The 288,358-nt window shown below is 38.0% G+C and overlaps 1 protein-coding gene and 1 non-coding gene across 51 annotated transcripts; both read right to left on the reverse strand.

Annotated features, from left to right (window-relative positions):
* Nucleotides 1-9,865: 9,865 nt before the first annotated feature.
* On the reverse strand, nucleotides 9,866-191,556 carry CLASP2 (cytoplasmic linker associated protein 2). 50 transcript variants are annotated; one of them, XM_047741617.1, is made up of 43 exons: nucleotides 191,156-191,556; nucleotides 176,200-176,278; nucleotides 168,885-168,988; nucleotides 166,756-166,847; nucleotides 165,530-165,605; nucleotides 163,902-163,999; nucleotides 157,933-158,003; nucleotides 135,886-136,032; nucleotides 119,338-119,417; nucleotides 117,063-117,155; nucleotides 113,772-113,917; nucleotides 110,709-110,844; nucleotides 103,901-103,971; nucleotides 100,229-100,288; nucleotides 98,762-98,839; nucleotides 97,028-97,195; nucleotides 94,336-94,391; nucleotides 93,324-93,497; nucleotides 85,886-85,909; nucleotides 84,106-84,123; nucleotides 81,910-82,011; nucleotides 81,731-81,757; nucleotides 76,024-76,194; nucleotides 75,279-75,386; nucleotides 71,220-71,282; nucleotides 70,112-70,218; nucleotides 68,307-68,330; nucleotides 66,702-66,946; nucleotides 64,978-65,041; nucleotides 58,579-58,581; nucleotides 54,445-54,608; nucleotides 53,202-53,280; nucleotides 53,020-53,070; nucleotides 48,958-49,101; nucleotides 36,480-36,623; nucleotides 35,159-35,265; nucleotides 33,619-33,772; nucleotides 30,315-30,543; nucleotides 21,837-22,030; nucleotides 21,200-21,328; nucleotides 16,235-16,441; nucleotides 14,632-14,748; nucleotides 9,866-11,597 (listed from the first exon to the last, which is right to left on the reverse strand). In XM_047741617.1, exons 1-43 carry the CDS (start codon nucleotides 191,348-191,350, stop codon nucleotides 11,511-11,513), a joined length of 4,686 nt encoding a protein of 1,561 aa, XP_047597573.1. In that variant the 5' UTR covers nucleotides 191,351-191,556; the 3' UTR covers nucleotides 9,866-11,510. The 50 variants fall into 50 exon arrangements, with proteins under 50 accessions (XP_047597573.1, XP_047597562.1, XP_047597616.1 ...); XM_047741606.1 differs by having other exon boundaries at nucleotides 119,338-119,420; XM_047741660.1 differs by lacking the exon at nucleotides 81,731-81,757.
* Nucleotides 19,459-19,531, reverse strand: TRNAN-AUU (transfer RNA asparagine (anticodon AUU)). The gene has a single exon. It is a non-coding gene; the product is annotated as a tRNA-Asn (tRNA).
* Nucleotides 191,557-288,358: the final 96,802 nt, after the last annotated feature.

Raw genomic sequence — 288,358 nt, forward strand, 5'->3', positions numbered from 1 at the left:
GACTAGAGTACAATAGGCCATCACTTGTGGAGCGTACTGTTCTGTAGAGGAGGAATTGAAGCTTTGAGAGATTAAGTAACTCACCCAAGTGGTGGAAATAGTGACTTGTATGTGAATGGTTCATGGCATAACCCCTTCTTTTAACCAGTTGGCTGCTATACCTCTTTTGGGAAGGTGGGAAATCTGTGAGCCAGGTGCTAATAGTTGGTGCAACAGCGGAGGCAAGGGTGACAAGAGGTGGAGGGTGGTAGGTCTGCCTATTGTGTAAACCCGAAAGAAGGTCTGATTCTAGGTGCTCCATCTAGAAACACGGAGCGAGACGAGCAGCAAGTCAGCATCAGGGAAACTGAGATCAGGGACAAATGAGCAGGCAGTGTACAAGAGAGGAAGCAAAGATGGAAATGTCACAATTCTATGGGTAAGCACTATCAACACATCTCTCAACACATCTGTTTTTTTTTTTTTAAAGGTGCTTCAATTTGCCTGCTCTGTTCTTATACATGTTCTGTTTGTATATGGATGGGTATAGATAGCATTCTATAGGTTATCTACCTGATCATCTTCACATGTAGCCATTCACAGCAACCAGGTGGTGAGCAAAGTTCTTGAATCACTTTTATATGGTGACCTAATTTTAATGATCATTGTTATTTTCTATTATTTCTAATTGTGGTAAAACACCCAACATCGTATTTACCATCTTAGTCATTTTAAAATGTGTAGGTGAGTGGTTAAGTACATTCACACTCTTGTGTAGACATCACCACCGTTCACTTCTTTTCATCATCCAGACAGTGACCGTCCCCACTAGATGGTCACGTCCTGTTCCCCCTCCCTTCAGCCTCTGGCACCCACCATCCCATTTTCTGTCTCTATGAATCTGACTCCTCTAGGTACCTCCTAGGTGGAATCATGCCATATTTGGTAAGTTGATAACAATCGACTTTTCATCACTGGCTCACCAACCCCAAGGCCATTCTCCTGGGTCTCTTCGGTCAATTGCACTGACGCTGGCCTGCAGTGAACCTCGCTGTATGGAAATTCTCTGCCCTCAGGAGCTAGATAATCAGCTCCTTGAAATAAAAATCACCGTTTCTTTGATGAGAGCAAAATTGGAGGGACTAATTTTGCATTAGACTGAGAGTTCAGAATGGAGTAAGTTTCAGAAGATGAGTCAGGATAGTTTGGATTATGTTGGGGGTCGATGATTATGTTGAGTGGTTGGCATGTGAGCCCGTATGTATAAAAATGGGAAAACTGACCCTCAAATTAGTCATCTAGAAGTGAGTTCTGGATTGTTCACCTTTCTGTTCAACCTTAGTGTGAAAAACCTGACTCAGCGTTTTTTTTTGTTTGTTTGTTTTTGTTCATGTTTTTTTTTTTTCCTGACCCAGGGCAGGTGTCCATAGCAACCCCCTTGCTTTGATGCAAGGTTTCCCGGTTTGGACATTACAGACATTATTGGGCATTGTTATCTGGGGCTGGATACCTGTTTGTTGTGGGGGGCAATCCTGTGTATTGTAGGATGTCTGGCAGCAAGCATCATTGGCCTGTACCCACTAGATGTCAGTGGCCCTCCCTGCCAAGTTATGACAACCAAAAATGTCTCCAAATATCGTCAAATGTCCTCCAGTGGGCAAAATCACCAAGTTGAGAACCACTGCTTTATGAGGATGGAGAAGAGAAAGCCCGTTTCTTGCTTTGTCAAAATGATCTGAGTCTAAGTCTCTACTCTGATAAACTTTGATAAAAATATACATTTGGCTGTAGACATAAAACCTGAAAACTGGTTATTAAGCAATCTTTTTGTACTCACTTCCAACAAAGTCACCGATTTATACTTTCTTAAGGGGAAAAATACTGTCTTAGGAGTCTGACACCACCAAGAGTGGAAGGAAGTGGGAGACTAGGGCTGCACACAGCACATGCCCTTCGGAATGGTGGGTTTGCTGGGAGCACCACTGGGCACTTTTCTGCACTGCACTGAGTCATTGGGCCAGAGCTTCCTGTATCAGTCCCTCTAAAAGCACATTAATGCTGTCCTCTCATTATCAGATCTACAACTATGTATTTACAGCAGGCAGATTGAAGGGGTATCAGATGCACAGCAGGTGCTAAAATATTTAATAAGTAAATAAAGGTAATCAGAACCAGATTCACAGAGCTCCATCTGTAAAACATCGTAGCCTAAAAACACATCACTTCTGAAGTTTTCAGGGGATGTACAATTGCAGTGTTTGTAAAGCTGATTCTAATCACATTATTGTTTTGCATAAGTTTCTGGTGAATTCTTTAGTTCAATTAGATTTTATTTTAGAATGCATACCTAAGATGTCTGACACTGCATCTGGGGTCCTTCCTCCACTGGTATCCCTCCGTCCTGCTGAACTAAACTAAGTTGTGGAACAGTGGCCAATTGGGGGAAAAGTGACTTGCTCAGTTTGGAGAGCAAACTCAATATTATAACTTCATAAGAAAGAAGAAAATTGTGAAATAAAACTTCTGGAAGAAAAGCTACACCCAATTTTCTTGATTTGTTTAAAGTAAGCTTTTTTGGGGCCACCTGGTTGGCTCAGTTGGTAAAACATGTGACTCTTAATCTCATAGTTGTGAGTTCAAGTCACATGTTGGTGTGGAGATTACTTAAAAAATAGAATCTTAAGGGGGCGCCTGGGTGGCTCAGTGGGTTAAGCCTCTGCCTTCAGCTCAGGTCATGGTCTCAGGGTCCTGGGATCGAGCCCCGCATCGGGCTCTCTAGCTCGGCAGAGAGCCTGCTTCCCCCTCTCTCTCTGCCTGCCTCTCTGCCTACTTGTGATCTCTGTCAAATAAATAAATAAAATCTTAAAAAAAAAATAGAATCTTAAAAACATAACAAGGCTCTTTTTTTAAAAAAGATTTTTTGGGGCGCCTGGGTGGCTCAGTTGGTTGGACGACTGCCTTTGGCTCAGGTCATGATCCTAGAGTCCCGGGATCAAGTCCCACATCGGGCTCCCAGCTCCACGGGGAGTCTGCTTCTCTCTCTGACCTTCTCCTCGCTCATGCTCTCTCTCACTGTCTCTCTCTCAAATAAATAAATAAAATCTTAAAAAAAAAAGATTTTTTAAGTTTATTTAAGCAATCTCTGTGCTTACAATAAAGAAAACTTTTTATTTTTATTTTTATTGAAATTCCAGTTAACATACAGGGTTATGTTTGTTTCAGGTGTACAATATAGTGATTCAACACTTCCATACATCACCTGGTGCTCATCACATATGCCCTCCTTAATCCCCATCAACTATTTCACCCATCCCCTCACCCACCTCTCTTTGGTAACCATCAAGTTTGTTTTCTTTTTTTTTTTTTTAAGATTTTATTTATTTATTTGACAGAGATCACAAGTAGGCAGAGAGCCAGCCAGAGAGACAGAGGGGAGGCAGGCTCCCTGCAGAGCAGAGAGCCCAATGCGGGGCTGGATCCCAGGACCTGAGACCATAACCTGAGCCAAAGGCACAGGCTTTAACCCATTGAGCCACACAGGTGCCCCAAGTTTGTTTTCTATAATTAGATTTGTCTCCTCTCATTTTTCCCCCTTTGCTAGTTTGTTTCTTCAGTTCCACATATAAGTGAAATCATATGGTATTTCTTCCTCTGACTTATTTCACTTAGCTTTATACTGTCTAGCTCCACCCATGTGGTCACAAATAGCAAGATTTCATTCTTTTTTAATGACTGAATAATATTCCATTGCATATGTATGCCACCTTTTCTTTATTCATCAGTTGATGGACACTTGGGCTGCTTCCATAATTTGGCTATTGTAAATAATGCTGCTATAAACATAGGGGTGCATAAATCCCTTGGAATTAGTGTTTTTGTATTCTTTGGGTAAATACCCAGAAGTGCAATTGCTGGATCATAAAGTAGTTCCATTTTTAACTTTTTGAGGAGACTCCATACTGTTTTCTGAGTGGCTGTACCAGTTTGCATTCCCACCAACCCTAAGAGGGTTCCATTTTCTGCACATTCTCTCCAGCACCTGTTGATTTTAGAAGTTCTTTAGAAGTTTAGTTTTAGAAGTTCTTTATATACTTTGGATACTAAACCTTTACTGCACGTATCATTTGCAAACATCTTCTTTCATTCTGTATGCTGTCTTTTAGTTTTGCTGATTATTTCCTTCGTTATGTAAAAGATTTTTATTCTGGGGCACCTGAGTGGCTCAGTGGGTTAAGCCTCTGACTTCAGCTCAGGTCATGATTTCAGGGTCCTGGGATCAAGTCCCGAATTGGGCTCTCTGCTCAGAACAAAGCCTGCTTCCTCCTCTCTCTCTGCCGGCCTCTCTGCCTACTTGTGATCTCTCTGTCAAATTAAAAAAAAAATCTTAAAAAAAAAAAAGATATTTATTCTGATGTTGTCCCAATAGTTTATTCTTGTTTTTGTTTCCATTGCCTCAGGAGGCAGATCTAAAAAGATGTTGCTACAGTCAATGTCAAAGAACTTATGGCCTGTGTTCTTTTCTAGGACTTTTAGGGTTTCAGGGTCTCACATTTATGTCTTTAATCCATTTTGAGTTTTTTTGTGTGTGTGTATGGTATAAGAAAGTAATGCAGTTTCATTCTTCTGCATGTTCTTGTCCAGTTTTCCTCACACCATTTGTTGAAGAGACTTTTTCCTATTGGGTATTCTTTCCTGCTTTGTTGAATGTTAATTGACCATGTAACTGTGGTTTTATTTCTGGCTTTTCTATTCTTCCATTGATCTACTTGCCTATTTTTGTACCAATACCATACTGTTTTGATCACTACAGCTTTGTAATATTACTTGAAGTCTGGAATAGTGATATCTCCAGCTTTTTTTTTTTTTTTTTCCTCTTTTCAAGACTACTTTGTCTATTTGGGGGCATAAAGGTAGGGATCCAGGGGTACCTGGGTGGCTCAGTGGGTTAAGCCTCTGCCTTCGGCTCAGGTCATGATCCCAGGGTCCTTGGATCGAGCCCCACATCGGGCTCTCTGCTCATCAAGGAGCCTGCTTCTCCCCCTCTCTCTGCCTGCCTCTTGCCTAGTTGTGATCTCTGTCAAATAAATAAAATTTTAAAAAAAAGGTAAGGTTCCATATACATTTAGGATTGTTTCTTCTAGTTCTGAGAAATGCAATTGGTATTTTGATATTGCATTAAATGTGTAGACTGCTTTGGGTAAGTAACATTTTAACAATATTCTTCCAATTCCAATTCCAATCTTTCTTTGTGCCATCTTTAATTTCTTTCATTAAGTGTTCTATAGTTTTCAGAGTATAGATCTTTTACCTATTTGGTTAGGTTTATTTCTAGGTATTTTATCATTTTTGGCACAATTGTAAATGGGATTGTTTTCTTAATTTCTCTATCTGCTGCTTCATTATTGGTAGATAGAAATGCAACAGATTTCTGTACATTGATTGTAGCAGTTTTGGGGTGGAGTCTCTTGGGTTCTTTATATGTAGCATCATGTCATCTGCAAATAGTGGAAATTTTACTTCTTCCTTACTGGTTTGTATTTTTTATTTCTTTTTGTTGTCTGAGTGCTGTGGCTAGGACTTCTAGTACTATGTTGAATAAAAGTGGTGAGAGAGAATATCCTTGTCTTGTTCCTGACCTTTAGGGAAAAAGAATTTTTCCCCAAAGGATGATGTTAGCTGTGGGTTTTTCACAGATGGACTTATTATTATTTTTTTAAAGATTTATTTATTTGACAGAAATCACAAGTAGTCAGAGAGGCAGGCAGAAAGAGAGGAAGGGAAGCAGGCTCCCTGCTGAGCAGAGAGCCTGATGCGGGGCTCGATCCCAGGATTCTGGAATCATGACCTGAGCTGAATGCAGAGGCTTAACCCACTGAGCCACCCAGGCACCCAGATGGACTTATTATTATGCCGAGGTATGTTCCCCCAAACCTACTTTGTTGAGTTTTTATTATAAATGTACTTTGTCAAATGCTTTTTCTGCATCTATTGAAATGATCTATGGTTCTTACCTTTCTTAAAGATGTATCATGTTGATTGATTTGTGAATATTCGACCATGCTTGCAAACCAGGAATAAATACCGCTTGATCATGGTGAATGAGTCTTATTTTTAAAGTAGGCTCCCATGCCCAACATCGGGCTTAAACTCACAGCCCTGAGATTAATAGTTGCATGCTCTGCTGAGCCAGCCAGGCACCCCATGTGGTAAAGGATTTTTTTTTTTAATGTATTGCTGAACTCAGTTTGCTCGCATTTTGTTGAGAATTTTTGCATCTATGTTCATATTGGCCTGTGATTCTTTTTCATGGCATATTTATCTGGTTTTGGTATCAGGGTAATGCTGGCCCCATAGAATAAATTTGGAAGTTTTACTTCCTTTTCTGTTTTTTAGAATAGTTTGAGAATAGGTATTAACTCTTCTTTAAATGTTTGGTAGAATTTGCCTGTGAAGGGGCACCTAAGAGGCTCAGTGGGTTAAAGCCTCTGCCTTCGGCTCAGGTCATGATCCCAGGGTCTTGGGATCGAGCCCCACATCGGGCTCTCTGCTACGCGGGGACCCTGCTTCCTCCTCTCTCTCTGCCTGCCTCTCTGCCTACTTGTGATCTCTGTCAAATAATACATAAAATCTTAAAAAAAAAAATTTGCCTGCGAAGCCATCTAGTCCTGGACTTTTTTTGGGGGGGGGTTTGATTCAATTTCTTTGTTGGTTATCAATCTGTTCAAATTTTCTATTTCTTCCTGCTTCAATTTTGTTAGGTTTTGTTTCCAGGAATTTGTCCAATTCTTATAGGCTGTCCAGTTTGTTGGTATATATAGTTTTTCATAATATTCTTTCATGATTGCATTTCTGTGGGATTGGTTATTTTTCCTCTCTCATTTGTGATACTATTGAGTCCTTTATTTTTCTTGGTAAGTCTGGCTAGAAGTTTATCAATGTTATAATTTTTTCAAAAAACCAGCTCCTGGTTTCATTGATCTGTTCTATTGTTTTTCTAGTTTCTATATAATTTATTTCTGCTCTGTAGAGATAACTTTTGGGGTGCCTGGCTGGCTTAGTCAGTGGAGCATGCAACTCTTGATCTTGGGGTTGTGAGTTTGAGCCCCACACTGGGTATAGAGATTACTTAAAAATTTTTTAAAAATGGAGATGGATAGCTTTTTTAAGCTTAATTCTTTCTTTTGCATAGCTGTAAAAATGTATGTGATTAATTGCAATGAAATAAACCTAAACAACACAGAAAGAAAGGTGTGAAAGATTAAGCTTAAAAAAAAACCCTTTATGGGGGCGCCTGGGTAGCTCAGTGGGTTAAGCCTCTGCCTTCGGCTTGGGTTATGATCTCAGGGTCGTGGGATGGAGCCCCACAACCGGCTCTCTGCTCGGTGGGGAGCCTGCTTCCCCCCCTCTCTCTGCCTGCCTCTCTGCCTACTTGTGATCTCTCCCTGTCAAATAAATAATTAAAAAAAACAAAAAACAAAAAACAAAAACCCTTTATGTATTATGGAGTAAGGTACAAATCCTCATTTCTATTTCCTGCAAATGGTATTCTAAATTAATAAGATACACTTGAATTTACAAACAGTTCTGGTTTGATAAGATTCCAATCTTTTATTGGAGATATATTTGGTGAAAAGTCAATTTGACTCAAAGTTTATTAAGATAGAATATGAAGGAATACAGTAAATATACTCCAAATTTGAAACCTCAGGTTCAAACCACATCCTACTTGAAAATGGCAGAAGCCTATTATAGCTTTTGAAAACCTCCAAGAAACAAACATGGTTTATAATGAGGAATTATGTGCTTTTAATTAGTTCTGAGCAGTGCAGGAAATGAATGATACTGATAATGTTTAGGGAGAAAGGTGGAAAGAAAAAATTTAACCAGGAGCTTATTATCAGTTTTTAATAGCTGACACCTAAATATATTTCTGGATGAACAAATTTGGATAGTCAATAATAATTTCCTTAAATCCTCATTAAGTGAAATTATAGTTTTAATTTTTAATATTTATATATATTTTTACTTTTGTTATTTATTTATTTTTTAAAGATTTTATTTATTTATTTGACAGAGAGAAATCACAAGTAGGCAGAGAGGCAGGCAGAGAGAGAGGAGGTAGCAGGCTCCCTGCTGAGCAGAAAGCCCGATGTGGGGCTTGAACCCAGGACGTGGGATCATGACCTGAGCTGAAGGCAGAGGCTTAACCCACTGAGCCACCCAGGCGCCCCTGTTATTTATTTTTTAAAGTAATCTCTATGCCCAACATGGGGGTCAAAATCATGACCCTGAGATTGAGTCACATGCTCTACCAACTGAGCCAGCAAGGTGCCCCTAAAATTATAGAATTTTAAATATATATATATATTTTTTAAAGATTTTATTTATTTATTTGACAGACAGAGATCACAAGCAGGCAGAGAGGCAGGCAGAGAGAGGGGGAAGCAGGCTCCCCGCTGAGCAGAGAGCCCGATGTGGGGCTCCATCCCAGGACCCTGAGATCATGACCCAAGCCAAAGGCAGAGGCTTAACCCACTGAGCCACCCAGGTGCCCCTTGAATTTTAAATATTTTTTCATGTTTTTATATATTAGCTTTCACCTACACACATTAAACCATACTTTTACTACTCAGTTCATTCATTCAAATGCCTGCCTTTAGATGCCAGGTGCTTGATCCAGGTGTTCAAGTGGAGCTATTACTCAGCTTACATCATACTACTCAGTTGTCAACAGTAGTTAAAGCAGGATCTTGAAGCAGAGGTAAAAATTAATATTTAGATTAAAAATGATTATAAAACACAGAAAAGATCATGGAACATAAAATATACCAAAGAAACTAAGAAAAATCCAATGTTTAAAATGCCTTTTCTTGGGGCCCTTGGATTGAGTCCTGCATCAGGCTCCCTGCTCAGTGGGGAGTCTGCTTTTCCTCTCCCGCTCTCTCTGCTACTACCCCTGCCTGCCTGTGCTCTCTCTCTCTGTGTGTGCCAAATAAATAAATCTTTATTTTTTAAAATTAATTTTATTAAAGATTTTATTTGAGAGACAGTGAGAGTGAGCATATAGAAGGAGAATGGGAGGGAGGGAGACACAGACTCCCTGCTATGCAGAGAGCCCTATGCAGGGCTTGGTCCTGGGACTCAGAGATCTCAACCTGAGCAGAAGGCAGATGCTTAACCAAATGAGCCATCTAGGTCTCCCAATAAATAAAATCTTAAAAAAAATATGCATTTTCTTATTAAAGATAAGCTGTCAGAGGCTCTTGGGTGGCTCAGTTGGTTGGCTTTCTGCCTTCAGCTCAGGTCATGATCCCAGGGTCCTGGGACTGAGTCCCACGTTGGGCTCTCTGCCCAGAGGGGAGCCTGCTTCTCCTCTCCTTCTGCTTTCAGCTCTGCCTGCTTGTGCTCTATCAAACAAATAAATAAAAATCTTAAGAAAAAAAAGATAAGCTGTCATACACATGCATATGCAGCCATCTAATTTTTTTGTTTTTGAAGAAATGGCCTCATGAGTTTCATTTTTTTTTTTTTAAAGATTTTATTTATTTATTTGACAGAGATCACAAGCAGGCAGAGAGGCAGGCAGAGAGAGGGGGAAGCAGGCTCCCTGCTGAGCAGAGAGCCCGATGTGGGGCTCGATCCCAGGACCCTGAGATCATGACCAGAGCCAAAGGCAGAGGCTTAACCCACTGAGCCACCCAGGCACCCCTACAGCCATCTAATTTGACTGTGGAGGCTACTCCCGATAAATCTGTTTTTCTCAGATGCACTTACAAAATTCATGTGAAGAGCACTAATATATGACCTCTGAAATAGCTTAAAAAATGTAGTTAGGAGCTACATGACTTTTCACACAGTGAGACAGAAAAACAACGGATATACATTGTTAATTTTTTCAAGTAATGTTATGTACAGTTTTATTGCCAGTATATGCACAACAGTAAGCATAGAACTATAAATACACAATGTAATTAACAGTAGAAAACAAAACTGTTACAGGTAAAGGGGAGGGGATATAGAGAAACTATTTTCCTGCTGCTAGAACAGAAACGAAGGGAAAAGCCTATGACAAATCATCCATCCAGTACTCTTGTCTTAAATTCTTTACATACATTTCTACATTTTTTTTCAATTAAACAAATAAAGTACAGATAACTCTGTAACAATAGCAAATTGCTTCCCTAATAGCTATTTGCCTTTCCAGTCAAATTCACTTCATGTTAGGATCTTTAAAAAAGTCAAGATGAGAAATCATTAGTATCCTGGTTCCCAATGATTTAATTTGCCTTTCACCAAACTGGTAATTTTTGAAAGTTGGCTGCACATGAAAAGAATAGGTGTAGCAAAAGGTGATTAAAAAAATTTGTTAAAATGTAACAGAAAATCACCCTTGAAGTAGTTTTCCAAAGGACACTACAGACAGCAGCTCAGTTATAAGGATTAGCCCTGAAGAGGTAGAGAATTTGAGTCCATTACACAAAGATAATAGCCTTGCACCATCTTCTCTCTCATCAGGATCAATATTTTCAAGTAAGACAATTTCAAGGTAAAAGGAAACCAGGTTCCACCATTTAAAGAAAAGGTGCTGGTTGACTTCCATGTCTCAATAATAAGTTTGTTTATTAAATGAGAAACAGAAGACGGTCAAGGACACACATGCACTTGATTTACTTTTTGTCTTTTTTCCATTATCAAGTTTGTTCATAAGTGAATTTGAGATTAATAAATATGAAAAAAGCATCATTCACAACAAAGATAAACCAAAAACCCTGCAATAAAACCTTCTATTTTAATAAGTATCAAGAAAACAACAGGCAGATGATTTGGTGCAGCTTTCTTAAGGGATCTTAGAGGGGACATGGTTTTAAATAAAGATGGCAAGATCAACAACCAACAAGCAGTATCAGTGTTACAGAACTGGCTGATTCTGTAGCACTTTCTCTGAGGTCTTAGTTTTAAACTACAGATAACCCCAAAGAAATTGCAACTAATGACGTGTATCACCATCACACCAACAGAGTCCAGCTGTAGTTCAAATTAGTCCTGCTTTGTTTCACATCATTTCAGTATTTCTAGCATAGGACATGATACGGAACAAAACTCCAAGTAGCAATAAAAATATTATTCTGCATCTGAATAGAGGCAAAAAAAATGTTTTAGACTGTTAAACTTTTAAAGCTTTAAGCATTCTCTTTAACCAGCATTTAAAAAAATTTATACAATCATAACACTGGCAAAGGTTAATGGGAAGACAAAGAAGTACAAACATGTGAAATGATGAATTTGATTAAAAATTACTTGGTACTGATCAACTGATGTTAATACTGCTTCTTCTTGAATTTGGAATAACTATCATAAAGGTTACATGCAGACTGAGGATAGCCCTCTGTTACAGAAAATACAAAACAAAACAAAAAACTAAAACTGGGAAAGATGGTAAGTTCCAAAAGATGTGTTTGAAAATTTCCTTTCATTGATGAGGGGTGGTCTGTCCTTTCTTTGAGAGGCCTGGTTCACTTTAATCAGCTTCACTAACTTTGTCCAGAAACATCAGTAGTGGGATCAGCTCCTCCAGAACCTGTCTGTGCACGTTTGATGTAAAGATTCAGTAGCTTCATCTGCAGATTCAAGCCGAACATATGTCACTGAGCAAATTATAAGTTATAGTAAGATGCTTATTAAAAAATTATATACATATATGAATTTATTTTATTTATTTATTTATTTATTTTTTTGATTTTATTTATTTATTTCACAGAGAGAGATCACAAGTAGGCAGAGAGGCAGGCAGAGAGAGAGATAGAGGAGGAAGCAGGTTCTCTGCTGAGCAGAGAGCCCGATGCGGGACTCAATCCCAGGATCCTGGGATCATGACCTGAGCCGAAGGCAGAGGCTTAACCCACTGAGCCACCCAGGTGCCCTACATATATGAATTTAAAAGAGAGATTTTAGACTAAGTTATACCCAAGTTATTGTTGTTAATTAAGAATTACAAAAAAAAAAAAAATTAAGTCTCAGTCTGTTCACAACTGAGTATTCTATTTACTCATTTATTTACGTAATCTCTGCACCCAACATGGGGCTTCAACTCATGACCCTGAGATCAAGAGTTGCATGGTCTACCAGGATGAGCCAGTCAGGCACCCCTGATAACTGAGTATTCTAATATGCCTTTTTGAAAAATGTTGTACTGATAGCATGTAAAACTTAAACTTAGGAAAAAAAAGTCACCATTAAGACAATAAGGACAAACATCTGAGCACCATGTGCTATATAATAAGCTAACTACCTTACACTATCTTTTTATCTCAATAATAATTTACAGATGAGGAAATCAAGATATAGGATGTGTAAGTCATTACCCCAAAGTCACAAGGGTAGGTAAGAAGTGGGCCTGGATAGGAAATTAGGCACCTGGGTTCCAGGACCCAAGATCTTAAACAACAACTGTAACATTGCCCTCCAAGAATGTTCTTGATTTCTCTGTGTCACTCTGTAGTCTTTGCTAGATGAGATCATATTTTTATAAAGTTTTTATCAGTGCATATACAATTTTATGCTTTACTTTTGTCATCTAATGTCATTTCCAAATATTTTCTCAACCTAGCTACGATCTCATATGCAACTGGCTGCCTAGCATTCTGACAAAGTACTTAATTTAAAAATTTTTTTACTTAGATTCAATTTAATTAACATATATTATTAGTTTCAGGGGTAGAATTTAGTAATTCATTAGTTGCATACAACTCCCAGCGCTCATTACTTCAAATGCCTATCAGTCAATTACCCCATCCCCCCACCAATCTTGGCTCCAGCAACCCTCAGTTTGTTTCCTGGAGTTAAGAGTCTTGACAAAGTACTCAAATTTAATTCTTCTACAGACATCTTTGAATTATCACGACACAACTTGAGCTTATCACAAAAGCTTTTTTTCTTTGAAAACCACTGTGTTGGGCGCCTTGCTGGCTCAGTCGGTAGAGCCTACGGGGCTCTTGAGTTCAAGCTCAGTGTAGAGTTTACTTTAGGGAAAAAAAAAAAAAAAAAAAAAAAAAAAGAGGGGCTCCTGGATGGCTCAGCCAGTTAAGTGTCTGCTTTCAGCTCAGTCATGATCCCATGCTCCTGGGATCAAGTTCTACATCAGGCGCCCTATTTAGTGGGGACCCTGCTTCTTCTCCCTTTGCCTGCCACTTGCCCTACTTGTGCTCTTTCTGTCTCTGTCAAATAAATAAATAAATAAAATCTTAAAACAACAACAACAATACAACCAAAAAACCCCAAAAGAAGACTTTTTTTTTTTTTTTGAAGACTGTGTTGTTGAAAGTTTGCTTTTTTAACATTAACTCATTGATTCAAGGGTTTTTAACCTGGTGTCCATGGGATTCAGGGACTCAGTGAATCCTCTGAAACTATGTGTAAAATTTTCTGTATTTATTTATTTTTCTAGGGATGAGATACAACCCATATCTCAAAGTGGTCTGTAACTCAGGGTTAGAATCACTGCTTTAATCTACCTATAACTTACATAAGTATTTAATGTTAGGTATATACTTAAACTTTATAGGTATTTTCTCCACCTCTTTGTACTTTTTTTGATTTTTTTTTTGTTTGTTTGGTTTTTTTTTTTGGACAGACAGAGATCACAAGTAGGCGGGGGAGGGGGGGAAGCAGGCTTCCTGCTGAGCAGAGAGCCAGATGCAGGGCTCCATCCCAGGACCCTGGGACCATGACCTGAGCTGAAGGCAGAGGCTTTAACCCACTGAGTTACCCAGGAACCCCTCCTTTTTGCAATTTTAAAAATAAATTTGATCATAGTAATGACAATAGCTAGGGTGTGGGAAACTGTTTAAATGAGGAAGAGTGTTTCCTGCTAACTGGTTCATAAGCAAAAATTCAACAATCATAGTTTATCCTCACGTCGTAGAATAAATTTCAATGTTTGATAGTGTCAAAGAAATGAGGAAAGACTCTTTTTAAAAAAAAATTTTTAAAGCTTATTTAGTTAAGTAATCTTATTACTTAATGTGGGGCTTGAACTCATGACCCCAAAATCAAGAGCTGCATGCCCTTCTGACTGAGTCAGCTAGGTACCCCTACCTTTTTTTTTTTTAAAGTCTTAAGGAAAGGAAATATTTGATTATCATAGTTCATAGGGGGAAATTAAAGAAATGCCCAAGGGTTCCACATTTTGGGAGATATAAAGTAATCCATGAATATATAAAACCACTATTTTTTTTTTAAAGAGTATTTATTTATGTACTTATGTGTTTAAATAATCTCTATACCCACTGTGGGGCTCAAACTCACAACAACCGAGATGAAGCGTCACACACTCCACCAACTGAGCCAGCCAGGCGCCCCAACCACTATTTATTCTTAAATAGTCCTTGGGGGCAAGGATTTGGGTGTGGGAGTGTGCAAGGAATGTGCAGGCTGTAGGCATTTCTTTCATAGCACCCTACCCTACCTGACTTCATGTGAGTGACCAACGTGAAAGTAGGAACAGTTAAAATTCAAACGGTAGGAGGAATGAGTTGGATGCTCAAGGCCGACATGTTCAAACTGAATAACAAATTTACCCTTTAACACAACAAAGAACTAAATCTGAAAAATGTACCAATGCCACCATCTTTAGGACAAAGCATCATTACTTACTTTACTGCCAGTGAGCTGACTGAGATGTGGTTTTAGCTCATCACCAATTACCGCATGAACAGCCACCAGGCAGAAGACACAAGCTTTCCGAACACTGCTCTCTGAATTATCATAACCCTAGGGAGAAAAGTCCTTGTTAGCACTCTTGGGGGATCTGAGAAGGTACTATTCCAATTCCAACATGGACAGAAGATGTGGCTCAAAAATGAGATTATAGGCATACCAAGGGAGAGGAAGCTTTAGTGACTGAAGTTAACCCTCCTGCCTTTCCCAGCAGAAATGTGCCCTTCTCTCCTTCCACACCTCCACTCCGCTATCAGCTAGCTTTCCTTATTGGGTTCTACCTTTATTTAGCCTGGAAAGCTGCCACTTCACCAACCTGCTCTGTAAAGTCTCCAGATGAACCCTATTCAGCTGTAGGGAACCCAAGAGCACTTCACTATTGAATAAAATCTAAACAGAGTAAAACTGGGGTTGGCAGTCAAGGCACTCCTGTAATTCAGGCTGAATTAAGCTCAACATCTGTCCCATCCCTACCATTACCCTAAGTTATACACCTGGCAAAAATTTATTCAGTACCCACTATACGTATGACATAAACATACTGTGTACATGCTTTTCTTAGGACCAAAGGACCCCACAATATTATGACTAATATTAGGCTTAGAACAGAGTCAAAGATAATACTAAAGATGCACAAAGAAATTAATGATTAATTCTTTTCAGGAGTGGTTTTATTATACACACTATATAATATTAGTCATTAAGTTACATTATAGAATATAATCTATTGGATGGAAAAAGTTAACAATTTATGATTAAGCAAAGCATGTTATAAAATGTGATCCCACTATTAAAATGTTTATGTGGATGGGTTTGTGTGCATAGAGTAAAACACATTACATCTATGACTGCAAATCAGTATAACCACTTTGGAGAGAAATGTGGCAATACCTAGGAATTCTACTTCTAAATATATACATATAAGAAGGTAAAAGGAAGTTCACTGCAATATTTATGTTATTAAAAAAAGGGAAACAACCCAGATATTCATCAAAAGATGAATGGCTCAACAAATTGTGGTAGTCACATTAATGGAAATTACTCAGCCATAAAAAATGAATTAAATTCTAATACATGCTATAACATGGATGAATTCTAAAAACATAACGCTAAATGAAGTAAGCCAGCCACAACAGAAGAAATACTGTGTGATTCCATTTACATGAGGAACCTATAAAGCAGAAGAGAGAGAAGAGAAAAAGTAGAAGTTACCAGGGACAATGGGGAGAAGGAACAGGGAATTATTAATGGGTACAGAGTTCCTGTTTGGGATGATAAAATATATTCTGGAGCTGGATAGTTGTAATGGTTGTACATCATAAATGAATTTAATGCCACTGAATTGCACACTTAAAAATGACTAAATGGTTTACACACACACACACACACACACACACACAGCTACTTATGGAAAGTCTTTGCTCTGAATATCCAAGACAGCAGGAAGGCTTGGTTATGCCACTAGTGTTGCCTAGGAAGTGCCTAAAATAACTGAATCCCAAATGTATCATAATTTATTCCTCTAAATTTTGTTTCTCACCTGTATTAGGCCTGGCATAATCTCTGGCAAAAGCAAGTTAAGGGTTTCCTTGGATACTCTCTCTATCACTTTTGTTTGCATTTTGATTGCAGCCAGATTAATGGGGTAATCTGCAGTTTGGATGATAGGACAAAGCACTTTGATGCACTGCTCTGGACTGATTGAAGTGGCTAGCACTGATGCAGCTTCCTCAGCAGATCTTACCACCTAAAACAAAGAGGAAATGTTTAAATTGGAGTAAAATTTTAAAATGCTATACTGTGTCCTGGAAGTAAAACTTCATGAAATATGCAATACAACAAGGTATCTATAACTTGCTTTGAAACTACTACAGTAAACAAATGCACACAAAAAGTGAGGGTGCAGTTAACACAGGGTTGGCAAACTGTCAGTAACTTTTGAAACCAGAATAGATTTATGGGGAGAAATAATTTTTCCTGATATTCTTTCTTTCTTTCTTTCATGTTCTCTTAATGTTGGCTAATTCAAGTTTGTTTTGTTTTGTTTTTTGGGGGGTGGGTGGAGGGAAAGGGCAGAGAGAGGGAGAGAGAGAATCCTAAGCAGGCTCTACACTCAGTATGGAGCCCGACATGGGGCTAGATCTCATGACCCTGAGATCATGACCTGAAGTCAAGAGTTGGATACTTAACTGACTGAGCATTCTGGGTGCCTCAGGCTAATGCAATTTTTAAATCATACTGTGGTCTAGCTGTAATGGGTGGTGGAGGCTCCATTTATCTCTAAGGTGAACAGAATCCTCTAGAATAGCCATACTGAAACCCTGCTCACTATCAGCACCCTCAGCTCCAGGAGTATTCATGCCCTTTTCATTATATTTCATTATATTATTACATTATATTATTATTATAATAAAATATAAATAATCCTGGGGCACCTGAATGCTCAGTTGGTAGAACATACAACTCTTGATCTTGGGGTTGTGAGTTCAAGCTCCAAGTGAGGTGAAAATGTTACTTAAAAATAAAATCTTGGGACACCTGGGTGGCTCAGTTGGTTAAGCAGCTGCCTTCGGCTCAGGTCATGATCCCAGCGTCCTGGGATCGAGTCCCACATCGGGCTCCTTGCTCATCAGGGAGCCTGCTTCTCCCTCTGCCTCTGCCTGCCATTCTGTCTGCCTGTGCTCGCTCTCTCTCCCTCTCTCTCTCTGCCAAATAAATAAATAAAATCTTTAAAAAAAATCTTAAAAAAGTCTCATTAATGGGTTATCAACTTAACATGCTATTCCTTCATCTGTTTATAATGATTTTCTTTCCTTCTGTATTGGGCCAGTGGAGGGCTGACACTAATTTTATAATGAAGAGAAGAAATGGCTGTCTTTCTATTTTAGTAGAATCTGTAATCTCTAGAGATAGTCTTGAGACCATGTAAAAATTACTGCTTTTGATTCTAATTTAGTAGTTTCTCACTTTGGATCTCAATCTATGAGAGCTACTAAGAAAGGTACAGTGGCAAATACACTGGAGGTCAGAAGACCCAGGGCTAATTTTAGATGTAAAAAGAATGTCAATTTTACCTTTTGTAAAAATAGAGATGCCAGGCCTTATTTGGGTCAGAAGGTGGATAACTACAAATACTAGTTTTTTAAACCTTCGGCAAAATACTACAGATGTTCTACTACTAAACATTAGCTGAATAAAAAAAGAAATCTAAGTAAGCATGCATATAGATTTAGAAGTTATGACTCACTCTCCTATAAGACTTCTAGTCATTATCTTCTGAAAATTTAGAGGGTTTCAATTTCTTCAAATCCTCACAACACTACTTTCTTTTCTTTTTCATTTTTTAAAAAAGAATTATTTATTTAAGTAATCTCTATGTCAACGTGGGCGTTAAACTCAAGATCCCAACATGGAGAGCCATATGTTCTTTCAATTGAGCAAATCAGGTACCCCCGAATCCTCACCAACACTTATTGTTTTTCTTCCTCATGTATGTGAAGTGGTAGCTCACTGTGGGTTTAGTGTATTTTCCTAATGAGTACTGATATTGATTTTTTCATGTGCATGTCTTCTTTGGATAACAGTCTATTTAGGTCCTTAGTTCATTTTAAAAAAATAATTCATTTATTTATTTTAGAGAGAGAGAGAGCAAGCATGAGCAGGGGTGAGGGGCATGGGGGAGAGGTAGGAGGGGGTGGAGAGAGAGAGAGAAGCAGACTCCCCACTGAGCACGTAGCTGGACATGGTGCTCGATCCCATGTCCTGAAATCAAGTCAGACGCTCAACCGACTGAGCCACCCAGGCACCCCATTCTTTGTTCATTTTTTTTTTTTAAGATTTTATTTATTTATTTGACAGAGAGAGAGATCACAAGTAGGCAGAGAGGCAGGCAGAGAGAGAGGGAGAAGCAGACTCCGCTGAGCAGAGAGCCTGATGCAGGGCTCGATCCCAGGACCCTGAGATCATGACCTGAGCCGAAGGCAGAGGCTTAACCCACTGAGCCACCCAGGCGCCCTTCTTTGTTCATTTTTAAACTGGGTTATTTCTCTTTTTGTTGTCGAGTTGCAAGAGTTTTTTTATTTATTACCTTATTAGACATATGACTCGCAAAAATTTTCTTCTTTCCACTTTCTTTAGAGTGCCCTTTGAAGCACAGTTTTCTTTTTTTAAACATTATTTAAATTTGTGACACTGATTTTTAAATTTTATTTATTTTTGAGTAAATTCTATGCCCAACAAGGGGTTGAACTCATAACCCCAAGATCAAGAGTTTCATGATTTACTGAATGACCCAGCCAGATGCCACTGAAGCATGAAAGTTTTTATTTATTATTATTATTAAAAAAAAGATTTTCTTTCTTTATTTGACAGAGAGAGACACAGCAAGAGAGGGAACACAAGCAGTAGAGGTGGGAGAGGGAGAAGCAGGTTTCCTGCTGAGCAGGGAGCCTTGGGATCATGACCTGAACTGAAGACAGATGCTTAACTGACTGAGCCACCCAGATACCATTTTCTATTATTTAAAAAAATACTTTATTATACATTTTTAAAAGATTATTTGAGAGAGAGTGAGAGTGAGCATGAGCAGGAGAGGCAGAGGGAGAGGGTGAGGGAGAGAGAATCTCAAACCAACTCCCAGCTGAGTGCAGAGCCCAAAGGCTCAAGCTCAGGACTCCGAGATCATGACTGGAGCCAAAACCAAGAATGGGATACTTAACTGACTGAGACACCCAGGTGCCCTCAAAAGATTTTAAATAATCTCTATACCCAACGTGAGGATTGAACTTACAACCTTGAGATCAATAGTCACATGCTCTACCAACTGAGCCACCTGGGCATCTTGAAGCACCAAAGTTTTAAATTTTGATTAAGTCCAATTTATGTTTTTGTTGTGGTTGTTGGCTACTTGTGCTTTTAGTGTTGTATCTAAGAAACTACTGCTTAATCCAAGATGGCAAAGATTTACATCCATGCTTTCTTCTGAAAGTTGTAGTTTCAGCTCTTACATTTAGTTTTGATCTATTTTGTCTTACTGCTATTTTTTAACTTTCCTTGTTTGACTTCTTTCGCTTATGTCTTGGTTCTACCAGAGGCACCTCATTTTACTGCCCTGTGCTTTCTTTACACATGAAACTAATCTAACACTGTATGTTAACTAATTGGTATTTAAGTAAAAGTTTAAAAAGGCTAATTTTTTTTACACAACTATAAATAAAAAGAGAGATAGATAGATGGATAGATGAGAAAGATTTACGGGACTCTTTCAGAAAAGCGGTCCTCATTATTTTATTGAATAAACTTTGAACAGACATCTAGTTCCTACAGGCACTTTACCATTTTAATAATGATTCTTCTTAAGTTACTTCAAAAAAACAAATTGTTTTTTTTTTTAAAAGATTTTATTTGTTTATTTGCCAGAGAGAGAGATCACAAGTAGGTGTAGAGGCAGGCAGAGAGAGAGGGGGAAGCAGGCTCCCTGCTGAGCAGAGAGCCCGATGTGGGACTCAATCCCAGGACCATGAGATCATGACCTGAGCCAAAGGCAGAGGTTTAACCCACTGAGTCACCCAGGCGTCCCTCAAAAAAACCAATTCTTACTGATAAGTGGACAGTAATGGCTGGTGATTTCTAAATTAGAAAACTACAAGTCAAATTAAGAAGGAAAAAATGAAATCAAGATTATATCCTAGAGCTGGCTTATTTTAGGTGAAAGACCATGATATCACCATAGCTCATTTAATAGAAAAAATATGACTGCGTCTTTGTCAGATATACTACCTGGAACATCAAAGTTAAGTGTTCATTTGATTGAAATGACTGACACTCTTCAAGGGTATACTTCAAGCAGTGTTTATACATTTCATGTGATAATATAAGAAGTACTGAGAATAGGGTATTTAGCCTAAAGATACAAATATAGTGATCCGAAGGGGCAGTGCACCCAAATGTTTATAGCAGCAATGTCCACAATAGCCAAACTATGGAAAAAACCTAGATGTCCATCAACAGATAAATGGACAAAGAAGAGGTGGTATATATCTACAATGGAATACTATGCAGCCATCAAAAGAAACAAAATCTTGCCATTTGCAATGACGTGGATGGAACTAGAGTGTATTATGCTGAGCAAAGTAAGTCAATCAGAGAAAGACAATTACCATATGATCTCCCTGATAGGAGGAATTTGAGAGGCAGAGTAGGGGGCTATGGGGGATAGGGAAGGAAAAAATCAGACGAGATGAGATCGGGAGGGAGAGAAACCATAAGAGACTCTTAATCTCAAAAAACAAACTGAGGGTTGCCGGGGTGAAGGAGGATATGGAGAGGGTGGTTGGGTTATGGACATTGGGATGGTATGTGCTATGGTGAGTGCTGTGAAGTGTGTAAGCCTGACGATTCACAGATCTGTACCCGTGGGGCAAATATTACATTTATGTTAATAAAAATAATAATAAAAAAAGAAGTACTGAGAATAAAATAATAATTTAATAGTCACGTAACTTACCTCCTTATGAGGATCTTTATGTGCTTCCAATGTTTTCATGACAGTCAGTTCTGCATAGTTTTTAAATCTGGCTGGTTGATGCCTTAGGATTTCTCTTAAAACCTTTAATGCCAAAGCCCTGATTGTAGGCTAAGAAGAAATATTTTAATGTTTTTAATATTTTGGGTTGTAGACAATCTTCCATATTTTCCATTTCTGTAACTTAAGGGTCTTAACATCAGGGCAGGGATAAGTTGTAGACAACTGCACAAAGTATACGGTATATTACATAATTAAGTTTTCACATCTATAGTTGAAAACTTAAATCACACTTTTTATACTTGTAGGAGATCAAGAACCAATAACATTCTACGAAACAGGAAATTACACTTTTGAACAAGTAGTTTAAATATGCAAAACAAGCAACTTGTACACTCCTATAAAAATAACATCAGCAACCTTTAATTTTTCCCATTGTCAATTGTTCAAAATCATTGAACTATTGGTTTAGAAGAAAAAGTACTCATTATGAAAATTTCACACAGGAAGAAGCAGTAAGAGAGACTCATTTTCCCAATTTCCAAATCTGTGTAGTTCTTGATTAACCAGCAATCAAAGACAGGAAAACAGGCTATTATTTACACATCCTGCCATTTACCTCTTTATCCCCAAGGGTTTCAAGCAATAGAAGTAATATTGTTTTGAAATGTTCATCCCAAACACTGAAAGATTCTTCCTGTGTCAGTTTCATGAGTTCATAGAGGGCGATTTTTCTTTCTTCTACACGTTCATTGTGGTTAGACAGCTCCTTCAATAGCTCTGCAACCAGGTCAGAGTGGTCGAGGGAAAGATCTGGCAAGAGGACATAATGTTAATTCTGCAACTTTATAGGTCAGCTCTCATAAGTCTGGGGATGATGACTTTAAAACATTATGAAGCAGACAATGTTAGTTTTAAGAAAAGAAAAAGACTAATTTTCTTTTCCATTTTTTCATCTTGAAAACACCAATTCTAGTTTAAAACTTTTTGTAATGAAAATTCACATAAAGAAAAATATGATGGACCCTTACACACCCCTCACCCAGATTTAACAAGATTTTATCATTCTTGCTTCATCTTCATCCCTTCCCCATTTTTTCCCTGAAATATTTCTAGTAAATGGCAAATAAATCATTTAATCCTTATATCAGTATGCATTTCTATGGTGCCATGCCAGGAGGCTCACAATGTTTGGGTACTCCATTTTTAGTGATATTAATAACAACCACTGGATTTAAGTGGTGACAACTTGATCCCATCACTGTAAAGTTCCCTATCAATTAAAAAAAAATTTTTTTTTTTTAAGAGAGAGAGGGAAAGTTTCCTCGCCTGGGGGGAGGGAAAGAATCCTAAGCAGGCTCCATGCCCAGCACAGAGCCTGATTCGGGGCTCGATCCACAACTCTGATCATGACCTAAGCCAGAATTAAGAGTTGGACATCCAATGGACTAAGCCACTCAGGTACCACCCCCCATTTTTTTTTTTTTAAGATTTATTTGAGAGAGTGAGAGTGAGCACATGCACATGAGTGGGGGAAAGGGCACAGGGAGAGGGAGAGAGAATCAGGCAGACTCCAGCTGAGCCCAGTGCAGGGCTGGATCATAGGACTCTGAGATCACAACCTGAGCAGAAACCAAGAGTTGGACACTTAACCACTGGTGCCACCCAGGCACCCCAATCAATCTTTTAGTAATGGTTCCATCCACTGATTACTCTTGAATTATTTTATTAGAAATTAAAAATGGGCTGGAATCTTTCTGTAGAGAGTAACTTTATCAACTAGAGCTATTCTGATTATCCTGAAATATAGTTTGATAGAAGAGGCAGAATACTTAATATTGTCCCTTAAATTTCAGAGTCAAGAGTTGGGCGTAAAAATTATCATAGAGTTTCGTTTTTGCTTTCTTTTTTGAAGTATAATCGTGAACTCATGAATTTTATGAATGTTAAAGGACACTTAAAGTGCTTGAATAATTTCTGTAGGAAAGATAGTTATGTCCCAAAATTCATATTAAAACATTATAAAATACCAGAATTCTTCCTAAATTCTTTTGTTGATAAATGATAAGTTCAGCCTTTCCAGAACTTGGGCACACAGTGGTCTGAGCTTGTGCTGTAGACTCTTCCTTATCCGCTGGAACAAAATAACCACAGAATATGGTGCCTGAGCTTGGAAGATACACCTGGGGTCACTCCCTCCCCCAAATCTCCAGGGAGACAGATGACCTCATGGAGCTATACTGTCTGTAGGTCCACTTGGCCTACATGCTGCTCTTTCATAGGATGGGCTGCCACTTACACTGATCCTAACAGGCCAGAGAAGGCTTGTGGATCTGGGATCTCGGAGATGGCTGTTGCCTATAAAAGCAAAGGCTCAAGAGGAAAGAACCAGCTTCCCAAAAATGAACCTTGAGGTTGCTAGATGGTCACTATTGGTCCATAAAAACAGAAGCTACTGTGCCTCATCCTGCCAGCTGGTTAGCCATTGACCTAGAGATACCAATGGCCTGACATTTTAGGTTGTGGGGAACCTACACCTACAAGTAGGGGAAAGAAAAATTATATTTTACTTAAGGTGATTTGGAAACCTAAGGAAAGGAAATTAAGCTGAACCATTAGAATAGATGGCTTCAGGGCGCCTGGGTGGCTCAGTCAGTTAAGCGTCTGACTCTTGATTTCAGCCCAGGTCATTATAGCAGGGTCATGGGACTGAGCCCTATGCTGGGCTCTGCACTGGGCACAGAGCCTGCTTAAGATTATCTCTCTCTCTGCCTTTGCCCCTTCCCTATCCCCTCTCTTAAAAAAGAAAAGAAAAGAAAAGAAAAGAATAGATGAATCCAACTAGAGTAAAACTAACAGAAACAGGGAAGGAAAATTGAACCAAAATGTAGTGACAACAATCATTAACTATTAAAAAAGAAGTTTATTATGACAACTTTCATGGAACTACAATTAGACCACTAACAACCTCATACACAGAGCATAAAATGTGATTGCTGAACTTAAAAATGAGAGATAGTCTGGAAAGAATGACCACCAGGTGAACCAAATTAGGGTTTTTGAAGAATCTCTGTAAAATGCAGAGCAAAATCATAAAAAAGAAGAAATTTGCATTCAAAGATGGTATCTTACTTGGAGGATAAAAACGGTCTTACAATAATTTCAGTATATAGACCAACACTGGAACAGTACTGCTGCTGTAACAGCTGCTATTGTGGCAGAATAAATGCATCTCTATATATCTCACAAAAGTCACTCCTGCAGTCATGTTATCAGACTTTCACAGATGTCAGAGGATCGATCATTCTATTTATTTATTTATTTAAAAAAAAAGATTTTATTTATTTGACAGACAGAGATCACAAGTAGGCAGAGAGGCAGGAAGAGAGAGAGAGAGGAGAAAGCAGGCTCCCTGCTGAGCAGAAAGCCCGACGTGGGGCTCGATCCCAGGACCCTGGGATCATGACCAGAGCCGAAGGCAGAGGCTTTAACCCACTGAGCCACCCAGGCGCCCAATCATTCTATTTAGAGTTTTATTTTATTTCAGCTCAATAAAGTAAATTCACACACAAAAAAATGCTTTCGAAGGAATGCAACTCTTTCCTCTATTAATATAGGCTTTGTAATTACTCTAGGAGATAATTAGAAATGACTTGACATAAAGTGGTCTGAACAGATGACTAACAGAAAAATAATTTCTGCCAAAGAAACCACATATTTTTTTTCCAAAACTGATTTATAGAATACAAATGAGAAAACCTAAAGTACTCCATTAAGATAAAGTGTAACCAACTGTATTTCCTCACGAGAGGCATCATGGTCATGGGAAAAGGCAGGCTCTGGAGTCCTACTAAACCTATGCTTCTTATTTTATCCAACAGGCACATGTTCTTAATTAGTGCTGAGGCTCAATTTTCTTATGAGTAAAATGGGAAGAGGGTACTGACTTCCTATGGTCATAGTGAAGACCTGGGCTCAGAATACAGTAAACTCACTAATAACAATTTTCTTTGTTCTTATGACAAATATTGGCACTATTAGAATTAAGATATTTCTGTTGCAGTGCTGAAAAAATATGGGATACTCTTTTCACTGGCTAACTTTAATATGAGTCTCTCTTGCATAACAGAACCATCCTCATTAGCAGTAGTATTCTGGAATATTATAGTCCCCGGTAAACTTTACAAAGATCATAATTACATGTGGACATTAGTGGAATTTTATTTTTACTTGCTGATTTTGAAAAATTTATCACTTATGTATGTATGTCTATAGTGTGTATAGAAACATCTGAGTAACAGACATACTAAATAAGTCTCAGAATTTCAAAACAATTTCTTTTTATAGAAATTCTGACTTGAACAAAATTATTATCTTCTGCCAAAACTTATGGACTTTAAAAACAAAAAAAGGAAAAATTTTGCATTGAGGTAGACATGGAAGGAAAATCAAAAGAGCAATGGAGGCAAATAAAATTAAAAAGAATGGGGGCGCCTGGGTGGCTCAGTGGGTTAAGCCGCTGCCTTCGGCTCAGGTCATGATCTCAGGGTCCCTGGGATCGAGTCCTGCATCGGGCTCTCTGCTCAGCAGGGAGCCTGCTTCTCTCCCTCTCTCTCTGCCTGCCTGTCTACTTGTGATCTCTCTCTGTCAAATAAATAAAATCTTTAAAAAAAAATTAAAAAGAATGGGTGACATTAGCAATGTTCGCAATAAAATAATGTCAAACAAGATCTTCCCTATCTCAACTTTAAAAATGAAAATAAACAATAAGTGATTAATTGCTATATGAAGCTTAGAGCAACTATTTTGCTTAACTAATGGTTTATCCATTTTCTTTTTTTTTTTTTAAAGATTTTATTTATTTATTAGACAGAGATCACAAGTAGGCAGAGAGGCAGGCAGAGAGAGAGAGGAAGGGAAGCAGGCTCCCCACTGAGCAGAGAGCCTGGTGCCGGGCTTGATCTCAGGACCCTGAGATCATGACCTGAGCAGAAGGCAGAGGCTTAACCCACTGAGCCACCCAGGTGCCCCAGTTTATCCATTTTCAAAGACTGTTCAGCATAAAATGACTGTCTTATGTTTTAGAAATCAATAAAGTATTATACTGTGAAGAAACAATTTTCTCGTTCAAAAGTATTCTATCCAGTTTAGACTTCAGTTATATAATTTCCAACGATGTCCTCCTTTAACAAATGGAAAATATAAGACCTTAAGTAAAGGAAAAGAGAATCAGTCAGTTACTAAGTAGGTAATTTTTATTTCTTTTCAAAAGATTTTATTTATTTGACAGAGAGAGAGAGAGAAAGAGAGAACCCACAGCAGGGGGAGCAGCAGGCAGAGGGAGAAGCAGGTTCCCTGATGAGCAAGGAGCCCGATGTGGGACTTGATCCCAGGACACCAGGATCATGACCTAAGCCGAAGGCCAATGCTTAACCGAAGGAGCCACCCAGGCATCCCCCGAAGTGGGTAATCTTCCTAAGCTGTCACAGTTTTGGCTTTGTGATATATTAATTCTCTTAACATAAGCAGTTGCTAAAAACATGATTCCTCAGCCTCATAAAGAGATTTTTCCATTCATCAAAAATACAAATGACCAGGCCTGGGAACACAAATTCCTGAGCACAGTAAGCAGGGTTTTTTCCCACATGGGAGAGTGGCAAAGTATGGAATTTTAGAGCTCAACCAGGGCAAGAAGGGTGTCCACAGGGAGTGGTGACCAGGTGTGTCAGAGCCCAAGCACATTGAAGGTGTCCACGTGGAGTGGCAGAGCCCAGCAAGGTGAAGAGGTAGTGGCAGAGATGGAAAACTGGTGGCATACAGGAAGATTGATGAAATAAGTAAATATATTAAAGATAATGAAAGCCAGGTTTCTCAGTGTCAGAAAATATATGGAAAAGGAGGAAATTAAAATTAATCTCATGGTGCTAAATTGGGATTGGAATAAACACACAGCTTTTGATATGGAAATAAACAAATGTAAATCAGTGTGTGTACACAGATACAGATACACACACACACACACCACACATTCCTTAAACTCTGGCCACTGAAAGGTCTTGGAAATAGTGATATCCCACTAGTAGTGAGTATACTTTGTGCCCAGACTCTAGCCTTTAAAGACCATTTAAAGACCAGAAATGATTGATTCCAGGACTCAAGAAGGGACAGTCCAACATTCTGTTATGCCAGCATGCAAGGATGGGGACGTGTTAAAAGAACAGGTCAAATCAAAGACAATCTGAGCATCAAAATAAATGATAGTTACAAATTATAACCCACTGAGTACAATGCAAACCATGAGTTCACAGTTAGAAATATGTAAATGAAACTTTTTAAATGAATAAATTTTAATATAGTTTTAAAGTACTTCCCCACAAGACACTTACTAATTATAGAATGAGTAATTTCACAGTGGAGAAGCCTGGTAAGCACCACCATAATCAAGTGACTAAAGTTTGTATCACCAGTCAAAGAGCAAAGTGAAATCATGTATTACCTGAAGAATGCACTATCACTTCTGGGACCCTGATGCCAAGAGCACATGACCTGAATCCAATCATGAGAAAACATCAGACAAACCTAAATTGAGGGAAATGCTACAAAATAACAGGCCTCTGACCTTCAAAAGTGCCACAGTCATGAGAACAAAGGAAAGACTGAACACTGAAGAAGACAAAGGACACAGATGACTCAATGAAATGTGAGATTCTGAAGTGGATCCTCTGGCTTGAAGGTTTTTTTTTTTTAATTCAATAAAACATTTACTGGACACATAGTATATATAAATCACCCTGTTGGAAATTGTAAGAAACCTAGCAATGATTAAGATATGGTTTCTCTTCTCAAGGAATTTATAATTTGATAACTTAGTATAACACCTTGAAAGATTAAATAAGGACTACAACACTGTAAATAAAGTATTAGGGGACACAGAAAAGAAAGTAACAGTCAAAATAGCCACTTTTTTGTTTAAAATATTGCAGTTGAGTTTGGCAATGAGCACTAGGTGTTGTATGGAAGTGCTGAATCACTAAATTGCACACCTGAAACTAATATTATTATACTGTATTAACTAACTGGAATTTAAATAAAAACTTCAAAAAAATACTGCAGTTGATTTTGGGAATTTGATTATAAATCCTGTTTTACTCATTTTTATTTGTTCTTAATGGATGGATAATGTGACAAAAATGTGACAAGAACATCCCATTACAAATCAGCACCTAATCGGGTTTAAGGGTAGGTGTTTATTATTGTACTGATGATAATTACCTGATTTGGATGAGTAGATTGTGGTTACATGGGAGAATGTCTTTAGGGAAAGTACATTCTAAAGTATTTGGGGTGATCGAGCATCATTTTGGCAGCTTACTCTCAAATGGTTCAAGGAAAAGTTCTTTGTGCTATACACCCATCTTTTAAGCTTTTGATTGTTTAAAAAAAATATATATATATATTGCTTTTGATTGTTAAAAAAATATATATACATATATATATTTTGTAGCCAAGGCAAGCAATGTCAGTGGAACCAATTTGGTTTGCCAGCGTGTGACCTCTGTACATAAATAATTTAAGAATAACTAAAGCTGCTAAAACTAGGTCTCAGCTTACCATGCTGCTGCAACAAGGGAGGGTTTAAAGGACACGCTCATGCTAGGTCCAATTTATTCCCTCCTGTTTTGCTGCTACTGTGACTAAACCTCAGTAACAGAGTAACTAGTTGTGACAGATCAAAACACACTGCAGTGAATCATTTTGGCAATTTTATACATTCTTATGTAATTTAGACTTAGTATGGCAAGTTGTCATAATTTTGCCTTTAAGGTAATTATGATATATTAAGACTCTTAACATGACATATTGGTAAAAACAGGATTTGTCAACCTTATTGGTAATCAAAGAAATAAAAATGAAGAGATTTTCCCACTTACCAAATTACAAAAATTATAAAATATTTCTGATATCTAACTTCTCAGTCTTCCTAATCATTAGGGAAATGCTCATTAGGATGGCTTATTTTATATTCATCATGGTGATGGATTTCAAAATTTTAAAAAGTTTGAACATTCTGTGCTGGTGAGGAAATCAGCACTACCTAAACTAGCCAAGTGTTTTGAGTTGGTAATTGGGTAGTAACTCTCAAAATTTCAACTTATGTATCCCTTTATCAAGCAATTCATCTCTAGGACTCTCAGAGTAAATTATTATGTATGTTCATAAATGTTTATGCAATAATATGTTCACTGACAGCAATACTGGGGGAACAAAGGAAAACCAGAAACTACCTAAGTATAATATCATGAGTAAGGGGATACTTTCAAATTTACCCACATAGTTATCTATTACTTTATATTACTTGAGTTTTCAATTAAAAAAATTAATAAATTACGTAATTTGTAGAGAAAAAAATGTAATTCCCTCTTATTAAAAATACCTAAACCATTTGCAGTATTTTGTATTTTATATCAGTTTTTATACATTTTATATGTAAACCTAACTGCATACTGTAATTGGAAGGGCTGGTAGGTAGGACATTTCTACCCTCTTTCAGATGTGACACTCTGGACAGTCAACCAAATATCAGGTTGGACAACTTAGTGTTAGAGCTAGTCCCACACCCTTGGTACAAGCCACTGAAAGTGCAGAGCTAGTCCTAAGCTGGCTCCAAATTCTAATGGTAGCTTCCCTCACATTGGTCTTGCATCTTACTAGAGTTTATGATTTTACACTTTATTAAAGGGATACTATTAAGAATGGGTAGTTCTTCAAAGGTTTTTGTCATGCTGGTATAAAAATTAATGACTGAATTATGTCTAGAAATAAACTAAATTTATGAGCTACAACTGATTTCAGTTGTTTCTGGGCAGTAAGGATTTCCTGATGTTTGAGGATGATCTCAGGATTACCCTGTTTCTCATTCTGGGGTAGAAAACTACCAAACCACTAGAAATGAGCTCCTAAAAGATGGGAGAAACGTTTTCATCCCAAAGCTCCTTACTTCTTCAGGAGTTATAATAAAAGAGCACATGTATTTCTTTTGTTTCATTGACTACCAATCCTCTAAAATACAGGTGACAAAATATGATCCAGAACCTACCATCAGGAAACTGGTCGGCATCATCATCAAACATGGCTTCCTTGAGGGCAGACTTATTGAAGGGACTGATGCTATCTGAATAGTTATATGGATTATAGTCTCGAGCACGAGGAGAGGAGTGAGCAGGCATTGAATGGAGCAACGAAGCTTTATTATCAATGGCTGTCTGGCTTGAGTCAGTAGCATCACCTCCTGCTCTTGGGTCAGGCATCCCAGGACCACCACACATCTATTAATGGGGAGAAGGCACAGCAAATTAATTCATTTTCTAAAAAATATTTTACTTATTTATTTATTTGAGAGAAAGGGGGAGTAGGGACTGAGGGAGTGCAAGAGAAGGGGTTCAACTTCATGACCTGACCCTGAGAGATCATGACTTGAGCCAAAATCAAGAGTTAGACACTTAATTGACTGAGGCACCCAGGTGCCTTACAAATAATTTATTTTTAAGTATCTCCGAAATTCTAGAAAGATTCTTCTTTACTGCTTCAAAGTCGATTTAAAAAAGGTAACAATTAACAGCTGAAAAAAAGTAATGGGAATCAACACAATAAGTTAAAACTTATTTAAAATGTCAAAATTTAAAGTAAAGGTGTAAAAAAAAACCAAACCCACAGCTGTGAGGGCAAATAAGAATCATAAAAGAATGCTGTTGCTAATTCCTATAGTTCCCTTGCTAATGGCTTGACCAAAGGATATATAGTGGGATTACCAAAAGCTTCTCTATGCCACTTAAAGATGTAAAAGGATTTTCACTGGCAACATAGAACTAAAAGCTGGCAGGTTCCATTATTAAGGCAGTAAATTACACAATGACAAAGTACAAGAGGATCAATTTTTTTTTTAAAGGCCTCCTATTAAAAAAAAAAGGCCTCAAGGACTATACCCTTTGAATAGATGTCTGCTGAAGTTTGATCACATTAACATATTTATCAAAACATCAATACTAACACTGATACTAATATTAGTATGAAAATCATTACAACCATCAATATCACCATTGTCACTATCTACTCACAGCAACTACATGCTAAGCCATTACTCAGGTGCTTTACAAATATTCTTCACGTATTTACTGTGCTCCTACTGCGTGCCAGGCATTGTTCTTGGCAGTGGGGATATACTGGTGAACAAAAGGGAGAACAAGGTCCACTTTCATGGAGTTTACACTCTAGTGGGGGTGCAGACATTTCTAACCATAACAAATGAGTAAAGTATCCAGTATGGTAGAAGGTGACTAGTGTATGGGAGGCAGTGCAGGATTAAAGGGACCATGAGCACTGTGGTGGGAGGAAGGAGGGTGCAGATTCGACAGGGTCAGAGTAAGCCCTCTGAACAAAGACTTGAAGGAAGCGAGGAAATCAGCCATGGAGCTACCTGGAAGAAGGATGTCTTAAGACAGAGGGAAGAGGCAAGACAAAGGCCCTGAGGCAAGAGCATGCCCAGGAAGTTCAAGGAATAGCAAGAAGGCCAGTGTGGCTGGAGCAGAGGAAAGTAGTAGATGAGGTCAGAGGAGTAAAAGGGGAAAAAGCCTATTGTGTGGACTTTGGATTTTACTCTGGGACCTCCTATGGAGTTATATAAATCGAGGAGTGAGAATGGATGACAGGAAGCCAATGGGCAGAGTCAAGAAGGCCAGTTAAGTGCCTATTTTAATAACCCAGGTGAGAGAATTGATGATGATCATGTTTCAAGCCAGAATGGCAGTGATGGGAAGTGGATGGATTTTGGAAATATTCTGAAAACCAAAGTGACAGATTTTTGACAGACAGAGCATGGAGGATGACAGAAAGAGAGGAGACAAGGACAACTCCTTGGTCCAAGGTTTTTGGCTGAGCAACTAGTGCTGCTGTCAACTGAAACAGAAAAGAGGAGCTCTAGGGGAAAAGACAGGAACTTAAAACAAGGAGCTGGATGTAACAAATTAGTTATATAATTTACTATACTTATAGTAACTTTTAAGGTAGGCAGTAATAATCCTTATTTTCCTAATGAAGGCACTGAGGCTTAGAAGAGTCATGTATGATTAGTTAATAACTGCCAGGAACTGGAATTTAAACTCATTCTGCCAGATGCCATTGCTCGAGCTCCCCACATTGTATCCTGCTATCTCTGAGGTAAAAAAGTCTCAAGCAGTGATTTTTATTACTAAACTGTTATTGCTACTTCATATAGCTTTTGGGGTGGGGAACCTCAAATCTGAGTGGTAAGCTGGCTTTTGGCATCCAGTTTGGTAGGGCCATCTGCCAGACAGGCATGGGGAGAAAAACAACAGCAGGAGAGCAGTTAGGAGGGCAGAGGAGGGAGCCCTTTAGGGACATGCTGAAGCACCGCAATGTTCTACAATTCTGTAAACACTGAGGAACCAGATTCCATAGGAAATGGTGGGATGGCTTGTTTTGAGAAAAGTATTCGGCAGCAGTGTAAAAAACAGCTACTCTTTTTTTCCCTCCCCCATGCAAAACAACTACTCTTTGTATGATGGCAGAAGCAACAAACTAAACAATATTTACCAATGTCAGAAAAATGGGTCGTAACATTCTCTCTCAACTGGAGCTCTACAAATTGATGATGCAAATCTCTATCACTACACTTAGTGGAAAATAAAATCCTAAATGCATTTACTCTTATAAGACTAATGTGATCTGCCCCATGTTCCATCCCCCAACTCTTTCACAACAATCCAACAACACCCCCTTTCGTCCCAGTTCCCAACTATGCAAAATTTGTTCCCATCTAAATGTCTTTGCACTTGCCACTTCTTTTATGGAATTCTTCTCTCCTAGATCTTGTATGGCTTTGTTTATTCTCAATGCAAATGCCACTGACTGAGAGAGGCCTTCCCCGACCAATGAATCTAAAATAGATTCACTTTGTGTTCTAACACTCAATAGTACTCATCTCTCTCTGAAAATTTATAAGGAACTTGAGGGCAGCAACTTTGCCTTGTAAAATCCAAGACCTAGAACAGTGCCTGGCATGTGTAGATACTCAGTGAACACTTGGAGAGTGACTGATCCCTTAAAAAATTACATCTGAAAAATGACAGAAAGCAAAGTTAAAAAAAAAAAATTCAACAAAAATCTCTTAATGAGGGGCACCTGGGTGGCTCAGTCAGTTGAGTGTCCGATTCTTGATTTCAGCTCGGGTCATGATCTCAGGGTCATGGGACTGAGCCCCGAGTCAGTCTCCTCTCTCTCTCTCTCTCTCTTTAAAATAAATAAATAAATAAATAAATAAATAGATAGATAGTTAAAAAATCTCTTAATGGAAAGGTCTGCAATGTAAGAATATTCATACTCACGGAATCACTATCATCTTTTTTAGACTCCCTTTTCAATGGCTCATTCATATCTTCTTGACTACGGAAGCTGAAATTCTGAATTGCTTCAGTGACACCTCTAAGAGAGCTATAAATATCTTCAGAGTTCATATTTTCTGTGTCATAATCAAATGCACTATGAAAAAGACAACTAATTATTTTTGTGTAGTTTTAAAACATAAACACATTTGCGATTATGTAGGATCCCCAAAGCATAATCAGCAAAACAAAACAAAACTTGACAACTGTAAATGGTTAAGGTATATGTCCCCTTGTCCACCCACCAAGGGTAGCTTACAATGATTCTAAATGCATAGAACCTTACTTAACATCTCATTTATCTGTTACCTTCAAAAATGTTCTGATTAACTAGGGCCAGCAAATTATGACCCCGGAAATCTAAAAATGTTTATTTTTTTAAATAGTTGAGGGAAAAGTCAAAATAACATTTCCTAACACCTTTCCAATGAAAATCATATAAATTCTTACTTCAGTGTCCATAAATAAAATGGTATTAGGACCAGCAGCACTTATCTATTCAGGTACCCGCTACAGCTATTTTCACACTGTAACCACAGAACTGAATAGAGGTAACAAATACAGTGTGGCCCGCAAGGCTGGAAATATTTACCATATGGCCCTTTACAGAAAGTGTGCTAACTCCTGTGATTAACTTACAATTAGGGAACAGCTAAAAGAGAAGATAAATGTATTTCACACAAACTTATAGGAAGGCAGAGAAGTTTTAACACCAAACATACATGTTACTGACATTACTTCTATAATCAAATTCTAAAACTCAACTGAATCTGGAATTTAGCCATCAAATTGTCATATGTGTGTCACAAGGAATAAACAAGGCAGGTTAAGTATGCAATGTATTCTTCTTCCTCAGATGTTGATGAAGTATCCTATAACTATAATAAATATGATGAAGCATGCTATGACATATGGCTAATAAAATCATGTTAATAACTATGTAAGTAAATATGGAATAGAATGCAAATGATTTTTTAAAAGTCCAGGAAAATACCAGTTTATTAATGAGTCAAGAACTTCATGTGAAATACAGCCAATGCTTGAACTGCATTAAGTGTGTGAAAATTTTATATCGCTTTTATTTTATATTAAGGACAAATCTCACAGTCACATTCTTTCCTGAAGACACAGACATAATGCCATTTTATATTTAGCCTTTCCTTATTTTTTCTTCTTTATTTTTATGTTTTTGTCTGTAAGTATATCTCAGAAACATAACTACTCCATTTAACGCTTCAAGCACTAATTTACAAAAGCTGTTTAAGTTTTCTTCTCACTTACAGAAAAATTAGTTATCCGATGCATTATTTTCATTTAAAGGGTTAGTTTTGGAATAAACTTAAAATTTTTTGAATCTGCTAATTTTCTGTATGTCAAAACCTTTCAAGTCGAGTGGAAATCAAGTGGAATTACATTATTGTCTGTTGTCTAAGAATGGGAATCAGCAAACACAAGCCATGATGGAAAATAACCCTTTTATTACCTTGGAGATAAAGTATTCTGTGATGTATTGGTAGGAGAAGTAAGAGGACTGGACCAATTGGCTGGTGAACGTGGTGTTGGTCTTGTCAAAGGACTCCCCATGGAACCCTGATTAGGGGAGTCAAATAAATATTAACATATGACAGTTAAGTTCAACTAAAAGGCTCTTAGGGAAGTCATGCAATCAAGAAGATGAACAATGAGCGAGACATATTTGTAGGTGAGTATTCTAAATATTCATGTATTTATCTCTGCTTTCTGTAGGAAAATACATTTTCCCCATTCAGAAACCTACCTCTAGTCTTTTTTTTTCTTCACCGGCTTCCTGCTCTCAAATATTATCAACATTTTCCTTCTCATAGATTCAACAGGACCCCAAACTATTTTATTTTAATTAATTTTTAAATTAAAAAAAAGCTTTTTTAAAGTAGGCTTCCTGCCCTATGTGGGGCTTGAACTCATGATCCTGAGATTGAGAGTCGCATGGTCTACAGACTGAGCCAGCCAGGTACTCCCCGCAAACTGATCATTTTAAATTAGCTTCCCATTGTAAGCCAATATCCTTCCTTCAACCATTATCAATATTCAAATTTTATTCCTCCTTGAGTATGCTTTATAAATGATTTTCTCAAGCATACCAAAGTAAAGTTCATTATTATTATTTTGCCTACCTTTTAAGATATAACTAAACAATCCCTCTCCTTTTAAAAGATAACCAAATTTAGTCCCAAGAAATTGTTCTCAGATTGTTTTCAACCCTCAGACTTTACCTGAAGCCCGCCATAAGTGCATCTAATTTTTCCTTTACCCATGATCAAATACCTGTTTTTTAATACTTACATTTAATTTTTTAGGCATATTATGTAAATGATTCTTGCCATACAGGTACATATAACACTGTAATGTTTCATTTATCCAGACCTTACCTCTCCAAAACAAAATTCTGTATTCAAGCAACTAGGGACCCATAAACCTGTGAACAGGTTTGTGAACACAACTTTTAAAGCCCTACCTTCTTCAGATCTTATTTGTTAACCAAGTCATCCCTTCTAGTCCTCAAATAAGGACTGGTTCGCTTTCCCTATTCATACCCTGGCCACCATTCACCACCAACCTAATGTATATCAAATTATAACATACATATGACAAGCCCAAGGACTATATTCTTTCCAGAACAGTATTTAATACTGCATAGGAGATGTTGCCTAATACAGATGCAAAAATTATATACTAGGATCAGAAGTTTACTTCACGTAAAAAAGGAAGCAATTGCTATGAAACCATCACACCACGTAATAGTCAAGAAAATAAATGAAAGATACCTGGGTTCCATTGCCAGTGTTTCGTAGGTGATTATGAAGAAGCTTTGTAGCACCATCCTGAAAAGTTTTTGGTAAAGCTCCTAATAACATTGTAAACTCTGGGGTATTGAGTTCAAATAAAGAAATCAGCACTGACTGTGCTGCCTAGAAAACAAAGACATAAAACAAGTAAAGAAGTATATTTTGGTTACTCAAAGGAGACAATTTTCTTCACTCAACATTTCTGTTCAATAGCACAAGGCCATCTTTTCCACAGGAAAAAGAGGTTCTTACACATTTTCAAAATTCTTTGTTGGGAGAGTAAGAAAATAATTGGCCAAGGGAATATTAAAAATGTTACAAATACAATTTAGCACTCAATGGCAAATGTTAAACAGTTTCTGGGAGTTATTCTACCAATATATACTACTTCTTCATTTTTCCTCATAAGTGATTACAAGAAGAAAAATGGACGGAAATACACCAATACAGGTGTCCTACACTTTTCCAAAAGTTCACATTATACCACTTTGCTTTTATGAAAGACCTACAACAGTACCTGCCTTCCCTAACCAAAAGAAAAACAAAAGATCTTCACCTTTACATTAAGGCAAAAAGCAAAAATAGTATTCAGCATTTGTTTTGCAGTGAACCGTTATAAAGGCAGCACACACTCTGAATAGTGAGAATGGTACCACCAAGCTCCTTCCCCAGGAACTAAACTCAACATCAAGTCACCATAGCACATAGCATTGCTGAACTGTGCATGTAAGCATCTGTGCTTTAATTTATTTTGTGGGTCTGTTAGCAAGATGTATCCTAAAGTATCAGAAAGGCAAAAAAAGATGCTATTTTTGGGTCTGGGAAGACTTACAAGTTTTTCCATATAAATTAATGGAATTGTTTCCTTGCTTTATACCATTCTGGCATATGAAAGGTTTCACAGGAACATTCTATTTTCAGATAGTGGGGAAAACCTATATATTCCCCTAAGCTATAAAAAGTCCACTCAGAGCAACTTAATGCTTTATTATTCATTTTTACATAAATGGAAAATAATGTTTTGGTGGAAATGTGAACAAAACAATGAAGTCAGTCCTCTCAAACCCTGCAGCTCCTTTACAGACAAAAACATTGTGATTTGGGCGCCTGGGTGGCTCAGTGGGTTAAGCCGCTGCCTTCGGCTCAGGTCATGATCTCAGGGTCCTGGGATCGAGTCCCACATCGGGCTCTCTGCTCAGCGGGAAGCCTGCTTCCCTCTCTCTCTCTCTCTCTGCCTGCCTCTCCGTCTACTTGTGATCTCTCTCTGTCAAATAAATAAATAAAATCTTTAAAAAAAAAATTGTGATTTGCTTCCTCAGATCAGTTATGAAAACTGAGAAATTTACTTCCTCCTTTTAATGTAATCAACAGAGCTACTGAAAGCCAAACTTTGAAATTCAGATTACCATAGAAACTTCACTGAGAAGAGGAAAAAACCCAAATAGTTCACAATCATGACTCAGATGAAAATACGTCCATCTTGTCCGGGACCTTTTCAGACCCCATTCTATGAAAACCTAAATGTTCTATGTTTATGATATCTGAATATAAAACACGAGGGGAATGGTTAAATTATGTTACATTGGAACAATGGCACACTATACAACACGGCCTTGAATGATAGAACTCTATACATGAAGAAATCGGGAGAGGGTTATCATATATTGCTGAAGGAAAAATATAATAAACAATAAAAAATAATAAAAATATAACAAAACAACAGCTATAATATAAGCCCAATATACATTGTGTGCGTATGTCCTCGAACACGTTAATTGTACTTAAATAAAACTATTTCTATTTTAGGGGTGCCTGGGTGGCTCAGTCAGTTGTGTCTCACTTGTGGTTTGGGTCCAGGTCATGACCTCAGTATTATGAGACAGAGCCCTTTGTCAGGCTTCACACTCAATGGGGAGTTTGCCTGAAATTCTCTGCCCCTCTCTCTCTCTGTTTCTCCCTCTGCCCCAACTCCCCCTTGCACACGTATCCTCTCTCTGAAATAAAATCTTAAAAAAAACAAAACCTACTCGTATTTTGAAACAACTTTATTGATCTTTTTTGGAACACTGAAACTACCTCAAGTTACTCTGAGCAAAGGAATTAATGATTGTTAAGGTACACTTTATTCCATCTAGGCTTTATTTTTGTATGGAGACTCAGTTTTCTTTCCCTCCCGAGGTAGAGAGCCTAACTGTTCCAAAACCATTTATGAGTATATTCCAAAACCAAGAATGAGTATATTCTTTCCTCATGAGGTGACACCCTTCTCATGAATTAACTTCCCATATAAACCAAACTGTTTCTGATCCTCTGACCCTCCTATGTGTTCTACTGATTTGTCTATTTCTGCATTAAATAATATGGGTTTAAGCTGTATGATTTAAAATGCAGTATTTTTAGTATATTTTGATAAAGTCCTTCATTTTTGTTATGCTTTACTGTCACATTTGCTTTACTACATCCATTTTTACTTATTCATTTATTTACTTATTTCACAACATAAATCAGCTCTTCATTAGAATACTGTATTCCATTTCGTTTTTCTTAAGTTTTTAATTCCAGTTAAGATACAGTGTCAGTGTTATTAGTTTCAGGTATATAATACAGTAATTCGACAATTCCATATATCACCTGGTGTTCATCAAAAGTGCACCTTAATCCCCATCAACTATTTAACCCATCCCCCCACCCATCTCCCTTCTGATAACCTTCAATTTATTTTTTCTCTTTTAAAGGTTTTATTTATTTAATTTTTTAAAAAAAGATTTTATTTATTTATTTGACAGAGAGAAATCACAAGTAAGCAGAGAGGCAGGCAGAGAGAGAGGAGGAAGCAGGCTCCCCGCTGAGCAGAAAGCCTGATGTGGGGCTCGAACCCAGGACCTGGGATCATGACCTGAGCCGAAGGCAGCGGCTTAACCCACTGAGCCACCCAAGGCGCCCTTATTTTTTAAAAAAGATTTAATTATTTGTCAGAGAGAGAAAGAGAAAGAGAGTGAGCGCACAAGTAGGCAGAGTGGCAGGCAGAGGCAGAGAGAGAAGCAGGCTCCCTGACGAGCAAGGAGCCTGATGCAGGACTCGATGCTAGGACTCTGGGTTCATGACCTGAGCCGAAGGCAGCAGGTTAACTGACTGACCTGTGACTGAGCCACACAGGTGTCCCTAAAGGTTTTATTTTTTTAAGTAATCTCTACACTCAATGTGGGGCTTGAATTTACAATCCCAAGATCAAGAGTTACATGCTCTAATGACTGAACCAGCCAGATGCCCCTCTTTTCTCTCGTTTTTCCCCCTTTGTTTTGTTCCTTAAATCCCACATATGAGTGAAATCACACAGTATTTCTTTCTCTGACTTATTTTGCTTAGCATTATACTCTCTAGCTCCATCCATGTTGTTGTAAATGGCAAGATTCCATTCTTTTTTTTTATGGCTGGATAATATTCCTTATATATACAAACATCTTTATCCATTCATCAACTGATGGACACTTGGGCGGCTTCCATAATTTGGCTATTGTAAATAATGCTGCTATAAACATAGGGGTGCATGTATCCTTCTGAATTAGTGTTCTTGTGTTTTTTGGATATATATCCAATATTCCAATTCCTGGATCACAAGGTAGTACTGCTTTTAATTTTTTGAGGAACTTCCATACAGTGGCCGCACCAATTTACATTCCCACCAACAGGGCAAGAGGGTTCCTTTTTCTCCACAGCCCCATCAATACTTGCTTCCTGTTTTGTTGATTTTAGCCACTTTGACAAGTTGAGGTGATATTTCGTAGTTCTGATTTGCATTTTCCTGATGATGAGTGAAGCTGAGCATTTTTCATGTGTCTGTTGGCCATGTGTATGTCTTCTTTGGAGAAATGTCTGTTCATGCCTCTTGCCCATTTTTAAACTGGACTGTTTTTTTGGGTACTGAGTTGTATAAGTTCCTTATATTTTTTGGAAGTTTGTAGCAACTCTGTTGAGCAAGAACAGCATTTACCCACTTCATGTCTCTGTGTCATATTTCAAAGTTTTTCATCATTATATTTGTATGGTGATCTGTGATCAATGATCTCTGATGTTACTATTGTAATTGTTTTGGGGTACCACGAATCATGTTCATATGAGATGGCAAACATAATCATTAAATGTTGTTTGTGTTCTGACTGTCCCATTGACCAGCCATTCCCATCTCTTTCCCTTTCCTTGGGACTCCCTGTTCCCTAAGACACAACCATATTGATTGAAATGAGGCCAATTAATGGTTCTACAATGGTCTTTAAGTGTTCAAGTGAGAGAAAGAGCTGTGTGTCTCTCACATTAAATCAAAAGCTAGAAATAATTAAGCTTAATGAGGAAGGCAAGTCAAAAGCTGAAACAGGCCAAAAGCTAGGCCTTTTGTGACAAACAGCCAACTTGTGACTGCGAAGGAAAGGATCTTGAAGGAAATTAAAAGTGCTATTCCAGTGAACACAGAGATGACAAGAAAACAACGCAGCTTTATTGATGATATAGAGACAGAGTTTTAGTGGTCTGGATAAAAGATCACAGTGGCTACAACACTCCCCGAAGCTAGAGCATTGTCCAGAGCAAGGCCCTAACTCTCCTGAGTTCTGTGAAGGCTGAGATTGGTGAGGAAGCTGTGAATGTTTGAAACCAGAAGTTGGTTCATGAGGTTTAAGGAAAGAAGCTCCCTCCATAACATAAAAGTGCACGGTGGAACAGCAAAGTGCTGATACAGAAGTTCCAATAAATCATTCAGAAGATCTAGCTAGGATGATGTATGAAGGTAACTACACTAAACAAGATTTTCAATGCAGACGGAACAACTCTGTATCAGGAATAAGATGCCATCTAGGACTTTGACAGCTAGAGAGGAGAGGTCAATGCCTGGCTTCAAATGACAAGGTGACTCTCTTGTTATGGGATAATGAAGCCTGTTGACTTCAAAGTGAAGCCACTGTTTCACTTACCATTGTGAAAATCCTAAGGCCCTTCAGAATTATGCTAAATCTACTCTCCTGTTGCTCCATAAATGGAACAACAAAGCCTGGGGGAGAGCACATGTATTTTCAACATGGTTTCCTGAATACTTTAAACCACTGCTGAAACCTACTGCTAAGGAAAAAAAAGATTCCTTTCAAAATACTACTGTTCATTGACAATGTGCCTGGTCACCCAAGAGCTGCAATGGAGATGTACAATGAGAGTTACTGTTGTCTTCACCCCTAACACAGTATCCATTTTGCAGCCCATGAATCATGGAGTAATTTTGACTTTGAAGACTTACAACTTAAATACATTTCGTAAGGCTATAGCTGCCATAGATAGTAATTCCTGTGATGGATCTGGGCAAAGTAAATTGAAGATCTTCTGAAAAATGATTTGCCATTCTAGATGTCATTAACAACATTTGTGATTCCTGGGAAGAGATCAAAGTATCAACATTAACAGGAATTTGGAAAAAGCTGATTCCAACCTTCATGGATGACTTTGAAGGGTTCAAGACTTCAGTGGAGGGCATAACTGCAGATATGGTAGAATTAGCAAGAGAACTAGAAGTGAAGCCTAAAGATGTGACTGAACTGCTGCTATTTCATGACAAAACTGGAAGAGGTAAGAAGTTGCTTCTTACGGAAGAACAAAACAAGTGTTATTTGAGATGGAATCTATTCCTGATGAATGAGTTGTTGAAATAACAAAGAATTTAGAATATTACATAGGTTAGTTGGTAAAGCAGCTGCAGGTCTGAGAGGACTGACTCTAATTTTGAAAGAAATTCTGTGGGTAAAATGCTATTAAACAGCATTTCATACTACAGAGAAACCGTAGAAGAGTTGATAGATGCAGAAAACTTCATTTTTCCCTTATTTTTTAAAAAATGAATTCTGAATGACTTTTATTTTGATTTGGAATTAGTTATTTAAAAACAATTTTAGGGGCACCTAGGCAGCTCAGTGGGTTAAAGCCTCTGCCTTCAGCTCAGGTCATGATCCCAGGATCCTGGGATCGAGCCCCGTGTTGGGCTCTCTGCTTAGCAGGGCGCCTGCTTCCTCCTCTCTCTCTCTGTCTGCCTCTCTGCCTATTCATGATCTCTGTCAAATAAATAATAAACAAAATCTTAAAAAAAGTTTTTAAAAACTTGAGTACAGTTGACACACAATGTCCCATAGGGTTCAAGTGTACATGATGATTTAACCTCTATGTTAGGCTATGCCTACCATGAGTGTAACTACAACGTGTCACCATACATCATTACAATATCACTGATTATATTTCCTATACTGTGCTTCTTATAACCATGACTTATTCATTCCATAACTGAAAGCCTATATTTTCCATTCCCTTTTATCCATTTTCCCCATCCCCCACCCTGTTCCCTCTGGCAATCATCAGTTTGTTTTCCATATTTATAGTCTGATCTCGCTTTTTATTTTTTTATTTTTTTGGTTTCCACTTAAGTGAAATCACATGGTATTTGTCTTTTTCAATCTGACTTATCTCACTTAGCATAATATCCTTCAAGCCCACCCATGCTGTTGCAAACGACAGATCTCATCCTTTTTTATGGCTGCTAAGAGTCCACTGTATATGAATACCTAATCTTCTTTATCCATTCATCTATCAATGGACAGTTGAATTGCTTCCACATCTTGGCTACTGTGAATAATGCTGCAAATAATGCTACAATAAACATAGGGGTGCAAATTATCTTTTCAAATTAGTGTTTTCATCTTCTTTGGGTAATACCTAGTACTGTCTATGGTATTTCTATTTCTGTTTGAGAAAGCTCCATACTGTTTTCCACCACTGCTGCCTTCTTTCAAATAACTGCCACAGCCACCCCAACATTTGGCAACCACCACCCTGATTAGTAAACATTGAGACAAGACCCCCTACCTGCCAAAAGATTAGGACTCTGAATTCTTAGATGATGGTTAGCATTTTTTGGCAGTGTTTTTAAATTAAGGTATGTACATCTTTTTGGATAATTGCACACTTAACAGACCACAGCATAGTGCAAAGGTAACTTTTATATACACTGGGAAATAAAATATTCATATCACTTGGCTTTACTGCTGTGGTATGGAACACAATCTGCAATACTTCTGAGGTATGCCCATACTAGGTTTTGAAATCAGGAAGTGTGAAGTCCTCCTACTTTGTACTTTTTCAAGATTGCTTTGGCTATAATGGAACCCTTGCAATTCCATAGAATTTTGGAATCAGCTTGTAAGTTTCAACAAATTTCTTGTAAGTTTCTACAAATTTCTGGGATTTCACAAATTTCTACAAATTTCACCTGTGGATCACTTTGGGCAGTATTGCCATCTTATTAAGCCTTCCCATCCATGAACATGGAATGTTTTTCAGTTTATTTAAATCATTAATTTCTTTCAAAACTATTTGGTAGTGTCTATATAAATTTTGCATTTCTTTTGTCAAGTATATTCTTATGGATTTCAATCTTTTTGATGCTATTATAAATGTAAATGAAATTCTTTCCCTAATTTCATTTTCGGATTGCTCACTGAAAAGTTTTAAAAATATAACTGATTTCTGCATACTGTTTTATATCCTGCAAACTTGATGAACTTACTAGTTCTAATAGTTTTTTAGTGATTCCTTAGCATTTTCTCTATACAAGATCGTATCATTTGCAAATGGAAATAGTTTTATTACTAACTTTACAATCTAGATGCGTTTTCTTTCTTATTTTTCCCTAACTGTCCTGGCTAGAATCCCCAGTTGAATAGATATAGAAATTGTTGACGTGTACATTTTTAGCCATACCAGTACAGAACACTTAGACCAGAGTACAGTGTAATGCAGAGTATATACTGAATTACATAGTGTATGCTGAACAGAAATAGTGAAAGCAGACATAGTTGTCTTGCTAATTTTGAGGAAGCATCCAGTCTTTCACCATTAAGTATGAGTTTAACTGTGGATATCTACAGATGTCTAGATATCTACTGGCCTGAGAAAGTTCCTTCCATTGTTAGTTTTCATGTATTTATTTTTTGTTAAATCACAAAAGGATGTTATGATTTTGCCAGATGCCTTTTAAGATTTTATCTTTAAGTAATCTCCACACCCAATATGGGGCTCGAACTTACAATCCTGAGATGGAGAGTCCTATGCTCCACTGACTGAGCCAGGTAGGAGCACCATTAGGTGCCTTTTCTATTGATACAATCATGTGTTTGTCTTTTGGTTGATAATGCTGTATTACTTTAATAGACTTTCAGATGTTAATTTAACCCTGCCTTCCTGGGATAAATCTCATTTACTTGGTCATGGTGTATAATTCTCTTTTTATGCTGATTTAGTTTGCTAATATTTTGTCGAGAATTAAATTGCATCCATATTCGTGAGAGATACCACTCTGTAGTTTGTGTGTGTGTGTGAGCGCGTGTGGTGTCTTTACCTGGTTTTGGAATCAAGGTACTACTGCCCTCACACAATGAGTTAGAAAGTGTTCCTTCTGTTTTTTTGGAAGAGTTTCTAAAGAACTGGTAGTAATTTGTTTGGTGGAATTTGCCATGGAAGCCATCTGAGCCTGGCTTCTCTTCATGGGTACTTTTTTGATTACTAAGTGAATCTCTTTACTTGTTCTCCTAAAATGTCTATTTCTTTCTGAGTCAGTTTCGGTAGTCTACATCTTTCTAGGGATTTGTTCATTTCATCTAAACCACTGACATATAAGTATTCATAGTATTCCTTTAGAGTTCTTTTGATTTCTGTAAGGTTGGTCATATTCCTTCTTTCATTTCTAATTCTGGTAATTTTAGTCTCTTTTCTTCTTGGTCAATCTAATTAAAAGTTTGCCAGTTTTGTTGATCTTTCAAAAAACCAGCTTTCAGTTTCACTGATTGTTTTTGTTTTATTGATTTGTGCTTTAATCTTTTTTTTCTAAGTAGGCTCCTAAGATCATGAGTCTCATGCTCTACCAACTGAGCCAGGCACCCCAATTTGTGCTTCAGTCTTGTCTTTCTGTTTACTTTAGGGTTAGTTTGATCTTCTTTTTCCAGTGTCATAAGATAGTGGTTAAGGTTACGAATTTGAGATCTTTCTCCTTTATTATTATAGCATCAACTCTTATAAATTTCACTCTAAGCACTGCTTTAGCTGCATCCTATAAATTCTGGTATGTCATGTCTTCATTTTCATTCACCTCATTGTATTCTCTAATTTCCCTTTTGATTTCTTCTTCAATCCACTGGCGATTTAGGAATAAGTTGTTTAGTTTCCATGTATTTGTAAGCCTCCCACCCCCCACAAATTTCCCTGTTATTAACTTCTAATTTCATTCCATTTTGGGCAGAGAACATACTTTGTATTATTTTTATTCTTTTAAGAAAATAACTATTGAGGTTTATTTCATCGCCTAGGTTTATTTCATCACCTAGCATATGGTCTTATCCTGGAGACTGTTCCATATACACTTGAGAAGAATATATATATTCTGCTTCTGTTGGGTAAAGTGTTCACCATTAGAAATAAAGGTCACAAAATATATATTCTGTGTCTTCTTTACAGCATATATCAAAGAAAATGATTCACAAAGGAAGAGAGTAAACAGAGCTACATATAGGGTGAAAGTAAAGGGTGAAGAGAAGTCTTAGGAAGACGACGAAGAGAACAGAAGGTCTAGAAAGGAGCTCCCCATGAAATAAATAAGTAACAGGTTTTTGAGCACAAGGAAAATGTTACCCATAAGCATGTTACAGAGATATTGAAAATATGAACTGTTAAACAACATTAAAAAAAAAACAGGGAAATGGAAAACAAGGTAAATTATTTTCACCATGACAAAGCTTAAGAAAGGAGAAACCATTTGTTGTAGGAGTGAACACTTCCACGGTCAAAAGGTAAATCTTTTGTATTGATTAACAATGGTTGATTCCTAAGTATTCTGAAGATAATGGGGAAAGATTTAGGAAAGGATGTGGGAATGGTATGGGTAAAGCTAACTTTTTTTGTTGTTGTTAAAGATTTTATTTATTTGTCAGAGAGAGAGAGAGAGAGAGAGAGAAAGAGAGAGAACGAGCGCACAAGCAGGGGGGGTGGCAGGCAGAGGGAGAAGCAGGCTCCCCACTGACTAAGGAGCCCCACATGGGACTCGATCCCAGGGTCCTGGGAGGCAGATGATCAACCATCTCAGCCACCCAGGTGTCCCCAAAGCTAAGTTCGTATGTACAAAGATAGATAGAAAGCTACATAATGGCTAAATTTATCAATAGATCAACAGATAATACCTAAAATGAGATCAGGTAATATTGTAAACTCTTATTTGAAATACAATGGACCTACAAGGGGAAAGATTTGGACTATAGTTGACCCTTGAACAAGCACCAACCTCCCGCACAGTCGAATCTCTGCATTTTGTTTTTATAATTTGACTCCCCCGAAACTGAATTACTAATAGTCTACTGTTGACAGAAGCCTTAGTGGTAATATAGACAGCAGATCAACATATCTTTTGTGTGCTCTATGTATTATATATTGTATTCTTACAATAAACTAAAGATGCTATTAAGAAAATCCTAAGGTGGGGCGCCTGGGTGGCTCAGTGGGTTAAAGCCTCTGCCTTCAGCTCAGGTCATGATCCCGGAGTCCTGGGATCGAGCCCCACATCGAGCTATCTGCTCAGCAGGGAGCCTGCTTCCCTTCCTCTCTCTCTGCCTGCCTCTCTGCCTACTTGTGATCTCTCTCTCTGTCAAATAAATAAATAAATAAATAAATCTTAAAAAAAAAAAGAAAAAAAGAAAATCCTAAGGAAAATATATTTATAGTATACTATAAAAAATATCTGCATGTAAGTAGACCACTACAGTTTAAATCTGTGTTGTTCAATGGTCAACGTATTTTTTTATTTCATTTTTTTTGTTGATTATGTTCAGTATACTCTTTAATCATCTTCCCTTTTCCCCCCATCCCCTCATCCACTTCTGGTAACCTCTGGTAACCACCTCTGGTAACCTCTGGTTACCACCAGTTTGTTTTCTATAATTAAAAGTCTGTTTCTTGGTTTGTCTCTTTTTTCTCCTTTGTTTCTTAAATTCCACATGAGTGAGATCATATAGCATTTGTCTTTTCCTGACTATTGTGCTTAGTATTATACTGTCTAGCTCTATCCATGTTGTTCATATGGCAAGACTTCATTCTTATTTATGGCTGAATAACATTCCATTATATATTTATATATATGTGTATATATGTGTGTGTGTATATAGCACCTCTTTTTTATCCATTCCTCTATCAGTGGACACTTGGTCTGCTTCCATAGTCTGACTATTGTAAATAATGCTGCTATAAACATAGGGGTGCATGTATCCTTTTGAGTTAGTGTTTTTGTATTTTTTGGGTACATACCCAAGACTGCAATTCCTGGATCATAGGGTACTTCTATTTTTAAATTTTTGAGAAATCTCCATACTGTTTTTCACAGTGGCTGCACCAATTTGGATTCCCACCAACTATGCAAGAGAGTTCCCTTTTCTCCACATCCATCCCAACACTTGTGATCTGTGTTTTTGACTTTAGACGTTCTGATAGCTGTGAGGTGATAACTCATTGTGGTTTTAATTTGCATTTCCCTGATGATGAGTGATGTGAAGCATCTTTTCATATGTCTGTTGGCCATCTGTATATCTTCTTTGGAGAAAGAAGATGTCTTCTGCCCATTTTAGTTGGATTATTTGTTTTTTTTGGATGTTGAGACATATAAATTCTCTAAATATTTTGGTTACTAACAAGGGTTGACTATATTTTGAATGGTTACAAGATTAGAGCTTGGGAGGATTGTGGCAAGGACAGTTAATATTTATTTATTTATTTATTTTTGGTGGGGGGGGGAGGAAAGGAGAGGGAGAGAGAGAGAGAGAATCTTAAGCAGGCTCCACACCCAGCACAGAGCCCAAAGCAGGGCTCAATCTCACAATCCTAAAATCATGACCTGAGCTGAAATCAAGAGTTGGATGCTTAACCAACTGAGCCACCCAGGCACCCCGGGACAGTTATTTTTAGGTTTATTTAAAAAAAAAGGAAGAAAGAAAAGAAAAAGAGGTATTTATTTTAGAGATAGAGGGAGAAAGCACGCATGCGAGTGGAAAGGAGCGGCAGAGGGACAGAATCTTCAAGCAGACTCCCTGCTGAGCAGGGAGCTGACTCAGGGCTTGATCTCATGACCGATGATATCACAACAAACACTGAAACCAAGAGTCAGATGCTTAACCATACAGGTACCCCAAGACAGTCTTTTTTATATTATACTCATATTAATTGGATAAAATTTAAAATAATTTAAAAGAGAACATTAAAAAGAAAAGTCTTCACGTCACCAAGAAAATAACTTAATACTAACTGGTAATGTCCTAAAATATTAATTTCCTTCATTGGCAATCCAAAACAACTGACTTGCTTTTCTAATTTACCTTCTAAACCTTAAATTAAAACATACCTTCCGAACATCAGAACTTTTGGGTTCTGTTGTCCAAGTGATAACCCGAGATACTGCGAGGCGAGTTTCACTGGAATTTATAAAATCTCCTGGATCCATTTGTTTGGCCAGAGTTTCTATGTATTTAAGGATAGCAACCTTCACCTACAGAGGTAAGCAAAATGAGAGGTCAGATGATCACTGAGGGATACAGATAATACTTCAGCAACAATTAGGTGATTATTTTTTTGACCAATACTTGAAACACCATCAACAACAAAAAAGAAATTATATAACCACTTACGTATCTGAGATACAAATACATGGTAATGTGGATTTTTGTTTTCACAGATAGCAGAACTTTTAAGTCCCAGGTGTTTCATTCCTTGTGTCTGAACAACGGCTGAAGACTCTTCTTGATAAAATTAGACCCTCTTCCTTGAGCCTGCCTTCAGAGCTTATAGCTAACTCTTGTCTAGATTTTCCTGGGAGTCAGCCTTTATAAATTAAGTATAATTTGGCTTTTGGGGAAATGAACCAAAAGTATACTGGAAATAAGGTATCATAAACCAAGTAAGTAATTGAGGTGGGCAAGACAGGTTTCCCCCCAAACATAACAGTAACATTCACCGAATATCATGTACCTTAATAGGTCCATCAACTGCCATTATTACTACCTTTCAAAAGAAGTGTCACAAAAAAGTTTTACAGAAGTACCACTGGAGAAAATACAACACTTATTTGTAATTCCTGATGCTTGGGTACATGGTAGATAGATGTGTGGTCAAATGCAGGCTTCAAAATCAGCAGGAGGTGGGGCAAACACACATGCTTCTTCCTTATGGTCAGACTTTGTTATCCTTAGGGTAAGCACTGTTAAATTATCACCTTTCTCTCAGGTATGTGGGAGCAGAAAAACAGGGTGAGAACAACTGTCACATCTTCTAACATTCTAGGATTTGTAAATAATGGTTCTAAAGGACTTTGCTAGTGCAGTCTGGAAATGTCACCTGGCATAGTGTACAGTCCTTGGATACAGCAGATGCTGAACATGTATTAAATACAGATTTGCTGACTTGGAAGGTTTATGTGTATGATTAAAACAGCAACTTTGAAAAAACATTGCCAAAGATTAAGGTAACAATGATCCTTCTTCTCTTGTTATTGATCTTAAGATGCCACTTGTCTCACTCAACCCAAATAAAGTCCTTGAGAAGTACTGCGCTAAATCAATATATAGGAAGTGAAGTGTTAAAATAAGGTTCTGACTCTTGTACATTTCCCCACTTCTGACTCCTGTTTATAAAAGAAAAAGGGGGTGCCTGGGCCTGGGTTCCTCAGTCGGGTAAGTGTCCGACTCTTGGTTTTGGCTTAGGTTGTGGTCTTGGGACAGTGCGATTGAGCTCTGTGCTCAGCAGGGAGTCTGCTTCTGTCCTCTCTCTTTCCCTCTCCCCCCTCTCTTGGGCATGCTCTTTCTCTCTAAAAGAAATAAATCTTTAAAAACTTTTTTTAAAAGAAAAAAGTGATCAGATTACATTCATTTCAAAATGAATAAATTTTAAGAACTATAAGAGATGTATTGGGAAAAAAACTGAGAGTTAACCTATCAGCCATCTTAGGTACCTAAGGGAAAGAGACTTAGGGTTAATTCTGCAGTAGCAGGCCTAATATATTATGGCAGCACCTAACATTCTGGATTCTTAAAGTCATGTCACCTTCTATCAGTGTGAATAACTGAAAGGTGGCAATAGTAAATTAAAGAATGAACATCAGTGTAGTTTGTTTTCAATTTGCCACCATCTATAGTTGAATATAGTTACTTGTGCTATGTGAGATTTAACTAGTGCAGTGTCCTGGCAATTTACAGAGGCACATAAAGTTTTATTTATTTATTTTTAAATTCTAAAAAAAATTTTTTTAAAGATTTTATTTATTTACCTGACAGAGAGAGAGAGATCACAAGTAGGCAGAGAGGCGGGCAGAGAGAGATAGGGAAGCAGGCTTCCCACTGAGCAGAGAGCCTGATGCAGGGCTCGATCCCAGGACCCTGAGACCATGACCCAAGCCAAGGGCAGAGGCTCAACCCACCGAGCCACCCAGGGTGCCCTACACACATGAAGTTTTAAAAGGGTTTCATAGAGTAGGTGTGTTTACTATACCACTAGGCAAAATAATCATAATACATATATAACAATCATTTGAAAGTTTAGATTTAAGTAGGATATTTCATAAGTTTATATATATAATCTGTAATTTTAATAACACAAACGTTCATTCTTCTTCAGAGAAGTAAAAATTACCTTGCTGCTCAAGTGTGCATAACTTTACAACATATCTGTGAAACCCAGAAAAAGAAGTCACCAAAATTATTTTTTAAAATATTACTTACTCAAAATCACTCTGTATTGCCATTTCCCCCATTCTATTGCTTCTTTTCTGATATTTAACCACATGACTGTGGGAGATAAAATTTTGTATAAAATTTTCTTTTATCTGCAAGATCCATCATTTTTTCAATAAAGAACTTTATAGATCTCACACTCAAGCTGTTCGTGTTTTTCTATAACCTGTTCAGAACAGATTTTTAATCTTAATCTGTAACCGATCTGAAAGTTATTTATTTTGGCATAGATATGGCTTCAATTTAACTTTTCCTTGTTATTCTAAAATATTAACTTAAGAGTTGACGAGTGATTTTCCCCTATAGCTTTGCTTTGTGTGTATGCTAATATAAAATGTAATGCATATATATATAAAAGCCATATAAATATACGGCTCTTATAAATATATGGCTTTCAGAGAAATAGTCTGTAATTCCAGTCTCCATTTTCCAACAGGAAAACTAATTTTAATTTGTCTGTTTCCCACTATCTTTTTCTTTAGGCATTTGACAACATTATTCTCTCCCTGAACCCATCATCTTTATTTCTTAAGTGAATGGTTTGGACCTCCCTTTCCACTAGCCCATGAAATAGCTCTATGCACATTTTCAATAGCACTTGAAACCTACCTACCCCTGGTACCTAAATCGTAGCCCTTATTATAGTTTATTGTGCATTATAATAAAAAAATATAAATTTTATATTCCTAGGATTGCCTTGCACAATGGGTAGGACAAAGTACGAGTTCAAAACATTTATCAGTAAAATCAAGTAAATGATTCTCCTTCTGTAGGTCACATTTTAAAATCAAAATAAATGAAATCCCTTTCACAAAGCGGCTCTAAGAAATTAACGTTATGTTGAGTAACTCAACCCTGTAAGAAATTGTGATTTTAAAGGCAAAATCATATTCAGAAACTTAAAGGAAAATCAATCATGGGCAACAATGCTTGTAGAAATAGATTTCGTGCAGAAGAGAGCAGAAAAATGTAAGGCTTGTAAATGCACATATGCTTGTTATTTCCCTGACTTTAATCTCACTTAATAAAACTCATGGAGAAAACATCTTTAGTAAAGAATTCACGGGCTTTTATGTATAATTTTTTTCTTCTATGTCAAATGTAGTAATTATTTTAAGTCACAAATTGGAATCCATCTCATTTTCATATAAATTAATTTTAAAAAGTATGCTAATAATAATTGAGAAAGTTAATCCTGATTCTAAATTTTATGCACACACTAGAAATATCACATTGTAAAAAGAAAAGTTACTATTTCAGTTAAGGAGAACTGGAAAATAGCAGGGAGATTAAATTAAAAATTTTTGTTTACTAAAATAAACACATAGGCAAAACTGACATTTTGCCCAAAATACCTATTCAAACTTCTAAACTTAAAAAAAAAAAGTATTGGGAAATCACAAACATAAAATTAGGTAAGACTTTATAGAGCAAGTCTGCATTACCAGCTTAGAGTTAGACGGCCATACTTGCACTGCTTTCTAAATGGAAATCCCCAGTAAGCTTCTCCAGAGAGTCTGGCAATTGAGTAACATTTGAAATAAAATCTGTGCATGCTTAAAGGGCTTACAGAGGTTAGTAGTTGAAACCAGATGCATACAAACATTCTCTGAAACACGGCAGAGTTTTTACAGAGAGTTAAGAAAAGAAATAATGAAGATTAAAACAAAAACAAAAAAAACCTTGGAGCTCCAAAAAGAGTGAAGCTGGTCCCGAAGTGCTGGCTTGACTGTCTGAAAGTTTATAAAAACAAAATCCACTGATGGAACAGCTTTTCATTGGACAGAAATACAAATATCACATAACTTTATTAATAAAATACTTCAATTCCTTACAGTGTCTTCAAAAGACTTCAATTTTTTACCTTCAAGCTTGGTGTTTGGGTCTGATCAACAGTGAATCTCATTAGAATATTAAATTGAAGATCATTTGGAAAAGATTCTCTGAAAGAAGAATAAAGCAAAACAAAAATTAATCAAGTAAACATTTAGCAAAGTAAACAGAAGATTATGCTTAATACCAAAACATAATATGCCATTCAAAGAGCATGCATGTAGTATCTGTAAGTGGTATAGTTATACCACTTACAGCACCTAAGTTATTCCCTGAACAATGTGAACATTTCACTCTATATCCTAGGGGGGTTAAAAAGCAACACTATAGTAAATAATGGTCTATTTTGACTCAGGTATGGATTTAACCAGAAAAAAAAAAATTGTGGGTGCCTGGGTGCCTCAGTTGGTTAATAGTCCAACTCTCTCTCTCTCTTTTTTTTTTTTAAAGAGCCCAATGTGGGGCTCGATCCCAGGACCCTGGAATCATGACCTGAGCTGAAGGCAGAGGCTTTAACCCACTGAGCCACCTAGGCGCCCCAATAGTCCAACTCTTGATTTCAGCTTAGGTCATGATCAGGTTATAAGACCGAGGCCCACATGGGGCTCCATGCTCAGCAGGGAGTCTGCTTGAAATTCTCTCTCTCCCTCTTCCTCTACCCTTCCCCACTTGCATGCTCTCTAAAATAAATGAATAAAAATATTCAAATAAAATCCCTTAAATAAATGAATAAAAAATCTTTAAAATAAAAAAGTAAGAGAAAAAATTAAGTTGAACATTATCGGAGTTATTTCCCCAGACCTAATATCTGAATTCTAGACTCACCTCAACCTAGTAAGTGGGTATTTGAAATAAGTCACTTCAACAATCTACACAAGAAAGAAATGTATCATTGGTTCAAAATCTTCTGAAAAAAGATTCTGAATATTTAAGTGTTATAATAAAACATTCTTTTTAAATTTAGGAACTATTTTTTATGTTTACATTAGACTGAATAAGATCTTCAACTCTTCTTTCAATATCCTAATTAAGATAAAATACCACCTTTGAATTACTCAACCAATGTTCATGACAGTTTTAGAAAAGAAAGGCAGTGTTCGATTTAAGGACCAATGCTGTATTAGATGTATCGATGTGAAATGGGCATCATTAACAATTTTCTCAGGAAGCCCATGCAGCCTAAATGAATCAGAAGGGCTCAGAAATCTAAACACAGAAACTAAACATTTCTGATTACTACTGGGTAAACTTGTAGTATCTAAAGAAAACATTACCTGGTAACATCAAGGGCTTTCTGAACTTTTGCCTGAACAGACCCAAGCAAATCAGCACCCATTTTTTTTAATAGTTGCGTCAGCAGTACAAACAACCAGTCTTGAAGGTCATCTTTGTGCACTTGTATGAAATCCACTAGAGTCTCCAAAAACATGCTGAATACCTACAGTGGATAAATGGGGAAAGGAAGAGAAAAAGGAGGAAATATTGACCTCTATGATCAATTCAAAACCAAAATAGAAAGGGAATACAGGAATCAGAGGCACAGCGATTGGCAGCCAAGCGGAAAAACAATCTCTCTTGCTTTTCACTGGACTCTGTGATACAAGAGTATGTTTGAACTGTTATCCAACTTCTGCGCAGAAGTTCAACAATTAGCTATTCCATGCAGCATCACTTGGTAAAGAAACTTTGGCCATAATGGCTGGCACACCTAATGTTGTCAATGATTCAGTTAAACTGAAATCCATTTTATCAAATTTAGGGCAAGCAATTACCTACTGATAGCCTCACCACCTCTCAGCTCTTTGGAAGAATGGCACTGAGTTAATCAGAAGATGACTTTGCTGACAGCTACGTTAAAATATAAGAACATTCTGACATATTGGGCTAATTAGAGACTCCTGGATTTCTCAATATGTCAGTGGTCACAAATCCTTTTGGTATGAGATACAGTATTTATTAAAACTGCCCCAAATGTAATTGTAAGTGATGTGGGTAACTGTAACTATACAAATCTACACCTTAATTTTAGTGATTTTAAAAAAATCATTGAAGGCTATTAGTCTCCATTTCTTTCAATGGGCTTTATACTTGGTTCCAATATTAATCTACTAGTTTAAAAAATTTTATAAGATAAAAAATTTTAAGGAAAGCTAGTGTTCTTAAGTAATGCATCTCATTAAAATCTGTCCAGTGGTGTGTTGACTCAGTTAGTACTTGACTAGAAAGCTGACTGTTAAATATTCAGGAATTTCGTCAGGTAGTTAATAGCCTGAAATTAGCCATGGTCAGGTATTTACACCTCAGGAATTACAGCAAACAGGACACATCAGGGCTTTCTGCCCATCCCCCAAACCTAGTTTTTGCCAGGCACAACACTCTAATTCTTTGATTTACTTTTAACCTTGTTTCAACTCTTGCCTCTCTTCCTGAAGATTCTTACTTTAAGCTTTCACTATAGTAAAATCAACATTAGAATCCCAAAGTCGACTCTCCCATTTTATCTGGTTCTCAAAAACTGAGAACCAGAAAATTATGCGACTTGTCCAAGGTTTCCATAGTCAATGGTTGGGTCACGACTTAAAACCAAGTTAGTTGGCTTTCAGCTATGTCCCACCCACTCCATTACAAGATAACTTAGCTCATGCACTTGACTGTCATTCAACATAAACTCTCCACTGACTTTTTCCCTCACTTTGATTTCCTCTATAACCATCCTTCTAATAATTGTTTCTATAGGGGAGAGACAATTTTATTCCTCTTTAAGATTAATCTTTCTATTCTGGATTCTTGCTTTCTATAGTATGGTCTCCTCTACTATCTTTTTTTTTTTTTTAAGATTTTATTTATTTATTTGACGTACAGAGATCACAAGTAGGCAGAGAGATAGGCAGAGAGAGAGGAGGAAGCAGGCTCCCTGCTGAGCAGAGAGCCCGATGCGGGCTCAATCCCAAGACCCTGAGATCATGACCTGAGCAGAGGCTCAGGTTAAGCAGAGGCTTAACCCTCTGAGCCACCCAGGCGCCCCTCCTCTACTATCTTTACACTCAATCTAAATCCTTTGCTTACAGCTACAGAAGACAACCTCTCAAGAATTTCTCCTTCAGTTTCCTTCCCACCAACTATCTCCTGATCATGAGAAGAAGCAGGAGCTTTTTCATTAGCTTAGTATGCTTGGCCCTTCTGTAGCTTGCCACTGCTTTCCTCCTGTTATTTTCCTTCTTTTATTTCTGTTGCCAGGCATTTTCCTTCTGCATTCTAAATGTGCAGTGATTAAGAGCCAGACTTCAGGGGCACCTGGATGGCTCAGTCAGTTAAGCGGCTGCCTTCGGCTCAGGTCATGATCCCAGGGTCCTGGGATCAAGCGCCATATCAGGCTCCCTGCTCCGTGGGGAGCTTGCTTCTCCCTCCCCTTCTGCCTGCTTGTATTCTCTCTCTGTGTGTGTCAAACAAATAAAAATCTTAAAAAAAAGCCAGACTTCATCTTGATTTGCTTTTCATCAAAAGTGTGACTTTAATAGGCCTGCTCTGCTCTTTAACAGGCCCACTTTGCTCTAGCCTACCTAGAAGGCCCCAGGACCTCTGAAATAGCTTTCTTTTGGCCCTTCCCAAATCTATCCATTCTACTATCACTGTAGGCACCAGGTCTTTCTGACTTCAAGTCTGATTTCTGGAAGAGGCCAGGTAAGTACATATAGCTTTGCAGGCCATAAGTGTCTATCACCACAACAACTCTGCCACAGTAGCACAGCAATAGACAGGATGCAAACAAGTGAATACAGCAGTGATCCAGTATAATTTTATTTACAGAACAGGCAGCAGGCCAACTCATGCTTCTTTCTCACCATCAGACTGTGATATCATTCTTCTGAGAGAAATAAAATCCTCCACTGCCTATAGTCTACAAAATAATGTCTCAAATGCTTAGACAATAGTCTAACTCTCCAAACTGATCTTGGACTATCTGGCAACATAAAGTCTTTGTCTCTGAGCACTTCTTACCACACTCCTGATTTCCTACCCTGCTCCCTCTGTTTACACACAGCCTGTGACTTGCTACAAAGTTTACTGCTCAAATCCCAGCCAAAAAGCTTCTTAGACCATGTCAGAATATAGCCACTTGGAACCTTTGTGGGATGAGCTTTATGGTGCTATTTAACTTCTTCTGTATGTATATCATCTTACCATTTGGAACATGTAACATTTGAGAATAAAGCCTCTATTTTTATATAGTCTTGCATTATCCATTAGAATCAAGCTCAAAGTTTATCAGAGGCTGAAGACTGAACAAAAAGCTATTCAATTAATGTGTGGAAAAAGTTCCTTAAAGAGTAAGGATTTTCTCTTATGTGGAAACTTACACTATAATTGATAGCCAGCACTTTTTTCTCAATGGCAAGGAAAGATGTATAAGATCCTCCCTTCATCCCAACCAAGATTAACTTCTTCTTTCTCTCTCCTATAAACTTTCTGACATCTCCCATTTCTTTAGACTCATGCCAGTCATCGGAGGCCCTTTCTTCTCAGGCTGACATATCCAAAGTTTACGTTCCTGCCAAGATCTGAACTGCTATTTTCTCCTAAGTGGAAATTTCTTTTGGTTATATACCATGAAAGCACAGAGAACAAAATGTAGACGTGTTATTTACTCCACATATAGAATTCTACTATTATTTTTCAAAATACTTAAATTCTATCAATAGTACTTACTAAGTGATAAGATACATGACTATATATATCTATTCAAAACACATATTGGGAATTTCCATATAAAATTTCTTACTTGACTGCCCTATCACAGAGTTCACTGTTAGATGTTGATATCCTTCTTTTTCTTTATCTAAAATTAATGAAGAAAGTGGAAAGTAGATACATTTATATTAGTGCTAAAAATTTAGATTTCAGAAAAAAAAATCTGAAAAATTGCTCTATAAACTGTTCTGTTTGCTTTCATGGAATGATGATTATAGAATATTAGAAAAAGTACTTATGTTGAGGTTGGGACTTAAGACTTTTTAATTATTGTGAAACTTGGGAATTATTTTTAATAATTCAATGGAACCACCCTTCAATGGAATCAGTTTATAACTCCACATATCTCACAAGTGTACTTTAATGGAAAATGTAACCTTTGGGCTATTACGGTTGAGGCAGTCTTTTCTCAATCTCACATTTTAGGTGTGCCAGTCATCAAATATAGAACAGAAGAACATAATCAAATTAGATTAATTAGTAGATTAAAAAGCACATCTCCAAACAGAATGACAGTTTGCATAACTGCAAATAGCATTTCGTAGATTGCAAAGGGTCCAACACTGCATGAACTCTTCGGGAGAGAAAATAGAGAAAAAGGGTTAATTTCACAGTCATGCAGTAAAGTTAGGTTTCCAACAAATATTGAACCAACTTACTCTCTATTGAGAGTTCCAACACAGGGGACAGCATGCAAAAAGAAAAAAAAAAAAAAAAAGAAAAACACACAAATTAGTCGCCATCAATGCAAAGTTCCTATATGGAAGAAAAACACTTAGAAAATAAAAGTGACAAATGTTTTTCAAAGTTTTATGATAAACTCAAAATAGTTTTTAAAACAAGAGTTAAATGAACAGTTAAGAGAGAAGAACATGTGCTTTTTCTGTGTTTCTCCCTCACCTCCTGGCCAAAGAAATGTAAAAACAAAACCCAGAAAACCAACTTCTTTTCCAGACTCTAATATCCTTGAGGATCAACTTCTATAAAGAATCTAAGACTAAGATACCTGCCCCCATTTCTGAACAGTGCCAACATTTAGTTCCAAAGTATAATATTTACTTTTTTTTTCCTCTTCAGAAGCAGTACATTTACAACTTAAATGGTATCTCCGAAGGTTTAGAACAACTACAGTTGTTTGGAAATTAAAAGTAACTGTTTATACCATAACTTCAAGTTTTGCCCCAGTAAGATGTGCATTATGGTTTCCTGATCCTAGGACTGTAAACAGCTCTGCTGTCTAGAACACTTATTTAGGAGACCAGAAGTGACCTGGGCACCCAACTGTGTCCCATTTGAGTAGCCACAGATTAAATTCCTACCCTAGTTGTTTAAGACTCAATGGTATGACTTCAAGAGGTAGGACTATATAGATCATAAAATGCCAATTCAAAGATGCATGCATCTCAGTGAAGGTAGCTCCTTTCAAACAGTTCCTTCAGAGGCAAATGTGAGAACACATAAAATAACTTTTGGCATCTGACCCTTCTTATATTTTGAAGGAAAAAAACGATTCTAGAGTGGTCAAAATAAAAATCTTCCCTGAACTACTTCATTCTTTAAGCTTAGTTTTTTTTTTTTTTTTTAAAGATTTATTTATTTATTTATTTGACAGACAGATATCACAAGCAGGCAGAGAGGCAGGCAGAGAGAGAGGAAGGGAAGCAGGTTCCCTGCTGAGCAGAGAGCCCAATGCGGGACTCGATCCCAGGACCCTGAGATCATGACCTGAGCCGAAGGCAGTGGCTTAACCCACTGAGCCACCCAGGCGCCCCAAGCTTACTTAGTTTTTAAAAAACTTCCACAGTGTTTGGTGTGTACTTAGGGCTTTACATATAATAACTCATTTAATCATCCTCACAATATTATGAGGTAGGTATTACTATTAACTGTTTTACAGATAAGGAAACTAAGGCACACACTGCTAATCAGTGTTGGAGGTAGAATTCGAACACAAGTAATCTAGCTCTACTATCCATACTTGATATCACCATGTTGTACGGTCTCTCTGGAAAAATATTAACAGGCTTTAAGTCAAACATTTGCAGCTTATGTTCTAAATTACTGTCATACATACATCATCATCCATCACCACTTATTTGCATATGGTTATTTGAGGTGAAAAAAAGTTTATCAAGTTACAGGTATCAAATAATTTCAGCCTGCAAACTATATTTGCTAATCTTATACCAGGAAAAAAAATCCAGCATATATTTCAATGGTATTCAGAAAAAGCTCTCTCCTGGCCCTTCCTTTCTGGGGTGTCTGCATTGCATACTAGAGCTTTCTTGACATTCTAAAATATGTAAGAGGGAAACATTCTGGGGGTTGGAGAAGGAGATCTATATCAAAGTAGATGGCAGAAAAGTAGATGGGGCTATCCACAACCTGTTTCTCCAAGTATCTTGTTTCTGCTGAGGACAGTAGTCTCAAATGTGTTGGGCATGAGTGAGAACAACTTTCAGTTACCATGAGGTAGGCTATTATCCAGAAGGTGTTAACATCGAGACTGAAATGTTGATTTTAACCTAAAAAGACATGGGAAAATCCACCTAACTAAGCTAGTGGTATGAGATGTCTCCTCCTAAACACTATGGCCCATTCTGGGGCAAGGCTTCGACAGTTTTTGCCCTGTGAGGTTTCAGGACAGTTGAGGTCACTAATTAAGTGACTAAGATTCACTAGTAGTAGAGAGCTAGTCCAGGCTTGAGGAAGACAAAGAAATGTCCCTGACAACATTTTTCAAGGCTATGAGAAAAAAGTACATTGCTCCTTTGGGGACATGGACGTAGTCTAGGGCTGGGGGGAGAGTGAGGAAGGAATGACAAGCAAAATGATAGGCTTTCTTTTGCCGTCTTCTTGAGGACAATGAGTAGTCACTACAGGGTTTTTAAGCTGGTAGAGAAAGTTTATCTTTTACAGAACGGTTCCTGAAGGATGCAGTGTGGAGGAGGTGCAACAGGAAAAAGACCGCTGTGCCCTGAACTGGCGGTGCTGTGCCCTGAACTGGCAGCGAGAACGGACAGATATTCAGAAGGCTGGATCAATCAGGATTAAGTGAGTTTCCAGAATGACGGCCAAAATGTTCACTTAGGCAATGAGCGAATAGAGATTTCATCTAACGAGACAAACCATCCAATGAGATAAAGCAGTTGTGAGGTTGAAGATGACTAATAAGACATGTGACTAAGTAAGCACAAGAGAAAAATATGGGCTGAAAGTACACTTTTGGGAGTCATTAGGTTACAGCAAGCAGTAACTGAAGCTTTAGATAAGGCACTGAATGAAAGAAGAGAGCCCAGGACAAGAATCTACACAGAACCAACACTTAGTAAAACAGGCAAGAGAGATAGGGGTTGCATGACAAAAGGTATGAGGGAGACTGGATGAGACACAACAGGCACTTCAACAACAGACACATCACATTCCTTAAGGAGACAGAAAAGATAAATCAAAAAACCAATAATAAAGTTGTAAACAAAAAGAAATGTCAACCAGCAAAATGGAATTTATGAGCAATTCACGGAAGCCAAGCAGATGAGACCATATTAGCAAAAAATTAGGCCCAACAGAGTATTGTGGCTAACAATAGCTTCAAGGTGAGACCTCCCTCCATTTCAATAGGAGGGAAGATAGAAAGAATGGGTTTCTGTGTAGATACAGTGGCTGGTTTGGAGGCAGGAAATGGAGAGTTTCTGCTTGATGGCTTCCAATTTCCAGGTAAGCTAAGAAGCCAAGAAATATGCTTGGGGCATTACACAAGTTGGGAGGTGAATGGACTGCAGTTTTGAGGAGAGAAACTGTTTGACATGGTCTCCTTGGAGAAGAGAAGAGAAAGATGAGAGGAGAAGCATTACAAGGCAGCACTGTGCATTTAAACAAAAATCACAGATCAGTAATGGAGAATGGCAGAGAAATACCAGAATACACTGGATGATTTCACCTAGGGGCCTATACATTGTTTCCCTTCAAGAAACCCAACCTTTGGAGTGCCTAGGTGGCTCAGTCAGTTAAGCATCTGTCTTCAGCTCACGTAATGATCCCAGGGTTCTGGAATCAAACCCCACAGAGGGCTTCCTGCTCATCGGGGAGCCTGCTTCTTCCTCTCCCTCTGCTACTTGCCCTGCTTGTGCTCTTCCACTCTTGCTCTCTCAAACAAAATCTTAAAAAAAAAAAAAAAAAAATCCTAACCTTCAACTGGTGGCATGAGCTCTGTGAGCAGAGGCTCTTGGACATATGTTTCTACTATAGTGTCAATAACTCAGAACTGAGCATAGAAAATAGGGATCAGCAAACTACAGTCTGAAAGTTAAGAATGATTTTAAAAAGTATTTTTTTAAAATGGGCAATTTACATGAAAATTAAAATTTCAATGTTCATAAATAAAGTTTTGTTGTAACCCTGCCATAATCATTTGTTTACATATTGTGTATAGATGTCTTTGTGCAACAATGGCAGAATTGAGTAGTGGTGACAGAGATCCTTATGGCACACAAAGCTGCAAATATTTACTATATGGCCCTTTACAGAACAAAAAAATGGCCTACTTCCGATAACAAAACTGTATCTGGAAAGAAAATAAAGTATTAAAATATTTGATCCTGAAGATGGAGCTCCTGGTACTTTACATCAAGATATATTTTAAAAATGGGGAAGAGAGAGATCTGCTATTTTAATAATATCAGGATATAATGCAAAAGCTCAAATCAAACCCTGATATTTTATTTTTTTATTTGAGAGAGAGACAGAAAGAGCATGAGCGGGGGAAGGGGCAGAGGGAGGAGGACACGTAGACTTCACTGAGCTTGAAGCGAGACGTAGGGCTCAATCCCAGGACCCTGAGACCATTCCTTGAGCCAAAGGCAGATGGTTAACCAACTGAGCCACCCAGGCATCCCAAACCCTGACATTTTAAACTCAGCACAGAATGGTGACATATCCAGTTTATTCTTAATGAATTACATTATTGGCAGAGCCTCTGATGGACAACCACCAAACAGAAGTCAAGCAGAAACAAATTAACAAAAATCTTCCCATTACACTTGGGTCTTCATTGAACTAAACTGCCAAAAACATAATCAAACGAACAAAACCAGATGGGTTGGTAAGAACTGTATATTGTTATAAAACCTGATGAAGAAAAACCAAAAAGTCATGTTCATGGCAATTCTAAGGAGGACCGTAGCTGGTTCTCTATGTCTATTAAGGGAAGCCAAGCATATGTGCTCAGTTTAGTTCCTTTCTCAACATCAAACTCAGCTTTCCTATTTCATCTCCAAGAGACTCTTTAAAAAGTCTTTCTTTTTTATTAATGTACAAATTCTAGCATCCAACTAAATTGTATTATTGTCCTAGCAAAAAATAAACTGAGGCTTCAAGAAATAATCCAGCCTTGGTCTTATACCTTTCAGCAGGGAAGAATTATATCACTTAGTGAAGATATTTTATAATTTTGTTTTTTAGGGACGCCTGGGTGGCTCAGTTGGTTAAGTGTCTGCCTTCAGCTCAGGTCATGATCCCAGAGTCCTAGGGCTGAGTACCACATTGAGCTCCTTGCTCAGTGGAGAGGCTGCTTCTCCTTCTGCCTGCCACTCCCCCTCCTTGAGCTCTTTTTCTGGCCAATAAACAAAGAAAATCTTAAAAAAAAAATTCTATTTTTTAAAGTTGCATAGATAATTACTAAAATATTGTTTGTAAAAGAGGTCCATCCAGATAACAATTGTTTTGTCCTTTGGTTTCTATTGCCAAGAAAATAGACCAACAATTAATTTGTTCAAGATTGATAGATTTTTTGCATTAAAACAAGTCCTATAGCTATAACTAGTGGTAACAATGTAAGTGTAAAATCATACAGTTATCTACACGTTCAGTTTGAAAGTTATAAACTTCATTTATTTATTTATTTTTAGGTAACCTCTAGGCCCAATGCGGGGCTTGAATTCATGATCCTGAGATCAAGAGTTGCAAGCTCTGCTAACTGAGCCAGCCAGGCACCCCTGAAAGTTATAAATTTTAAACAAACTGCTTGTCAAGTGTTTTTTAATCTTTGTCTATAATGGAAACTTGCGTTCTTGGATAAAATAAGTACACCTTCTGATAGAGGGTAATCTTTGAAAACGGTTGTAAAGTAGAAGCAATTTATAATCTTTAGCTAGATTTTAGTTTATATATGAAGTGGGATTTTATTATCTTTAAAGTAGTGTTGCAAGTAATGAAAATATCAAAAATAGAAAAAAATGAGAATGATATGTGCAACAACAAAGTGAAGACAAAAAAAATAAGGTGAAATTAAAAAATTTTTTTTTAAATAATTTCCCTTCCACATCTCCCTCTCACTTAAGTTAGAAATTCTCATGCAGACAACTGGTAACCTAAAAAAAGACAATAAAGTTTCACCATTGTCAGACACATTATTGAAAACAGAGTAACCAAATACATTTTTTAACAGTAACTATCCTGCAAGGTGAACCAAAATTTCCCAGTATACATGCAGATTACGCCTAAGTGCTTAAAACGAAGTATGTTTTAATCAACATTAAAAATTAAACAGTGCTCTGAAAATTTTTATGGACTACATCAACAGATGAAATGCTTTTTTCTTAATGTTACTACCAAACTGTGGCCGACAGATATTTTGTGCTTTTGTGTTATTTAATGGCAATTCTTTTCTATACAATTGTTCTTTTAAGAATATATTTACATTAACACAGCAAAAGAAGAAAACAATTAAAAGTTCTCAAGAAGACCTTTTTTCAACTTACCTCAATTTTCTCTCTTTACAAACAGTAAAAAGTTTCTAGTGATACAAACACATTCAGTTTGACTAATTCTATGCATCATGCTTGTTACTATATCCCTCAGCTTACAGTCTTAAAACAATCTCTCTGGAGAAGTTTAAATGGTTACTGGAGAGCAATTTCTAAATTATGTATGATATCAAACACTTTCAGTTATGTTTGAAAAGAAATGGCTTACAGTGTTTTGCTATTATTTTATGCTTTTTTTGGCAATCCACAAATGACATCCCATAGAAGTAAATAATCTTAAATACTAAAACATACCTTGCCATGAGGATCAGCAAACATTCTTGTGAAAATTTCACACAATCTTTTCAGTTCAACTCGACTGTCAAAATAATAAGCAGCTTATTAATATCTTTTTTTAAAAAAGATTTATTTGAGAGACAGAGAGAGCACAAGCAGGCAGAGGGACAGAGGAAGAGGGAGAGGGGGTCAAGCAAAGGCCCTCTGTTTTCCCTAAGCAGGAAGCCTGAAGCAGGGTGGGGTACAGGGACAGGGCTTGATCCCACAACCCTGAGATCATGACCTGAGCTGAGGTAAAACACTTAACCAACTAAGCTACCCAGGTGCCCCCAAAGTAGCTTATTAATACCTTGCTATAGGAAGAATTCATTTAAAATAACTTTAGCTGTAATTAGGCTTCTTATAGAAAAATAAAATAGTCCTCCAAATCAAAAAATGTGTGGGACTTACTAATCAAGGATAAATACAAATTTTTCAAATACAACAATAATTCTGCTGCAACCCACATTATATTAAAAATTAAAAGTTTCATGAAAAGAACTATAATTGTATTTCATTAATGTAGCACAACAGGGGAAACTGTACAAATGACATTCCTAGCACATGAATCTTATCCTTTAAGTGCTAAGATGTTTTCTTAAATTTGGCCACCTGAGGGCTAAAATCTTTCTACACTCTGCCTACCCTCTTGCCACTGACAATGATATACTGAACCTAATACTAACCTAATCTTGACAGGGTTAGGAACAATATTATGATTTACTGCAATGATTCATGAAGTGTGATATACAAACATTAAAATATATTAGACAGTATATAGATGAACATCTATTTTAAATTAAATAGTTTTAATACTTTCTTTTTTAAAGATTTTATTTATTTATTTGATAGAGATCACAAGTAGGCATAGAGGCAGGCAGAGAGAGAGGGGGAAGCAGGCTCCCTGCTGAGCAGAGAGCCCAATGCAGGGCTTGATCCCAGGACCCTGGAATCATGACCTGAGCTGAAGGCAGAGGCTTTAACCCACTGAGCCACCCAGGCGCCCCAGTTTTAATACTTTCTAAGTAAGTACAGCTAGCAACTCTAACCCTGATTTCAGGTATCAAGTCAGGAAGTATTCCTCTAATTTTCCACTACACTCAAACTTAAAATTATCTAAATCTAGGTTCTTAAATGGGTTGACTAAAGAAGTTTAAAACATTATACAGATAAAGACAATAAAGAATTTAGAAGGAAAAAGCAAGTAAAAGCCAGTAGGAAAGGAAACCAAATGAAATCAAACCAAATCAAACAAACAAAAAACCAATATAAAGTTAAGAGAAATTCACTCCAATTCCATTTTGTATTACACTAAGACTCACAAATTACATGAACACTGAGAATACACCTTCATGTTCAAGTGACGCATAAACATTCTTTCCTCTTACTGAAAACTTTATCAGGAATGAATTTTAATAAACTGGCTAGCTTTAATCTTATGTACACTTTATTATTTTTTTAATTTTAAAAATTAATATCTTTTTCATGAATTTCTATTTGTGAATTAGAAGTTTCCTTTTAAATAAAAATTTCTAGTATATATAGTATAGACAGTCTTGAAGCCTGGGAAAATATTTTGATGCCATCTTCTGAATTTCAAACAAGTCTGTTCCCATACTAATATCTCTAAGGTGTTATGCAGACAAAGTCAAGTTGAAAGTGCTAACCTGACAGGATTATTATTTTAAGACAACACAACTCACCTTAGTGTTCTCTGATTTTTTAATAAGTTCTGCAGACCCAGGAGGCCTTCTTTCCTTTCTGACCAATTGGAACTAGCACATCTATTGAGGACTTCTGCCACATCTTCCGTCTGCCTCATGTATGTGGGAATACTACCATTTCGAGAACTATAGGAGCGTTCTGAACAAGCACTAGATGCATCGCTGTTGGCGTCATCATCTGAATGCATTCCATATGATTCATATCTTCTTCGAGCGGGTTTTTTCTGTTACACATAAAGGGTCTCATTAGCAGTAGCCAAAAGAATATACTGTTATTTTACAATTTTTATTGACCACAAAGACTGGTTTTGTTTTACTATCAGTACCAAGCATGCGGCTAATCACTGTAATAATAAAATTATCAATGTTATATCAATGAATTGATAACTGATTTTATTATCAATGTTTAGTTTTGCTTCAGAAAACATGTTTTAGAAGTTAGTAGAAGATGAAATATTTTTAAACTTTATGGGATATAGCAGAAACAGAAGAAGACTATAAGAAAGTTTGGATATTAAAGTGGGAAGTGCTCAAATTGTGGCTTTTTCCCTCTTCCTTTTCCTTTTCATGGAAACCAAGAACTACTAGAGTATAAATGAACAGAAACTACTTGAAATTTGAGTTGGTTAAGAAGAGAACACCACTTTTTAAAGGATGAGAATAGACCAGGAAAACACATTTTCCTGTATGACTTCTATTTTTTCTTGTCTGCCTTCTCTTTTCTTTAGTTCCCCTTTTATATCTGCTACCACTTCTCTTGCCACACTTTCTTCCTCATATCTCCTAGGAAGTGAAATACAGACAAAAAATAATGAGAACCTACTTTGCTTGCTACTATTTTTAGGAGGCAAGCCCCCTGAGGGTCCTCCATGTTTTTCCTAATGTCTGTACCATCTATTTCATAAATGCAAGAAAGCTTATTTAGATTCCTTTGATTTCTTTACATCTGAAGCTTATTATTTAATAAATGTAACTGCTAATAATAACTTACATAATAACAATGAAATGAGAGAGAGTAAATAGCTTATTTGAGATTTCCCTGGAAGGACTGGAAATATATCTTTATAAAATCCGATATTTGAATTTAGGCTGATGAGCATGAAGACATTTCTATGAAACAGGTTAATAAGCACAATAATTTAAAACAGTTCCAGTCACTACAAATTCTCCCAAGTCTAAAATCTAAAAACAAAAAGTAACTTGACTTTAATTCAAAATAGCTTTATAAAGACAGTTTCATCACTAAATGCCTCTTACTGATTTAGAGACATCAACTTAATTTAGAAAGTGCTAACATGGCACTTCCTGTGTTGGGCTCTAGAATCAGTTTTGTTATAGACATCATTGTGAATGATAACATCTGTATGGAGTAGTCAAGCTGGAAGAACAAGAACCCCCACAGGACATTCTGTTCAAGCAGCATCTCCCTATTGATAATCACATATACAGAAAAATGGATGTATTAAAGGATCTTATTACTTCCACTTGAGGATTTTCTAGAAGACTACTGTCTGTGTTAATCTGATGAAGCAAAAGAAAAAAATTATGGTATCATAAGATGTCAGAAAACAGCAATGTCTATACCTTAGTCCGTATGTCTCCTAAGAGCTGAGAGCAGTAAATTTTTAAAGAGAAAAATTGAAAATAATGAAGAACATTTTGCTAAACAGCACAATGAAGTAGGCATAAACAATGCCCATAATCAGAAACATTAAATTTTTTAATATATAGGTACATGAGAACTGCTTATTAGCAGACTGTATCTTCCAATCTTGACGAAATCCTTTACTCCTACGCTACAAAAATACTCCCGTAACCAGTTTTCCTAATGAAACTCAAATTTTCTTTCTTTCTTTTTTTTTTTTTTAAGTTGGCTCCATGTGCCCAGTGTGGATTCCAGCATGGGGCTGGAACTCATGTTTTTAAGATGAAGACCTGAGCTGAGATCAAGAGTTACACGCTTAACCAACTAAGCTACCCAGGTGCCCCTCAAATTTTCTGTTTGAATCCTCTGTCATTTCCAAAGTTAACTTTGTTTCTGTGATTTTCCCAAGGTACAAATTAGGCTTATTAGTTGGAAAGATTTTTTTCTAGAAATTAATAGTTATAATTGGAGTAACTATGCTATGCAAATAATGGAAGTAGGCAGAATCAAATTATTGGAATTCAGCTTTTGGGCCTGGTAGTTAAATATTCTTTATATATTTCAAACACATCTTAGTATTATAAGTAATAGTTCAAGAATAACCCATTCAATTCATAAAATGTGAGCATAATTTAACTAGTAAATCTCCTATTTAAAAAGAAACTAGAAAATATGATTTAAGAAATACATGATGAAAAACAGTAAATTTAAAGCATCTGACTGACTTAAGATCATCAGAACAAGATGTGATCAATATATTCCATGCCTAAGAGAACAAAGTTCCTACTTAGTTGTATTATTTCTAGAAAATTAATCAAATGGGTGAGATAAAGGGAAAAATTCAGCACACGTAGACTGTTAGAGCAGAACTACGTATGTGATTACATTTATTGTATTACAGCTGTGACCACTGAATACTTTTCAAAACTTGTTTCTCAAATATGTGGGCTAAAATGCGTCATATCAACACTGGTTAAAATGTGATTATATAGTCTTAAAAGTCACGATGTATTTTTTATTTCAAAACAAATATGAGGCCTTTTATAAATTCTGTGTAAGAAATTGAGTAAATGCTTCTCAAACATTGGATTAATTTGAAAGAGAAAGTGTCATACTGAACTGACCTGGGAAATTGGCAAAAGCCAATTATACTCATTGTTCAAATGACACGTCTTTCATAATTTTAAGTGAGAAAAACAACAGTGAAATATGTACAGCACACTTCTGACGAACTATCATGGATCTGTACATGATGTTTTTAAATCTCACTGTTTAATGTGTCAGGCATAAAGAGCCAGGAGGATATCCTAATTAACATTTGTCTTGAAATTCTACTTTCTCTCAGCTCAGAAAATCCTACCCCAAACTAACACAATCCCTAAATACTCAAAGTTAAGCAAGCTTTGAATATATGCTTGTAGTGTATTTATTTATGTACTAACCTAATCTACTCTTACTCTTAGTGTACTACAGTGCATAAAACACGTCACCATATTAATGACATCAATATTTATATACCTAACATGCCATCAATTACTTTTACCCTTGGCTAAAAATTCTGGCCAAGAATAAAGATCAAGAATTGATTATACTGTTCTGCTTTTTACATTGTCCACATTTGATCTTCCTAGATTTAATCCATAAGCATTTTCCCATGTCCTTTTCTGCACTGGTAGACTGCCTTACCCATACATTAGTTTCATAATGGGAAGATCTGTAATGATAAGGAAATGGAGAAGAGTACCAAGGCATCTGCTACCGCCTCCTCCACATCAGAACCTGTGTTCAGGACTCGCATGGCACTGACAGAAGATGATAGTCGGCTTGACTGGCTGATCCCATACCCCGGACCTGATTCGTCAGAAGGAGGAAAACAGCTTTGAGAGAGTCATAAATGTAACAGTGTCACATTGGAAACTTTAAGATCCTTAAGGGGAGGGGAAAAAAAAAAAACACCAATGGGGCAAAGCATTTTAAAAGCAATTCTGTATTTTCTGGGTACATTTGGGTTTTGGTCAAATAAAATGGTAAAGGCAATTAAAATTACTGACAGTGTGTGGAAAACAAATTTAAAAAAGAGTAGCTATGATACATTTATGACCAGAAGATAGAAGAAAGAATGGGTGGCTAAGGGCTTGCAAATCTGTAGCCCTTGCAATTACCTAGCTCTATCACAGTCAGGCAAATCTCATCTATTCAGGTGAGCTACGGAGCAGTCCAGAACAAAGATTCAAACTTCAAACCAATAATGACCAGGGAGCTCAAAAAAGCCACACCAATTTACAAGGGAAAAAACCCTCCAACAATTATTATTTATTCTCCTTCAAGATAACTAATTTCAATTAATTAGTTAATTGATTTCAATTAATAACTAAGACATGTCAATTAATATTTATTAAGCACCTACTGTGTGCCCAACATTCTGAGGTATGTAAAGACAAACTAGAGATGGATTCTCCCCCTTAACTACTTTCTACACCATCATTTACAATTAAAACACTTCATCCACCATTTTGGTTTTTTTTTTTTTTCCCAAAACATGTACAAAGATGAAGTACATAATTGAGAACATAAAACAATTCCATATTTAAACATGACATAACTTCGGTTATACACACACACAAAAATGTCACCTGCCAGTGAGAAAAATGCCCAAATAAGGTTGTGGAAAGGGAAAAAGTTACTTGGGGAAAAATTAAAAAAAAATCACAAATGACTTGTTACCCGACAAATTAAATTTAAATAAAAACAAACTGATTTAAAAACATAAATATACAATTCAATGGAAACTGAAAAGGACAAAAATCTGAGATGAATGCATAGATGATAGTGAAAATGTACTCATCCTTCACCTGAGGCCCCATATACATCGGGGGCGTAGAGGGCACCAGTAGATCTGGAATGGTGTCTGGAGGCTGGAATAACAGGACCATACAAACCTCATCTATTACCACAGAAACAAGGAATAATGGCAGCACTATAGTCAGGCAAGGAGAGTTAGTCAACACTGGTATTACTAGTACTAGTTAAGGATCAGAATACTGCCAAGTATTGAACATTAGCACTGTAATATCACCCTTGACACACAAAAGATCTTACACCTAGGGGGACAGACATAAGCCCACAGGAGACAAAAAAAAGCAAGTATTCAAATGGAAGGAAATGTCAAAAGTACAAGCATGAAACAAAAAAATGAACACTGTAGTTAAAAAAAAAAAAAACCACTATGGTAACTAAGTAACCAATAATAATCCTCTCTCCTTTAATCTTTAACCCATTGAGGCAGGTATTACTATTCCATTTTATAGATAGGTAAATTCAAGCATAGAGAGAAGTTAATTAATGTAATCAAAGCCACACTACTAGTAAGTGAAACACCTCAGTATCTGTCTTCTTTCAAAGCCTTTGCTCTTAAACAGAACATACACCATCTTCAATTGTTCAAAAGATAACATACCTCATTTACATTCACCTAAACATTTTCCGTGTTTCACAGAAAGTAACTTCTGCATTCAGTAAAAGATTATTTAAATATCAAAGCACATCTGAACATAAAAAAGGGAGTATTACTAATCTAATCAAAAGACCTAGAAATGTGACATGTCTCTCTGAATCTAATTTTAGCACATTTTAAATTTCATATCTTAAAATCCTGATTTTCCTAATACCATAAAGTCATTCTTCTTACATAAACAAATAACCCAGGAAAGACTCATTTTAGTATTTAATGAAATAGATTACTCTTATTGGAATACATTAATTAGAGCAGTTAAAATACTTTTATTTCACAAATCACTCTTTTCTTTGCCATAGGACCTTAATGAACAAAAAAAAAGATCAAAAAGATTGAAAGGATTAAACAGAAAGAATGCCACACAAAAGGTTTAATCAGACCCTGAAAAGTGACTGGTATTGTTACTAGAACATACTAATACATAGTTTTAATTTTACCTGACAGAAATAGTTTTTAAAATGGTGAGAGTTATCAATATAGAAATGCCTAATGGATGAAAATTTCTGAAAAATTTTCTGGAATCAATGGTTATCTGTGGCTGCAGGTAAGAGGTAAGAGGCACCACTCACATGCTTATAATAACATAAGCCTTCTTTTTGAAACTTGGCTCCAGAAATAAACATAATCTAGGGTACAAGTTCCAGAGAAGTTTGACTTTGCTCTTCTATTTTTAAAGATTTTTTCTTTATTTGAGAGACAGAGAGTGAGCGAGAAAGAGAGCACAAGCTGGATGAGGGCACAGGAAGGGAAAAGCAGGCTTCCTGATCAGCAGAGAGCCCGATGTGGGGCTCCACTCCAGGACTGAGCTGAAGGCAGTGGCTTAATGGGCTGAACCACCAAGGCACCCTTAGCTCTGATTTATTTCTGGGGCTTTAGGACCTTCACACAGGCCTTATGCTACAACTGAATGCATGGCAAACTTTGGGGTTCATCTGCTGAATGGTGACATTCAAGTCAGAGGTGAAAAAAAGGATCCACCAAATAAACACAGTAAGGACAGCAGAATGCAGGCAAACACAGCAAACAATGGGAGTGCGAAGGATAACCTGATGTTCCAGAATGCTACTCCTCATCCCTGTGCAATAAATGGGGCTAATCTGCTACCTTCACTAAGCAGTATCCATATGTAAATAAAAGGGCTATAAAAATCAATTTTTCTAAAACTATATGATTAAAAGATATATCTTCTTTAATCCAAATATAATGTTTCACTAGAATCAGGAAAGCAGCTTCCTTTAATAATAAAAACTTAAGTGATTTAAATTGTTAAATGGAGGCTTTGAGATAAATCTAGAAAATAAATGGCTAGCCACCATTTCTCTTTATTTTTTTTTTAAATTTTTTTTTAAGATTTTATTTATTTATTTGACAGAGAGAGATCACAAGTAGACGGAGAGGCAGGCAGAGAGAGAGAGAGAGAGAGAGGGAATCAGGCTCCCTGATGAGCAGAGAGCCCGATGCGGGACTCGATCCCAGGACCTTGAGATCATGACCTGAGCTGAAGGCAGCGGCTTAACCCACTGAGCCACCCAGGCGCCCCCCATTTCTCTTTAAAAAGAGCATATTTACAATGTTTATTTATAAGTGATTAAAAACTGATTTTAAATTTTCTCTAATCTCTGACTTAAGGTTTAAAAGGTACATTTTGGTTTCTTGATATCTCATGTTCTCTGTTCTTTTCCTTTTTTTTTTTTAAGATTTTATTTATTTATTTGTTAGACAGAGAGAGATCACAAGTAGGTGATATCTCATGTTTTCTAATAATACCACCGCATTAGCATTATGGATGCAGGTGTTAAGGACATTAAAAATACCTAAGATCCTTGTTACTAAGTACAAGGAAACTACTTCTAGGCAAACAATTAGGGCTTTTTAGAGGAAAGGTGGCGGAGCAATAGTGGAGGCAGTGGCGATGATGATGATAACCAAGCGTTCACTGTGTGCCAAGCACACTCCTCTGGGGGATCTGTTTTACGTATTTGCTCATTTACAGCTTCTTCAAAACAATCCTAACAAGTACATATTATTATTATCCTACTTTACAGACTGGGAAACTCAGGTACAGAAGTTACAGAACCCAGGCCTTGTGACCTAGAACATATACTCTTAAACTACTACACCCACACTACTTCCTTCAACCCTTCAAGATGGCACGGTTAGTTTATACAAATGTAGGATTTATTTCATTTTTAAAACATATATACATGAAGATGTACCACAAATATCTACATGTATATGTGTGCATATACACAGTCTATATGTATATAAACTAAAAATACTGTGTATGACTACTTTATATGAACTAAAAATAGCTCTGGCAAAGTACTGAAAGGAACTCTGGCACCTGGGACTGGAACAGAAACAACAAAGGCTGATGATATCCCTGTCTGTGTTCCTAGCTCAATGGGGGTTTTCTAAGTCAGTACAGGACAGTCTAGTGATTTAGTTGAACCAAATGGCCCAGAGAACAGAAATTAATCTCTAGATATCCTACACTAATATGCCTATTGAATGAAATAGTAATTCCAATAGGCAACGAAGAGAACTATGTTCTACTTAAATGTCACTAAGTCTGAGGAGAAATTCTTTAAGTATTACAGCAACCTACATTTTATGTAATTAAAATAAAAAACCTGAAATGGCATTATAAACAAAGTACTAGTTAAAAAGCTGAAGGACCATGCAGAAATTCTAAAAATTTTCAATGTAAAAAATTCTGCCTCTCCGATTATTCTCAAATACTAAAAGTTTTAAAAAAGTCATTTAAGATTTTTATAATTGAGGTAACTATACTATTAGAGTCAAGGTTATAATATAATCTATATAACCAGGAACAGAGAGGTTTTAGAGCAGTGACAGGACACAAACTAATATATAGGAAATGACTATTAAAACTATAAAACACTTAAAAAATGTTAATCTCTCCCATTTTAGTTAGTAGTTCATATGGTATCTTGCAGCACTCTAATAACCTAAGTTAAATATCTGAGTTGAAATGTTAATACTTCTGCTATAAAAACCAACAGCATTTATTTTATCAAACAAAATGGTTCATACTTCACTTGAGATTAAATATTTAAATACTACCTTTAAACTATATAGGTATATTTCTTAAGATAAATCTTGAACGCAATATTCAGTAGTTAAATCTGTATGATATTTACTTGATTTTGGAGGCAATTTGTTTATACAAGGTCTAAGTTGCTCATTTAAAACAAGTAAATGTCAAAGGAATTTCCCAAACATGTAATTTCCTTCTGACTCTTTCCTCTATCAGGATAGAAAGAAAGGCAAAGACGTAGTCCATGAAGAAAGCTAAACCCCAAGTATGCTGAGGTAATCAAATGGTGATAACAAAGGGGAAAAAAACATAATCAACACCTGCCCAAGTACTTACCGAGGGGCTGAAAAGAGCGAACAGGACTTGTATCCCTGCTGCTCTCCCGACTGGCTTCCCGGCTGCATCCTTGACTCACACTTGGTCGAGGAATACGACTACTTCGGGCTGGTAGAAACCAACAGCAGCACAGAAAGGGAGGAAACAAAAGACAGAATTTGCATTTTTTTTTTTTTTTTTAAGATTTTATTTATTTGACAGAGAGACACAGCGAGAGAGGGAACACAAGCAGGGGGAGTGGGAGAGGAAGAAGCAGGCTTCCTGCTGAGCAGAGAGCCTGATGTGGGGCTTGATCCCAGGACCCTGGGATCATGACCTGAGCTGAAGGAAGACACTTAACGAATGAGCCACTCAGGCGCCCCTAGAATTTGCATTTTTGATATGTTAGCTTTATTTTTGTTTCTTAAAAACTGATCAATCTGAGGTTGAGAACAAATTACTCTTGATAAAGCATTATCAGGAATACAGTTAAATTTGAATACAGTCCTCTAGTCTGTATAAGCTTACAAGGGTAAAATCGTGTTCTACAAATGTAAGGCTACAAATAAAAGGATTAAAATATAAATGAATTATACATTTCAGGTAAGATACCTAATTCAATTTATAACCTATATATCAATTTTCTTTGAATTCTGAGTTGTTTTCTTCTAGCTTCTAAGGGCCCAACTCTTGTCTGCCATGCTATCCAATATTCAAACCTGAAATACAAAAAAAAGGTCCCAAATCTCATAGAAAAAAACCTTACCCACGGACAGCCTAGAGGGACTAGCCTCTCTGCTACAGCCCTGGCTCCGCGGTATCTTGCTTCTCTTCGGCGCTGAGGCTGAATTGACCAAGACTCTTTGAACACCAGAGCTCACAGTGGAGAGCGCTGTTGTGGTCAGAACTCTTCCTGGAGACCCCGACCGGCTGCCAGCTGAACACCAAACATACATAACGAATGTTAAGATGTGAACTCTAAGAAAACTTGTTGAAAGGATAAAAATTCAAGAAATACATCTGAGAAAACTGGGATAGTATGGCAAGTTCTAAGTTCAAAGGAAATGGATTGAGGATGGTCATAACCTGGAAAAAAAAGAGTATGCTATATATCCTAGGACTGAACAGTAAAAATCATGTAAAATCTATTTTCAGTTTTGAGGGGTATAGGACAACACTAAAGTATGTTTCAGAACACAAACAGCATAAGAGATTTCCAAAAAAGTAACTTATCTGACAATACATTCTTTCAAATGGTTACAGGTATATATTAGAATGCTATGTATCTGCAAGGAACAGAATCAGTCATTCCATTACTGCTATTATTTTGCTAAGAATATAATAAAAATCTTCTTCATGTTAAAACAATTTGCCTTCTGAGATGCTTCTGTAGTAGCAAATTATCTTGCTACTATATAATAGTAATTTTAAAAAAATTTTACAAAATTAAATTTTAAATGTTTATATAAAATTGGGCCAGCTGAAAAAAGAAACTTGCTTCTTGCTATTTTCCAACAGCAAAGAGCTCTTGGGTGGCCATGCCTAGGATGTAGATGTAGGGGTACTGGGAGTAGAAAAGAACTTTGAGCAAATGTCAGAGAAGTCAGACCCTTTCTAAACTAGCAATTCTCAGTCTTGGAAGGCAGAGGATATGTGGTCAGGGGAAAAGAGAGAGGGAGCTGCACAAAATCTCACAGACTGGGGCAAGGGCTAAAAAAAAAGTTAAGAAACACGGTTTTAAATTAGAATTGCATGGGTTAACTTTTAAGGAAATGAGATCCTTGTCAAACAAAATATTTCACGTCTTCACTGAATGGGAAAACAAACTAGATAACTCAAAGATAAAATTTAACTCTACATTCTGAACGGCAGCACTACAGAAAAGTTAAACTTACACTTAGACAAATGAAAGCAACTCTTTATGAAAGCTACTTTTCCCCTTTGTTGGGCATCACTTGTCTTAACCAACAGGGCAGTCACTGCTCACCTTGTATAATCTTACCCAATCATGCTTCATTTTCACAGAGCAAAACCTAAAGACTCAAATGCCAATGTGGTCAAACAGAAGATGTTAATGAGGGAGGAGCACTGAGTGTAAGGGGGGGGTGACTTCACAGTTAAAAAACCCTAAAACCAGCCAGGTTTTAGGGTTTTTTAAGAAAATGAAACCTTTGAAATTTTCTCACTTTTATCATGTTGTGTAGACCAAACAATACATGAATAGAGGTAGGTTGGATGTGGTCCATGGGCTGCTGATTGTGACCCTCACCATAGTTTTCTTGGCATGGTCTTACTAAATACAATTTAAATTCATGCTTAATTCCTAAACTCTACCAGCACACAAAATGAAAATTATCTTCCACTGGTTATAGCAATACTGTTTAAAACAAAGTAGTACTTCCAATGAAATTAACAATTAACTTGAGTAGAAGGAATTCTAAATTATTACAGGGAAATTATTCAGTTTTACTTTAAAACAATGCCTCATTTGAATTGTTTCTTGGTGTTTCAGGTGAAAAATCTTCAAGTCAGATTTTTTTCAGTTATAACCTTAAGGATACCCACAAGGCACCTATTTTCTCCATGCAGTATCTAAACTAAACATACACACCGAAACATCCAAACACCCAACATGCCACAAACTCACAATGCAAGATAAGCCAATGGAATATTTTATGGGAACACTTGCAACAATATTAAAGTACAAATAATGAACTGAATGAACACGTACAATATGGTATTCTGTTAAAACTAATATAAATTCAAGGGATAGAGGTGTTGGTAGGAGACTAAGAACTCCTTGAAAAGTAGGTCTATTCAGCAGAGCGGAAACATGCAGTACAGAGGCAGAGTAATCACTTCACCTATTTGTAGGTTAACTGTGTTTATCAAAATTTTGCAAGCGCACTCTTTCTGTATTTAAATTCATTCATACCCTCTCCTAGAAAAGAAAATTGGCAGTGCTCATTTCATTTTCACTATTACCCTCTCTTCTCCACTGACTCCAATCCCCTACTAACAGTGTGATACTTCCAATCCCTGTGACTCATTTTGTAATTATTCGTACTTAGAGAAAATATCAAGGCTTTTTCCCCACCCAAGGACTACCTAGGCTAAATACTAATAAGAAAACCAAAGAGTTGAAGAAAAGGGGCATGCTAGAAAAGAAAAGAGAATAGCATGCTACTGGAAAATAATTGTAAAACTTGAAATGGGATACCTAATTTCTCTTGTGCTACCTAAAGTTTTCAAACTAACATTTTATACTTTTTACGAGGTATTTTCAAGGCATTACTAAAGCTCCTTTGCTTTTGAATATCTAAACCTGTGGGATCGACTTGGATAATTTCAACAATTGAAGGTTTTGGTAATAAAATAAAGACAGGCCAAAGATAATTGGCAATTTTTGCTCCAATATGGCTACACAATGATGGAATTTTATGTTGAGAATTTCTGCTGAATAGAACCCATTCTCAATAATGAAAATATGATCAAACAATAGATGCACACATAAAGTCTATAGATTCTTACCACCAATGGTATTAGCAGATTGTGATCCTGAACAAGTGTAAAGGCAGAATTAGGGTAAGGGTTATAATCCACGAAGAGGGAAGGAGCAGATTTAAAATGAATGGCAGATGGAAATAAGAAAGCTTTAGTCAGTTCTTAGAAAATAAAAAACCCTAAAGCAAAAAAAAGCAAACCTTAAAAGAAAAATCCCTAAGCCATAGACGTCTGTAACAAAAGCAGTACATTTAAGTAGCTTTTACAGCTGAAATCAGAGACTCATGTACAAAGCAGATGAAATGAAGTTGCAAAAGTAAATGTAAATTCTTCAGCTTTTCTTTTACTAATAGCCTATAATCTAAATAATTAAATGTTTAACTTTTAAGCATTTAAACATTTAATTTAAAAGTACAGGTAAAGAAGAACTATAGTATCTTATAGCTGAAGAAAGCTTACATGAAAAAGCTACAAATTTTTTTTTAAGATGCACAGGAAAACAAAACAAAAAAAAAACGGCAGGGGTTGGGGTGAAGAGACCAAGTTTCTGACAGGCTGTACAGTCATTTGTACAAAACCAGTCACTACCAACAATAACAAAAGACACCATCCTTATGTAAATATAAATCCGGAAGTCTCTCCATTGGGTCTGCTTTTATTTATTTTGGTTAGTCATCAGAATACACCTGCTTTGACCCAAGAGATTTTCTTTTCCCCCTAAATGGTAACATAAAAATTTGAAAAGATCATGCAAACCCTAATGAATTACTTCCCAACAAAGTGAATACGGAGGTCACAGCAATATTTCTGTGCAAATATGTTGTAAAGAAACTTGCATCAAATCATATAGGGCCACAATTTCTGTTTTCGAAAGAATCTGGAATGGAATATACAGTCATTCAAATAAATAAGCAAGCAAGCAAACAAAAACCTCTCCAATATGATTTAAAACCCAAGTGATTTCATAGTGAGGGTCTTCTGATCTTAAAATCCTACCAGGTCTAAAAAGCCTATCATTATGTTCTCATACGTCAGGAGAGGATTTGAAGTATTGTAGACTGGGTTTCAAAGTGAAAAACCAAATGTAAAAAAGTTATTCCAAATCTTACTGAAGTGATCAGTAATTACAATATACCTAAAAGGGAGGTCCTTAGGTAATATATTAGAAAACCATACGCAAAGCACTTTAAATCTCTGTCACAAGTTGTTTTCGTATTACTTTAGAAAAGAACTAAATAAAATAGCTCACATCAAATTAAATTTTATCCTTAAGATACTGGATACAGACAGTTTTGGGTTGCTATCTTTATTCTTCTTTATGCTTTAAGTTTCCTAACATTATCATTTTTTATTTGTTTCCCAAAGGCCATACATAAACAACGTACAAAAGTACACAACAAGAGTTTAAAATTCAGTTGACGTTAGGTTAATAATAACAGGGAGGACAATTTATCAGCTGAAATACAGAGTGCTTATTCTGGGCCCAGATACCATCTTAAAGTACATTAAATGCACTGTAATGTTTAATCCTCACTACAATCTCGGAGGATCTCCTCCTCTGAGATTATTCTCCTCATTTTATAGATAAATATACAGAAATACAGCAACGTTACGTAGACTGGAAGAGCTATGATTCATATGTGGGTAATATGGCTCCAGAGTGCATGATCTAAATCAGATACTTCTGAGACTTTATTATACACAAATCACTTGGTGGTCTTGTTAAAAAGACTGAATCCAGGACATTGTGGTGGCACTGTGCATTTCTAACTAGCTCCCAGGTGATGCTGATGCTACATTTGGAGTAGCATGGCTAACCAACTATGCTATAACTGCTAAAGACTGAACTACTTAAGAAAATTATTCTAAAAATACAGAAAAAGAAATTAAAAATCAGGGGAGAATGTGATATGATCTATTCCTAATGTGGAATTTGGAAGAGCCCTTACCCAGAGGGCATTTTCCATTTTTCTTACTTATAAATAATCATCAATTTGCAAACCAATTTTACCAAGCATTTCCTTATTTTGGGGGCTCTTATTAATATTCCCATCATTTCTCTGTCTGGATTTTTTGACTTTGGAAAGAGAAGAAAAGGAAAAACTGCTGGTAGGACTTGTGTAATCACCACCTGGCCCCCTCCAAGCCTAGCTGTTTTCCCTAATTCCAAGATTTGGGAATCAAACTAAAAACAGACAAATGGGACATCTATATCTTGATAAATCACCTACACCACCATGGAAGACAGTTATATATACTTCTTTTCAAAATAGCCAAGTATGCAGAATAACCCCCAGTTGCTTCCTTAGAAAAAAAAATCCTGTTTTTAGAGCTAAGTGCTAATGAAAATCTCTTGATAAAGAAAGAATAGGAACAAACTCTTAAATTAATAATGCCATAAATGTATGGGTTATTATTCTGGAACATGTAGAAATGAATCATTCATTTTACCTAGACCTCAAAATTGTGCTTTTTAATAATTGTGCTTATGAGGAACTCAGCTCCCAATGAAACAGTAAAAATATAAATCTTAAATTTAATAAGAAATATAACAGAACTGGTCATCTTATGTTTCCTCACTATGAATCAGTATATACCTGCCAAAAATGCTAACCATATTCTAATAGATTTTGGGGAGAGTACGAAGACACACATATCTGTCCTTGAATAGGATTAGCTAGGTGCAACCAGATTAGATGCTAACATATGGCAATTATTTTGCTCCTAAAAAGCACAATTTTCTACATTTGCAAGTTTCTGCATAGTCTTTGAAAACCTTAATGCTAAGAGATTTGTGCTACTTAGAATATCTCCATGCAAAACTTTGTACAGCAGATGAAGTTTTTTCTTTCTAAGGGGTGGATATCAATGATGCAGCCCTAGTAACACACCAAAGACAAGACAACACCCACTCAAAAAAATTCCAAAACATGCACAACAACTGATCCAAAACATTGAAAAAAAAATACCTTCATTTTTGTCAGGTGATGATGAACCTAAAGTACAGAACAAGAACTCAGTATGTGGCTTGTCTTTTTTGAAGTTAGCTTTGTCTTTATCCACTGGTCAATCTCCTAATACAATCATATACAAGCAACACACTTATCCTAGTGTATTATAAATCCAGGAAAACTCAGGCAATACGTACGCTGTGACTGAGACACCATTTTTGTTCGACTTCTTCCTCGAGAATCTGTCTTGGCATTTCCCATGCCAGCAAGTGGTGCTGAAAGCTTTGCTCTTACCCGGCCTAAGGAATAAAATTATTTATGTAATTAAAGACATTTTTCTATAATGATATTTAGTAATGAGGAAAAAAAAAATCTCACTATAATTTTCTAATTGGGTGTGCTTTTCAAGTATTGTTAAGTTTTGTTAACAACATAACCATCACTGACAGGTGATACTTCTCTTAAAATTTTTAAAATACGTACTGCCTTTTATGTGTTGCACCATAAGCTAACTTTCCTTCAAGGGTAAAAGTAAAGTCAAACTAGAAGATTTCCATTCTTAGTTTGAGATTAGTTCAGTAGAGTCATAATTGAGATAATTACCACAGGCATGTTACTTGTTTCTTAATTGGCAGTTCCAATTCTAAGATTTCAGTTTCCATGAAATTTAGTTTATTCTCAAATACAGCTTATGGTTTTATAAATATCAGTCTAATCTTATTAGAAACAACTATCCAAACAATTCTTTTGACTGAAAACATACTTCTAAAAGGGATTTGCAAGAAGAGGTAATATTAGGTAAAATATTTAATATTTTTATCCTGTGCTAAACATCAGATTACTACAGACAAATATGGACACATTTATGATTCTTTTCCCCCAATCAATTTCATTTATAAAATGATTTGAGGAAATACCTATCACATAAGTGTTGGCACTTTTCTCAGCATAACTCCCTTCTCCTCTACCAATGTCTCATCCCCCTCCACAAAATCAAGCCACAAACATCTATTTCTAGAGCTTCTAAGCAAAGGAGATAATGTTGATCAAAGTACCTAAGTAAAGTGTCATTAGCAAAAACAAAAGTATATTACTAGTAGGTACTATGGTATTCTCAAGCAGTCTCAACCATCTCAAATCAGAACCAATACTAAACACAATCATAAAGAAGGGCTCAGAATCCTGCTCAGTTAAAAGAAACAATTTGTAGGGCAATCATTATACTGGATAGCCTGATATGGCTATATTAACTAGGAAAAAATAATGAAGAGTAAGGAGAAACTATAAAATTAAGAAATGAGTGATGGAAGATAAGAGTGATTAAAAACCAGGAATACAACAGAAGCAAAACCAGAACTCTAGGTGGTGAGTTTAGCATTCTCAATTCTTCAAGGCCCTGAATAAGCCCATAGTTCAGGCCTTTCACCCTTTTACAGAGTCTGTTTAGAGGTAGGATACAATGTTCTCCCGACTAAGAAGTAAAACAGAAAGACAAAATTATTATTTTTGAAATGGAAAATTTATCCAATATAACAAAGAAATCAGGACAGGTATTTTTGATACTGTTGTTCTAAATTACAATGTCACAGTGCCAGAAACCATTTTTATAGAGTACTCCAACTGATATGAAAAATAAGAAATATTTCAAATATATCAGAGTAGGTAGGAGATTAAAATTGTTAAATATACTTGGTTTTATATCACAAGAAAAGGTCATCCATGTAAAACTTAGGAGAAAAAGAAGTGTGTTTCAAAATCAGAGGTTTAACAAGACAGCCTTCAGGCAATATAAATTAAAAAACTGAATTTTTTTCTTTCTACAAATTCAAAAACAATAAATATTTTCTTAAAGTAAACTGGCTCAATAAAATAGAGTAGTGTATCTAGCAAGTTTTTTGTCATCTCAAATTCAAATCATATATGCAATTCTCCACTGATTCTAAATCAAAGACACACTTAAAAGCAGACTAAATAAATGCATTTAAACTCCCATGATACAGCAATGGAGCATGCTCCCCCAAAGTATAAATGAATTAGCATAAATTAAAAAGCAAAACATAAAAATAAGGAAAAGCACTAATGACGCTACAGGAAAAAAAATTGTTTACTAACTTTATACTAGAAATTATTAAACATGTTAAGAAATTATGTTTTCCAGCATGAGATGATCCAAGATACAAAGCAAAACTCCAAATGAAGAACTAAAGGAAAAAAATTCACAAGTGTAACTAACACAACCAAACATAAAATGTAGATGCTACCACAGCTGGCAAATTATATAGTTTTGCAAAAAAAAAAAAAAAAGCCCATGTTAGTTTTTAATATTTAATTCCTACTAATGAAAATGTTAATGTAGAGGTATTTGTGTTACTAACAAAATGTATAATTCTTACCATCTTCGGATGTTGCTCCTAAATAAGAGAAATAAAACAATAACATTTCAACAAATTCTGCCGATGCTGATGCTAAGACCTACTTGCACCTCCCACCCAAGACTAAAATGAAAGAGTGAAAAAAATATCTCTTAGTCTTATAGCCTTACCCAAAATTTGAGGCCATCTAATGATCCACAGCACAAGAAAAGGTTAAAACTAGACAAATGAAAATGGCGAAATTTCACAGCACTTTTATCTGCTCCATTTCATACTCAAAATGTGAAATGGTGAAGAAAATTATGGAAGGTAATCCCTCAAGAAAGACATAACCCTGTCATTACTTTCTGAAATGAAGGTTTTTACAAAATAAGAATATTTTTTGTGCATTTTCAAAAAGTTGTCCATAAAAGAACTAGAAGAGCTAACTGACAAACATAGAAGTCAAATCCATGATGTAGACCTCATTAATGCAGTATCTTCATTAAAGCATTACAAAGACCTATCAATCCATCAGCTATTTACTCAACATTTATATATGTGCTCTCTAAGATGTCAATGAAAAGTAGCAGAAATGAACAAGTGAAAATGTCACAACTCTATACTAACACATAATGTATTATTAGCCCCAGGTAAAAATGTCACAACTCTGTGCAATAATAGATGTATCTCTGTATGTGTATAGACAGATTTCTTTTTTAAACACAGGACTGAACATCAGGTGAGAGTAACACATCACATGACACAGATGATTCTTCAAATAGGTTGATGTTTCTGAGCCAAACAAAAAAAGATCTTAATCTGGAAAGTGAGAATAGTTTAAGGACACAGAATTCCAGTGTGAGAAATGATACCATAAAGTGTTTAAAATACAGAAACTATCTTGTGGTGGGTTTTCATTTCATTCAATAATTTTTTTAACTTATGAGAGACATTAAACATCCAGAGGAACATAGAGACAATATAAGTAACAGTCATGTACCAACCCAAGATGAAATAAATCTCCCATTTCATCAGAATGGAAGATGTATCTATTTAAGAGCTTATATAATAATTGACAGAAAAACATACAATTTCCCACCTTTCCTAGATCTCCTACTAAGACTTACAGATTCAGTATCTTCTTACAAGTTCTTAAAAAAAGCTCAAGTTCCTAGACAACAGTATGGTATCTGATGAAGTGAAGGGAAAATGTAGATAATATGCCATGTAGTATCTGACAAATACCATAAAGATAAAAATACCACACTGAACCAAGCAAGTATAAACTATAATCACTTAATACTGAGATTAAAAAGGCAAAACTTTTCAAACAAAAAAAAGTTCAGTCCTGATTAAATGTTAGTTTTAAATTTGTTCTTAAAAAGACAGCATTGTAACTTGCATTTTGTTTTCACAAATAACCACATGAATCTGTAAAATATCTGATTTGTCTCTCTCCGTATCACAGTTAGTAAACTAAAGAGTTCAATCAAATGACTTATGAGATTTCTTTCCATTCTTATGATTCTGATTCTATTTCAGAGAGAGACTTGAGAAATCAAGAGTATTTCTATGAGCTAAGGTAAAAAATTTTAAGATAACTGATTTAACTTAAAAGAAACAGTATCCTAGTATTTGAATAGAATGGGAAACCCAAAAATGAATATGCTTAACCCAAAATTTTAGAGAATTAGGTAGCCACTTTTACATTAAGATTGCTAGAAAATAAGCAGTATATTTTTGAAAAGAGAATGAAGATATTATACAGAATCCAAGAGCCATAAAAATCTTTAGTAGAATTAGAAAAGTAAGTTCTTACCATCCATCTTGTCAGAAGTATCCTCTTTGATGAAAGAGCAAGCAAAGAACAGAGGAAAACTCAGTATGTTAGAAAAATATGATTTTAAAATCCCTAGGACATTATTTTTAAGAAGACAGAATTCATAGTACAGACACGTATATGAAACTTGTACTCAATTAAAACATACTAGGAGATTTAAACAAGATGAGGTTCCTTTGTGAGAAAAAGATACAAAAACAAAGATAATGAGTTTGATTTTCACTTGCCTAGAGTGAGAAGTTAGTGAAGCCCATATCCCAGCTTGGTACCCTTGCCACCATCAGGCAGACCTCTTGCTTTGGTCTTCTGAGTTTCCTGACATCAAACACTCATCGTATTCCCATTCCCCATTCTCCCCATTCCCAAAGAAACTGGGAGAAGAAAACCTAGTAGCAACTGCTTTAAGTAATGAACTAAGTTTAAACACTGCAAGATTATAGTAAGAAAAGTCTCTAATGACTTCCAAATCCAATCTCACAAGCACACATCTTTCTCCCGAGTTCCATTACCATACCATCTTGATGCCACTGTACCTCTCTTTCTCATTATACTACAACTCCTTAACACCTCCAGTCTGATGTCTCACTGGGACTTCAAATTCTAAATGCATAAAATGCAACAAGATTTTCAGCTGCTCATCCTTTAGCAATATACCACTAGACTGAGAGACTCCTGAGTACAAAAGCATCTATTTCTGGATCTCCATGACCTAATGGGGTGCCTGGCAAAAACAGAAGTGCTCATTAAGTGTTTGCTGAAAAACAATGGAACACTCCCTCTGATCAATAAATGTTCAGCCATGACAAGCAAGGCTCAAAGCAGAAGAAAACAGAATACATCAGTCTCATGTGTATAAGAAAGCTGATGGAGGGAGAGGCGGGTAGTGGGGAAAGGGAGGCAGAGAAGAGAAGGAGAGAAGCAGAAGAGGGGGGAGGGAGGAGAATAGGGGAGAGGGAGAGAGACAAAAAAAGGAAGGAAGAAATAGAGAAACAGAAAAAGAATGAGAAAATCCATTATCCAGGCCCTGGAAAGAGCCAAAGGCAAGGAGTTCATTGCCTCTGAGTGTAAACATGGGCCAGAAAAAGAGGATAGAGGGACATCTTTCCCTTCTGTAATGAAGTAAATGTGCAATTCAAACCTTAAAAAACTAAAAGAAACTAATTAAGTCAATCTCACAGCACGTTCTTATGAAAAAAAAAAGTTGTTACAAATTGCCTTCCTAGTTCACACCGAAACATTTCAAATATTGTATTTTTCTGGTAATAAAATAATAGATGCTAAATACCACATTTTTAAGACTCCAGATAAATACATTTTATGTTTTCCAGTTTCTTCCCTACTAAAAAAAAGCTGTAATTTATGTATCATAAAATTAACCTTTTATGCTATACAATTCAATATCTTTAGTGTATTAATAGGTTGAACAACTCTTATTCACTAATTCTAAAAAGTTTTTATCACCCCCAAAAGAAATCCTGTTAGGAGTCATTCTCTATTCCCCTCTTTGCCCTTGGCAACTAATTTACTTTCTTTTTCTGTGGATCTATCTACTCTAGACATTGCATGTAAGTGGAACCAAACAACAAATGTCCACCCATCCTGAAGCATGCTTTAGTACTTTTATGTAACATATTCCTTTTTATGGCTGAATAATATTCCACTCTATTTAACAATATCTATTTAACCATTCATCAGCTGATGGACATTTGGGTTGTTTCCATGGCTATTATGAATACTGTTGCTATGAAGATTCATGTACACATTTTCATAACATATTCTTCATATTATTTTGGAACATACTAGCTAGGAATGGAACTGCTGGTCAGCTGATAACTCTGTTTCACTTTTGAGAAACCCCCAAGCTGTTGCCATAGCAATTCCACTATTCTACATTCTTAACATCACTGCATGAGGGTTCTAATTTCTCCATATCCTCACAAGCATTTGTTATTGTCCATCTCTTTGATAACAGCCCTCTTCATGAATAAAGTGGTATCTTATTATGCTTTTTTTTTTAAAGATTTTTATTTATTTGAGAGAGAATGAGTGAGAAAGAGCATGAGAGAGGAGAAGGTCAGAGTGAGAAGCAGACTCCCCAAAGAGCTGGGAGCCCGAAGCGGAACTCGATCCTGGAAGTCCGGGATCATGACCTGAGCCGAAGGCAGTCGTCCAACCAACTGAGCCACCCAGGTGCCCTCTTATTATGCTTTTGATTTGCACTTTCCTAATGACTAATAATGTTAGGCATCTTTTCATGCACTTACTGGCAATCTGTATGTTGTCTTTAGAGAAATGTCTATTCAAATCTTTTGCACACTTTTAAATTGAATTGTCTTTGTTACTGAGTTATAAGAGTTCTTCATGTAATTGGAATAGAAGTCCCTAATATCAGTTATGTGATTTGAAACGTTTTCTCTCCTCCTCTATGCTGTCCTTTCACTTTCTTGATGGTGCCTTTGGAAGCACTAAAGTTTTAAATTTTGATGAAGCCCAGTTTATCTATCCTTTCCTATGTTGTCTGTGTGTGTGGTGTAGTATCTAAGAAAACATCACTTAAAAAATTTACACCTATGTTTTCTTCCAAGTGTTTTACAGTTTTAGCTCTTACATTTGGGTCTTTGATCCATTTTGAGTTAACTTTCTGGATATGGTGTGAGGTAGGGATCCAAATGCATTCCTTGGCAAGTAGCTATCTAGTTGCTTCAGCACCATTTGTTGAAATGAATTCTTTCCCCAGTGAACGGTCTTGGCACCCTTGTGAAAAAAATCAACTGATCATAAATATACAGGTTTATTTCTGCTCCTCAACTCCACTTCATTGGACTATATATCTATCCTTAAGCCCATACTACAGAGGCTTGATTACTGTAGCTCTGAATAAGTTTTTAGAGTGGAAAGTGTGAATCCAACCAACTTTTTCAAGATTGTTCTTTCTCAAAATCGTTTCATCTATTTTGGATTCCCTGCATTTTCACATGGATTTTAGGATGTGTGTGTCAATGTCCATAACAAGGCATCTGGACTTTTGACAGGGATTGCATTAAATCTATAGGTCAATTTGTGATCTTAACAATGCCAAGTCTTTAATTTTTTAAGGATTTGAGAAAGAGAGAGCATGAGCAAGTGCAGTGGGGGAGAAGGAGAGAATTTCCAGCAGACTCCCTGCTAAGCACAGAGCCCAAGGTGGGACTAGATCTCATGACCCATGAGAACATGACCTGAGCTGAAACGAAGAGTTGGATGCTCAATCGACTAAGCCACCCAGGCACCCCCAGTAGTAAATCTTTAAAGAAGCTGGGTGTCTTTCCATTAATTTAGATTTTTAACAATGTATTGTAGTTTCCAGTGAACAAGTGTGAAAATATACATATAAAAATTTTTTGCTCTTGGTTCTCTGTCCTCTGGTTCCTCACACAGAGTTCCTAAGACCTTCATAATTTCCCAAATTACAAAAGCACTAAGAGTATCTTTTTTGTTCTAATATTTGGTCTTTGACCCTGGTACCTGACACAGATACCTTGACTTAAGACCCTTGTAATTTTCTGAGTGAAAGCAGTGTCTTGTTTTAATGAGGTGATTCCTGGTGTGCTCCTGGAGAGAACGGAGGCTGGTCACCAGAGAGATGAAGAAGCATGATTAGAAGCTCGGAATTTTTAGGCATTCTCCCTCTTCTGGGAAAGGGAGAAAAACTGAAGACTTAGTTAATGACTGATCATACCTATGTGATGAAGCGTCCCTAAAAATCACCAAAGTACAAGGTTCAGAGACTTTCTGGTTTGGTTAATGTGCCAGGAGGGTGGCACAATATAACTCCATGGGAACAAAAACTCCTGGGCTTTGTACCCTTCCAGACCTTGCCTCATGTATCTCTTCATCTGGCTGCCCATTCAAATCTTTTACAAGTCCTTTGTAACAAACTAGCAGTCTAATAAGTAGACTGTTTTCTCGAGTTTTGTGAGTCACTCTAGCAAATTAACTGAACCTGAAGAGGAGGTTATCAGAACCTCTGATTATAGTCCATTTGGTCAGAAGCACCGGTGACGACCTGGATATGCAATTGATGTCTGAAGAGTGGGGATGGGGGCTGGCAGGGGCAGTCTTATAGAACTGAGCCCTTAATCTGTGAGGTCTATGCTAATTATGGCTAGAGTTAGAGCTGAATTGAAACGTAGGACATCCAGCTGTAGAACTGGTTGGTGTGGAAAACCAACAAATCTGGTGCCAGCAGTATTATGAGTGTTAAGAATAAAGAAAAAATACAGGAGTGATTTTTCCTAGAGAAGTTTTACATTTCTTTTGTTACTATTAATTCCTAAGTATTTTATTCTTTTTGATGCTACTACAATTGGTATTTATTTTCAAATTATTTATCACTAGCATTTAGAAACTTAACTGAGTTTTGTATATTGATCTTATATTCTGCAGCCTTGCTGAACTCATTATTAAGCTCTAACAGTTTTTTTTGTGGATGCCTTAGGATTTTCTCAATATAAGGTCATGTTTTCTGCAAATACAGACAGTTTTACTTTTCTTCCAATTTGGATACATCTTATTTCTTTTGCTTGCCCTAATGACCTAGCTAGAACCTCCATGGTAACGTTAGGAAGGGCAAGAGTAGACATCCTTATCTTGCTAATCTTGGGAGAAAACATCCAGTCTTTCACATTAAGTATGGTATTAGCTGTGGATTTTTCATAGATGCTCTTTACCAGGTTCACAAATTTCCCTTCTACTCCTAGTTTGTTGATTATTTTTTATCATGAAAAGGTCTTAGGCTTTGTAAAATGCCTTTTCTGCATGTACTGAAATAATTAGGTGGTTTATGTCCTTTATTCTATTAATAAAATGTATTTAATTGATTCATTTTCATATACTGAAGTAACACTGCATTCCCAGTAATGTTTCTTTCTTTTTTTTTTTTTAAGATTTTATTTATTTATTTGACAGATAAGAGATCACAAGTAGGCAGAGCAGCAGGCAGAGAGAGAGAGAGGAGGAAGCAGGCTCCCTACTGAGCAGAGAGCCCGATTTGGGGCTCGATCCCAGGACCCTGAGATCATGACCTGAGCCGAAGGCAGAGGCTTTAACCCACTGAGCCACCCAGGTGCCCCCCCCAGTAATGTTTCTAATGCAGAAAAGTTTTATGAAAATTAAAAGCACTGAACAACCCACTGTTGACATCCTTGTTAACATCTTTGTTTAATAAATGTGTATTTATCTGTGTATAATTTTATACAAAATGATGAAAGTATCACTCATTTGATAGGATCATTTGATCTTTGTTGAAAATGTTACTTGTTAATGGCTGCATAGTATTTATAAGTATGTATAATTTAATCATACCCCTTTTGTTACAGAACAAGGTTGACTCTAATAACATCTATTATTAAAAATACGATGAATATTCTTTTTTATTTCTTGCATAATTATCTACAAAAACTGAATTACTAGATCTAAATTCTGAACATTTAGGGGCACCTTGGTGGCTCGGTCGGTTAAGCATCCGACTCTTGATTTTGGCTCAGGTCATGATCTCAGGTTCATGAGACTGAGCCCTGTGTCAGAGTCTGCGCTGGATGTACAGGCTGCTTAAGATTCTCTTTTCCCCCTCTCTGTGCCCCTCCCTGGTCCTGCTCATGCTTGCACTCTTTAAAAAAAATAAAATAAAATAAATAATAATAAATGAATTCTGAATATTTAGCTTCATGAATTCAATAATATTGTAATAACATTATATGGTGACTATACTTATTGTGGTGAGCACTGAGTAATGTATACAATTGTTGAATCAATAGGTGGTACCTGTGAAACTAGTATTATATTGTATGTCAATTTTATTTCAATAATAAATAATAAATAATAATAATAATGAAGAAAAGCTTCATGGTATTACTAAATTGCAACTTAGAAAAAGTGTTCCATGTTTAATTCACATCAGCACTTTTTAACTGTATTTTTTTTATCAGCATCAGGCACTAATCCTAAATTTTTATTTACATTCTTTCAATTTGCACTTGTTTGAGTCCAGCTAAGATTCAACATTTGTTCTGGTGTTTTGAGAGGACAATTTTGATATACGTAGACTATTTTTCTATATAAGTGCATCTGTTTTTCATAGACTCATAAAACTTGCTGACATTTTAGCTGTTTTGGTAGTATGAGATAAAACTTTCTCCCCTTTAGCTTTTTAGCCACTTGATTTTATATTTTCAGACTTAAAATTTAAATCAGAGGGACTTTTCCCTCACGACTTTTCAGTATTTATGTTTAGAAATTCCTTCCCTAACCTGAGATTTCTTTTTATCAAGCTATTTTTCAACTCAGTCATCTGGAATAAATTTTTATATGGTGTGAAAAATGGTTCTAACTTAATTTTTTTAATAAAGATTTTTATTTATTTATTTGACAGATAGAGACCACAAGTAGGCAGAGAGGCAGGCAGAGAGAGAGAGGAGGAAGCAGGCTCCCTGCTGAGCAGAGAGCCTGATGTGGGGCTCGATCCCAGGACTCTGGGATCACAACCTGAGCCTAAGGCAAAGGCTTTAACCCACTGAGCCACCCAGGCGCTCTGGTTCTAACTTAATTTTATACCAAATTGTAAACCATGTGTCTAAACACCATTTACTGAATTATTTATCTTTTCCTCATTGAATGTAGCTGTGCCAACTTTATCATGTACTACAGTTCATTCCAATATCTCTGTACTTCCTACTGTGCTCCAGTGAGCTGCCTGCTTAGTGTTTTACCAGTACTACCCAAGGAAAAGAAAAATGAAGCACAAAAACAGAGAAGCAAAATGAATAACCAGCCTCAAACTTGTAGCATTGATAAACAAAAGAATGCCTGGCCATCTCAGCTGAAGAGCACACAGCTCTTGATCCCGGGGTCATGAATTCAAGCCCTACATTGGGCGTAGAGATTACTTAGACAGACAGATATACTAAAAAAAAATTAATAATAAAGTTGATAAACATAAAAAACAAATTCCAAATAGCTTTGGGAATACATGATTAAACTCTGATTTTAATTAAGCTTTGCATTTTCTCCAGATCCCCAAAGGCTTTTAACTTTTTGGTAAGGGAAGAGAAGCTGGATGGATACAAGGCCAAAGCCCTTCCCAACTTTCTTAGTAACCAGTAGTTAAATGTGGCAGTAGTGCAGAACTATGAAAATTCTACAGGCAAATCATGGACTCAAGAATTGTTCCTCTGATCAAGATGATTAGGAGGATTACAAAGGAAAAAGTAAAAACAAGGCAGCTTAAATACCTTAGAATTGTGTTCTAAGTATAGATTCATATTAAAACATATGGACTATCCTTAACTAGCAAGGATGAAATAGAAATGATTAAGATATCACCACCATCCTGACTTCACTGAGACCATAATGTAGAATATCCCATAATGAGCTGTCTTACCTAGTGATGCATAGGAACCTGGATTCAGGGCACCTGCACCTAACCGTCCACTTCGCACAGACTGCCCGGCAGCATGATGTGCCTTAGCACCAGCAGCAGCATTCACATCAATGTCACTTCGTGAACGCTGCAGGCTTCCTGGAAGGGAACTGGCTTTGCTGCTGCCTGCTGATACTATGGGAAACAAAGCATAGGTAACCTATGTTATTTAAATCACTGCGAACAGCATGAAAATTATATAAACCCGAAACTGTCATGAGCTAATGACAAATGGTCAAAAAGGAGGCAGGGTACAAATGAACACTACAAAGTACTTTACAGTATTTTAAAGTAAGAATGCTTCCATTTCAGTCCTGTTGCAACTACATCTTCTTGGACAATTTTCTCAACACTCCTCTTCCTCACTTTCCTCTTCCATAAATTGAGAAAACAAAATTCCTTTATAAATATTCTTTAAAAATATCCTTTATAAAATTTACACAACCATTTTGTAGATCAAGAGATGGTGCTCACGACTGATTCATGAAAATGAAGCACTGTACATGATAAACAGATGGCAACACTGTTATTTTTTACTATCAGAAAAATGCAGGGAGAACTTCTCCAGGATATGGTTAGTCAGAGTAATGCAGATTCTACCACTCTTAGGCAATGCAAATTAAGTCATTAAATTTCTGGTCTTTAGTTTATCAGTTTTATAAAGAGTTTTATACACTGTGAGTTATGATCCATGAACAGGCTGTGAAATCAACAGAGTGGGTCATGACCAGCACTGTAAAGAACTGAAACAAAAGAGAAGAACAGAGTGCATCACAAGTAAGGGTAAGTAATGCTTCAGGGAACTTGGATTATGCCATATACTATGTAATATATATATATATAGTATACACTACATTGTACATATTATGTATAGTATATGTATACAGTCTACAAACACAGCTACAACGTATGTATGTGGTGTTAGGTTTCTATGTAAAATATGCTATGACTCTTGCTTAAAAAGGCAGTTTACCTCTTCCAGCCACAGTTGATGGGTTTGCTGTAGACCATTTGGAAGAAAAAGGGCGACTGCAAGGTAACAAAAAAAGACTTAGTAAGAAGATGTAATTTATTACACTTCTCAAAACAATTAATGAAATAGTATTGAGTTTCCTGAATTTTATTTTTTTTAAATAAAAATTTTATTTTATTTTTTATTACTTCTAATTTTATTTTTCCTTTTACAAATCACTTGAGAACAGTGGTCACCTATCAGTGGTATCTCATCTGCGAAGCAAAGATGAAGTAACTAGCAATGAAGAGATTGTAAGCTCTACCAAGACAGGCAACCAGCTTGCTTTTGTTCACTCTGGTCCTCAGCACCAATTACAGTGCTCACCACAGAGGATGCAATAAAGCACACTCCCACATTTGTATTCTAAGATGTTTTCCTTAGGAGGAGAGAGAGAGTTATCACTAGCACACATGGAATTCAGCATGACCAAAGCCCCTTTCACCTAAGCCATACTGGCTAGTGGCCGCTGGCAATTCATGCCATTATCATGTAGGTATCACACCACCTACAGCAGTGCTCCTGAGCATGACTGCATGGGATAAGAGAAATGAGGCTAAGAACTACTGCTGAGGATAACACGGTTAGAAAGCAAAACAGCTCAAATCCTCTCAAAGAACCCAACATCTCCTTTAGTACCTTTTTTTTTTTTTAAAAGATTTTATTTATTTATTTGACAGAGAGAAATCACAAGTAAGCAGAGAGGCAGGCAGAGAGAGAGGAGGAGGCAGGCTCCCTGCTGAGCAGAAAGCCCGATGTGGGGCTCGAACCCAGGACCCGGGATCATGACCTGAGCCGAAGGCAGCGGCTTAACCCACTGAGCCACCCAGGCGCCCCAACCTTTAGTACCTTTTAATTATAATGCCATTCTGTAGTCCAGAGATAAATAATACATCTAAATATGTAAGGGGGATTAGGAAAGTATACCTATAAATCTTAAAACTGGGGGGAAGAGAGGCAAAGACTCCAAACAGGTTAACATCAGGGTACTGAAAAATATTTTTTAAGTTATTATTATCAAAATGTAAATCTGGTAGTTGGTTATTAAACCCAGTATTGTATTATTTTTTATAACTTGCCCTTAAAACTGTTATTCTATTAGACTGAGGCAGACCACTTCAAGGTTCACAGAACTTAAAGCTGGTTATGTTTAAAGATGTTAATACTAAATAAGATTAAATATCTTGTTTGGGTACTTGCTATTTAAAGTATGGTCCATACTAAAAAAGCAAAGATATCGTCTAGGAACATGTTAAAAAATGCAAAATCTCAGGCCCTGTCCCAGATCCACTGAATCAGATTATTCATTTTAACAAGATCTTTAGATGATTCATAGGCACTTTGAAGTTTGAGCAAAGTAAATAAAAGTAAAGGGAAAAAAACAACAAAGCTCATTTGCAGTGAAGATTTTAACACAAATTTAAACCGAAGTTTGGATAGGTTAATTATTCCTACAATAATTATACTGAAATCGGATCATATCTGCTTTTCTTGCGAAAACCTGTAAGTAACTGCATGTTAGTCCAGTACTCACAAGACCCTGTGAGAGCGTCCTTGAGTCTCTGCCCTAGTTTGCCTCACTAGACTCACCCTGGTCCCACTCCTCCAGAGAGGGGGGGGTCAAAATCCTAAAGGGACAGGAATCACAGAGAGGTAGCCCACATTCTGTGAGGAAACCTGTAGATACTGGAGGCCACGGCTTGGGAATAGAGATGGCACTAAAGATTTTAGCAACCTCATAGGGCTGGAGAGATAGAAAATTAGAGTAAGGCTGCCAAGGCAGCAAGGGTCTGAGGAAGCCAACATTTAATGATGAGAATGGAATTACACAGAAGTGAGTCAGATGCTAGGGAATCTGGCCCCTCTGAAGGGATTTGCTGAAGTTTTAAGCTGTGCAAAAGACAACACAGGAAAGCAGTGTGTTTTTACCAGTCACACAGTGCTGTGTCAGAGTTCTGAAGATGACTCCCAAATCCCCATTATAGTTCCTCCATTATAATGCCCTAGAAATGGGCTGCTTACTATATGAACTATTTGGGGATATTAAAAAATGTATATAAATCAGTGTTTCCCAGTATTTTTTACAGACATGAAAATACAGAAACAAAATCTGAATCACTAAACTCTTCATCCCAAAAGAAGTTACACAGGCATGCAACCAACCCTTGAGGCACAGACCAAAAAAAAAGTAAGTACAGTTGACCCTTGAACAACATAGATTGAACTGTGTGGGTCCATGTCTACGTAGATTATTTTTTCATCAAATACAGTACTGTGCTGTAAATGTATCTTATCTTCCTATGGTTCTCCTAAATAACATTTTCTTTTCTCTACCTTAACTTTATTGTAAGAATACTATACATAACATATATACAACGTACAAAATATGTGTCTATTGATTGTTTATGTTCTCTGTAAGGTTTCCAGTCAACAGTAGAGTACTAGTAGTTAAGTTTTGGAGGAGTCAAGTTATATGCAGATTTTCAACTTCATGGGGGTGTAGACACCCCTACTGCTCAAGGGTCAACTGTACATTTCAGTTATCATTCTTCCAAGGCTTCAAGTGAAACCAAGCAGATATCCAATCATCTAATTTGAGAACTACAAAGGTTTGGAGAGGAAGAAATCAGTGATATCACTTATATGATCTTACTTGAGACTTTCCTGTGAGCTAGAGGATGATCTGTCGGACTGTGGAAGAGATGCTACACTGCCAGAACTCTTTAAGTAAGTCTGAAGACTCTTCTGATAGGATGGCTCAAGGGAATTATACAATGTTTCAGCTTCACCAGGAAAGTGATTTCTAAGACCCATATATGTCCTGTAAAACAAATGGACAAGCAACAAAAAAAAGGGAAAAAAGAACATAAATAGCTTTACATAAAACGTATACATTTGGGGCACCTGGGTGGCTCAGTGGGTTAAGCCTCTGCCTTCAGCTCAGGTCATGATCTCAGGGTCCTGGGATCGAGCCCCACATCGGGCCCTCTGCTCAGCAGGGAGCCTGCTTCCTCCTCTCTCTCTGCATGCCTCTCTGCCTACTTGTGATTTCTCTCTGTCAAATGAATAAATAAAATCTTTAAAAAAAAGAGTATACATTCAAGAATGAAGATGAGACCATATTTTTTTTTTTAAAGATTTTATTTATTCATTTGACAGAGAGAAATCACAAGTAGGCAGAGAGGCAGGCAGAGAGAGAGGAGGAAGCAGGCTCCCTGCTGAGCAGAAAGCCCGATGTGGGGCTCGAACCCAGGACCTGGGATCATGACCTGAGCCGAAGGCAGCGGCTTAACCCACTGAGCCACCCAGGCGCCCCAAGATGAGACCATATTAATATATCTACCACATATCATATGAATACCTTTTTTTAAAAAAACATTTTATTTATTATTTGAGAGAGAGAGGCAGAGAAAGGGGGGCAGAGGGGGTGAGAGAAAGAATCTGAAGCAGAATCTGCACTGAACACAGAGTCTGAGGAGGGGCTTGATCCCATGACTGCAAGACTGTGACCTGACCCAAAGCCAAGAGTCAGACGCTTAGCCAACTGAGCCACCCAGGTACCCCTCAAGTAAACGCTTTCTAAATTTAACAAGTTTTGGTGGAAAGCTGGTAGGCTTTTGAGAAAAGTAGATCTCTGTTCAAAATCTGGCTGTGATCCTTACAGTTCATGTGGCCGGAAGTAAACCCCCAAATCTCCAAACTTTTGTTGCCAATCTATAGAGATACCACCTTTACAGGATCATTTTCAAGATTAGATAGTAATGTATACCAAGTGTCCCACAGTATCAGGTAATTAGCACATTCTCAATAAATTAGTTATTTTTATTCACAATGAAAGTGAGGATGTTATGATGGAATAGGAAAACTGATGATCATACGAACGACAATGTGAAGTCAACTGTTAGCCTTTGGTACAGATTTTTAAAAAAGTAATCTCTACACCCAAAGTAGGGCTTTAACTTACAACCCTGAGATCAAGAGTTGCACACTCTACCAAATGAGGGGGCCCCATATATCTAGTACATTTTTTTTTTTAAAGATTTTATTTATTTATTTGACAGACAGAGATCACAAGTAGGCAGAGAGGCAGGCAAAGAGAGAGAGGAAGGGAAGCAGGCTCCCTGACGAGCAGAGTCCGATGCGGGGCTCGATCCCAGGACCCCGGGATCACGACCCGAGCCGAAGGCAGCGGCTTTAACCCACTGAGCCACCCAGGCGCCCTATCTAGTACATTTTAATGGAGAAAAATCTATCTCGAATTTACTAAAGACCTAATCAAGTAGAATACTTGAGACACTTTTGATATTTTCATTCTTCCAGTATGATTCCTTTCAAAGAAAAGATCCAAGTACATTTACACTGTCATGAAAAAACATCATAGACTTACTTTCTTGCCTCCACTCTGGCCTCAGCATCAGCATCATGAATTCCCTTCTTAATAGTTTCAACCAAGACAGCTGCATGTCTATAAAACAAAAAGCCTATTTAAAGATTTTATTATTTTTAAGTAATTTCTACACCCAACATGGAGCTTGAACTCACAACCCTTGAGAGTCTCATGCTCTACCAACTGAGCCAACCAAAGGTGTCCCCAAACACCTTTAGATTCATGAGTAAAACTATATTTCACCACAAATTATACTTATTATGTATATGTTACGCATCAATCACAAAGGGACAGGTGAGATAAAAAGATTAATGAGTGCGCAGTAAGTTTAAGATTTTCTCGTAATCTACTCCACACATTTCATCCGTGTATGGTTTCCTCCTGACAAGTCAAACATTAAAAAGTTGAATTAGAAGTTACATTATGTTTAAAATGTATATATGTATCATACCCACATTTTAAATTCTTTTTTTTTTTTAAGATTTTATTTATTTATTTGACAGAGAGAGAGAGAGATCACAGTAGGCAGGCAGAGAGAGAGGGGAAAGCAGGCTCTCCACTGAGCAGAGAACCCAATGTGGGGCTTGATCTCAGGAGCCTGAGATCATGACCTGAGCTGAAAGCAGAGGCTTACCCCACTGAGCTATCCAGGTGTCCCCACATTTAAAATTCTTAAAACCCCTTTGGTGTGGTTCCTCACCAACCCACCAATGTAGAAATGATGTGCTAACAGTATAATTAGTTATGATCTGACCTAACTGAATAGTAGCTGCCACAAAAGAACTTAAAGAAAACTTGGAATTACATCATGCCTGTATTAAACAACAAACTTTATTTAAAAAAAAAAAAAGGGCTGTTAATAGGTTTAATGATTTCCATGAAAATGGAAAATCAGCAAGGTATTCAGTGTAAATGCAGGTATACCAAGGTGTATCAAGCTTCAAACCTGAAATTACTACCATGCAAACAGCCTACTAGCTAGTGACCAACTAGCTGTGCACATCTCCTCTTGTTCATCTAGGAGCTACATTAGACATTGCTCCGTACACTCCTGACCAATGACACCGGACAACTGGTACAGAGAAACTTTCCAATGAATCTCTTCTTAAAATCTCTCTCTTTCCTTTGAAAAGAAGGACCCTCCTTCTACCTTAAATCATTTATTACTTGATTAATTACACCTCAGGAAACCAAGGTCACTTGTCTGGAGATACATTTTAAAATTTCTGCCTAATTTAATCTTTTATAACCATTCTACGTAAGAGATCCTCACTCAACCCACAAATAAGAAAATTACAGCTACACTAAATAAGAGGAGCCACACTACAATCGCAGCTTCAAAGGAAAACCAGTACAAGTAACTTTTAAGCAAAAGGAGAAATAATGCAAAATCAAAACCATCCACTTCTAAAGAACTGGTGACAGTGGGGAGAAGAGGGAAGTAGGAAAGGAAGAGTCAATGCATACCTTTCCAATGAATGAGTCTGCCACTCTTGTAACAATAAATCTAAAAATTCAAATGAACGCCTGAAAAATAAAAGCAAATTATAACCAAGTGTTATAACATTATATTAAGCTATATTAATTTAAATGTTAATTTCTTCTATAATACTGCACTTTGTTCTCTGAACTAAAGTATAAGACTGTTTTTAGTTATTTTAACCGTCAAATACCTAACTTTAAGATTTCAACTATTCCTATGCTAAAAACCTTCAGGGTTCCCCATAATTTTACCTTAAAAATGTTTCTCAAATATAAAAATTTAATATTTAATTTAAAAAAATACTTATCAAACACCTATTCTGCACTAGAAACTGAAGATATACAATGGTGACCAAGAAAGATGGAATGGATCTTCCATTTCTCCATGTTTTCTTAAATATGCATAATTTTTTTTAAAGATTTTATTTATTTGACAGAGAGAGAGAGAGAGAGAGAGATCACAAGTAGGCAGAGAGGCAGGCAGAGAGAGAGGGGGGAAGCAGGCTCCCTGCTGAGCAGAGGGCCTGATGTGAGGCTCCATCCTAGGACCCTGAGATCATGACCTGAGCCAAAGGCAGAGGCTTAACCCACTGAGCCACCCAGGTGCCGCTTAAATATGCATAATTTTTAATCAAGTATTTACATCTTTTCTCCTAAGCCTCCTACTTCTCAACTTCCTCAACTGTGTCCTTCTTGAGTTTTTCATTTTTGGCAACTGATGACATACTTCTCTTTCTTCTTTTATTAACACTTTTCCTCCACCTTCCCTTAAATAGGTGCTCACCTGGTTGGTGCTGATCTCAGCCCATTTCTCTTTCATAGTCTTTACTTGGGAAACAACATCTGTATCATCTGTACCCTTAGCTCTGACTAACAGCTATGCTTCTCACATCTAGGCCTCTATCTCTAGCACTGGTTCTTTGATTTGGCTGTTAAGTCAGAGTTTCAAGCAGTTCATGGTTGAACTGGACATCCCTACATAGACAGTCAACTCAAACACTACATACAAAAGAGCAAATTAATTTTTACCCTCTCGAATCCATTCTTTTAGCCCATATTATATAGATTAGAAAATGAGAAACAGGGAGGTTAAATTAACTTGCCTAAAGTGACAGGACCAAACCCTAGCATTCTGATTCCAGAACTCATAGTCTGAAGCACTTGATATCACCTTTTCATCTATATCCAATGATCAAATTCTCATTTCTACACCCCAAATCACTTGAATTAGTTCCTGAATAAAATAGTCAATCAATTATCATCAATACAGCTCTAGTTTAGACCCTGCCCCTCTTACATAAGCTACAAGAATGCCTACTTAATTAAGCCAATTCTTCTCTCTATCCCTTTTTATAATCATTGGTCATAGCTGAAATAAAAACTAGGATGACATTACCTTCTCACCAAAAACTGTCAAGGTATGGAGGAATGTCAAAATTTCTCTTTGTAGACATTCAAACTTCAACCTAATCCTGCCCTCCCTATAAGTACCCTCCACCTGTTAGCTTCTTTTCCTAATGAGAATATATTTATCATGCGTTCCGGCCTCAATGGCCTGTTTGATGGCTCTGTAACACTAGCAAGCTTACATCTCTGTGTAGGTTACACCCACTCAATTCCCCTAGAGTAATTGAATTGCTCCCCATTTTCAAGGCAATTTTATGATGTATTTCCTGACTCTTCTCTGTCACATTCTTATTTCTCCAGTTACCATTTTCCTCAACATAAGATTGGTAAACCTCTTCTGTAAAGGGCCAGACAGTAAATATTTTAGGCTTTTGTAAACCACATACAAGTCTCTATCTCATATTTTTCTTCTTTTCCCCTTTATAACCACCCTTCAAAAATGTAAGAAAGTATCTCTGCTTGCAGGCTGTACAAAAATAGACTGTTGGGACAGATGTGACCAGCAAGCTGTCATTTGCTGACCTCAGACGTAAGAGAGCGTGATCAAATAACTACTGTCCAAATCTGAACCACTTAAAGGCAATAACATCTCTTTCGGCTTCTTCCTAGCAGTCAAAGTACTTAAATGCATATTTATCAAGGAAAAAAAATGCATATTTATCAAGGAAAAAGTTTTTTTTAAAAATAATTTTGTTCTGTTCTTAAACAATATTTATTGACACAATAATGACCAAATGAATAAGAACAGATTTATAAGCATACAACCACAGAAATAATATCAAAATATGATCAGATAGGACTATAGCTTAAATTGTTGTCTTCCATTGCAAATATAAAAAATGTAGTTATACTCTTATGTCTACTGTCTTACAAAAATTGCTTAAGATGGTTTTTGAATAAAATAAATCAAGCCAATATAATTTTAAAATAGTTAAGAAACTGAGATCAAGTAAAGATGGATACATGTATCAAATTAGTATATAAGATATGGTACTTAAATATCTTTAAAATTATTTATTTCTAAAATTTATTTTTAATTGTACTTGACATAAAATATTATATTAGTTTCAGGTATGGAACAGTGATTTGACATTATAAAATACTCAACACAATAACTGTAGTTATGACCTGTCACCATACAAAGTTAAACAATATTACTGATTATATTCCCTATGTTGTATTTTACACATCCCTGTAACTTATTCATTTTACAACTCAAACTGGTACCTCTTAATCCCCTTCAATCTATTTTGCCCATCCACCTCCCCTCTGGCAACCATCAGTGAGCTCTCTGTGTTTGTTTACGTTCATTTGCTTTATTTTTTAGATTCCATATGTAAGTGAAATAACAGTATAATTCAATTTTGTTTTCTTTTTCTTTCATTTTTATTTTTTAAGTAGGCTCCATGTCGAGCATGGAACTCAATGTGGGGCTTGAACTCATGACCCCTAGATCAAGACATGAGCCAAGACCAAGATTGGGACATTCAACCAACTCAGCCATGCAGGTGCCCCCGATTCAATTTTTGTATGTATGTATGTATGATGTATGTATGTATGTATTTCTTTATGTGAATAAGTACTCCCAACACCCAACCCAGGGCTGCAACTCATGACCTCAAGATCAAGTCATATGCTCTTCCAACCCAGTCAGTCAGGCATCCCTGATTCTTCACAATTTTCTTGAACAACAAATGTACAAATCTTGTTTTTGTTGTTTTTAGTATTGCTGGTGACACCAATGACATTAAAAACAGTAGAAATCATAAGGAGAGACAAAGACTGACAGATTGACTTAGTATGGCTATTTACTCTGTTCCAAACACTACATTGAATTCTACTAATGTGCATCTAACTCATTTTATCCTCACAATTCTATGGGATCAATATCATTAGCCCTACTACCATATGTAGATACTGAAGTTCAGAGCAGCTTAAATTGCCCAAGGTAGGACAGTCAATCAAGCAGTTGCAGGACTCTAGTAAAGGCCTGACTCTGGATTCCATCCTCTCTGAAAACCAGGCAACCAGTGGCCCAGAGAATCCAAAGCTTAATATGATAAAACTGAAAAACATGAGTGGTTATAATGATCATTTCATTCCTTTTTCCCTATAGGACATAACATAAAAAATTTACTAAGGTTTCTAGGAGGCAAGAAATTACTGACAACTAATTTTTGCACCAGAATAAGAATTAAACATAATACAGTATTAAAGCTATACTAAAATTTTTTTCCCCTCAAAACTTACCTTCTTACAGGAACTGATTTTGATGTGCAATTGCTTGTTATTAAAGGTATAAGTCTGGGTACATGAGTATGCTGAAAAAGATGTTTTAGAAAAAGTTGAAAAATACTGTCCACTTCATATAATCCCTTCTTCTATTTGCCTTAAAACCAAGTATTTAGATACATTAGAACAGAACGAAAAAAACCATAAAATCAGATTTGGAAAGAAATTAAGACTGTCAGACAGTTCCCCCAATTAAAGTAACAGTAATGATGACATAGTTTCAGGAGGACAGGTGTAGCCGAAATGCCATTTAAGAAAGAAAAGTTAATGATGTAATTGCAAAGACATGTTAGGACAGTGTATTTATAGGAGGGAGCACTAGAGGAACTGGGCATGCATCTGTCATGCTCTCTGAGGTGGGATGGCTACTGCTGGTGGAAAATAATAACTAAGTCATCAAAGCAAGTAACCAGAGTGAATCTGCACACCTGACTACTGGGAATGCACTTGGAAGTGGTGATTTTAATGTAACCTTCATTGTGACCACAGCTGTCTAGAATTCCACTGAAGTTCAACAGGTACATTAAAAAAAAAAAAAAAGATTTATTTATTTATTTGAGAGAGTGAGAGCCCATGTGCCAATGTGGGGGGTGGGACAGAGGGTGAGAGGGAGAGAGAGAATCTCAAGTGGACTTCCTGTTGAGTGCAGAGTCCATGATGCAGGGCTGGATCCCACAACTGAGATCATGACCTGAGTTGAAATCAAGAGTTGGACGGTTAACTGACTTAGCCACCCTGGTGCCCCAACTGATATAATCTTCTGATTTTTACTACTCATTCTTAAATGCTCTTCTTTAGTGAAGTAAACATTAAAAAGTACAGAAGAATAAAATAGTAATCTAAGCATACATATTTGATGCTTCAAATATCCCTTTTTCTTCTGAACTAATGGCACAAGATGGATTACCTAGAAAGCAGGCTCTGACATGAAGTCTAGCATACAGGATATTAAGAAGTACCCTCAGAATCAACACTTGTGAAAGGGAGGTAAAGGAAGCAGGAACTGGCAGACAAATCAATCTGATTCAGCCATAGAATATCTTTGTTAAAAGTCTTTAGGGGGCTTTGAAGTCAAAATGGCCCTTCAGAGCAGTCTTGAATTAGTTTAAAACGGCCAAAACTTATACTTCCACATCAATCAATTATTGGATGTGGACCATAAAGGGAAGGGACAAGAGCTTCGAAAAGGCAGCTCTCTGCAGCTGAGGCAATCCCTGAAAAGGAGGCCGCGAAAGGCTGTCTGCCAGTAGTGCTTCCAGTACTGGAAAAACAAGTCTTTCACTGAAGGAGAATATGTATCACATCTGTGTCTGCTATAACTAATTCAACCAAAATAAAAGTGCAAACTTTTTTTCAGCTATTACAGAGGAAAACCACCAGTAGACCTAAAGTTGTTCAAAATGAGGATTATACAACACTCAGCATAGAAGGGCTCTGTGAACTTGTTTCCTATAGCACCCAGAAGAATCCATTCCCCAAACACTGTTATGGAGTTAAAGCCCAAGGAGATGACCCAGTCACAACATACTTAATAGATCTTACCTACCATTTTCTTCCTCTCTCTCATAACCTCCCCAAAACTCTACTTTTGATTAGCCCACATTCAACACAGTGGCAGGGATGGAGAGATACACTGACCTATTACTACACCATATTCAGGGGAGCTATACCAAGGAAATGAAAAAGTGAACCTCATAGTTACAGATGAAGCATTTCAACCAAACACCAAGTCAGATTTAGATTTTACTGTATTAATACAAGTTGATAACTGAAAAATAAAAAGCTTCTTTAGAATTAAAAGGAGAATTACAAATCAAATATAGCATTCTAAGGAAGCAGTCCTCTGGGAGACCAAACAAAATACAGAAAACAGAAAATAACACAGAACAACAAAAACCACTTGATTTATATTTACAGTGAGATGACAGACTAGTGTATCAATAATATCAAGCAACCTTATGAAAAATGAGAAATTTGAAAACAATGTATTATATGTAAAGCCTAAGAATGGCAACATGGATACTGTCACATTAGCAGAATTTAAAGAAATTTTTCTTGAGAACATATACAGCTATAAAGCAAAAGATAAAAAATTATTTAAGAAATAATAAATGATACTGAGGTTCCAAAATCTGTATAAGACTAACAGAAGAAAAAAACCTGACAAAGAAAACAGAAGCAATTAATTAAATGATCCATTAAAATTAACATAATTTAAGGAAAATTCACCTTCATCAGAAATCCTTATCCACTGTGGAAGGATAGCACTAATGGAGGAAGACTCCTAGACCCGCTATAGGGAAACTTCTAACACAGATACTATTCTGTAAAACTTCCTGAAGTTTTGTTTTTGTTTTTGTTTTTCCAGAAAAGAAACAAATGGTATCTTACTCCTTAAACAATAAAAAAATTAAGAAAACAATTCTGAACAAAAGTCAACAATTAAAAACCATTTTTTAAAACTTTTTAAGTAATCTCTATACCCAATATGGGGCTCGAACTCACAAGATCAAGAGTCACCTGCTAGCTGTGCCTGGGTGGTTCAGTCAGTTAAATGTCTGCCTTTGGCTCAGGTCATGATCTCAGTGTCCTGGGATAAAGCCTGCGTTGGGCTCTGCACTCAGTGGGGAGTCTGCTTGTTCCTCTCCCTCTGCCCCTCACCCAACTCATGTGTGTGCATGTGTTCTCTCTCAAATAAATAATAAAAATAAAAAAATTTAAAAATAAGACATGCAAAGATAAATATGCATGAAATCTGAGAACACACTAAATCAAACAAATTATGCAGAACCAATTAAAATATGGTTAATAAGAGTTTACTAACAAACAGTAGTCAGGAATGAAAGTAAAAAACTAAAAGTTTCAATTGCTGAAAATGAAAATGTTTTTGTTCAATTAAATGGTTAAGGGAAAAACAACATGAATGAGATAAAATGTAAACTTTTTAAAATGTGAGGGAAGTAAAACAGGTTTTATTCTTTATTGATCAAGATCTTTATTGATCAAGAATAAGGAACTTCTAAGAAAATAAGAAACAGGTAAGAAAAAGCACTATGAAGAGAAAACAGAAATGACAGGGAAAAAACCCCACTATTTCAAAATGGTAGTAGTAAAAAACTTTGACCCATACATAAAATAAAATAACTGTTAAGAAAATGAAATTGACAAAAACCTAGAATCAGAATTTTCTAGATAAAGTATCTTCTTAAAAAATGGATAAAGATTCTGAATAGATGAAACATCAAGCAGGACTTAGAGATGAATAAAGTACTCCATACAAATTCCATATTCCGCAGGTACTAAAAGACTACTTATATAAATTAAGGATGTACTGGCACACAAATAAAATTCAAGGCATTCACTGAAGTAGAAAATATATAACAAAATTCTCTGATCAGAATGTAATGAAATCATACTGATGACAAGAGTAACAACCAAAACAACAAGAGTTAACAACCAACTGAACGTGCAAATAATATCATTATGTAATTCAAAGAGGACGCTGAAATGAAAATTACAAGGGATAAATATAAAGAGAATTTGGTAAATCTAAATCACTCTGATGCAGCCAATGCCAAACTCAAAAGAAAACCTATAGCCTTACAATACTAAACAACAAAAACTGCAACAAACTGTCTAAGGACATACCACAAAACCTGGGGTGGGGGTGGGGGAAGCTAGCGCAAGTCAAAGAAAGGAACTAAGAAGCCTTAAGAAACCAAAAGATTAGGAAAAAACTATAGAACACCACTGAAAAACAATAAAACTAAAACACAAACGGGGAGCCTGGGTGGCTCAGTCAGTTGGGCATCTGTCTTTGGCCTGGGTGGTGATCTCTGGGTCCTGGGATTGAGCCCTACATCAGCCTTCCTGCTCAACTGGGAGCTGCTTCTCTCTCTCTTTCTCTCTCTCTCTTGCCCTCTCTCTCTCTGCCCCTCCCCACCACTTGTTCTATCTCAAGTAAACAAACAATTTAAAAAAAATGATAAACAATGCCTCTGGCAAGTGTAAAAAAAATAATATTGTAACACTGACAAAACGGTAATTGAATCACAGTGGTAGAGACTTTTTGTTACTTAGGAGAATACAGTATACAACCTCATGCCAAAGATTCTTAAAGTCATATAAAAAGGATATTCTAAGAAAATACAAGTAACAATTCAAAATGAAATACAAAAGTACCCAGAGTCTAAAATACTAGAAAAGTCATTAAAGAACTTCCAAAGTCAGCAAGCCCTAATAACAGAATTATGTAATAGAAAATATGTGAAACAGGAAAAGTACAGGAAATTCTATGAAGGCTCACATATTAAAATGAATGCCAAAATCTTAACCGAAGTATTAGCCAAATGAATCTAGCAGTGTCCTGATATACAATGGCCAAGCAAAATTCAGGTCATGAATGTACAATGGATAAATAAAAAGAGAATCATTTCTAAAGATATCAAATGGATAGCTGATAAGATTTCACATCAATTCCTGATCAAAATTTAGCAAAAATATTTTACAGGGAAATTCCCATAATCTTATATAGAGTATCCATAGAAACCCACACCTAACATCATATTTAAAGTACTCCCATTAGACTCAGAGACAAAACAAGGATCTCAATAATTCCTACTACTTTTCAACACAGTTACGGAGAGGCTGGATTTAGAGAAACTTAAAAAAATATTAAAACAGAAAAGGGTTCATAGCTTTCTAAATAGGCATTTAATTTCACTGCTGAAAAAAAACTTCTGGTGTAGCAGTATTGAAACGAAACTTCATTTTGTTTTTTAAAGATTTTATTTATTTATTTGACAGACAGAAATCACAAGTAGGCAGAGAGGGAGGCAGAGAGAGGAGGAAGCAGGCTCCCCGCCGAGCAGAGAGCCTGATGCGGGACTTGATCCCAGGCCCCCGGGATCACAACCCGAGCTGAAGGCAGAGGCTTTAACCCACTGAGCCACCCAGGCGCCCTGAAACTTCATTTCTTTTGTAAGAACAAACTGATCAAAGAAACTGAATAGGAGTTTGGAAAACAGACCCATATACTTAATGGAAATTTATTATGTGAACATGCTGGCATTGCAAGAAAAGACTGAATTATACATGCCATTGAGTCAAGTTGTTTTGTATTTTGGGGGCAAATCATATTAGATACCTATACTTCACAAGAAAACAAAATCTAGGGGCGCCTGGGTGGCTCAGTGGGTTAAGCCGCTGCCTTCGGCTCGGGTCATGATCTCAGGGTCCTGGGATCGAGCCCCGCATCGGGCTCTCTGCTCAGCGGGGAGCCTGCTTCCTCCTCTCTCTCTGCCTGCCTCTCTGCCTGCTTGTGATCTCTCTCTGTCAAATAAATAAATAAAATCTTAAAAAAAAAAAACAAAACAAAAGATAAAATCTAGTTCGATCTAAATGTAAAAAGCAGTATTATAAAAGTTTGAAACAAATGAATATTCTTGTAATTGTGAAATGGTGAAGGTCATTTTAACTATAACCAAATCCACAACAAGAGCATTGTCTCAATACATAAAAATTTAAAAGTTCTATATATAACAAATAATAGCTTAAACAATATTTGAAGAACTGACAAACTGGTAGAAAATCATACCTACAACATCTATAACACAGAAGAAATATACTTATGATACAGAAAAAGACCTTCGAAATCAGTGAGGAAAAAATGTACAAAGAGAACAACTGGCAATCCACAGAAGAATTCTGAAAGGAAAAAAATACCAATGTGTCTAGTAATCTAAGAAATGTGAAGCAGAATATGAGATAATATTTCACTTATCAAATAATGAGGCCTTTAAGAGACAGATAATACACAATGTTGGAAAAGGATGGGGAAAAAGGACTCCATGAACTTCAGGGGGAAGAATGATGAGGATGATTTAATGTTACTGTCCTTTAACAGACAACCAATCTAGACAGTAATAAAATTATACAAGATGATATTGGGAGGGAGACAAACCATAAGAGACTCTTAATCTCACAAAACAAACTGAGGGTTGCTGGGGTTGGGGGTGGGTAGGGATAGGGTAGCTGGGTTATGGACATTGGGGAGAGTATGTGCTATGGTAAGTGCTGTGAAATGTGTAAGCCTGACGATTCACAGACCTGTACCCCTGGGATAAATAATCCATTATATGTTAATTTTAAAAAAGAGAAAAAAGAAAAATTACATGGGTGGACAAGGGAAGCTGCCCACTACATTAAGTTTAAAAAACAAGTTAAAAAATATTATATATATATGTAAAATATTGTATTTTGTAATAAATACAGTTTGTATGGGCATAGAAGTTTGGAAAAGTATATATTGAATGACTTTAGTGATAAGTTGTAGAAGAACCAGAATTTAAGAGGGAAGATTTATTTTTTTAATTGTTTTTTGGGGGCATATTCAAGATATGGAAGATAAGAAATACTAAGACTCTGCCTGTCATAGCAGTGTCTATAACATTCTTTTGTTTTACATCTGCCCATTACTATCTGTAACATAATTACACACACACACACACACACACACACACGTACACATAAGTACATGTATGTGTGTATTATATTCTGCAGGCAAGCATGTTTACTTGGTAACTTTCTGTATTATTTAAATGTTCTATAATAACTGTAATAACCATGTACTGCTTTTACTTCAGAAAAAGTCATTCAAAAGTGATTTTCCTTTGAGATTAAAAAAAAAAAAAAAACACCAATGATTTATTTAAGTATATTGAAACCAGAGGGGAGGAGTGAGGGAGAAAGACAGAAAAGAACCTACCCGAATGATGAATCTGATAGCTGCACATCCAGAGGTTGCCATGACTTTTGCACTATTGGGGACGAGATTAAAAAGGGTAGGTACAATGGCTTCAGCGCCATGATCAAATTTGTTTCCCAAAACTGTTGAAAGATGTCTACAAAAGAAGATTAAAAAAAATTTTTTTTAATATTAAGTACAGGTAGGAGTATATAATTTAAAAATATTCTCTTACTGAATTAACTTAAAATTTTTATTTCAACCACTTCTAAAGGCAGAAAAACAAAAGAGAAAGTGAAGTGCAAATATTACTTCATTTCCTTGTTTTTCCCACCCTTTAACTGTCTAGTCCAAAGCTGAAATTTGGCATTTTACCATTTCTCTCCTTTAAAAAATATTTTATTAGTTTATTTAGAAAAAGTACAATTATTTAGAGAGAGAGTGCGGGGAGGCGGGTGTGTGTGTAGAATCTTAAGTAGACTCCATGCTGAGTGCAGAGCCTGCAGGGCTCAATCCCATGACCCCAAGATCATGACCTGAGCCAAAATCAAGAGTCAGATGCTTAACTAACTGAGCTCCCCAAGATCATGACCTGAGCCAAAATCAAGAGTCAGATGCTTAACAGAGCTCCCTAGGCATCCCCACTTTTTTAAAAAAGATTTTTTATTTTGGAAGGGGCTGATGAGGAGGGAGGGACAAGCAGACTCTCTTACATCTTTGGTGTATGGTTTCAGAATTCTGGACTGAAAACACAACTCGACCATATACACTAGTTAGTTGGGTGACCCTAAGAACATCTGTCTTCTCTTTCCAATTTGGAGTTAAACAACTAAATTCAGTCTTTAACTGCATGACTTAGTTAGGACACCTAAGAAGGATGCTCTCATCATTTGCAGTTCTGGCAACGGTTGCAGTTTTGGTTACTTTCTTCTTCTTCTTCTTCTTCTTTTTTTTTTTTAAAAGGTAGACAGAGAGAAAGGCAGAAGCAAGCTCCCTGCGGAGCAGAGAGCCCAATGCAGGGCTTGATCCCAGGACCCTGGGATCATGACCTGAGCCAAAGGCAGAGGCTTTAACCCACTGAGCCACCCAGGCGCCCCTGGTTACTTTCTGTATAGTTAAGTCTTCAAATACACTGTTGGGATACAATTAGCTCAAAAAATTCAGGTTCTTGATTAACAGAGATATTCAGACCTAGTTTACTAGTGTTTATTTACTAGTGTAAATATTTACTAGTGTTTACTAGTGTTCCGCTATACTTTCAAGCTCTCTAATGCCTAAACTCGTGGGCAAAAAGGCACCCAGAGGTGCCTGGGTGGCTCAGTCAGTTAAACATCTGCCTTGGGCTCAGATCATGATCCTGGGATTCTGGGATTAGCCCACATAAGGGTCCCTGCTTCTACCTCTTCCTCTGCAGCTCCCCCTGCTTGTGTGTGCTTTCTGTCAAATAAATAAATAAATAAAATCTTAAAAAAAAAAAAAAAGAAGGGAACCTCAAATCAAAAGCAAGAAGGTACCACCTGTGCCTGGATAGTCTGGTCTTCCTTTAAAGAGAGTTTTGTTTTTTTTGTTTTTTTTTTTTTTAAAAAGAGAGAGAGTTTTGTTTGTGTAGGCAGGTGATGTACTTGGGAATCAGCTTGATCTTTATCAGTTTATCAGAAGAAGCCTTACTTTAAAACTTAGTTTAGTACTATTCCTATACAGTGGCCTCTCTAGGATCTCTACCAAATGCCCTGGGTATTCAACTAGGTTTCTCCATTATGGCTCATCAGAACTTGAACATCTCCCAGTCCATATGAGTTCTGGGAACTGTTGTTTACCTTATAGCCTCCAGCACTAGTTCTTTCCCATCCTCAGGGAGTTGCACATTTTACATGCACAGATAAGTACTCAACTAGACTCATGGGATCCCTTATGCTGTTCTCTACAGCTCTTTCTCTGTTTCTCTCTCTACTCTCCAGGATTCTGCTCTGCAAATTTTAATCACTTTAATCTTCAGAAACCCCAGTCTCTGTTTCATCAACTCAACCAAACTGTCTTGCTCTGCTTGGGTGCTTCCTCTCTTCTCCATGGTCCAGAAAGTACCTCTAGGTCAAAACTGTGTTGATCATACTGCTCAACTGATCTGTTTCTTTCAAGAATCATAATCTTGCTCTGTCTGTCCACTGTCCATTATCGAAAAATACCTGTTTTACATGTCTTATCCAATTTTCTGCAAAACAGTTAGCTCCTTACCAGTTATTGCATCATTGTTAGAACCAAAACTCTCACCATGGAATATTTTTCAAGGTTATAGTTTGTAGATTTTTGTTCTCCTTTTCACTTTTGCTTTTAAAAGATATCCAATTATATTTGTATATGGACTTGTATTTAGCATCTTGCTAAAGCCCCTTAATTAAAATAATTTGTCTATATATTCTTATGGTATTCCAATGATAATTATACCATCTGTTAATAATGGCAGTTTTGTTCCTTTTCTAGCAATCTCCATAGCTTTTATTTCCTGGGGTTGCTTTTTTTTCCCCCCTCCATTCTGACCAGGACATTTATTGCAATTCTGATTAGAAATATTAATAGTAGGCATTTTTGTGTTCCCTAGCTTCAAAGAATGCTTATATAACAGCAGTACACAGATCAGAAGTAGAGGTAAAAGAAATTTCAGTGTTGTACCATACTAGAATTTTGTTAAAATATAAACATGCAGAATAAATTTGAATCTTGATTAAGTTAATGATACGTTATAATTCCAGGATAATTGTTAAAACGTCAGAAATAGAGAGCTTAATATCCAAATTAGTAAAGAGAAAACAACAGTTCTCAGACCCATTAATTTGCTTCTTAAAGATTTAGTGACCAAAAATGCACACGTAGGCTTTATACATATAACCACATTTTAATGCTTATATAATACTGTTAAGAAAGATTAAAAAAAAAATCACACAAATGGAATCTTTATTTATAATAAAAATTACTTTCGGATTACATATATGCTGTTTTTGGGTTGTCCTGCTTTACTTAATGAGCACTAAATCACTGAGTACTGAATGAATTCATAAAAAACATTTATCACAGAAAGAACATACTTACGCTACAGTAATGCAAGCTTCTCTAACCACTTGGGATCTAAGATCTTTTGCTGAAAGTTTAAGTGCTCCATCCAACAAGCGTAAATGTTGGAAAAAGCAGTCATATTGTGCAGCTCCAGCAACAAGCAATGATCGAATTTTCTTAAGCTGAAGTGAAGAGAATTTTCATTATTGACATAGAGGGTCAATGTAAAAAAAAAAAAAAAAAAGTTACCAAAACTTCATCATTTGAACAAAAATTTAAAAATAACATTTCATTATGTTTTTATAACTATATTCAGACATTTTAACAGCATTAAATGTGTCTTACAAATAAACATGCAAATTAAAGAAAGTTTTCTGGAAAAGAATGTTATAGATTTAGTTATATACAAAATGGACATATGTAACATATGAATAGCTAAATACATTTTAAAGTCTTAAGGATAAGTTTTAAAGTTTTTATTGTAGTAAAATACACATTAGTATAAAATTAATCATTTTAAGCATTGTAAAGCATACAATTCAGGGGCATAACTATATTCAAAACGGGCAAAAATTACCACTATCTACCAAGGAGACTATTTTGAAAAGGGCCAAATTTGGAAACTATATTCACCCATAAGCCAAAGTACAGAATCAAATGGACAAACTAGTCAGCCAGGTCCATATTTTACTGTTTTCACACTTTGTGAAATAAACAGGTCTTTCCCCCTATTTCTGTCTTAAGCATTACTTTTTAATACAGGATTGACAAATGTTTTCTATATTAACACCAGACATACCTAATAAAATTACATCAATCAAAAGATACCCACAGGTACATATCTGTGCTCATACATACTGATAAGCTGAGTTTACCTATAATATCCATTATTATATATAATTTCCTGTTAATCTCCGAGGTTTTCTAAATTTTTAGAGATCTTTAAAACTATATCAAATGGATTGACAATGAAAAACATAAGAAAGATATTATAAGGGTAGGAAAAATTTTGTAAGAATAGTTATATAATCTTAACACACATAAGGGAAACTATCATAGGTAGAGAAATCAGAAGGCACCTAAACAAGATTAACTAAAAACAAAACAAATCACAACATGGTTGGAAAAAATCACCTGCAACATATTAAGTGCAATACACAAAGAATGATAATAAAATGAGATAAAGACAAATAGTCCAATACTAAATTGAGCAAAATAAATAAATAAAAATGTGTTCAACCTTACTAGTGATAAGCAAATGCTAATTACAACAAAGATACATCACTTTCCTCCATCAGACCAGCAAAAATTAAAAAGACTTAACAGCATCCAGTATGAGAAAAAAAAGAGATGCTCTTACTGCAAGTAAGATTATGAGTCACTAACACCTTTGTTCAAAATAATTTGGCAACACTACTAAAATAAAACTATATCTACTCTTTACCCGACAACCCCACTTTTTAAAACTTAACCTACAAAAATAAAAACACCATTGTTATAGATGTGTACAAGGATATTTATTCAATATTGTCGAAATAGCAAAAAATAAAGTATTAAGTCCATCAAATGGGAAATGGTTTAATGAGTTACATGGTATCTTTTAACTAAGAAAAAGAAGCACATATTGGTGCTTATTTATTTGCATTCAGCAAATATCTGAGTAACTACTATATGCCTGGCACCTACAGCAATTATACTGAAAGGGCATAATTTATGAAAGAAACTGAATGAAAACAGTTATTGAGTAATGTATCTAGTATGATATTTATTTTTATAGAAGTGGGAGAAAAAAACTGTGTTTATCTTATCATACATATATATAGAAGAGGATATACTCCAAAATGAAAACATTTGTTTCCTTAATAGGGAGTAAACTGTTAACTTTTTCCTTATAATCTTCTGTACTGTTCCACTTATTGCAATGAGCCCATGTCACTTTTCTAATTAAAAAACTGAAAGGCCATCTGTGTTTCCAAAAGGGTTGTTTTGAAGTAAAACAAAAAACTCATTTTAAAAAAATAATAATCTCTACAAGGAACACAGAGCTTGAACTCACAACCCCTTGGACTCCTGACCCCAAAATCAAGAGTTGCATGTTCTACTGAATGAGCCAGCCAGGCATTCCAACAAAAAACTCTTAAGTACAAAGTTTGTGTTTTATATTGACAACATTTAATTTGTCATGTTTCTGCACAGATTACCTATGACAGAGGTCTTTCTATCTCAGACTAATCAGGGAACTGAGGACAGAATAATGAATCATATTTTGCAAATATGGAGCAATGTTACTTTCTGTTAAATATTTCAATACCCTAAAATATGCAAACTTCCTATTAAAGAGAAGCTGAAAAATCTTTTGTTTGTAGCACCATAAAGCACAATTTTCAAAGGGCCACATACGATTTATTAATCAAAATGGAGACTGAGAATTCTCAGAGCAGAAGTCTTCAAATGGAACCCTTTGGGGTGCCTAGGTGGCTCAGCTGGTTAAGCATTTTGGCTCAGGTCATGACGCCAGGGTCCTGGGATCAAGTTCTGCATTGGGCTCCCTGCTCTACAGGGGAGTCTACTTTTCCGTCTCCCTCTACCCTTGCTCGTGTGCTCTCTGTCAAATAAATAAATAAAATCTTGAAAAGAAAAAAGAAATAAAACCCTTTCTCTGGCTTCTTGAGGACACTGAGGTACTCATTTGGAACCTCAGATATAAATGTGACAAATTAAAAAATATTAAAATATACAGTCCTTTGTTGATGTAGATATTATTTTAAAAGTACTTATCAAATATTTTATTGAGGAATTTAGGATAAAATACTCTGAACTCAAGGAGACTTTTTTCTTTTTAAATCATGGGTGAAAAATATTCATCATATTTTTCATCATTGTGAGAAAATAAAGAAAAAAAAAACAAACAGACCTATTGTCGTCAACTGATATCAATACTATGAAACTATTGATCACAGGGGCAAAGTGAACTGCTTTACAGGAAAAGCTTATAAGATCTGAGAACACTGCCTACTGATGAACAACTATGTAAACCCACACAAAGCCATCACACAGACATCAGTGAAGCTCACACTTTCTTGTTCAGTCAATAAGTAGCACATGTGGAGAAACTAATGAATGAGATAGGCGCCGCAGATCAGCAGAAACAATAAAAACTGACCCTAACTCAGAAAATTCCAATTACCTCAAAGTGTTTTTCCAGAAAGAAATGTTAGCTTTCATATCTATTTCATAAGCAAATACCATGTAGTAATATTACTGAAATCCCATGTTTTGGGAACATTAAAAAAAAAAAGAGAAGGATAACAAAATTAAAAAACTTACTGCATTGGCACGCTGATCCCAGTCATGTTTGTCATCTGACAATATTTCCCTAATTTTATTTAATGTTTCTTCAAGTTCTCGACTAGAATAGATCTTAAAGATACAAAGTTATAACATTAATATGTCTTGCTGTAAGAAATATCAAAGCTACACCCCAAGGTTTATAGCACTCTTTCAAGTAATAAGGTTATTTCCCATTCTAGAACCATTATTAATGGAAAATATATTATCTTCCTTACCTGTTACCCTTGTGCTATTTCTCTGTGCATGACTAACTTTAGATATACTCTTAAAAATGCTTTGTCATTTAGAAACATGATGCAAATATCCTAAGAACTAATAATAGGCCTATTTTCTCAAAATGACTTCAGGTATATACCTACTGCATTCATATACACTATTGCAAAAGGACATGATTTAGGTTAGCTCCCCCACACTATAGCCAGGATAGTTACATGCTTTGTTTCCTCAGGAGTCAACTGTTTGCCAAAAATACCATTATCCTTTCATTCACTTAAATATATTTACACAACAGGGATGCATTATGCCAGGCATGAAGGATATTAAGGCAAGCAAAAATAGGCATAGTCTTTGCCTTATGGAGCTTATAATCCAGTCAGGGAGAGAAAAAAATTAACCAAATGATATAAAACTGCAAAAAGAAAGTACTGCCAAAGACAATTACAATTCCATGAAAGTCTATATAGGAGGTGCAAACTAGTTAAAAGGTCAAGCTTGAACTGAGAGCCAAAAAAGGAGGGATCATCATCAGGCAAAGCAGGGAGATTAGTCTTCCTTAGAGTGGACAGCATGTGCAAAGGCTCTGTGACAGAGGAAAGTGAAAGAAGGCCAAAGCACAGGAGTAAAAAGTGCAAAGAGGGCCAGAGGAAGAGCCAATGACCAAACCATAATCAATTGGTATACATTATTTCTCCAAATCAAAAGGTTCAGAGGTGGGCATGTGACTTAAATCAGTTCAATCAGAAGAACTCTCACAAATTTTACAGGATCAATCAGAAAAGACGCAGAGGCAGAGAAAGGTGTAAGGCTCTAACAACTACAGCCATGTTGCTGACCACGAGGGAAGACCATGTGGAGGAACCCAGAAATGAGAGATGGAATGAAAGGGAGTCCTGGTGATATCATCCAAGTAATATCAGATACCTTCATCAAGAGTCTTTCAGTTTCAACAGCCATTAATTTCCCCTTTCACTTAAAACAACCCCACCCCCAACAACAGTACAAAGGGGAGCCAGGGCATGAGATAGGTGAGGAGGTAAAAGGGGGTCAAGATAACATTCTGTTAGAGAATGACTGCTGGAGGATTCTGAGCCAGTTCTTTTCCTGCCTCCCAGCTCCCCTCACAACAGCCCCTCTGCCCAATTCAGAAGGCAGACACGCCCCTCTGCCACTCTGAATCTTATTATGATGCATTGCTCTGGAATATAGTTTAAGGCTCCCCCTTCTCCAACAAGAGAAAAAGAGAAAAGTCAAAAATTTACTTTGGCGAAAGGGTATACAACTTTTCAAACATTCTTTTAGGAGATAATATAAGCAAAAGAAGTATGAATACTAATAAGTTAGAAACCTGATGCAGTAGAGTAAGTCCTAGATTTCTGACTTTTACAACTGGAATAAGTAATGGTTTCCACATACAAAACAACAGAAGCACAAATTTGTAAGGGGAAGATCATGAGCCCCATTTCGGACAGGTTGAATCTGAGATGCCTCTGAGACATCTATAAGGACATGTCAGGTAAGCTATCAGTGGAGAAATTATTTTGGCCCTCAAGAGAAATGCATCATCTATGTAAAGGCAGGAGCTGAAGCCATGGGTCTGAAGGAAGTGACTCAGTAATAAAATGGAGAGGAGAGGACCCACAACTGACCCCTAAGAAATTCCAATATTCAACAGGCAAGTAGAGAAAAGTATGCCTGTAAAGGAGAAAGAGATAAAGTGGATAAAAAGGTAGGAGGTAAAACCAAAATAAAATGAAACAAAAAAGGGAAGAACAATGTATTAAAAACAACTTTAAAAAAGTAGATGTAGTTAAGCATTGCAATGTCATAATTCACGGATTCCATTTTAGCCTGAGAAAAATCATTTGAAAATCTAATTGTACCAACAAATAACAGCTTGGTAATAATAAGCCAAATATTTTACTTACATAGTCATTTAAGGAAAAAAAGAATTTTTCAAAAGGGACAAAAATAATTGTATGAACAGATATGTAAGCATTATTCATGGAGAATGCCACTTTACTAGTATTCTTACCTGAACAGAAGGGACATCTGTAAAAGCTTTTATAAAGTCATCTTCATCAACTGCTCCAGCACCTCCTTCTTTAGAAGCACCTGTTAATCAAAAGAAAATTAATTTTTTAAGTTTAATTTTAAGCATGTTAGCATCAAAGAAAATGTGAAAAATATAACTACTTTAATATCAACAAAGGCACTAATTTTGAGGGACATTCCATTTTATAAGATAGCATTAAAAAAAATCACCATCTTTTAGGAAAGTCAAGGTCCATAGCAATAGCTGATTAATTCTCTGTAAGTACTAAAGTAGGCTAGTTGTAAACTTCAAACAGTAGGAACAGAGCCCTCCTATCCTTATTCAATGAGGTGGCAAGTACACAAGAAATAAGGTGGAAAGATAATTGTTTAAAAAGGTAAATGGCAATTTTAAATGACACTAAATGTCAACAGATGATGGCGAGTAACAGAGCAGATGATCCATGTATGCTGCAGTGTTCAGGAAAGCAAATGTGAAAGAGATGAGGACCTTGAAATTAAATTTAAATATGCAAACAAATCTTCCTTTATTGTACATCGACAATAAAAAAGTAAACTTTATAGATAGTAGCTGTTTAAAAGTGAGTAATTAAGCAACTTTCAGCTCCAAGTCCACTCTTTCATATTCAGTGATGCTGGGCCTACCTAGGATTGAGTAAACCATTTTTCTGCTCATTCTAATGGCTTCCTGTTAAACTCTATTAAGAGGGATGCTCAAAAGATGGAAGTTGACAGAAGAAGGGACATACTCCTTCTGGCTTCCTGTTCTTGTCTGTAAAACCCTAGTAACTCTGGCAGGAGACTCCTTTCAGTTAGCAGCACCTGATTCCTGCTGCAGTTTTTCTAACCCTCACTGATGCAGCTCTCAGCCCCATCAGCAACGCCAGCCCACTAGTACTCCTCATAGAGGTCTGAGCCACAGCTCTGTAAGGCCCCGCCTCTAAGTTTTAACCTCATTTCGTTCTTCCAGCTCTAAGAGTAGGAGCTGTTGACTATAATTACTACCTCCATGACATTTTAGTGTTCTCTTTCTGCATTTTTAATTTACCATACCCATTTAACAATTCTTCATATTAAATTCTCTCTGTAAAAATAACTGTTGGGAAGCCTGGATGGCTCAATTGATTGAGCATCCAACTCTTGATTTCGGCTTAGGTCATGGTCTCAGGGTTATAGAACAGAGCTCATGTAGGGCTCTGTGCTCTGCAGGGGTCTGCTTGGGATTCTCTGCCTCTCCTTCTGCCCCTCCCCCAACTTGTGTTTGCTCTCTCTCAAATAAATAAATAAAATCTTAAAAGAAACCGCAACAATTATTTTTTTTAATTTTTTAATTTTTTATAAACATATAATATATTTTTATCCCCAGGGATACAGGTCTGTGAATCGCCAGGTTTACACACTTCACAGCACTCACCATAGCACATACCCTCCCCAATGTCCATAACCCCACCCCCCCTCCCAACCCACCTCCCCCCAGCAACCCTCTGTTTGTTTTGTGAGATTAAGAGTCACTTATGGTTTGTCTCCCTCCCAATCCCATCTTGTTTCATTAAATCTTCTCCTACACCCTTAACCCCCCATGTTGCATCTCCACTCCCTCATATTAGGGAGATCATATGGTAGCACAACAGTTATTTTTAAAGACTTATTTATTTCAGAAAGAAAGAGAGCATGTGCGCACACAGGCGCACACGAATGGGGGGCAGTGGCGGAGAATCTCAAGCAGACTCCACGCTGAGCATGGAACCCAATGCGTTGCCGGTATCACAATCTGAGATCATGACCTGAGCTGAAACCAAGACTGAGACGGTTAACCAACCAAGCCACCCTGGTGCCCCTGTGGTTTCTGTCTCCTAACTGAACCCTGGCTGATACAGGTAGTACTTAGTTTCTAACTCTATATATTTACTTCTTCATGGTAGTAATTTAACACATTGAAATCGATTTCAACCACACAAGATGTATATCCTAAGGGATAATTAGCTTAAAAATCTATCCAATTAAAAAGCTAAATATCTCCCTAATTAGGTTTATCATCTACCAAAGGAAATATTATTTTCAAACTGAATTTAAAAAATTAACACCATCCTGGGCGCCTGGGTGGCTAAGTGGATTAAGCCTCTGCCTTCGGCTCAGGTCATGATCTCAGGGTCCTGGGATCGAGTCCCGCATCAGCCTCTCTGCTTGGCAGGGAGTCTGCTTTCTCCTCTCTCTCTCTGCCTGCCTGTCTACCTACTTGTGCTCTCTCTCTGTCAAATAAATAAATAAAATCTTTAAAAAAAAAATTAACACCATCCTAATAAAAAAAAAGAACACTACAAAGATTTCCAAAGCTCCTCATCCTAAAAAAATAAAAAACCTTTGAAGATCATCTTTTTGAGTTTTAACAGTATAAGAGATGGATCTCAGAACAATGTAACAAAGTTGTAAGACAATAAAAAACTACAAATTAAAAGCAGTGACAATAAACTAAGAGAGGCATGAGTGCATACTGGCTGTAGGAAATTAATTTACAATAGTAAATAAATTAGTTATTCCCTAAATATTATAGAAAATCCAGTAACAATAAAACGCTCGACTCCATTCCCAAGATCAGTACTAATAATAGATTATATGAAAATAAATAGCTTAAGTAAAGAAATAGAAAATAAGATACCTAACCATATTATCTTAACATCTTATACTATATTCATTTATTAAACTCTTTTACAGGTTTCTTTCTTTCTTTCTTTCTTTCTTTCTTTCTTTCTTTCTTTTAAAATTTGACAGACAGAGATCACAAGTAGGCAGAGAGGCAGGGAGAGAGAGAGGAGGAAGCAGGCTCCCTGCTGAACAGACAGCCTGATGCGGGTCTCAATCCCAGTACCCTGGGATTATGAACTGAGCTGAAGGCACAGTTTTTAACCCACTTTAACCCACTGAGCCACCCAGGCACCCCTTTTTTTTTTTTTTTTTAAGTTTTTGTTTTGTTTTGTAATCTCTATACCCAATGTGGGCTTAAACCCAAGACTCCCAAGACTTCTGACTAAGCTGGCCAAGCACCACTGAGTTTGTTTTGACAATGGGTTCCCTGACAGGAAAGCAGAAGCCTATATTTTTATAATTTCTTCCCAATCTTTGCAGTTGTCTTGTCCAGCCCAGGCCACTGAACAGAAATTTCTTTAGGGACTTGTCCTTATCAAGTAGTTCTTAAACATTCAACACAGTACAGCTTTCTTTACACATTAACTATAGTCTGTTCACATATATACCACTTCTTATAAATAACTTTGTTACAGTAACAAGTGGAACCACTAGGCAAGCTTTGAGGAGGCAGCCACTGGTGGAGGAGACCTGTGCAAATGTACCAGAGCAGAGCCAACTGACAACATCAGTGTGCTCAAATGTGGAAGACAAAGTTTTACAGAGGAATGGGAAAGTGAAGGGGAGAGCAATATGAAGAGTTATTACAGTTTACAGGCAGTTTACAAATGGAATCAAATGCAAACTAGAATGTTAACTCCAACACATTAACCCACCAGCCACAACACAATGTCAAATACCTTCAAGGGAATGCAGAACATCTGAGCAAATCCCAAATAAAGCCACGATAATGTGCAATTGACTAAGAACATGCATAGGAAAGCCTAACTTTTAACTACTTTTAAAGTCACAATTCACTTTGATCATAATGCCTTAGCTTTATTACCCACTGAGTTATGTCTTATAAGTAGGGACAAATAACCTAGGGGGGAGGGTAGGTAGAGTAGAAATTATATGGCTTTTAAAAGTCCTACAGAAGCTGCAGAGAAAAAAGGCTACAAATACACTAAATGCAGCCTTATGACCAGTTCAGATGCGACAATTAGGTCTCTAAACCTGGACATGGGCATTACCAAATTTCACAAGAACTTGCATGGTTTTAAATAGTTGACCCAATCTATCTCACTCTTACCCTGAGAATCATTTTGTATAAGCAGAACTGCTGCTAATGGGAGCATACTGGGTATGTGAATAGTGTAAAGACAGGACATGTTGAGGTTGGCCCTGCTTATCTATTATACGTACTACAAATAAACCTTTTTACAATCCTAGTTTGCCTAATGTTTCCCCTCCCCTTGGTTTTGATTTTGTGGCCAAGAAAAGTAGAAAAAGGATCTCTGCACAGGGGAATAATCTGCTGAATAAACTGTTCATTCTCACAAGTATTATTCCATTTTCTGATACAGCTTTAAAGTTCACCTAAGAAATACTATAAAATACTTTTAGCACCAGGAAGGAGAATGAATACAATAGGCAGAGAGTCAGAACAAGTGATGGGCTCTAACGTTAAATACCACTGCAAAAAAAGGACAGTGAATGCATACACAAAGTAGCGATGTATTTAAATAAATTAAGTTTGAGAGCAGAAGCACAAATAGAGGCTACAGGGCTGAAGGGATGAGCAATGCTGGCTTCCAACTTGACTAAAGCTCTTTTAAATATAACTGGGTTAATTATCACACTAGAAGATATTAATGGGCAAAACCACAACAGAACAGCTTTGTTCCATTGCCTAACTACTCTAAAACAGAGGTCAGTAAATTTTTTCTGTAATGGGCCAAACAGTATTTCAGACTTGTGGGCCATATGGTTTCCGATGCAATTACTCAACTCTGCCACTATAGCGTGAAAGCAGCCACAGACAACATGTAAATGAATGAGCAAGGCTGTATTCCAATAAAGCTCTATTTATGGACACTAAAATTTGAATTTCATATAGTTTTCACATTTCATACAGTATTATTCTTCTTTTGAATATTTTTAATCATTTAAAAATGTAAAAAAACATTCTAAGCTCATGCATAGAACAAAAACAGACAGTTGGCTGCATGTGGCCCATGACCCAGTTTGCTGATCCCTGCTCTAGAACTCACCCTAAACTAGCATTCACTTGGATGGGGGCCAGGGGTGGGGGTGGGGTGATTGAGATTAGAGGCTTCTGGCGTTTATGAGATAGCATGGTTTCTAGTATGCTAGACTGACTAGGGTAGGCATTCTCAGAAATTACAAAATATTACTTAAAGGTTTAAGTATAAAGAGAAAATTCATTCTACTTAGTCCTTAACAACTAATAAGATAAAGTATCAGATACAAAGGTGAATGAGACAAAGGGTAAAGCAGTATGTTTCAGATATAGGAACAAGTCTTAGAGCTGGAAAGGAGCAGGTTCTTCTTATGCTACAATGAAGAGACTAGCCTAAAGAGAAAAATAAATGATAAACATTAGGGGGTTATTACAGCTTAAATCCCAATAAAATTCATATAAAATCCATAATTCTTATTTTCTTTATTAACATATAATGTATTATTTGCCCCAGGGGTACAGGTCTGTGAATCATCAGGCCTACACATTTCATAGCACATACCCTCCTCAATGTCCATCACCCAACCACCTTTTCCCTACCCCCCTACCCCTCAGCAACCCTCATTTGTTTTGGTTTGTCTTATGGTTTGTCTCCCTCCCGATCCCATCTTGTTTCATTTTTTCCTTCCCTACCCCCAAAACACCCTGCCCTGCCTATCAAATTCCTCCTATCAGGGAGGTCATATGATAATTGTCTTTCTCTGATTAACTTATTTCGCTCAGCATAATATTTTCTAGTTCCATCCATGTCGTTGCGAAGTGGCAAGATTTCATTTCTTTTGATGGCTGCATAGTATTCCATTATAGATATACACCACCTCTTCTTTATCCCTTCATCTGTTGATGGACATCCAGGTTCTTTCCATAGTTTGGCTATTGTGAACATTGCTGTTATAAACATTTGGGTGCACGTGCCCCTTCAGATCACTACATTTATATCTTTAGGGTAAATACCCAGTAGTGCAATTGCTAGGTCGTAGGGTAGCTCTATTTTCAACTTTTTGAGGAACCTCCATGCTGTTTTCCAGAGTGGCTGTACCAGCTTCATTCCCACCAACAGTGTAGGAGGGTTAAACCCCATAATTTTTAAAGAGAATTAACCAATGAGAGCATTACCAGTGCTTCTGAAGAGTGCCTCCAAAAAAGAGACAGTTTAAAGTAAGAGCCTTCTTTCAAGTAGGGCTGAATAAGATATGCACAGTGGCAACACAAGATTTTTATGCAAAAGAAGGAAGTATTTCAGGAGGAAGAACCAGAGTTCAGTGCAGAACCAAGAACAGAGGAAAACACTGGTTTAAAGAATCACACCCAAAGAGAGAATGAAACATTCATCAAAGAAACATTTACCATCCCTGAAGTAAGGGAACCTGACAACAGGTTCCTGTTGGATTTGAAAACTGCTAGGTCAGTGAATGTTCCTCCCTTTCTAATTTATTTTTAAAAAATGATTTTATTTATTTATTTGTCACAGAGAGAGAGAGAGCACAAGTGGAGGAGTGGCAGGTAGAGGGAGAAGCAGGTTGCCCACTGAGCAAGGAGCCTGATGCGGGACTCAATCCCAGGACCCTGGGATCATGACGCAAGTTGGAGGCATTCACTTAACCCACTGAGCCATCACACATCCTTTTAAAAACAAAAACAAAAACAAAAACAAAAAAAACCTAAGCATTTTATTTATTTGAGAGAGAGAGAGAAACAGACAGCAAGCAAGCTCTGGTGCAGGGGACAGGCAGAGGGAGGGAGAAGCAGGCTCCCTATAGGAGCCTGATGAAGGAATCTGGGATCATGACCTGAGCCAACGCTTAATCAACTGAACCACCCAGGCACCCTCTATTCCTCCCCTCCTTGAATGGAATGTCTTATGGATACTCTGTCCTGATACCACCATAGTATACTGAGCATTTGGGGTGCAAGTAAGATATCTTTTTAGTTCACTAGCCTCTGGATGGAGAGCAGGCACAACAGAGAACTCTTGCATGTGACCTGATGCAGACTACAAGATCATAACCTTTGAACCTAATGCTTTAAGTGAGTGGAAACTTCTGAGAAATGTCTGTGAGTGTATCTTGTATGTGAAAGGCATGTGAATTTTGTGGTCAGAGGACAAACTGCAATGGGTTGTTTAGAAGGATAGTGGTAACAAATCCTCACATTCTTCAATGCTCCTTTCAAAATGTGACTTTGCAACTCTTCCCATCCAAGAGTGGATTCCCCAGCCAACAGGTAGGGAGGAGTAACCTGGGATTCCTGAGTTGAGACAAGACCTAGGAAAGGCTGGAGGGGTCCCTGATTCCCCAGTTTTGAGCAGGATTAATATCTGAAGAAAAGCTTCCACAATCCCCAGTTTAGGCCTGAAGAACTCCCTTCAAACAATGAATTCACAAAGTTCAAATACACAAGGCAAACCATTATGAACTAAGAGTCACAGGTAACAACAGATTTAGCACTATAGATATTGTCTAGTTATAGACTACAAAACGTACATTAATATAACATTTAAAGAAATAATACAGACAGAATTACAAAGATACCAATCAACAAAAGACATCAGGAACAAACAGATGAATTTGGGGGAGGAAGTACCTGACCTACCAGCTATTAAGATTTATAAAGCTAATTATGACAATGTGATTTTAGTGCAGGAACAGACCAATTAATCAAATGAACAAAACAGAGACTTCAAAAAATGGCCCACAAATATTATGAAACTTTGATACATGATAAAGAAGTGATTCAGATCAATGTTGAAAGTAGAAACTATGAAAATAATAATGTCATAAAATTCAACAAAATGCTGAGATATAGGTTTATCAAGAAAAAAGACACTTCCTTACTAAATATTAAAACTTACAGTAGACATTTTTATTCCCTTGGGAGATGATAGTTATCCAAATTCAAATAAAAAATTCAACCACATACTCCAAAACCACATACTCCAAAAACTAGAGACCAAAAAGAAGAGCAAATAAAATTACCCACAGCAGGGGCACCTGGGTGGTTCAGTGGGTTAAAGCCTCTGCCTTCGGCTCAGGTCATGATCTCAGGGTCCTGGGATCGAGCCCCGCATGGGGCTCTCTGCTCAGCAGGGAGCCTGTTTCCCCCCTCTCTCTCTGCCTGCCTCTCTGCCTACTTGTGATCTCTCTCTCTCTCTCTGTTAAAAAAAAAAAAAAATTACCCACAGCACATACTTACAATACAACTAAGAGAAGACTAATAACACTTCGAACTTCAGTTTACAAGTAAATAGGGAAATATGACATCCAAGGCCAGCAACGTCAACTACAGAGTCCTCACAGAGAGAAAAATCAGAGGAAACTGTATGGAGGACAAAGATCCTGATAGTGGTGGAATGCAGACCTCTACTAAGATTCCCCCCAAGACCACCAGATAAGTAGCACTTAGAAAGGAGAGCTATCCCTTTGAAGCGTGGTGGATCAAGGAAAGGGAGAAAGAGAAAATGAGGGCTCTACTGTAATAAGATGCTACTGCAGAATTAGAAGCAGAAAGCCCCCCAGGTATCATTTAGTAAAGAAGCTGCCATTTCACTATACCAACAGAAGAGGGCATTCTTGAATGAAAAAACTAAGAATTCTTCCTGGCCTCAAAGATCACTTATAAAAAAATTCCTAGGATAAAAAAAAGAAAAAAAATTCTTAGGATACTTCGGGAAATTTGAATATAGAATGGAAGAGCTTGAAAGGACGTTGAGCATATAGTATAAAAATTTACAAAGAATCGGGACACCTGGGTGGTTCAGTTGGTTAAGCGTGTGCCTTTGGCTCAGGTCATGATCTTAAGGTCCTGGGATGGGAGTCCCACATTGAGCTCCTTGCTCAGTGGGAAGCTTGCTTCTCCCTCTTCCCTCTGCCTGCCTCTCCCCCTGCTTGTGCTCTCTTCTCTCTGACAAGTAAATAAATAAAATCTTAAAAAAAAAAAATTTACAAAAAAATACAAGGGCCAGAAGGAACAAGTTAAATAATGTCACAAAGAAATCAGACAAATCCAGAACCCAGACCATCTAAGACAACTGGCCTAGACTCTTCAAAAAATGTATCAATGTTACGGGTATAAAAGTTGGTAATGTGACTGTTTTATACACAATATTATGGAACCTTCTTGCATATGATAATGATATTATGAATATAATGCAGCACACTTTAAAGTCTTAGGAGGAGCATATTAAATATTTATGGCTGGAATGTCATAATGTCTATAACTTACTTTCCAATTGCTGAGATAAAAAAAAGAATGTGTGTGGGAATGTATTTATACAGAGAGTTAAAACAAATATGGCAAACACTAGTTATTCAATCTAGGTGATGAGTGTTCACTGCATTGTCAACTTGGTTATATCCTCAAAATTTTTCTTAGTAAGAAGTTTGGGAAACCATGCACTATAAAACTAAAGTAGGTACAGAGATATAGATCTGGAAAACAAGAAAAGAAACTACAGAAAAGAACTGAAATACATATCACAGTATTCATTAAACGAAGTAAAGGATGTTTTCTTTAATTGCATGGACATTAATTTGCCATGCATTAAGAACATAAATTAAAAGGATATATTGTTACTTTATATAAAAATAAACTCCAGATATATTAAACAAATTAAATGTAAAATAATGTTTTTGAATAAACTGGAAAACATTTGCATAGCCTTGGGACTGGACAATAGTCCTTTTTATTCAGGATAGGAAATTTAGAAGTCATAATGAACAGAACAGATATGTTACCTACCACAACAAAAACTTTTAAGATTTGATGTAAAATGCCACAGACAAAGGAGACACTGAGGAAATATTTAAGACTTTTAACAAAAGAATAAAAGATCTGAATATTTAAAAGACTATAACAGAGTGATGGGAAGATAAAACAGCCCAACTAAAAGATGGGAAAGGAACAACATGTAATTTGTAGAAGAGGATATGCTAACTTCATTAATGAATTTAAATACTCTGAACCTCGAATAAAAACTCCAGGAAGGCAGGGTCTTTTTCTTTTGAGTTCACTGACGTTTCCATAGGTTACAAAAGCAGGAACATGCTAAAAGCTTTCAGAAAACATTCGCTAGCTGTTGGTCAGATGATAGGTGGATGGAAAAGTGCAAATTAAAACCAAAAAAGCACAATTCTTCACCTATCTAAATGACAATAATTAACAAGGCTGTTACATTCAATGCTGGAAAAGGGAAAATAATGTCTTGATTAAAAACATCAGGGGGGCCTGGGTAGCTCAGTGGGTAAAAGCCTCTGCCTTCGGCTCAGGTCATGATCTCAGGGTCCTGGGATCGAGCCCCGCATCGGGCTCTCTGCTCAGCAGGGAGCCTGCTTCCCTTCCTCTCTCTTTACCTGCCTCTCTGCCTACTTGTGATCTCTGTCAAATAAATAAAATCTTTAAAAAAAAACCAAAAACCAAAAAACACCCAATCCTTAATTGAACACCGGGAGGAATCTATTCCACAGATTAGAAGCACCAGAATTCCAAGTATAATAAGTACATGGAGATCAGCATTCTTCGTAATGGCATAAAATTGTAGACAACATGAATGACCCTGACTTGTGAAAAGTTTATTACATCATGGTATATATCAATAATGTGGGATACATATGGCTATCAAAAGGATGTGAGAGCTGTCATTATTGATGTTGAAGAATGAATGTTCTGTGAAAAAAAGTAAGCTGCAAAGTGTTTTACTAGTGTTTAGTATGGGCAAACATAAAATCTAATCTGAGTACCTACATAAATGAACATGGAGTAAAATGTGGAAGGATACATATCAAACTTAGCACCAGTTACTGCAGAGCAACAGAAGTAGAGAGGCAAGATACTATTAGTTTAAACCTGTTCAATTACTTGAATCTTCCCACTTTGAAACTAAAGTTAAGACAGATAGCACCAGGGGCGCCTGGGTGGTGCAGGCAGCTGACTGACTGACTCTTGATTTTGGCTCAGGTCATGATCTCAGGGTCCTGGGATTGAGCCCTGTGTTGGTCTGCAATCAGTGGGGAGTCCACCTGAGGATTTCTCTCCCTGTCCCTCTGCCCCCCCCCACCAATCTCTCTCAAATAAATAAATCTTAAAAAAAAAAAAAAAAAAGATAGCACCAGGGTTTCTTATGATGGATAGTAAAAGATGTGGCATTCATTGTAATTTAACAGAGAAAGGCTATTGGCCAATCCCTAATTTCTAAATGTCAATAATAGTGTTTTGATATATAGGATAAAAATATGTATCACATGCAGTACTGGATAGGAGATGACCCAGAGATGATCGAAGAAAAAGCCTCTGGCCAAACACTGGGTTCTTGTTTCATCTCTGTTTGTAACTTTCTTATCTAAGATACATCATTTAACTCTCCAAGGCTCAGTCTCTTCACCTGAATTGGGGCCAGATAATCTTTAAGGTTAAAGGGCTAAAACATTCTGGTTTAGTATCTTTCCTTACATTAGGAGAAGAAGAGAAGAAAACAAACACAACAAAATGCACAAACAGAAAACTTATTTGGTTTTATATAAAGTTCAAAAGCAAGAAATTGAGGTTTATCAGTTAAAAATTTGATTTCCAAGATTAAACACTAAATTATCTGAGATTTCTTTTATTAAATATAGACTGATTCTCAAGATCGTTACTTTTTTATTTTTTATTTATTATTATTTTTAAAGATTTTATTTATTTGACAGAAAGAGATCACAAGTAGGCAGAAAGGCAGGCAGAGAGAGAGAGAGAGAGGGAGAAGCTGGCATCCTGCTGAGCAGAGAGCCAGATTCGGGTCTTGATCCCAGGACCCTGAGATTATGAACTCGAGCCAAAGGCAGAGGCCCTAACCCACTGAGCCACCCAGGTGCCCCTGATCTTTACTTTTTTAAAAAAAGATTTTATTTATGTATTTGAGAGAGAATACTCGTGCATGCACAAGCAGGGGGAGGGGCAGAGGGAGAGGAAGAAGCAGAAGATGCCCTGCTGATCATGAACTGAGCCACAGGCAGATGTTTAACTGACTGAGCCATCCAGGTGCCCTTTATTTCTTTTAAAGAAAAAAAAAAAATCAACTTTTTTTTTTGCATGAGGGGAAAAAAATGTGAATGATTAGCATGGAAAATAGATATTTGGACATTCTTAATAAAACCTTATGTCAGACATAAATGAAATAATACAAATATATCAAAAAGATGACTAAGTACTCCTGGATTTGAAAACACAGTAGTTAATTATAAGAATCAAAACTATTTTAAAGCAGTCTTTGACATTAGATGAAAAGCATAGAGAGAAAATGCTGTCTACCTGAATGAATGAGCAAGTGAGGGAAAACAACAGAACTCTGAGAACTAATGATTTAGCCAACGACGTGTCTCCATATAAGCCTCAGTAAAAAACTAACTTCAAAATCTGGTACAAAATCTGGTACAAACAATAACAATTATATTACCATCTAATTCAATGTCTGTATTTGAAAAAGAATAGCAGTCAAAGTTATTGGTATAGGAGGGTGATTTCAACAAGAAAATACTAAAAAAGCATTTCTACTTAAAACGACAAAACTTCAAGTTGCTTTATTTTCAAATGTCCTATTTTAATGAGAATCATACTAATCGAGCTTTAAGATGGATTTATGGATGTTGAAAGGTAGTGATATTTACTGTAGATTATAATCTCAGAGCTAAAGATCTAGAAGAATATTTATTTACTCAGTGAGATTAGAGTGCATAGCATTATAGACAAGTACTTTCTGTGCTTAGTGCACTTATTAGATGCATGACCCTGTGCAAGTTAACTTCTCCAAACTTTAGTTTGCTCATCAATAAAATTAGGATAATAAAGTACCTAACTGTAGGGGTTTTGATTTAAATGAGAGAATATATGTGAGAACACTCAAACATTTAAAAAAAAAATTACCTAAAATACTCTAGAGATAGAAATATATATTTTTAATCATTGGAGACAGAGATGGGGGGCTGGGAGGAAGAGAGAGCACACAAGCAGGGGAGAGGAGCAGAAGAGAGAGGGAGAAGCAAGCACCCCACTGAGCTGGGGGCCGGATGCAGGGCTCAATCCCAGGACCCCAAGATCATGATCTGAGCTGACGGCAGACACTCAACCATCTGAGCCACCCAGGTGCCCCTAGAGATATAAATATTTTAAGCAAACAGGTACCTTCAGCAATTACATTCTATACCATTAAGCCAAAAGAAAAGAAAACGTGTTTATCTTAATTCCTATTATGAAGTTATAAATGTTATCAGAAAATAACTGTTTAAGGAAATTCATTTTATCCTTACTCTAATTAGTAAAGCACAAAGGTAGCACTTTTGACACCAACATAATATGGATTTTTATGGCAATAACGTATCGGTATGGAGTAACCCACAATCCTTTCTTTGATCCTCCCCGACTTAAAGGCCAAACAATTACAATATGAGTAGAACAGGTTGGCACGGGGAGCCAAAGAACAATGAAACACTAACACACACTAAAGATTAAACACAGGTCCTATTGGCTTTAATTAACTGGATAGGATACTTTGCTAAAAATAGCATGCATCTCTTTAATCTTAACATATATCTCTGGGAGAAATAAATTAAACTCCCAAACTACAAAAGTAGATTCAGTCAGGATTCCAAAGAAGTTCACTTTATTTTTATTTTGGTAATCTTACCTGAAAATTATTTGCTAAACTCAGTGGACTGCAATGGGCTTCAATGAATATATACACACCACCCCCCATCTACCATATTACTTTAATAAGGAACTACTCATACCTATCTGTATATTATATACCTAGGAGTAGCAAATGAAATGCCTAGACTGAATCCCCATTATTTCAGAAGCATAATAGTTATACAGAAAGACAGGGCAACCCAACCTTCAAGTATTTCAAAGTATCAGGTTAACAAATAATCCATCTTCTTTGCTTAAGTTACAAAGAGACAGATTTTCATGCAATATAAAATAGAATTAATTTATTCAGAACTGAATTTGGCTTATAACCTTCTTGGAGGACACTATGCCAAACTGAACGAATAACTGTATCTTTTATTCAGTAAGCTTGAGAAATTTATCCCAAGGAAATGACTGGAGGAGATGTGCAAAAAGATATATGTATTGTTTATAACAGCAAAAAATACTGAAAGCAACCTAGATATTATTTAGCTATGAATAGTTTTCAATTAATAACTTAAGATAATGAGAAAATGCTCCAGGTAAAATACTAGTCAGAGAAAAGGTATACAAAAAGATTTAATGGTGCCAATTCTGTCCTCCTAAGAAAACATGTCTGTATAAAAATTATTGGAAAAGTAATTATGAAAGCAATTACAATTACATCATAATTTATCAGTTGATTATACCCACATGTAGTGGTACTGTAGATAGTTTCTGTTCCAAATTTTAATTCATGCACACACATTATTTTAATCATATGTTTAATAGTCATCTATCAGGAATATAATAAAAGGGACTGCTATACTCGAATAGTAAATTGAACTATATGCCAACGTTCCTTCTCCAAGATTCTACAACTTCAAGAAAACTTTCTGTAACTAATTTAAAAATCAATAAGCCAGTGCCAAGAACAGAAAATCTACAGTTAAATTTTTAAAGGACTGAGAGCCAAGAAAGGCATTAATTTCTGAAGCAGTATCAATATCCTCTGGCCAGTAGCTCTTTTCTTAGATAGAAAAATAGGTAGTGAACCTAAACAAGCTGTGGCAAACAAAAGCAAAAACCAAAAAATTGCAGAATGAATCTGCAATTGCTAAAAGAAGAAGGATGAGGGAGAGGATAAGAAGGAATGAAGGCCTCACCCTTATTTTTTTTTTCCCAAAAAAGCTGCTGCTTCGATGGATGATACAATCTGTATTAGTGATTAATGCCTACGATCACAAAAGCTACCTAGCATTTTCATATCTGGTAGGACAACAAACCAGAGAAGGTGAGGTGCCATAAAGAAAATCTTTCTTTAAAAAGAATATCAGATTTTATCAATTCAGTTAACATCAAAATTAAGTGAGCTTTGGTAGGTAAACTACAATATCAATTTTCATCTAAGAAAGGGGAAAAAAACATGAAATACAGAGCTAATACACACCAATGGTTCAGATTTACAAAAATATTATATATTATCACCATGTATTTCAAATATTAATTCATTTTAAGTCAACTAAGACATTTCATGAAATAAATATCATATATATCAGAAATCTCTAATTCAAAAATCAAGACCAAAAAAATTTCCCTTGCGGTAATTCAAGGTAGCCATTTGTTACAAAAGAAAGAAACCATAGAATATCATTTTTTTTTTTTTTACCAGAGATAAGAATGCATAATAGAAAATACCATGTAATAGGATATGATAACTAACATTTGGACAAGAATATATTCCTATAACTGCAAAACAAAAAGAAGATACCAAAATGTAAATTACTCAAAATACCCAGATAAATCAGTAAGGCATTTCTATTTCACAATATTTACCTATTTTTATGTATAGGAATATATGTAAATATTTGTATATGTTTACATATAGATATGTTAGTGTGTGTATATATCATACCATCTTTCTTGAGAGTTATATGGCACACAAAAGATAGTTAAAATGAAATATTTATGGTATTTTTCCTGCATTTAGAATACATATGACTTGAAATGAATGCTCAGTGGTATAGAAAGATCAAGAGAACACAAGTTACAGGACCTGGTCAAAATATACAGTTTATTTTTCTTTCCTTTATGCTTTTAAAAAGAGATATAGATAAAAAGAGGAAAAGCAAAAATTCTGAAGACGATTTTCCTACCAGTTATAAACAAGGAAAAATCTGTTTTCCCAAGTTACAACTAAAACACACCCAAAACAGACACGAAAGAGAGAAAGAAAAAGAGAAAGAAGCTAATGTCCTTTTAGCATTAAATACTTGCTTATTCTAATAGGATTTATTTTATCAGGAAGACCTGCAGAAACTAGCACCTGAAAAGTACTCATGGCTTTCTTATCAGAATATGAAAAAAAACCATAAAATTTTTTAAAAGATTAACAATATGCTAGAAGCAGTTCTAATGTGATCAAAGAATGTACTATGTGTTGTATAACTTCACAAAAACTGTTTTTTCCTATTTATTATTATCTAATTCAGAAACCATTTTTAAGGCAATTTTACTTGACCACCACCCATTTCCCATTGTGACAAATGATTCAATATCCAGTATCTTCAACCATTTTTTCAACACTGAAGTATTCAAGACTCATTACTAGATGAATTTATAGAAATGTTACATAAATCAGTATTTCTTTAACAACTATAGCACCTGAAAATTAATAGCCAAATTCTGAAAAACCTGCTCGGTCCTTAAAAACAAAAACAAAAACAAAACCCCCAAATCCCAAAACTTCCTTAAATGTCTCCCTTTAAAAATGACATCTGAAAAATGAATACTCTTAAGACTACACTAATCCATAGGAAACAGAAATATACAGTATTTTAAAAACATTTCTGAAAAGGCAGCATATTCTTCTGTGTGTTGCAACAGACTCTCCAGATCTGCAATCGTGCTGCAGTCATGAATAAACATATTCCTCTGAAGTTCTAAGTATGTGTGTCCATATCAAGGGCATGAGGCATGCACATTAGATTTGAAATGGATTTACATTACCTCCAACCTTAGGGCCACCTGCTGAACCAGGCTTCCTTGCACTGTTGACAGGATTTCCGGATGTTTTAGGTGCAGGAACCTTGAAGGCTGAAGCAGTTGATGATGGCCTATTTCCATCCACTGATTCTTCATCATCAAAGCTTTTATCTACACAAAGCATTAGAAAAATGTATTTTAAGAGAACTAAGCTTTGTTCCATTTTCCATAAGACTCAAAATCAAATAAAACTATATATAAAATCATTACTTTCTAAGATGTAATCCAAAATAAAGCTCCTTTGAGTAAGCATTTATATATTGGTTAACACCATATAAAATAACCTAGTATAATTTAAAATTTGACTGGAGTATTATCCTATTTTTTTACCTATATATCAAGTCAAAACATAAAACCAAATATATTAACTCTAAGGATAGTAAAAAGCATTTTCATTTTTTTTTTGCTACTCATATGAGCATTTTCTGCCAGCTCCTCCCATAGTATATCTTTCAGCACACCCTGCCTTATTCCTTACACCCAGATCCTGCAACTTACAATCACAGATCCGTTTGCAAATCAGTCGCCTCATTCCTCTGAAAGCTCTTAATTTCCCTCACCGTAGGATGCTCCCAATGGTTCACATGGCCAAATACAGTAGATTCGGTACTAATCAAAGATTCTATCAAAAATAGACTGAAACAACCACAGAACCACCACTAAGGTTTGTGCCGGCATTTTTCTTTCTCTTCCCTGCCCTAGGTGCTGTAACAGCCAATCAGCTACAAGGTGACATCATCTTATGGCAGCTACTGCCAGATGAAAGGTAAAAATTCTCCATGTATTTAAAAAATTATCCATGCAGCTATAATCCTTATTCTTTACCTAAATTTCAAAGGCTTTTAATACAAAGGTTTATAAACCTAAATTTGTTTTCTCTTATGTAATTTACACGAAAATTAATACAAATGTAAAATAAGGTTTTATGCAATATTCATTCTGCTGTGGTGCTTATTATTGCATCAGTAAAACATGGAATATCACAGTGCTCATTACTGTGCATAATTAGCTCTGTAATCTTACAATCTGCTGTTTATTTAGGGCACAGAAACCAAACCAAACAATTTGCTTTCATAAATGATTCTAAAATATTCTACCCAAAGCTCCTTTCAGAATATTTATTAATGACCACACTAGTATCATCTCCTTGTATAAAATGGAACCCTCCACCTCCCACACACACACACACACACACACAAAATCGCAAACTGTATGCATTTACTCGTCTGAGAAGATGGTTTTCTCTAGGACCCTGCACAAACCAACCACGACAAACAAGATGGGCGAGGCAGAGAAGCAGATTTACCACAGGCTTCAGATCAATGTCAGAATCTTTTCCTCTCAACCTGCTCCCCCTTACCTATGCAAATACCCAAATCAACTAGAATGAAATCAGTACTACAAAGGGATACTTCCGAGTCCAACTACTGAATATATTTTAAAGAAGATATACCAAATAAGTGGTAAGACTTTTATTTGGAAAGAAAGAAAATCAAATAGACACACCAATATAAAACCATACTCAATTTCAGCAAGTGTTTTCTTTTTTCTTAAATAGTACAATTTATAAGAAAAAAGTACCTTCAAGTTAAAAGACATTTTTTCCCCATTTTTTAGCGTATTATTATTAGGGAGCCAGACCAGATCAGTTAAAATCTATGTTCTATATAGGTTTGCTCTGTTAAAAACACTAACACAATCCCAAATAAACTTTTCTGCCACCACCATGTAAAAAATATATATATATAGCTAAGAGAGACACAGTAGTCACACAAATCCACAGAAAGATAGGTACTGAAACACTGAGTAGCCAGAAGTTCCCATGGAAACAGTGTTCTGTTCCTACACACACAAGAAATGAAGAGTACACGTCTCTACCACTTAAAAAAATTTAACTCTTAACACTCCCAAACTACTGGGAAATTAAATTTTAACTTTTTATCAAAATAAGGGAGATGAAAGTATATAAATCATAAATATGCAACTCAATGAATTTTCACAAAACAAACATGGCAGTGTAACCAGTCTCTGGACCAAAAGAGCATTATCAGCATCCTATATGCACCCTCACTGACCTCCCCCAAATCAATTTTTCCTATCAGAGCCAACTAACCAGTCTTGACTTCTAACTCCATAATTGGCCCATTCTTGAGCCTTATATGAAAGGAAACATACAGTATCTACTCTGGTATCTAGGTTCTTCTCACTCAGTACGTTTGAAGAGTCACTTTCATTGCTTATAGTTATCCAGTGTACCACAATTTAGCAATATCCATTCTGTTGATGATAGATCTTTGAGTTGTTGCCAGTTTGAAATTATTATAAAATAGTGTTCCTAAGAGGTAAGCAAACAAAGTTAAAGAGTTCTAAGACTTTTAAGCATTACTGTGGAAGTAGGAAACACATTATTTTTGATCGAGTAAGTCAAATATACATATTGTAACCTCTAGGACAAGCAGTACTGGACCAGCCAGAAACCTGGCAGTTTCTTAAAAATGCAAATTCTCCAGCCCCAAGAGAAATCTAATGAGTCAGAAACTCTGGAGATGGGTGCCCAGCATTCTATGTATTAACAAACCCTCCCGGCAACTCTGATGCATGGTCAAGTTTAAGAGCCACTGCTCAACAGCAGGAGTTGGCAATTTTTTTTTTCTATAAAGGGCTACAGAGTAATTATTTTAGGCTTTGTAAACCATACATGTGGTCTCTCTCTGCAGCTACTCAATTATGCCATTGTAGTGCCAAGGCAGTGATACATGATATGTAAACAAATGGGTGTGGCTGCGTCTCAATAAAATTTTATGTCCATCAGGAGGGTACTGGATTTAGCTTGCAAGGAACAGTTTGCCAATCCCTGCTCTAGAGTAACCACTAAAATAAGGGATGTCTGGGTGGCTCAATTGGTTAAGCACCTGCCTTTGACTCAGGTCATGATCCCAGGGTCCTGGGATCGAGTCTCATATCAGGTTCCTTGCTAAGCAGGGAGCCTGCTTCTCCCTTTGCCTACTGCTGTGCTTTTCTCTCTGACAAAGAAATAACAATCTTTTTAAAAAAAGAGAAACTGTATACATAAACTACAAGTACAAGATAAATTTTAAAATGTGATTAACTGAAAAGAACCAGGAAGGGGACAAAAAGAAGGACTGAAACAAGTGGAGGAAATAGAAATAGAAGGCAAAGGGGCAAAAATGAAGCCAAATGTATCAGTAACTACCTTAAAAAGTAAATGAACTAAATATTCCAAGTAAAAGACCAATATTGAATTTTAAAAAATAGGTTGCTTAAATGAGGTACACTTTACAAAGTCACATAAAGGTAAAATGACAAACTATGGCAAAAACCAATCAATAGAAAGTAGATGCAGCTATTCTAACTTCAAAGCAGTTTGAAGAAGAATTACTAGAGACAGAGACACTCTTAATAATGATAAAGGGGGTCAATCCAACAGGGAAAAAAAATCAGAACCCTAAATTTTTATGTACCCAGTAACAAAGCTTCGAAAACATAAATCAAAAAAGGACTTATCTACAGAGCAGAAAAAATTCTTACCACTTTCAATAATGTTATATCTTTTCTTGACAAGCTAATTCATAAAATGAATTCATCATCACAAGTCCCCAAATTAAAAATGTTTTGTAATTTATAGAGATTATAAATATTCTAGGCTTAAAAATATTTTAATTATAAAATATTCAGACCACATCAATTATATTTCTTATCATACGGCACTTCCTGAAATAATACTTTTAAGAGTGAACTAGAAATTGGACTGAGAGTGAGCAGAAACATTGTCTTATTTATCCTATAACCCCATTACCTAGAAAAATCCCAGGATAAGTATCATAGTTAACCCTCTTCCTGCTTCCCACCTTTGTCCTTTTGAGCTTGTTTTCTACATGATGTCCTGTGTTGAACAAAGTCACCTAACACCATTGCTCAAAATCCTCTTATGACTCCATAAAAAGGCCGACCAGTACTTCAGTATCTGCAAGATCTTAGATACCATGTAGTTCTCTCTCCAACGTGATCCAACTTACTGCTCTCCATCTTTTGCTCCAATGCAGCCCCACCAGTCTCACTGCTGAGACTCCCATGAGGGCCTCTGCAATTTTCCCCTTTGCCTAGAATGCTCTTCCCTTCATAGCCACCCTGTTTACTCACCAACTTCAGATCTTTATTCTACTATCACTGTCTCAGTGACATCTTCTCTGGATACTGAAATTATAACATTTCCAACATCCTGACACTAGTGATCCATCCCTATACCTCCCTGCTTCATTTATCTCCTTAGCACCTATCACCTATATATTTTACCTTGTTTATTATCTGACTCTTCCCACTGAAATGTATTATCTATTAGAGTAAGAAGTTTTGTCTCTTTGATCCACTGCCGTAACTCTGACATGTGGAACAATGCTTAGAAGGACCCATTTCACAGTAGGGAGACCTTCAGTCTCCAGGTTATTGAAACAAAACTCCAAAGGCAAACAACTATAAACTCTGAATAGAATAGACATAAAAAAAAAAAAAACCCTTCTTTAAAACAATTAAATATCTGACAAAATAGTAAGAAATGGGGAAAAGAATCAGTACTTTTGAATTTCTATTCTGAAGGCCTCATAAGGCAAAGTGAATAGAATTTGAAACCCACATAAAAAAGATATAGAGTCTTAAAAAAAAGATATAGAGTCTAAAGGAGATTCCGCCACTGAATGCTGGTATACCAAACGACAATGCTATCAAGGTTAAAGTGAACTGTAAGTAAGCCCTTCTCTTCTTCATCTTCTTCTTCTTTTTTTTTTAATTGGCCCTTCTCTTCTTAGAGCCTTTCATTCTTCTTCTCAAAAGCAAGCACCAGACAAGTAAATCAAAAGGAGTACTTGATTAAGGTCAACTGCTTGAAAAGTCAAGAGACTCAAGCCCTTGGAACTTAGTAGGCTCACACTAGTAGTATTCCTACTCTCATGCAACAGCCAAGGCAAATGCAAAATTTTCCTGGAATAAAGACTCTGGCCTCATATTATGTGCACGACAGGGAACAAGACACCATAAGCAAGAAAAAACACTAAAAATCCTAGAATTACCGAGCATAGACTCTAAAAGTTTTACTAGACAAGGTTGAAAATAATTTCAGGGATCAGAAAATTTAAAGAGTGACAGATTTTTAAATATTTCTTTATCAGAGAGAGAGAGAGAGAGAGAGAGACGGGGGGCAAGAGTATATGCACATGAGCAAAGGAGGGGCAAAGGGAGAGGGAGAGAGAATCCTTAAGCATGCTTCCTGTTGAACACGGAGACCAATGCAGGGCCCAATCCCAGGACCCTGAGATCACGACTGAGCCAAAATCAGGAGTCAGACATTCAACAGACTAAGCTACCCAGGTGCCCCCCAAAGTTTCAGATTTTTAAAAAACAACCGAACAGAACTTCTAGAAATATAATAAATGTAATTTAAATTCAGTGGGCAGGCATGACAGATTAGATACAGCTCAAGTGAACTGGAAGATAAATCAGAAAAAAATCACCTGGAATACTTTTAGTAGGTACTTTAATATTAACTGAATAAAAAGGATTAAATATAGAAAGCATGATTATACTGACACCTTTGTTCTTATTCCAATGTTTCAAAAAGAAATTACTATGGTTTGGTGCAGAAAATGAACAAGATGAACTTAGTAAAAAGTGCTAAAGGATAAAAATTAATAAAGAGGCAAGCTGTATGTGTTATGTGTGTGATGGAAATGGAAAAGGAGGAGAGAAAAAGGAGAGTAGCTGGTAAGAGTAGGAGAAAAAGATGGAGATAACAGATGGGGAGGAAGAAGTGATGGTGACAGAATGCAGGAGGAGATGGAAATAAAGAGGGAAATGGAGGAGAAGGGAAGAAGAGAGATGGAGGAAGGGTGTGGGATAGGGCAGACGTTAAGAAATAAAAAGAAGCCCAAGTAGAAGGTATATGAATAACTTCTGTTGCATTCATATAATAATGGCACACTGTTCTCAGCGAGCACTGAGAGATGATTGGCCCATAATCCCTTATCTGCAATGCCTGAAAGCCAGTAAATTCTGAGAGTCCAGCTTTAGCACGTTTTGTCTTTTTTTTTTTAAACTGTGGCATAGTTAACATACAGGGTTATATTAGTTTCAGGTGTACAATATAGTGATTCAATAATTCTATCCATTATTCAGTACTCATCCCGATACCTGTACTTTTAATCCCCTTCACCTATTACATCCATCCCCCTACTCACCTCCCTTCTGCTAACCATCAGTTTGTTTTCATTGTTAAGAGCATTTCTTGGTTTGTCTTTTTCTTTGTTCCTTTGTTGTGTTTCTTAAATTCCACATAGGAGGAAATCATATGACATTTGTCTTTCTCTGACTTATTTCACTTAACATTATACTCTCCAGATCCATCCATGTTGTTGCAAATGGCAACATTTCATTCCTTTTTATGGCTGAGTAATCTTTGTATATTAATGAATGCTAACCCCTTCTTGGATATGTCATTTGCAAATAACTTCTCCCATTCCGTAGGTTGTCTTTTAGTTTCATTGACTGTTTTGCTCTGCATAAGCTTTTTATTCTGATGTAGTCCCAATAGTTTATTCTTGCTTTTGTTTCCCTTGCCTTAGCAAACATATTGAGAAAAATGTTGCTATGGCCAGTATCACAGAAATTACTGCCTGTGCTCTTCTAGGATTCTTAGGGTTTCAGGTCTCACTTTTAGGCAGGTCCTTATTGCATTTGAGTTTATTTTTGTGTATGGTCTAAGAAAGTGGGCCAGTTTCATTCTTTTGGATGTAGCTGTCCAGTTATCCCAACACCATTTGTTGAAGAGACTTATCTTTTTCCCATTGCATATACCTGCCTCCTTTGTCAAGGATTAATTGACTATAATCATGGATTTCTGGGCTCTCTATTCTGTTCCAGTGATCTATGTTTTGATCACTACAGCTTTATAGTGTATCTTGAAATTTGGGACTGTGATACCTCCAGTTTTGGTCTTCTTTTTCTTTTCTTTTTTTTTTTTTTTTTAAAGATTTTATTTATTTGTCAGAGAGAGAGGGAAAGAGAGCGAGCACAGACAGACAGAATGGCAGGCAGAGGCAGAGGGAGAAGCAGGCTCCCCGCTGAGCAAGGAGCCCGATGTGGGACTTGATCCCAGGACGCTGGGATCATGACCTGAGCCGAAGGCAGCTGCTTAACCAACTGAGCCACCCAGGCGTCCCTGGTCTTCTTTTTCAAGACTGCTTTGACTCTTTGGGGACTTCTGTGGTTCCATACAAATTTTAGGACTGTTTGTTCTAGTTCTATGGAAAATGTTGTTGGTATTTTGAAAGGGACTGCATTAAGTATGTAGATTTCTTTGAAGAGCATAGACATTTTAACAATATTTCTTCTTCCAATCCATGAGCACAGAATATCTTTCAATTTGTTTGTGTCACCTTCAATTTCTTTCATCAATGTTTTATAGTTTTTCAGAGTATAGCTCTTTCACTGCCTTGACTACATTTAATACTAGGTATTTTATTATTTTTGGTGCAACTGTAGATGGGATTATTTTCTTAATTTCTCTTTCTGATGTCTCATTATTAGTATAGAAAAATGCAATGGATTTCTGTACAATGACTTTGTGTCCTGTGACTTACTGAATTCATTTGTCACTAGGGCTATGACTGAATTCATTTATCAGTGGTAGTATGACAGAATCTTTCAGGTTTTTTATATATATAGTATCAAGTTATTTTACAAACAGGGAAACTTTAATTTTTTTCTTACCAGTCTAGATGCCTTTTATTTCTTTTTCTTGGACTTCAAGTACTATGTTGAATCAAAGTGATGAGAGTAGACACCCTTTTCTTATTCTGGATCTTAAGGGAAAAGCTCTCAGCTTTTCACCATTAAGTCTGATGTTAGCTGTGGGTTTTTCATATATGGCTTTTATTATGTTGAAGTATGTTCCTTCTAAACCTACTTTGTTGAGAGTTTTTATCAAAAATGGATGTTGTATCTTGTCAAATGCTTTTTCTGTGCCTATTGAAATGATCATATGGTTTATTTACTTATCTCAGAGAGCATGACCTAGAGTAAGAGCATAAGTAGGGAGAACAGCAATGGGAGAGGGAAAAGCAGGCTCCCAGAAAGCCTGATGTGGGGCTTGATCCCAGGACCCTGAGATCATGACCTGAGCCAAAGGCAGACGTTTAAACAACTGAGCCACTTAGGAGCCCCTGATCATATGGTTTTTAAACTCTCTTGTTGATGTGAGGTACCATGTTGATTGATTTGTGAATACTGAACCACCCTTAGATCACCCCCACCCTTAGTGGGGCTAAATCCCACGTGATCATGGTAAATGATTTTTAATTTATTGTTGGATTCAATTTGCTAAAATTTTGTTGATGATTTTTACATCTATGTTCATTAGAGATACTGGCCTGTAGTTCTCTCTCTCTCTCTCTCTCTCTTTTTTTTTTGTAGTGTCTTTGTCTGGTTTTGGTATCAGAGTGATGTTGGCTTCATAGAATGGATATGGAAGCTTCCCTCTTCTATTTTTTTGGAATAGTTTGAGAACAGGTTACTAACTTTTCTTTAAATTGTTTTGTCTTTTAAAATTCATTTGGTAGCAAAATCTAAACTGATTTTAACTTAGTTTATGGCAAAACACGTGAAATGACATGAGGCTATTTATTGTATTTACTTCACTCATTGTGAATTTGCATATATTTAACTGCAAAAATATTAATGTGCTTGATTATAAGGTGAAGCCCCAGACCCAGCTGGAGATGTTGCATCATACATGGTTTATGACCATTACTTTTCTAAAATCTGACCTATTCAAAATTCCAAAACATAGCTGGTCCCCAAGGTTTCAGATATGAACTGAAACTTACATTACCATAATGAAATCCCTTCATTTTTTTTCTTCTTCCCTTCAAAGGAAAGCCATATATTCAAATGGCTATTCAAACTTTTCAATTCACTTTTATGATTACATGTATTCCAAAACCTGAAATTTCTGCTTCTGAATTCACATAAAGGATGAAAAATCCCTCTATTCTAAAATGGCAAACAATAGATAGGAAAGCTAAAACTTTATACCGTATCTCATTTAGAAAATTCATTTTGTGGGGCTTTTCTTCAGTAAACCAACTAGTTCACAAAGAAGAACCCACAACATAGATTTTCAGGCACAAATATACTGTTTCATATTAAGTAGCTTCTTATACCAAAGTTCCTCTTTTCTCTTGAAGCTATATCCTTCCCTATTCTAATTAAAACAGTGAGTAAGAGGCCTCTGGATTCCTGAATAGTTTTAGTTTTACCTTCTTATGTATCTAACAATGACCACGGTCATATATAACAGATAAATTAGTAACTGAGATTAGGAAACAATAATCACTATAAGTTATAGTACCATAGGTATCTCAGAAAACTGGTTTCAATTGCCTGCACTCCCCATTCTGCTTTTACAATAGAATACTCTCCTTGGCTTTCCTCTGATCTCTAGCTCAGTCTCTTCCTCCTTTATCCAATCAGTAATGCTGAATATCTTCTTTTCTCTGGACTACACACTTTCTAATTGTCTTCATTCATTCTCAACAGTTTAAAACATCTCTACGCTGGGGGCACCTGGGTGGCTCACTGGGTTAAAGCCTCTGCCTTCAGCTCAGGTCATGATCCCAGAGTCCTGGGATGGAGCCCTGAGTCGGGCTCTCTGCTCAGTGGGGAGCCTGCTTCCCCTTCTCTCTCTCTGCCTGCTTGTGATCTCTGTCTGTCAAATAAATAAAATCTTTAGTATATGTGCTGCCGAAGCGAGCACTAAATAAAATCTTTAAAAAAAAAAACAACAAACATCTTTACGCTGACAACTCTCAAATGTTTGTCTTTAGCCTATACCATCTTTGACCTATACCATTCCAAACCTAAATATTCAACTGCCCTACTAAATATCTTCAAGATATCTTGAAGGTATCTCTAATCTGACATATGTAACGTAACACCTGATCTTGAAGGTATCTCTAATCTGACATATGTAACGTAACACCAGTACCATCTCCAAACCTGTTTTCTGTTCTCCCTAAGTCTACCTCTATCCCAGTAAATGACATCACCATTGATTTAGCTACTCAAGTTCACAATGTAGGAACCCCATTCCAAGTTCTCTGCCCCACATGGATCATCTATTAATAATTCTTGTTGTATATAACACCAAGTTATATCTCAAATCTACCTAATTTCTCTTTACTTCTGGTGCCATTCCTAATCTAAGACCAGACCAGTATCTTCTCTGCCTATATTGTTACAACAACTTCTTAACTGGTCTCCCTGCTTCCATTCTCAACTTTCCAAACCCAAAGAAGACAATGAGATCATCTAAAAATGTAATTTGGATCAGTGGCTGCTGAAACTGTTAAATGAAAAACTGTTATAAATAACAGATCAGGCTGACAACACCCGAACCCAATGTTCAATATTAATATACCAAAAAAAAAAAAAAAGATAATCAGACACTGCATGGCTCCCAATAAAAATGCATGATGTATAATACCACCTATAAAAATGTGTGCCAAAAACTGCCCAAGAAACAAAAACAAAAAATTAGACCTGATTCTGATCAATTTAAAAATTAAAAGAATTTTTAATTTTCAGGAAACAAAGGGGATATAAAATCCTAAAAAACAAGAACATAAAACCACCGCGGCAATGTAATTATCAAAATCTAGTATGTGGGAAAACTTCACCTGAGAGATAATGTTTTTCTTCAACAAATAAGTGGCAAGAGGAGAAAAAGACAACTGCTACAGATGACTAGAGTGTAAAGCAATATATCAACCAATTACAATGATGAACCTTGTCTGAATTAAAATTCAAACTGTAAAAAGATACTTAGGAAACAACTGAGTAAATCTGAACACTGAATATTTGATACTAAGGGTTAATTTTTTAGGTGTGAAAACTGGTTGTCAATAAAATATGTCCTGGTTACAAATAAGCCTTTAACTGTTTTTTAAAAAGTTCTCTTTTTAAAAAGACTTAAGTTTTACTTTACTTTACATGTATGAATACATGTGCATGTGTGTCCACACACCCATACCCCGGTCCTACAGGGTAGGTAGGGCTGAGGAAGATAAGTAGGGTTACAGATAACTAAAGACTGGCTATCTATTGATAATTTCTTGAAGCTGGATAGTAGGTAGTAACAGAGGTTTGTCACAATATTCTTTATTTCTGGGTATGTATGAAATTCTTCCTTAAAAGAACTATGATAATTTGAATTACCTTGCTCTCTTGCTTAAAACCCTGTAATGGAACCCCAATAAAATTATAAGCAACATCGTTAAGACCACAGAAAGGGAGGCAGAACAAAGTCTGTGAAATCAGCATCCAAAAGATAGCAACAAATTCTCATAAAATGCAAATTTAAAGGATGGAAAGCTTTTGAAGAATAAAACCACAGCAAAGCTGCAACTCAGAATTCTCAGAAGCAGATTGACATAGCAGTGAGGACTGATCTACCTCACAGAATGACAGAGAAGTGACACTCTCTAAGCCAACAAGTACAGGAATGATTTGCAAGGAATCACTGAAAACCTATGAAATGATTTCATCATTAAGCTCTTTCCACCCACAACTCAGAAAGCTCAATATTTTACATATAAATATGCATGTGCCTGAGTGTACACACACACACACTCTTCTGTAAAAATGGAACCACCAGAAAAGGGAAAAAAAATTCTTGTTATTGTATAAACTTTTAATTGCTAAAAGTAAAAACTTAATGGGAGGGCTGGATAAGGAAGTCAAGGAGATCCCCTAGAATACAAGGGAAAAGAGAGACATAAAACTTAGGAAAAGAGACAAAACATAATGGACAGTGAATCAACATGGGAGATTCAATATTTGACTGGTAACAATTCTGTAAGGAGAGACTAAAGCTAATGACGGGGAGAAACTTATTTAAAAAAATAACAGAGGAGGATTTCTCAGAGCTAAAGAAAATAATAGGCCTTCAGATGTAAAATAATCAAACAGTAAACATTTAAAATGTATTCAATTTAAAAACAAAAAATTTCTGTAAAGTGACTAGAAATTAAAAATCCAGGTACTTCAAAATTAAACAATGGCCAAATTTTAATATTCACATAAAGATGCTGTGTTTTCAGCAGCATAATTAATCTTAAATGTTAATAATTTTATTAAAAAAAATAAAGTCCATCTCATATAAAGTTGAAAAGAAACCAAGAAATTTCATAAAGTCTCTTAGAATTTCTAGGTAATCATTAATTTAATTAAAAAGCTACTTGAAGACTTATCCTTTTCTTTAAAGGAGCCCATTAAAAATTTAAGACCTTTGATAGTTCAATGATGTTAGGGGGCAGACATAACTTAAAACATTACTTGGTATTAATAAAATTAAAAACAACATATTTTACAATAGCCATAATATCAAAGTAAATAATTAATGATGCTCATAAGATTTATTTATTGTAAGTTTTTTTATTTATTCATTTGAGAGAGACAGAGAGAGAGAGAACACAAGCAGGGGAAAAGGCAGAGGGGGAGGGAGGAGGAGACTTCCCGCTGAGCAAGAAGTCTGCTGCAGGGCTCAATCCCAAGATCCTGGGATCAGAACCAGAGCCAAAGGCAGACACTTAATGGACTGAGCCACCCAGGTGCCCCCATAAGGTTTATTTAGAACCCTCACAGAAACTAGTCATTTTGGGTAAATTTTCATGACAACTATACTTGGTTATAATAGCTGTCAAGAGCATCAACTATACATTCTACAATGTACCCCCCCCCCCCCCAAAAAAAAGATGTAAACCATTTCTTTCAAGACTCAGATTCATTAGCAACTTTTATGTTGGAAGATACGTTGCTCCTAGTGTCCTAAGACCTTGCACCCAGATTGGTAAAAGGAGCCTGTTTCAAGAAGGCTAAGATTTTCGATCTTAGTGCCCACTACTGCCACCTATATTGCTGAATGCCCAATCTTTTGTCCCTTGTAATTTACTTTTTCTCCTTATAGACTCTGTTGTCCCCATTATCACTGTTCCAAGAAATAAAAAAAGTTTGGCCTTTTCACCACTAAGTTAAAGGGTTGCCTTCTTTCAGTGATTTGTGTTAACCCAATTCTAGCATAGCACATAGAATATTCAAGGGTATAGAAGAGGAGATACCTGCTCAGCACTAATTTCTTGCTATTGTTCCCTTCCTACCAAATCAGTAATGATATGTCAGTTTGTAGTGGTCTAGAAGGCTTCCCTTTAGAAAGTCAAGGTTATATCATGACTTGTGTATGTTTTCTAAAAAATTCATGTTTGGAAGAATAGACTGTTGAAATGCTCTAAGTGTAGAAACAATTTGCAACAAAACCGTATTTCTTTCCAGCCACTCTGCAGCATAACAACAAAAGGCCAAATTCCTCTCATGAGCTTTTGAGGCAGATTGCAGGGCTCAGTGCCACATAATAATCCTACAGGTTTTTAAACTCTATCTGATTTGACTATCCAGAACTACTTCACAATCATCTGACTACTTGGTTTTATATTCTTGGGTAAGGATAAAAACCAAACAGAAATGCACATGAGAGCCACCCTCAACAACTCTTCACTTGATAGTCATTACAGTGTTTCAAAAACCTGAGTTTGCCTAGAAATAAAACTGTTATTAAAATCTTTCATATTGGGGTGCCTGGGTGGCTCAGTGGGTTAAAGCCTCTGCCTTTGGTTCAGGCCATGATCCTAGGGTCCTGGAATCGAGCCCCGCATCAGGCTCTCTGCTCAGTGGGGAGCCTGCTTCCCTTTCTCTCTGCCTGCCTCTCTGCCTACTTGTGATCTCTGTCAAATAAATAAATAAATAAAATCTTTAAAAAAAAAATCTTTCATATAAAAAAAATCTTTCATATGGTCTTGAAGTTAAGCTTATATAACAAATATTTAATAGATAATAGATTGATAACCAGAATACATCAAAAAACAACACAAAAGCCAAATAACAACAAGAAAAAAGCTGGCTAAGGATGCCAGAACATAATCATAGAAAAGGAAATACAAATAACCAAACATCTGAAGATGATCAACCTTATTAGACAACAGAAATGTTTTTAAAAGGGTGAAATATTTTTCACTCATTTGACAGATAAAATTTAAAACTAGTAATAGTGAGAACTGAAAAGAATGCAGGACAGCAGGCACTGATGGTGGGAATATAAGTGGTAAAGCCTCTTTTGGAGGAAATTAGTTACAACTAACACAATCTGAAATGAATAAAAACTTAGATACAGAAATTCTACTTCTAGGGTATTGTAAGAAACATACATGTGTATATGTATACACACATATTATTTGTAGAAACGTGTTTCAGAATCATTTAGAAAACTACATGATTAAACAACTAAAAATTCTATAAAAGAAATGGTTATGATATATCCATACTATGGAATATTACACAACAGTTTAAAGAAGACAGTTACACATGAGGACATTAAAAAAAAAAAAGAAAAAAGAAAAACTCTATGCCATACCAAGTAGATGTAGAAGATGGCAAAAATACTTTCAGAACAATATTGTTTATATGCACAGATAAAAACAAAACCATTTATTTTGATACTTAATATACATGTAAGGGACAGTAAAAGGTATGCAGACACCACACTAATAAAAGTGTTCACCAGGGGCGCCTGGGTGGCTCAGTGGGTTAAAGCCTCTGCCTTTGGCTCGGGTCATGATCCCAGGGTCCTGGGATCGAGCCCCGCATCGGGCTCTCTGCTCAGCAGGGAGCCTGCTTCCTTCTCTCTCTCTCTCTGCCTGCTTCTCTGCCTACTTGTAATCTCTGTCGAATAAATAAATAAAATCTTTAAAAAAATAAATAAAAGTGTTCACCACTGTTTATATCTGGGCTTGAAGGTGGTTCAGAGGGGAAACTTTACCTTATCTGCAGTGTTTAAATTTTTTAAAAAGAAGATATTTCTGTTAATTAAAATAAAAAAATTAGAAACACAGGTTAGGAATGACATAATCCATTTGTTACACATGTTTACATGATACTAGTATAATATATGTGTACTATATGTGAGAAAGATCAATATAGAGAGTATATGAAACTGTTAAAAACTAGAAATCGCAAGATTACCTGTTACTATATATCTTCACTATTTAGAGCTCCTATTTTTATCTTTTAAATTAATTATTTTTTGAAGTAAACACTATGTCCAACATGGGGTTCAAACTCACAACCCCAAGATCAAGAGTATCATGCTTTACTCACTGAGCCAATCAGGTTGCCCCCCCCAGATTTCCTATTTTTAAATTAAGATGTATTACTATAATTATCAAAAAATAAAAGTATTTCCGTTTTGAAGAACAGGATGAGCAGGAAGGTTACCTTCTGAACTTCGTAAAAGGCTGTTACTTTGATTTTTTAAAATCGGTACATTCCTAAGTAGTTGGAATATATTTATGTATTGCTTGAAAAAAGAAAACTAAAGATACACTAACAGTCATCAAATCTATGTTTAAGAACGAAATAAAATCTGGATATGGCCCCAATCAAATGCAACATTTAGAGTTACCAGTAAATTAAGGTTTAAAACATAAATAAATATATAAACTTGGCAATGCCCTTAAGTATATGAGAACTTAATTTGCTAATTTTGATGGATTTTGCCTTAAAAATTAATAGTTAAAATTATTTCCAAAATGACATAAAACAGTTATGTAAATCCTTGGAATAAACCATTACAATACCAAAAGAAAATATACTCTATTTCTATTAACATGTACATACAGTTTAAATGACTATTTACCAATGCCATCATTTTGGTACATTTGCATCCCATTCCTCATAGTCCCAAGGGGACAAAATCCTAAGAGAGAAGTCATTATATCATCATAAGGAAGGATAAAACTGTTAGACTTAAAACTTCCAAATACAGACCAGTCTTCTTTGAGAACCTAAAGAAAAATACACAGAATATTTTTCAGGAACTTTAAGTTCCCTTTCATACACATCTCTGGCATTGATGTTACTATAAAATATACCTCTAAGCATATTAGCAAAAGCTTTAATAATGAAAAAAACCATGTTCAGTTAAGTGTTATGAAGGACAACACCAAATGCAACTTGACGTTCTAGATTTGGTTCTGGTTTGCTCTCTGTGCCTAGATCTAGGACTTATCCTATCAGCAAGCCTCAGTTTCCTAATCTGTGCAATGGAAACACCAAAATACTCTGTACACTTCATATAGTTATTTGTACCTGAGAAGTTAAGGTATACTAAGTATATTAAAGTGCTTTGAAACACTATAAAGCACTATAGAAATATTTAAAAAATTATTATTATAATAAAACACTAGCAAAATCAATTTTTAATAAAATTATACCCTATACAGGACTTGTAAAAGACTATTTTCTAGAAAACTATTTACTAGGGACACTGACAAATCACAAGCATATTAATTAAAATAGCGTCTATGGCAAGCCATTTTCCTTTAAATACTTTATTACCACAAAATTCTACTTGTCATATACAACAGCAAAGATGACAAGCTTCCTAAGCAAACCTTTCTGCCAAAATTTGCCATTCTTCTAAGGGCCATATTCCATATTCTCTCTTCAAAGCTTTTGCATATATTCCATGTTTCTTGCAATAGCCCTTCATAACCACTATCAAAGGCTGAGGGCTTATTTGGGTTGCAAGGTAAATTGTCATATTCGCCAGATTCCATATAGACATATCAAGTAGAAAAGGATACTAAATGGCCAAGTAAGCACACATGTGCATATATGCACACACGACTGTACACACACACACACACACACACACACACACACAGTGTCCTTCGTTCTTCAGGGAGAAATATATTTCTTACACAGCAAATGATCGTCACTTTAAAAGGAAGTGTTTAACACAAGCATAAGAAGAAAAACACATCTTACTCACCATCTCCCATAGCCATTCAGATGGTCCAGGGAGCTTTCTCAAACCAAGAGGTCAAACAGCACAGCAAATAAATGCAGCTCGGTGCCTGCGCCACTGGGCTCGGCCTGCAGCCTGCAGACACCCGGAGCACTGTGTGACCCAGGCCGCGCTGCAGCTCTGCACCGCAATAGCCAACAGCTGCTACTCCACTTCAAAATAAAAGTCTGGGGTCTTGCTGAAAATCCTCGTCTATTTAGCAGAACCTAGCAGAGCTTGATCAAGATTATTCTTTAACTGCACATATGTGGTTACATACAGGTTATGATGCTTCCCCTTGTACTGGCTGCCTGATATTTAATGTAAGAAAAGCTCTGGAGCCAATAAATGTCATCCCACTGGGGGACTTTTAATGCAATCATCAAAACACAAGGCATGTGTTCAGCAATCATTTTCTGCTTCCCTAAAGACATCCATGTAATCAGTAGCAATCACATGATCTGATGGATTAACTGATTTGTGCCTTTTTAAAAAGGTTTTCATCCTTTTGTCATTACCTTTTAATATTTACAACAGAAGACTGCTAGAAGCGCACAAACAGGAATAGCCCAGTTTCCATGATTAACTGCTCTCATTATGCAGGAAGCATTTCTGGCTGCCGTAAACAAATCACGTCAAAGGCAGCCCATCAAAGGCTGCTCTGTGTGTGGACAGCAGAGCCACACGGAACAAAGCTTGCTTCTGGTGGAGACAGAACCCAGTCAGTGCGCAGCTGCAGGACACGGAGCCGGAGCACCCACCATCCAAGCTGCACAACCATCAGCACATTGTCAAGCTCCGGGAAGCCCTGGGGCTCACGGTCACAAACAGACACATTTTAAAATCAATCTAAGGGCTGTTTTGCTTTTCATGAAAGTGTATGCAACAACCATACAAAAAACTAGACTACAAATTACCTTACTGCCTCTGATAAGCCAAGTTTCAAGGTAATTTCAAAGCCTAATTCCTAAGCTTTGTTTTATTGCCAGCCTCCTAGAGCATTCTTTTCCTAGCAACTGTTTCAAATAGAGAGGTGGGGAAACATTTTACAATGATTTCACCCCAAGACTTCATTAGGTCCTACGCAAATGAGACAAATCAGAATTATGCATAGTTTTTTCACAGTCAAAGAGAAAAAGACTTGCAGTCACAGCCACCAACACTGTTGGTGTTTACATCTTAGCGTAGGAGATGGTCTAGAAAGCTCCATGACAACAACAGGCCCAGCCATAATCACAGGGGGCCTGCAACTCCCAGCCTTTTCCTTCCTCCAGGGATGGTATTGCCTTCTTCCAGCCTTGATGTGATTAACATTAAACTCAGTTTCCTTCTCACAGCCGAACTAATTCTACTGTATTTAGGGATTCTGCCTAACTTACTTTGTAATATGAGAATTAAAGTCTGACTTGAAAAACCCTCAAGACCAAAAAAAAAATGCATTTCTCCCTTTCCTATACTAAATGATATGCTCACATCACTGATAATATATTTACTTTGTGTCTCGAGAGTGCTGAACTAACTCTCTAGAAAATCAAGTCAAAGAATTCAACCAAAATTTGAATCAAGAATATAGATAAAGCAGTTTTGAACAAAATCAGGAAAAAAGCACGAGATATTATTTATTATAATAATAATTTTAAAAGTGCCCCGAGACATGCATAAAGGGAGAAGAGGTAGACTAAAGAGGAAAAAATAACTCTTATAATCAAGTTATACCACCTTTATAACCTGGGTTTTTAGCTTTTGTCTGTTTATTAAAATCACTTTTTTCATCTCAAAGCACTCTAAATCAATATAAGAAGTTTGATGTTTCATTATTATGGCTTCAGGTACAGACACACTAAAAAATTTTATTTAACTAACAGTTTCTAGAATATCATACGGAACAAATCTGAACTGAATGCCATGTTTGGGTGAATTCATAACAATTTGCTTTGCACATGTACACCAAGTGAGAAAAAGAAAAGGTGGTATCTTCAATGGCTCTCAGTCTGTTATGTGCATGAACTGTTTCCACAATTTTTTTTGAGCCTTTATTTTGCCCTAAAATGTATTTCTGTCCCATAACTTTAAAGTTTTAGGCTGGGTGCACTATTACAATAAGCCAAAAGGGCTGGAAATTTTGTAGGGAAAAATCATACAAAAATTTAAAAAAGAGTATTACTTTGGGTACTAACTTTTTGCCTTCAAATTACTTACAAAAATTCATTTTCAATGTTCTGTTAATAGATTTCTCTACCTATAAAAATTATTAAAAAATTATTCATTGTCCTGGGTTGGGATGACACACATACCATAATGTTAGTGGAAATTATTTTTTCATTTAATGCTTTTCACTTAGCTGCAAGGATTTTAGAAATAATTTAAATTAATTTCATTAAATTCATTAAACAAAGGGTAGTTGTATTTCTTCCCATTACCAACTACAATCACTCTGGATAATCATTCGCTTATTTGCTTACTTGTTTACTTGTTTACGATCTATCTCCCTCACTAGAATGTAGGCTCACTGAGGCAGAAACTTCTCTTGTTGAGAAGGACAGATCATGTCTCAACAGTGCTGAGACATGATCTAATTTACATTTTAAGATCATTCTCACTTCTGGGTAGAAAACAGATTCTGGAAGGCAAACATGGAACAGAAATCTACTGCAATAATCCAGGTAAAAGCTAAAGATTTAGAGTGGGATTTTAGCAGTGGAGATGGGGGGAAAAAGGACAAATTTTAGATACATTAGGACTTCAAAGGTAGACAGACTGGGTGATCAATCCAGGTTTCTAGCCTGAGCTGACCGTGGTGGCACTGACTGAAATGGGTAAACTGGGGGAACAACAGATTTGAGGGGAAGAAAGAGATAACAGGCTTTCTACTTTTGGACATGTTAAGCCTGAGATCCTATTAGGCACTCCAAAGGAAACATCATCGAGGCCACAAACTACCAAATCTGGAATATAAGAGAGATGAGTGAGGGCCAGAACCACACATTTAGAAGTCAACAGCAAATAGTTATCATTTAAAGCCTTTGGGTTGGATTACATTAAAGAGAATACAGACAAGGGAGAGGAGAGACCTGGGCCCTGGGACTTGCCAACATGATAAACTGGCTTCCCTCTTATAGTCTCTTCCCTTACTAATGAATCCAATAATTTTTCAATGACAGCATAATATTGTCATCAAAAACATCCTGACCTACTTCTACATCCCACTGTGTATCTCTTAGATTTTAACATTCACATATGACCACACTTAAAATATTCAGATAATCTCCAACACAAAAAAAATCTCTGAAGACTCCCTCCAAGAGAAACAAATGCCAGATACTGACCCCAAACCTCCTGTTTATGGAGAGAGAAACAAGAGAAAAAGAAATGGGAGCTAAGAGAATAGGGAATATAAAATCTCCTATTTTGAAGATAACAGAAATAACCTCACAAAATACAAGAAAGGCAGCACTTTCAAAATAAACTGTATCCAAATAATACCTTACTTTTATAATATGCATTATACTTTTAGAGTTGTAACTACATAGTCTGGAGTACACAAATGAGAATGCACTATAAATGGTATGAAAACACAGCAGTCTCAATCCAAGGAATTTGAACAACTATCCATCTTCCTGCTGTTTCTGGTTTCTATGGAAATAGAGGTAACTGCTGGAAAAATAAGGATGAGGTACTTAAAACACCTTCTATTCAGAGAAGAGTGAGAAAAGCTGGCAGTCAGGGTGAGGACTGGTAGCGCTGAAGTCAATTTATGCTTGTGGAACCAAGTTTAGATTAGGGTAGACACAATCTTTTTAACATTAAACTCTCACTCCATCTGACTTCCTGCAACACAATAATGCTCAGTCTTGGTTTAATCCAGAGAAAAAGAACTAAATTATATTAGTAACTAGTTTTTTCATTATATGACTATACAACTCACACACCAATTTTTTCTCCCTACATCAATTACATTACTAAGCTAATCATGCTCCATTTATTTACTTTAGAGAGAGAGAACGTGCCTGTGCACCTGGGGAGGAACAGAGGGAGGAGAGGGGAAGCAGACTCTCAGTTGAGTTCAGACCTTGAGACCTGAGCCAAAACTAAGAACTGACACTTAACAGATTGAACCACCCAGGTGCCTTCCTACCCCACTCTCTTTTTTTTTTTTTTAAAGATTTTATTTATTTATTTGACAGACAGAGATCACAGTAGGCGGAGAGGCAGGCAGAGAGAGAGAGAGGAGGAAGCAGGCTCCCCGCTGAGCAGAGAGCCCGATGCGGGGCTCGATCCCAGGACCCTGGGATCATGACCTGAGCCGAAGGCAGAGGCTTTAACCCACTGAGCCGCCCAGGCGCCCCCTACCCCACTCTCTTTAATAGGAACCTACTTTCTTAGGTAGAAAAACAACCTATGTTATCTTTGGAAATAGGATATATTCTTCACATACACGGATAAAAACTAAAATCTGGGTAAATGCCACCCACTAAAAGCAAACACAATCTAGCAACCTTACAAAAAGAAGAACAACCACAAAACTGAGTTAAGTGCCAGATATTAACCTGAAACCTCCTTCAATTCCAATTGAGAAGCCAAAGATGGTCATTCTGGTAAAGCTTCTACTTCTATGTCTCTTCACCAGTATCATCACTGAGAGTCTACACATAAGTGAAATAAAGCCCACCAACCCCAAAACTTTTATTAAAAACAACTAAGTAAAACAATTACTTTCAGAATAAAAATATTTTATGCACGGAACATGGAAGGCAAGAGGGTCAACAAATCTTCAACCCAGAAGCTACAAAAAATAAGCCAAAAGAACAGTATCATTTTACACAACTGACCCAAAATTAAATTTTCAGTTACTCTAAAAGAGTCAGAGAATAGATGATAATTAGCAGTATCTAAAGACTTTCTTATACCTTAATTAAGCTTCAAACCACAAAATCAAATCTGCTGAGTGATATAATAGTTGATTTGAAAACACGTTTTAGTATCTAAAACTTTGCTAAATAATCTTAGAAATGTTTGACAAGTGAAATAACTTAATTATTTATTCTTACCTTTGCAGACACTCAAAATCATACCGCCTGACTTTTGCACTTCATCAAATTTGGCAAAAATCACCTCTAACCTGGGAATAAAGAATACATTTTGTTTTATATACAGTTTAAATAGAAACAATTTCCTTGGCCACCTCCCTGAGAAAAGTATGTTCAGGAATTCAGTTTCATACAACTCTCTTTTACAATTACCTCACTTACTGAGAGAAAACACCAAGCCCATCCTGCTTGAGTACAGAAGCAACAAAACACAGGCAGCACCTACATGCATAGTTTCATGTTTCCTCATAAAATTATTTCTCCAAACCCATCAAAAATACTTGTTACAACCTTATAATAAATGTACTCAGTCACCAAGACCTCTTTAAAAGTACATGAACTCATGCAAAGGAAACATAAGGCAAACATAAAAACAATGAAATATAAAACGACAGAAACTAAGGTGATAGGGATATGACTAATACTAACATCTTCTCTATTAACCTACTTTCTTTTAACACCAATTCTGTTACTGTTTCTGATTATATTCAGAATTACTTTCTATACTTCTGGTATCACTTTTTTTTTAAGTTAACAATGTGTTTCTTATTACAAAAGCAGTGTACATTCATTATAAAAGAAAACTAGGAAACATAATTAGGAACAAAGAAAAAAACCCAAACACAATTCCATCATCCAATTTTTTTGAATTGTGTGCTGATGGTTTGTATTCATATATAAATTTTCTTCAGATCAAAATGATATTATGCTGACAGCAGTATTTTTTAGTTTGCTTTGCTTTTACTTTCCAATATATCATGCTATGATTTATTTATTTATTTTTTGAGAGAGAGAGAGAGAGAGAGAGAGACCAAGCACAGGAGGGGAAGGAGGGGGAGAGGGAGAGAAAAAAATCTCAAGCAGGTTCCACACTCAGCACAAAGCCCAACATGGCGCTCAATCTCAGGACTCTGAGATTATGACCTGAGCTGAAATCATGAGTCAGATACTTAACTGACAGAGCCACCCAGGTGCCCCTATGATATTATTTATTCTTAAAGTTAGAACTTAGAGATTTGGGGAAGGAAGGAGGGCCTTGTCATTTTGTTTTTAACTGCTACATGTTCTCTGACTTACTCTTATGTTTCTGTCATAATGTCATTTTTACAACCTTAGTTAAGCCGTGGTCCATATCCTGTCATTTCCTTCTTTCCTTTTTTTTTTTTTTTTTTTTAAAGATTTTATTTATTTATTTCACAGACAGAAATCACAAGTAGGCAGAGAGGAAGGCAGAGAGAGAGAGAGGGAAGCAGGCTCTTCACCAAGCAGAGAGCCCGATTCGGGGCTCCATCCCAGGATCCTGGGATCATGACCTGAGCCGAAGGCAGAGGCTTTAACCCAGTGAGCCACCCAGGCGCTCCCATATCCTGTCAGTTCTTAGTTGTAAACTGAGAATGCAGACACTTTCTATCTTAAAAAATATATGTTTTTTAGAGGCGCCTGGGTGGCTCAGTGGGTTGAGGCCTCTGCCTTCGGCTCAGGTCATGATCCCAGGGTCCTGGGATCGAGCCCTGCATCGGGCTCTCTGCTGGGCAGGGAGTCTGCTTCCCGCCCCCCCACCCCGCTCTCTATGCCTGCTGCTCTGCCTACTTGTGATCTCTGTCAAATAAATAAATAAAATCTTCAAAAAATCTATGTTTTTTAGAGTTGAAAACCTTCTAGACACTCATCATAATGTGATTTCTAAACCTTAGCCTTACCTCCTACCCCCACTGATTTCAACAAATAAAACATTCACAACAAATAAAAATATTCACAAATCTGAAAGCAAGCACTTCAGTTTAAAGACACAGGTTGCTTCATCCTACAGAACAGTATCTTCCAGAGACTTAGGGAGACAGCAGAACAAGATGCCCAGAGACAAGATGTGGACAAGATGAAATGGGAGAGGGAACACTGGAATTGGAAGGTGGGACACCTCAGAATGAAGACCACAGAAGTCAGGTACAGAAAGGATAGTATCCAGGAGAGCTCTTTGGGGAAAATGGCAGAACAAGATATTAAGAAGCATGAAAATAACACTCAGAGTAGCAAAATAGGAGTAAGAAACTGAGGACAGAAAGCTCTGAACCCCCATTTCACACCATTTTCAAAGAAAATACCACATGGACTATAAATCTAAATGTGAATAAAACTTCATGACAATCACCCAGAGAATGTCTTTAAGATATTAGGTTAAGTAAAGATTTCTTAAACTGGGCACAGAAATGTCTAATCATAAAGGAAATGACCAAAAGCTACATCAAAATTAAAAACTTACGTACATTAAAAGACACCATCAAAAAAGTAAAAAGGCAAATCACAAGGTGGGAGAAGATACCTGAAACATATACATAGCTGACAATGGGCTTGTACCTAGAATGTATGTTGAAAATCCCTCTAATCAATTTTTTTAAAAAGATTTTATTTATTTATTTGACAGGGAGAGGTCACAAGTAGGCAGAGAAGCAGCCAGAGAGGCCGGGGGGAAGCAGGCTCCCCACTGAGCAGAGAGCCGATGCGGGACTCGATCCCAGGACCCTAAGATCATGACCCGAGCCAAAGGCGGAGGCTTAACCCACTGAGCCACTCAGGCGCCCCCTCCTAATCAATTTTTTTTTTTAAAGATTTTTATTTATTTATTTTGAGAGAGAGAGAGAATGAGCATGAGAGGGGAGGTCAGAGGGAGAAGCAGACTCCCCATGGAGCTGGGAGCCCAATGTGGGACTTGATCCCAGGACTCTGGGACCATGACCTGAGCCGAAGGCAGTTGCTTAACCAACTGAGCCACCCAGGCGCCCCCTAATCAATTTTTAAAAAGTGACAGACCACTCAGTTTTTAAAAATAGGCAAGAGACCTGAAAATACACTTTGAAAGAACATATCCAAATGATTGATAAATACATGAAATGGTTCTTCTCTTTATTAGTAATCAGAAAAATGCAGACTACCACTATAATGAAAATACATACATCAGAAACCTAAAATTAGTAAGACTCAGACTAATAATGCTAAGTATCAGTGAAAATGTAGAGTAACAGGAACTTGCAAACAGCGTCAGCAAGAAAATAAATGGTTACAACCACTCTGGAAAACTGTTTGTCAATATCAATTATAGGTGAACATACCAGATGGCCCAGCAATTCCACTCTTAGATTAAGAGACGAATACACAGGTACACCAAAAGACATGTACAAGAATGTTTTTAATAGCATTATTCTAAAGAGCTACAAACTGAAAATAACTCACAAGTCCATCATTAGTATGGATTCATAAAGTAGGACTTATTCATAAAAAAGTAAATTGCAATGAAAATGAAACAACTATAGCCAGATCCAACAACCCAAATAAATTAAAACAAGGGGCACTGGGTGGCTCAGATGGTTGAGCAACTCTCAGTTTCAGCTCAGGTCATACTCTCAGGGTTGTGGGATCGAGTCCTATGGTGGGTTCCCAGCTCAGCAGTGGGTCTGCTTAAGGATTCTCTTCCTCTGCACCCTCGCCAAAATAAGTAAATAAATCTCTAAAAAATAATAATAACAACAATAACTGAAAAAAGCCAGACACAAAAGAGCACATACTATATGATTCCATTTATATAAAATTCAAAAATTCAAGAATTAAGAAGGATTTAGGGAAGCTTCTAGATTATAATATTCAACTTTGCCACCTATGTGGATACATGGGTGTATTCACTTTATGATAATTTACAGAGCTGTATACTCATGATTTACATACATTTCTGTATGGATGTCATACTAGCATAAAATTATAAATTATTTAATAAAAATTTTTAAATAGAAATTTCAAAATATATAATGCAATATACATAAATATACACATACACATAAATACATTACATTAACATCATTCCTTTCATTTACATAAAATGATGTAAAATTTACTCAAATGAAATTGTTAGCCCTGGAAGTAGAAAATGAGTAAGTAAACAAAATGCACATTTAATGGACTATCTTATTATAAAAAAATAATTAGTACTAGAAAAAAACTACATGGTAAGAGAGATAGCCAGATATGATGAGAGTTAGAACATCCCTCTGAAGTAGTCTTCCATCTCCTGACACCCCACCCCCTACCACCAAAAATCAAATCAAGCCTCAAGATCCTACTACCAATTTGTAGGATATAAAGACAGAAGGATATGTTAAATGATATCACAGAAAAAGAATCAGCAATATTTGGAATATGGGAAACTTTACAGGATAAACTACCTACCTTATTCAACAAATAAACACAAGAGAAAAAAGTGTTGGAGGTACATAAAGATTTACAAAGACTTGTAAGAACTTATCAACTAATTGTTGGACTTTATTTGGATATGGATTCAAAGAAACCTATAAACATATACACAGACTTATGACGTTTATGAAACAACTGGAAATTTGAACGCTGACTGGATATTTGATTTATAGAATTATTTGCAAAAAAACCTTTAAGTTGTGATGCTAGTACTGAATGCACTGAATTACAGATGAAATAAAATGACTTGGGATTTGCTTCAAAATAAAACAAGAGTAAGTAGGTAAGATTATAACATACAAAACTGGCCATGAGTTGTTAATTGTTGAAGCTGCGTAATGGGTACATGAAATTCATTACACTATTGTCTACTTCATTCTATGTTTGAAATTTTCAGTAATAAAAAGTTAAAAGAAATCCTTTCAAGCCCCCCTTAAAATGGGACTAAAATGTGATTACCAAAAAATTTAACTGGAGTAATATCTTTAATAAAAATAGAAACTCTGAAAAGTACTAAAGGAAAAAAATTACCTTTGGAAAAAAATGTTCTGATATATGAGAAGCTCATCAATGCGATTTTTACTGATTTAACTGATGCCACTGTACTCAGATATTCTTAATTTTCCTTTTTATTTGACTAGATTTTAAGAGTAGTGACTAATTCTTTTTTTTTTTTTTTTAAGATTTTATTTATTTGACAGAGAGATAGAACCAGAGAGTATAAGCAGGGGGAATGGCAGAGGGAGAGGGAGAAGGAGACTCTCTGCTGAAAAGAGAGCCTGAGGTGGGACTCAATCCCAGGACCCTGGGATCATGACCTGAGCTGAAGGCGGATGCTTAACTTAATGAGCCACCCAGGTGCCCCAGTAGTTACTAATTCTTACATAGCTTTCTGTTATCCAGTATCTTGTGTAATACCTTTCAATAAGAGGCACTCAAAAAAAATATTTACTTAATGAGTAGATTAATATTTTTACTAAATTCTTTTTTTTAAGATTTTATTTATTTATTTGATAGAGAGAGATCACAAGTAGGCAGAGAGGCAGGCAGAGAGCGAGGGGGAAGCAGGCTCCCTGCTGAGCAGAGAGCCCAATGGGGGCTCTATCCCAGGACCCTGAGATCATGACCTGAGCTGAAGGCAGAGGCTTTAACCCACTGAGCCACCAAGGTGCCCCATTTTTACTAAATTCTTGATTAAGCATCTTCCAAATAATGATTATTACTGTCTGGTATCAAAAGACAGTTTCCTGGATGGTATTTAGTTACATATTAAATAATATATGAATATATAATCAAACAGTGTCCAAAAAAATTACAGGATGTAAAGAACTTTTTAAACAGTGAAAGCCTACACATCTTTTTGTATCTTGTGAATTTTATTTTATTTTATTTTTTTAAAGATTTTATTTATTGACAGAGCAGGAGAGTATAAGCAGGGGGAATAGCAGAGGGAGAGGGAGAAGCAGGCTCTCTGCTGAGCAAGGAGCTGGATGTGGGACTTGATCCCAGTAGTCTGGGATCATGACCTGAGCTGAAGGCAGACATTTAACCAACTGAACCACCCAGGCGCCCATATCTTGTGAATTTTAAAAATCTCAGAAAACTGAAACTATTTAAAACAAACATACATGAAATTAAAACTTATAAAATGAGTAGCCAAAAAAAAAAAAAAAAAATTTAGCAAGACTTACCTAGCAGGAGGAATTCCTCTCTTACAGAGATCCATCCTCACTCTCTCTCCCACATGTCTATAGATCTCCACTATAGCCAATACTGCAGCATCTCTCACCTGCCAAGGAATTCAGAACTTAAGCTTAGATGAGACATAATAAAATATGTGTTCTCACGGCACCATTACAACTTAAAGTTCTCGGTTGTTTTAATGCCTCTAAACCCCTAAGAGATTTTGGCAGGTCAGTAACAAAAATCAAGAGGACCTGCCGAGAAAACTCTAGAGAAACCTTGTAAAAAGGTTTTGTAGAAATCTAAGAAACATGTATATAAAAGTTACTAATGCAGCTTTTTAAAAATCTTTTTTGTAATAAGACTGCACAAAGAACTGCCAATAACTGTGTGAATACAAGTATTATTGTGGCCAATATATTTCCCTTGAATAAAACTGCCCTTCGAGAATGTGGTCTGAACTCAACACCAGTGTTCATAGCATCTTTCTTTACAATAGTCAAAAGGTGGAGCAAACCCAAATGTCCACCTAAGGATGAATGTATGAACAAAATGTGGTATACACATACAATGGAATATTAGTCAGCCTTAAAAAGGGCAGAAATTCTGACACATGTTACAATAGAGATGAACCTTGAAGACATTATACTTTGTGAAATATGCCAGATACAAAAGGACAAATTGTATGGTTCCACTTTCATAGAGTACCTAGAGTAGTATAATCATATGGAGAGAAAGTAAAATGTGATTGTCAGGAGCTGGGGGGTTGGGAAGAATGGGGAGTTATTATTTAACAGGTACAGAGTTTGGAAGATGAAAAAGTTCTGGAAATGGATGGTGGTGATGGTTGCACAACAGCGTGAATGTACTTAATGCCAACGAATTGGATACTAAAAAATGACCAGAAAGGTAAATTTTATGTTGTGTATATTTTAGCACAATTAAAAGAAAAAAAATGTGGCCTCAAGACAGGAATTTGGAAGACAGCTCTAGTTCCCTTGCACAGGTCACAAAGAGCAAATAAAGAGATAACAGAACTCTCTTCAACTTCCAGAGGCAGAGCCAGGGTCTAATAGCAAGGAAAACTTTATCCAGAGTTATTCCAAATGCTCAAGCTATGACAAAAAGGTTACAGTCAAGGTTCAAATCCACTAAGATGGACAAGATCCAGGATATACCCCTGTATTATGCCTACAGCATACACAGCTCAAGTAAAGAAATTACAAATTTCCTCTGTTAAATAGGGTTATGACTGTTGTAAAAAGCTGTTGTTATGCAACCACATCCAGGAATGAAGAAAGGACACTGACAACCTGTCCTCACAAATAACAAATAGGAGGACTATAAAAAGGAATCCAGTTCTTTGTCACTCAGTCTTTCAAACCCAAGATCTATCCTTTTGGTCCCATATATCCTTAATACTAGCCAAATGAGTAACAAACTTAAGCAACTTATGTGAATAAAATGCGTTCTTAGAATGTAACTTTGGTGGATTTTAAAAGAAAAAGAAGTGAAATCTTGATTTCATTACCCAACTCCACCTGCCCTCTTCTTTTTTTTAAGTGGAGTAAGGGCGCTAGGAAAGAAGAGATAGCCAAAAAAATTAGTCAATGCTTGAATGTAAGTAAAATTTTACCTGACTGTTGGAATCTCCAAATAGGATACACAAATGTGGTACCAGCTTGCTGAGAACTAGTGGCTGAGCCCCAAAACTAAATATAATTTGAAACAAAAATAAAGAGAATTTTGTTTTAATCAAACAGTAAACAAAATAACCTTACACTTTCTTCTTGTCTATATCAATAAGACAAACATTGTGGGGAGCATGGGTACACATCATTAAAACATGAAGGACATCAGACACAAGCAAAAACTAATTCTAAACAATGTGAAATATGCAAACTTGAAAAACCATGACTGACAATGAAAACTGTCAACACATGATCCAAGAGAACAAAATGTTCAACCAATGGCACTCTTACACCTAGTAACTTACTGATCACTTAGGAAAATTTGAGCTTTTGCTTTAAAATACTTAACTTTTTTTATAGATGCTGGGTCTCAAATTTGCATTCCAATAAAACCTTTATTTATAAAGGTTATAATATTTGATGAGGTCATGGGTTGAAAGCAAATGACAGGAGAGCCAAAAACCACATAAGTTGTGCAAAACTGAATGCACTTACAAGCTCTAGATGGCAGAAAGGACCACAGTGGAGTAAAAGAAAATAAATGAAGGTATAGTTAGAAAAAAGAAAGTAACACTACAGGAAAAGTTGAAAGCTACTATGTATCACCTATCTTGTTGCATAGAACTTGAACAAATAATCCAGAAAGAGAGCAAAAGCCCCAACAACTTCTTCAGACTGGAGTTCTGAGCTCTGGCTCTATGCTGTCAGAGCTCTACATACTGGTACCTGATTCACTGTCTAGTTACCTGGAAGAGTCTTGTTCGGTCTGTGATTTGGGTAACCATCCACACTGGTCTAGAAAACCTAGCTGGGGGGAAATGGCTACAATATTTGAAATACCACGGAGTTAAAACAATTCCAAACTGGGTCCAGAACAGAAGTAGAACCTAAGTTATATCAACATACTTCTTATATGATCATCTATTTTGGGTAGCACTTTAAAAAAAAGAGAAACACTTCTTATCACTAATAATTTTAAATTAATATACACACAAAAAATTAACAGCTGAAGATATCAAATCAAATAAAAGCTCTCATACCAAAAATCAATTAATAACTATTTAAAATGTTATTTCCATAACTTCCTTCAAGCTTTATGAAATGGATATTGTTCTTTCCTTTTAGAAAAACGAAAAACAAGATAGCTATTTTCAGTAATCATAAAACTTACATGTTTAAGGTTTCAATAAGACACAGACACACGCCTTCTCGAGATCGAAAATTCTTGTGCTTAAAACCAGAAGCCAACTGTTCCCAAATGTACTATTTAAAAGAAAAGTAAACAAGTATAACAAAAAATTAAATTACTCATGTTATAATCTTTTTTAATTCCCAACCCTATCACCAACTTTAAATAACTGAATTTCCCCATTAGACTTTACTTCTTTTTACTAATTTTTTTTTTAAAGAATGTATTTATTTATCTGACAGAGAGAGAGAGCGCAAGAGAGACAGGGAGAGAGGGAACACAACAAGCAGTGTGAGAGGGAGAAGCAGGCTTCCCGCTGAGCAGAGGACCCCCAATGCGGGGCTTGATTCCAGGACCCTGGGATCATGACCTGAGCTGAAGGCAGACATTTAACGCCTGAGCCACCCAGGCACCCCTCTACAAGTTTTCCTAAGCCAAATTTGTACTAATGTTGCTCTCACCCATTTTAAAGTATCTTAATCACATTTTTAGCTTTTATTTAGTATCCTTCACTTTAGGTTTCAGTTATTTTCAGAAAAACTATGTCCAATACCTAAAAACCTTAAGATTTCCACGGACACAGAATTCTTTCTAAGCTTTAGAAATCTCCCAACAACAATGCTACCATTATAAGCCCAGTAGTCCAGTAAGCATTTAAAAGGTCCAATGTTGCTTAGCAACTACTCCAAATTGTCACATGGAACAGGCTTTTTCAACATTTTATAATTCAGTCTTTTCTCGCTTTAGCACTGGATCCAAATACAGAAACATTATTTGATAAAAGTCATTTTATTGCTATCTACTAAAATTTCCTTTTTAAAAAAGCATATATAACCTGTACAGATATTCCACAGCAATTATATGAATTTGGTGTAGGAAGGAACCCAACTTTATTCTTCTAAACATACAGCCAACTGGCTCAATCAATCCTTTCTCCACATTTAGAAACACCACCCTTACCATTTATTAGATCCATGAACACACACACACATAAACATCTTCTTGGACTCTTTATTCAATTCTACTAATACTTCTCTTTCTGCCAAACTTTCTCGAAAGTAACTTGGAAGTTTACTCAGAAAATCTTAAGTGTGAATAACCTGATGCAGCAACACCATCTCTGGAATACTATTTTATATTTATATCCAAAGATATGTCAAGGATGTTCCTTTTAGAATTGCTTATAATAGCATGTCAAAAATGAGTTAAAATTTGAACCACTAAACAAGTGTTGAAGGATACCCACCAAACTATTAATAAGGACTTCATTCTAAGGTATAAAATATCTGGGCAAACAGTTTATTTTTGCAATTTTTTATAAAACATATGCAATATGTTTTATAATTTTAAAACTGTATTTTAGGTAATAACCCATAATACCATTGTATATATTGTAAATTCCAGGGTTTTTTTCTACTTAACATGAGCTACTCTATAAATCTCTGTTTACATGTCAATTTATTGTCATACTTTTCACATATGCTCCATGCCCAGCATGGAGTACAACATGGAACTTGAACTCACAACCCTGAGATCAAGACCTGAGCTGAGATCAAAAGACAGATGCTTAATTGACTGAGCTATCCAGGTGCCCCTTTCTGCTCTCCTTTCAAAACATCTCTATAGGGGCTAATTTATTCTACTGTATTCATAAAACACAAATCAGTATCATAGAATATATGCCTTATACAATTAGTAACCACCTGTTCAAGTAAAAAATTTTCTTCTTGCTCTAAAAGTTGAATATAACTTCAGTAGTTCTCAAAATGAGCTTTCTCAGTGAACACTGTATTATCTGCAAGTAAGAAAAACCAAAAAAATCCTAAAAAATAATATAATCAGCATAGTATCCAGCAGAATCTGAGTTAGCTTTGTAAAAGATGTCAAAGAGCAGAAAATAGGAAAAAGAAAAGCAAAAAATCCCCCAAAAGTTAAATACTGACATTTTATCTTAAATTTCAATTTCTTTAAAGAATTAACAATAATTCAGTATTTAAAATTCCAGCTTTCCTGTCCCCTGGGGCTTCACTGACTTGCTGTAATTACCAGCTATTTTTACCGATATTTCAACACTGATTAGGAAACTGTTAAGTTTGAAAATGAAGGCCTACCACAGGTGGTGCTACTTGATCCATTAACTTCAATATCAGAGTCTGAGCTTCATCTCGAACCTTGTCTTTGGCATCTCCCATTCTGTCTATTAAAGCTACAATAACTAGAGAAAGGCAAGAGAAAGAGTAAATATTTATAATTCATCTCCATTGTAAGCTATATTTTACAAAATTATAAACAGTTTGTTTCCATAAATGAAAAGTTGAGGTAAGCAAATTATTTTCTTTACTCATGAGTCTAATAAATAATAAAAGAGAAGAAGGTTTCAAAAGCATACATACAACATGATATCCACTTATGATAACATTCAAAAAACAGGCAAGACGAAATATTATCCTACTTAGATACATAGAAATGTGTATGGCTAGTCAAGCTCTACAGATGAGCAGGGAATGGTTATCTAGAAGGTCATGTCCGTGGTCACCCCTGGCAGAGGGAGGTAGGTGTCATCAGGAATGCAGAGAGGAAGTATCTAGGATGACAGAGTTCTAGTTTCTCCACCTGGGGACAGGCAGGTGTTGGTGTGCAATTACGTGTGTAATACACACTTATGTATGTATGACATATTACTCAACTGACAAAAATAAAAGCCTAGGCCCCCAGATTGAAGTTTTTCTCTACTATGTCCAAGACTGTGGCACTATTTCATGAAAGGAGGGAGGAAAAAGCAGGTAAGAGTCCATTCTTGGAAAGTTTTCATGAGAAAGGTTTTTATAACTATAAATCAACCAAACACCACAAAGAAATCACATCTATTGAGGGTGAGGCTGAAGGGAAACGGAGCAGAAGATAGAACTCAGAGGGTACAGGTTCTAAAGTCCACTCATTTGGCAAAAATATCTCAAAGTCAAAATTATCTTTCTGTAAACCCTTAAACTACCACTTCCCCTTGTGTGGTGTTACAAGGTGTGTGGCACAATATTTCATCTCCTTTTGTCTTTATATCCTTAACCATTAATGTCTGCAGCAGTACTCACCTCAGAAGATGGACTGAAAATTAAAAAGAGAATAAATGTAAGCCACTTAGAGTGAAGAGCACTAAGTAAGCACTCTGAGTCACCTACCACCCCTCACCATCGCTAGCATCATTTTACAGGTTGGAAGGCAAAGAAATTAACTTTTGTTTCTCTTTTGATATGACAGCTAAACCCTTCCTTTCCCTGGGGCAATGAAGGCTGAGGCCTAGTTTAAACAAGGGAAGGAAGAAATGAGATTAAGAACCAGATTTTCTCTCATTTATTTATGGACAATTATAATTAACTGCATAAGCAATTTGATGCAAATATGTTCTAGAATATAACAAGCAGACTGATGTAATAATAATAAACAACAATGCTTAAGGAAAAAAGATATTACATTCTTTTTGGAAGAAAATTCGACTAGGATGAGAAGCCCACTATACCAAATGAAATGATATCATCCAAAAACCCAAGCTTAATCAAGGAAATGACTATGTAAGAAAAAAGTCCCTGCCATAACATTACAAGCCTAATCAGGAGGCAACTGAAGTACCTGTCGGTTGGAATAATATAAACACTTGTATTTATCTGATGTATTATTAACATCAGAGAAAATCATTGACACCTATAGGACTGGCTGCAGTGGAACTCTGGTTCCAATAGCTACTGTGAGGCAGAAGACAGCAATAAACACTTAATAAATATTAAATATTATTATGTACTAAGCACCGAATTATCTCATGTCATCCCAATAACAATCCTATGAAATAGAATAGGCCCATTTGATAGAGAAGGCCCAAAGGCATTAAATACCTTTCCCAAAGTCACACAAATAACAAGTTGAAACCAGGATTTAAACAATCCACACAGAATCCTGGGTGGCTCAGTCAGTTAAGCGTCTGCCTTCAGCTCAGGTTATGATCCCAGGGTCCTGGGATCAAGTCCTACATCGGGCTCTCTGCCTGCTTCTTCCCCTGCCTGCTGCTTCCCTGTATGTGCTCGCTGGTGCTCTCTCTTTCTCTCTCTGACAAATAAGTAAATAAAAAAATCTTAAATAAAAATAAATAAATAGGGCGCCTGGGTGGCTCAGTGGGTTAAACCACTGCCTTCGGCTCAGGTCATGATCTCAGGGTCCTGGGATCAAGTCCCGCATCGGGCTCTCTGCTTGGCGGGGAGCCTGCTTCCCTTCCTCTCTCTCTGCCTGCCTCTCTGCCTACTTGTGATCTCTCTCTGTCAAATAAATAAATAAAATCTTAAATAAATAAATAAATAAATAATCCACACAATCAGGTCCCAGTCATAACTATTTCTATCTACTTGTAACTGAGGTGTTTTGCATGTGTGTGTTTTAACAATCACACAATAGTAGTATGTAAAAAAAAAAAAAAAGCCACTTTCATTCTTGAGAAGTGGAATTTAAATCCAAAAAGAAAATTAAAACAGTCAACAAAATAAAGAGGCAACCCACGGAATGCGAGAAGATATTCGCAAATGTTCGCAAATGACACTACAGACAAAAGGATGATATCCAAGATCTATAAAGAACTCCTCAAACTCAACACACACAAAACAGATAATTACGTCAAAAAATGGGCAGAAGACATGAACAGACACTTCTCCAAAGAAGACATACAAATGGCTAAGAGACACATGAAAAAATGTTCATCATCATTAGCCATCAGGGAGATTCAAATCAAAACCACATTGAGATACCACCTTAGGCCAGTTAGAATGGCCAAAATTAAGAAGACAGTAAATAACATGTGTTGGAGAGGATGTGGAGAAAGGGGAACCCTCGTACACTACTGGTGGGAATGCAAGTTGGTACAGCCACTTTGAAAAACAGTGTGGAGATTCCTTAGGAAATTAAAAATAGAGCTACCCTATGACCCTGCAATTGCACTACTGGGTATTTACCCCAAAGGTATACTGATGTAGTGGAAAGAAGGGCTATCTGTACCCTAAGGTTCATAGCCATAGTTGTCAAACTGTGGAAAGAACCAAGATGCCCTTCAACGGACGAATGGAGAAAGAAGATATGGTCCATATATACAATGGGGTATTATGCTTCCATCAGAAAGGATGAATACCCAACTTTTGTAGCAACATGGACGGGACTGGAAGAGATTATGCTGAGTGAAATAAGTCAAGCAGAGAGAGTCAATTACCATATGGTTTCACTTACTTGTGGAGCATAAGGAATAACACGGAGGACATTGGGAGAAGGAGAGGAGAAGTGAGTAGGAGGAAATCGGAGGGAGAGACAAACCATAAGAGACTGTGGACTCTGAGAAATAAACTGAGGGTTTTGGAGGGGAGGAGAGGTGGGGGTTGGGTGAGCCTGGTGGTGGGTATTATGGAGGGCATGTATTATTGCACGGAGCACTGGGTGTGGTGCATAAATAATGAATTCTGGAACACTGAAAAGAAATAAAATATAAAATTTTTAAAAAAGAGGAAAAAAAAACCACATTGGCCCAAACAACTGCTCACTTCAATAAGAAAAACTAAAATTTTATAAAATATAAACAATGAAAATAAACAACTTCACACTACATAAACTTTTTATTAAAGTTGAATTAAAGAGTTGACACTCTTGGTGTCAAGTAGAATAAGATTTCATTCCTTGCTCTACCAGTTATTAATTATTTAAGACAGTAAACTTCTCTGCATTTCAAAGTTCCCTTGTCTATGAAATAAGAAGGGATGCAGACCTATTCCTCACATGCCTAGTGAGAGGATGAGGTAAAATGGTAAAGCAAACAAAAAACCTGTGTTAAGCCTGTAATAAGCATTTGGAAGAGTCAACAGTTAAAGGATCCTAAAAATCTGTATATAATATGATGACCACTGAATTTTACCATTTAATGTGATGACTATTACGATAGTTATAGGAATCCAAAACAGAGTTTTTATCCTATAAACAATAAGAACTTGTTAAACAAATGAATATATCAGACTGGAATTTGAACAGTAGAACACCGAAGAAGTTTAAAGCACAGCTGGTATGTTTTATTCTCTTAGCACTGTATGGAATGCATACCATTTTACAAGATGCAAACTGATGGACAGGTAGCACAACTATTCTAATACTCTTTCTGTAATTCCATTTTCGATTAAAATTATCTACTTAAAATTTGTAAAATATGAGATCCCTTACTGAATTCAGTTATCATAAAACCAGGGTTGGTAATCAGTGTTAAATGTATACTGAATATTTTTTGTTTGAAAAGCTTATTTTTCCACAGTACATGTGGCCACAAAAGAAAATTTAAATCTTTCATATTAAAGAACTACATCAATAGAGCCCATACTCTTTCTGGCACTTTGTCTGTAAGTGAACATGTATCTCAATTTTCCTGAAACTTCACTTTTAACATAAAAAGGTAAAAATAGCTATAATAACCTAAATGCACTAAAATATATATATATATTGTATATATATATATATTATATATATAATATATATATATATACAATATATATATCTCACTCACATCAAGTTACATATATCTAGGATTACATTACTTAAAAAAAACAAAACAAAAACCTTCCACACATAATTTCATTCAATTCCTTCCTTTCACAGAAAGGCTCCTAACATGGTTTGGCTAAGTTCTAAGACAGAGTAAAACAAGAAAGTTAACTCTGGGACTCTTGGTTTAGTACCATACCTCCTTCAGAGTACACAGATATACTGCCTAACTTACAGAGCTACCATACAAATTAGAAACAGTGTAAGGATAATCTCTCATATATGTAAAGCAGATAAGGCCTAATAAATGGATGACAAGTAGGCAATATATGGTAGAAAAGTAGTGATAAAATTTTCCTATTATATCACACTGACTCTCATCTATTAACAAGTTCAAGTTTCACCAAGGAAAATGATGAACATGTATGAAGGGTTCAAAGTAAAAATGATACTGGCTAATATTAATGGACAAAAAAAATAAATAAGAAGATAAAAAAATTACACATATAAGCCTACGTAGATATATGGAGAACACATATGAAATACGAATAAAAGCAATTAATACAATTTATTAAGTATTTAAGGGTATAAGAATCATGGAGTAAAGAAAACTTCAGTGTAGGGTGAGATTAATATGAAAAGCTCCCAGATACTGGAACCTGAAGTAATCTTTTAAAGAGAAAAACAGGAGTTCCTTTCTTTCTTTCTTTCTTTTTTTTTTCTTTAAAGATTTATGTATTTGAGAGAGAGATAAGAGAGGAGGGGCAGAAAGTGTCTCAAGCAGACTCCACATGGAATCTGATGTGGGGCTCAATCTCAGGACCCTGAGATCACACAACCTAAGCCAAAACCAAGAGGTGGACACTTAACTGACTATGCCACCCAGGTGCCCCAAGAGGAGAGGATTTCAAAAAGAAAGAACAGCACAAATTAGGAACAAATTAGGCCAGAACTAGCAACAGTGAGCAAGTTTCCGATTAGCTAAAGTGGAAAAGAGTACTTGCTAAAGATCACTGATAAATAAGGCTACTGAGAGGCAGAAGGGACATACATGCTGAGAGAATCAGAACACCAAAGGACAACCAAACAGAAGTTCTGAAAGCAGGACAGTCCTGGGAGGCAACAAACTATGACCAGTCGGATCATCAAACCCCATCTAGCCCTCCTTGTGTTAAAAAAAATAAGCAAGATACGTAATTAGAAGCAGGTATTGATTAAAAAGGGAATAATAAAGGGAAACTCACTAAGATGCTTCTGCTAAAAGGATAGCTAAACAATAAAAATAAAAAGAAGAAAGCAGTATGATACCAAACATGAATAAAAAGCTGACCAAAGATAATTCAAAAATAAGTGTAGAATTATGAAGCATTAATTCATTAAAGAAAAATCACAAACATCTGAAGTTTCCCTTAAATATTTCTTTTCTTCCCCCCTTAGATATTTCTACATAACAGGAACCAAATGTACTCATCAAAGCACTCCAAAAGACACATGAAGGTCACTCAGGTTTAGAAAGCAGGTCAAAACCAACGTAACCCCTAACCACTACACAAAGAAAAGCACTGTATTAGTATACTGTACTGTACTACAAACACACTACTGTAAGTGCACCGCAAAGTATGGCTGGCAGCCCAGACCAGTCTACAAACTGTGGTAAAAAAAATTGAGAGTGTTTATAACATAAAAGTTTAAAAACAATCTGACCAAAATAATTTTATTTACTGAATCTAATAACAAAAAACTGGGCCTTGAATTTTTTTCCCTTTCACTTTGCTGTAATTTACTTTCATTGTATTTTACAAAATATTCATCTGCAACAGACTAGCAACAAAAGAACAAGTCCTTCACATATAGTCTAACAAGTGGTGCTGTAGGAATGCAAACTGGAGTAGCCACTCTGGAAAACAGTATGGAGGGTCCTCAAAAAGTTAGAAATAGAGCTACCCTATGACCTAGCAACTGTACTGCTAGGTATTTACCCAAAGGATACAAACATAGTGATTCGAAAGGGGACATGCACCATGATGTTTACAGCAACATCATCAACAATAGTCAAACTACGGCAAAAGCCCAAATGTCCATCAACTGATGAATGGATAAAGATGATGCAAGGGACGTGAGTCTGTATTTAATGGAATATTACTCAGCCATCAAAAAGAATGCTATCGTTACGATGTGCAATGACGTGGATGGATCCAGAGTATATTATGTTAAGTGAATTAAGTCAGAGAAAGACAAATACCATATGACTTTACTTACATGTGGAATTTAAGAAACAAAACAGATGAACATATGAGAAGGGAAGAAAAAAAGGAGAGAGAAACAAATCACAAGAGATTCTAACAACAGAGAACAAACTGAGTGTTGATGGAGGGAAGTGGGTTGGGGGTAGGCTAGATGGGTGATGGGTATTACGAAGGGCACTTGTTATGATGAGCACTGGGTGTTCTATGTAAGTGATGAATCACTGAATTCTACTCTTGAAACCAATATTACACTGCATGTTACCTGGAATTTAAATAAAAAATTTTAAAGGGAAGAAAATAAACGAATAATTAAAGAGAAAGAAAAAGTCGTGCTGTAATAAATTTTTAATGTTACAAAAAAATAAAAGTTACAGTAAAACATTTTTAAATATGAAGTAAAAATCTATCAACAGTATATTTAGTGTGTTTTATGCTTTTTTTTTTGTCTCAAAGGAAATATTTAAATAGGCTTAAAATCTTTTATGTCTAGGCAACCTAAAATGCTAAGTAGATCTCTGGGTTGTACAAAATTACATTTTTGCATTCACAGAGAAAGAATTCTATTAAAAATGATGAGGGGGGAAAAAGTCAGTATGTCAAAACCTACAATAATTTTTAAGTAAAGTTAACTTACCCATTACTACATAGGACTTAAATCGTGTTGATAATCTGTCCACAAAGGCACTTAAAATTTCCAATCCCATTAATGATACCTACAGACAGAAAGAAATTTTGATGAATACAAAGTACCAATGCCTTCTTTCATATCAATTATAATCACTGACATACAAAGATCTTCATATATTATCAAGTTTTTAAAAAAAATAAGGACATTGAAGTGTTCAGGCGATAAAGGGTCATAAGATTAGGGCACCCTGTTCTCAAATGGTTCAATAATAATAATAATGATGACGATGTATAAATATGGCAGGAAGATAGCAAGTTACCATGTTAATAAATGGTAAATTAGGTGATGGGTACAAAGAAGTTTACGGACTATACACGCAACTTTCCTATAATGTTGAAATGTTTCCTAAATGAAAGTTAAAATAACAGCACCTTTAATTATACAGAAATTCCAGCTTTTGTCTAGGATAACAGACACCGGAAAACAATACCACTCCCACTGTAACAAGAAAAAGCCAAATAATCTATAGAACCATATCTATTCTTGAATCCATCAGAAATCCATCAGTTATAGGATAATCAACTAGCCTGAAATTTAAGGAAAGACAGATGTCCCCAAGGAGAGATGGGACATAAGCAATAGGACACATGTGGCTGTGGACAGAAGGAAAATGAAAATGTGATACAAGTGGGTTAAGAGTTCAACTATATTTAATTCATTGTTAATAGCTGGATGTAGGTTAGCATGAAAATACATAATCCCAGTAGCCAGAGACACAAAAGGAGAGACACCCATTTACAGGCTCTTTCGCCACAAACCTCCACTGGACACTCGAAATTGGAAAAAGTATCTCTTGGTTGTACAGGTCTGACAGAGGGAGGCAGCTGCCTATGTAGGAAAGGCACAAACCTTTCCTTTCCCATACTCGTAAGAAATAAAGATATAAAGCTATTGAGAGAAAGACAAAAACTGTCACCTTAGGACACAGGTAAAAACTCACTGCTGCTGAGCAAAAAGAAAAGAAAAAAAGTTCTCTACTTCAGAGGGAGAAGCAGAAAATCTTCCTGGGCTCAAATGATTAGAAGTCTACAGTTGAGGAGAAGCAGGATTTCTGTTAAAGTCTCATCCCCCAGACTCAAGAACAAAGGGCTCCTAAGACTGAGGCTGGACCAGAAAAACAGAGAACACTCCCACTCCCCACATCTAGGTTAGCAAGGACAGTGTAAGGAGCAGTTTACCATTGGAGACAAGAACATGGAGAAAAACCCTGTATGAAGCACAGGAAAAAAGGGAAGGTATAAAGTGAAGGGTGTTACAAAAACACCGAGTGACCAATAATTAATTCCACTCTTAGGTATATATCCAAAGGAATTAAAGTAGGACACACACAGATACCTGAAAGCCAATGTTCATTACAGCATTATTCATAATAGCTAAAAGGTGCAAAAGCCCACATGTCCTTCAACTAATGGATAATGAAAATGTGATATATGCACTCAATAAAAAACGTGGTCTTAAATAGAACTGATTGGTGTATGTTACAACATGAATGAACCTTGAAAACATTGTAAGTGAAACCAAAAAAGTCACATATGGTCAGATGTTGTATGATTAAATTTATAAGAAATGTCCAGAATAGGCAAACCTATAAAGATAGAAAGCAAATTAGTGGTTGCCTAGAACTAGGGAATGTGGGGGGATAAGGTCGTATCTCCAAAAGGGTACAGGGATCTTCTTGAGGTGATGGAAATATTCTAAAATTAACTGTGCTGATGGTTGTGCATATCTGTAAATATACTTAAAAAATCAAAGAACTGTACACTTCAGTTGACTAAATTGTGTAGTATGTAAATTATACCAATAAAGCTGTTAAAACATAATTGAAAAATCTACAAATAGACTCACAGACTTAATAGACTTTATAGATGATAAAAGCAGTATCTCAAATAAGCAGGAAAAACATGCATACTTGGTAAGATCTCATTTAGGAATCTATCCCCAAGATACACTAACAAAACTGTTAAAGAACATGTAAATAATATTCATTGTAAGAGACCAGAAACTATCCAAACATCAATATGAGACAGGTTTAATAAACTATAGTATACCCATAATATAGGGTACCATAACACTTTAAAAATAACAATGAGGACTACCTTAATTCTGCTACGTAATAACCTCCATGATATTGTTTTAAGATATATTTATTTTAGTGAGAGAGAGTGAGCAGGGGGAGAGAGGGGAGAGAATCTCAAGCAGGCTCCCCGCTGAGTGTAGAGCCCCACTCGAGTCTTGATCTCATGACTCTGAGATCATGATCTAAGCCAAAATCAAGAGCCAGATGCTTAACCAACTGAACCACCCAGGTGTACCTCCATGATATATTGTTAAGTGAAACAAGCCAAGTTGGGACAATGCGTATATATATACAGAGAGTACTACAAGTAGATATAGTTAGAAACATTTACTAAAAATAACAGCAATGGAGGGGCACCTGGGTGGCTCAGTTGTTAAGCGTCTGCCTTTGGCAGAAGTCATGATCCCAGGGTCCTGGGATTGAGCCCCACATTGGGCTCCTTGCTCAGTGGGAAGCCTGCTTCTCCCTCTCCCACTCCCCCTGCTTGTGTTCCCTCTCTCGCTGTGACTCTCTCTGTCAAATAAATAAATATTAAAAAAAAATAACAGAAATGGAATAATAATCAGGAAAAAAATTTTATGGTTAGGAACAGACTATTAGGAATAGAGAAGGAAGCCAGACTATTTTGAATACACTATTTCATTGAAAACAAAATAAGTGAACCTAAATGCATACTAAATTAGTATTATAACCACACAGAAGACTATTTCAAGTGACTTTAAACTACAGTACTTTGATTAACTCTCTCCAGGGGGATATACTCTAAGAACATACACTAAACTCTTTAAAAAAGAAACTTCAACGCTTTTAGAAATCTTTTCGATTGAAGGAGATAGAAGACATACAGAAGTAGTATAAAAAAAAATGCAGTCCTGAAACTAAATTAGAATCACTATGAACTCATGATATATTTTTCTTCAAAATTAAGATAAAACCGATCCTGTTCATGAAAAAAATCTACGAACAAGTAACACCGAGTTCCACTAGCACTCATATATATACTATTTCCCACTAAAAAGAACAAGAGAAGTGGCTGATTCCAGGGTAGAAGCAGGAAATAGGACATTTTGTGATACCAGCTAGTGAATATGCTATAAGAGATTACTAGGGTCATGTCAAGATACAACATTTAAATATTAACAAGGATAATAACTGCACTGTCTTAAAACACACTAGATATGTTTAAATGCAAAAATTCATAATGATAAAAACTATTTGGAGAATATTGGAAGATGCTTAAAAGACCACCCTAATATTTTGACAATTAGTAATGAAAGGAAAGAATCATATGAACTACAGGCATACCTCAGAAATACTGTGGATTCTGTTCCAGACCACTGAAATAAAGGGAATATCGCAACAAAGTGAGTCAAGTGAATTTTTTCATTTCCCAGTGCATATAAAAGTCATGTTTACCCTGTATTTTGCTGTAGTAAGCATGCAATATCATTATGTCTTAAGAAAAGTGAATACCTTAAAAATAAAATACTGCTAAAAAATATTAGCCATTATCTGAGCTTTCAGCAAGTTGTAATCTTTTGGCTGGTGGAAGGTCCTGCCTTAATGTTGATGGCTGCTGACCAATCAGTGTGGTGGTTGCTAAAGGCTCGGGTGGCTATGGCAATTTCTTAAAAATAAGACAATAAAGTTTGCCACAATTGACTTTTCCTTTCATGAACGATTTCTCTGTAGCATGTGATGCTGTTTGATAGCATTTTACCTACAGAATTTCGTTCAAAATTGAAGTCAATATTCTCAAACTCTGATGCTGCTTATCATCTAAATATATGTAATATTTTAAATCTTTAGCTGTCATTTCAACAATCTTCACAACATCTTCACCAGGAGTAGACCCAGCCCAAGAAAAACTATTTCCTTATTCATAAGAAGCAACTCCTCATGTGCTCAAGTTCTATCATGAAACTGTAGCAACTGAATCACATTTTTAGGATCCTTTTCTTTCTTTTTTTTAAAGGTTTTTTTTTTTAATTCCAGTTAGTTTACATACAGTGTTATATGACTTTCAGGTGTACAATGTAGTAATTCAACACTTACATCACTCTGTGCTTATCACTACAGATACATTCTTTAATAGCCATCACTATTTAACCCACCAGAATACCCAGTGGGAAAAAGACGGTCTCTTCAACAAATGGTGTTGGGAAAACTAAAAAGCAACATGCAAAAGAATAAAACTGAACCACTGTCTTACACCTTACACAAAAATAAACTCAAAATGATCAAAGACCTAACTGTAAGACCTGAAACCATGAAAGTCCTAGGAGAGAACATAGGTTTAACTTCTTTGATACTGGCTGTAGCAACCTCTATATGTCTCCTGAGGCAAAGGAAACAAAAGCAAAAATAAATCATTGGGACTAGATCAAGATAAAAAAATTACTGTGCAGAGAAGACTCCACTTCTAATTCTAGTTCTATTGCTATTTCTACCACATCGGCAATTATGCCCTCCACTGAACACCTCAAAGCCATCAAATTCCAAACTCCTGTTTATGTTGATATTTTGAACTCTTCCCAAGAATCAGGAATGTTCCTGGCATCTAAAAGGGTGAATCCTTTACAAAAGGCTTTCAATTTACTTTGCCCACATCCATCACAGAATCACCATCTATGGCAGCTATAGTCTTATGAAGTATGTTTCTTAAATAAGATTTTAAAATCAAAATTACTCCTTGAGGGGGCGCCTGGGTGGCTCAGTGGGTTAAAGCCTCTGCCTTTGGCTCAGGTCATGATCCCAGGGTCCTGGGATTGAGCCCCACATCGGGCTCTCTGCTCTGCAGGGAGCCTGCTTCCTCCTCTCTTTCTCTCTGCCTGCCTCTCTGCCTACTTAAGGATCTCTGTCTGTCAAATAAATAAATAAAATCTTTAAAAAAAAAATTACTCCTTGATCCATGGGCTGCAGAATGGATATTGTGTTAGCAGGCACGATGACAACAGTAACTCTCATTGTACATCCCCACTGCAGCTCTTGGGTGACCAGGCACATTGTCAATGAACAGTAGTATTTTGAAAGGAATCTTTTTTTCCTTAGCAGTAGGTTTCAGGAGTGGTTTAAAGTATTCAGGAAACCATGTTGAAAATACATGTGCTCTCCCCCAGGCTTTGTTGTTCCATTTATGGAGCAACAGGAGAGTAGATTTAGCATAATTCTGAAGGGCCTTAGGATTTTCACAATGCTAAGTGAAGCAGTGGCTTCACCTTGAAGTCAAGAGGCATCATTATCCCATAAGAAGAGAGTCACCCTGTCGTTTGAAGCCAAGCATTGACCTCTCCTCTCTAGCTGTCAAAGTCCTAGATGGCATCTTATTCCTAATATAAAGTTGTTCCGTCTACATTGAAAATCTGTTGTTTAGTGTAGCTACCTTCATGCATCATCCTAGCTAGATCTTCTGAATGATTTGTTGGAACTTCTGTACCAGCACTTTGCTGCTCCACCGTTCATTGTTAAGTGAACCTTAAACCTCATGAACCAACTTCTGCCTTCAAACGTTCGCAGCTTCCTCACCAATCTCAGCCTTCACAGAACTGAGGAGAGTTAGGGCCTTGGACAATGCTCTGGCTTCAGGTAGTGATGTGGTCACTTTGATCTTCTATCCAGACCATGAAAACTCTGTCTCTATATCAGCAATAAAGCCATGTTGCTTTCTTATCATCTGTGTGTTCACCGGAGTAGCACTTTTAATTTCCTTCAAGAACCTTTCCTTTGCAGTCACAAGTTGGCTGTTTGTCACAAGAGGCCTAGCTTTTGGCCTCTCTCAGCTTTTGACTTGCCTTCCTCACTAAGCTTAATCATTTCTAGCTTTTGATTTAATGTGAGAGACACACAACTCTTTCTTTCACTTGAATATTTAGAGGCCATTGTACAGCTATTAACTGGCCTCATTTCAATATGGTTGTGTCTCAAGAAATAGGGAGAGGGAGAAAAACAGGAAATGACTGGTCAGTGGAGCAGTAAGAACACTTTTATTGATTAAGTATGCCATTTTGAATGGGTGTGGTTCCAACAATTACAATAGTAACATTAGAGATCACTGATTACAGATCATCCTAACACATTATAACAAAAAAATCAGAAATACTGCAAGAATTACCAAAATGTAACATTGTGATAACCAAGTAACCAAATGCTGTTGGGAAAAGGGCACCAATTGACTTGTTTAATGTACCGTTGCCACAAACCTTCAATTTGTGAAAAATGCTGTATCTATGAAGCACAATAATGTAAGGCAAACAAAATGAGGTATGTCTCCCTTTCTATTATAAACTATGCCAATGAGTAACCAAATAGAAGTAAATGGTCCAAGCTTCTCTTTATAAAAGGATTCTAATTAATACGTGAGGGAACGACAAAATTAAAGTATCATTTTGCAAACCCTAATGAATTAAGGGATCTAAACACTGAACATTAATGGTTGCTAACACCATAAAAAGCACATAACACCTTATGTGCTTTCTTGACATTATGTGCCTCCTGGGGTCGGGGGGGCGGCACTGAATCTGACCAAGCTATAGGTCCAACTACCAATTTATAGGAAATAGAGAGGAACTAACATCATAGGCATGAAATCAGCAAAGCACACCTGTGGGAAACTCTACAAATAAAATCAAGAATTTTTTAAAAATCTACAAATAAAATCCAGGAATTTTTAAAAAGAGACACTGAGGGAGAAACAAATTCAAAGAAAGACACCTAAAGGTGTCCATACCCTAACCTCTAAGACCTGTGGGTATGTTACTTATGTGGTAAAAAGAACTTTAAAGATGTGGTAAAGGTCTTAAAATGGGGAAATTACTCTAGGTTATCCTGGGCCCAATATATCACAAGATCCCTCATAAAAGAGAGGCAGGAGAAGAGGCAGAGCTGCAATAATAAAAGCAGTAGTGAGAAAGATCTGAAGGTGCTATACTGCTGGCTTTGAAGACAGAGGAAGAGACCATAAAGCCAAGAAAGGTGTGCAGTTTCCAGAATATGGACAATCATCACCTTGAAGTTCTTTAGAAGAATGCATCTTTAGAAGAATACAATCTTGCTGAAACCTTGATTTTATCCCAATGAAACCCATTTAGAAATTGAGCTCTAAAACTAAAAGAAAATAAATCTTTTATGTTGTTTTAGGCTACTAAGTGTGTGGTAACTTGTTACAGCAGCAACAGGAAACTAATATATTAATGAATCACAATGTGGAAATCTTATGTGGATCCTGATTTTTCTTGAAATAATTAAAGGGGTGCCTGGGTAGCTCAGTCAGATAAGTGTTCAATTCTTGGTTTCAGCTCAGGTCTTGATCTCAGGGTCGTGAATTCAAGCCCCGCACTGACCTCAATGCTGGGTGGGAGCCCACTAAAATAAACAAATAAATAAAATGACTAATTAAAAAATTTGTATAATATCTTAAAAATTAGAAATTTGACCCTGCATATTTGATATCAAGGAATTTTTTTTACATTTGATAATGGTAGTGAGGTTAACAATTTTTTAATATATATATTTTTAAAATGTAGGCTCCATGCCCAGTTGGGAAACCAACTGGGGCTTTAAGTCAAGACCCTGAGATCAAGACCTGAGTTGAGGTCAAGAGTTGGACCCTTAACTGCCTGAGCCACCCATGCACACCAACAATTTTTTTAAAGAATACTTATCTTCAAGACACTAAATAAAAAGTTTCATTGATGAAACAATGTATCTGTGATTTGTGACAAAATGATGAGCATGATTAGCCATGGACGGATGAGTGTTGTGAGTGGATTTGTTATTTTATTCTGCCTACCTTTATGTATGTTCAAAATTCTTTAGAGTAAAAAGTTAAAAAAAAAAACAAACAAACTACAGGAAGTGTGATTCCTAATAGTGAAATGAACATACCCTTGAAACAAAAGAACTCAATGCCCACACTCTTTTACTCAACCTCATCCTAAGAGTCTTAGCCAATGCACCCAAACCAAGCAAAACTAAAGAACAGGAGGAATACTATCTTCATTGTCTGGTAGTATTATACAATAGTCCCCTGTTATCCCCAGTTTTGCCTTCCACAGCCTGAATTACCCAAGGTCAAATGTGGTTCAAAAGTAGATAATCCTCTTCAGAAATCAATAATAGCCTAACACTATGTTACAATGCCTACATCATTAACCTCACTTCATCTCATCACTTCATCCCACATCATCACAAGAAGGGTAAGTATAGTACAAGGAGATTTTAAGCGAGACCACATTCACGTAACTTTTATTATAGTATATTGTTATAAATGTTCTGCCTTATTATTACTGTTAATTTCTTTTTTTTTAAAGATTTTATTTATTTATTTGACAGAGAGAAATCACAAATAGGCAGAGAGGCAGGCAGAGAGAGAGGAGGAAGCAGGCTCCCTGCTGAGCAGAAAGCCCGATGCGGGGCTCGAACCCAGGACCTGGGATCATGACCCGAGCCGAAGGCAGCGGCTTAACCCACTGAGCCACTCAGGCGCCCCTATTACTGTTAATTTCTTATGGTGCCTAACATAAATTAAACTTTATCATAGGTATGTATGTATAAGGAAAAACACCGTACACATATATATAGGTACTCTCTGCTATTTCCAGCATCTGCTAGGGTGTCTTGGAAATGTGTCCCCCCATGGATATGAGGAGGGACTACCATATGTAGAGAAAACCTAAAAGAATCCATCAACTGCAGAAAAAATGTTTTGAATTATAAGCAGGTTGGCCACAAAATCAATATCCAAAATGCCATTTCATTTCAATATATCAGAAAGCATAATTTTAAAAATAATAAATAGCATTTATACTCTTAACTATGAAAATAAATCTAACAAAACGTGTGTAAGACCTATTGGGAGAAAATAATGAAACATTAATGAAACACATTAAAGAAAACATAGGAGCACCTGGGTGGCTCAGTCGGTTAAGTATCTGCCTTCGGCTCAGGTCATGAACCCAGGGTCCTGGGATCGAGCCCCACATCAGGCTCCCTGCTCAGCGGAGAGCATGCTTCTCACTCTCCCTCTCCCTCCACCGGTGCTCACTCACTCACTCACTCACTCACTTTCCCTCTCTCAAATAAATACATAAAATCTTAAAAAAAAAATTTTTTTTCATGGGTAAAAGAGATCATTATAAAGATATCGAGTCTTCTCCCCCAAAAGAGGATACACACAAAATAGATAATCACGTCAAAAAATGGGCAGAAGACGTGAAGAGACACTTCTCCAAAGAAGACATACAAATGGCTAACAGACACATGAAAAAATGTTCATCATCATTAGCAATTAGGGAGATTCAAGATTCAAACCAAAACCACATTGAGATACCACCTTATGCCAGTTAGAATGGCCAAAATTAAGAAGACAGTAAACAATATGTGTTGGAGAAGATATGGAGAAAGGGGAACCCACTGTTGGTGGGAATGCAAGTTGGTGCAGCCACTTTGGAAAACAGTGTGGAGATTCCTTAAGAAAAACAGAGCTTCCCTATGACCCTGCAATTGCACTACTGGGTATTTACCCCAAAGGTACTGATGTAGTGGAAAGAAGGGCCATCTGTACCCTAAGGTTCATAGCAGCAATGGCCACAGTTGTCAAACTGTGGAAAGAACCAAGATGTTCTTCAACGGACGAATGGAGAAAGAAGATATGGTCCATATATACAATGGGGTATTATGCCTCCGTCAAAGGATGAATACTCAACTTTTATATCAACATGGACAGGACTGGAAGAGATTATGCTGAGTGAAATAAGTCAAGCAGAGAGAGTCAATTACCATATGGTTTCACTTACTTGTGGAGCATAAGGAATAACAAAGAGGACATTGGGAGATGGAGAGGAGAAGTGAGTTGGGAGAAATCAGAGGGAGAGACAAACCATGAGAGACTGTGGACTCTGAGAAACAAACTGAGGGTTTTGGAGGGGAGAGGGTTGGGGGTTGAGTGAGCCTCCTGGTGGATATTATGGAGGGCACATATTGCATGGAGCACTGGGTGTGGTGCATAAACAATGAATTTTGGAACACTGAAAACAAATAAAGTAAAATAAAATGAAAAAAAAAAAAAAAAAAAAAAAGAGGACACTCAATGCAATTCCAATAAAAGCCCCGATTTTCTAGTGCAGCTTGACTAACTGATTCTAAAATTCACATGCGGTAGTAACTAAAGACCCAATAGTAAGCCAACACATTCCTAAAGAATATGGTGAGTGAATCTGATATAGCAAATGTCAAGATTTACTATGGAGCTACAGACAAATGATTTCCTGAATTTCCATTTAGACATCTTTCAACTTAGCCTATATCTTGGCCAAGGGTCATTTCAGTAGAATAAGAAAATCATAAAGAAAGAAGAGAAGAAAACTAGAGCTATATTTCAATTTGCTCCTCAGCACTTCCTTAGGAATTCAAATGCCTCCATTCAGGTCTTTTATTTATTTTTTTTAAAGATTTCATTTATTTATTTGAGAGAGGGAGAGAAAACCATGAGCAGAGGGGAGGGGCAGAGGGAGAAGCAGGCTCCCCACTAAGCAGGGAGCCTGACACAGGGCTCGATTCTGGGACTCTGGGATCATGACCTGAGCCAAAGGCAGACTGCTCAACCGACTCAGCCTCCAGGCACCCCTCCATTCAGGTCCTTTAAAACATAAAAGCAAAAGTGTACCTTCTAAAAGGTACATATAAAATAAAAAAGCAAAAATAAAAACATTAAATATATAAATATAAAAGTATAAAACATCAAAATATTACAAAAACTAAAAACAAAAATAACATTTTTTAACAGGTAGAAAAACAGAAACTCTAAAAAGCAAATTTGGGGCTAAGACCAAGCTTAAATTTTAGGGTGTTTCGAAGTCCTAAAACAGAAATTTTAAAAGGTTTATAAAATTTTGTTTTATAAAATGAAATAAAACCCAGAACCTTTAGGGTCATTTTCCCATTCTCTTTCTCACTCTCTCTTTTCACATCTGAATCACAAGTGGTTTAACATATCTGAGTAACTAATGTGATGTCAATAAAATCACACTCAAGTTGTCACATTGGCTGGAGTTTCATTCAATTCAGTAGGTTTAATTTTCCAAATAGTTTAAATCAGAAATGTTGTCAAACAACAGCAAAGCTAAATAAATGCACGAGATAGAAACCCAAAGAGAAATATCAGGTTATTTTTATTTAATTATATAAATAATAATACTATTTCCCTCCAAAAAGGGAGGGAAACAAATGACAAAATTAAAGATACTGGTTAATCCTAGATCAAGTGAGGGAGACAAGACAGAAGTATAATCCAATATTTCTACTTCTAGACATATACCCAAAAACAGTTATTCTAAACTGAGGGAGTGGGTAATACAACACACTATTATTTCTTGGAGCTGTGCAGCCCAAAGCGCTACTGTCAGCCATTCAAGTAAATGAAAATCCTGTTTGAAATTATCAGCCTAGAACCTTTCTTTCGCATGGTTTTAGTACATAAGTTTTCCAGCTGATAAATCAAGGGACAAACGTGCTTTAATTTAGATTCAACAAACACTGAGAGCTTGGTATGGGTATAAATGCTGGGGGGTGGGTACATACCCGAAGGGGAATCTTAAGAAATTCCAATTCTTTTGATTTTTAAGTAAACTCCTCCATCAATTTGCCCAGTATAGGACAGGCACTTGAGAAAGGCAATTATCCTTAATTCCTCTCTCTCAACCTGACAGGAGGTCCAGTTGGCTCTATCACCACTTCTCAACCTGGCCATTGCTACCAAACCAGTCTTAGCCACCATCATCTCTCTGGTTCTTCTGTTGCTCCTTTATGGTCTACTCTCCAAAAAGCAGCCACCCTTCCACATAAAATCCTCCAATGACTTAGAATAAAATCCTGTAAGGCTCTTTCCACCTGCCCCCCAATTTCATCCTTCTTAACACCTCACTCACTTATAAATTCTAGCCATGCTGTCCTTCTTTATGTTCCTCCACTGAACTAGGACCTCCACATTTGCAGTTTCCTCTGCCTAAATCATTCTTCACTCCTTTATTTATTTCACATCATACCCAATTTCACCTCACTTTCTTGACTACCTGCATCCTGCCCAACACTCTCTATTACCTTCACTGCTTTTTTCTCCAAAGTACTTACCTCCTCTAACATACTATAGTTCTAGTTATTTATCTTTGTGTATTTCTCTACCTCCACTAGAATCTAAGTCCACAAAGGCAAGGATTTTGGTTTTCTCACTACTGGATCTGAAGTGCCTAGAAAGAGTGCCTGCTCATGGTAGGTCCTCAATAAATATCCCAATGAAGCTAAATGAATGAGCTTTATTAGTCTTACTCATAGCTGGATCTTCAGTATCTAGAACAATACCCAGCATATAGTATAATCACTCAAATTTTTGGAAGTAATGATGATTATTAAGATACTCAAATTCTAAGATACTATCAAATCTGAAGAAAATTATATTTTGCTCAGCATAATTTGAAATTTAAGTACGGGGGCGCCTGGGTGGTTCAGTGGGTTGAGTCTCTGCCTTCAGTTCAGGTCATGATCTCAGGGTCCTGGGATTGAGCCCCGCGTCGGGCTCTCTGCTCATTGGGGAGCCTGCTTCCCTCTCTCTCTCTGCCTGCTTCTCTGCCTACTTGTGATCTCTGTCAAATAAATAAATAAAGTCTTAAAAAAAAGAGAAAGAAAGAAATTTGGAAGTACAATTCTCTATTTTGTGCATGTTCAAAAAAAATTCTATGATACACTTTTTTTCTTAAAGACTTAAATATGTGTCATTGCACCTTGGATAAAAAATGATGACCTAGTTTGATAATTAGTTTTTAAAACCCAAACAGGAAACTAACCCAAATGCCCTCTAACAACATCAGAAAATTTATAAACAGCATTCAGTAGAAAGAAGAGAACTAATGATTCAAAAAGGAGAAAGTAGAATTGATGAATTAATAACCTTAAGTAGGCAAGAGACTATGGAATCCACCATTCATGTAGAGGGACTGATTTAGTAAGTGAAACAGAGAATAAGGTAGAACATACGGTACAGCTGTAAGGGAGTGTGGAGATAAGGTTGTAGAAGCCTGCAGCAGTTTTGTTCTGATTGTGGAAACTGTCTCAGGCTACAGTATCTAGTAAGGAGCATGGAGAGAATGTGTAGTAAGGAGATGAGAACCTGCATCAGATTCCTGACAGATTCTAATTCTTAAGGACCAACTTAAAGGAAAATACAGCACTAAGAAGTAGTGCTTAAAGACATTAAAGAAAAATTGGGATACTGTGGTATCACAGAAGCCACAAGATGTATTTCAAGAGATGGGACTGTTCAAATGCACTGATGGCACATCTTCAGAGTGAAATGGTCCAAAGCCAACTCACCATGGCCAACACAGAAGGTGACATGATGGTACATCTGAAGAGTGAAATGGTCCAAAGCCAACTCCCTGTGGCAAAGCGAACACCCTATGGCCAGCATAGAAGGTAACACCCTTCACTTGGGAAGGGAAGCAAGCATTGCAGAAAAGCTTTCTATAACAGCTTATGTTGCAACATAAAATCAATTATCTTGAGTGTGCATACATCCTTACAGTGTAAGTAAATTTAGTTTGTTTCTCCCAAAGAAATAGTAACCTCCCAAATCGTACTGATATAGTATTAAACATTAACATTTTCTAAAATTTTTTAAAAAGAAAAATAATGCAATAGTATGTAACAGAGCATCAAGTTGGTTAATTCCCATATGGTTTATTATCTTCATAAAAGTCAACCCCTTCCAAAACTCATGTAAGTTTCGCCATTAAATCTGCACAGTAAATGCAGAGTTTGACTTTCTACTCTATGAGAATACAGCTTTCAAAGTACAGCCTATTCGCAGGATTATTAGTATAAATTACTTAGAAGAATCACTTCATCTGTAGATTTGAGCCAGCATTTTAAAGCAACACTGCCACCAGAAGACTAGAAAGAAAAATAACTGCTAAAAACTACAGTGCAGGCTAATTACAGAACATTTACCTGGTTTCTCAACCTAGCTATATTACAGCCTGCCTACTAACAGCTCTTCAAAAACACTCATTCTTCTCGGAACTCGGAATTTTTTCATCCGTCAGCTAACCCAACAAGACACGTTTCACTAGGTCACCTACTAGCACACAGGTTTCAAATCTGAGTCAGTCTTCAAGTGCAGCAAAACAAATTAACAGGGAGCGTTCAACTGCTTTCTGTAGACAATAAATGAAAAACAAATACATGATGCCCTGGGGTCAGCATCTTTGTATTAGATTAACGGTAACTTAATCAGGCACCCGATTAAGCTCTAAAGATCCCTTAGAGACGAAGAGCACAACCTTCCAGACTCAAAATGTATAAAAGAAAAAAAGCAACAAGATTAAGTAGGATAAAAAGCACTAATTAAAAGGGATCAACTTGACACACTCTTTTGAACTTAAAAATTGTATCCTAATGTCCCGTCCTTATCTAGATAGTGTTTACAAGGTAGGTACAAATGCAGTCTTCAATCACTTCATGTATGCAAAGCATCGATGATTTTTTAAAATAGGTGATTAAACATTGTGTCCTAATGCCAAAAAAATCCGCACTGTGTCACGGAATCGCTGAATTTGTCATTGTTCAGAACTGGGGAAAACTTGGTCCTGGTGGAAACTAAGTCCCCGGCTCACGTCCAGGGACCCCTGAGCCAACAGGTTTCCCCTTCACTTGGCGGTTCCGAGGCGCCCAGCGCGCCCCGGGGGGCTCGCCTGGCTGCTGGCGCACGTCCGGGATTAAAGGGCTGGCGGGAGAGGGCGTGCCCGGCCCGGCCGCGCCGCCGCCGCCGCCGCTTACCCGGTAGTTGCTCGAGCCCACCCAGCCGGTGAGCGCGTCGACCGTCCTGCCCAGGCGGCCCAGGTCCTCCTCCAGGTCCGGGATGGCGCCGGGGGCGCCGAGATAGAGCAGCAGCTCCTGGCCGACCTGCAGACGGCCGCCGACGTCCTTCTGTTGCACCTGGGCGCTGAAGTACTCCATGCTGCGGGGCTCCATGGCCGCCCGCCCGCCCGGGAGCGACCAACTTTTGCCGAGCGCCGCCCAGCCGCCAGTGCGGGTCCCCGCGGGAACGAGCGGGACGCGCTCGGTCCGGCCGACGCGCGGCTCGCGGGACGCGGCGGGACTAGCGCCAGGCGCTGAGCGGCCCCCAAACTAGTCAAACTCGGCGCCCCCCGCCACCCAGCCCGCTTTAGAGGCCGCGGCCGCCGGCTACGTCAGCACGCGCATGACGTCAGCGCGACGCGGGCGAGCACCCGCCTTTCTCGGCTGCCGCTTCCCGGCGGCTGCTGCTCGGGAGGAATCATCCGGACGAAGTGGGACCTCTGGCGGGAGTTGGGGTCGAACTGGGTCAGCACCTCTGTAAGAGACTGGCCCGTATCGGGCGCCCACTATCACAGTGTCCTTCCCTCACTCTGTAAAATAGAGAAGTTTTCTTTTGCTTGAAATCAGTACCTGGGAAAGTTTCTGGCACTCGGAAATCCCACTTCCCCATCTCCACACTCGTTTTTTTGTTTTTGTTTTAGTTTTTGTTTTAACCTTGTAAGAATACACTTCCTCGTAGAACACCATGACTCCTGCTTCCAGCCACCATCGTCGGTTGGGTCACCATGTAATTCTTTTTGTTTTTAACCGAGGTTTAATTTACATGGAATAAAATACACGTATTTTAAGTGTACAGCCCATGAGTTTTGGGCAAACGTATTCACCAGGGTAACGACAGCACCAAAGAATATATAGCGCATTTCCACCACTCTGATAAGTTCTAGGAACTTCCCAGTCAATAACCACTCCCTCCAAAGCAATTCTAATCTAATTTCTATTACCTTAGCGTAGTTTTCCCCGTTCTTTAACATCACATCACTTCATACAGTCTGTAGCCTTTGGAGCCAGACTTCTTCCCCTTAGCGTAGTGTTTCGAGATCCACCCAGTACTGTTGGTATTTCAGTAGTCCTTCTTTATTGCTGGGTAGAATTCCATGGTATGGAAGCAGTACAATTGTTGACCCATTCATCTGTGTATAGACTTTTACGTTTTCAGCTTTTTAATAATTACATATAAAGCCGCTATAACCGTTAGTGTATAAGTCATGGTGTCGACACATGTTTTCGTTTCTCTTGGGTAAACACCAAGGACTGGAATTACTAGGTCTTCAGATGCACATGTATTTAACTTGGGGAGAAACTGCCAAATTGTTGTTCAAAGTGGCTGGACTATCTTAACGCTCTGACCAGCTTGAGAGTTCCAGTTGCTCCACATTCTCCACCCTATTTAGTATGGTTAGGTTATTAGTTTTAGAAATTTTAGTGAGTGTTCCTATAACCAAAAGTGACCACTGCTCTTGGCCCTCCATTCATTTTTCTGAACTCGGGGATCACACTAGATAATCTTTAAGTCATAAGAAAAGTAAATAGTCCTCAAGTTATATGATAATACTGTGGCATTTGAATAACGCTGGAAGTAGTTATAAAATGCTTGGTAAACTCTGGTTACTATTACCCATATACACCTGTGTGTGTTTTGTTAATTCATCAACAAATATCTTCTGAGCACTTGTTACATGCCAGACATTGCCAGAGTCCACTGATAAAAAGTTCACTTAAATCTCCACCCATTACAAACTCAAATAGAGACCTCCCCCCAAAAAAATAAAAAATAAAAATAAAAAATCAGTATTTCCAGGATGCTACAGTGGAATAAGCAAAGGGTTTTGGGAAGCCTAGATGAGAGGTTACTTATTTAGAAAGTACCAAGAATGGGAGTAGGGGAGTTGTTAATCAGGGAGGGCTTCCTACAAGAGGTTATCTTTAAATTAAGATTTGAGGGTACATAGGAATTAACTAATTAAGGAAGTGGATTCCTGGGGAATAGGTTATCTACAAAATGTAGTTTTAGGGTGCCTGGGTAGCTCAGTGGTTAAAGCCTCTGCCTTCAGCTCAGGTCATGATCTCAGGGTCCTGGGATCAAACCCTGCATCAGGCTTTCTGCTCAGCAGGGAGCCTGCTTACCCTTCTCTCTCTCTGTGCCTGCCTCTCTGCCTATCTGTGATCTCTTTCTGTCAAATAAATAAATAAAATCTTTTAAAAAATGTAGTCTTGACTGTTGTAATACTATAAAATATAAAAACTACATATTTCTCTATATCACTGTTGTCTATCATAGGTTAAACATCATTAGAACAGAAAGTTCTCAGACTTTCTAGTTCACAGCAATTAGTATCTCAGTCATTTTTTTACACACCTCTAAACAACAACAACAACAAAAAAGTAAGAAATACCACCTACTGAATAGTAAGATCCAAACAACTTAATGAGTATTCATATCTTAGTAGACTTATGAAAAATAATACACAGAAATTGAGAAAAATACATTTCTAAAGATTTATTTATTTGAGAGAAAGAGAGAGATTCCCGGGGTGGGGTGGGGGGCGAGGGAAAGAATCCCAAGCAGAATCCATGTTGAGCGTGAAGCCCAAGGCAGGGCTCAATCTCGTGACCCATAAGATCATGACCTGAGCAGAAACAAGAAAGAGTCAGATGCTCAGTCCACTGAGCCACGCAGGCGCCCAGAGAAAAACACATTTTAAATTTTATTTTCCAATAACCACACTTAGGTACGTATGAAATGTCTGTACCTCTTGGCACTGTGCAATTTCTCAAACCACGATTCAGATGGGATTGATTCTGCCATCTTCATTCTGTTGTACATGGACTTCTGTGCTGCACAGAAAACAGCCTTGCAAAGATATGACATCAATGAAAGACATGTACCACAATTTAATGTTGAAACTGTGAACTTTCTGGAGCCAGTATAGTTCACATCATGTCTGAAAGATACCAGGTATACTGTTTCCCTCTAAAATTTAAAATATCCTGGATTGCTCTAGGTGAGCTTGCTGCAGCACCCCAGGGTGCCTGAGCACACAGTTTAGAAAACTTAGCAGACAGATAACCTGATAAAACCCAAGTTCTCAGAGAGACAAAGAACAGGAAACACAAACAGCAGCTCATGTAGGAAGAAGGTAAAGGTCCAATGAGAACTGTTTTACAAAGGCTGTTGCCTGAAGAGCTCAGCTTCACTTATGCTAGGTCTTTTACTCCTCCAAGCAATCCCATATGGAAGGTATTGAATCCTCATTTTAGAGGCAAAAAAGCTGAGGCTCTGAGGTTAAGTCTCCAGTCTGTCTCATGATTTCAGATGCATGATTAAAACAGAGGATGTCTGGCTTCTATGGTCTCCCAAATACATAAACCTAAAGGAAAGAAGATGAAAACAATTTTTTAAATTAACTGCCAAAATAATAACACTCCTTGCATGACATAGACTTTCTTTGAGTTTCTCTATAATATTTCCACTTAGAACCTACTTTTCTCTGAGTTACTATTTTATCTATTTATTTATTTATTTAGAAAGCATGTGAGCAGGGGGAAGGGCAGAGGGAGAGGCTGAGAATTTCATGTCGACTCTGTGCTGAGTGTGGAGCCTGATGTGGGGCTCGATTTCACAGTCCTGAGATCACGACCTGCACTGAAACCAAGAGTCAGATGCTTAACCGCCTGAGTCATCCAGGCACCTGTCTGAATTACTATTAAAAAGAAAAAGATAAGGAGAAGAAGGAAATGGGTAGGAATCTTGGGAAAAAAACAGCGTAGGAAATATCTACATTCTTTCATAATCAGTCACTAAAATGTATCTGGTAGTACAAGTCTATTTTTAACTGGCAACAAGACCGAAATAGAGCATTTAAGTACAGGAGACTGACTTCCTGACCTATTCGTTCATTATTTGTGATGATAGTAGAAACTATGAGCAGACGTTATTATGACACTGAACCTTATTTTCCATTTGAAGACTAAGAGACAAATCACTGCTAGTTTGAAACCATACTTCGATAAATACTCATCAAATAGGGCACTATGTTAAAATACTAGAGTGGGAGAGGGGCATTAGATGACTTACCAAAGGTAGATCAATCCCTCCTCAGAGGTTAAGTATGTACACAAATGTTCAGAGCAGCTTTATTCAAAATAGCCTAACCTGGAAACACCCCAGGTGCCTACCAACTGGAAATAAACCCATACAATGGAATTCTGCAAAACAATAAAAAATAACTACTGATTGACTCAACAATGGGGATAAGTCCCCAAAAAACTATGTTGAGCACAAGACACAAAAGAGTGATTCTATATCTATGAAGTGCCAATACAGGGAAAACTTACTAATGGTAATATAAGTTTTCACAAAGAATGGGAGTCCGTGGATACCGAGTAGGAGGGAACATTCTGCATCTTGATCCGAGAGGTGATTATGTTACTGGATTGCAGGTTCTTGTCTCATGAAGTCGAAGAATGAATCTCGTAGACACTAAAGGGTGAAGTGAAGTGAAAGTTTGTTAAGTGAAGGTGAGAGCAGAAAGCAAAGAAGCAGCTGTCTAGGGTGAAAGGGGTCCCAAATGGGTTGCCACTGAGTGCTTTTAGTGGCAGGCAGTTTTTATTGAGAACTGACCGGGAAGCTTGTGGCCTTGAGCTTCTTGGTGTGCCGTCTTGGTTTGAGTATGGAGTATTGATAACACCCTTAATGACTTAATTCTTTGAGTTTTGGCCACTTTCTGTGATACAATGTAGCCACCAAAGAAAAATACTCCCTAATATTTAGGGCCAGGTGGTCTGTTTCCTTATCTCTCCTTCACTCTGACTTAGCACTTCTGCTTGCTAAGAATAGTTTCAGGGTCCCCCTGCCTTTCCCTGACTAACCCTTAACCCTTTCCTTATTCAATTATAACAAAATATGCATAGGTAAAAAAAATTCAGCAAGTTCTGTACTTAAGATTAGTACATGGTGCATTTGCAATATGTATGTTATAACTGCAGAAAAATGGGGAAAATTTTAGGAACAAAGGACTAAAAGGGAAATAGAGGATAAAAGAGTTACGGTATATTGCAGTGTTATCCAATAGAAATACAATATATGTGATCATAAAATATATATAAAAATTGTCTAGTAGCCACATTTTATTATTTTTTTAGAGATTTTTTTTAAAATTTATTTGACAGATCACAAGTAGGCAGAGAGGCAGGCAGAGAGAGAGAGGAGGAGGAGGCAGGCTCCCTGCTGAGCAGAGAGCCCGATGCGGGACTCGATCGCAGGACCCTGGGATCATGACCTGAGCCGAAGGCAGAGGCTTTAACCACTGAGCCACCCAGTCGCCCCTAGTAGCCACATTTTAAAAAAGAAAACGAAACAGGTGAATTTAGGGGCACCTGGGCAGCTCAGTCAGTTGAACATTTGGCTCTTGATTGCAGCTCAGGTCAGGATCTCATGGGTTGTGAGATTGAGGCCTGCAGTGGGATCAAGCTCTGCTTTGGGCTGCACCCTCAACCGGGAGTTGGCTTGAGATTCTTTCTCTCCCTCCCACTTTGCCCCCAACCCATGTTCTTTCTCTCTGTCTCAGATAAATAAAGCAAATCTTTAAAAAAAAAAAAAAGATATGGGTGAAGTTATATTCAGAAAATATATATTTCACAATATTTTATGTAATAATATTTTAAAATAACATTGAATAATTATAAGTGATAATGTTTTTAATGGTTCTATTTATGTATTTATTATATTTAATATTTTATTAATATCTAAATATTATTAAAATCTGATATCAAAATTAAAAATTATTAATAAAATATTTTATAGATTAGATACTACAGGTCTATTGAGAGTAACACCAATTTAGAATAAGAAAACAGAAGTTCTGATATTACTAGCTGTGTATGTAAAGTGATCTATTGATTTCTCTGGGTGTCAGTGTTTCAGTTTAAATAAAGGGGATTAATAATGATTGTTGGGAGAGATACTCCTCCATCAGTCTCGCTAAGTCTTAGCGAGTCTTGGGTATGCCAAGAATGTAAGACCTTGAAAATTCTTTGCTTGGGTTGCTTCTCAGGGTTATGTTTGCAACAAGCAACTTTGAGGGATGAAATAATGTCTCCTTCCAGGACGAAGAACAGGTTTGCTTATTGCTTGCTATAAAATGAAGAGTTCCCCAACCTCTGTTTTTCTCTTATACCTCAACCCTCATGAGATTTGGGAGGCAATGGGGAATCACTGCAAACATGTGTCATGGGTAAAAAGTTCTTTGTCTCTGACCCAGGAATCTGTGAAACAGAAGCAGGCTAAGTTATCAACTTGTAAGGAGGGCAAAATCAAATCCCATTACTCATCACCAAAGACTTTTTTTTTCTTTTTGATAAAGATCAAATTAAGTCCATTAGAAGGTGAAGAGACTTCGTAAATGTAGCAAACATATATGAATATATAGATATATATTCATAGATGGCTCTGGAAATTAATAGATGATGATTACAGACCTACCTGTCTCAGCAAATTTGTTGTAAAATTATTTCTGTGAGTAAATATTTTCTTACTGGTTTCTGATGTAAAAAACTCAAAGATGGGTTCTTGAAGAGTAGAATGCTTTGCTGAAGCAGGGAGCTAGGAGTTCAACTGGGGATAGGGTTGAAAGTGCACTGTAATTTGTGAAGTTTCTGTGACTCTGCTTATCAGGAGGGCTCTGCCCAACTCTGTAGCACCAATGGTGTCAGTTCTCCTAAATTCTTAGTATGTCCCTGGAGTGCAGAAAGACTTACTTGTGTAACCCTTCAACTGGAAAATACCTTCAAGTCTCCTAGCGTTTTTAAAAAAAGATTTTTACTTATTTATTTGAGAGAGAGAGAGAGAATACAAGCAGTGGGAGCAGCAGAGGGAGAAGTAGCCTCCCCAGAGCCTACCATAGGACTTGATCCCAGGACCCCGGGACCATGACCAAAGGCAGATGCTTAACCCACTGAGCCACCCAGGCGCCCCATCTCTTGCCATTTTTAAGAATTTGAGATAAGCTCTACAAAGGGTAATTCAAATCCAGAAGTTACTTAAATTCTTCTAGAATTTAACTCTAAATTCCCAACTCCAAAAATGTATATGTTACAATGCTAAACATGGGAACGTTCATAAAAGGGTATGGTCCAAGGTAGAAAAGTTTACTCTTACATGGCAGATTTAAGAGAAGCTTCTTGGCATATGAGCAAATGAGGTGTGTGGGAGCAGGGGTGTGATTTCAGCAAGGAGAAGCAGAGAGGGAATCCCACAAGATAAGAAAGAATCTAGACGTAGAGGCAGGAAATAAATGACAGACTGAGCTTAGTAATTGCAGCCAGGCCAGTTCAGCTGGTTTCCTGGGACCCACATGAGGGAGTTCTTGTTAGAATTTGTAATCCCTAAAAAGGTTTTGTCCCAGGGGTGCCTGTGTGACTAGGTTGGTTAAGTGCCAACTCTTGATTTCAGGTCAGGTCATGATCTCAGTGTCTTGAGATTAAGCCCCTTGTTGGGCTCCATGCTCAGCAGCGATTCTGCTTGGGATTCTCTCTCTCCCTCTCCCTCTGCACCTTGCCCCGAAATGCGCACGCGCTCCTCTCTCTTTCTCTCTCTCTCAAAATAAATAAATACATCTTTAAAAAACAAAAGGTATTGTCACACACATTCATTAAGGAAAATAAATAATATACCACTTGTTCATGGTAGCCAATATCTTATTTTCCATAAAAACCTGGAAAAATGTAAGATTTTCTGTGCATGAATGATTGGAAAATTTGGTACTTTGATGTTACCAGGGAGTCCAGTAATGTTTTCCTGTCAAATGTGTCCAAGATGAAATAGATTGTGGTAAAAAAGACCATGAAAATATCACTGAGAGCCATGGTATTATAGCACGATTTCTTGTCCAGGCTGCAAGGATCTACCCAGTTGGTATTTTCAAAAATAAATTCCCCACCTTATGAAAAACTGTTGAAAATTTTCTTCTGACAAGAATTATCCAGTGACTCCCACAACATCAATTCCTGCCCAGTTGCCTGTGAATGGATGTTTTATTCCAAATGGCACATCTCCGTTTCATTTAGCAGTGAGTTTACTGATAAGAAAAAAGTACAAAAAGTTTGTGTTTTGAAACTCGGTTTCTGTCTCATTTTCTGTTTTAGTTACCTATTGCTGACAGTCTTCTTCTTTTTTTTTTTTTAAGATTTATATATTTACTTGAGAGAGAGGGAGAGAGCATGAACGGGAGAGAGAATTTCAAGGTGACTCAGTGCTGAGTGCAGAGACCAACATAGGTCATCTCATGACCCTGAGATCAGAACCTGAGCTGAAACCAGAGTCCATCGCATAACTGACAACACCACCCAAGCACTCCACAGATTGCCTCAATCTTAACGGTTTAAAGCAACAACACATATTTATGCCCTTACAGATTCTGGTGGGCCAGGAATTTGAGAGTCGCTTAACTGGAGGATTTTGGCTCAGATTCTTGCCTAAAGCAGCAAGATGTCAGCCAGGACTGCATCATCTGGAGACTTGACCCGTGTTGGAGGATCTCATTCACATGGTCGTTGGCAGGAGGCCTCAGTTCCTTACTCCATGAATTTCACCGTAGGGTTACTTGATTGTCTTCATAATAGGGCAGTGGACTTCCTTCAAAGTGAATGATTCAAGGCCACAGAAAAAGTTGCAATGTCTTTTATGACCTAATCTCAAGAGTTACATGCCATAATTTCCACAATAGTCTCATTATTCACACAGGTCAGTGTGGGAGGGGACTACACAAGGGCATGGAAAACTAGAGGCAATGATGGGGACCATTTTGGAGGCTACCACACCACCTTTAACTGAAATACTTTTTAAATATTTAGAATTGTATTTTCTTTTTTTTTTTTTAAGATTTTATTTATTTGGCATAGAGAGAGAGAGAGAGAGAGAGAGGCAGGCAGAAGGAGAGGGAGAAGCAGGCTTTCCACTTAGCAGAGAGCCTGATGTGGGGCTCAATCCCAGGACCCTGGAATCATGACCTGAACCAAAGGCAGACACTTAACGGACTGAGCCACCCAGTCACCCCCCAAAGAGTAAGTTTCAGGTGTAAGTTTGAAACTGTGAGAATAGAAGAAATTCAGGAAAACCTGAAATTACTGAGGTTATTGATAGCCAGAACTACCCAAATCTCCCTGTAATTATTTTGACAGTGATATGTTCCAATCACCATTTTAATAAGCTAAATAAAGTTCATCTAAAATGTACAGGGTATAATCCAATGTTAACTTTAATACAAATTTCCATTATTGTGGATGTATGAATGAGCCTATTTACACCAGGTTGGTATCTCTGGTTTTTGAGAAAACTGAACAGTAATTGCCCGAAACCACTTATATTTGAAGAGTCATCTTCAAATCCTATTTGTAAACTTTTAGGAAAAACTATGATTGCTTTTTTAAATTATAGAGAGAGGCCCCAACTGGAGTGTTACAGTAAAATGCACACATCAATTAAAAATTGTATAAAGCTTCAAGATTGGTTTTTGATTACCTTGGAAACTGACATTTACTTAAAAATATGAAAAATTGGTGATAAACCAAATGGTAGATATTTCAAAATCTGTGTAGGTCAAAAAGAGGCTGCCAATCTGAAAAATGTGTTCTTTCAAAATGACACAGTTAACAAACACATTTGAGTAGGATTTTCCAAAAGATCATATGAAGTCTAGTTCTTTTTCTTATAGTTGAATGAATAAATAGTTGTTTTTGATTAGGAAATTATTTATAATATTTGTAATGGTGATACCTGCAAATATATGTGTTGATTAATAACTGGAGGAAATATTTTCAACCAAATAGGCAAGGATTTTAGCACACACCAATTTCCAGACACAAATGTATGGGAATATGTAGAGATGAAACCAAATATATGACAAAACTCCGGGAATGGTGACCCACATCAAGGCTCTTCCTCCAAGACCATTTCATGCAAATAATCTGTTTTAGTATTTTCTCAGAGGGCTAGTAAAGTAGTAAATATTGCTTTAAAAATAGTGGTTTTATTATTTGTTCGAGTCAAATTTTTAAAAAATATTTTATTTATTTATTTGACAGAGAGAGAGTGAGCAAAAGCAGGGGGAGCAGCAGAGGGAGAGGGAGAAGCAAGCTCTCCACTGAGTGGGAGCCCTGTGTGGGGCTTGATCCCAGGACCTTGGTATCATGACCTGAGTGGAAGGCAGATGCTTACCCGATTGAGCCACCCAGGCCCTTAAGCCAAATTTATAATAAACATGCTGATTTTGAAAGCTTGCTTTACTATGCAGATATATATACTGGCTTAGCCAGGAATAGCTGCTGGTCAAAGTTTACTATCTTAAGACTGGATTATTTTTCTTCATGAAAAAAAGTAAATGCCATGACAAAGGGTAAAACTTGGATTAAGTGAACAAACTCTTTAAACATCTACTTTACTAATAAAATTGTCTTATAAATTTGACTTAATTTGCATTTTAAAAGCTAAACTCCCAAATGATAATTACAAAGTTATGCTAGTACTTTCACTGCACATGACAAGACTGCTAAGTGAAAATCAATTCTGAATTGGAAGAGAGTTCATGGTGGAACTATGAGTTGTTTGAGACTCTTGGTTCATTTACACATCAGATTTTAAAAGACTGGCACTAAACTAAAAATCACCAGTCAACTCTTTTCACTAAAAAACATCACTTGACATGTATCCTAAGATAATAAGGGAGATGGAATGATCAGAAATGAGTTCAGTCTGCCAATAAACTACAAGCAATTAGATTCCTGGCATAGGGTAGTAGCTACAGATCTGCCTAGCACTCCTTTCCGGCCACCTTTGGGTGATGAGGCGGTGGAACCAACTGTCCTGGTATGCCCCGCCCAGCTTGAGCATTCAAAGTTCTGTGTATGGGAAACCCCATAGACCTGGGAAAATGGGAAGAATTGGTCATTCTAGAGGTGTGGGCTATGGAGGGGTGAGAGGGTGACAAACAAACTGCCCTTCTCAGGCCATTGGTATGACACTCTGTCAAGTTCTGGTCAATCGCTGCATCCTACCCACGTGGTCAGTGATTTAAGGGAAAATGGGGGCACCTGGGTGACTCAGTCAGTTAAGCATCCGACTCTTGATTTGGGCTCAGGTCGTGGTCTCAGGGTGGTGAGATCAAACCCCATGCCAGGCTCCGCACTCAGCCCAGAGTCTGCTTGAGATTCTCTCTCTCTCCCTCTGTCCCTCCACATGCTAGTTCACACATAGGCACACTTGTTCTCTCTCTCTTTCCCTCTCTCTCTCTTTCTCTCAGATAAATACATCTTCAAAAAAAAAATGAGAAATGGATTTGAGCAAATCTGTTCTTGTGTCCAGCACTTTCTGCTAGAGGGAATAGGGAAAATGAGCTCTTTTCCATTGTACAATTTACCATGACCACCATCTTGATTGCCACGTGCAAAAATCCTGTCCCAGAAATGGAGAGCAAAGCTCTGATCACTGGAGTCCTGGGAAACAGTCACAGATAAATTCAGATGCAACCTTGGACTTTACACTTACTAAGCTATGAAGTCCTTCTCCACTTCAGCTGGTTTGAGTTGATTTTCTATTGCTTGCAATCTTAACAACTTGTTAGTATGAAGACAGATGTATTAACATTTTAATCAACAGTAGTCTGAAAATGTTCATTCTCTTTGTCAGCGTCCAGGGCATCTCTACTTAATGATTATCCCACATAGCTCTCCCAAAGCAGTTAAAAAATTATACCCGTATATTCAACTGTCTGAATTTTAGAAATATCGTGACACCCCTAGCACAAAGAAATTGCCTGGTGGGAAATGTCAGGTCTCTGCTATTCAGTCTAATTATCCAAAATTGGTATACTTGATACAATAGCTTGTATCAATTAACCAAGGAAACAAGTAGGAAAAATCTTGAAAACTTTCCTGATGGCAAGAAATGTAAAACGTTTTCTGAGTTAAAATAAGTATAACTATGTTATGGATTAGAATGTAAATTTGACATAAATCTTAGGGGCTCAGAGTTCAAAGAAATTTCTTACTTGGGCTTCGTTGTTTTAGTTTATTTATCACGGGGCACACGTTCATTTTCCTGTGTAATTAGGAAAGGTTTTTCTGTATAAAACTTAGTGAAGTCTCATAATGGAAATGGGGAGCCATTAAATTTTTTGGAAAATCTAGAGATATGACCAAAGCTACTAATAGCAATAGATGAGATGGTCTAGAAAGAGAGGAGGTTAGAAATGAGACTCCTTAGATATTCACTGCAATTTTCTAGACAAAGAATAATGAGGAATAATGACAATCTCAATGAAGATAAATGATTTCTTGCCCTGATTTTCACTTGACTAATGCAGTCAATTGTAAAAGGTAAAGTATATATTAAATACTAAATAGCTATTAAATACTAAATAGTCAATATATATAAAGTTTTTAAGTTAACGAAATCTTAAATAGCGTTTAAGAGATAAGAGCTGTTCTCAGCACCTTACAAATATTAGCTCATTGAGTTTTCATAGCAAATTTATGAAGTCCTGTTAATATCGCCACTATACAGATGGGGATACAGATGCAAAGGGAGATTAAATTACTTGCCCATGTTCACCCAGCTAATAAATGGCAAAGCCAAAATTTGTATCCAGATAATCTGACCCGGAATCCTTTAACCTTAACTGCAAAACTATGCTCATTTTGGGGAGGGATACTGTGTACATTGAGTGTTGATATTCAAGATACACAGTTTAAGGCATTATTTTGAGAGCAAAAATGTAAACAGGGGAGGTGAGCGGTACTTCATGGCCCTGAATCATTCAGAACTTGTAGATGGATTTGTGGAAGGGAATTTGATTCCCATACAAACAATTGCTAAGCACAACAAACTATCTATGAGGTTGTAATATTAGCTCCACCTTAGTTGATGCTAATGTAAAATGTAAAAATCTGTGTTTATCAAGGTAAACTTCTGCTAAATATATGCAGAGTGTCTCTAAAGATCCATATTATAATTAGAAAATACGACTACATTTATCACGTTTTGTGTTGCCATTCAGGGAGAAGTGAAGTGAAAGGCATTTTAGTTGTTTTTCTGCTTGCAGTAGCAGTGAATATTTTGAAGTTTCCAGAACACTGAAGTCAGCTCAGTTTAATGGAAGACCACCCAGCTAACAAATAATGATGAAAGAACAAAATTCACAACCTTGAATGCTGGTGAAACTGAAAAATCTTTTAAGAGGAAAAACCATTAGATTGCTTAAAAAAGAAAAAAAGAGCAACTAACACCAAATAAATGATCACTTTTCTAAAGTATAAGAAAGAGGTAAATATAATTAATTGAGCAATGCAGAGGTCACATGATAACTGTACTATTATTTTTTAGAGGGGAAGGGGCAAAGGGAGAGAGAGGGAGAATCTTAAGCAGGCTTCACACCCAACACAGAGACCGACCTGGATCTCACAACCCTGAGATCATGGTCTGGGCTGAATCCGAGAGTTGGATGTTTTCCACTGAGCCACCCAGGCATCCCCATGATAACCATATTATTAAGGCTGTTCCTGGGAATTTTTTTAAGTAGTTCACATACATGTCTTTTGTCATTTAATTCTCACTGAAACCCTATAAGGTTTGATCACTATCATCCTGCTTCCATAGATGAGTCAACTGAAATACAGAGAATAAAAGTCACATAACTAATAAGCCAGGGAAAGGAAATTCCAAGTTCTCAGTACCCGCACCTATGGAGAGTTCTATACATTGAATTCCTGCATTTCTCTCCACATGGTTTTCCCTGACAACGAAAGCCACTATGGCGTTGAGTTCCCAAGAGCAACCTTCAACCAAAGAAGTTCAGGAATTGGTAGATACATACCCCAGCTGCCTTGCCTCTCCATGAGACAATCCCAGGTATTCTGCACAGTCCCCGGAGTGACTGAGCTCCGGTTGCCCCCTGTTGTAACTCACTCATTAAAGACTCCTTTCCTTGCTTTCCTTCCTTCCAGGTCTCACTGTCTCACCACCACCCTTCCAGGGATCACTTTCTGACTAACTACTTGCACCCAAATCCTTGCCCTTGGAGAAACCCAGGCTAAGACAAAACCCAAGCAAGTCTGCCCTCAGCCTCCAGCCTCTGGACATCTAGGCAATTATAAGAGTTGCTTGCCACCATAGTCCCTCTGGAGAGTACACACTCTATTCCCTGCCTCAGACAAAACTTGGAATTTGCCATGGTGACTATATCTTTATCTTATACCCTAGGTCCTCCAAAACTTGCACCTGGGAAAAAGAGGCCCAGTCTGGTAGCCATGACCATCACACATGCTGGATCATTTCTTCTGCACCCCTAGTCTCTGATCACAGATTCTCTGGCACCTGCCTTTAGGCTACTCTACCGCATATCCCTACCCACTCAACCAGAGCTCTCACTTTGCCTTGGCCTCAGGGTTTGTTCCTGCTTAGTCCTGCTGTGGTCCACTATGGCTCCCACTTACCCAGCTCCAGAAGAGACCAGCTTCTCCACTTCTCTCTCCCACACTGTCCCCACCTTGCCTTCTCAGGTGCAGTTGGTGTCAATACATTATTCATGCTCAGAAAATTGTACTTTTGCCCGCTACTCTTTTGTACCATCAGTGCCAGTATCAACCCCATGTAACCAGCCAATAGCATCTTAATATTATTATGAAAATAACGGACTCACTCTCAGAACTACTGCACTAGAATATGTACAGTGGCTTTGGTTGTGGCTTCCCAAAACAAATGTCCGTGTCCTAACCCTAGAACCTGTGAATGTGACCTTATGTGGAGACAGGGTCTTTGCAAACATAAAAGGATGTCAAGATGAGATCATTTTGGATCATCATTAATGTTACCAGCCTAAGCTCAGAACATGAGGTGTCACCTGGGTTCGACACCCCAGCTAGGGGGATCATGTCAAGACAGTCACAAGTCTGGACAGCTTTAATATCCTGTATTACCTTACCATAGCATTTGGCAGTCAACAGTTAGGCTAAGTCTACAAAGGCTGACTTTTTTTTCTAGGTATCTATGTATCTGAAGTAATTGATAAGGAAATCATTCAAACTTTATTTTCCTAATGTCTCATTCAGCTCTTTGATAGTTGTGAGAATCTCATTCTAAAAGAACAACCTCCTTTCTTCTTCTATTATTGCAACAACCTCCTTAAGAAATTATCCTCTGATTATGAAATGAACGTTTGTATCCTTCAAAACTCTTATGTTGAAGTCCAATGCGATGGTGTTAGGAGGTGGGGTTTGGGAGAGGTAATTATGTTTAAACGAGGTCATGAAGGTGGGGTCTTCACGATGGATCAGTCCCCTCTCTCTCCTCCCCCATCCCATGTAATGACACCACAAGAAGGTAGCCATCTGCACCTTGACCTTGCTGGCACTCATCTCAGACTTCCCAGCCTCCACAACAGTGGGAAATAAATGTCTGTTGTTTAAGCCACACAGTCTATAGTATTTTGTTATAGACATCTGAGCTGACTATGACACCTGGCTTCTCTTTGACCTGTTTTGCACTTTGCAGCCAGTGATCTCCCACTTTCAAGGATCGATATTACTTTTTTTACTTAAAAAAATCTTCAGGAACCTCTTTATTCCAAAAGGCATTATAAACTGCTGGCCTGGATCCTGTGATCTTTCCAGCTTTCACTTGCCTCACATCCCCAGTCACAGGGAACCAGTTGCTGTTTCTTGAGAACTCCAAACCCTTTCCTTCTTCAACAGAACACATAGAGACTTCCTGGTCTTGGGAATTGCTCTGTAGCATTCTAAAAGTTTTCAGGTCATGAGTAACTAGCTCACTTTTCCTTAATACCAAAGCTTGTTAAGCCTTTACAAAGAAGGATGGACTAGAAGAAATGTAACACATTATAGAAAAGGAAACTTTAGCCAGCCACGTTTACAAATTGCATAGGGCAGCTTCAGTGAGTTCTGAAGGAATAGCTTTCAGACACGTATGATGCTGAAAGGGTTTCAGGGAACCCATTTTTCAGACTGCTGGTTTCATCATTAAGGTTTCCAGAAAAGCTTCAGATACAGTAACTTTGTGCCTGCCATTGCAAACTGCTGCTGGGAACAATAATATAAAATGGAAGACCACACTAAGAACTTTAATGTCTGGGTTCTGGTGCTGCCTCTGTCTCTTTCTTGTTTTGTGCTTTCACACAACCCACATAAATTCTCCCACGTTATGATTGCATATTATTTTATAAAAGTATCTCATAAAGATATTTTGAAGTGCTTTTAGCTCCCCTAGTATAGTCCTGTTACTGGAAGGATCTAGATAAGATTTAGCTCCCCTAGTATAGTCCTGTTACTGGAAGGATCTAGATAAGTTTGGCCTGAAGGTTCATATTCCATGGTGTGGGGAAAAGGAAACTCAGTGCCCTGGCCAAGATCTCTCTGAATTCCCTCTGGAGTTATGGTCTCCTGGCCGTGCTGGATCTGGCTGCCTCCAGCTGAATTCTTGCTCTCCAATGTGCAGTGTGAGGCTGTTCCTTCATCTCTACCCCGTCTTCAATCCATTTCTTAGTTTTCATAGCAAAAATGGCTTCTGCTTACCCGAGGTTCTGAGTACAGAGCAGTCCACAAGGAATGTTTAGGGAGGTAAAGCCATAGAGGTATCTCACAATCAGACATCAGACACTAGTTCTCAGCAGTCTTTTGGCTGCATTTTGTTTCTGTACTCACTCCTCTTTCCTCTGTGCTTGCTCTCTCCGAAGGGGGGGAAAAAAAACATAAAAAACAAATTCTTTCCATTTTCTTCTGCACAGCAGTTTAACCTTCTCAAGCTCCTACCTTCCCAAAGCAGCTCTGAAGCCTTTGACCAAGGACTTTTTGTGGTTTCCTTTTATAGATGTAACTCTTTGGACGATCTGGTATTTGTTTTTGTTTAAGACTTTTTAAAAAAAGATTTATTTATTTATTTGAGAAAGAAAAAGAGAGAGAGCATGTGCAAGCAGGGGCAGAGAAAGAGGGAAAGAGAATCTCAAGCAGACTGCGCTGATCTTGGAGCCCAACACAAAAGCTCGATCTCATGACTCTGAGATCACAGCCTGAGCTGAATACAGGAGAGGGTTGCTCAACTGACTGCTCCACCTAGGTACCCCTTTGTTTAAGACATTTGGAAATTTTTATTGTTTCACATAGAAACTTAACGATGGTGGCACTTGGGTGGCTCAGTGTGTTAAGCCTCTGCCTTCGGCTCAGGTCATGATATCAGGGTCCTGGGATCAAGCCCTGCATCAGGCTTTCTGCTCAGTAGGGAGCCCGGCTTCCCCGACTCTCTGCCTGCCTCTCTGCCTACTTGTGATCTCTGGCTCTCTGTCAAATAAATAAACAAAATCTTTAAAATAAAGAAAAGCTATCACCATGCTAAGTGCTAGAACTAGAATTTAAATATTGGATATAAATTAACAAAAACAGGGGCACCTGGGTGGCTCAGTCACTTGAGCGTCTGCTTTTGGCTCAGGTCATGATCCCAGGGTCCTGGGACTGAGCCCCAAGTCTGGCTCCCTGCTTGGCAGGAGCCTGCTTCTCCCTCTCCTCCCTGCTTAAAACCTTAAAAAAATAAATTAACAAAACAAAACAACAACAAAAAGAAAAAAGCAACAAACTGACAAACCGTAAGACAAGGATGAATAGGAGTATCATGCTCAGAATGACTCAAAGAAGTCCTCAAGACTATGTTTCTTGCCAGGCACGATGAGAACCCAGGTACACTGCTCAAATCCCTTCAGAACCCTCTTCAGGCAACACCAACAAAGAGGGCTTACAGCTTTATGGTCTTGCGTGTTAGGTTTTGGAGGGCACCTAAGATTATAAGCAGATAGTTGGAAGTAGAGAGTGCATTAACTGGAGGAAATAATATGGGTATTGCGTATGTAAGGTTGAGAAGATAAAGAAAGGCACCATGTTAAGAGAGCTCTTGAGAGGATCCTCTGTCTTCTGAAAGGCTGAATCCTTGCCATATAACTTCATCCCTTTCACTTGGCCACTCATACCCCACGGGCATATGATATGAAACACACGGGGTCATTCTGTGCTTGCGTAATGAGTACAAACCTTAGGGAACACGTTCAAATAGGCAAAAAGCCATTACATGTTTTCCCCTCCTATATAATTTCCTGTACAATTATTCTTGTAAGCCTCCATTCCACTAGGGTGGTGACAATTTAATCTTGATCAAATTGTGCTTCCCCTCTACCACAGCATTTCCTTCAAGGTGTATCTAAGTTCCAGCAGCCTTCGGGGAATTTAGGAGGACCCTTTATCCTCACCACATCCAGATATCGGATCCCTGGGTTATCAGGCCTGAGCAGCTCACTGTTGGGGAATGTCCCTTATTCTTACTCTCAAGACATCTGTAGATTCCACTGTCCTTTCTGCTACTTTCATGCTGTGCTGGAGCACAGTGTGCCTTGGGACGTCTGCCCAGGAGTGAACAAGGTGCAAGGATTTGTCTCTATTTAAACTTCCATCATTTTCCCGTTTCCCTTCTGCTGCTCCTTTCCTCTCCACTTGTAGAATCACATTTAGTAACAAGACAGGAGTTGGCTTTTACATTATTCTGGGTTTCTTTCCCCCTCCTAAACATTATCTATATTTTGAGCCATTTCCATTCCTTAAGGATTTTGAAACTACCAAGTGAGGAAAAGACATGCTGTTCTCTTCCTGCTGTCACAGCCTGAAAGTGAGAGAGAAATCACAGAAAGAAACAGGGCAGAGAATAGAAGTGCCACAGCACAAAATTTAAGAAAATACTAACTTTCAGGGTCATATAAATGCTGACTCTACAGAATCCTGAGAATGAGTGCCACCTAAATTTCGTGCCCTAGACATCTCACTGCCTCATGCTAGTCCTAGACTTGAAACAAAATACCAATAAATACCCTCCCAAAAGCAGTTAAAATATAATTTTTAGCCTATCTAACTTGGACAAAAGACTAAAAGAGATGTCAACAATGGCTATAGCTCCATAGTGGATTATGATATCTATGTTTTTTACTCTATTTGTATTTTTTCTTTTTTTCCCTCCAGCTTTATTGAGGTATAAGTGAAAAACTGTAAGATGTTTAAAGTATACAACATGATGATTTGATATATGTCTACATTGTGAAAGGATTCCCTCATCGAGTTAATTATTGCTTCTGTCACTTCATATGTTTGCTTTGTGTGTGTGAGAAAATACTGCTTTCCTGGCATATTTCAATTATACAATACAGTGTTATCAACTACAGTCACATGTTACAAATTAAGTCCTTTCATACCAGTAGTCTCTTTGTTCAAGCAACCCTTTTGCTAAGGACTTGTGATAAAGGGTACTTAGAAGATATCAAAGAGAATCATTGGCTCATTGTTATCTGAGCAGGGCCTTCCTTCCACTCCTTTTCCAGAATGTGGCCACAGGCAGAAATACTGAAAAGGAGGGATAAATGCTCTAGAACAAGGCTGGGGATGACTGTTGGATCACATAAATCCTGTGTACAGGTGGCTTGAACTACCTTTTAGAAGTCTCTGTTAAATGTTGTCACAAAATCTTTGTAGATAGTCTATATTTTTCTAGTTTCCTCCAATAAGCATATGGAATAGTTTTGTCATAAAAAAAATAAAGCTATCGGGCACTTGGGTGCCTCATTTGGTTAAGTGTCTGCCTTCAGCTCGGGTCATGATCCTCAGAGTCCTTAGCTAGAGCCCCACATCGGGCTCTCTGCTCAGCCGGAATCTTGCTTCTCCCTCTCCCTCTGCTGCTCTCCCTGCTTGTGCTGTCTCACTCTCTCTGTCAAAAAAATAAATAAAATCTTAAAAAAAAATTTTTTTTTTAATGGTGAAGAAAGCAGCATGCGGATTGACATTCAGCGTAAGCTTTCTAATTCACGTATCACTGCTCTCTCTTGCTACCTATGTCCCTGGTGTGCCGCCTAATCCTGACACAAAAACACATTTTCCAGACTTTTGACATTATTATAAATAATAGGTAACGTTAATTTGAAAGGGAGTTTATTTGAATTTGAGATACTTACTGACAGCTGATAAGTATATAACTTGTATTTAAATAGAGGAGTTGGAAAGGAAGATACACAGTCTTATGGTGATATAAATTTGGGAATGTTTGGTGAAATATTTGTGAATAACAGTGAAAAAAATAATGCATCGAATCAGGAGACTTAGATAAATATGTTTTGGTCAGTGGGGCACAGGTGTGATGATGGGGAAGAGGTAGTTCAGTTTTTGCCCTTGTATAAATCAAAAATGAAGTGAGCAAGAGCTGAGAGCTGACCAAGGGAATTGTTCTTGACGGAGAACAAATTTCATAACCATATGGGTGCACACTGAGGACCTCTGTCCATGCTGATTATCTTACAATGAGCAAAAACACATGAAAATAAAATAAGTTGTATATAAGAGCTGATGGGGGGCATTTAGGACGTCTATTGGCCGTAACACTTAGAATTTCAGGAAAAGTTAAAAAAAATTAAATCATTTGAGGGAAGAGTGTAGGTTTTCAATTAAAGGAATACGTTGCACCTGTGAGTTCCTGAGAATCTTGGCCACTGCACAGACCCATGTGAAATTAATAAAGGGAAATCTCACTAAAATAGATTAGAAAGGCTAGAAGAAGAGATTAGAAGCGGGAGCCCTACTGCTTGGTGTGAATTACAGGAAGACTTGTCAGTTGCAGAGACCAACAGGAGAATGATCAACAGGAAAGAATCATCAGTTACAGGTCCCACCAGGGAAACATGTATATTGCATTTTGTACAAGAAACCCAATGAGAAACTGTGATCATCCTGAGATCTTGCTTTTTTCCAATGTTTGTTCAGAACAACCATTCCCAAATTTCTCCTTCTCCTCCATAAAATAATGCTCCTCTCTTTTGTTTCTTGGACTTGCCATTGTTTTTGCCAGAGCTTGCCTGTCCCAAATTGCAATTCTCTACTATTCCTGAATAAATCCACTTTTGTTGTTAAAATAGCTGACTTTTATTTTTAAGGTTAACACCTATCATTTCTCCCACTGGTATAGCTACCACCTATGAATATCCACCAAGGATCTGTGGATCCACATGGCCTCGCCTGTCCTGCTTACCAACACTACTGCATGGAGAAAACCCAGAAATGGAGACAGCAGCACTCTCTCTTCTCATAGCTTTTTGAGCATTGGCTTTAGTATATGTGCTGCTGAAGCAAGCACTTGAGCATTGGTTTTAATATGAGCCTGAGGGGAGTCAGCTGTTGTGGCTGTCCTCCACCTCCTGAGATCAGATGAGGGTGAGGTGGGTCAAAGCTAAAAGAAGGAAAAAGAAATGTTCTCCCAGATGGGGGTTTGAGATGATAAACAGAGCAAAAAGTCAACCAGCACTTTCCAATCGTGTATGTCAAGAGCCAACTCCTTCTCTGCAGGAATGGTTTTGTCCTAGTAAAGTGCTAAGGATCTGTAAAAATCTGTAAAAATTATGGTGGTTTATTTTCTATGTCCAACAGCATTATTTAATAAATACATTTCATTAGTAGCCTTTCCATTAGCTCTCTAAGCCTAACATTTGTTAGTAACTTCATTGGATAGATTCCAAGCTTTTTGACTACAGTGTACTTTACTCCTATTTTTGTTACTCTGAGTGCAACTTTGAATTACTTCTTGATGTTTCTCTTGTTTTAGTTTTGGCTTCTCCTCCCGTGTTTGTAACAGGATTTGAGATTCGTTAGGCATATTGTAATTAATTATTTTGCACCAGATAAAGAAAAAAATCAACAAATTTTTACCTGTAAGGTCACTGCTTCTTTGAAATCAAAGTGACGTTTTGATGATCTCACACCAGCAACTGATCCAGTTTCAAAACAGAATGTATGATGTGGTCCAGAGACAAATGGATTGTTGAGCTCTCATCAAAATGTTGTTAGTCATAGTTCTAGTTTGTAGTCATTTTTTTAAAGTTTTAAGATTTTATTTATTTATTTGCGATGGAGAAAGAGAGAGGGAGTGGAGGGAGACAAGCAGACTCACTGCTGAGCAGGGAGCCCAATGAGGGACTTGATCCCAGAACTGTGGAATCATGACCTGAGCTGAAGGCAGATACCTAACTAACTGAGCCACCCAGGTGTCCCTATTTTTTTTTTAATTTAAATTCCAGTTAGTTAACATACAGTGTAATATTAATTTCAGGTGTACAATACAATGATTCAACACTTCCGTAGTTTACCCTGTGTTCATCACAAGTGCACTCCTTAATCCCCATCATGGATTTACCCATTTTCCCTTTGGTAACTATCAGTTCGTTCTCTGTTGTTAAAAGTCTGTTTCTTGGTTTGTCTCTCTCTTTTTCTCCCTATGGTCATTTGTTCTGTTTCTTAAATTCCACATATAAGTGAAATCATATGTATTTGTCTTTCTGCGGCTTATTTCACTTAGCAAAATACTCTTTAGCTCCATTCATGTTGTTACAAATGGCAAGATTTCCTTCTTTTTTATGGCTGAGTATATTTATCTATCTCACATCTTCTTTATCCGTTCATCAATTGGAAAGTTGTGGAACCTGGACTGGATTGTCTGATGGAAGAACCAAGCATCACTAGGAGATCTTGGAGGATAGAAGCTTTATTTAACACTGGTGGGCTCAGAGGAGAGTGATCTCCCAAGGTCTGGGCCTCAAGAACAAACAAAGGGGGTAGTTTATACAATTTCACTTCTTTATCTGTGGCACTCTTGTGCCTGTGGCAGGTGGGGCAGGAGGGAAAACCCGGAATGGCCCTAGGCCAGGACTGGGGTTCCCCGGCTGGATTGCTCAGCCACCTTAGAGCACAGATTTCCCTTATCATTCCCCCCCTTTGATGCTCCTTTAAACACCTAGTTTAAAGGGCATCATTTTTATTTTCCAAGGGTGGTAGTGAGTAAGGACCAACAGGAGTCTGATCTTGGCAATTTGAGCAGTGATAAACCTAGTAAGGGCATTAAGAGTAGAAGGAACAAATGCTACTGAGAGGGCGAGCATAAGGGGAGGGCTGATGGGGGTTGGTGAACCAAGGGAACCGTCCCGAGAGGGAATCACACCAAGTAGTCTGCCGGAGTGCCTCCCCTCCCACCGGTGATTTACTCATTTCTGTAATTGGGTCAGAGTTTCTTGGATCACCCCTGACTTATTAGCATAGAAACAACATTTCTCCTCTATGAAGAGGTACAGTCCCCCTTGTGCGGCCGTGAGCAAGTCGAGCTCAAAAAAACACACCTGTTTTGGAGGGCTACTGAGGCCAGTGAACTGAGTGGGTGCTGCAAGGCCAGGACTGACTGACTGAGGACAGAGAAATCAGCTGTGAGTTGTTGAGTTAGCCCCTGGTGCTGGAACTGTGACATCCTGGTGCCAGTGGCACTGAGGGCAGCTTGTGATGAGGCCAGCAGGCGCATGAAAAGGGGAATGGCTGTGGGGGAGCTTTGGGGGTGGCTTGGAGGTTTTCACTCCCCGGGAGGACTGAAAGATTGGGTAAGAGACTGACAAGCATGCATTATTGATTATGCAGGATGTTTGCCCTGCTAACTGGGTCAGGCAAGCTAAAGGCAATGAGGAGGAACAACACACCAGGTACCAGAAGACCAGGACTGACTGGGGTCAGGAAAACCATAGTGGAATGTGCTTAGGAGTAGACAGCAGAGGGCCAATAAAAATGGAGTCCACAACCTTAGTTATAGGGAGCCATCATGGCTAGCCCAACAGCAGATAAAACCTGTGGACAAGTAAGTACAGTAATACACCCTAGGGTCACCCAGAATATAAAAACAATGGCAAGTGTCTGGGGAAAGTCCAGTTGGAAAGGGCAACAATGTGGAGTCTGACCCCTAGGATTAGGGACATCATGCTAATGAGAGCTAGGGACCATGGCAAGCAGGTGTCCGTCAGTCAGTGGAGACTCAGTGAATGCAAAGCCAAAGCAGCTCTGTGGGGTTTGGCTGGACTTTCCATTGGCATAGCTCTTCGTCTGGGTGATGGGCTTTTTTTCACTCTGGAGTGGTGGACCCACTGAGTGACATCAGAGAACTTAAGGACAGTAGGGCTGGTTAGAACAACAGTGTGAGGCCCTGTCCACTGTGGTTTGAGGGGGTCCCTTTTTCAATCTTTGACCCACACTGAGTTTTCTGCCTGGAAGGAGTACACCTGGGACCCTAAGGAGATTGGGGCCCTCTCAATGGTGTACCTTTATAATTTATTCAGTCTCCGGGGCCTGAAGTTGTCTATTTCTTTATCCCCAATCTGACGTAAATTTCCTGGAAGGCTCTCCAGGCATGGGGGAATCCATCCATATACTAATTCAAAAGGGGAGAAACCTAGTGTCCCAGTTGTGCAGTGAGCATGCAGGAGAGCAAGGGGTAACAGATCCAGCCATGGGAGGTTAGTCTCCTGACAAAACTTTGCTAAGGTTCTTTTGAGGATATGATTCATCTGCTCTACTTTCTCTGAACTTTGGGGGTGGTAGGCGGTGTGGAGTCTCCAGGTGATGTTGAGAGACTTGGTCAAGACATGTACAATGTCTGCTATAAGTGCAGGCCCATTGTCACTATAGATTGTTAATGGCAGGCCAAACCAAGGCACGATCTCCTGCAAGAGGACCTTAGCTACTTCCTGGCTCTGCTGCATCCTGGTTGGGAAGGATTTGACTCATGCAGAATATATGCATACTATTACTAGTAGATATCAAAACTCCCTGCTCAGCCGCATGTCTGTGAAGTCTATTTCTAGATCTTTGAAAGGGGTTATTCCCATCCTCTGGACACCTGGAGGGGGGCTGCAGTGCAGATCAAGCATTACTTTTAGCACATGTTAGGCATTGCTCACTGGTTGCTCAGCACAGTGCTGGTACCTGGCTGATGTAGTAGTGCTTTTTGAGGAGGGCCTCCAATGCAGTTTTTCCTCAATGGGTGAGTTGGTGGTATTCCTTGACTAGATGCCCTCCTATTGCTGTTGTAATGAAAGCATGCCCATCTGGCATCACCCACCATCTCTTTGCAGTCAGGATGGCTCCCTCAGCCATGCCCATTTTCTTTTTTCTTTCTTTTCTTTTTTTTTTTTCAGTGTAACTGGGTAGAGGGTGTCAGGGCCACGGTGAGGGAAGGGGCTCTGTCCATGTCTTTAATGGCTGTGGTCTTGGCTGCTTCATCTGTCAGATAATTTCCCCACACTGTGGGGTCATCTTCTTTCTGGTGTCCCTTATAGTGTAGTATTGCTACTTCTCTTGGACCAGATGGCTTCAAAGAGTTTTCTTTTCCTTGTTTCTGATACCTTTTCCTCAGTGTTTAGGAGAGGTAGGGGTAGAAGCTCTCCTCCATCCTTGTAGATGGGCTGCAAGTCAATATCCCTCTCCTGGCTTCTTACTGACAGGAATGGGGTGTTCCAGGCCAACTGGCAATAACTAGGATACCCACTTCTTTAAGTTTGCCCAGATGTTCTTGGATGCTAATCTTAGCCTCTTGTGGAAGGGGGTATTGCCCTGGCCTCTGGGATTGGGCTGCTGGGATCAGTTCAACAATGATAGGGGCCCGATTCTGGGCTAGTCCAGGTGGGATGTCTTCAGCCCATACTGAAGGGAAGGTGAGCCTGAACTCCAGCGGGCCATTCAGCTGGGCCTGGGCACAGAATAGCCTCCATTCTTCTTCCCTCAGCATGGAAATTGCTAGTACAAGAGACCCTGTCTCCTCTTGCTCTGGGTTCAATCAGTGGCTGATGTGCCCAGTGAGCTCAAAGGTTATGTGAGCCCCAAGCTTGGAGAGTATGTCTGGGCCTGGAGGGGGATAGGGCAACCAGGTAGATGAAGGAATTCATGTTGGACCTTGTGGCCCCTGAGTTTATACTGATGAGCCTGGCAAAAGGGCTGTTGTACTGCTCATGTCCCGGCGGCCCCAAGGATGATCGCAGTACTTTTGTTGAAGGGGGCTACTGGGGAGGTGACAACAGAGTGCTCCACTCCAGTATCAACCATAAAAGGGGCCAAAGGTTGGCCCCTTACTTTTATTTTGACTGTGGGCTCTTGGGGGCCAAGGAGGAGGGAGCCTAGTCCCCCTCAGTCTGAGTCTATTTCTGAAAGGTCTATGAGGTCCCCTTCTCAGTGTCCTTCCTTGTAATGGCTGGGCTTCTGAGTCTTTCCCAGGTTGGAACATTCATTCTTCTAATGCCCCTTTTCTTTACAGTAAGCACATTGATCCCTAGCCAAGGAGGTTCTGGATCTGCCTCCTTCTGGTGGTCAGGCCTCTCCCTCTTCATGTCGTCCTTTTCTTTCAGGGCAGCGGCAAGGAGGCTGACTTGCTTTTTCATTTTCTTTCAGCTTCCCTTTCAGCTGCAACCCTCCTTATTCATGTAGAACTTATTGGCAATCTCTGTTAATTGGGTATGTTCACACCCAGTGAAACCCTCTAGTTTTGAAGCGTTCTTCAAATATCTGGGGTGGTCTGAGCCACAAAGGAGGTATTACCATCTGTTGGTTTTCCTGTGCCTTGAGGTCAAATGGAGTGTATATTCGGTAGGCTTCACATAGTCTTTGTAGTAGTCCCAGGGAACTCCCCTGACTGTTGGGTGACTGAAGATATCTTAGTTATGTTCATTGTTGTTGTTTTTTTTTTAAGATTTTATTTGTTTATTTATTTGTCAGAGAGAAAGAGAGAGAGAGCACACACAAGCAGGCAGAGACAGAGAGAGAAGCAGACTCCCCGCCAAGCAGGAGCCCAATGTGGGGGCCTGATCCTAGGACCCTGGGATCATGACCTGAGCCGAAGGCAGCAGCCTAAACCACTGAGCCACCCATGGCATCCCTGTTGTTGGCTTTTTAACCTCTTGCCCAGATTGCCTGGAGGAGGGCCTCCTGTACCGGGGGGAGGTGGGCCTGGTCCCTCAGTTGTGGTGAAGTCCCATATCGGGCACTCTTTAGGTGTGGCCGTATTAGTCCAAGTAGTAGGTCGATGACCTCCTGCTGGGTGCATGCTCTTCTAGGTACTGCTGTGCTCCTTTCATTAGTTGTCCTCCTTTCCGCTGTGTGAAACAGGGTGCGGAACAACTGTTGCAGTCTTCCCAGGTTGGCTGATGAGTCCTGGAAGAGGGATTTTATGAGAGTCTAGCATAGTCTGTGGTTTCTCAGAGTAGGATGGGGTGGTTATGTTTCTAGTTGAGGAGGTCAGTGTGGAGAAGGCTGATAATGGACTGTCCCGTCTTCATCACGCCCCTCGTGATATCTCTCATACTGGCATTTGGAGGGCACTTGTGCCTGTCCTGGGTGCAGACTGGCTGCTGGTCCTGGAGAAAGTGGATCCTCTGGGCCTGGGGCACCGGGGAGACTGATGATGTAGAGTGCTGGAACTGGGGGAGCCAGGTGTAGATGGACTTGGGGTGCATATTGAGGGGGCAGGATTGGTTTATCCTTGGGATCTCTGGCTAGGATCTGTGGAGGCTGGGCCTTCTATTGGTCTTCTTTGGGCCACTTGGATGAGGCAATTAAGATCTGCCTATTGCAAGTGAAACACCGGGGGTAGGCTGGGAGGGTCTGGGAAATTCCTAGCCAGGAGTCAATATATGGAAACTGGTCAGGGTGTCCTGGTTCTCTTACAACTTGCCACATGCTACGAACTGTTGGGATATCCAATTTCCCTTCTGAAGGCCATCCGACATTAAAGGTGAGCCATAACTCACATAGGGCTTTCAATTTGCAGGGATGGATCTTAACTCCATAGTCTTCTGAAAACCCCTTCTTGAAATTTTTGATCATGGTCTTGAGGACCATAAGTTTAGTCTGACCTGATCCCATAGTGATGCTCCCATGTTCAGTGGTGCAAAGACAAAGGGTGGGCATCCTTCCAAAGGAGAGACCAATCAGATGTCCACCTATCTGCCCTCCTGGAGGAGACTTGAGTGTCTCTTAGCCATAGCAAGTCCATATAGACCCCAGACTGGTGCACTGAAGGCTTGCCATAGACTCTATGAGGTCACCATGGAAACAGGCTGGGATCCACTCAGACTTCATAGTCTCAAGACCATGGAGTCACAAACACAAACAGGCCGTTCACTTATTCATGCATTCACACTGAAGTTATTACAGTTCCTCCCCCGCCCCCCCCCGCCACCCACCCAGGAGGCCCTGGCCTATGGAATTCCTTTTGAATTCCTTCCTGTCCCCTGTCCCCTCCCCCCCCCCCCCCCCCCCCCCCCCCGGTTTGGGGGTTCCTAACCTGAGGGACCTACCCCCACCCAGGAGTCTCTACCTGTGAGACCTCTAGGAGGTCTCTAGGAGGTAACCAGTCTCCCCTTCCACTCTGATAAGTGGGCCTATCTGTGTCCTGGGGCTGCAGGCCTTACTGGAATCTGAGATCAGGACCAGGTCCTCACCTGCCAAGTCTCCTTGAGTTCAGCGGTAACAGCAGAGCAGGGCTGGTCTGAGGCGACCATGCAGGAGACTGCCAAAGATTAGGCAGGGCACTTCTTCTCTGTTAGAACCCCTTGTTCCATCACTGCCCTGCCATTGCCCCCAAACCGGTGGCAGCAATGGGTCAGCATGATTGGGTTTCCTGGTCAGGGAACCAAATGTTGTGGAACCTGGACTGGATCACCTGATGGAAGAACCAAACAGCACTCAGAGACCTTGAAGGATAGGAGGCTTATTTAACACCAGCGGGCTCAGAGGAGAGTGTTCTCCCAAGGTCTGAGACCTGAGCACAAACAAAGCGGGTAGTTTATACACTTTCATTTCCTTATCTGTGGCCCTCTTGTGCCTGGTGCAGGCAAGGCAGGAGGGAAAACCTGGAACGGACCTCAAGCTGGGACTGGGATTCCCGTGCTGGATTGGTCGGCCACCTTAGAACACAGATTTCCCTTCTCAGATGGATATTTGGGCTCTTTCCGTAATTTGTCTATTGTTGATAATGCTGCTATAAACATCCGGTGTATCCTTTCGAATTAGTATTTTTGTATTCTTTGTGTAAATGCCTAGTAGTATAATTACTGGATTGTAGGGTAGTTCTATTTTTAACTTTCTGAGGAACCTCGATATTATCTCCCAGAGTGGCTACTTCCTTTCAAGTGCATATGCAACATTCTCCAGAATAGATCACATGCTAGGTCACAAATCAGGCCTCAACATGTACAAAATGATTGAGATCATACCATGCATATTTTCTGACCACAACACTATGAAATTTGAAGTCACCCAGGAGAAAAAAATCAGAAAGAAAACAAATACATGTAGGTTAAACAATATGTTTCTAAACAATGAATGGGTCAACCAGGAAATCAAAGAAGAAGCAAAAAATATGTAGAAACAGATGAAAATGAAAACACAATGGTCCAAAACCTCTGGATGCAACAAAAACGATCCTAAGAGGGAAGTACATAGCAATACAGACCTAGCTCTAGAAGCAAGAAAAATCTCAAATATACAACCTAACCTTATGCCTAAAGGAGCTAGAAAAAGAACAAACAAAACCTAAAGCCAGCACAAGAAGGGAAGTAATGAAGATCAGAGCAGAGATAAATGATGCAGAAACTAAAAAACAATAGAACAGATCAATGAAACCAGGAGGTTGTTCTTTGAAAAAATCAATAACATTGACAAACCCCTAGCTAGACTTATCAAAAAGAAAAGAGAAAGGACCCAAAAATTAAAATCATAAAAAAAGAGGAGAAATAACAACCAACACCACAGAAATATAAATAAAATATTATGAAAAATTGATATGCCAACAAATTGGATAATCTGGAAGAAATGGATAAATTCCCAGACATATACAACCTACCCATGCTGAAACAGGTTGAAATAGAAAACTTGAACAGACCAATAAGCAGCAAAGAAACTGAAATGGAATCAATAATAATAAAAAAAAATCTCCCTACAAACAAAAATCCAGGTCCAGATAACTTGATAGGTGAATTCTACCAAACACTTAAAGAAGAGTTAATACCAATTCTTCCCAAGTTATTCCAAAAAACAGAAATGGAAGGAAAACTTCCAAACTCATTCTATGAGATCAGCAATACCCTGATTCCAAAACCAGACAAAGACTTCACCAAAAAAGAGAACTACAGGCCAATATGCCTGATGAACATGGGTGCAAAAATTCTCAACAAAATACTAGCAAATTGAATCCAACATTTCCTGAAAAGAATCATTCAACCACGATCAAGTGGTATTTATTCCTGGGCTGCAAGAGTGGTTGAATATTCATAAATCAATCAATGTGATACACCACATTAATAAAAGGTAGGATAAGAACCATATGATCTTCTCAATAGGTGCAGAAGAAACTTTTGAGAAAGTACAACATCCTTTCGTGATAAAAACAAATCCTCAACAAAGTAGGGTGAGAGGGAACTTATGGCAACATAATAAGGGCCATATATGAAAAACCTATGGCTAACATCATCCTCAATGGGGAAAAACTGAGAGCTCTTCCTCTGTGGTCAGGAACAAGACAAGGATGTCCTCTCTCACCATTGTTATTTAACACAGTACTGGAAGACTTAGCCACAGCAATCAGATAATAAAAAGAAATAAAATGCATTCAGATTGGCAAAGAAGAAGTCAAACTTCCACCATCTGCAGATGACATGATACTCTATACAGAAAACCTGAAAGACTCCACCAAAAAATTTCTGGAACTGATACATGAATTCAGTAAGGTCACAGGATACAAATCAACATACAGAGATCAGTTGCATCTCTATTCACCAATAATGAAGCAGCAGAAAAAGAAATCAAGGAATCAATCCCATTTATAATTGTAGTCATGATTTTTTATCCACTGTGTATACCTCTCCATCTTACATTTGGTCTGGGGACCTGTGACAACTGCCCAGGAGAGCCTAGTTTATATCTACTTTTGTAAGTCAAAGGTCCTCTTATCATCCATAAAACATTTTTTTTTCTCTCCAGGGAGTGAGGGGGAAGCAATGAAAGTTAAAATTTTAGGACAGCTATTTCCTGTCCTTAAGAAAGTCACATTAATCTCTCTGAACATCTTTTGAAAAATAAATTCCGTTTTATTGTTACAAATGAAACATTGAATACTTGCAACATTACTTGAGCCATCTTTGTTTCAAAAATTGTGCAAAAACATCCTGGCAGTTCCTCAAAAGGTTAAACATAGTTATTATATGACCTAGCAATTCCACCTCTAAGCATGTACCCAAGAGAAATAAAAATACGCAACTTGTATAGAAATTTCATAGCAGCATTATTCATAATAGCCTAAGGTGAATGGCACCCAAATGTATATCAACTGATGGATGGATAAACAAAATAAGGTATAGCCATACAATGGAATATTATTCATTCATATGAAGTACTAATGCATGCTATAACATGAATGAACCATGAAAACATGCTAAGTGAAAGAAGGCAGTCATAAAACACCATATGTTGTACAATTCCACTTACATGAAATGTCCAGAATAGGCAAATACATAGAGACAGAAAGTAGAGGTTGTATGGGAGCTGGGAATTCTCTACAAGGGGAATGGGAGTGATTGCTAAAGAGGTGGGGTTCTTTTGGGTGACGAAAATGTTCTGAGATTAGATAGTGACACCACTGAATTGTATACTTTAAATGGGCAACTTTATGTTATTAAATTATATCTCAATAAAAATTTTTAAAAGTATGTTTAATAATGCAACTAAAGAATGGAGAGAAGCCTGCTTATGAAACATAGCTCAAGTGGGTAATGGGGTTATCATTGGACGTCATTTCTGCCCCTCTTTACTGCCCTGAGGGAGGTTTTATGTGGGGATGGAGCTACCTTGGCCTTTGAAGCAGGTATCTGGTTGAGAGGGAAATCTCTTCTCAACACCATCTTCTCCAAAAAGGTGGGGATCAAACTTTGCCTGGACATCTCGCAGGTAGAAGGCTGAGATTATTTAAGGAGAAGGCTGAAGACAGTGTGCTAATATCAGAATGCTGTCTGTCATGGTTTTTCACAGAGCAGCAGTTCTCAATCTTGGCAGCACAGTGGAATCACCCAGGGAGTTTGAACAATACCCATAGCTGGGTCCCACCTCGAGAGGTTCTGACATACGTGGTCTGAGATCAGGCATGGGGTTTGGAATTCTCAAAGCTTCCCTAGTGATTCTAATGTGCTCACAAGGTTGAGAGGTGCTGCCACAGAGAAAAAGGAGTAGCAGAGTATCTGCCTCGTTTATTGGTCCCTTGGTGCTCTGAAATTTCCATTTACTGCTGCTAATTTTTAAAAGCTTAACATCAGGCCTAGCCCAGACAAGTGATTTTGGCAAAGGCTTAGAACAGCCAAGCTATTCTTAGTGATGTATTTAGATTACTATTTGCATTACTACTTTTAAGCTTCCAAGAACTATATCTCAATGATTGATGAGTTTGATGACTTGGGGATCTTGAACAACACAGCCGAGACCATCAAAGCTATTAAAGTTTAACAAAAGTAAACAATCACATGGAAATAACTCAAAAACACCAGGGCTGAAATAAACTATGGCTGGTTAATTATACTTTAGGCAAAATAAGTTGTTCTTTCATAATTTCAAAGCTATCTTTAAGACTGTAATGATTTTTAAGACTATAACCAGCTTTCTGAGAAAGTAACAGTTAATCCTTTATTTCAAAATTCTGAATAATACTGCTTATTGTTTTTTCCTCAGAAACCTCCAAAGTACTTCAGAATCACAGGGCAAATGCTTCTGAAGTCATGACTTCAGAAGCTGTTAGTGGTTCATGGCTTCCATCAGTAGTAAATTATGTGCTTCATATTGACAGATGCCATCATACTGGCATAATTATAGCCTCTTTAAACACTTTTAACTGTTTTTTTTTAAAGATTTTATTTATTTATTTGACAGAGAGAGATCACAAGTAGACGGAGAGGCAGGCAGAGAGAGAGAGAGAGGGAAGCAGGCTTCCCGCCGAGCAGAGAGCCCGACGCGGGACTCGATCCCAGGACCCTGATATCATGACCTGAGCCGAAGGCAGCGGCTCAATCCACTGAGCCACCCAGGCGCCCTGTTTTTTTTTTTTTTTTTTTTTAGTATTTATTACCACATTGCTAAATACCAGCTTATGGGGCTACTTCTAGGTTTTTCAAAATTAAACATTAGCTACTATTTTCAAAATGAAATGGAAGATTTATTATTTTTTTATATTCCCATTGTCCTTACCTACTTCTTCTCATCTCATTTTCCACATATAATTACAATTTGTAGCTAGCTCAATGTTTATAGTTTTTTTTGTTTAGGGACTATATAACTATTGTTTACTATTGAGCCACACAGGACATTGTGATTATATCTCCCCTTTTGTGTACTTCTTGTTTATTCAACTTATGAATATATAATTGCCTTGGTGTTTTGTTTGTTTAATATTTTTATACCTATCATTAATTCATCCTTAGAATCTTTTCAGAGTGGTAAAGCTCATCCCAATGACTGTAGACACATAGTAGCTTATCAATTCAACTATTTTCTTTAAAGTCCTCCTTCCTGGAGGATTTTAAAGACCTAAAGTCCTCCCTCTGTCCTCTTCTAGTCTGAATGGTGGCTTTCCAGGTGGTTTATACAACTGTAAACTGTAATTTCACCATAATTTAAGGAATTCCCTTTGTCCCTTGTAACATGGATCCTATATTTTCTCTATCTTGGTTTACACTCTTACTTTGTGAATCACATCCTCCATTGGAAGATAAATTATTTAAGACCTGGCATTTCTAATTGTATAGTTATTCTACCCTCATACTTAGGTAATTTGGTTACAGAATTCTGTGTTGTAATCCATTTTCTCTTACATTTTGGAAATCATTGCTCCAAGTTCTTCTGGATTCCAATTTTTTTTTTTTGAGAAGCTTTATAATGTTTTGTTTATTTCAGTTGTAGTGATGTGTCTTGATATGGTTCCTTGTAATGTTTTTTTGCCAACCACTGAGTAAACCCTTGCAATCTGTCCAGATTGGATGACTTTTGTCTTATTTCTTTGAGAAAGTTCTCACTTCTATTGCTCTGTTTTTTCTTCCTGGAATTTCTGTTTGCTGGATGTTACGCTTCCTGGAATAATCAAACTCATTATTTTCATATCCTTTTTTTCTCTTGTTTCCAATATCTTTTTTTTTTTTTTGCCACTCTCCAGGAGGATTCCTCTATTTCCATTTCCAACCTATTAAACTCAAAAGAATGGCTATCATACTTTTATACCCCAGAGCTAATTCCTTTAATGTACTTTTGAGGAATCTGTTCTGTGTGTCAGATATGATGTTTTCTGTTATCTCTTTGAAGATTCTTACAGATTTTTTCCTATTCTCTGTATAGTCTGTTTACTCTGGCTTCCTTTAAAAACTCTCTTTCACGATAAATACTTCCTGAAATGCTTGTTTATAAGGCAAGTAACAAGAAACTACTGAAAGCATTGTGAAGCGGTGTGTGTGTGTGTGTGTGTGTGTGTGTGTGTAAGTCAGATCACCAGAGGCAATCAGGCGAAAACCTGGATATTTGATTGGGGCTTCAGCAAATGTTAGGATCTGTAGGTTTTTTTCCTCTTAACTCAGTCAAGTTTCCCAGAATGTAATCCCCCAATCTCTTGCCTAACATGTGGTTATGGGGTGCATTGTGTCCTCCCTCAGGAGGTGGAGTCCTCACCTCCAGAAACTTGGAATGTGGCCTTATTTGGAAATAGGGTCATTGCAGATGTAATTAGTTAAGATGAGTCATATTGGAGTAGGGTGAACCCTTCATCCAATATGATGGTGTCCTTAGTAAGAAAAGACAGGGCGACACACACAGAGAAGATGGTCATGTGAGAATAGAGGCAGAGATTGGAGTAATTCCTTTACACACCAAGGAATCTCTTGGGTTCCAGAAGCTGGAAGAGGCAACACAGAATCTTAGAGGCTTCAGAGAGAGCATGGCCCTGACAACACCCTGATTTTGGACTTCTAACCTCCTGAACTGTGGGGCAATAAATGTCTGTTGTTTAAAGCCACCCAATTTATAGTACTTTGGTATGACATCTCTAGGAAACCAATACAGCTGCACAAGCTGGTTTTTACTATTCTAGGAATCAGCAAGGAGAGAATATTAGTGATTTCCCCCATTCAGTATCTAGACTTTTATGTATTCCCCTTCTTTGCATTATTGCCGTCCATACCCTGCCTTAGCTCTGCCTTAGATCCTCTTTGGTTAAAATTTCTCCAGTGTGTAAACCTTCAATAGTAAACTGCAGTAGAGGAAGGATGACCTTCCAGTGTTACAGGCTGGGGGAAGTGACTTCTTATTCTGAATTGGTGTTTTCACTGCTCTTATACATATTATCAACCAATCCTCCCACCCTCTTACCCTACTAATGACTTACTTGGTCTTTTTGAGTTCAAGTCTTTTCTGGGGTTTGTCCTTTAAATTCATGTTCTCATCTGTTTCCCATTGCAATAGAAAAGTAATAAGTTCCCAGCTTTTTCAATGATTTTAAGTCAGTTTTCACTCCTTTGCTTTTTATGTTGCCAATATTTAATTTTTTATTCTTACAGATTTATATATATTTTTTTGCTGCCAGTAATTAATTTGCTGCCAGTAGATTTTATTTATATGTGTGTTTAAAATGCATCTTTTTGAATGAGATTCTTGGGATTTTATTCAGTTTGGCATGGTGATTAGCATAAGAGCAATGAGAATTACGTTTTACAAGCATCACATTATTACTCTATCATTGTGAAAAGGCTTTGCATTGATTGTACATAGAGAAAAAATACCATTAGAATTAAGGCAATAACTACATGTGCAAACCAAGCACATTACCCTGATATAGTTCTTAATAAAAATGTCTTTTGGTTAGATGATGGTCGATATTGTTGCATGCAGGTCAATCACTGTGAAGGAAATTTTTTTGAAGGACAAGGTACATATAACTTTATTCATTTGAAAAATCCCTCCTACTGTCCTTCAATGGCCGGAAGAAGCCATCAGTAATCTCCACTCATGTCACTTGCAATCACTGTGCGCAGGGTCTTCTGGCACATCTGATTGAACATCTGTGTTGTTTGTATAAGATCAATCTCACTTTGAGTGACCACGGTCGTGACAAAGTGGAGTCTTCTGTGCCCACAGCTTTCACAGAAGAGAAGAGCAAAGAAAGTAGGGTGGTTCAGGGCACACTGCAAGATGGTCTGCAAACCATTCCAACATTTCCAGAAAACTCACAGTCAGCGTGGTTTAACAAATCTCAGTTAGCCATCCTGGGGTAAATCTCTGTGGTAGCAATGTTGAGCACCTTCCTAAGCCAACTGTAATTCACCATCTGATTTTCATTACACTATCCCTGGCACATGGATACAAGTAAATGTTCACTTTAATATATCTGACCTAATGTCCCTTTCAAGGTCTTGTACAAATTCTGACAGATAATATCTGTCAACTTCTCAGATTTCCTGATTTTTTCTTGTTCACAAAATTTCAATACACATTTTTGAGTTTTTCTGGAATTAAAAAAGAAAAGTCATTTGGGCGCCTGAGTGGCTCAGTCATTAAGTGTCTGCCTGCAGCACAAGCCATAATCCTGGAGTCCTGGGGTCGAGCCCCGAGCCCCGTGTTGGGCTCCCTGCTCTGCAGGAAACCTGTTTCTCCCACTACCACTCCCCCTGCTTGTGTTCCCTCTCTCACTTTCTCTCTGTCAAAGAGATAGATAGATAGATGATAGATAGATAGATAATCTTTAAAAGAAATCATCTATGGTTATTTTGGTTGGATTCAGAAAGGACCAATGAGCCGGGCGCGGTGGCGCGCGCCTGTAGGCCCAGCTACTCGGGAGGCTGAGGCAGGAGGATCGCTTGAGCCCAGGAGTTCTGGGCTGTAGTGCGCTATGCCGATCAGGTGTCCGCACTAAGTTCGGCATCAATATGGTGACCTCCCTGGAGCGGGGGACCACCTAAGGAGGGGTGAACCGGCCCAGGTCGGAAACAGAGCAGGTCAAAACTCCCGTGCTGATCAGAAAGGACCAAAGAAATGTGTGCCCAGACAGGCATGTCCAGCTGGAAATCAAATCATATAAGTTTTTAGAGGATCTGGTTGCTAGTTAAGTAAGAAGAGAAGAGAATTTGTTCAATTTGATAAAGGGGATCTATAAAAAAGCTTCAGTTAATATAATACTTAATGGCAGAAGATTGAATGTTTTCTCCCTAAGATTCCCCACTATTATCGCTTCCATGTAGCATTGCCAGTGCAATCAGGCAAGGAAAGAAATTAAAAGGCACACAAATTAGAAAAGAAGAAGTTGATAGTCTTTACTTATAGATGATATAATTGTCTATATGGAAAATCCAACGAAGGTTCTAAAAACCTTCTAGAATTATATGCTAGCTTAGCAAGCTTACAGTATGCAAGATGAATCTGTAAAAATAAATATTTTGTCCAAATACAAGCAAAGGGCACTATAACTTGAAATTTTAGAAAAATGATATAAATTACAATAACGTAAAAAATGAGACAATTAGGGTAAATCTAACAGAGGATGTGAAAGAGTTGAACACTGAAAATTATAGAATATTTCTGAGAGAAACTTTGAAAGTCAAATATATGAAACAATATACCATGTTCATGGGTTGGAAGACTTGATATTGTTTAGATGTCAATATTCCCCAGTTGAGCTATAGATTCAATGCAATTCCAATCAAAATCCCAGTAGGCTTTTTGTGTAGAAATTGATATGGTGATTCCAGAATTCAAATGAAAATGCAAAGATCCTACGATAACTAAAATTTTGAGAAAGAAGAGCAAAGTTGGGAGACTAACACTACCTAATTTCAAGATTGAAGAGCTACATAAACTAAGATAGTGGTTGCCTGGGTGGCTCAGTTGGTCAAATGTTTGACTCTTGATTTTGGCTATGGTCATGATCTCAGGGTGGTGAGACTGAGCCCCACACTGGGTGTGGAGTCTGCTTGAGATCCCTCTCTCTGCTCCACCCCCTACTCCCTTGCCAAAAAGAAAAAAGAAAAAGAAAAGAGAAACCAAGATAGTGTGGTATTCACAGAGAGAGACAAACAGCAATGGAACAGAACAAGAGAGAAGAAAAATAAAACCACCCACATGTGAATGACTGATTTTCCCCAAATGTGAAAGGCAATTCTGTACAGAAAGGATAGACTTCTCAACAAATGTTTCTCCAAGAATAATTGGGCATTCATATGCAAAAACAAACAACAATTTTCAAATCAATGACTTTCACCATATACAAAAATAAACTCAGAGTGGATCATAGGCCTAAATGTAAAGTGTAAAATTACAAAACCTCTAAAAGAAAACATAGGATAATAATCTTTGTGACTTTGGGTCAGGAAAAGATTTCTTAGATATAAAGCCAAGAGGACAATCCATAAAAGAAGAAATCAATAAATTGGATGTCAATAAAATTTAAAATGAATGCCCTTCAAAAGGTAATGTTAAAGGAATGAAAAGCCATGCCACAGACTCAGAGAAGCTATTTGCAGAGTTTAGATAGATTTGCAGAATTTAGATAGATTGTACTTAATATATATTAATTGCTCCCAAAAATCAAAATTAAGGGAACAAACAACACTTAAAATATGGGCAACACTTCACCAAAGAAGATATAAGGGTAAAAAGGTGCTCTACATCACTAGTCATTAGAGAAATGCAAGTAAAATCAGACCAGTATAGCACTGCATACCTATTACAATGAATAACATTTAAAAGACTGGTTATACCAACCATTAGCAAGGGTGTGGAGAAACTGGGCCTTTCCCACACTGCTGGTGGAAACATGAAATAGATAACTGCTTAGGAAACCAATTTGTCCGTTTCTTTAAAAGTTAAACATGCGGGGCGCCTGGGTGGCTCAGTAGGTTAAAGCCTCTGCCTTCAGCTCAGGTCATGATCCCAGAGTCCTGGGATCGAGCCCCTCATCGGGCTCTCTGCTCAGCAGGGAGCCTGCTTCCTCCTCTCTCTCTGCCTGCTTCTCTGTGATCTCCGTCTGTCAAATAAATAAATAAAATCTCTAAAAAAAAAAAAAGTTAAACATGAACTTTTCATAAGATCCTGCTGTTCCTGTGCTGGGTATCTACCCATGGGAAATGAAAGCGTCTGTCCCTACAAAGACTTCAGCGCAAATGTACACAGAAATTTTATGTAATAGCTAAAAACTGAAAATAACAAAATGTCAAACAACAAGTAATGAACAGAATATAGTATATCCATACAGGGAAATGATGCTCTGCAATAAAAAGAATGAACTATTGGTACATTCTTTTTTTTTTTTTTAATTTTATTTATTTGACAGAGAGAGATCACAAGTAGACAGAGAGGCAGGCAGAGAGAGAGAGAGAGGGAAGCAGGCACCCCGCTGAGCAGAGAGCCCGACGCGGGACTCGATCCCAGGACCCTGAGATCATGACCCGAGCCGAAGGCAGCGGCTCAATCCACTGAGCCACCCAGGTGCCCCCCCCCCCTTTTTTTTTTAATTTTATTTATCTATTGGTACATTCTACAACATGATAAATCTCACAATAATTATGCTGACTGAAGGCAGTCAGACATAAAAGATGCATACTGTGTGATTTAATATTCATAAGATTATTTTAAATATTTTATACATTGTCTATAAATATTCATATGTAAATATTTATATTTATAAAATTCTAGGAAATGCAAACTAATGTGTAGTGACCAGAAAGCAGATCAGTGGTTACCTGGGAATGGGTAGGGAGAGGTAGGAAGGAGAGATGACAAAGAGACACAAGAAACTTTCAGGGATGATGGATATGCTCATTATCGTGATCATGTGATGGCAGGAGTGTGTGAAAACATACACACACATACACACACAACTGTATACTTCAAATACGTACAGTTTATGGAATGTCAAGTACACCTCAATAAAACTGTTGAAAATTCAACTCTAATTCAGTGAAGTTTTAGGACGGAACACAGAAATAGACATGATTTATCCACCATGTTGAGCTGAAAGTATGATCACGTAACTTTTAAAAGAATCCTGTACTCTTTTCAAAAAGCGCTCTTAAAAACTTTTTGGTTTTGGCTCTGGTAATGATCTCATGGTCATGGGATTGGGCCCCCCGAGGGGTGTGGGCAAAATCTGTGCTCAGCATGGAGTCTGCTTAGGGTTCTCTCTCTCCCTCTTCCTCTGCCCCTCCCCTTGTTCATGCTCTAAATAAAGAAATAAAATCTTAAAAAAAAAACCAACCTGCAAAAATGTTTTGCTTCCTATATGCCTATCACTCATTAATACTTCCATGCATCTATGCTTCATCTTGTTCCCAACCCAACCAAGTTCTGGGTTGGGTACTAGGGATGGGCTGCGATGCAATAAATTACCACAGGTGGATGGAATGTTACTGCCTGAGGATTAATTCCTTAGTTAAATCAGGTAGAGATCTGTCCATGAAGCAAGAGGACAGATTAAACAATCTTTCAAGTTCTTTTCAATAAATTCATGAAGTAGTCATATTGTAAGTGGTTAATCATAAAAATGAATGAGGTGGGGCGCCTGGGTGGCTAAGTCAGTTAGGCGTCTGCCTTCAGCTCAGGTCATGATCCCAGGGTCCTAGGATTGAGCCCCGAATCGGGCTCCTTGTTCAGTGGGGAGCCTGCTTCTCCCTCTCCCTCTCCCTCTGCCTGCCTGTCACTCCCCTTGCTTGTGCTCTGTCTCTCACTCTCTCTCTCTCTGTGTCAAATAAATTTTAAAAAGATGAAGGAGGCAAGTAAATTAGATAACTGGTCTTGGCATTTGCAGTTTAATAAACCCCCTCCCTTCTCACCCCTTAGTCCAGCCCTTACCCAAGGCTAATAATATCCAAAAAAAAAAAAAAAAAGACCTTGACTCTCCAGGTTCTTGGGGTGGGTGGAGTGAGCATGGCTGAAGCACACATGTAAGGTCTGCCCAGGACACAGGACATGTATGGACACGCCGGGGGCACACCTACACCATGATGGGTGGATCTAGATTGGAATTCTTTTCCTCAGGACTGCTTTAATCACGCATCACTTCTTCTTCTTCTTCTTCTTTTTTTTTTTTTATAAAAGGAATCTCTGGTTTTACCAGTTGTATGTTACTCACAACCACAGTGGGCAAGCAGTGTTTTTAATCTAAAATGTTTTTGTTCTCACAGTGACTGGGGAGTCCCAAAATGATCAGGAGTTTTTCCTGAATGTAATTCAGAAACAGAAAGTCCCTGATCTCAAAAATCTTTAAAATAGAAACCAGAAGGCTCCAGTCTGGAAGAGCACTTTGCAAATGAGGTAAAGCAATTTACTAAATTGTTAAACAAATCAGGAAGGAAAAAGGAAGAAAATTGGGGAAAATGAGACCCTTGAGTGTAGTGTCTATATTTTATTACCTCTGTATTCATGTCGCCAAGCACAGTAAGTAGACATCTGTTGGACATCTATCATTTTGGGTGTGATTTGCATTCCTTTCCTCTTACTCTGATACCAGGCCTCTTCTTTCCTGTGGGGGAGTCATTTTGTGTGGATCTGGTGAGACTCTCAATGTTCACTCACCCATGAGCCTGGCCATTCATTTCCCTGGGAACGGTGATTGGTTCAGAAATAGGCCTATGAATAAGCTGGGCCAATACTAGTTTTCCCCAAGGCTTTTCTTATTTGTTTGTTGGGCAGACTTTTTTTTTTCTTTTTTAAAGATTGTATTTATTTATTTGGCAGAGATCCCAAGTAGGCAGAGAAGCAGGCAGAGAGAGAGGAGGAAACAGGCTCCCTGTGGAACAGAGAGCCTGATGCGGGGCTCGATCCCAGGACTCTGGGATCACGACCTGAGCCAAAGGCAGAGGCTTTAACCCACTGAGCCACCCATGCGTCCCTTGGCAGAATTTTCTGAGATATATACCAAGCTTCGGATTGTAGGAAAAAGAAAATGTGAGGCTGTGAAGACTGTTTGAGCCCCCCAAATCCAGATGTGACCTAAAGTAGCCGTGAGCTTTTTCTGTTTGAGCTAACTTGAGTTGGGTTTCTGTCACTTGCAACCAAAAGAATTCCAACTAGTGCAACCATAATGATTTAATGATACCCTTTAAAATATGATTTTTAAAATAAATATGAAGGTTGATTGTCTTCCAACTCAAACGAAAACAGAATATAAGTAAATAAAATCTAACCACATCTTGGGAGAGTAGGGTTTGCAAGTAGAAACAACTTTTAAATAGTAAAATCTTCTAGATAATGGACAGAATAGTGAGGGAATCTATTAAATTTCTTTTTTCTTAAGAATTTGAAACAATGGTCTCTCATCAAAAGTGTTGTAGCTACCTAGACCTGAAGGATATATAGCATCTGAAGATCTTTGAGAATGCAACTACAGCTTCTGTGTCTAAGTTGCACTAAACTAAAAAGTATGATGAAACCGCATTTCCTGTAGTAGCCTCATTTCAAGGACTTTGAGCCCCTGTCTGCCCGAGTTTTCTAGTCTCTGCTCCCAGATGTCCTATATTTTCTCAGAGTTCCCCAGGTATTCTCTCATGCCAGGGACAAAATTACTCTCAGTCTTCCACTCTTGTCTTCTCATCAGTTTGCTTGGCTGTCTGGCTTCTCCAAGAGGAGTCCATGGTCAGGGAGCAGTGCTGTTTCCTGAATCTCCTCTTGCTCCCTTGGGCTGCCAGAGCTTTGTACTTGAAGGAAGGGGAAACGGCTTTCCCGGGGAGTGCATACCATCTGCTGTGAGCTGGGTCTCCAGGGAGCATGAAAGCCTCATCTGGTGGGTCATGAAAATAAGTTGAACCATGAGTTCCAACATGGTATCTCTCTGCCTCTCTCCCTCACGCGTGCGTGCGCGCGCACACACACACACTTCCACATACACAGCTCTTTTGGCATAGAACACAACTCTTTCTCTAAAGTCCATAGTCGGTCTGCTTATAGCAGGGACAAACTTGACCTTTGTCATACTGAGCAGTGTAATAATGTGGAACCTCTCACTTTCCCATTTCAGAAGAAGCTCTTCGGTTTATTTCCTTTAATGGGACTAGTATAATTTATCACCTTTTTTCTTTATAGTGTTATATCTTCTTTAAATTTTTACACTTTTGTTTTGGTATTGCTATTTTATGAGAGAATTATGGAAACCTTATCTCCCTTTTCCCTTTACCCATTTCCTAATTCTCTAAACTGTTTCTTCTACATATATCGAGAATCATATCAGACAATGTTAATAATTTTTGTTTCAACAAACATAATTTAGAAAACTCAAGAAGAGGAGTCTTGTATTTATCCATATTTTTATTCTCCATTTTTCTTTCTTCTTGATGTTCCAAGATTCCTTCTTTTACAATTTTCTTTCTGTTTGAAATCTTTTAGCCATTCTTTTAGGGGTGGTCTGCTGGTGACAAGTTCTTTTAGTTCTTCTTTATAGGAGAGTGTCTGGATTTCCCCTTCATTCCTGAAAATTATTTTCACTGGATATATAATTCTGAGTTAACAGTTCTTTTATTTAAATGCTTCAGAAATGCTGTGCCACTTTCTTTGGACTCAGTGATTTCTGGTGAGAAATCTGCTCTCATTCAAATTATTTTTACTGTATGAGTAAAGCATCATTTCTCTCTTGCTTTCAAGATTTTTCCTCTTTCATATTCAGAAGTTTGATTATGGGGGCACCTGGGTGGCTCACTTTGTTAAGCCTCTGACTTTTGATCCCAGCTCAGGTGGTGATCTCAGGGTCATGAGTTCAAGCCCCACATTGGGCTTCATATGGAGTATCCACTTAAAAAAACATTTTTTTTTTATTATGATGTGTCCTGGCATGAATTTCTTTGGGCAGATCCTGCTTAGGGTTCAATAGCTTCTTGAATCCATAGGTTTATATAACATTCCAGATTCCAGTCATTACTTTGTCAAACAATTTTTCAGCTTCATACTGTCTCCTACCTGATGACACAAATGAAAGCCTTTTGTTACTGCCCCACAGGTTCCTGAGGTTCTGTTCATTTTTTTCCCAACAGTCTCTTTTCTTTCTGTCATTTATACAATTTAATTGATTTAACTTTAAACACATGGATTTATTCTTACCTCCTCTTCAATCAGCTATTGAGCCTATCAGTGAGTTTTTGTATTTTATTGTATGTTTCATTTCTAAATCTTTTATTTGGCTCCTCTTTATAGTTTCTATTTCTTTGCTGAAAGTTTACTTTGTCATTTGTTTCCAGCATGTTCACAAAGTCTCATTGAAGCATTTTTTATGATGCCTGCTTTAGAATCCTTGTCAAGTCATTTCAGTGTCTGTTGTCATCTGGTCTTGCCATCTGTTGATTGTCTCTTCTCATTCTAGCTGAGATTTTTCTTGATTCTTGGGGAAAGGATTGATGTTTTAAATTAGTTTCAGACATTTTGGTTATTGTGCTATGAGAGTCTGGATCTTATTTAAATCTTCAGTTTTAGTAGGTTTCTTCTGACACCATCTCCTGGGGAAAGAATGATGCTGCCTTGTTACTGTCAGGTGCGGTGGAAGCTCTTCCCGTGGTCTCTTCTGAGACGTCAGAGGATGGAGGGGATTGTTACTGACTGATTAGGATGAAAAGTCCTGACTCATCACTTAGCCTTCTTTGATACCACCCCAGTTGGGGCAGAGGTGGGGAACAGGAGTGCCTCATCCCATTTGGGTGAGAGCAAAGTCTAGGCCTCCCACTCAGCCTCCGTTGATAGGGCTCTGGGTGGAGCCTCAGTTTTTCCTGTGGCCTTTGCTGCAGTGGGACAATTATTGTCTACAAGTTTTCAGTCTTGCTAGACTTAGCCATCCTTTGGCTGGAAAGGTCTACATCTGGTTTTTGGTCTATACCTGTTGACATTCTGTGTTAGCCTCTCCAGCATCTAGCTGAGAATAAGAAAATTCAGGGAACTCAATGCATGTCATTCCTTGGGTCCTGAGGTCCCTAGCCATTTTGTTATCTTTGCTTCACCTTTCAGGGTCTTCTTGATTTCTTTTATATATAATGTCCAAGGTTTCAAGTTGTACTGAGTGGAAGGAATAAGAAGTGTGTCTATTCCATCTCATTGGCAACCAGAAGTCTCTTTAGTATCCTTTCCATACTTAAAAGACTCAGTTGGGGGTCATATTGTTTGTATTAAATCCCAATTGTGCCATCTTGGATCATTCTTTAAGTCTGTTTTTCTCATCTGTGAAATGGAGATTAAATTAGCACTTGCCTCATGGGACTGTAGTGAGAATGAAATAAACACACATGCGTACACACACACACACACACACACACACAATACCAGTGGTTGGCATATAGTAAGTGCTCAAGCAAGCACTGAACTATTATTATTTATAATAGCATTAGATAGATATCTACTGGATAGACTGTGCCAACTCATGGGTTAGCAGGTTGTAGTTTCTCCTTTCAAGGTTTTGTGCTAGCTATTATATGCCAAAAGAGTCTCAAGTCCACACTTAAGGCTTCAATCCTTGGGACCAACAACACATCCTTTTCTCCAGTCGCCATTTCCCACATATCTGCTTCAGGAAGTTGGAGTTCACCACTGCCTCAAGTGTTCTCAGAGATCTCTCTTTAGATTCCTCCAAAGCATCTTATGTAACAGGCTCACCAGAAGTTTTAGCATAATAGAAGAGTGTTAGTACAGAGAAAATGGAACTTTAAAACTGGGTATCAATCATCACTACTCCTAAATCAGCCATGCTACAATATTTTTTTTGTGTCAGTTGAAAACTCCTGAGGGGCCCCTGGGTGGATCAGTGGGTTAAGCCACTGCCTTCGGCTCGGGTCATGATCTCAGGGTCCTGGGATCGAGCCCCACATCGGGCTCTCTGCTCAGCAGGAAGCCTGCTTCCCTTCCTCTCTCTCTCTGCCTACTTGTGATCTCTCTCTGTAAAATAAATAAATAAAATCTTAAAAAAAAAACAAAACCCAGATTAACGTTTAAAAAAAAAAAAAAAGAAAACTCCTGAAAAGGTTTGTCCAAATAATACAGCTCTTACAACCTTTAGAGCAAAAGATAAAAACTACACCTATAATTTTTATTATTTATTTTAAGAATTTTATATATAATCAACCTTTTTTTGAAGTATAATTGACACACAATGTTACATTAGTTTCAGGTGTACAACGTAGTGATTAGACAAGTCTATACATTAGGCTGTGCTTGCCACAAGGATAGCTCCCATCTGTCACCATGCAGTGCTGTTATAATACCATTGACTATATTCCCTGTGCTGTAACTTTCATCCCTGTGACTTCTTTACTCTGTAACTGGTAGCCTCATCTTTTTGTCCACCCCCCTTAAGCCATCCGCCCTGGCAGCCCTCAGTTTCTTTCTGCATTTATGGGTCTGTTTCTGCTTTTTTGTTTTCTTTTATTTTTTTAGATTCCTCATGTAAGTGAAATCATATGGTATTTATCTTTCTCTGACTTATTTTACTTTGTGTAATATCCTTTAAGTCCATCCATGTGGTTGCAAATGGCAAGACACATCTATGATTTTTAGAACAACAGTATTCATCTTGTCCCTATACCACTAAAAATAGTCTACGACAAAGGAGTATTAAAACCATCTTTAAAAAAATGTTTTCTGTGTCTTTCCACTAAGAATTCAAACATCTGAAGAAATAACTAAATAGCCTAATTCATATAACTCTATATTTTTCAAATAAAAATACATCTTTTTATACATCCAAGAAATACCTGCAAGATGTGATTTTTTAAAATGAATAAATTTCAAAAAATAGAAATAATACAAGCAACATTAATTTTTGGCAATATTATTTTGTTCCTGATACAATTTAGAATAGATATAATTAGATATAATTAGAAATTAACAAAAAAATTATACCAACAAATCATAAACAATTTTGTATCAAAGAAGAAACTAAAACTGAAATGTGAAAACAGTAAAATATCTGAGATACATACAAAGCAGTGCTTGGAGAAAAATGGAAAGTCCTAATATTTAATTTTTTAAAAAGCAAGCTTGACAGTAAAGAATTAGATGTTCAAATCAAGAAATCAGAAAAGCACAAGAAAATAAGCCTAGTGTTATAAAAATTAATGAATTAATAAAAATAAAAGCAGAAGTTAGAAACTTGGAAAAAATGGCAGATCTGAGAAATTAAATCTGAAATATAATTCCCCCAAAATAAGCAAGATAAATAAACTGTTATTTAATTTAATTAAGGTTAAAAGAGTAAATTATAAATGCAGTAAATAAGAATTTATATGAGAGAATCAAAAATAGATATAGGATAAATTAAAAGATTCAGGAGACTACCTGGTACATCACTATAAAGTAAATTTGAGAACCTGGTCCAAATGAGGAATTACCAAAACTTATCTCAGAATGGATAGGAAATATAAAGAGATTGATTGCCATAGTAAAAGTGTGTGTATGGGGAAATATTAAAGAGCTATTCCCCCAAAAGCACCCTAGCACAGTTATTTTCACTGAAGACTTCTACTGAATCTTCAAGGACGAATGACTTCATGTTTCTATGTTCTAAAGTATGCATGAATAAGCTTCTAAATCTCTAATAAAGTGAAGCTAAAAACAAAGAAAACATAAACAAAATAAAATATAGCTCAATATCATTTGTGAATATACATATAAAAATCCTAAGTAGTAACACCATTAAAAAAATCCTAAGTAGCATATTAGTGAACAGTTAAGGAGTACATTAAAAGAATAATATAACTTGACTAAGTGGTATTTACTCCATGAAGGCAAGGATTTTTCAATTATCCACCATTTCATATAGAAAAAGTGGGAAAATCATATAATTATCTCCACATGCACTAAAAAGCATTTGATGAAATCCAACATCCATTTTTTAATGAAAGCTACTAATAAAATAGGAATAATAAGATGGATTATTTAATAAATTATATTGAGATATCTGGATATTCATCAGGAAAAGAGAATTGGATTACTGCTTCTCACTTTTTACCCAAACACATTACAGATGCATTAGATTAAATGTAAAAAATAAAATATACTTATAAAAGTATTAGAAGAAAATATAACAGAATTTCCAAAAATAACTTTAGACCAGGGGAAAACTTGCCCAATAACACAAAAAAAATCAAGAAACAATAGATTTGTATATTCAACTACCTAAAAAGAAAAAAGAATTCTGCAAAATATTAAAATTCTATAAGCAAAGGAAAAGGACAAATGACAAACTTGGAAAAATACTCATAACACATCACAGAGTTAATTTTTCTACACAGAATATCTACAAATTGATAATAGCCAAAATCCAATATAAAAATGGAAAAGAACATAAATAGATACTGCACAGAAAAAGAAATAAAAAAGGTTCTTAAACCTATAAATATATGCATAATTCATTCCTTATAAGAGATACCTTTTGGGGGGTGCCTGGGTGACTCCATTGGTTTAGTGGCTGCCTTCAACCCAAGTTATGATCTCAGGGTCCTGGGATTGAGCCCCACATTCAGCTCCCTGCTCAGCGAGGAGTCTTCTTCTCCCTCTGCCCCTCCCCCCCACTTGTGTTTTTTTTCTCTTTCTTTCTCAAATAAATAAAATCTTAAAAAAAAGAGATAACCTTTTTTTTTTATTTGACAGAGAGAGATCATAAGCAGGCAGAGACAGAGAGATAGAGAGGAGGAAGCAGGCTCCCTGCCAAGCAGAGAGCCCGATGCGAGACTCAATCCCAGGACCCTGGGATCATGATCCAAGCCGAAGGCAGAGGCTTAACCCACTGAGCCACCCAGGCGCCCCAAGAGATACCTTTTTTTATATGCCAGCTTGCCAGCTTGGCATGTTGGTGAGGGCTGACAAACAAGCCATTCCCTTATATTGTCAGTGATCATGAAAAGTGATTTAACCTCTGTGGAAAGCAAGTTAGCAATATCTGCCAAAATACAAATGCATGTACACTTTGACTCGGGAATTCTGCTGATAGGAATTTGTCCTACAAAAACATTCGTTATTTATGATATTTCATACAAACAAGGATTCACACAAACAAGAATTCACAATAGCATTGCTATATATATTTATTCAATAGCTAAACATTGGAAATCTACATGTCCAAAATTAGGGGACCAATTTCCTAATTACAGTAGATACAACAGAGTACTCAAGGGGTGCCTGGGTGGTTCAGTTGGTTAAGCATCTGCCTTCAACTCAGGTCATGATTCCAGGGTCCTGGGATGGAGCTCCTCATTGGGCTCCCTGCTCAGCAGGGAGCCTGCTTCTCCCTCCCTCACTCCCCCTGCTTGTGCTCTGTCAAATAAATAAATAAAAATCTTAAAAAAAAAAACCCAACCCAGAGTATTAAAAATTTTACAAAAGAAACAGCACTATATGTACTCAATAAGAAACATCTCCAAGACTCATTATCAATTAAAAAGCCTAAAGGCAAAACAGTGATAGTTTATGATACTATCTGTTTATATAAAAACAATGATGAGCCCACAAAATACATATTTAATATTTTATATTTACATATTATACATTTTCTTATATTTCTGTAAGTTGATTTAAGACACTGGCAATCTTGGTTGGCTCTTAGGAGTTAACTGGGTGCCTTGAAGGAAAGATGCAAAGATACCCTTGTCTTATGTCAGATTCTCTAGACACAGAGGTTGTGATGGGGATTCTTGAGGGTGTGCTGTCAGGAGAAGGGGAGATAAGCAGGACAAGCAGGAATCCAAAGCTAAGCAAGAAGGTGTCTTAGCTGGAGTCTAGCTTCTGCCTGATACCTTGAGGAGTTCTGGAGTCTGGGTTGTGCCCTAGAGTTGGTCCTGCCTTCAAACAAAGGGTCCAGGGGTGCCTGGATGGCTCATCATTAAGCGTCTGCCTTCCCCAGGTCCTGGACGGAGCCCCGCATCAGGCTCCCTGCTTAGCAGGGAGTCTGCTTCCTTCTCTTTCTCTCCTTCTGCTCCTCCTCCCTGCTTGTTCTCTCGGTCTCTCAAGCAAAGTAATAAAATCTTAAAAAACAAACAAACAAACCAACCTCCCCATTCCCGCAAAAGAACCAAAGGGTCCAGGCCTTTATACCTTCATCAGTCAATCCTTGGTTGCGGGCAGCCTCAGGAGGAGGGAGTATCCTCTTAGGGGGCTCTTGATTGGCTAAAGGCCATCCTCTAGAAAAGGGGCAACTGTGAGCAATCAGCAATCAATATTCAGAGCAGCTGGGAGGGAACAAGATTAGAAGAAGGGATGTGGCCCCAATAGTTGCCTACTGCAACCTCACTGTACTTTTTGAAAGTTGTGGAGTCTGTATTCACCTCCTCAAAAAAAAAAAAAATCAATTAAACAAATCAGTATTACGGAAGGGTCTCTTTGTGGTTTGTCTAGATTCTAAATTCAGCATGAATGCCAAAATTTAAACAGGAAAAGTTAGCCTTAGAAATCCTTAGCAAGGCTTCAATTTAGGACCAGATGTTAGTCAGTTTTTCCGCCAGAATTGGAACAAATTGTGGTTTTTTTGGATAAGCACCACATGAAATAGTTTGGCTTGCGTTTAGGGACCTTACTGTTTGAAACGTTCACCAGCTTTAAAACCCTGGACTTGTATTCACCGTGAGAGGCCCCGGGATACGAGAGGGACTGAGGCAAGAGTGGATTTTTATTTTGGCATCCCAGGCTCACCCCAGGATGGAATGGAAGGGGGATCAACATATCGTTGGTCTCTATCCTTTATTTTTCCATACCAAGTAGTTTTGAATGTAGTATATATTGTACAGAAAAATGATCCCGATTGGACAAAAGGCCAAAGATGAGTGATATTTTAACATCATGTTAGAGCATTTTCCAATGGACTCACCTGAGGGTTGTATCTTTCAAGAAAGAGAACTTTGTTTGTCTAACAACTGATTAGGGCCCAGATGTCTCATAACTCTGTAAAGTTAGATATTAACTTATAAAAATTGGCAAGGTATGATCCCCCCCCCCCGGTAAAGAAGATAACCCCGAGGTTATGGTTTTATCGCTTTGTAGGATATGATCCCGTTCCAGATCTAACTCAGCCATCTGATTTCAACGTTCTTTTTCCCACTGACATTTCCATCCCAGTTTCTCATATCCGCATCGAACTATTTCTCTGTTTTCTATTTTCTTCATTAATGAGTTAAATAAAACTTGGGCATGTGCTCACTATATGCTAATTGCCCCTTTTAAAATAATTTGAGAAAATGTGCTTTTTCAGTGTAAATTAACATAATGTAAACTTATGTGGCTAAATGCACACTCGATGTAGCTTGCTATAAAGTAATACATTGACTGACTGTGAAGCCCAGTGGAATAAAACACTATTGGATTCACTACACCTCATTTTCTCTCTGGAGGGCACAGTTGTATGTGTTTCAAACAAAGCTTGTGACTGTTAGTCTGGCTGTTGAGGTCCTTGACATACCAACATACGCAGTGCTTGGAAAAATGGCTTCACCAGGAAAGAAAAGAAAAGTAAAAAGCATTCATTTACTTTCCCTGATGCATCCCCGCCCCCAAATCCACTTGCCATGTGTAGCAAATAAAAATACAGGACGTTCTAGTTAAATTTGAACTTCATATAAGCAATTAATAGTTTTAGTATAAATATGTCACAATATGAAAAGTATTTTCTCTGAAAAGCCTACCTTGTGCATCTCAAAGTTCGGATGGGAGTGTAAAAGCAGGTGGGGCAGGAAGGGGAGGCCAGTGGTGTCAGAAATGCAAAGGACCATAGGCATGGATTGAGTCTCGTGCTGGGGAATACCAAAGGCCAGACTCAAGAATTAGAGTCTGCTGTCAATTCCAAGGAGCGGAAGTTGAAGCATTGAGTGGGGAGCTGGGTGACACTGTAGGAGGGCAAACTGCTAGAACCAGAAATGGGGCCAGTCAAGAGAATTCAGAGCTGCACCGAAGGTTATCGTGTCCGTGTGAGTTTGTATTGTTTTAGAGTGTCCATCCAGATACATGAATTAACTAGACATATTTTAAAAATCAGGGTCAAAGAAAACATATTTTTAACATTGTGGCAAAATGCACATAACATAAATTTTACAATTTCAACCACTTTTAAATCTTCAATCCGGCAGCATTAAGTACATTCACAATGTTGTACAACCATCACCGCTATCAATTTCCAGGACCTTCTTCATTGTCCCCAGTAGCACGTCTCTATTCATTAAACAATAACTCTCCAGTCCTTGGTTACCTCTATTGTGCTTTCTGTATCTATGAATTTGCCTATTCTAGGTACATCATATAAGTGGAATCATACAGTGTTTGTTTTGTTTGTTTTCCTGTGTCTGGCTTATCTCAGTAAGCATAATGTTTCCAGGTTCACCCATAATGGTATGTATTAGAATTCCATTCCTCTTTAAGGCTGAATATGTTCCATTGCGTAAGTGTGTGCATATATTTATAAATACACACACACATCACATTTTGTTTATCCATAAAATCATAAAGAGGACACATTTTTTTTTTAACAGAGAGAGAGAGAGAGAAGGAGAGGGGGACAGGAAGAGAGGCAGAGGGAGAGGGAGAGAATCTTAAGCAGGCTCCATGCGTACCACTGAGTCTGATGCAGGGCTCCCTCTCATGACCCTGAGATCATGACCTGTACCAAAGTCTAGAGTCATGCTTAGCTGACTGAACCACCCAGGCACCACAAGAGGACACATTTTAGTGGACATTTTATTTTTTAATTTTCCTGTGTAATATGCCTATATTATGTCCATAAGATGAACGTATTTTTGTGGACATTTTATTTTTTTAATTTGCCTAATTTTCTTTGCCTATATATTTACTGCTTTAAAAAAAAAAAAACAAAACAACTCACTCCATACCTAAGTATATTAAAATAACAACCTTGGGAGCACCTGGGTGGCTCAATTGGTTAAGTGTCTGACTTCGGCTCAGGTCATGATCCTGGGGTCCTGGGATTGAGCTTCTCTTTAGGCTCCCTGCTCAGTTGGGGGGTGGGTCCTGTTTCTCTTCTCCCTCTATGAGCTCTTTCTCTCAAGTAAATAAATAAAATATTTTTTAAAAACTTTAAGTTTTTTGAAATTTGAGTATAGTTGGTACACAATATTACATTCACTTCAGGTGTACAACATAGTGATTCTATTTCTCTATACATTATGCTATGCTCACTATAAGTGTACCATGTGTCACTATACAATGCTATTACAATATCATTGATTGTATTCTTTATGCTATGTCTTTTCCTGTGACCTATGTTTTTTAAAAGATTTTATTTATTTATTTGACAGAGAGAGAGCTGGAAGAAGGCTCCCTGCTGAGCAGAGAGCCCGAGGATGCGGGGCTCTATCCCCGGACCCTGAGATCATGACCTGAGTCGGAGGCAGAGACTTAACCCAGGCACCCCTTCCTGTGACTTATTTATTCCATAACGGGAAGCCTGTATTTCCCACCCCACTTCATCCATTCTTCCCTTCCTCTCACCCCTTCCCCTCTGGCAACCATCAGTTTGTTTTCTGTATTTATAGGTGTGACTCTGCTTTTTGTTTCTTTGTTTATAATTTGTTTTGTTTCATTTTAGGTTCCACATATAAATGAAATAATACGATATTTATCTTTCTTTCCTAGTTTGAGTATTTCACTTAGCATAATATTCTCTAGGTCCATCCCTGTTGTTGCAATGGTTATATATACATACATATATATATATGTATGTACATACATATATATGCCATTTATATATATGTGTGTGTGTATATATATATATGTCTGTGTGTGTGTGTGTATATATATATATATATATATATATATATATAAAATCTTCCTTACCCATCCATCTATTGACAGACACTTAGGTTGCTTCCATAATTTTGCAATCGTAAATAAGATTTCAATAAACAAGTGGGTGCATATATCTTTTGGAAATTATGTTTTCATTTTCTTCGGGTAAATATCCAGTGGTAGAATTTTTGGGTCATATGGTAGTTCTGTTTTTAATTATTTGAGGAACCTCCATACTGTTTTCCATAGTGGCTGCACAAATTTACATTCCTACCAATAGTTCACAAGGGTTCCAATTTTCCACATCCTCACCAACAGTCACTATTTCCTGGCTTTTTTATTTTAGCCATTCTGACAAGTATGATGTGTTATCTCATTGTGGTTTTGATTTGCATTTCCCTGGTGATGAGTGATGTTAAGCATCTTTTCATGTGTCTGTTGACCATCTGTATGTCTTCTTTGGAAAAATGTCTATTTGGGTCCTCTGCCCATTTTTTAATCAGATTGTTTGAATAATACCTGTTTAAAATTGCTCCAGAGTCTTTGGATAGACTGGGCAGCTCTGCTGATTTGAACGAGGCTTTTGAGATCTCAGCAGGGTTTTCTGTCATAGCTGTAGTACTTCTACGTTGACTGGGAGCTGGTTGGTCTAGGACAGCCTCAGCTGGGGTGATTTATCTACGCTCCATGTGGTTTCTCATCCTCCAGTAGGCTACCATGATCACATGGTGATAGAATAAGGAGAAGAGGGGCGCCTGGGTGGCTCAGTGGGTTAAGCCACTGCCTTCGGCTCGGGTCATGGTCCCAGGGTCCTGGGATCGAGCCCCGCCTCGGGTTCTCTGCTCGGCAGGGAGCCCGCTTCCTCCTCTCTCTCTGCCTGCCTCTCTGCCTACTTGTGATCTCTGTCTGTCAGATAAATAAATAAAATCTTTAAAAAAAAAAAGAATAAGGAGAAGAGTGGAAGAAATTTCTAAGTCTAGGCTCGGAACTAACCCAGTGTCACTCTTGCCTCATTCTTTTTGGTCAAAGTAAGTCACAAGGCCAGCCTGGATTCAAGGGATAAGAAATGACTCCAATTTTTGATGGGAGGAGCTCAAAAATCATGACATCTATCCATATATGGGGAAGGGAATGATCGTGGCCATCTTTGCAAAAAGTCTTCCATAACCTAACGTTATTTAGAAGTTTGTTTTGTACTTTCCAAATTGATCCGCAGATTCAGCACAACCCCTATCAAAATTCTGTGGGTTTTTCTTGCAGAAACAGACAAGCTGATCCTAAAACTCGTATAAAATATCAAGGGACCAAGAATAGACAGAACAATCTTGAAAAAGAAGAGCAAAGTTGGAGGACTTACTTACTTCCCAGTTGAAAAACTTACTACAAAACAAAGTAAGCAAGACAACGTGATGCTGGCATGAAGATAGCAATACAGAACAACGGATTGGAATTGAGATTCCATAAATAAACCTCTGCATCTATGGTCAATTGAAATTTGACAGAATACCAAGACCATTCAATGAGGGAATAATAGTGTTTTCAACAATTGATGAAGGACAACCCGACATCTACATGAGGTTGGAGTCCTATCTCATATCGCATACAAAATTAACTCAAAATGGATCAAAGACCTAAATGTAACAGCTAAAACTCTAATGCACTTGGAAGAAAAATAGTAGTAAATCTTCATGGCTCCTTCCTATTTAACAATAGATTCTTGAATGTGATACCGAAAGTATGAGCAACAAAAGGAAAAATAGATAAATTGGATTTAAGCAAAATTAAAAGCTTCTGGTGTCATGTTTCAAATGGCACTATCAACAAAGTGAAAAGACAACCTACAGAATGGGAGAACGTATTTGCAATCATATATCTGATTAGGGACATATATCTAGAGTATATAAAGAACTCTTAAAACTCAATAATCAAGAAATGTAACCTAATTTTTAATATGGGCAAAGGATCTAAATAGACATTTCTCTAAAGAAGATACATAAATAGCCAAAAACACATTTAAAATTACTCAACTTTATTTGTCATCAGGGAAATACAAATCAAATCACAAGATGCCACTTCACACCGACCAGGATGTTTATAAGAAAAAAAGTCAGGTAAGAATATGTTGGTTACAGGAGCTAGTCACAAAAGACCACATACTGTATGATTCCACTTATATAAAATGTCCAGAATAGGCATGTTTTATTTTTATTTTAAAAATTTTTTTATTAACATATAATGTATTATTAGCCCCAGGGGTACAGGTCTGTGAATCACCAGGTTTACACACTTCACAGCACTCACCATAGCACATACCCTCCCCAATGTCCATAACCCCACCACCCTCTCCCGACACCCCTCCCCCCATCAACCCTCAGTTTGTTTTGTGAGATTAATAGTCTCTTATGGTTTGTCTCCCTCCCGATCCCATCTTGTTTCATTTATTCTTTTCCTACCCCTCAAACCCCCCATGTTGCATCTCCACTTCCTCATATCAGGGAGATCATATGATAGTTGTCTTTCTCCAATGGACTTATTTCACTAAGCATAATACCCTCTAGTTCCATCCACGTCGTTGCAAATGACAAGATTTCATTTCTTTTGATGGCTGCATAATATTCCATTGTATATACATACCACATCTTCTTTATCCATTCATCTGTTGATGGACATCTAGGTTCTTTCCATAGTTTGGCTATTGTGGACATTGCTGCTATAAACATTCAGGTACACGTGCCCCTTTGGATCACTACGTTTGTATCTTTAGGGTAAATAACCAGTAGTGCAATTGCTGGGTCATAGGGTAGCTCTATTTTCAACATTTTGAGGAACCTCCATGCTGTTTTCCAGAGTGGTTGCACGAGCTTGCATTCCCACCAACAGTGTAGGAGGGTTCCCCTTTCTCCGCATCCTCGCCAGCATCTGTCATTTCCTGACTTGTTAATTTTAGCCACAGAACGGGCATGTTTTAGAGACAAAAAGTAGATTATTGGTTGCTGAGGGCTGGGAAGGATGGCAGGATAGGGAGGTAACAGCTAAAAGGTACAGAGTTTCTTTTTGAGGTGATGAAAATATTGTAAAATTGAGTATTATGATGGTTGTACGCATTTATAAATACACTAAAAACATTGAATTACACACCTTAAATATGTGAATAATATGGTATTTTAATTATATATTAATAAAGCTGTTACTTTAAAAGGTCACATACTGCATGATTCCACTTATATGAATGTCCAGGTAGGCAAATCCATTGATATAGTAAGTAGATCACTGTTTGTAAAGGGTCAAGGGAAGATGGAATCAAGAATGACAGTTAATAGGTAAAGAACATCTTTTTGAGGTGATTTAAATGTTCTGGAATTAGAGAGTAGTGATGATTGCACAACATTGTGAATATACTAAAAACCTCTGAATTGTACACTTTAAAATGGTGAATTTTATGTTACAAGAACTTTATCTCGATGAAAAATTGTAGCTTGTTTTGTTTGTTTTAGACACTATGACTACGGATTGCATACACTTTTTATTAAGGTGAGCTCATTAAGTAATTGATCCATTCATTAAATTGAAATGAATTATCCCCAATACTCTAAATTAAAATGCTCTAGTTGTTTTGGCTTTTCACTGCTCTAACTTACACGGACTATAATTTGCATCACTACAAATTCTTTAAATGATCATGCTTATTTATGGTAAGAATAAGAAGCCCAACCACTATTCTGGGCTCATGTTTTTAATTAATGTAATTGTATCAGTTTGAGGGAGATTTAAAAATCATTTACTGGACATTAAAGTTGGCTTTAATGGCTATAATTCTCGGTTTAATTATTTGGTCTAAATACTTACTTACTTATATATAGATATATACAAAAAAGGAAGAACGTGGGGTGCCTGGGTGGCTCAGTGGGTTAAAGCCTCTGCCTTTGGCTCAGATCATGATCCCAGGGTCCTGGGATGGAGCCCCGCATCGGTTCTCTGCTTGCCTGTCTGCTTACTTGTGATCTCTCTCTGTGTGTCAAATAAATAAACAAAATCTTTAAAAAAAAAAAAAAGGAAGAACGAATTATAGGCATTTCTGTTTTTGGAGTCCTTCCCTGGGTTCATGTTATGACAGAAGTCTTCTGTGCTAAGGACAAAGGTCAATATGGGTGATTCAATAACAAACTGATTTTGAACTACAAGTATTGTCATAGTCATGTCACAGGTAACATTAGAAAGAGATGCATAGTGACAGCATGTATCTAAATAATTATCATTTGCTTTGTCTGTGAGCTGTTATGCAAATAAAATTTTAATTCATTACTTTTTCCTTAATGAAAGCTTATTGCCTCAGGACTGTGTCTATTGAAACTTATCTCGCTGAATGTTTGATCAACTCTTACTATTATAGATCTTTTTAAAAGATTTTATTTATTTATTTGACAGAGATCACAAGTAGGCAGAGAGGCAGGCAGAGAGAGAGGAGGAAGCAGGCTCCCCACTGAGCAAAGAGCCCAATGCGGGGCTCGATTCCAGGACCCTGAGATCATGACCTGAGCCGAAGGCAGAGGATTTAACCCACTGAGCCACCCAGGCGCCCCTCTATTATAGAAATTTTTTTTAAAAAGTATCATTGGTATCTGGGGCTTGGAAGATTCTTAAAATTTTGAGTAAAAAATGAATTCATTGATTTTAAAAAAAGACAATGGCCAGAATTGGTAAGGATGTGAAAAAATAGACTCTGTCAATACTCTGTTGCTGGAGATAAAAATTGCTTCTCAACTTCTGGAGAAGAAGTTGATAGTACACATCAAGGTTCTAAAAATGAATGTACTCTTTGGCCCAAAAATTTCAATTTTAGAAATATGTCATAAGAAAGTAATTGAGTTAATGTGCAAAGTTCTGTTCATTGTATCACTATTCCTTTTTTTTAAAAAAAGATTTTATTTATTGTTTATTTGATAGAAATCACAAGATCACAAGTAGATAAGAGAGGCAGGCAGAGAGAGAGGAGGAAGCAGGCTCCCTGCTGAGCAGAGAGCCTGATGCGGGACTCGATCCCAGGACCCTGAGATCATGACCTGAGCCAAAGGCAGAGGCTTAACCCACTGAGCCACCCAGGCACCCACCCCCCCCCTTTTTTTTTTTAAGATTTTATTTGTTCATTCGAGGCAGAGAGATACAGAGAGAGAGAGAGCATGAGCAGGGGGAGAGGCAGAGGAAAAGGGAGGAGCAGGCTCCCCACTGAGCTGGGAGTTGAACATGGGGCCTGATCCCAGGACCTTGAGATCATGACCTGAGTTGAAGGCAGACGCTTAACCACCTGAGCCACACAGGCGCCCCAGTCAACATTTCTTTATAAAAACTGCACTATAAGCCATCTCCATATCTACCAGTAGGCATTACATTTGACGTATTTATGCAAGGAAATATTCTGTGGCCATAAATTGATACTACTTATCATGGGAACATGTCCAAAATATATGATTGTTTGAAAAAAAGCAGGTTATCATTAGTATTTATCAACTGAACCCATTAAAATCATACACAGAATCTTTATATTTTCCTGTATTTCTGAATTTTTGCAATGAGCATGTGTTACATATACAACCATAAAGATCAGTAAAATGATTTCTATCTCATTAAAAAGATGCCTTTCTTTGCAATAACCAGTGGTTACCACTTTCTACTTTTTTATCTTTTTAACTACTAGATGTCATTCATATCCTAGGACTTCTTTGAGCTTCCTTCCCCACTACACTACCCTGCAAAGAAGGCAAAGTAGATTATTGATTAAGTAGATTATGTCCCTCCTGCATGAGTTCAGGAGATATCACGGTCAGTCCAATAGTGACACCAGCAAAGGGCAATGATGGCCAATTCCAGAGTTTTTAGCCAGTTACCCCATTCGGGGTTCTTAGGTAGAGAGTTGCTACAATGTTTCACAATTAAGGTTGTCTGATACCCCTTCAGTAGCTTTAAGGAGCTAAGCACAGGTCAGCCTCCTGACTTCACCAAACCTATGCCTCGCTCAGCCTTGGGTGCTCTCCCCATCTCCTGACATTCCCGTCTATTAAGACAGTCCATCCCATCTCTCCTTTTCTCCCTCCAGGAGATTCCTTCACAGGCTTCCTTCAAGGGGCCTTTAATTACTTAGTTTGTCTTGTTTTATTGAGGGTAGGAGAAAGAATTTGCTGACAACTCTTTTTCCATCATGTTAAGTATCAGGTGTACTGAAACCACACATTAGATGTGTTTGGTCTGCAGGTTTAAAAGTTCATTTCACTTGGCTCCTCTTAGGAGGAAAAAATCCCATACCTACGATTTTCTGTAAACTTAAGGATGGAATAAATAAAAGGTAGAAGGGTGGGATAGTCACAAGTTTGACATGAGCTGTATTCATCATAAATGCCCCTCCTTTCAGTAAAAAAGCGGGGGGATATAGCAGGGAACAGATGAGACTCAGAAGTGCCGCTTGTGCAAGAATTGTGTGCAAGTCCTATTATCACTGTTCTTGTATATCATGGTACCCCCAGAATTGACTTCAATAAATGTCTATGAAATATAAGTGGAGTTAACACTGCACGGAAACAATATGTATTTTACATATTCTGTTGTGCACCACTGTTGGATTTTGATATGCTGAGTGTTTGCAAAAAGGGCTCTACTATAACCAAGTTAGATCCTAATTCATAACGAGATGGGCAAAATTTCTATTTATTAAGAGGAAAATTGCACCATACAGAGAACACTGAAGTCCATAACTCTGTAATTGAAAGCAGTATTTATATAGGAGAAAAAAAAGGTTTTAGTGATCACGAGAAATGAAAAAATGTAAAATATGTTTGTCTCCAAATAGCCAAGGCTGGACACATTTCACAAAACTTCCACCAAAACTGGGTTACAAAGCTGAGTAGAACTGAAATTGAGTCCTGGACATAAAAATGAGGCAAATCTGAGTTTTTGTAATTATCTGTCATAAGCAGTGTCTCAGTGTGATTTTTCACTGTCTTCAGGGCAGTCTGAAATTGCCCATGTCTCCCTTGGGCTCACCTAGCTTGCCCAGCTAGGTGCTTAGTGTCTTCCCAGGACCGCATTCTTCATGGGACTTCGTCATTCGCTCCTTTCCCTAGTCTCTCCTGAGTAACCTGATAAACAGCCTTAGATGCAAAAGAAATATTTACTTTCCATTATCCTGTGCATGAAGTGCATTTTAAGGATGGCCAACTTCTAAGGGGGAATAACTCTCTCTGAAGAAGGAAATCTCAGGCAAGAGAACAAGCTGGTATAAGACATGTCAATCAGGAATACCCCTAGATGCCCCTCAGATCTCAAATATTATTGAATCTTGCTGTCTGAGACAGGCTCCTCTGATTCTGGCTCTCTTCCCTGATGCAGCAAGGAAGCTAAGTACAGGTCACCCCACCAGGCCCACCCAATGTGTGTCCAGTCTCCCGCACCCGACATCACTCCCTACCAAGATAGCCTGCTCAACTCCTCTCACACTAGAAGGGCTCCACTTGTTTTCTCAAGGAGTCTTGGGAAACAAGGTTGGCCTCGCTTTGGGGGAAAGGAGTAAAGAATGCTGATTGGAGAACTATTAGCTGTGTCTGTTCATAACGACTGCTCAGTGGACTACCATTCTTGTCAATAGTAATTCTAAATTTGTCACTTTTAGTATGCTTCTGGACAATGGGCTCCCTCTTGTGGCTCGTAGGATATGGGTATGGCATACAAGATATAGGAAATTACATCTGCATTTCTGTAGCTGCAAGGATTACTTGGGTACGGCAGAAAAATGATTACAGCTAAATTGGTAAAAAAAAATTTTTTTTTTTGAGAGAGAGAAAGCACACATGTGTGTGCGCAAGCGCGAGTGGCAGGGGCAGGGCAGAAGGAGGAAAAAGAGAATCTTAAGCAGGCTCTATACGCAGTGCAGAACAAAGTGGGGCTCAATCTTACAATCCTAAAATCATGACCTGAGCTGAAATTAAGAGTTGGACACTTAACCAACTGAGCCACCCAAGCGACCCTGATCAATAATTTTTTTAAAGTCATCTGTACACCCAAAGTGGGGCTTGAACTCACAACCCCAAGATCGAGAGTCACATCCTCTACCAACTGAGCCAGGCACCCTTGACCTGACCAATGATTTTTAAGCAAACATTACATAGACCTAAGTTAACATATTTAATCCAGAATCATACATGTATAAAGACCCTGGGTATAAGAAATTATATCATTCGAATAAAGAAAAATCTGGCTCATCTAGCATTCCAAAAGTAATAATTTACATTTATTGAGTTCATACTATGTTCCAGATACCACTATAAATATTTTGCATAAAGAATTACATAACTTTTATTATAGAAAATTTATTATGGAAAACTAAGCAATACAGAAAAGCTCATATAGGAATCTCTCTATATATCACCCACTTTTAACCATTATCAAAACATTTTAGGGACACCTGGGTGGTGCAATTGGTTAAGCAACTGACTCTTGGTTTCAGGTCAGGTCCTGATCTCATGGTCACGGGTTGGAGCCTGGAGCTGGTCTGAGCTCAGTGTGGAATCTGCCTGAGATTCTCCCTCTTCCTCTGCCCCTCTCTGCTTGCTCTCTCTCTCTCTCTCTCTCTAATACATAAATAAATAATCTAAAAACATCTTTGTTTTATCTACCATCCTCATTCTTATTACCCAATTTTTTGGGGCAAATATCAAATGTCCTATAATTCAGTCATAAATATCCTAAGCATATTCTAAAGTTTTAAAGTATATCAGCTGTTTTAAAGTTCACAACAGAGGGGTGCCTGGGTGGCTCGGTGGGTTAAGCCTTTGCCTTTGGCTCAGGTCATGATCTCAGGGCCCTGGGATCGAGCCCCGAATCGGGCTCTCTGCTCAGCAGGGTGCCTGCTTCCCCCTCTCTCTGCCTGCTGCTCTGCCTATTTGTGATCTCTCTCTGTGTGTGTGTGTCAAAAAAATAAATAAAAATCTTTTAAAAAATAAATAAAGTTCACAACAGAAGTAGATACTATTACTATTCCCACTTTACATATGTATAAACTGAGGCAAATGCTTAAGAGATTCAACCCTGGAGTCTGAGTCCAGAGGCTGTGTGATAGCCAGCTTCCAAGATGGCTCCTGATCTCAACAGGTATTCACATATGTTGGATTGTGAGACCAACAGCAGAAGAGTTGGGATGTCACTTCTGAGATTAGACAATGGCTTCTGTCTTAGGTGCCTGCCCTTTTTTGGATTATTTGCTCTGGGGGGAAACCAGCTGCCATGGGCAGCAGCCCCATGGAGAGCCCCACATAGGGATGGAAAGAAGGCTTCTAGCCAAAAGCCAGAGAGGAACTAAAGTTCACTACCAAAGAGTAGGGTTAGAGGCACATTTCCAGCCCTCTTTCAGCCTTTATATGACTGCAGTGAGACATGGCTACAACCTCCTGAGAGACCCTGAAGCCAGAACCATCCAGCTATGGCACTCACAGATTCTGACCCGCAGAAATTATGAGATAATAAATATTTGTTGTTGAAGCTGCTGTACTTTGGGTAACTTGTTAAGTTGCATAGATTACTGACAGTCTGCATTCTTAGTCACTGTTTTATTCTTACTCCAAATGCAAGTCTGCAATAGCTTCTGTTTTTTTACTGCTATGACACTAGTTGTTAATGACAAAATTGAGGCAGTGCAATGAACTGAAAAGATAGTTAGGGGAGCTTAATATCACACATGCTTTCGTTGTTATTCTAATCCGTGAATGGTGAATATGTCAACTCTTTGGAGCTAGTTAATTCAGCTAAAAAGGGACTAGTTAATTAAACTAAAAAGGGACTAGTTAACTAAATCAAATATATTATTGTTCATATAATTTCCATATCAACAAAAACTAATCTACTTCATATTTTTAAAAAAATAACCTATCTTAGTTATTAAACTAATGCCCCATTGATTAGCGATTTGTTTCCAGTTTTTGTTTTTATTTTGTTTTTCAAATGGTGCTTCACTGAACATCTTGATACATCCTACCTTGGTAAACTTTTGCAAGCATGGCCTTATGGAATATTTCTAGCAGTGAGCTTGATAGGCCAAGGGTATGTGCATTCTACATTAAAATTCAGGTGATTTTTGTGTAGGTGATTGCCAAATCACCTACACAAAATTTCCACTAATTTATAATACCACCAATCTTTTGTGAATTTCCCTGACTTACCACAATTTTGTTAGAACTAGACAGCATTAAACGTCAATATTTTCCCAATCCAAAAGGTGAAAAAAAATCTTCCATTGTTTGGATTTGCATTTCTTTAACTGTGGCTGAAGTCAAGTCTCTCTTTATAAGTTTATTGGTCGTTAGCATTTATTTTTCTCTGGACCATCTGTCTTTATACTTTGCACAATTTTAATCTTACTGGTTTATAAGAGCTCTTCGTAAAGTATGGAAACTAGCCTGTCAAATGTGTTGCTAATAGTTTTCTCATCATTTGAGCTTTGACTCAAATGGATTTGTCTACTACTACTTGGTAAGGCTTTCCTTGTTCTGTAATAACAAAAATATATTCCTGTGCTCTCTTCTAGAAGCTTTTGTTTTCATTTGTTGCATAATATCTTTGCTCCCTCTGGTTTAAGGAATGAGGTAAGGATCCAACATTTTTGTCCTCCAAAAGTTACCTAGCTGTTTTGATATCATATATAATAATCTCTCATTCTTCATCACTTTGAGGTACCACCTCTATCACTAACTCTTCATACATATTTGGTTCTATTTTTGGCCCCTTTATTCTATTCCATAAATCTGCCCATTTCTTTGCAAGTATTCAAGTGCATTTATTATTATAGCATTAGTCTGTGGTAGCACCAGTATCTTGTTATACTTTGCTTTAAATTTTCCTGAATTATAGAATTATTTTTCAAGATAAACATTCCTGTTTGTATTTTAATTGGGATTAAATTGAATTTATAGGATGATTTGTGGAGATTTCATATATTTAACGTATTTAGTTTCCTGATGCAAGAAATGTTATGTCTTTCATTTTACTTGTCTTCTTTTATGTCATATGATAGAATTTTAAAGTTTTCTTCATCTGTTCCACACTTTTTAAAAAATTTGTGAATACTTAGATATTTGATCAGTTTATGATTTAAAAATAATTTCTTCCACTGGATTTTCTAATAGTTATTGATTAGGGACTTTTTTAAAAAAAGATTTTATTTATTTATTTATTTATTTATTTATTTATTTATTTATTTAGTGATGGCAGTGGGGAGCAGAGGGAGAGGAAGAATCCCCAGTAGACTCCATGCTAAGTACAGAGCCCAGTGCAGAGCTTGATCTCATGACCCTGAGATCATGACCTGAGCAGAAATCAAGAGTTGGACCCTTAACTTACTGAACGACCCACATGCCCCTGTTGATTTTTATACATTAAATTTATAATCTGCCATTTTACTGAATCCTATTATTGCTTCTGCTTTTAGAAATTCTCTAGGCTATTTTCCTGGATATTATCATCCCACTGGGATCCCCTTTAGGAGAGCAGTGTGCCCATCCCCCAGCTGTCCTGAATGTTGATTACTAACTACTCACAGCTGCCCCCTTCTCTGGAGAACTGCCCTTCATTGAATGGGAGCTGACTTGCCTTGGAGATAACAATCTCCTCCATTTCCACCAAGCAGCATGCAGTCAATAACTAATGACTTATTGATTTGGGTGTTAAAAAAAAAAAAAAAAAAAAAAGCTTGCTGCCCTTGCTTTATAGTGGTGCTAACTGTGGAACCAGTCTCCCTCTGGAGCACTCCCTGGGCTCAGGATGAGGCTAGACTTCAGCGAGCCTGTTGAGTTCCTCTGCCTACCTTAGCCTGCTTCTTTCCCTGGCTTTTTCTCCTTCTGCAAGAGCACTGCTTCAAAAAATCACATGCTTCTGCATCCCTATCTTGGGATTTGCTTCTAGGAAGCCCAACTTAAGACAGTATGTAATCCCATGGATTAAATCAACATTTATTAAACTAGTATTGTTGGGCAATGATGATGTCCTAGCACTGCCTAGACACTGGGCATCTGAACAGACCAACTTCTTTGTCTTGTGGAGCTTACATTTTAGCGGGAGACAATGGCAATAAATAAGTAAACAAACATAGAAATATGTAATAAGGAGGATAAGAGAGCAGTGTGTGATGGAGTCGGGCACTAGTTTTGAAAGAGCAACCAGAGAAGGTAAATCAGTTATATTACTTTTGGTGCAAGTAAACAGGAAACACAACAATGTGGCTTAGGCAACGAAACAAAACAAAACAAAAAAAAAAAAGAAAAAAGGAAATTTATTATATCACACAGCAAAAAGTTTAGAGGTCGAAGGGCTCCATAGTTAGGAAAAGAAAGATATGAACAAGGAATCAGATTCTTTCTTTCTACCTTGCCATCCTTGGTGTGTCAGTTTTGACATCCAGACAAAAGAAACACAGATTCTGTGGCAGAGTAATTGTTAAACTGCAAAGAATACTTTGTAGACAAATTCAGTGTAAAGTCTTGGGGATTTACTCCTTTACAGGAATGTAAGAGAGAGTACAGCCTTCTGAAGGCATGTCTCTGATCAAAGGCAAGGGCAGGACCTCTAAATGCAGAAGTCACAAATTTTTACAAGGGAAAATGACTGCTTGGTTTAAACAAACTTTTGGATTGCCAGTTCAAAATTGCTTAGTTACAGTGGAGCTTGGCATGGCTGATTGCTATGCCCCAAGTCAGTTTTTCAAGTCTAGACAGTACAGTCACAAATTCACCATCAGCAGCTTTTCTACTGACCAGCTAGCTTTCTGAAAAGTGATTGCTCTGGTTCCTTCTTCTGGGGAGACAGGTGGTCTCTCTCCCTGCTACATATTACAGGGTCTAGATCACGCAGTGAGCAAGTCTGAATGCATATATTCAAGGTCCAGCAAAAAGTTCTTTTATCACTCTCTTCATGGTCACAGGGCTGCTGCAGCAGTTCCAGATGTCCCAACCAGACACACAATATTAAGCAACTATCTTGTATCATGCTGTTGCATAGTTATTTATTACTTTATTTTTTTTATTACTTTACTTTATTTTCTATTACTTTACTTTATTTATTGTTACTTTATTTTTTTTTATTACTTTACTTTATTACCTTATTACTCAAAATCCCTTTCAGTAGTTAACACTATTTATGCTAGCTATAATGTGCTGGATTTGAAATACAATACTCATTTCCCCCCAAGCCATGAAGCATTAAAATATTGGTCAGAATGAGAATCATGGTGATTCACAGTTTTTAAAAGGACAGGTTGAATCATGCAAGGACAAAAATTTCTGAATAAATTGCCCAAAGAAATGCCCAATTCTGTTTGCATTGGATTATCCTATTGCCGGAGCAAGTGTTGCTTAGAGGTTGTTGATTAGATATCAAATAATCCCTGAACTCGAAGGCTGTTTTGTAATCACCGAACACCTTAAAGAGCTATACTTCCCCACCTCCCCTAACTCAGCCAGGTTGAATTCTATCTAACTACATTACTTGAGGGGGAGCTGGGCTTTCTAAAGCACATGTCCAGAAAAAAGTAGTAAGTAAAAGCCAGAAATTTTAACCCTTTCTTCTAGGGAAAATACTGGAGATTTTTTCAACTCAGCAGGGGTGTAACTCACCATCTTCAGCCTGGGAAATTTGACCTGAGACCGTGGCAATACATGGATTGGGTGGATATGTTTAGAGATAATTTAAAACTACCACCATTGTATTTTCCTTATAACACAGAAAGGTTAAGGGGAGAGTGCAGAACACACGAGGGAATTGTTAGCCTAGGAAAAAGGTTGAAGGGAGGGAGGTTGAGAGGGAGGTCTATGTGCCACACAGACAGACCAAGCCAGTTTCACAGTTTTACCTGCGGCCAGGTTGAAACAGTTGACTTCAAAGGTCCTGTAACTGGTTGAACCACATCGTCCAAGCCTGGTAATGTCTTTGGCTATAAACCTCATCCATTATAGCAACTTAGCTTGTCATTAAGTAATTAGTTCTTACTCTCAAATCAGTCTCTTGTCAAATATGCCTTCCTCATTTGGTTCATGCTCTTGTTTCCTTTTCACATAAGCAACAATATATGTCTTGTAAGAGGTTTAAAAGCCTTATACTCCAGTTTAAATTCTGATTAACTGTTTATGGAGCTTGTCTGGGAGCAGACAGTCCAGCTGGCATAGCATTTATTCATCCACAGAATGTTTGCTGACCGTCTCCAGCAGGAGGTGAGACAAACACGTTGGTCCTTTCTTTAAGGGGTTTAGCAATTATTCTTTGTAGCTATTGGAATTGATAGATACGGAATCATTTTGGAGACCCCATTACCTAGTAGTAGATGTTCATTAACAAACTTTATTGTTTAGGAGCTAGAGTTTCACAGAAGGAACATCGTGCTGGCCTCTTGGTACCTTTTCCCAAGGTGTCCATTTCCAGCAAAGAGCAAGGGCATAGCAGCAGGGAACGTGGGTTCGAATGGGATGGCATTACGCTGATATGCTAAGTCTGTATCACATATCTTTGCTGACTCAGTTACAGCCACACCCCAGCAGACTCTAAGTCTGAGGGGTGGGGGTGATGATGTTCTGGTGAGGCCAGAGAAAATCCCGGAGACAGAGATCAAGACGCAGGTTTATTGGGGGAACTTACATCCAGGGAGTTCGGGAGAGGCTGACTGGACAGAGGATCTGCTGCTTGGCTCTGTGTGCAGTGAGTTTTTACTCATAGCAACTTTCCCTAGCAACCATCAGTGGCCCTTCTCCTCCTCCTCGAATAGCCAGGGTTTCCAAGGACATTAAGATCTGCCACCTGGGCAATCTTCGCTGGCCACCACTGGAGGCCCCTGACTTTGAACACTGAACGACGTGTTCTTCTGCACATTCTGCTTGATGGGAATATAGAGAGAGATAGGATCTCTAGATTCTTGAGATAATAATTAACAGAGGCATTCAGGGTAAGCTGGCTATCCAGCATGTGCCATGTACTCAGTCTCCCATTAAATAATTAAAAAAACTTCTTTCCAATTCATACATGGGCAATTTTACTCATTCATTTTTTATTCATGTAAATATATTTATTAAGCGCCATCTGTGGAGAACTATGAGCATCATCCCCAGACAGAAGCTTTTAGGAAACCGATCATTCCATTTCTGGTACTCGTACAGGCAGACTGGCTTTAGCTTCAGATGCTCTTTGCCAAAAATATTATCTCCATAGAGCTCAGATTTGGAATGGGTCCCTTCAGCTTCCTGCACGTGGTAACCTGCAGGTTGTAGAGAGGAAAAATGGGGTGTTTCTACTGAAATCTTAAAGTTATCCTGACCATACAGGTAACCACAGCTAGAATGACATTCATAGGAAGAAACACTATATGCGTCGATATATATCTTCAGACATTATCTCTTGACTGTGATGTCCTGGTATCCTCCAAAGACCTTTTATCCTTGATGACTATGCCCTGAGAGCCAAGCCCCAGGTGCTTTGGAAACATCCCTCGTATCCTCATTCTGCCTCCATGGAGCATGGAAACCTGTAGCGACTGATTGTAGCACCATTGTCCTAGGTGTCCTGTGGTAGAATGCTCACTTCTGCTGACCACCATCTCCAAAAGACACAGATAGCTACACAGTGCAAGCTGACCAATCAAGGTCTAAGATCAGACCCCAAAGGCATTAAATTCATGGGCTTAATTGTTTTCTCTTTAAGTTGTAAGAGCGAATCTTTATTCATTCAACAAATTGTTGAACGCTTTTATGTTTAAGATGAAATACTCTGCCTTTATTATTTTTTAAAGATTTTTTACTTATTTATTTGACAGAGATCACAAGTAGGCAGAGAGAGGGGGAAGCAGGCTCCTTGCCGAGCAGATATCCCCATGTGGGGCTCCATCCCAGGACCCTGAGATAATGACCTGAGCCGAATGCAGAGGCTTTAACTCACTGAGCCATCCAGGTGCCCCATGAAATACTCTGCCTTTAAAAGCATTTTCACTGGTAAAGGCATCTCTTCAGAGTATTTACTCCTGTGTGGGTGTGGGGTAGACAGCTTCTAAGACGGTCTCCCAGTGATGATCACCTCCTGGTACTGGTATTCCCCTTCCATATTGAATCAAGGTTGGTCTGTGAATACAGCAGAAGTGATGGCATGCGACTTCCATGGCTCCGTCGTAAAAAAACTTGTGTCTCAGTCTGGCTACCATAGCAACTGTCAGATAATCAACCTTCATTGTTTTAAGCCACTGAATTCTGGGGTAATTTGTTACATGGCAATTGTTAACTACTAACCTCAGTATGGTGTGTGAGGCCAGAATTAATTCAGTTAAAGCTTTAAGTCAGTTTTAATAGATCAAAATGACTTATAACAACAGAAATAACAAATTTATAGTTGATCACACCATTGGTTCAAGCTACATAGCTATTAAAATGTAACTGACTTTCTCTAATTGCCAGATACCATGAAAAAAATTTTTCTTCCTACAATAACCAACACATAGGGTGTACATAACTAAGTTAAATATGCTAATTTTACAGGAAAAGTTTCTTGAAGATTCTAGAAATTATAGTAAGTGGAGCCTGGTTTAGTGTCTTTTTTTTTTTTTTAAAGATTTTATTTATTTATTTGACAGACAGAGATTACAAGTAGGCAGAGAGATAGGCAGAGAGTGAGGAACGGAAGCAGGCTCCCCACCCAGCAGAGAGCCTGATGCGGGGCTCCATCCCAGGACCCTGGGATCATGACCTGAGCCGAAGGCAGAGGCTTTAACCCACTGAGCCACCCAGGAGCCCCCTGGTTTAATGGGTTTAAAAACACCTCCTTTTAAAAAATTTTTTAAAAAGATTTTATTTATTTATTTTAGAGAGAGAGAGTTGGGGGGTAGGGACAGAGGGAGAGGAACAAGCAGACTCTGCACTGAGAGCCCTATGAGGGGCTCGATCTCATGATCCTGAGATCATGGTCTGAGCCAAAACCAAGAGTCAGACACAACCGACTGAGCCACCCAGGTGCCCCAAGATGCTTTTTAAAGCAGTTAATGGTGAGTACAAAAGAATCTCAAAAAGGAAAATTTAGGAAAATTGATTTTCAATGTTTCAAAAATTCCAATATTTAAGAATCAATCTTCTTTTCTTCATAATAGTTATCATTGATTAAGTCCTCATAGTAGCCTTGTGAGGAAAGTATTATTATGCCTAAGTTTTTGCCTAGGAACCAGGCTTGGATGACTGCAGTAACTTGTTAAAAGTCACCCAGATAGTAGGTGACTGAGCTAGAATTTGAACCCTGTTTTGCCTTTCTCCTTATCCTATACTTTTTTCTACTATCACAGGAATAGGACCTTTATCTAAAATTAGTTTTTAAGGTTTGATATGTGTTAAATATCATTCATGTCACCGCTATGCATGGAAAATGAATAGACTTAAATACTTATGATTCAGGTTTTTAAAAAGTCTTACTTGTAAGTGAAAAGAAAACGGTTGATCTTCTGAATAATTTAAGTGCTCCCCATTTTTTAAATCCATACCATTCACTGGTTAACTGTTCATTTTCTTGTTTACTGCAGACAGTCCTAAAACTGATAAGAACTTAAGGTTACATGGAGTAATTACTCCCTAGTTAACATTTCGTTGATTAATATACTCTTACTATGTAACATCTATGACATCATGACCTATAGCATAACTTATTCATAACAAGACATTACTCCCCAGCTAACATTTTTTTTTTAAGATTTTATTTATTTGTCAGAGAGAGAGAGAGAGTGAGCACAGGCAGACAGAATGTCAGGCAGAGGCAGAGGGAGAAGCAGGCCCCCCGCTGAGCAAGGAGCCCGATGTGGGACTCGATCCCAGGACGCCAGGATCATGACCTGAGCCGAAGGCAGCTGCTCAACCAACTGAGCCACCCAGGCGTCCCCCAGCTAACATTTAATTGATACATTAGTATCTGCCCTTCTTGTCACAGATAATGTCTTCCGATGCTTGGTAATTTATGTACAGGAAACCTCAGTTGTGGTCATTTTTGACGTACTGATAGGAATTAGTAAGTTTTCTCTTGCTTTTTAAATTTTTCTATGCTGAGTATAATAAAACAAACAATATCATTCTTTTTTTAAAAGATTAATTAATTAATTAATTTAGAGCACATGAGCAGGGAGAAGGGTGGAGGGAGAGATAGAATCTCAAGCAGACTCCATGCTCAGCATGGAGCTTGATCTTCTGACCTCAGATCACGATCTGAGCCAAAATCAAGAGTCAGATGCTTCAACAACTGAGCCACCCAGGTGCCCCACAACCAATGTCTATTCTGTAAATATTTTTTGTGAGCAATGAGTAATAAATTATCTATTGAATAAATATAGCAGGATCATAATATATATTTTATATCTCTATTTCTCAAAGAAATTCTGTCCTTTCTCTATGATGAAAACACTCAGGAGATGATGTGCTTTGCTGCAATGCTTTTTTGTTGTTGTTATTCATAAATTTGTCTTTTACGTTTTCTCAATGTGTTATACAGGCTTCTGTATATTTTCCCATATTGCTTCTTCCAGGAAGGACCCACATTTTATTTTTTTACAGGAGTCACATGCTAATGCTTTCAAGTACAATGCTATGCTGTGATGTTAATGGAGTTTAGAGAAACAAAAACATTTCACAGTGTTTGAGACCATAAAATGTAATTTAAGGTATTTTTGTTGAATTCAAATATACATATAACATGAAACTCCTTCTGCTCCTTCTTTCTTCCTTCCCTCCACATGTAAGATCACCTACACTATTCCATCCCTTACCATCAGCCTCAGCAGCTGCTTTGTCTGTTGGTCTGATCCCCAGATCTGTGTGCCCGGTCTCACCTCTCCCATGTCACTGTGGACTTTGACTCATCTATTGCCCTGTTTCATTCCCTTGGCTTCCTTCTCTCCCTCTCTGTTAGTTTAGAACCTGCTGCTTATGATTGAACTAACAAAACACAACCTGATTAAAAAACCCAAATTATCTCAACCCAATAATAAAACCAAAGACCTTTTTTGCAAAAATCAGTTCAAGAAGCAGTAGAAAACATTGATGGACCCATAGCCAATAGAAGAAATTGGAGAAATCATTAAAGGAAAATAATCATTAATGATAGTAAGTACATTTATTGACCTTGCTCAGCACTTAGCTATGGGTAAGTGCCATGCCAAACACTTTACATAAATTTATCTTATTTAATCTTTAACAGCAATAGGAGATAGATAATATTATTATTAATACATACTGTTTTTATGTTAAAATACATATTATTAATACATACTGTTGAGGTTTAAAGGAGTAAAAAGTAAATTACCCTGGCGTTATATAGCTTTATTTATTTCATTTATTGTGAAAAAGCTGGAGTAGGACCCAGGTGTTTTTGATCCTTTTAACCATGTTTCCCTATTTGGCCCAGCCAATTTAATGAGTGATAACATGTTCAAGGATTGACAAAGTCCTATGTGTGTCTTTCAAACACAGGCAACAAGAAATAGTTTTCTAATTCTCTTAGTAAAACCAGCTTAGTCTTCCAAATCTACGTTATACATAGATGCCAAAAATCTTAAAATTTAGCAAATTGAATCCAGGATCACAGTAAAAGGTGAATGCTATCTGACCTAACAGAGTTTATTTTGGGAATACATGCTATTAACCACATGCCCGATCTGTGACATAATAGGACATTCCCATCAATATTCAAAAATCTTCATTTGAAACCACACACGGAGGCTCGCACAAAGTGCCCCCTGGACACACAATTGCCATCCTCTTTCTCGTACTGATGGCTCACCAAGTTCACCACTTTCCAACCTCACAGACTTTCTAAAACCGACTTAGATCAGGTTTTCAGTCCCCCAAAATTTCTTGTGAAGCTTGTCCTTGATTAATCAATTTCAAAAAGCAATTTTCATTCTTCCTAATAGCACTTGGCATGCCTGGCCATTCTCTCCCATTTGAAATATTTTCTCCAGGTGGCCTCCAGGACCCCCACTCTCTTATGGTTCTCCTGTGGTTTTGGTGTCTCCTTCAGTCTCATCTGCTGGATCCTCTTCATCTTCCTGATGCCTAAACGTCGTATGGACTCTGGACTTCGAATGACAGTTCTTCTTTTTTCTACCTCATGATTTCATCCAGTCCTGGTTTTTAAAATTTTTAAGTTTTTAATTAATTTTTAACTTTTTAATTATTTTTTATTTTATTGAAGTAATATATACAGTAATATATATACATATATAAAATATATTTAAAAAGTCAAATAATATTCATGAGATAACAGAATATATATATATATATATATATATATATATATATATATATATATCCCTGGTTCCTGGCACAAAACTCCTAAAACCCCTTTAATTTTATAAGTAATAAGAACACTAGGAGCACCTTGTAACATTGTCTTTGACGCTGTCCCTGACAACAGGGCTCCTAAAACTCTTGCTGATCTCTACATGATAAGAACTTGAGGAACATCTTTTGTTCATTGTGGTGACTCTGAGTGGGCTGGCTGGGTGGCTCCTGGAAGGGGGGTTGGTCCCCAGAAAGACCAAGCCATGATTAGAAGCTTGGAATTTTCAGGACCAACCCTCAAGAGAGGGTAAAGGGGCTAAAAATGGAGTTAATAACTGACCGTTTCTACATAAGGAAGCCTCCACAGAATCACAATTGTATGGGATTTGGAGATCTTCTAGGTTGGTAAACACATCCACACCAGGACGATGATTCACCCCAACTCCATAGGGACAGAAGTCCCTGTACCTGGAATTCTCCAACACCTTGCCCTAAGAATCTCTTCATCTGGGTGACCATCAGTATCCTTTATTTTATCATTCACTGAACTAGTAAATATAAGTGTTTCCTGAGGACTGTGAGTTACTCTAGCAAATTAATCAAACCCAAGGAGGGGCTCACTGGAACTTCCAATGTATAGCCAGTTGGTCAAAAGCCCAGGTGACAACCTAGGCTTGTGAATGTCATCTAAGATGTGTGTGTAAGGAGCAGTCTAATAGGACTGAGACCTTCGCCTCTGGGATCTAACACTATCTCCAGGTAGCTAGTGGTAGACTTAAACTGTTGGATGGCCAGCTGGTGTGAAAGACTTCCTTCTTGTTGTGGGGAACACCCCCCCCATAAAAAAACACACATATGGTGACCACAAGTATCAGAAGTGAAGTGTTTTCTGTGAAAACAAAGGAGATACACAGGGGAAAAAGACACAGACGGGATGAACTGGTTTTTTCCCTACATAGGAAGAAAAAAACCCCCAATTTTTCCTTCTTAGTACTAAAAAGGCTTATGACAAAATACCTCATGTTATTGTGTTTTACTTTATTACACTATCACACTTTGCAGATATCTTTTTTTTTTTTAACAGGTTGAGGATTTGTTCACTGCAACACAAAGTCTATTTATACCATTTTCCAACATTTCCTCCCTTCTTTGTCATATTTTGGTAATTCTCATAACATACCTAACTTTTAAATTATTTTTTTTGTTATAGTGATCTATAATCAGTGATTAGGACTCACTGAAAGCCCAGATAATGGTTAGCATTTTTAGCAACAAAATATTTCTTAAAATTTCTTAAATTCTAATTCCAGTATAATTAAGATACAGTGTTATATTAGCTTCAGGTATACAATATGGTGATTCAGCACATTCATACATCACCCTGTGTTTTCACAAGTGAACTCCTTAATCTCCATCACCTATTTCTCCCATCCTCCCAGCCACCGCTTTGTTTGATGAACAAATCATCAGTTTGTTCTCTATAGTTAAGTGTCTGTTTCTTGTTTTCTCTTTCTTTCCCTTTGTTTTGTTTCTCAGATTCCACATGTGAGTGAAATCATATGATATATATATTTCTTACTCTCTAGCTCCATCTATGTTGTTGCAAATGGCAAGATTTCATTCCTTTTTTTGGCTGAGTAATATTCCACTGCATATGTATGCCATTTTTTTCTTATCCATTCATCTATTGATGGGTACTTGGGCTGCCTTCATAATTTGGCTATTGTAAATAATATTGCTGTAAATATAGGGGTGTAAATATCTCTTTGAATTAGTGTTTTTGTATTTTGAGGGTAAATATCCAGTATTGCTATTATTAGATAGTAGGGTAACTCTATTTTAAACTTTTTTTTAAAGTAAGCGCCACACCCAACATGGGACTTGAACCCAGAACCGTGAACTCAAGGGTAGCATGCTCTACCAACTGAGCCAGCCAGGTGTCCCTATTTTTAACTTTTTGAGGAACCTCCATACTGTTTTCCACAGTGGTTGTACCAGTTAGCATTCTTACCAATAGTGCACAAGTGTTCCTTTCTCTTCACATCCTTGCCAAACCTTGTTGTTTCTTATTGTTTTTTATTTTAGCCATTCTGACAGGTGTGAGGTGATATCTTGTTGTAGTTTTGACTTGCATTTCCCTGATAACGAGTGATGTTGAGCATCTTTTCATGTGTCTGTTGACCATCTAGATGTCTTCATTGGGGAAATATCTGCTCATGTCATCTGCCCATTTTTAAATTGGATTATTTGTTTTTTGAATGTTGAGTTGTGTAAGTTCTTTATATATTTTGGATACTAACTCCTTATTGGATAGGTCATTTGCGAATATCTTCTCCCTTCCAGTAGGAAGCCCTTTAGTTTTTTTTTTTTTAAGATTTTATTTATTTATTTGACAGACAGATCACAAGTAGGCAGAGAGGCAGGCAGAGAGAGAGAGGGAAGCAGGCTCCCTGCTGAGCAGAGATCCTGACATGGGGCTCGATCCCAGGACCCTGAGATCACGATCTGAGCCGAAGGCAGAGGCTTTAACCCACTGAGCCACCCAGGCGCCCCAGAAGCCTTTTAGTTTTATTGGTTATTTCTTTTTCCGTGCAGAAGCTTTTTATTTTGATGTAGTCCCAGTACTTTATTTTTGTGTTTGTTCTCCTTGTGTCAGAAGACATATCTAATAAAAGTGTTGCTACAGCCGATGTCAAAGAAGTTATTGCCTATGTTCTCTATTAGGATTTTTATGGTTCAGGTCTCACATTTAAGTCTTTAATCTATTTTGAATGTATTTTTATGTATGGTGTAAAAAAGTGGTCCAGTTTCATTCTTTTACATGAAGCTGTCCGGTTTTCCCAACACCATTTGTTGAAGAAACTGTTTCCCATTGAATATTCTTTCCTGCTCTGTCAAAGATTAATTAACCATATAATTGTGGGTTTATTTCTGGGTTTTCTATTCTGTTCCATTGACTCATGTGTCTGTTTCTGCGTCAGTACCATACTGGTTTGATTACTGCAGCTTTGTAATATAACTTGAAGTGTGGAGTTGTGATACTTTCAGCTTTGCTTTTCTTTTTCAAAATTGCTTTGGCTATTCAGAGTTCAGGGTCTTGTGGTTCCATATAAGTTTTAGGATTATTTGTTCCACTTCTGTGAAAAATGCTATTGCTATTTTGATAAGGATTGCATTAAATGTGTAGATTGCTGGGGTGCCTGGGTGGCTCAGTGGGTTAAAGCCTCTGCCTTCGGCACAGGTGATAATCCCAGGGTCCTGGGATCGAGCCCTCAAATTGGGCTCTCTGCTCAGCAGGGAGTCTGCTTCCCCCTCTCTCTGCCTGCCTCTCTGCTTGCTTGTGATCTCTGTCTGTCTAATAAATAAATAAATAAAATCTTTTAAAAAATGTGTGGATTGCTTCTGGGTAGTATAGACATTTTAATAATATTTTGTTCTTCCAATCCAAGAGCATGGAATTCCATTTCTTTATGTTATCTTCCATTTCTTTCATCAGCTCACCAAGGGAAGCCAGGGTCCTCCAGGCCTGCGGATTTTGGGTCTGTCCCAAACTATTTGCATAGACCTTTGAGCAGATGGAGCCTAGCCCTGAAAGTCTTTCTGAGGAGGCAGTTTTCAGAGTACGGGTCTTTTACCTCTTTGATTAGATTTATTTATTTGGTACAATTGTCAGTGGGATTGTTTTTCCTAATTTTTCTCTCTGCTCCTTAATTTTTAATGTACAAATGCAGTGGATTTCTGTGCATTGCTTTTGTATCCTGTGACCTTACTAAATTCATTTATCAGTTCTAGTAGTTTTTTGGTGGAATCTTTAGGGTTTTCTGTATATGGTATCATGTCATCTGCAAGTAGTGAAAGTTCTTCTTCCTTACTGTTTTGGATTCCTTTTATTTCTTTTTGTTGTCTGAGTGCTGTGGCTAGGACTTCCAGTACTATGCTGAATAAAAGTGGTGAGAGTAGACATCCTTGTCTTGTTCCTGCCCTTAGGGGGAAAGCTTTCAGTTTTTCCTTACTGTATATGATGTTAGCTGTGGGTTTTTCATATATGGCCTTTACTACGTTGAGAGAGCACTGTGCCTCTGCTCTCTCGGAACTGGCCCCTGAGGATCTGTGACTGCCCAGAAGAAGGGTTAGAAGGGTTACAGTCCTTCCATTGGTTGGTCCAGGGGAGAAAGGACTTCTGCATTTTGCCTTTCTCCATTCCTGTTTAATGACTCAACCTTCAGCTGCCTCCCACCCTGGCTGCCTCCTCTTTCCTACTAGGAATTGTTACCAGGTAACCTGCCTCAGGCAGTTTCTGGCTGCTCTCCTCAGCCTTGCCCACCTTCGGTGACCCTGAGAGCACAGACCTGTGCGGAGGGGCAGACAGCTGGGAGGACCACCCCCACCTGTCTGCCTGAGGACAGAGCTGGGTGGGCAAATGGTGCTTCGGGAGAAATTTTTACCTTCCAACCAGGCTGTTCCATCCCTGAGCTAACCCCCTTGAACCCTTCTCCCCCTGAGGGGACGGAAGGCAGAGTATGGTTGATTGGCAGGGCCTGATCCCAAACCTTGCTGTGGCCTAAGCCTCCTGAAGCCTCTCGCCTTCAGCGTGGGGAGCTGCCGCTTCCCTGTTCCTCCGCCAGGCCTGCCCCCATGCTCAGCCGCTCCCTGTAGCTGACCCTGTCCGACTTGGTGACTGAGCACCAGGCTCCGTTAGCTGTCCAAGTGACTGCTTCCACCCCATACTTTTGGCGCTTGAGGATGGGGGGAGGGAGGGTTATTTAAAATAAAATCCAAGGTGGCAATAGAGGATTCCTTTTGCTTTCAAATCTTTGGAATAAAAGAAAAATGTTTTTTATATATGAATATGTAAAGTAAATTGTTATGTAACTATTACTGTTTCCTGTATGTTCTAATTTTGTTTTATGATATAATTAAGGGAAATAAGCTGTGAAGACAAAAACATACACAAAACAACAACAAAAAAACCCCCAGCTTTTTAAGACAATGCTATTGAACGCTTAATACGAGCATAGCATAAAAATAATTCTTATATGCACTGGGAAACCAAAAATTAATTTGACTCACTTCAGCGCATTATTCAATTTATTACAATGGTCTGAAAATGAGTCCCCGATATCTCTGAGTAATATCTGTCATAATAAGAGCCTTATACCACCAACAGGTGACCCCCCCTGACCCCACTTCTCTGGATTTTCCTGTTTCAGGCTCCCTGGACCTGTGCGTGGCTCCAGCATGTGTAGTATACACTCCATCAGCTCACCAAGGAAACCACGGTCCTCTAGGCCTGTGGATCTTGGCTCTGTCCCAAAGCATCTGGATAGACATTTGAGCAGATGGAGTCTACCCCTGAAAGTCTCTCTGAAGAGGCAACTTTTTATTTTATTTTATTTTATTTTATTTTATTTTATTTTATTTTTTTATAAACATATAATGTACTATTAACCCCAGGGGTACAGGTCTGTGAATCGCCATGTTTACACACTTCACAGCACTCACCATAGCACATACCTTCCCCAATGTCCATACCCAACCACCCTCTCCCTACTCCCCTCCCCCCAGCAACCCTCAGTTTGTTTTCTGAGATTAAGAGTCTCTTATGGTTTCTCTTCCCCCCGATCCCATCTTGTTTCATTTTTTTCCTTCCCTATCCACCAAGCCCCCCACTTTGCCTCTAAACTTTGGAAGAGGCAACTTTAAACTGGCAATAGTTAGTCCTGGCCCTCCTATGGCTGCCGTGTTTCAGGAGCCTGACTCCCCTGGCCCACATCACCTGCACATGGGCAGTTTGCATGCTGTCAGCTGGCCTTCAGCTGCTGAGGCCCTTTAGGACTCTTGTGCTCAGGCTGGTCCCCAAAACTGGCATAACCTCTGGGGAGGTGGGTGCCCACTTCCGAAATTCTTTCTGAGATGGCAGCTCTCAACAATCGGTAGTCACTTCCCATCTGGATTGCTGCCCAAGGTAGTCCTGGGCTTCTCCAGCCATTAAAGCTCCCAGGTGTCTGCCACTGGAAGGTAACCTGACCATTTCTCCCTGTCTCCTTCCCCGCCCCAGTCCCCAGCAAGGCAATCCAGATTCCTCCAGCTGTCCAGGGAGAGTGTGTGTTTCTGTGTAGGTTAAGGTGTAGAATTAGGCTGATGCCAGGTACCCCAAATAACCCCCTCCTCTGAACTGGCTTCATCTGACTTGATCTTGTTCCAGCTCTGTGGTTGTCCATGCTGACCTCAGCCAACTGTGCATGGGCAGTCCACTTCCCGTTAGCATGCCCTGGACTGCGGGGATGCTCCAGGCCTATGGAGCTCTGCCAGGACCCCAACTGCCTGAAGGAACTCAGGGTCCTACATTTTAAACTGATGATTGCCAGTCCCCATTTGGACTGCCTGGGGATTGTGCCCCAAAATTCTTCCAGCAACCAAGTCTCCCAGGTGTTTCTTACTTGATGGTACCTGACAATCTTGTCCAGCCCTGCCCTGGCAGACATTCCAGATTCTTCCAGGTCAGCTACCAAATGGGAATATGCACATTTGTGTAGGTTAGTACTTAAAATGAGGCAGACACCTCAACAACCCACTCTAAGGACCAGCCTTCTCTAGACACTTTCTCAGTTACAGGTCTCAGCCCTCTCCCCACAAACTGCGTGGCTCTCCCATGTACTTCATGTACCACATCAGCCTGCTGAGAGCAGTCAAGGTCCCCCAGGCCACTGGGATTGGGCAGGTCCCAAACCACTAACACAGCCTCCAGGGCAGGGGGATCTTATAATTCCCCCCTCCCACATCTTTCTGAAACTGGCAATATTTTGTCCCCATTTGGAATGGCTGCCATATGAAGTCCTGCGCTTACTCATAGTCAAGACTCACGGATGTCACTTACCAAAGGATGAGCCCTGCAGCACGCTAGGCCTCACCCTTGCAAGCCAGTCCAGACTCCTCTAGTTTCAACTTCAGGGGAAATACGCACATAATAGGTTATGGCCTGGAAGGAGACAAATGCTTTATAACCCAATAACCTGCTTCACTGACTTGGCCTCTCCAGACTCTTGACTTGCACAGACTATGCATGTGCTGTCCCCACCCTACCAGTCCCAAGAGAGCAGCCTATGGAGCTCTACCCAGCCCTGAACCACCTGCATGGTCTTGTAGGCAGAAGAATCCCACCTCAGAAAATCTTTCTAAGATGGCAGCTTGAAACTGATGACAGCCAGTCCTGATGGGAGTTCCTTGAGTCTGGAAGACATCCGGGCACCCTCAGGTAGGCAGTCTAAAGAAGACTGACTGTCCCAGTTTAAAATGGAGCTTCAGAAATACTACTGTGGGGGTGGAGGGGTTTCTCCACACTAAAGCCATTCAGGTGGCTGAGGTCTTGGCAGACCTCTGGAGTCCTGGAGTGCACCTCAAAGTGTCCTAATGGAGGGTAGGCTCCACATGTATGGGCAGTGCAGATCAGGGTAGCCAACCAGGGTCCTGGAACAGTATCATGTCCTGTGAAAGCAGTTCAAGGAGAGGACTGTTGGGAAGACCGGGCATCAGCCTAGTTCCAAATATTAACTTATAGAACTATGCATATTACCCTCTAAGGACAGAACGACCCTCTCCCCCACAGGCCTGGAGGGCCCCAGAAGCTCAAGGGCAGGTGAAAGAGTTCAGCCTGCACATGTGTAGTCGGGGCTCCAGTTGGGATCCCAGGTGTCTCTTAGTTGAGGGTTCCACCCCTAAGCTTGTCTTGAGGTGGCAGCTCTCAACAGTAGGCAGACCCCATTTGGACCAGCTGCTGGATGGGGTCCCATGCTTCCCCAGCTCTCTAGGCTCTCAGGGATCTCTTCCTGAAGGGTATCCCAACAACCCCATGTAGCCCTACCTGGCAAGACAGTCCATATTTCTCCATTTCTGCCCTCAGAGGTAATATGCACTTTCAAGGCAGATGCCTCCTACCCACCACAGCCTGCTTCTTCTCCTCTGATGGGGCCTTTCCAGACATTATCCTGTGCCAAGTCCCTGGTTTTCCTGTGCTGGGTAGCTTGTGAATGAACAGGGTACACCCCTCAGCCCCCCCAGGACAGTGGGGTCACCCACAGGAGTTAGGGTTGGTCCAGAACCTTTTGCCCATTGAGGGTCTGAGGGACCCACATTCAGGAAATCTTCTGAGGTGGTGGTTTTAAACAGGCAACAGTCCGTCCTCATTTGGACTGACAGCCTGTTGGGGTCCCAGGCTTCCCAGTCATCAAGGCTCCTGGATGTCTCTTGTTGGAGGAGCCCCAGCAGCCCACCAGGTGCTGTCTTGGCAAGGTTGCCCACACTTCTCCAGCTTTATCTTCAGGGGCAATATGCACATTTGTGTTAGGACTTGGAATCAGGCAGATGCCAGCTGATTCCCAGAACCCACTCTTGTGACCCAGCCTCTCCCTATAGCTGTTCTCTGAAAATCACTGAGGTGGGGGCTTTAAGCTGGACTGTCAGTCGCCACTCAGACCCGCTGCCTGCTGGTGTCTCTGGCTTCTCCAGGCATCAGGGTTCCTAGATGTCTCTTATTAGAGGATACTCCAGCCCAGTCTCCTGGGCCCCAACCTGGCGAGCAGTCTGGTTTCCTCCAGCTCTGTCTTCAAAAGGAATATATACATTTTTGTAGGTTTGAGCTCAGAGCTCCCTACAAAGGGAGATGCCTTTGTAGGGGCCAAGGGCAGGCTGCCCCCAAATGTGCCATTTTGGCATATTGATTATTTTACATAAAAGTTGCTTAACAGGGAGCCTGTTCAGGAAGGACACTCAGATCCTCCTCTGTCCCGCTGAAAGCAGGAAATAAATCTCCCATGTGAAAGGCACCCTCTGTGCACCACGAGATAAGGAGACAACCTTATCACCAGAGATGGGAAATCTAGAGTGGAGAAGGCTTTCTAAACCACCCTTTTTGCTTTTTACTAACTTACTACCCCAGCCACAACTCTGTCCAGAATTTCTTACTAATTGAAGGTCTCAAAGTTGTTTTCTTTATCCTGCTAATTCCTCACAGACTTATTGCCTCTTTATCTAAAAAGTATAAAAACTGCCCGCCTTGGTCATTTCTTTAGGTCTCAATTTCATTATTGGGCCTCCATGCCCAACTAATAAAACCTGGGGTGTTTTCCTCCTAGTAATCAGTCTCATGTAAATTTAATTCCTCGTTCAGCTAGAAGAACCTTGGACAGAGGAACATTTCTTCTTCATCTTCACCGTGTACCCTAGCAGCCCACCCCTGTGACCTGGGCTCTCCAGATACCTGCCTTATTCCAGATCCCTGGCTTTCCCAACCTTCATGGCCTGAATGTGCACAATATGCACCCCATCAGTTAGCACTGGGGGGCTGAGGCCCTCCAGGCCCATGGAGCTCCAGCTGGTCCCAAGCACCGACATGGCCTCCAGGGTAGAGAGGGCGCATTTCCCGAAAGTCTTCTGGAGGTGGTATTTTTAAACTGATGGAGTCTCTCTCTTACAGCCATCTGTGCTTTCAGGTGTCTCTTATTGGAGGACATGTAGGCCAGTCTACTGGGCCTGATGCTGATTAAGCAGTGTCGTTTCCTCCAGCTCTGCCTTCAGGCGGAGTATGCATGGTAGTGTAGGATAAGGCTTGGAATGAGGTAGACGTCTTATATCCCCAACAACCTATTCCAGTGAACCAAGCCTCTCCCAGCCCTTGTCCTTTTTGGGCTATCCTGACTTGCATGGCTCATGCATGTGCAAAGCACACTCTGTCTCCCTGCATCCTAACTTTCTCACAGCCCACTCTTAAAACCTTCCGGATGTCAGGCAGAGTTATAGGAGATTCAGAAGCCCTTCCTGGCCATATGGATCTGGGACTGGTCCCCAACAACCTACATAGCCTCTCCGGTGAACGGAGACCATCAATGAAATTTGGTGAGGTGGCAGTCTTGAGCTGGCAACTGTCGGTCCACATTTGGCGTGGCTGCCTGATGGGGTCTTTTGCTTCTGCCTCCATCAGTGCTCCCAGATGTCCTCTCTCTCTCTCTTATTTTGTTTTATTTATTTATCTGAGAGAGAGAGAGAGAGAGAGCAAGAGCAGAGGGGAGTAGCACATGGAGAAGCAGGCTCCATGCTGAGCAGAGAGCCTGACTCAGGGCTCAATCCCAGGACCCCGGGATCACGACCTGAACCGAAGGCAGATGCTTAATCGACTGACCCACCCAAGTGCCCCCTCCCAGACATCTCTTATTAGAGGGTACCCTGACCATCCTGTGAGGCCCAGCCTGGCCAGGCACTGGAACTGTGCTTCCCTCCCGCCCCAGTTCTGATCTCAGAGGGGTTCTGATATTTGTGTAGGGTAGAACCTGGAGATGGTCATATGTTCCCAATGGCCAGCTCCCATGACCTTGTCTCCCCAAATACTTGCTGTGTTCCAGGTCCTTGCTATTCTGACCTGCTGGCTGGTGCATGAACAGCTGGGGTACTCCAGGCCTGTGGAGCTCGGGTAGGTCCTGAACAACCTGTACAGCCTGTGTAGGGGTAGGGGAAAGTCGGGAACCCACATTGTACTCTCACATTCATATCCTTCTCTCTCCCTGCATCCTATATTCCTCACAGCCCACTCTTAGAACCTTCTAGAATGTCAGGCACAGTCACAACAGATTCTTTTGTGGGTCAGGATTTGTTGAACGAAGGGAGGCTGTTTCTACACAGCTCCCCACCCTGTAAGTATATCCTCTGCTTCAAACTTGCTCCCACTTCTAGCTGTCCTGGTCAGGGCCAGAGACATCATGTCAAGTGGAGAGGTGAATGAATGCTGGGACACAGCTCGGTTCCAACAGTTAAGATAGTTGTCATTTTCAGAGAAAGACCACACCCTCAGCAAAATGGTACAGGTTGTGTCCTCTGTCGTTAGTACCCCTCCTATTTGTCTTTCTGCATCTTTTTTCTTTCCTTGGGGTTGACTTTTCCTCCTCTCTAACCAGCCTTCAGATCCCTAGGTCAGTGAATGTTCTCCTGTCCTCCTTTCATTATTGAAAGTATTCAAAGGAAGTATTCTGTACCAGTCATTAATCACATAGGATGAGTTTTATATCCATGTTCTTTTACCTTAGGTATTCTCTGTGAGGGTGGAGAAGGGACTTTGTCCCTTGCTAGAGAATGTTCTGTCAGGTATTAGTAAGAGGAAAAGTATTAAGGGAAGAAGAAGGCCTTCCCTTTTACACTCAAAGTCACACTCAGGAGGTGGCCACACCTTTCCAGATGCTTCAGTTATTTTTCTAAACCATGCAGATCTGCTTTATACTTACCAGTTACATATACACTTAAAACCTCCTTATACTTACCTCCGTATGGGAGGAGGCCCATGGGGCTTGCTTAGCGCCAGGCCATCCGGGTTTGAAAGCCAATTTACTTGTTAAGCAAAGTCACCTGTGTTCTTGGGTGTCCGTGTGAGGATGGGGGTGTTTGGGATCCTGCTGAGAGGCCCCTGGCCCTGCCCCACCACGATGTGGGCTCCACTGGTGACAGGGTTCTCCATCTCCCCCACCCTCTCGGTGGGATGGCTGTAGGGGCTGACCTGTGAGAAGAGCATCCTGGGGACATCTGGCACCCGCACCAGCCCGGGAGGAGGCCATCCGCGGGAAGGACCACCGGCAGGAGCTGCTGGAGTTTGGGCTCAGCTGCGCCGCCCACCGGAGCCAGAGGAAAAGCCGAGGCCTTCCTGTCTGGGGTCATAATTAAGGAGCTTCTGAAGGGCGGGCCCTTGGGCAGAACTTCTCATTTTTCAAAAGCACTCCATCTATTCCTTACAAACCACCCAACAAAGCAGATGGGGCAAATACTATTACCCTTGCTTCGTAGATGTGTCTGAGCTCAGAGATGTGCTTTCCTCACAGCAGAACTAGGAAGTTCTGTCCCCAGAGTCATCTGACTGCTCATCCCATCTCCAGTCTGCTCACAGACCGCCTGTTGACTTCTCTGTGCTCTTGTCGTGGGATTGGCAGTGGTATGGCCAGGTCTGCGGCAGCCTCCCGAGCCACTCACTGAGGTGGCCTTTCTCCTGACACTCTCCTCCCACGCTGCTGTCACCTGGACACATCCTCGTCCTGCCTGCGGCACAGCAGCAGCTGTTTAGGGGAAAGAGCCTTTGAACAGCTGCACGTAGGGCACCTTGTGAACACCCCAACTCACCATGTGGAGGAGGCCCATGGAAACCAGGCATTTGGTCCGTCAGTCTTTATGGCCAGGACTGGAGTCTCTGGGTGTCTCTGCTGAAGGAACAGTATCTCTGGAGAGATAGACGGGTAACTTCTGAAAGCATCTGTTACCCAAACATGTAACTTGTCTGGTTGCACTTCCTGGGACAGGATCCACCTCTAATTTATATAATCCAGGCCTGGATTATAGACCTCAGCTCTACAATGGAAACACAGTCCTAAGGGAAGAAAACCAAGCCCTTCAGGCTTATCTGAGTCACGTGTTCAGAGGTGGTAAAAGCCACAGACTGTGCTCATTCCTGGGTCCCTTTTCCTCCCTGGCCGTACCAGTTACCAAGTGGAGAAGCAAAGAGAAGGAGGGGGAGATGACAGAGCTAACCAGACCCACCCATCCCAAGTCCCATGGTAATTCTCAGTCTAGAAGGGGCTACTTACTGAGAGGTCCCAGCCTTGGGCTCCAGGGACAAATAATTCTAGGAAATACACCACCTCTGTGCAACCCACAGATATTCACATGGTCAGAATCATTAGTTCTCAGACTGGATACCAGTTAGGTGTCTCTTCTAATTCTGCAGACTTTACTGCAGCTCTGTGGGCCTCTCCTGGTCCTGATCTGTCTCCCCATATCTCCTCACCACCTTCCCTCACTCAAGCTCTCAGGGTTTGTCTCTGGTCAGTAATCCTCAGAACCCTGGGTCTGGAAGCACTGGCAAAATATCCTTCAGAGCTTTCCTAACCTTGTTCAATGGGCAGTGGGCATCCATGAGTGGGTGGGTGTGTGGCCCCAGGGGGCAGCTGACCTTAGGGTTAATTGACTCGATCAAATCAATATACTAGCAATAATGAATTATTTTTACTTACAAATATTTATTAAATAGCCATAAAAGGGCTCCTGGGTGACTCAGTGGGTTAAAGCCCCTGCCTTCGGCTCAGGTCATGATCCAAGGGTCCTGGAATCGAGCCCCTCGTGGGGCTCTCTGCTCAGCAGGGAGCCTGCTTCCCTTCCCCTCTCTCTCTGCCTGCCTCTCTGCCTACTTGTGATCTCTGTCTGTCAAATAAGTAAATAAAATCTTTAAAAAAAATAGCCATAAAAGATGAAGAATACTGCCCAAAAGGCTTAAGCCCAGAATGAAAGAAGGCTTGCAGAATCAGGAAAAGACAGCAAGTGATATTTCTAAATTAGCCACCTCAAAGCAGGAAGATGTGAGGAGAGGTCACTGCTGAGGGACGAAACAAATGTTTTGTCTTCGGAGTTAACAGATAAGAGAGAAAGCACACAACTAAACCACTGTTGCGTGCCTGAACAGCCTAGGCAGACCTCACAGGGAGAAGATTATAAGGTTTCCATGAGTATGGGCCCAGGGACTGCCTCTAGAAGACTGACAGCACAGCAGCCTGATTCTCAAGAGTCCCTGTGAGTGGTCTTTGAGAAATCATGAAGAGCAGAGAGATGCTGCAAGCCCAGAGAAGGACAGATGTCCCCATTTTCAAAATGATGATAATGATCTAGTCAAAAAACTATAGGAAAGAAGTCTTGATGTTGATCTTTGGCAAAATTCAAGAGTGGATTGTTGCACAGAGGGTGTGTGAAAACTTAGAAAATAGTGAGGTTTAGAAACCAGAGTGTTTTCCCTAAAAGTAAAGTAGGTCTTATTCAGAAGACAGAGGGCATCTGCAAGGGTAGAGGCTCCTCATTCCCCATTAGTGAGCTAACATTCTCTGCTTTCCTGGGCAGCTGAAGCTTGGGCTGGCCTTCCTGTTGTCTTAGCTCTGTGCGTCTGTATGGATGTGTTTGGGTGCTTCTTCCTGCTGAAGCACCAGTACTTGGCCCCAGTCTTTGGCCCCAGTACTCCTGTATTCTGTTCACCAGAGTGCTCCCAGGAGACGGAATGCCCGAGGGAAGCTCTGCTGTCCTCTCCATCCCAATCCTGATCCCTGCTCTAAGAGCCCGAGATGGAGCTGGAGCACCAAAAGTGGGGAACAGCAGCAGCTTCTGGAAGACCTGAAGGAGAAGCAGCAAGAGATCATGCATTTCTAGGAGGAACAACTATCCTTCCAGGAGAAAGACTCCAGGTTAAGAGGGAGCCCATTAATAAAGAAGGTAGCCCCAGTTTTAGATTTAGAAGAAGGGATATGATCAAGAGAATTCCTGGCTCCTTTTCAAAACCCGTTTACCACCACCCCCCCGCCCACTCCTGATTTATGAATGACTTTGAGCAAAAGAAAGAACTTCTCTGGGAACATGCTTTTTACTCCAAAGACAGATTTAAAAACTTTGTTATAGAAGGCTTCAGCATATCCGACACTGGAGAAAGGATATACTTGTGCTTCCAGTTAGTTTATGGATATTAGTCCCACCATAAGGTAGGAAAGCATCTAAATGAGCCATGATACTGGTCCCCAGCAGAAGGCTTTAAGAGCTGGCCGACCGGGGCGCCTGGGTGGCTCAGTGTGTTAAGCCTCTGCCATCAGCTCAGGTCATGATCTCAGGGTCCTGGGATCGAGCCCCACATCGGGCTCTCTGCTCAGCAGAGAGCCTGCTTCCCTTCCTCTCTCTCTGCCTGCCTCTCTGCCTACTTGTGATCTCTCTCTGTCAAATAAATAAATAAAAATCTTTATTAAAAAAAAAAAAGAGCTGGCCGACCTGGGAGGGGCCCTGGAGGAGCAGTAAGAATACAAGGCTGCCATGTCTGTTCCTAGTCCACGTAGCTAATGGCATGACTTCACTCGAAGTTACTTCACCTCTCAGAGCCTATGTTTCCACACTGTTAAAATGAAAGTGATAGTCTTTGTGATTCCTAGGTTGACATCTAGGGCTCCATCCTGGCCCCTCTGCAGCGACTGCATGAAAAGAACCACAGTTCTTCCAGTCCTTCCAGTCAGAGCTACAGATCAACTAGGCAGGCACTTTATGGAAATTCCAGAAGGGGCTGAAAGGTCTGTGTTCCCTCCTTCCTCCTCCCCATGAGCTTCCTGCCCTTACTTAGGGTTGCAGTGAGGTCTTTGTCTTGGAAATTGTGGAGCTCTGGAAAGCTACAGAGTTCTGTCTCAGAAAAAACACCAGCTAGGCCTGGGGTTCCCAAGAAGAAGAGAGGGGAGCTCTCATACACAAAGCCCAAAGTTTGGTCACATGAGCAAGATCCAGCTCAGTCATCTTTAAAAATAGGCCGTAAGAGTTCAACTCCACCCATGTAGATGGCCAGAAAAAAGTCCAGATTATACAGTAACTTTTTAATACAAAGAACTGTTCTGATCGTCATGTGAAAAGCTCTCAAATATTGTGAATAATGCATACTGACCACCCATGCAGCCTGTAGACAGCTCGCTCCCACCCTGACTCCTTCCCCAGTGAGAAAATTAAAAGATCCAAAAAAAATTTACAGAAATAACACTACTAAGACTTGGATTTCAAGCCTGGATTTAAATTTTAACCTCTTTTCTTAAGGACTTTTACCACCTGCTGAAATAATCTAGTATTTGAGAATCTTCTATAAATAAGAGAGGGTTTTCTATACATAAAATTAATAAGTCCAAGCAGACTAGAACAGAGGGCTGGTGTCAATACGATGAAATTTAGCAAAAATTTAAGAAAAGTCCTGAGCCTGATTAAAAATATCATTTGTAGAAGTACTGGAGGGGAGCCATTCATGGCTTGAGGATGGCGGAGTTAGGTAGAAACACATTTTCACAAGCATCCAGTAGGCCAAGTTTGCTGGAAAAGCCAACTCAACCTAAGACTGAAGTAATGTAAGCACAGTGTCCCTGTGATGAGACCATGTTAGAAATATTGCTATATTGTGGGGAACTATTTTATAAAAGGAACACTGACAGACTAGGCACCATAATGAAGACAGGGCCCATGTTGCTGAAGGGCCAGACATCTTGAAATGGGTGAAGGAATTAAAAAAAAAATTGGGGCCTGGAAAAGATCATGAGGAGATGGGAATTTTATGTGAAGAACTGTCAGGTGAAGAAGAGCTGATGGGTTTCTGCCCCTTCAGAAGGCTGAACAAGGGTCAAAGGGTGACCTTCAATGGACTGTGGATATATAGCTAATGCTTTCCTTATCACTAGAGCCTTCTAAGGGGGGAATGCCTGGTTTGTGCAGGCAAGCTTCCCATCCAGGCCCTCGTGAAAAAGAAAAAGGTGATTTATCAAGGATCCCAGAGAAGGATCCCATCCTAGGGTGGGATGTTGACTCTGTTTTGAGCTTTCAATTCTAATTTTCCTTGATTATACGTTTAAAGTTTCCTTAAGTAATATAGTTTAATTATTTTCGATATTTAGCCAAATTTGAATTTTCACAAAACCTGATTGATTTTCCCAATTTGCTGATGAGAGGTGAACCAGAACTCGGAAGAAACATGGGGGTGCAAGTAGGCTGAGGGCTGAGGGACTAGCTTATGTACAAAGTCACAGGACTGTTGGGTCAGCGGGAAGTTCTGGGAACAACCTGCTTATAGGGGAGCTTTTTGTCGGGGGTGTGAGAAGTGGGCCTACGAGGTAGGATGAAAGCTCACGTTCTACAAAGTGGACACCAGAAAACAAGTATGTTTTTTTGCAAGCAAAACAGGGAACAGAACTCTCAGAGGGTAGAATGGATGGGAAATCTAGAGTCTAGAGACATTAGAGTCAGGGAAACCTGCTGAGTGGGTGCAGTGATATTCTGGGCATTAAGTGAGGGGAGTCTAATCTAAGGTGCTGTCAGGAAGAGAAAGCAGAATGGATGGAGGAAGAGCATTTAAAATAAAACTTTGTGAGAATTTAGATTTCAGGAAGAGAGATAGGGAGAAGCTTCATGGAACTTTAGTATCTGGAAATCACTTCATGCTGAACTACCCCCCCCTTTTGTGCCTTACTCCCTTTTTAAGGGTCTTTTAGGATTTACTTCAAAGCTACTGTCACTTCCTTAATTTTACAATTTAGCAAGAGGTCTGAATTCAAACATTTCCCATATATTCATTTGGTAACAAAATCTAACCGAACGACAAAAGGGTATTCCCAGTCTTCATGAATCCCACTTAGGAGAATAGTCACCCGGCTCATCACAGAAACATGAATGTGCTTGATTAAAGCCTGTGGTCCAGGTGCCGCTGGGTGCATATGCTGCATAGTATGTATGGTATATGAATTCTATTGCCTTTCCAAGAACCAAAACAATTTCTATCTTTGGAAAAGAAACCTGGCTTCAAAGATTTCAGATAAGAGATTGTCATCTCATAGAATATTTCTTCGATCTCTTCATCCCCAGTACATAGAAACAAACTATATGTGGTGGGTGCAAGTAAAAGAAATAGAGAAGTCAGTTGAGTCAATGACTTGTGATCCCCCATCTATGCTGGCCTCCCATCCTACATCCCACCAAAGGCCCGGTGCCCTCCTCCTCTCCTCTGTGATGCCTGAGTGTGGAGGCATCGAATCACCTTCCTCAGCATCTGCCTGTATTGAGTTCCATGCTGACCCCTGTCTTGGAAGGTCTGGTCTGTGGGACTAAGGTGAGTGTGGAGGTAGAATGATAGGCTGACTTCATCTGCCCATCAAAGGCTCTCTAGTTCCTGTGGGGCATGTAAGCCTCAGGGAAATTTCCAGACTGGAGTGTGTAGTATCTCAGGCCGCACACAGGAAGAGTGGCACCTCTGTCCCAGATGTGTTGCCTGGGACCCTGAGATGTCTGTGCAGTCTTGAGCAGAAGGGAATGTCTTATAGGAATGTTCTTAAAAATTCTTGGATCCATGCCCACAAACCCCTCCTCTCTCTTAGCCTCTACCTGGGATGCCTGTCACCAGGTCCCTTTAAGCAGTGTCTTGAGCTACCTGGTGGCAGAGCTGGGAGCTTTGCAAGGACAGCTGGAGGAGAGCATCCAGGTGAACAACTGACTGCCAGTGGAGCAGCATTAGGACGGTGGGGGGCAGGATGGGGGGCAAAGGCAGTCTCAGCCCCTCCTCTGTCAACCAGGACTTACCAGTCCACACAGACCCTGGAAACAAGCAGCCGCTCTTCCAAGGTAGGGAGAAAAATGGCACCAGGAACCCGTAGCCAGTGGGACGGTCAACAGGATGTCTGTGGCAGAAGGGACAGCCTTGCCTCTTCCAATCTCGTTAGGGTCAGGGTGAAATCCGAGGTGCTTCGATCTAGTCTTGGGTGAGAGCGTGGGATTTAGGGTCTGACCTGGTTCCAGACTTGGCATTTGCCACATATAGGGTGCTTGCCTTGGGCAAGGTGTTTTAACTTTGCAGCTGTTCAAGCCTTCGTTTCCTCATCTTTAAGATGAGGATAGTAACAGCATTTAGAGTGTACAGTTTTTGGAGCATTATGTGAAATAATTGGCAAGTGCTTGCCACAATAAGAGTTGCTCAACAATGAACAGTTTTGTACGTTAATGTCTATCCCTTGTATCTGTGGACTGCTTTACAACTTACCAAGTTTTCAAACAATGTTTCCAATACTTTCATCTGTGGTAGGGCAGGATTACTCTCTCTGTACTTCACATGAGAAAACTTGGGCATCAAGACATTGACTGACACACTACGGTTTGCAGCAGCCAAGAAACTGACCCAGGATGTGAACCTGTTTTTTTTTTTTGTTTGTTTGTTTTGTTTTGTTTTTACATTTTTAAAAAGTATTCTCTGACATGATGTGGACCAGAAGCAAATGGCCAAGAAAGAATTCTTGAGATGTTTCTGATGCCAAAAACGTGGTTTTATTATACCAGAGGGACAGGACCCATAGGCAGGAAGAGCTGCCCAGGGGTTGTGACGAGTGATTGGTTATATACTTTAAAGTTGGGGAAGGGAGTAGAGACCAAGGAAGTTTCCAAAAGGATTTTCATGTGTTAAAGAAGACTTACTGGGTCCTGGAGGCCTGGCTATTTTCAAGCTAAGGTTATTTTTCTCTCTAACAAGGCATTAAGTTAAGATAGTTGGGAGTTCCTGGAGGAATGTCATACTCTGCCTGCCTCTAGTATTTGTCAGTGGGTTGCAAGTTTTGAGGATATTTAGCTTTTTTTTTTTTTATGTCTATTGATTTGAGGGAATAAGGGCAGAGGGAAAGAATCTCAGGCAGACTCCACACTGAGTGCAGAGCCTAACATGAGCCTCGATCCCACAACCCTGAGACATGACCTGAGCTGAAATCAAGGGTCAGATGCTTAACTGACTGAGCCACCCAGGTGCCCCAAGATTCAGTTTATCTACATCTCCTTTTGCCTTTGTTCTCCACATCATTCCCTCCTGAACAATATTGACCCTTAAATCTTTAAGGGTGTTGAGGGTAGAAGGTCTTATCTTCTGTAACTTCTTCCTGTTGAACTGTGGCATAGAGATGTCCCTACCTATGGGTCAACATTGTTCAGTTACAAAAGGCAGAGACAGCCAAATCCAAGGTAGACCACATATATGAACCCCCTTGGGTAGAAAGGATCATCTGTAGGCTGGAAGTTATGGTGGGGAAAGAATCTTGGCACCAGGCAGGGAGACACTGGAAAAGACAATAAAATAAGGTTAGTATTATTATAGGAAAAAGAATACAAATAAAAAAAGGCTTTGAATAGATAATTTTCCTCCAGTCCTTCATTCTCATTTGAGGAGAAGTTTGTGGTCTTCATGGGAATAAGAAGGTATGTTAGCTGGCACATTGGATTTCTGTGAGGAAGGTACAGGTTTAATTCTTGATATATGAGTCCATCAGGCATGTCCTTCTAATTTTATGGCCATGGGCCATGTATGGCCATACATAATATGACCCGGTAGGAGCCCTTTCATCTTGAAGCCCTGGGTTTATATGGGGTGGGTTGCTAGTAACTGTCAGTTCAGGTTTAGGGAGGATATGGTCTGTATATTTGTTTAGATATTTATGAATATTAACCCTGCTTTTTGGGCAGATGTATTTGCTAGGAGAGCTTTGGCCTCCATAGTCTAGAGTTAGACTGACTATAGCATACCCAGCTTTTCTTATCTCTTTTTCCATGAAACTACTGCCATCAATAAGCCAACTCTCACCTGCAGTATCAGTAGGAGAGCCTTAAGTCTGATCTGCTAGAATAAACGGTGTCAATAACCTCTGAGAAGTTATGTTCTATAGAAGCACAATGGTCAGGTCCAGGCATATGGGCAGTTTTACTTTGCACAGACTTTAAATTAAGAGAATGGAAGAAGATTAGGAACCTTAGTTTGGAGAGCCATAGCTACATATTTGAGGAAACCAGAAGAATTTGGCATCTAGTCTTGTTTATGATAAATAGTATTAAAATCTAATATCTACACAGATGTGTTACTGAAACATTTTCTCTCTATAATCACCCTTATTTTTAGTATATGTGCTGCCGAAGCGAGCACTATAATCACCCTTATTTTTAATCAGAGATAGCCAAATCATGCATAATTTGTTTATAAAACAAGTCCAGTTTTAATAAACTTGTCCTAATTATTTATATAAGTTTAGCAAGAATAGTGATTGGTCACATAGATCTTATTTTTTTTGACCACGTAGATCTTTTAAAATCTGTTTTTTTTTTTTGAACTTTAAAAATTTATTTATTTATTTATTTGAGAGAGAGAGAGAGAGAGATCACCAGTAGGCAGAAAAGCAGGTGAGGGTGGGGGAGATGCAGGCTCCCTGCTGAGCAGAGAGCACAATGCAGCTCGATCCCAGGACCCTGAGATCATGACCTGAGCCGAAGGTAGAGGCTTAACCCACTAAGCCACCCAATTGCCCCTTTTTGGAACTTTTTCTAAGGAATCTTGACTGAACTCTGAGTAGCCTGTCTAGATCAGAAGCCAAACCAAATATTTGCCATCAGACATGCCTGTAATACCTGTAGATTTGGGTGAATTCCTCTTCTTGAAGTCCCCAAAATATCCCAAGTTTCCTATACCTGCCAGGAAGTGACATTCTTTAGTCACCTGGTAAGGCTCCTGGGAACTCTAAGAAAGCTTTAGGGTAACATTTTCGAGGGGCTATATTGGCTTCATGCTTCATAAAGTCAACTTTAGTTCCTCAGATATGTCTAGTCATATCTGAGTCTATGCATGTCTCTCAAATATGACATTCCAGTCAAAAACCTTGGTGAAATGACCAATGTTTCCAATGGTGTCCTATTATAAGGAGAACAGATTCATATTGATTTTATGCAAATATCATAATTGCCATGGAAGAAAGAATATTCACTGAGAGTTTTTGAATTCTGGAGGGTTCAGATAGAAAAGTTAAACACTTCAACTTGTTCACAAGGGAATATTTTATTATATTTCTGTATATCATAGATATCTTAAGAGAAAGTTTACTTAATCTGGAAGAGCAAACATTAGTGTTAGGTCCGTGATCAAAGGAGCAAGACTGATATAAAGTGAAGGTCAAGCAAAGCTTTATTTCATGCCAAGCATCGAGAATCAAACCGACCGGTCGGGACCGCCTCTTACAGAGAGGGCGACCACTCCCAGCCTCAAAGACTAAATTTTATAGAGCAAAGGCCATGTGGTTGGGCCTGGCCACACACAGGTGGCCAATGAGATTGCAACACAGAGAGAAAGCTGCACAGTCATGCTAGGTCACACACGGGTGGCCAGTTGAATTACAATTCACCCCATAGTAGCTATTTGAACTAGCCTATCACCTTGGTCAGATTAGGCGCCCAAAAGGTGGGGCCCACACTCCTTGGTAGCTAGGGAGACAGTGTGTGCACCCCACTGATTGGATGCCTCCACCTGACCTGACTCATCCCTACATTCGGGCTGTTGTCTCCACCTGACCTGACCCACCCTTGTATTTGGGCTCGTTTATCAGGGACTGATCGACCATATTTTACTGGTTTCCCAGACTTGTTTTTAAGTAAGTCACCTGGGGGTGTGGGGGACAGGGTCAGTTTAAGTTTTACTGCATAAACAACAAAATCACTGTTTAATCGAGATGAAATCACTCTGGCTAAGTAGACCCTTACAATTAGAGAGAAACAGCGATGTTGCAAACAAGAGTCACAAAAACTATAATCATCTTCCTCAATGCATTTAGTCCCATGTTACTAAGCCTTATTCAGTTTGAATGCAGCCTTTTATTCAGTTCTGAAATTCTTACCCAGTTCAGTTTTAGGATTTTAAAGATATGAAAAACCTGTATTTGTCAAAAGCCCTTTTTAGGAATCTCCTTGAGGATTAAATGTTTTCCAAGAGAATAAGAACAATAACTATATATGATAGTGCTTGGGTGGCTCAGGTGATTAAGCATCTTTGACTCAGATCATGATTTCAGTGTCCTGAGATGGAGCCCTGTGTCGGGCTCCCTGCTCAGCAGATAGTTTCTGTCTCCCCTCTCCTCTCTCTCTCAAACAAATAAATACAATCTTTTAAAAAACTTTAAGAATTTCATATGAACTCTAGGCAAATTAGAGCATTTACCCAAACAACATAACCTTACCCTTATCACTTGTTTAATAGTGCTTCCAGAGTAATTTAACACACCAACTAAAAAGTCGACTTTTGAATTAGTCAAAAAGACTTCATTTACAATTTAAATCTCAGGGAAGTTTGTTAAAAGCCTCCGAAGGTTATAAAGCACAGGCCTAAATAGAATTACAGATCATTACAAAACTTAAAACCTAATTATTTATTTAAGTGGCAATAAGAGATTCCAAAGGCAAATATGTAGGGTTATATTGTTATTAGCAAAACTTAGCTCCTTTAATACGGAGAAGTTTTAACTTTAAGTAATCAAAGACCTGATAAAGACAAAACATAAAGGTTGGTTTTCCAGGCAGATAAAAAAGAAAAAAAAAACAAAACTCTTTGTTTACATTTTCTTATCAAGAGCAGACCAACAATCCAAAAAAAACTTTGTCTTTAACAGAGAAGTGCAGAATTCTAATCTTATACCAGTGTACTTTTAAAACTCACTCATTTCAACCTTGGTCCTGACAGCACATAAAATTCATTTCCAAAGATTTCCCGTCATAAACCCTC

Source organism: Lutra lutra, chromosome 1 (genome assembly GCF_902655055.1).
Source record: "Lutra lutra chromosome 1, mLutLut1.2, whole genome shotgun sequence".
In the NCBI taxonomy this organism is placed as follows: domain Eukaryota; kingdom Metazoa; phylum Chordata; class Mammalia; order Carnivora; family Mustelidae; genus Lutra; species Lutra lutra.

Coding starts and splice junctions, on each gene's coding strand:
- CLASP2 (XM_047741606.1), bottom strand. CDS start 191,350: ATGGAGCCCCGCAGCATGGAGTACTTCAGCGCCCAGGTGCAACAGAAG. Junction 97,196..98,761: donor GCCAGAGTGGAGGCAAGAAA/GTAAGTCTATGA, acceptor TTTGTTTTACAG/GACATATATGGGTCTTAGAA. Junction 33,773..35,158: donor CAGAATACTTTATCTCCAAG/GTAATAAAAGGG, acceptor TCTTTTTCATAG/TGCATTTGATTATGACACAG.